Below are 207,352 nucleotides of genomic sequence, written 5' to 3'. Positions count from 1 at the left end.
CAAATTCGGGCATAAAGAACATAACATTAGGCTGCCCTCCTCTTTATCCTTTTTTATTAAATTTATTTTTTAATTGGTGAAAAAACACGTAACAAAATCTACCATCTTAACCATTTTTAGTTGTACGATTCAGTGGTGGCAGAACTCTGGGTCATTTTCATCATGCAAAACTGAAACTATACCCATTTACCCCTACTCCAGTCCCTTGGTAACCACCATTCTACTTTCTTTGTTTCTTTCTTTTTGAAACAGCCTTGCTCTGTCGCCCAGGCTGGTGCCTCAACCTCCCGAGTAGCTGAGGTTACAGGTGCACATTACCACGCCCGGCTTATTTTTGTATTTTTGTGTAGAGACGGGTTTTCACCATGTTGACTGGGCTGGTCTTGGTTTCCTGACCTCAGGAGATCCACCCACCTTGGCCTCCCAAAGTGCTGGGATTACAGGCGTGAGCCATCATGCCCGGCCACCGTTGTTCTACTTTCTGTTACTATGAGCTTGACTACTTCAGATACATTATGTAGGTGGAATCACACAGTACTTGTCTTTTTGTGACTAAATTTCACTTAAAATTATACCCTCAAGGTTTAGGCATGTTGTAGCACATAACAGGATTCTCTTCTTTTTTAAGCCTGAATAATATGCCATTGTATGTATATACCACATTTTCTCTTTCTTTCTCTTTCTTTCTTTCTTTCTTTCTCTTTCTATTATACTTTAAGTTCTAGGGTACATGTGCACAAGGTGCAGGTTTGTTACATATGTATACATGTGCCATGTTGGTGTGCTGCACCCATTAACTCATCATTTACATTAGGTATATCTCCTAATGCTATCCCTCCCCCTTCCTCCCCCCCGCCCCACAACAGGCCCCGGTGTGTGATTTTCCCCTTCCTGTGTCCAAGTGATCTCATTGTTCAATTCCCACCTATGAGTGAGAACATGCGGTGTTTGGTTTTCTGTTCTTGCGATAGTTTGCTGAGAATGATGGTTTCCAGCTGCATCCCTGTCCCTACAAGGGACATGAACTCATCCTTTTTTTATGGCTGCATAGTTTTCCATGGTGTATATGTGGCACATTTTCTTAATCCAGTCTGTCATTGGTGGACATTTGGGTTGGTTCCGAGTCTTTGCTATTGTGAACAGTGCCGCAATAAACACACGTAAGCATGTGTCTTTATAGCAGCATGATTTAGAATCCTTTGGGTATATACCCGGTAATGGGATGGCTGGGTCAAATGGTATTTCTAGTTCTAGAGCCTCACATTTTCTTACCATTGATCTCTCAGCAGGTGTGCAGGCTGCTTCCACCTCGTGGTCATTGTGAACGATGCTGCAATGGACATGGTTGTACAAATATCTCTTAGAGACCCTGCTTTTCACTGCTTTGGGATACATACCCAGACGTAAGATTACTGGATAATAGGGTAATTCTACCTTTTAGCTTGTTGAGAAGCCTCCATATAGTTTTTCATAGTGGCTGTACCATTTTACATTCCCACAGTGCACAAGAGTTCCGATTTCTCCACATCCTTGTCAATATTTCCTTTTTTCTGTGTGGTTGCTTCTTTCTTTTTGACAGTGGGCATCCCAGTAGGTGTGAAGTGATATCTTGAAGTTTTGATTTGCATTTCTCTAATGATTTAGTGATGCTGAACATCTTTTCATAGGCTTGTTGGCCATTTATGTATCTTCTTTGAAGAAATGACTATTCAACTCCTTTACCCATTTTTAAAATCTGGTTATTTGTGTTTTTGTTGTTGAGTTATAGGAGTTCTTTATATGTTCTGGATATTAACCCTGTATTGGATATATTATGATTTACAAATATTTTTCCCATTCTGTAGGTTGCCTTTTCACTCTATTGTGTCCTTTCCTCTTTGTTAAGTCTTTATTGACCACCTGCAGTATGTCCAGACCCCTCTTACACAGGATTCAAAGCAGAAGCAGCAGAAATCTTGGACCAATCTTTTCTGCTTATTTCTGACAGAGCAGAGGCTCCAGAGTCAGCCTGGAGTGGATTAAATCCAGTGTCATATTATTTATATAGTAGTTGTGACTTTGGGCAGATCACTCCCTGAGCTTCTGTCCTTCTCTGTAGAATCAGGAAAATAATACTTCCTGGGGATGTTATAAGGGATAAAAGAGAAAAGGAGTAAAATGTATGTAATGGCACTGGTGACACAGAATGATTGGGCTCCCGGCTAAACCCCACTCTAAAGCATGGAACTGTGGCCCTAAGTGACAATAACTGACCCCATTTTTCAGCTAAATGTTGCCTTTTTAGCCCGCCATGCCCCTATCCTGTGCCCATAAAAAGACTTCAGCTGGAAGAGCAATATAAATGGCTAAGTGTTGGGGATACAAGCAGAGACTACAGATAAATGCGGTCAACTTCAGATGGTGTGGCTTCAGGGAAAGATCACCTTCTTCCCCCACCATTCCCTTTCCAATTCCCCATTCCACTGACAGCCACATCCATTGCCCAAGAAAATCCTCCACATATACTACCCTTCGATCTGTTCATGTGACCTGATTCTTTCTGGATACCAGACAAGAGCCCATGAGGGCAGGGGCTGTGACATTGCTCCAGAGCCCACACACAGCCTGCTCTCACCAGAGAGGAGTGACTGGTCAGTTCCAGCATTCATATTTTCGCTCTGGTTCCTGACTCACTTGCACGCTCCCTCTCGTGAGGAGTGGCAAGCAGCAGGCTGAGTGAAATGAGCCATTCCAGTTCCTGCCCATGAAGGGGGTCAAGGTCAAGGGAATAATCCCATCTCACTGGTAGCAGCATTATGATGATGATCATCATAAAATAACACTATATTATACCAAGTTACAAAAGCTAGGCCTTAAGAATTATGAGAGAAATAACAGTAGGCACTGAGGAAGAAAACACTGATTAATGCATTTTAAAAGTTATTTCACTATCTTCCTACTTCCAGTTAAAACCTATTAAATCTCATACTTCCAGTTAAAACCTATTAAATCTAGAGATCCTTTGCATTCCCAGCACTGAGCTTGTAATAGGTACACAGTTAATGATTAATCTGTGTTTGATGAATGAAAGAACAAAAAGAAGATGAACAAACGAATAATTGTTAATTAACTGTTTTATTGATTGACCACCTCGACAAACCTGGATTCTAGCCACTGGAAATGTCCTCAATCACTTTTGTGAATTGTTGGTTGAGATCTGAAGTATCCCACAGGTACAGCGCCATGCAAAATGAATGGGGCTGTTCTTGCATTGCTATAAGGAAATAGCCAAGACTGGGAAATTTATAAATAAAAGAGGCTAATTGGCTCATCATCCTGTAGATTGTAGAGGAAACATGATGCTAGCATCTGCTAAGCTTCTTGGTGGGGGCTTCAGGAAACCAACAATTATGGTAGAAGGCAAAGGGGGAGCAGGCACATCACAAGGCCAAAGCAGTAGCAAGAAAGACTGAGCAAGGTGGCCAGACATGGTGCAGTGCAAGATTTGGGCAGGGACACACATCCAAACTATATCAACACTGCTAGTTTGTAAGAATAACTTAGAAATGAGAAATGAAGACATTCATATCTTGCCAAGATAGTGTAGAAAATGCACTGGCAGAATTTAGTCACCCTTCCAGAAAATTATGTTGTTAACTAAAAGAGCAGTTTTGTAAAATATGAAGGTGAATATAAAACATAGTTTTTCTACTTCTAATCTCTTTGAAAGATAATTGAGTGTTTAAAGCAAAAAAATATGTATCGTGGGGTTTATAACAAATATAGAAGCAAAATGTATGGCAAGAATAGCACAGAAAACGGAGGTGGTAAATGGAAATATATGTTGTAAGGATCTTATATTTTATGTGAAGTGTTTTTAGTAGGGTTTGAAAATAGATGGTGACAAGTTAAAATTTTACATTGTAAATACTAGAGCAACTACAAAAAAATTTAAAAAGATGGATATCTAATCAGCCAATACTAAAATGGAGCCATAGGCTGGGCGCAGTGGCTCACACCTGTAATACTAGCACTTTGGGAGGCCTAGGTGGGCGGATTGCCTGAGCTCAGGAATTCAAGACCAGCCTGGGCAACCTGGTGAAAACCTGTTTCTACTAAAATTACAAAAAATTAGCTGGGCATGGTGGCGTGCACCTGTAGTCCCAGCTACTTGGGAGGCTGAGGCAGAAGAATTGCTTGAACCTGGGAGGTGGAGGTTGGCAGTGAGCCAAGATCATGCCACTGTACTCCAGCCTGGGCAACAGAGTGAGACTCGGTTTCAAAAAAAAAAAATGAAGCCATAAAATATATTCAATTAATCCAAAAGAAAGCAACATAAAAAACAAAGAGGAACAAAGAACATTTGGGACAAATAGAAAACAAATAACATCATGGTACAGGTAAGCTATACCCATTTCAGTAATGACATTAGATGTAAATTGGTGTCTTCCTCCATTTGGGCTGCTATAACAAAATGCCATAAACTGGGAAGCTTATAAATAAAAGAAATTTATTTCTTACAGTTCTGGAGGCTGGAAGTGCAAGACCAAAGTACAAGGAGATTTGGTTTTTGGTGAGGACTCACACTCTGATTCATAGATGGCCCCTTCTTGCTGCATTCTCAGATGGCAGAAGGGACAAGGCAGCTTTATAAGGGCATCATCCCATTCAAAAGGGTTCTACCTTTATGACCTAATCACGTCCTTAAGTTCCCACCTCTTATATCATCATCTTGGCGGTTAGGATTGTAACATATGAACTTTGAGAGGACACAAATATTCAGACCATAGCAATTGTTCTAAGACGTAAAGCAAAAAAAATTGACAGACTAGATAAAACAAAGCCCAACTGTCGGCTCTCTGCAAGAAATTTGCTTTAACTGGAGAGATACGGTTAGGGTAAAAGTGAAGTGATTTAAAGAGATAAACTATGCAAATACTAAACAAAAATAAAGCTGAAGTAGCTATATTGCTTTCAGACAAAATAGATTTCAAAACAATATTACCAAGGGTAAAAAGGGACTTTTCATAATGATAAAGAGATACACTTGTCATGATGATATAACAATAATTGTGTTTGCACCTAATAACAGAGCTTTATAAAATAAGAAGCAAAAACTAATAGAACTAAAAAGAGAAATAGACAAATATTATATTACTTTCGGAGACTTCAACCCTCTTCTCTCAGAAATTGGTATAGAACAAGTAGACATAAAACCAATAAGTATAAAGAAGACTTACTATCAACCAACTTAACCTAATTGACATACGGACCCTGCAACAGCAGAATATACATTGTTTGAACTGTTTACAGCAATCAGTAACATAGATCATATGCAAGGCCATAAAACAAGTCAAAAAACATGAAAATAACTGAAATAATATAGAGTTATCTGATCTTAACTAAACTAAACTTAAATAATACAGAGTTATCTGATCTTAACTAAGCTAGAAATCAATAACAAAAAGATATTTTGACAACCTCCAAATATTTGGAAATTAAATAATTCAATTCTAAAAAACTCATGAGTCAAATAAAAAATACAAGGGAAGTTATAAAATATTTTGAGCAAAATTAAAATGAAAACACAAAATATCAAAGTTTGTGTGATAAAGCAAAAGCAGTGCAAAGAGGAAAATTTATAGCATTAAATGCTTATATTTAAAAAGAAAATCTCAAAAATTTATCTAAGCTTCAGCATTAACTAGAAAGAAAGGAGCAAATTAAATTCAAAGCAAGTAGAAGGAAGAGAATAATAAAGAGTAGACTAAAATAAGAAATAAACACAATAGAAAAATATTTTTAAAAACCCAAAACTGACTATTTGGAAAAAAAATCTGTAAATTGATAAACTGTATCCGGACTAATCAGGAAAAAAAAAGAGAGAGAGAGGACACAAATTATCAGTTAAAAAAAAAAATGAAAGAGGAATATTGTTACAAATTCAGCACACATCAAAAGGATAAGAGAATATTCTGAAAAATTTTAGCAAAAAATTTTTAATTTAGATGACACATATAAATTCTATGCAAGACACAAACTGCCACAATTCATTAAAGAAATATAGGTAATCTGAATAGCCCCATATCTTCTATTAAAAATTTCATATTTGGGGCCGGGCGCGGTGGCTCACGCCTGTAATCCCAGCACTTTGGGAGGCCGAGGCGGGCGGATCACAAGGTCAGGAGATCGAGACCACGGTGAAACCCCGTCTCTACTAAAAATACAAAAAAAAATTAGCCGGGCGCGGTTGTGGGCGCCTGTAGTCCCAGCTACTCGGGAGGCTGAGCCAGGAGAATGGCGTGAACCCGGGAGGCGGAGCTTGCAGTGAGCCGAGATCGCGCCACTGCACTCCAGCCTGGGCGACAGAGCGAGACTCCGTCTCAAAAAAAAAAAAAAAAAAAAAAAAAAATTTCATATTTGAAAATCTTCTCAGAAAGAAAACATCAGCCACACACTGATATGTTAAAGGAAACTTTTAGGAAAGAAATAATGGAGGTTCTACATAAACTCATCCAGAGAATAAAAGAAATGATTACACTTCCCAGCTCATTTTATGAGGTGAGCTTGATATTAAAATCAGACAAAGACATTACGGGAAAAGTATAGATCAATATTCCTTATAGATGCAAAAATTCTTAACAAAACTTTAGTAAATAAATTTCTTTATGTATAAAAAAGATAATATATTGTTACCAAGTATAATTATCCAAGAAATGGAAGATTGTTTTTTTTTTTGTTTTTTGTTTTTTGTTTTTTTGAGATGGAGTCTCGCTCTGTCGCCCAGGCTGGAGTGCAGTGGCCAGATCTCAGCTCACTGCAAGCTCCGCCTCCCGGGTTCCCGCCATTCTCCTGCCTCAGCCTCCCGAGTAGCTGGGACTACAGGCGCCCGCCACCTCGCCCGGCTAGTTTTTTGTATTTTTTAGTACAGACGGGGTTTCACCGTGTTCGCCAGTATGGTCTCGATCTCCTGACCTCGTGATCCGCCCGTCTCGGCCTCCCAAAGTGCTGGGATTACAGGCTTAAGCCACCGCGCCCGGCCGGAAGATTGTTTTAACTTTAGAAAATCTATCAATGTGATTTATCCTAATAGCAAACTGAGGCAAAAAAAAAACTATATCACCATCTCAGTAAACGCAAAAAAACTTTTGACAAAATTCAATACCTATTCATGATAAAAAGCTCTCTGCAAACTAGTAGTAGAGGAGAATTTCCATAACCCAATAAAGGACATCTATGAGAAATCAACAGCTAACATCATAAATATTTTTCCTCTAATTTTGAGAATAAGGCAAAGAAGTCCATTCTCGCCACCTCTACTTATCAATTAACTAGAGGTCTTTACTTCTGCAATAAGGCAAGAAAAAGAATAAAAGGCATAAAGATTGGAAAGAAGGGATTATAACTGTTTTTATTCACAAATGAGATAATCATCTATATAGAAAATCCTAAGGTTTATCAGTTTTATTGATTTTTTCCAAAGTTCCAGCTACAAAAAATATTAGAATTAATAAATAAATATGGGAAGGTAGCATGATATGAAGTCAATATACATAATCAACCATTTTTCTATATGCTAACAACAAGCAATGGGAAATTAAAATAATTTTATTCGGCCGGGCGCGGTGGCTCACGCCTGTAATCCCAGCACTTTGGGAGGCTGAGGCGGGCGGATCACAAGGTCAGGAGATCGAGACCATGGTGAAACCCCGTCTCTACTAAAAATAGAAAAAATTAGGCCGGGCACGGTGGCTCAAGCCTGTAATCCCAGCACTTTGGGAGGCCGAGACGGGCGGATCACGAGGTCAGGAGTTCGAGACCATCCTGGCTAACACAATGAAACCCCGTCTCCACTAAAAATACAAAAAAATTAGCCGGGCGTGGTGGCGGCACCTGTAGTCCCAGCTACTCGGGAGGCTGAGGCAGGAGAATGGCGGGAACCCGGGAGGCGGAGCTTGCAGTGAGCCGAGATCGCGCCACTGCACTCCAGCCTGGGCGACAGAGCAAGACTCCGCCTCAAAAAAAAAAAAAAAAAAAAGAAAAAATTAGCCGGGCGCAGTGGCGGGCGCCTGTAGTCCCAGCTACTCGGGAGGCTGAGGCAGGAGAATGGCGTGAACCTGGGAGGCGGAGCTTGCAGTGAGCCGAGATTGCGCCACTGCACTCCAGCCTGGGCGACAGAGCGAGACTCCGTCTCAAAAAAAAAAAAAAAAATAATAATAATTTTATTCATAATATAAACACAAAATACATAGGGATAGAATTGTCAAAATATATGAAAGATGATTACAGTGAAAACTATAAGAGCTTGGTTGAAGAAATTAAAGAACAGCTAAATAGAGATGTATACCATGTTAATGGGTCAGAAAACTCATTACTGTTAAGATGTCAATTCACCTCAAATTAATAGATAGGCCCAATGCAGTCTAGTCAAAATCTCAGCAAGCTATTTTGTAAAAATTGAGAAAATGGATTTAAAATTTGTATGAAAATGAAAAGAACTTTCATTTATATGAAAGTGAAAAGGCAAAACATTTCTGACAGAGAAGAATAAAGTTGTAGGACGTAACACTGTCTGGTTTGAGAACATATTATAAAGATAACAAGAGTCAAAACAGAGTGGTATTGGTGTAAAGACAGACTATTAGACTAGTGGAACAGCATAGAAATCCAAGAAATCGATCTACACATGTATAGTTAATTGATTTTCGACATAGGTATCAAGATAATATAATTGGGAAAAGGTACTCTTTTTAATAAATGGTCTGGAATAATTGGATCCATATGCAAAATAATGAACCTTGACTCTTACCTCACACCAGAAATGTAATTTAAATCTAAATGGATCAGAAAGGCAAACTTGAGCTAAAAGTATAAAACTTCTAGAAAAAAAGAGAAAATATTTGTAACCTTCATTCAGGCAGAACTTTCTTAGATAAAACATGCTACTATCCTTTCAAAATTCATAAGTTGAAATCCTGACTGCCAATGTGATGGTACTAAGAGACGGGGCCTTTAGAGGTGACTAGGTCATGAGGACAGAGCTCTCATGGATAGATTATTGTCCTTATAAAAGAAGCCCCAGAGAGCAATCTTGCCCCTTCCACCAAGTGAGGATGCAGCAAGAAGGAGCCATCTATGAACCTGAGAGCAAGCTCTTCCTCACCAGATACCAAATCTCCCAGTGTCTTGATCTTGGACTTCCCAGCTTCCAGAAACGTTAAGAAATAAATTTCTACTTTTTGGTCATCGGGAAAGTCTGAGTCCTGTCCTCTTACCCGCCTCCCCGGACACCATGAACCTCACCACTCGCTCCACCTTCAACAACTACCGGTCCCTGGGCTCTGTCCAGGCGCCCAGCTACGGTGCCTGGCCCGTCAGCAGCATGGTCAGCGTCTATGCAGGCACCAGGGGCTCTGGTTCCTGGATTTCCGTATCCTGCTTGACCAGCTTCTGGGCGGCATGGGGTCTGGGGGCCTGGCCGTGGGGATGGTTGGGGGTCTGGCAGGAATGGGAGGCATCCAGAACGAGAAGAAGACCATGCAAAGCCTGAACGACTGCCTGGCCTCCTACCTGTACAGAGCAAAGAGCCTGGAGACCAAGAACCAGAAGCTGGAGAGCAAAATCTGGGAGCACCTGGAGAAGAAGGGACCCCAGGTCAGAGACTGGAGCCATTACTTCAAGACCATTGAGGACCTGAGGGCTCAGATCTTTGCAATGCCTGCATCGTTCTGCAGATCGACAATGTCTGTCTTGCTGCTGATGACTTTAGGGTCAAGTATGAGACAGAGCTGGCCATGGCCCGTGACATCCATAGGCTCCGCAAGGTCATTGATGACACCAGTGTCACTCGGCCACAGCTGGAGACGGATCGAGGCACTCAAGGAGGAGATGCTATTCATGAAGAAGAACCACGCAGAGGAAGTAAAAGGCCTACAAGCCCAGATTGCCAGCTCTGGGTTGACCATGGAGGTAGATGACCCCAGATCTCAGGACCTCGCCAAGATCATGGCAGACATTTGGGACCAATATGATGAGCTGGCTTGGAAGAACCAAGAGGAGCTGGACAAATACTGGTCTCAGAAGAATGAGGAGAGCACCAAAGTGGTCACCACACAGTCTGCCAAGGTTGGAGCTGCTGAGATGACGCTCACAGAGCTGAGACATGCAGTCCAGTCCTTGGATATTGACCTGGACTCCATGAGAAATCTGAAAGTCAGCTTGGAGGGCAGCCTGAGGGAGGTGGAGGCCCGCCACACCCTGCAGATGGAGCAGCTCAACGGGGTCCTGCTGCATCTGGAATCAGAGCTGGCACAGACCCTGGCAGAGGGACAGCGCCGGGCCCAGGAGTACGAGGCCCTGCTGAACATCAAGGTCAAGATGGAGGCTGAGATTGTGACCTGCCACCGCCTGCTGGAAGATGGCGAGGAGTTCAATCTTGGTGATGCCCTGGACAGCAACAACTCCATGCAAACCATCCAGAAGACCACCACCCGCCAGATAGTGGATGGCAAAGTGTTGTCTGAGATGAAGGACACCAAAGTTCTGAGGCATTAATCCAGCAGAAGACAGGGTACCCTTTGGGGAGCAGGAGGAAAATAAAAAGTTCGGAGGTCAAAAAAAAAAAAGAAAGAAAGAAATTTCTATTTTTTGTAGTCCATCCAGTTTATAGTAATTTGTTACAGCAGCCGGAATGGAATAAGACAAGACATAAAAGTTATCAACATACATGAAAAATGGAGCCGGGCGCGGTGGCTCACGCCTGTAATCCCAGCACTTTGGGAGGCCGAGGAGGGCGGATCACGAGGTCAGGAGATCGAGACCATCCTGGCTAACACGGTGAAACCCCGTCTCTACTAAAAATGCAAAAAATTAGCCGGGCGAGGCGGCGGGCGCCTGTAGTCCCAGCTACTCGGGAGGCTGAGGCAGGAGAATGGCGTGAACCCGGGAGGCGGAGCTTGCAGTGAGCCGAGATCGTGCCATTGCACTCCAGCCTGGGCGACTAAGCGAGACTCTGTCTCAAAAAAAAAAAAAAGAAAAATGGATACATTTTCTCCAGCAAAATTAAAATCTTTTGCTTTTGAAACATGCTACTCTAAATGAAAAGATAAGCCAAGACTGGGAGAATATATTTTCAAAACCTACATCTAATGAAATACAGGCCTGCACCGCACAGTAACATTTCAGTCGACAGTGGACCATATATTCAAAGGTGTTTCCATATGATTTTAACACCATTTTTTACTGTACCTTCTGTATGTTTAGATACACAAATACCATTGTGTTACAATTGCCTGCAGTATTCAGTCCAGTAACATGCTGCACATGCTCCTAGGTTTGTAGCCTAGGAGTAATAGGCTACACAGTATAGCCTAGGTGTGCAGTAGGCTATAGGATCTAGGTTTATGCAAGTATGCTCTCCCGTGTTCACATGACAAAATCAACTAACAGCACATTTCTCAGAATATATCCAACATTGTTAAATGATGCATGACTGTACTTGTATCTGAAAAATATAAACACTATTACAATTCAGTATTAAGAAGACAAATGATCCAATAAAAATGGGCAGAAAAGCTCAATAGATATGTCATCAAGAAGGCATACAAATGTAAAATAAATAGAGGTGTAACGTCATTGGTCGTTATAAAAATGCAAATTAAAGCTACAATGAAAAAAACACTACATTTCTATTAGAATGGCTAAAACTAAAGATTACAAATACCTTGTTGGTTAGGATGTGGGGCAATTCAGTGTTTTTCAGCTGTGAGTCATTTTGCCCCAAAGGACATTTGACAATTCCTGGAGACATTGTAGGGCATCACAGTCAGCAGGGAGCTACTGGCATCTAATGCATAGAGGTCCGAGATGCAGCTATACATTCTACAAAGCAAAGCACAGCTTCCAGAACAAAGAATTATCTGGGCCAAAGTTTCAATAGTGCCAAGGTTAAGAAACCTTGAAACTGGGAACTCTTATACCTTGTGGGAGGGAAAATGAAATAGTATAACCACGTGGGAAAATAGGTTAGCAGTTTCTTATAAATGTACGTGTACCCTATGACACAGCAATTCCATTCCTAGGTATTTGTCATATGGCAGACAGTCTCCAGCATAGCCTCCAGTGATCCCATCTCCTGGTATTTATGTCCTTATGTAATCTCCTCCTCTTGAGTGTAGACTAAATATAGTGAATTGCTTCTAATGAATAGAATATAGTAAAAGTAATGGGGTGTTACATCTGAAATTAGACTACAAAGAGACTTTGACTTCTGTTTTTGCTGCTTTCTGTCACTCTGAGAGAAGCCAGCTGGCGTGTTGTGAGTTACCTTGTGTGAGTTCCACATGGCAAGGAACTGAGATTGGCCTCCAGCCAATACCCAAGGCAGAACTGAGACTTTCAGTTCAATGCCCACAAGGAACTGAATCCTGTCAGTTCCTTGTATGAGTTTATTGCGTAAGAGAGCTTGGAGGCAGGTCCTTACCTGGTGAAACCGTTTCTGTTTTTTTGTTTTGTTTTGTTTTTCTTGAGACAGAGTCTCACTCTGTTTTCCAGGCGGAGTACAGTGGCATGATTTCGGCTCACTGCAACCTCCCACCTCCCAGGCTCAAATGATCCTCCCACCTCAGCCTCCCCAGTAGTTGGGACTACAGGCACATGCCAACTATGCCTGGCTGATTTTTTAATTTTTTGTAGAAGTGGGGTCTCACATTGCTGCCCAGGCTGGTCTTAAACTCCTGGGCTCAAGCTATCCTCCTGCCTCTGCCTCCCAAAGTGCTGGGACTACAGGCGTGAGCCAAACCTGGTTGAGCCTTTTGATGAAACTACAGCTCTACCAACAGCTTAACTGCAACCTCTTGAGAGACCTTAAACTAGAGTCACCCAGTTATGGTGGTGAGCATTTTACACTAGAATTGATGCTAAACAATGGGAATAAGTTTGAAAGAATAGTGTTTAATGGGCCGGGCGCCATGGCTCATGCCTGTAATCCCAGCACTTTAGGAGGCCAAGGCGGGTAGATCACCTGAGGTCAGGAGTTCGAGACCAGCCTGGCCAACATGGTGAAACCCCATCTCTACTAAAAATATAAAAACTAGCTGGGTGTGGTCATGGGCGCCTGCAATCCCAGATACTTGGGAGGCTGAGGCAGGGGAACTGCTTGAACCCAGGAGACAGAAGTTGCAGTGAGCCAACACAGTGCCACTGCTCAGTGACAGAGTGAGAGTCCCTCTCAAAAAAAAAAAAAAAAAAAGTATTTAATTTTTATAGGTATTGATAATGTAGATGTAATACAAAAATAAAAAATGAGGAGAAGGCAGAAACTATCTGAGAAGAGAAAAATTGCTTTTAAAAAATGAAATAAAAAGTTAAATTAGGCATTTGGGGCAAGGGGAGACAGAAAAGAGGAGGTTACTAGCTAATTTTAATATTGTTGATAGTAGGAAGATAAAGGACAATATCAAAATAAGAGTAGTCTGAATAGTGTCATATAAAGTTATTAGAACAAAATACAAATCTTCCTAAATACTAAAATAAAATAAAAAAAAAACCAGAAAAAGGAGAGCAAATAAAACAGACTTCATAGGAAAGACTTCATATGATTTATAAAGACAAAACTGAGATGAAGCATATCAATTGTATTACTACATGCAAATAGACTTAACTCATTTATAAGAGAAAAAGAATTTTCAGATTGGAGAAGTAGTCAAAATTCAATTCTATGCTGGATAGAAATGACTCATCTAGGCTCACGCCTGTAATTCCAGAACTTTGGGAGGCCAAGGTGGGCAGATCACCTGAGGTCAGGAGTTCAAGACCAGCCTGGTCAACATGGTGAAACCCTGTCTCTACTAAAAATACACACACACGCACACAAAATTGCTGGGCATGGTGGTGCGCACCTATAATCCCCAACTACTTGGGAGGCTGAGGCAGTAGAATCATTTGAATCCAGGAGGCAGAAGTTGCAGTGAGCCCAGATAGCGCCATTATACTCCAGTCTGGGCGACAAGAGTGAAACTCTCATCTAAAATAAAAGATAAAATAGTACAAATGAGAGAGTGGTTATATATAAAGTAGGCGTATGCAAGTAAAAACAAAGTGGAGGCACAATTTTGTTATTAGACAAGCAAAAATTCAAAAAGAGACAGAAAGACACTTTATGATGCTAAATGACATGATCTAAACAAGACAACCATCATTCATATTTGTGTGCCTAATAACACAGCAATAACCATTAAAAAGCAGAAAGTAAAAGGAATAAAAAGAGAAATAAGCAAAAACGCTAATAATTGGAAGTTTAATACCCTTTCTCAGAAAAGAATAGACCTAGTTAGACAAAAAAAAAAAAAAAAAAGTATGGATTTAGAGCAGCTAAACAAAATCGACAAAGTAGATCTAGTAAATATATATTGAACACTGAACTCTGATAATAGAGATTAAACTTCCTTCTGAAGTCACATGGAGTATTCACAAAATTGAAATATCATAGGCCACAAAGAAAATCTCAATGAATTCCAAAAATACAAAGGATATGTTATATTCTGTGACCACAATTAAATACAATTTTAAAACAATGACATTTTTAATAAAAGTCTCTTCCGCCTAAAACTGTAAAAACATATTACTAAGCAATCCCTGCATCGAAAAGAAATAGTAAAATAAAACTGCAAAAAAAAGCTAATTTTACTATTATTATTTTTGAGACAGGGTCTCATTCTGTCTCCAGGGCTGGGGTGCAGTGGCATGATCTTGGCTCACTGCAACCTCCACCTCCTGGGCTCAAGCAATCCTCCCACCTCAGCTCCCCGAGTAGCTGGGACTGCAGGCCCATGTTACCTTGCCCGGCTAATTTTTACATATTTTTTTGGTAGAGACAGGGTTTTGCCATGTTGCCCATGCTGGTCTGGAACTCCTGGGCTCAAGCGATCTGCCCACCTTGGCCTCCCGAAGTACTAGGATTACAGGTGTGAACCACAGTGCCCAACCACAGCTAATTATGTTTAAAATCAACAAAATAGACAAGCCAGTAACTCACCTAAACCAAAAAAGGGAGGAAGGAAGGTTTGGGGGCATAAATACATTAAATAAATAATAATGGAACAATAACTATAAAATCAGAGAAAATTTGGAAAAAATTTTAAATGACTACTTTGTACAACTCTGTGCAAATAAATTTGAAAACCTATATGAAACTGTCAAAGTCAAAAAAAATGCAGAGACAATCTTTGAAATTAAAATGATATATTTGAGAAGAAAAAATTGCAATACAGGGATACGCGCAGACCGTGTTTCTTCGGTATCAAGTCGGAAGAACAGAGAGGAGGTTGGAGGTTTTATAAAAAGGAAAGATGTTGATCTTTGGGAAAGTTAGTTGGCACTAGTAAGGTACTGGGGAACTGGCAAGCTCTGACTGGTGAGTGACCGCAGTGGGCAAAATTAGTTCTAGAGTTGCAGCAAGTTATTTCCTCAGTTGTAGATAAAACCGAACTGGTCACAGGTTACAATTGACAGTTTCAGCAGCTGGAGTTGGAGAGAATTACACTTTGGGAGCAATGTTATGCATCCTGAATGCTTTCCATCCCTCCTCTTCCCCCCACTGTGGGGGGTAGGGACATTCACACCCCCAAGCCTCCCCCAACCTCCAGTCTATTTGAGTTGGGTATGACAAGAATGACTCACTTCATATAATCAGCTTTCACAAGAACATTTGAAATGGACAGTGTTCCAGAAATATATTTCCCCAGTATGAGTAGCAAGTCTAAACAGACCAATTTCTGTAGAAGACATGGAGAAGGTTGTAAAAACTCCCACATAAAAACACCATGTCCAGAGAGTTTCACAGGGGATTTCTACCAAACCTTCAAAGATCAGACAAATTCAGTGCTACTTTAATCATTTTAGAGTATAAAAAATAAAAGTAAAATTTCCAAAATTTAAAAAATGAATATGACATTGATACCCAAACCTCACAAATATTGTACAAAAAATAAACTTATAAACCTGGTTTATTTGGGTTTTCCTGGAAGCTAACTTAGAAACAAGAATTCAAGTGCAAGTAGTTTGGGAGCCCAGAATGACAAAGAGAACCCTGGAAAGGAAGGTGACCAATAAAGTGTTACTATCAAGCAAACTGCTGCTTCGGGCACTTGGAAGTTCCTCCTGATGGGGAACTCTGGCAAATAATAATGACTGGGTGCCTCAGAGTTATTTTGGGAGGGCCTAGGTATTTTATCCATTAGCTCATGTCAGTCATTGGTTGAGGGCTGCTCCTAAGGGGTGCAGATTTCCTAGCGTTTCTTGCTTGCTAATTAACTGGCCAAAGAAAGCAAAGAATTGCAAATGATGTTCATTGTAAGTTGGGAAGATGTGTGCCAGATAGTAAGTGCCACTGCAGTATGGGTGAGGCACTGACAGACTTAACTATTTTTTTTTTTTTTTTTAGAGACAGGTTCTTGCTCTGTTACTGGTGGAGGGTCTTGGCTACTAGTCATCCAGGTTCTTGGTGTTTTGAACAAAGAATTGGACAAAATGCACCAACAAAGCAAGGAAAGAATGAAGCAACAAAAGCACAGATTTAATGAAACAAAAGTACATTCCACAGAGCAGGGGCAGGCTCAAGCAAGCAGCTGAAGAACGATGGTTACAGAATTTTCTGGGGTTTAACTACTCTCTAGAGGTTTCCCATTGGTTACTTGGTTATACCCTAGGTAAATAAAGGAGAGGCCTGTGACCAGTCTGATTGGTTGCAGGAGGGGGCCAATCAGAGGTACTTTCCATTTTTCATCTATGATGCAGTGCAGAAGAAGTAGCCTCTGATCCTTTGTTACTTGGGTGTGGAGAGGTGAGGTTTTCTTTTTGACTCAGTTCTTAGAAATCAGCATTAATTGGCCTTAGGTTCCCTGCCTCCAGACCCTATTCTCCTGCCTCAGCTCTGTCACCCAGACTGGACTGCAATGGCAGTATCATAGCTCACTGCAGCCTCGAACTCAGCTCTAGTGAGCCCAGCCTCCCAAGTAGCTGAGACTACAGGCACATACCACCAAGCAGGGCTAACTTTAAAAAAGCATTTTTTTGGTAGAGACAGGGTCTTGCTATGTTGCCCAGACTGGCTTCAAGCTCCTGGGTCAAGTGATTCTTTTGCCTTCACCTCCCAAAATGTTAGGAGTACAGGCATGAGCCACCATGCCTGGCCCAAATCAATCTTAATTGTAAATATTGATGCAACAAACTAAATATTAACAAACAGAATCCAAAAGCACATTAAAAATAGTTGTAATATAAGTGATTGACAATGAGTGGTTCTTATTACAGGAGGGCAAGAGTGGATATTGATATAATTATTAACATAGTAGAATATTCATTAATACAATTCATGAATTTAAGAGTTAAGAAGAAAAATCATATTATCTCTATAGATACCCAAAAGATATTTCACATGATTCAACATTCCGTAAGATGAAAACTGATACTTACTATGCATCATAAAATGTATATACCAGCCGGACGAGGTGGCTCACACCTATGATCCCAGCACTTTGGGAGGCTGAGGTGGGTGGTTTATCTGAGGCCAGGAGTTCAAGACCAGTCTGGCCATCAGGGTGAAACCCCATCTCTACCAAAAATACAAAAATTAGCCGAGTGTGGTGGCATGTGCCTGTAATCCCAGCTACTCAGGAGGCTGAGGCACGAGCATCGCTTGAACTTGGAAGGGGAGGCAGAGGTTGCAGTGAGCCAAGATTGAGCCACTGCACCCCAGCCTGGGTGACAGAACAAGACTCTGCCTAAAAAATATATATATAAATATGAGTGTATGTATATATATATACACACACACAAAATATATATATTTAAATGACACTATATATATATTTTGTGTATATATACACACATATATATTTTGTGTATGTAAATATACATACACACATATTTATATATTTTTATATGAGTATGTATATCACTGCCCCCAAATCAGCATTTAACTCAATGGGGAAGCGCTAGAAGCTTTCCTGCTAACGTCTATAGAGGAAAGACAAGGATGTTCACAATCTTTGCCACTACTTAAATATTGAAGTGGCAGTGTTAGCCAAAACAATTAGATAAGGAGAAACAATTAAATACATAAGAATTGGAATAGAAGAAGTAACACTATTTGTATATACATATGTTACGATCCCATATCTAGGGGAAAAAAGCAACAGAAAAACTGCTACAAATAACTAGAAACTCTTGTAAAGTAGTAGGAAAGAAAATAAATGTACAGAAAGTAATAGTTTTCATACATACAAATTCTATGCAGTTTGAAAATACAGGAAAACTATGTAGAAGATAACACTCAGGTAGGAGGCAGGACTCAATTCCAGAGGTGGGGCTGGGGCACTGGACCAGATTGAAGACTGACTAAAACAGGGCCAGGGCAGAAGCAGCTTTCCAATCAGATGTGCCCACCAGTGTGCCATGTCAACTTATTGCCATGGCAACACCTGGGAGTTACTGCCCCTTTCCATGGCAATGACCCAAAAGTTACTACTCCTTCCCTAGAAATTTCTGCAAAAACCGCCCTTAATCTGCTTGTAATTAGAAGTGGAGATAAATATGACTGCAAAACTTCACTGAACTCCTGCTGTCTGCCTATGGGGTAGCCCTGCTCTGCAGGAGCAGTCATAGAGCTGTAACACTGCCTCTTCAGTAAAGCTGCTTTCTTCTACCTCTGGCTTGCCCTTGAATTCTTTTCTGGGCAAAATGAAGAACACTTGCAGGCTAAACTCCACTTTGGGGCTCCCCTGCTCTGCATCAAAACTAGACCCCTGTCTCTCACCAGATACAAAAATCAAAGTGGATTAAAGACTTAGACCTAACATCTCAAACTATGTAACTATTACAAGAAAACACTGTGGAAACTCTCAAGGACATCAGTCTTGGCAAAAATTTCTTGAGCAATAGCTCACAAGCACAGGCAGCCAAAGCAAAAATGGACAAACGGGATCTCATCAAGTTGGGATCTCATCAAGTTAAAACCTTCTGCACAGCAATGGAAACAGTCAATAAAGTGAAGAGAGAACTCACGGAATGAGAGAAAATATTTGCAAACTGCCCATCTAACAAGGGATTAACAACCAGAATACATAAGGAGCTCAAACAACTGTCAGAAAAAAAATCTAATAATCTGATTTTAAAATGGGCAAAATATCTGAATAGACATTTCTCAAAAAAAGACATACAAATGGCAGTCAGTCATATGAAAAGCTGCGTGCTCAACATCAGTGATCATCAGAGAAACGCAAATCAAGACTACAATGAGATATCATCTCGCCCCAGTTGAAATGGCTTTTATCCGAAGGACAGGCAATAACAAATGCTGGTGAGGATGCGGAGAAAAGGGAACCCCCCGTACACTGTTGGTGGGAATGTAAATAGCACAAGCACTATGGGGAATGGTTTGGAGGTTCCTCAAAAGACTAAAAATACAGCTACCATACGATCCAACAATCCTACTGCTGAGTATATAATCCCAAATAAAGAAAATCGATATGTCAAAGAGATATCTGCACTTTCATGTTTGTTGCAGCACTGTTCACAATGGCCAAGATTTGGAAGCAACGTAAGTGTCCACCAACAGATGAATGCATAAAGAAAACGTGGTATTTATACACAATGGAGCACTATTCAGCCATAAAAAGAATGACATCCTGTCATTTGCAACAACGTGAATGGAACTGGAGGTCATTATGCTAAGTGAAATAAACCAAGCAGAAAGACAAACATTGCATGTTCTCATTTATTTGTGGGATCTAAAAATCAAAACAATTGAACTCATGGAAATAGAGAATGGAAGGATGGTTGCCAGAGGCTGGGAAGGGTAGTAGGAGGGCGTGGGGGAGGTAGGCATGGTTAATAAGTACAAAAGAAATAGAATGAATAAGACCTAGTATTTGATAACACAACAGGGTGACTTTAGTCAATAATAATTCAACTGTATATTTAAAAATAACTAAAAGAGTATAATTGGATTGTTTGTAACAAAAAGGGTAAATGTTTGAGGGTATGGATACCCCATTTTCCATAATGTGATTATTATACACTGCATACCTGTATTGAAGTACATCACGTACCCCATAAATATACACACCTACTGTGTACCCACAAAAAATTAATTTTCTTTTAAAAAAAAGAAAACAGGTTGGAAGAGAAAATCTATAATAGGAATAAGATAAAGTGAAATACTTAGGTATGAGCTTAACAAGAAACATGCAAAACACACATCAAGAAAACCACAAAACATTCCTGAAAGATAAAAAGTAGATTTAAGGAAGTAGAAAGATATACCATGGTCTTAGATGGAAGACCAAACATAAAAAATATGTCAATATCCCAAAGTAGTCTGTGAACATTTCACAATGCTAATAAAAATCTCATCAGGTATTTTTTCCCTTTGAGTGAGAAAATGGATTACAAAGTTCGTATAAAAAGATAGACAATAGCCATAAGACAGGCTCTGAACAAGAAGAGCAATGCAGGGGGAAGGAAGCTGCTTCTGTTATAGGAAAATATGAAAAAAGATAAACTGTTATAAATTTTACGATATTTGGCCCGGCACGGTGGCTCACGCCTGTAATCCCAGCACTTTGGGAGGCCGAGGCGGGCGGATCACAAGGTCAGGAGATCGAGACCATGGTGAAACTCCGTCTCTACTAAAAATAGAAAAAATTAGCCAGGCGCAGTGGCGGGCGCCTGTAGTCCCAGCTACTCGGGAGGCTGAGGCAGGAGAATGGCGTGAACCCGGGAGGCGGAGCTTGCAGTGAGCCGAGATTGCGCCACTGCACTCCAGCCTGGGCGACAGAGCAAGACTCCGTCTCAAAAAAAAATAAAATAAAATAAAATAAAAAATAAAATAAAATAAAATAAATTTTACGATATTTGAAAGGAATATAAATATAAGAAATTTGTTGGTTGATTTGCATATATGTTATAGTCATTATTATGGGCAAGCTCTAATCATATGAAACTGAAGCTGGACCTTATTGTCGATTGGCTGTTACAATGAATTGAATCATCTTAATTTTTAGTAGTATTATTTGTATGGTTATTTAAAAACTGCTATATGGGTATTCTTGAATAACGCAAATAAGTAATTATATTAATATTTGGATCTCAGATTTTGTTTTGTTTTGTTTTATTTGAGACAGTCTCGTTCTGTCGCCCACGCTGGAGTGCAGTGGCACGATCTCGGCTCACTGCAAGCTCCGCCCCCCCAGGTTCACGCCATTCTCCTGCCTCAGCCTCCCGAGTAGCTGGGACTACAAGTGCCCACCACCACGCCCGGCTAATCTTTTCTATTTTTAGTAGAGACGGGGTTTCACCATGTTAGCCAGGATAGTCTCGATCTCCTGACCTCGTGATCCACTTGCCTCAGCCTCCCAAAGTTCTGGGATTACAGGCATGAGCCACTGCGCCCGGCTGTTTTGGGTTTTGTTTGCTTTTTGAGATGGGCCCAGGCTGAAGTGCAGCATCAGGATCTTGGCTCACTGCAACCTCCACCTCCCCAACTCAAGCAATCCTCCCACCTCAGCCTCCCAAGTAGCTGGGATTACAGGCATGTGCCACCACTCCTAATATTTTTTGTATTTTTGGTAAAGACAGGATTTCACCATATGGCCCAGGCTGGTCTCGAACTCCAGAGCTCAAGCAATCCATTCGTCTATGAAGGGGTGGCCTGCCCCTCCACACCTGTGGGCGTTTCTAAAAAGAAATGAGACACAGAGACAAAGTATAGAGAAAGAAAAAGTGGGCCCAGGGGACCGGCGCTCAGCATACAGAGGACCCACGCCAGCACCGGTCTCTAAGTTCCCTTAGCATTTATTGATAATTATTTTTACCATCTTAAAGATAAGGGAGTGGCAGGACAATAGGATCATTGTAGGGAGAAAATTAGCAGTAAGACATATGGATAAAGATCTCTGTGACATGAATAAGTTCAAAGGAAAATGCTGTGCCTTGATATGCATATGCAAACATCTCCATAAACCTTTTAGCAGCATTGTTTCAGCAAGTCCCACCTTTTGCCGTAAGGCAGTTTTCTCCTATTTTAGTAAACAGAGCATACAATCGGGTCTCACTCCGAGATGTTCCATTGCCCAGGGATGGGCAGGAGACAGATGCTTTTCTCTACCTTAACTGCCAACATCCGCCAAAAGGCCTTCTTTCCTCTTGTACTAGTCCTCCTCAGCACAGACCCTTCATGGGTGTCAGGCTGGGGGACGATCAGGTCTTTCCCTTCCCATGAGGCCATATTTCAGACTATCACATGGGGAGAAACCTTGGACAATACCTAGCTTTCCTAGGCAGAGGTCCCTGCGACCTTTGGCCCTGTACGTGTCTCTGGGTACTTGAGATTAAGAGAATGGTGATGACCTGTAACCAACAAGCTGCCTTCAGGCACTTGTTTAACAAAGCACATCCCGCACAGCCAAAAATCCATTAAGCCTTGAGTCACCACAGCACATGTCTCTTACAAGGACAAGGTTGGGGGTAGGGTCACAGATTAACAGCATCTCAAATACAGAACAAAATGGAGTCTCTTATGTCTACTTCTTTCTATATAGACACAATAACGGGCTGATCTCTCTTTCTTTTCCCCACAGTCTAGGCCTCCCAAAGTGCTGGGATTACAGACATGAGCCACTGCGCCCAGCCACATCTCAGATATTTTGTGCAAGAAAAAAAAAAATAAGTAACTGCCCTATTCCTGTAATCTTGAATTTGAATTGGCAATATGTGTATACATTCCTGAGTTTCTTTTTCCTTTTTGAAAAAAAATTGAAACTTTTTTCAGGAAATTGAGGGAAATGAGGTAAAATAAGACTGGTATTTAAAAGTTAAAATGTCAAAGTAACCAACTTGAGTCATAGGCCCACCCTTGAACTAGCTGAGACAAGGGAAGTGGAATTATCTGAATCAGGTCCCACCCCTGCAGCTGGCCAGGGAGGGAACTAATCCCACCCAGAAGGCGGAGCTGTAGCTTTAGGGGAGGATGCAAGGAAATCAGCCAATCGGCAATAAGGTCCAGCTTCAGTTTCATATGATTAGAGCTTGCCCATAAAAATGACTATAACATATATGCAAATCAGTCGACCCATAGGTCGACTATAGACAATAATATTTGCAATTTGTAATTCTGGGCTGATAATTTTGAGGTTTTTCTAAAAGGTCATTTTTCATCTTTCAGCTTCAGTTTTTATCTTCAGGAGACTAACCAAACTGAGTATTTAGGCCGGTAAGTTTTCAAAGGGCTATTACCTGGCCCTTAGGAACAATTATCTATTTAATTTAATTACCTAATCTTGCCAATTAAAACTGTTTTATCTCTAGAGACATGTATATTAATGCTGAAAATTATGGTGTAATTATAGTGCAAATCATTTATTTTGGTTAGCTCTTAACCTATTTTGATCGTATGGATAAAATAAAACATTTGTGTCAAAGAAATGCTTTGATTTCTAGCAACATAATATTTTCACTGGTGGAGAAGCAGGATTTTATTTCTAGTAGACTACTATTCTGAAGAGTAGCCATCTTAAACTGGACTTAGCTTGATTCTCTGCCTCATGTGCTGGAATTTTTAAATTAGTTTGCTCAGTGTTGAATTTTGAACATAGCATAGGGCATCATTTCTTCCTCAAAATTTCACCCATGGCATGGCATAAAAAAGACTGATGTTCAATTCTGCTAAATATCAGTGAATCAGAAATGACAACTTAGTAACAAAGGGTGAGAATGTGCACAGGGAAGTGGGTGGGCAGTGTTTTTTTGAGAGTCTTGCTCTGTTGCCCAGGCTGCTGGAGTGCAATGGTGTGATTATGGCTCACTGCAGCCTTGAACTCCTGGACTCAAGCAATCCTCCCGCCTCAGCCTGCTGGGTGGCTAGGACAACAGAGGCATGCCACCACGCCTGGCTAATTTTTTAAATTCTTTTTTTTTGTAGAGATGAGTCCTCACTATTTTGCCCAGACTGGTCGTGAACTCCTGGCCTCTACAGATCCTCCTGCCTCAGCTTCCCGAAGTGCTGGGATTATAGGCATGAGCAACGGTGCCTGGCCAGGGGGAATGTCTTACTCTGTTCAAGCTGCTGTAACAAAATATCTTGGACTGGGTAATTTATAAACAATAGAAATGTATTGCTCGCAATTTTGGAGGTCAGGAAGGCGTCAGCAGTTAATGTCTGGGGAGGGCTCACTCTGCTTCGAAGATGGTGCCTTCTTGCTGAGTCTTCACATGGCAGAAGGGGTGAACAAGCTCCCTTGGGCCTCTTATATAAGGACACTAATCCCATTCTTGAGGACAGAGCCCTCATGGCCTAATCACCTCCCAAAGGCCTCATCTCTTAATACTATCACCTTGGGGGTTAGGTCTCAATATATGAATTTGAGGTGGGGGGAAACAAAGATTCAGATTTATAGCAGGAGAGAACAATTTCCTATTATATAATTCATTGGTTTTTGATCAACAGTATTTGTTCCATTTTAATCAGTTTTAGTTATTTTTATTCCCTGTAGTTCTTCTCCAGGATCTTGTTCTAGCAAAACAAAGTATCTCGGGCTAGGTCACTAGCATTTCCTCAAAAGTATTTAGGAGACATAGGAATAATTAGGCCGATAACGATGCATTCTGATGATTTGTTTTATGAAAGGTGTACAATCTGATAGAAACTATCAGAAGAGAGACTACATAGAATAATTAAATAATGGGAGAGGACTACAAGGAAACTTTCTTTTTTACATCTGTAAATTGTGTACAGTTTGTACTGTTCCTTTTTCCTCATCCTACACTACCTTTTTTTTATCTATTTCATGTTAAGAACATTTTGCAAGTTTACATATTCTGATTACAAACCGTTACAGGGCCCCTAGTTGCTCTCTGGGACAGAGAGGTCTAGATTATTTCAAAATGAATACTTTCATATAGTCACAATAGCTGTCTTTCCCTTTGAAGTTGCCCAAACACACCACCTACACACTGCCTATCAGTTCCTGATTTATTTAGCCAAGAATACAGGGAATATGGGAAAAAGAGGTGACTCCAGAGAACAGGAACAGAAACGGCATATCTTTGTAGGGCTTTTACCTCTTCGCATTGGCTTTTACCTTTGTAGGGCTTTTACCTCTCTGCCCTGCCAAAGAAGCTTGCTATGTGCCTGTCACAATTTTTTTTTTTTTTAATTTATTTTTTTTTAGAGATGGGGTCTTCCTCTGTTGCCCAGGCTGGTGCAGTGGCATGATGATAGTACACAGTAACCTCAAACTCCTGGGCTCAAGCAATTTTCCCACCTCAACCTTCTCAGTAGCTGGCACTACAGGTACCCTATTTTGTTCCTTTTTATTTTGATATAATTTCAAATTTACAAACAAGTTGCTATAGTACTATAACTCCTGTATACCTTTTAAATAGATTAAAAATGGTACATTGTGCTCCGTTTGTTTTTTGTTGTATCACATCTCGTTCTTTCTATCTCTTTCTTCCTACTGCCAAACTTTAAAAAAAAAAAAAAAAATTCAAGGGCAAGTTGTAGACTTTATGCCTATTTATCCCTAAATACTTCAGTGTGTAAATTCTAAGTACAACAATATCCTCATATACCTAGAGTACAATGATCAAAAGCAGAACATTTAACATATAGTACTACCATGGAATCTAGTGTGTGTCTTCAAATTGCAATTGTCTCAATAACGTCATGTATAGCTTAATTTTTTCCAAGTACAGGATCCAACATAAGATCATGCATTGCACTCAGTCTTCTCTCATCAATCTGTGACAATACCTCATCCTTTTTGTCTTTTGTGACTTTGACATTTTTGAAGAGGATAGGCTAGAGAATTTTCAGAATGTCCCTCGGTTTAGGTCTGTCTGCTGTTTCCTCATGATTAGATTCAGATTATACATTTTTGCCAGGAATACCACAGAAGTGATACTGGGTCTTTCTCACTGCATCATATCGGGAGGCCCATGATGTAGATTTGTCTCATTACTGGTGATGTTAACTTTAATCACATGGGTAAGGGTGATTACTACAAATCCCCCTTGAAAATAGTAAGGCATGGTCGGGCGCAGTGGCTCATGCTTGTAATCCCAGCACTTTGGGAGGTGAGGCAGGTGGATCATGAGGTCAGGAGTTCGAGACCAGCCTGACCAATGTGGTGAAACCCCGTCTCTATTAAAAATAACAAAAAAAATTAGTCGGGTGTGGTGGCGTGCACCTGTAATCCCAGCTACTCAGGAGGGCTAAGGCAGGAGAATCACTTCAACTCGGGAGGCGGAGGTTGCAGTGAGCTGAGATTGCACCACTGCACTCCAGCCTGGGTGACAGAGCAAGACACCATCTCAAAAAAAAAAAAAAAAAAAAAAAAAGAAAGTAGTAAGGAATTACTACTTTCCTCTTTGTAATTAACAAGTATTTGTGGGGATATATGTCAACATCCTGTCCCTTATCAAACTTTCACTCCTGAATTTTTCCATCTACTAATGATTTTCTAATGCTTTTATTTGTTCTTTATGTGTTAGTTAATATTCCACTGTGAGGCAGAGCTTTCTGTTCTCCCATTTACTTATTTATTTATATCAGTTTTGACACATGTAACTTCATTTAATGAGCTTTAGTCCATTACTATTATATTTGATACAACAGTAATTTTATTACACTTGGTACTAAAATTGTCCAAGTAGAACTTGTTCAGTATGCAAATATCTCCTTTCTATATATGTCTATATTCTTTCTTTTTGTTTTTCTTTTTTGAGATGGAGTCTTGCTCTGTCACCCAGGCTGGAGTACAGTGGCACAATTTTGGCTCACTGCAACCTCTGCCTCCCGGGTTCAAGTGATTCTCCTGACTCAGCCTCCTGAGTAGCTGGGATTACAGGCACACCAGCACCTCGTCCAGCTAATTTTTGCATTTTTAGTAGAGCTGGGGTTTCTCCATGTTGGCCAGAAATTCCTGACCTCAAGTGATCCGCCCTCCTTGGCCTCCCAAAGTGCTGGGATTATAGGCGTGAGCCACCGCACCTGGCCAATGCCCATCATTCTTTAAGCACTTCCTTAATTTCTGGTGCAATCCATTATTCCAAGCTCCTTTTGTACTTTTGTTATACTCCAGCCCTGGAACTAGCCTTTTCGCCAAGGAACACTGGTTCCTTTTCAAGTGGAGAATGATGGTATTTAGAAAGAGATATCTGGAAGCAAAATGTGCACCTGCTACCAATATGTCCTAACTTTTAGGTCTTCTCATTGCAGAGGGCAAGGAGACAGATACACACATGCACACACACACACACACACACACACACACACACTCATCTCATATATCTATATTTCTATATCTATTAATGCATGTTTTAAAACTTAAACAAGGGGAAACCTGCAGTGGTATGCCAGTTTCTTTTTTTTTTTTTTTTTTTTGTTGAGACGGAGTCTCGCTCTGTCGCCCGGGCTGGAGTGCAGTGGCCAGATCTCAGCTCACTGCAAGCTCCGCCTCCCGGGTTTACACCATTCTCCTGCCTCAGCCTCCCGTGTAGCTGGGACTACAGGCGCCCGCCACCTCGCCCGGCTAATTTTTTGTATTTTTAGTAGAGACGGGGTTTCACCGTGTTAGCCAGGATGGTCTCGATCTCCTGACCTTGTGATCCGCCCGTCTCGGCCTCCCAAAGTGCTAGGATTACAGGCTTGAGCCACCGCGCCCGGCATGTATGCCAGTTTCAATCAGCTCATAGGACTGATTACTAAAGGTTTGTAATTTTGCGAGCTGGTTTTGAAATCAGCTATGGGACTATTCACAACATAGCAACTAGCCAATGCTACAAATCAAGGTGTGGGGGTGTGTGTGTGCTTTTTTTTTTCCCCAGAGAGCCAGTTTAGCAGCACACCACTGGAAACCTTACTGTCATTCAGCATACTCAGAAACTAGTTTCAGACCTGCTCATACATAGCACTATGAAAAGCAAATCTAGAGATCAATATTTGTTTACAGTTCTTTTTTTTTTTTTTACAGGTATAATTTACATACAGTGAATTGCACAAATCTTACATCTACAATTTGATGAGTTTTGATAAGTCCATGTGTATGTTTAACCCACATGCCTCTAATGATACAGAATATTTCCATAACCCAGAAAGTTCCCTCATGTGCTTTTCTAGTCAATTTCCTCCCACCTAAAGGCAATCACCTTTCTTTTTCTTCTCTTTCTCCTTCCCCTCACCCCTCCCCATTCCCTTCTCCTGGTCTTTTTTTCTCTTTTTCCCCTTTTCTTCTTTTTCTTCTTTTTTTTAAACCATAGCTGAGTTTTGCCTTCTCTAAAAACTTAATGAAATCACACAGTGTGGTTGGCATAATGATGCTCCCTACAATCCCCAAATAAGTACATGTCCTGATTCCGTAACCTGTTAGGTTACAGGGCAAGAAGGTATTAAGGTTACAGGTGAAACTAAGTTCGCTAATGGCTTTAAAATAAAGATTCCTGGATTATCTGGGTGGGTCCAATATAATCACAAGGGCCCTTAAAAGTGGAAGAGGGAGGCAGAAAAAGAGGCAGAGAAAGATGTGAGGATGGAAGCAGGCTCAAAAATGCTATTAGGCTGTTGCAAAAGTAATTGTGGCTTTTGCCTTTGAAAGTAATGGCATAAACCGCAATTACTTTTGCACCAACCTAACACATTGCTATCTTTTTTTTTTTTTTTTTTTTTTTTTTTTTTGAGACGGAGTCTCGCTCTGTCACCCGGGCTGGAGTGCAGTGGCCGGATCTCAGCTCACTGCAAGCTCCGCCTCCCGGGTTCACGCCATTCTCCTGCCTCAGCCTCCCGAGTAGCTGGGACTACAGGCGCCCGCCACCTCGCCCGGCTAGCTTTTTGTATTTTTTAGTAGAGACGGGGTTTCACCGTGTTAGCCAGGATGGTCTCGATCTCCTGACCTTGTGATCCGCCCGTCTCAGCCTCCCAAAGTGCTGGGATTACAGGCTTGAGCCACCGCGCCCGGCTGCTATCTTTGAAGAGGGAGAAAAGGGCCCACAAGCCAAGGAATGTGAGTGGCCTCTAGAAGCTGGAATAAAGTTCTCCCTTAGAACCTCCACAAGGAATGCAGCCCTGCTGACACTTTGATTCTAGTGCAATGAGACATGTATTAGAACTTCTACCCTACCAAGCTGTAAGATAAAAAATCTGTGTTACTTTAAGCTACTAAGTTTGTGGTAATTTGGTACAGAAGCCTAGTATGTTGTTGTTGTTGTTGTTTTTACTATCAGGGCCTTCTCTCTTTCAGAATAATGTTAGTGAGTTTCACAATTTTGTTAAGCATATCCATAATCTGTTTCATTTTATTACTGAGTAGTATTGCATTGGATGAATATACCCAAGTTAGTTTTTTCATTCTCCTGTTGATGAGCTTTTGAGTTCTTTCCAGTTATGTACTACTATGATAAAGCTGCTATCGGCAGTTTTATACAAGTCTTTTTGTGGATAGATGAGCCTCCATTTAAGGGAATGGTATCAGATACTGAGTTTCTATAGCCCTTAAACCAAACAGTATAGGGAAGCGCACATTCTCACCCCCCAGAAAAGCAGTCAATGCCTATATGTTCCTGAAAAATATCTTAGCCTTCAACATCCCAGTGTTGTGGAAATCATGTCTCCTGGCAAAAACCTAACAAAATCAGGTTAAGAAAGCCAAGATACTGTAATATATAGTTAAGATTTTAAAACAAATTAATAATTCTGCTAGAACCAGAATAGAAAATCAAAATGCCAGTAGCAGCACCACTAATGGTAAAGGGAGGTAAATGTATCCATTCATTGATTGCAGGGGGAAAGTTATTGAGTATTCACTTGGGGCTAACAACATCATGCTAGCCCGAGATATAAAGAACCTGTTGATAACCTAGTAGAGAAATGGACAGATAAGCAAACCTTTATGATTTGGTATTTTAAAGAGTTGATCATGTTATTCAATGGCTGTTATGGAAATAAAGAGGACTGATACCCTTAAGTCCACATGGTGGGTGTGGATCCTGGAAGATTTCTGGGAGAAGAGAATGTCCTAGTTAAAGAGAACAGTCTAAAGTCTGGAGGCAGGAACTCGTGGGCATGGTTAAGGAACAACAGGGACCCAGTGAGCATTCAAGGACGGTGGACTTCTGCCTCCTCAGAGATACATTGTAAGGACAGCAGAAACAGAAATCCTTTGAAGCACTGTTGACAGCTGTTTTGAAACCTCATTTCTTGGCTTCTTAATTTAAAATAATTTAAATAGGAGACACATGGCGTAGAGTAATTTATTGCAAAAGAAAAAGTATTTTGAAAGTTACATGCAGAAATAGACAGTACACCCTGAGAGAGAGAGAATTCAGGGTGGGCTGCTCGTAAGGGTGGTGCAGCGTTGATTATTGCTGGAGAAACTCCCTTTATGAGAGTCTTACATGGTTATTCATAAGGAGATGGGAAGAAGTGTTACTAGTAAGCAAGTTCTGGGTGGTCTTCTGGGTGCACACGCACAGTAGCTGGTCATACTTGTTCATATGTTGCATGTCTCATTAGCATCTGAAATCTCCACCCAGGAGTGTGTTTACTATTATACTGAGCAAAGCGTCAGTTTGAAGACAGGTAAAATTAAAATATGCATGCTTTTTACAAGGCAAAATCCCTACTGAAGATAGCTTTGCTTGAATGAACTCAATTCCAATGCGAATACTGACTGTGTTGGCCGTACAGTCACCATGGTTGCTGCGTTCCAAGAACATGGTCGTTTCCTTGACTACCTATCGTGCCTCAGCATTACCATGTACTTGTGGAGAAAAACTCGCAGCAGGGACCAATGAATAAGGTGCTCTGAGAGAGTACAAACATCACACTGAAATCCTTTCAATTACTAAAAGTCGCCCCTCTCTTTTTTCTGTACAAGCAGTTCCCTCTTCCTGGAATACTCTTTCCTTCCTTTCTTATCGCAAGTCCTAAAATTTCTCTTAGCATGTGTCTTAATTTGTTTTAAGTTGCTGTAACAGATTATCACCGACTGGGTAATTTATAACGAACAGAAATTTATTTGGCTCACAGTTCTGGAGGCTGGAAAGTCTGAGATTGAGAGGCTGTATCTGGCGATGGCCTTCTTGGTGCTTCATAAAATGGCAGAAGGCATCACAAAGCGGGGTGTGTGTGTGTGTGTGTGCACGCATATGTATGTGAAAGAGCAAAAATGCATGTGTGCAAGAGAAGGCGGAACTCAGTTTTATAACAAACCCACTCTCGTGATAATGAGCTCGCTCCCAAGATAACAATCTTTTCAGGAGGGCAGAACTCTCATGACCTAATCATCTCTTAATCACCCACTTCTCAACACTGTTGTATCAGGAATTAATCTGCCAACACATGAGCTTTGGGGGATACATTCAAAGCACAGCAGCATGACTATTGATTCTTTAGCTCTTAGTCTAATATTACATCCTCTTAGAAGTCTTCCCTGATGTTTTTCTGCCCCCACCCCCAAACTTGGAATGATGCTTCTGTTTTGTGTAACTATAGCCCCTCAGACTTTCCCGACCATCACTGTTGATATTATATTGTTTATCTAATTGTCTGGCTTCCCTGATAGGCAATGCAGCTGTAAACTCAGGAGTATTATTCTCATTTTACAGACATGGAATCTGAGGTACATTGTAGGGTAAAGCCTCTATTCCGCATCTATAAAACAGTAATGAAAATAGTACCTGTCTTAGAGAGTTGTCATGAGTACTGAAGGAGTTCATAGAGACAAGGCGGTTAGAACAGTAAGCCCTCAGTAGGTGATCTCATACTTGCCTCAAGACTTTATTCTCACCGTCATTTCCACTGCAGCAAATGCGAATTCCATTCTTCTAGCTGCCTGAGCCAAAAACCTTGGAGGCATCATTAACTCCTCTCTCCCTGTTGAACTCTACATTTAATCCATTAGGAAATCCTGTATTTCAGCTCTACTCTCAAACAAATGTATCAGAGTCCAGTGCTTTTCCTCAGTGCCCACCCTGGGCTGGGCTACCATCCCTCTCATTGGGATTATTACAAAAGCCTCCTCAGGGGTCTTCCTGCTTCTGCCCTGGCTTCCACACTTGGCTCTCCACAGTGATCCCACTGAAACCTAAGCCAGAGTGGGCCACTTCCACTGAGATCCTTTTAGTGGCCCTCACCTTGCTCAGAGTCAAAGCCAATGGCCTGCAAGCGCTGCCCCTAGCCACTTCTCTGACTGCATCTGCAAATCTAATTTTTTCTTTTTTTATTCCTGGAGTCTCGCTCTGTTGCCCAGGCTGGAGAGCAGTGGCACAATCTTGGCTCACTGCAACTTCCGCCTCCCGGGTTCAAGCGATTCTCATGCCTCCCAAGTAGTTGGGACTACAGGCACGCACCACCAGGCTCGGCTAATTTTTGTATTTTTGTTAGAGACGGGGTTTCACCATGTTGGCTGGGCTGGTCTCGAATTCCTGACCTCAAGTGATTCACCCACCTCGGCCTCCCAATGTGTTGGGATTACTGGCATGAGCCACAGCACCTGGCCTGCAAATTTAATTTTGCTTCATCTCAACCACTTGATTACTTCACTACAGTCACAGGAGACTCCTTGCTGTCTCTTAAACATAACATACACACTCCTGTCTTAGGACCTTTGTGCTTGCTGTACTTTCCCCAGATATCATTACTGCTCCCTCACTCCTTTTTGTTCAAGCCATCAAGGTCTCCCTGGATTACTTTATATAAAACAGTCCCCACTCCTCTCCACACCTTCCCCACCCCTGCCCCCAAACTCTCAGTAATAACTCTTTAACTCTATTTCTTTTCATAGTAGTTATCACCATATACCTAGATATATATTTGCTTATTTATTAGTTGTTTATTGTCTGTCCCCATTTGAACATGAACGCCGTAAGGCAGGCATTGCTTTATGTTGTTCAATACTGTATTCCCAGAGCATAGGACAGAGCACGGCATTTAGCTAAGTGCTCAAAAAATATTTATAAATGAATGAATGATGATTTATATTTGGCACAAAAGAGGCCCACAATAGCTACTTGTTGAATGAACGAACAAATGAATATTGTAGAGATTCCCAGGAAGGGCACTGATAATGGGGGTAGGGGCAGAAGCTAGCACATGTGTCTGGAACATTGGCTGCATGGGCTGCATGTCCCCTGAATGATGGTTTTTCTCTAGTTAATTTTCTTTATGGGCATTTTATATGGTTTGTGGGACCACTTTTAAGTAGGCCACATGGTGGTTCTTGAACCTCAGTAATCACCAGAAATACCCACAGAGATTCTTATTTAATGGGTCTGAGGTAGGACTTGGGAATTTGAGTAACTTTGAGCAAGGATTTAACCCTCGGTTTCCTCATATTTAAAATGAGATTATAATATCATTTTATAGAGTGTCAGGATTAAAGAAAATCATCTATGCGAAGTGTTTCATACATAGTAAATATTAGATTCCCTTTGCTTCTGCTCAGGTTTTTGTTTTTGCCCCTCCACACCTGTGGGTGTTTCTCGTTAGGTGGAACGAGAGACTTGAGAAAAGAAATAAGACACAGAGACAAAGTATAGAGAAAGACAAGCGGGGGCCCAGGGGACCGGCGCTCAGCTTACAGAGGACCCACGCCGGCACCCGGTCTCTGAGTTCCCTTAGTATTTATAGATAATTATCTTTACCATCTTAAAGATCAGGGAGTGGCAGGACAATAGGATCGTTTTTAGGGAGGAAATCAGCAGTAAGACATAAGAACAAGGATCTCTGTGACAGGAATAAGTTTAAAGGAAAATCCTGTGCCTTGAGATAAACCTTTTAGCAACATTGTTTCATCCTATCACATGGGGATAAACCTTGGACAATACCTAGCTTTTCTAGGAACAAAGACACACCCTGCACGCCCAAAATCCATTAAACCTTGAGTTACCACAGCACATGTCTCTTGCAAGGACAAGGTTGGGGGTAGGGTCACAGATTAACAGCATCTCAAATACAGAACAAAATGGAGTCTCTTATGTCTACTTCTTTCTATATAGACACAGTAACAGGCTGATCTCTTTCTTTTCCCCACAGTTTTTGAGATGGAGTCTCACTCTGTCACCCAGGCTGGAGTGCAGTGGCGTGATCTTGGCTCACTGCAACCTCCACCTCCCAGGTTCAAGCGATTCTCATACCTCAGCCTCCTGAGTAGCCGGGCTAAAGGCTCATGCCACCACACCTGGCTAATTTTTGTATTTTTAGTAGAAATAGGGTTTCACCATGTTGGCCAGGCTGGTCTCGAACTCCTGACCTCGAGTGATCCACCTGCCTCGGCTTCCCAGAAGTGCTGAATTACAGGCGTGAGCCACCACACCCGGTCTGCTCAGGTTTTCTCTGAAGTTTAGAGGTTAAATTCTTATGAACAGTTCATTATACATGCTCTCCTAAAATTTGGTTTTGATTCATCTCAATCCAGATCTCTACTTTGAGTTGCAGATTTATTTTTCAAACAGAGTCGGTATCTTCACTTGAATGTCTCATAGAGGTATCAAACTCAACATATCTAAAGCCATTCAAAATTGTCCCCTTCTGATCTCCTCCTCCACATTTCCCAAGTCAGAAATGGCATAAGCTCAAGTTAGAAACTTGGGAGTCATTTTTTGACACTTTTTTTGCCACTACCTTCCGTGCATTCGATCAAATCCTTACAGTTCTATACCTGACCTATATCTTCAATCCACCATTGTCTCCTAATCTCCATTGCCTGCAAACTGGTTGTCACACATCCTCTGTTGCACCTTTCTTATTCATTCTCCACTTTGCAGCTGGAATAATCTTTATTATTATTTTTTTAACAGACGAGGTCTCACACTCCGCTGCCCACGCTGGAATGCAGAGGCGTGATCATAGCTCACTGCAGCCTTGAACTCCTGGGCTCAGTCAGGTGCGTGCCACCAAGCCTGGCTAATTTTATTTTATTTTTGTAGAGATGGGGGTCTGGGGATCTGAGGGTCTTGCAATGTTGCCCAGGCTGGTCTCAAACTCCTGGCCTCAAGTGATCCTCCCACCTCAGCCTCCCAACGTGCTGGGATTACAGGCGTGAGCCACTGCGTCCGGGATCATCTTTTACAAATGCAATTTCTCATGTCCAGATGGACCTTTTCAACTCTTCATTGGCTTCTTTTGTCTTTAGGATTAAGCCCAAAGTCCTTAACCTGACCCTCAAGGGCCCACCCACCTCTCCTTCCCAGGTAGCTCTCTCAGTCTAAGCACAGTGGCCTTTTCCCAAAGCCTTCACAGAACCCCTTCCTACCAAAGGGCCTTCAAACCTGCAGTTTCCACAGCTAAATGCACTGCCCACCCCACCCCCTTCTCTCTGTTGCCTGCCCTAACTCCTTATTCTTCAAGGCTGAGATTTAATGTCACTTCCTCAAGGAGATCTTTCTTACCCCCTAGCACAGACAGGCTCCTTTGTTATACACTCTCATAACTCTCAGGCTTTTTTCCAGCAATCACAACAGCATTACTACACAGCCTCATTCCAAGCCACTTGCTTCACATTTGAAGTTGCCAGCTGTCAGACAGGAGATGAAGTAGCAATGGGATTGTTGTTGTCTGCACCCATTAGGACCCTGTTTTTCACAAGGGGGCATTTCCTCATCCGATTCCAATGTGAGTTATTTTCAGGGCTGAAATTTGATTTAAATTTGAATTCCAACTTGAAGCTTAACATAACTCCAAAGTACTACTTTGTGGTACTGAATGAAGAAGATAAGTAGAAGGTTGCCTGCCACATGCCATGTAATGCTCTGAAGGACAGTAGAAACCACCAGCTCGCTCAGAAAAAAATGGTGGAAGAATTTTCAAAACCAAGAGAGGCTGGCTTCTGTATATGCTTTGTGTAGAAATCTTGAAAGACTACACACTCAGGGGAGGAACACTTACCGGGTGGAACTTCTGCCAGACTTTCAAGAGCAGCTACTTTCTAATGATCTGTAATTCAAAAAACAACCAGAACAAAAACCAGTTGGAAATGCAGTCAAAACATTGCTTTTCCATATTCCTTGCAATTATACTTTCATTTTTAGGTAGTGAGGAACACCAGGATGAACCATTATAAAAAGCATGACTGCAGATGGCCAAGAGTGATACAGACGCACCCTTCACCCTGAAGGTGAAGGTTAAAGCTCAGAGTCTGATTGCAAAGGATAAGGGGGGAAAAAAAACAACAACAAAAAACAAAAAACAAAACCTGGATAAATGTATGCCGGTGTCCTTCAGCACCAGAAAAAGCTGCTACTAAATCACTGGTGTGGGTTGGAATTGGTAGAGGCTTTGATTTGAGGAAAAGAGTATCATTAGCTGTGTCATTTTGAGTTGTTTTAGAGACAAGGTCTCACTCTGTGTCCCAGACTGGAGTGCACTGATGCGATCACAGCCCCCTGCAGCCTTGAACTCCTGGGCTCAAGCGATCCTCCTACCTCAGTCTCCTAGCTACTTCGGGTCTCTCTGTGTTTACTCAGGCTGGTCTCAAAATTCCTGGCCTCAAGCGATCATCTCGCCTGGTCCTCCCAAAGTGTTGAAGTTACAGGCATGAGCCACCAATCAATCCTAGCAATAGCTGTGTAATTTGTAAAGTAACAGGCTTCGTACCAACACCTTGCTTTTGTTCACTGTAGTATCCCTGGGGTGTGTCTCATTCCCTGAATCATACACAGTAGATGCTCAATAAATAGTTTTGTAAATAAAATAAATGAGCTCTTGGATTTACCTGCAGACTTTGGATCAGTTTGATCTAGGTTTAAAAGCAAGTGTGGGGAAACTTGAAAAGCCTGGCACCCCAGCCAACTCCTCAGCGCCCCGTGTGCTTGGCGCCTACACCTGCCTGGCACGGGGAGGGTGCTACGGGGCTGCCCTAAACCTCACCCCTTCGGCGGTGGTCCCTGCCCTTCTCGGCTCCTGCACTGCCCACACTATGCGCTGCCGGGCCGAAAGACACGTGCTTCGGTTTTAACCCCTGTCTGCAAGAAATGTGACCTCAGCCAAAAACAGGCCGCTGGTCTGAGAAGAGAAATCATGAGTCATGGATTCGGGGGTTCGGACCTTGGAGCAGGCGGTGAAGTGGGCGTGCGTGGGCTGGTGGGGAAGAGGGCTGCGGAAGGACGCCACAGCCCTTCTCTCCTGGGCAGGATCCCCAGAAAACTGCCCCCTCGCCGTCGTCCAGCGCCCCCGTTCCCGACAGCTGTCTGCCAGGGCGCGGCCGGGGTCCGGGCGGGGCGGCGCTGTCGCTCCAGATCGCCGCCCCGCGGGCCACATCACCAAGGCCCGGGCTTCCCCGGCGGCGGCGCGGCTGCGCTTGCGCGGGACTGCCGCGCGGGGGCGGGGCGGCAGGGAGTCAGGGGGCCGCGGGCGCCGGCGGCCGGGCTGTCAGCTCTGAGACGCCGCGGAGCGAGGAGGCGCGGGAGCAGGAAGGAGCCGTGGGCTGGGAGCCGCTGTCCTCCCCGCCACCACCGGTGCTGGGGACTAGGTGAATGCCCCTTCCATCCCCCGCCCCGGGTGTCTCGGTCCGGTCTGAGGAGACGGGGACCCTTCTCCTCACACCGGCCGCTGCCGCCGCCGCGCTCCGGCACAGGTGACGGTGGAGGGGAAGTCTCGGCTTCAGCCGCTGCACCGCGTTCGGGCGCATCCCAGGTGCAGGAGGGAGGTGGGGCCGAGAGGCCTGGGCTCGGGACCCGGCGGCGGGGGCGCGGGGAGCGGTGGGAGCGGTCCCGCCCGAGTCGCCGTGCCCCCTGCGGACGCCTCCCGGGGCCGCCGGGTAGCGCCCGAGCCCAGGCCCCCGCGCCTGCCCCACATCGGGCGATGGGAAGCTGCTCCGCGGCCGCCGCGGATGAGCGGTCTCGGGCGCCCAAGGCAGGGGCAGGCGGCGGGTGGTTGACTGAGTGATGGCTGAAGGTGAGCTGGGATGGAGATGCTGCGAGGCTGGCTCGGGCACACCCCATATGCCTGTTCAGGGCTCCGCGAGGGCCCCGTCACCCTGTTCTTTCATTCTTCTCTTTATATATATGGAGGATATCTCAATTTTAAAAGCCCAAATGCTCATTTATAGAGAGAGATGACACGTATGTATGTGCTACCTATATACATTGATATGTATATTACGTATATATGTCATCTTTTTTTGTAGTGGACAATTTTTAAATTGAGATATACATCACATGCCATAAAACTCATTCTTCTAAAGTGTGGCTTTTAATATATTCACAAAGTTTTCCAAATATGACCACTATCCAGATCATCATCCCCAAAAGAAACCCTGTCTCTCTTAGTAGTCACTCCTCATTTCCCCTTGACCCCACCCCACTAGCCACCACTAATCTACTTGCTGTTTCTGTGGGTTTGCCTGTTGTGGAAATCTCATATAAATGGAAGCGTACAATATGTGGCTTTTTGGTCTGGCGTCTTTCACATACCGTAATGTGTTCAAGTTTCACTCATGTTGTAGTATGTATCAGTACTTTACTTTTTATAGCATATTAATATTGTTGTATCAGTGTACCACATTTGTTTATTCATCAGTTGATGAACATTTGGGTTGTTTCCAGTTTTTGGCCATTGTGTGTAATGCTGCTATGCACATTTGTGTACAGGTTTTTGTGGACATGTGTTTTCAGTGCTCTTGGGTATATATACCTAGGAGGGCAATTGCTCTGTGTTTAACTTTTTGAGGAACTGCCAAGCAAAGCAGCTGTACCATTTTACATTCCCACCAAGCAGTGTATGAGGGTTCCAATTTCTTCACATCTTCCCCAAGGCTTGTTACTTTTTACTGGTTATTTTTTATTATAGCCATCTTAGTGAGTGTGGAATGGTATCTCTTTGTGGTTTTGATTTGCATTTGTCTAATGAATGGAGATGCTGAGCATCTTTTCATGTGCTTATTGGCCATTCATATATTTTCTTTGGAGAAAATGTCTGTTCATATCTTTTACCCATATTTTAATTGGGTTGCTTGGCTTTTTCTTTTTCTTTACTTATTTACTTATTTATTTATTTATTTATTTTGGAGACTGACTCTCAGTCTGTCACCCAGGCTGGAGTGCAGTGGTGCAATCTTGGCTCACTGCAACCTCCACCTCCGGGGTTCAAGCGATTCTCCTACCTCAGCCTCCCGAGTAGCTGGGACTACAGGCATGCACCACTTTGCCTGGCTAATTTTTGTATTTTTAGTAGAGACATGGTTTCACCATGTTGGCCAGGTTGGTCTCCAACTCCTGAATTCAAGTGATCTGCCCACCTCGGCTTCCCAAAGTGCCGGGATTACAGGCATAAGCCACCGCGGTCAGTCTGGGTTGCTTGGCTTTGTATTGAGTTTTATTGTTCCTTTTTTTTTTTTTTTTTTTTTTTTTTTGAGACGGAGTCTTGCTCTGTCACCCAGGCTGGAGTGCAGTGGCCGGATCTCAGCTCACTGCAAGCTCCGCCTCCCGGGTTCACGCCATTCTCCAGCCTCAGCCTCCCGAGTAGCTGGGACTACAGGCGCCCGCCGCCTCGCCCGGCTAGTTTTTGTATTTCTTAATAGAGACGGGGTTTCACCGTGTTAGCCAGGATGGTCTCGATCTCCTGACCTCGTGATCCGCCCGTCTCGGCCTCCCAAAGTGCTGGGATTACAGGCTTGAGCCACCGCGCCCGGCCCTATTCTTCCTTTATGGAAAAAAATTCTATTAATAGGTTTGGATACTGGCACTGACTTGAAAAAACTCCAGCCAATCTGATACTGAAAAACTTAATGCTTACTATTGGGTAAAGGTTGAATAAGTGCCACTTCAGTCTGTAAGAATACCCTATGTGTTCATTCTTGGACATCTTACTGCCCCTTTACATTTACTGCCCTGGTGTTTTGAGCAAGGCTACAGAAGGCATATTCCTGACTGGAGTCAAGAGAGACCACCCTTAATTGGTACTTTCATATATTCTATGCTCAATTTGAAAATCCCTGTTATCACGTTAATTGCAAGTAATTTATATTGGTGGCCAGCTGAACAAACTAACAATAAATGGCAAGAACAAATTACTCAAATTTTTATATGTTTAACTTCTCAGTAAAGTGGAGAATCTTGTTTTCTTAAGTTTGTGCAGTGTAGTTTTTATTACAATTATGTTCACGTGTGGGTGGTAAATAACTATTTTTGATGGCACAAAGGTTAAGAGCCACTTACAGCTAAATGAATGCTGCTGTGCTTATTTCATGGTTAATTTCTGAGTGCACACAAATTCACCATCAGGTCTTTCATAGCAAAAAACACCTAAAAAGTCCTGATGTTACCTCCCAGGAATTCAAACTCAATTTTCCACTGATCTAATATGATTGTTGATAAAGAAAAAAGTTATCCAATGATACTTGTTAAAGCATGGTAAAGAAGTCTATTCAGGACGACTGTGATAGGTGAAGGGACCATGGAATGAGATTTTGCAGTGTGGGAGGAAGACTAGGCTCAATTCTGAATATGGCATGGGCAAATGGGAATTTATAGCCAAGGAGCAGTGTTATGGTCAGTGGACAGAAAAGTACTGAGAGGAAACATCGGGGGTAATGGATATTCAGACCAAACCAACCTAACAGGATTCTTGCTGAAGACAGGCCAGGTGATCAGACACCACCTGGGGGACAGTGGAAGATGAGGAACCTAATCAGATTGTGAGGTTAATCAGGCAGCAAGGGTAATCAGAAAGCCAGGGCCGGCTGGGTGCAGTGGTTCATGCTTTTAATCCCAGCACTTTGGGAGGCCGAGGCGGGCTGATCACCTGAGGTTGGGAGTGCTAGACCAGACTGGCCAACACGGTGAAACCCTGTCTCTACTAAAAATACAAAAATTAGCCTGGTGTGGTAGTGGGCGCCTGTAATCTCTGCTACTGGGAAGGCTGAGGCAGGAGAATTGCTTGAACCCAGGAGGCGGTGGAGGTTGTAGTGAGCTGAGATCACGTCACTGCACTCCAGCCTGGGTGATGGAGCAAAACTTTGTCTCAACTCGGAAAAAAAAAAAAAAAAAAAAAAGCGAGGGCCAAGAGTCAGGGGCTCTTGCTAAACTGACTTAGCAAGGTTCTTTGATAAAACCGCATTTTACAAGGAAGTGCGCAGATGGGCCTAGGAGAAGGTTCAGGAGCCTGAGTAAAATTTCGTCAAGAAAAGAATCTTTGTCATTGTTTAAAAGTATACTTCCCAATTTTCAAAACTTTATGGAAATACAAGTAAAGGTTTTCCAATGGAAATAATAGGTAAGCAACTGATAAAAAGCATGTGAAGCACAGCCTTACTCTGCTCATCAACCTACACATGACAAAATGATGGATATATGAATTAACCCTTTTATGCCCCTGCCTTTATTTAGAAGAATGAGGCTGGTCATTTCAGGTTTATAACCCAAAATGTGTTTTCACTTTGTTTTAACTAATGAAATTATTATCAAACATATTGAAAATATCAACTATCCAACCTAATATTGATTGTTACCAACTTACTCAATGATGTACAAATATCCTGCAGCTACAGATGTTTTCCCAAATTGTCCTTCTCTGCCTCCTGGAGTTTTTAGTGGCTCTTATTGGGAAGGACTGAAAGTAGAGGGCAGTGACAATTGGGAAACGATATGGAGGTATCCCTGAGAAGTGATGGTCACAGCTGACCTGTCTCCTTTATGGTAGATGAGGGTAGAGACCTCTTTTCTTCTCTCTGAACGTACTATAGTTAGATTTATTTAGCTTAAAAATAACAAATATAGAACTATTTAGATGGAAATGACTAGAACTGTCAGTTACTCTATTTTAATGTGAATGGATTTAATCAGATTGCTTTCTTCTTGGTTAGCTACACTAAGGAAGTGGGAGTTTTGATTTGAGGAGGGATAGGAGATGTAAGTATTATGGGATCATGGAACATTTTGGAATTTTGGGCAAAATTTGCCCTATTTCTGAAAGTGAGGATGTTAAAAATGGAAAGCTTCGGCCGGGCGCGGTGGCTCAAGCCTGTAATCCCAGCACTTTGGGAGGCCAAGACGGGTGGATCACGAGGTCAGGAGATCGAGACCATCCTGGCTAACACGGTGAAACCCCATCTCTACTAAAAAATACAAAAAACTAGCCGGGCGAGGTGGCGGGCGCCTGTAGTCCCAGCTACTCAGGAGGCTGAGGCAGGAGAATGGCGTAAACCCGGGAGGTGGAGCTTGCAGTGAGCTGAGATCCGGCCACTGCACCCCAGCCTGGGTGACAGAGCAAGACTCCGTCTCAAAAAAAAAAAAAAAAAAAAAAGGAAAGCTTCAGATAACGTGAGGGATCTGAAACATGAGAAAAGACTGAAACAATTTGGAAGGAAAGGTTGTAGGATATAAAGACAGATTCGATTTATTTAGACATTTTTGCCCAAGAAAAATGTCTGAATAGGAAAAGTGGGAACCTTTTCCTTCATTTGATCCCTCTTCCCTTTTGCCTGCCTGCTTCTCCATGCTAACTGTTCTAGGACCCGGAAATCAGACTGGGATTACTGTTGTTCGTGTTGAAGCTTTCAAGTGTGCTAGTTACACCCCTTTTCTCTCCAGATTCTAGTCAAATTGAGATCAGACTCAAGCCAGATGAGGATTTAAATACTATTAAAATAGTAGTGTAATTTTCATTTCTGATTAAAGCTAGATTGGGGAACTGAGCTTAGACCCATGCTTACTGTTCTTTCTTAATTTACCTACACAGATGAAACTGTTGCACCAGGAAATGGAAGGGAAAGTCCTGTCCTAAGGAGCTTATCTTGTAGGAGTTACAATGGAAAGGAAAACTTTCTGTCCTTGAGGGCACAGCAAGTCCAAGAGAGCCAATGAGAGCTCAGGGGTGGAGCCTGTCTGAAAAGTTGACCTTTATACCTATCCTAGCAATTAGATAAGTCACTTTCCTGCGGGAGGAACCAGTGATGGGGGTGGAGAGAAAGAAAAGTGTTCCTTTAATCTTGTTTTCTCCTACTTAGAGGAGTGCAAGTTCTGTTGTCATTGCAGAGAGAAGTAAACAGCCATCCTCTCATAGTTAAGTATGTTATGGGAAATAGTGTTTTGTAGGCTAGCCTAGGAACTAATTCACCATTTATAAAAATGAACTGACTATATATTTTCCTTAGAAATAGCTAAATCTCTTAGAAACTTTTGAGTGATTATTTTACTGTGTGGTTAAATATATAGATTATTCAAGTATATTTCCTTGTTTTACCAGTACTGGTTAAATATTTATGGAATGTCTAATACATAACAGGCACTGGGCTAGGCTTTGGGATTCTGTGATGAACAAGAATGGGTCCTTGCTCTAGTTTACTACCTAGAAAAACAATTAGTACAAGTTCCGTTACAATAAAGCATAATAAGCATTGGTTAAGTGTAGAGTGCTTTGGAACGACAGAAGTAGGGGAACTTATCTATGAGGGCCAGGGACATGATGTTTAAGAACTGAGATCTTAAGTTGAATAGGAAGTAGCTAGGTAAAAGGGAAGAGTGAGGTTGACCAAAAGTGTTTTGAGCAAAAAGAACATGTGGAAAGGCAAGAGGTGTGCGAATGTGGTACACTAAAGTGACATATTTTTTTCTTTAACTGCAGGCACCTACTAGTAGATTGTGAAAGCAAATTAGTGAGTTGTAATCCAGATGTGTTTTTTTTTTTTTAAAGAAATACAGTAGAAAATCAGGGTGTGTCACTCAGATACTTACTGGATTGTAGGAGTAAGTAGGGGTGTTTATGCAGGATTTAGTTAAGTTGTTAAAGAATTTGGATTTATCTTAGTGGAAATAACAAGCTATTGAAAAGTTCTAATTGGGGGCTGATTAGAGATCTTTAGAAAAAGATCTCTTTGAGTACCTGGTCTTTCTTAACTCGAATGTAAACTTCAAATTCATTGGCCCAGCATTACAGGTATTCCAAAACCTGGTTCCAATCTATTTCTTGTAAAAAATCTTCCCACTGTTTTTGTTATTGGAATCTCCCAGTTCATAAAGATTCGTTTGCCTAAGTACCTTTGCACCAAGACCAAAAGGTCTGTGAGAACAGATTTCTCTGCCAACTAGTATAGTGCCTGGCTCACCATAGAGACTAAGCAAATCTTCGTTGATAGAGTCTAACTACCTTTAATATGAGGAACGTTATGCAGTAGTAGACATGACGTTGCTGTTTCTAGTAATGTCTGCTTTGGGACAAAGAAAAAGTTTTCATTCAAATTTTTTTTTCTCAGTTGAAATCATCTTAGTGATAGAATTGCATACGTTTATTAAAAGATAATTTAACAAAGGTCATTCTTATATTGAAACAGTAGTAGAGATAATAAAAAGGACAATGAACATTGTGGTTTTGATGTTTCTTCTCCCAGGGAGTACAGGGCAGTGACACAGATTGCTCACAGGAGCAGCCAATCCAGAAATCATTTCTGTTTTGTTTGAATTTAGAGGCATTCTCTGAGCACTCACCCAAAGGCAGTTTTAGAAAAATGGCTAAGGACAAAAGGAATAAATTATTAGGTTGGTGCAAAAGTAATTGCAGTTTTTGCAATTAAAAGTAATGACAAAAACTGCAATTACTTATGCACCAACCTAAATAGATGAAAATATATCAATCATATGAGCTTAATGAAGAGTCAACAGTAAATAGATTTTGTTCTTACAAATGAAAATAGAACATCCATATAGCCTAAAGAATTTACAAATAAGAATTTAATGATGTCAGTTTGTTGCCAGAGAATGAATGATTCTACGGTCACAGTATTATGACTTCACAGAATTAAATTGTGAAACCCAACCATAGAGGAAGAATTCTTTCAGTGTTTGGTTCTGATCAGTGGTAAAATAAGTTATGATAAGTTCATGAAAGGTAAGGAAATTTCAGTTCTGATTCAAATTTATCTTACTAAATTTTTGATTTGTGAAAATTTTGCTCATTAATTTTTAAGTTAGGGTTTATGTATCTTAAACTGGAATGCCAAAATCAAATTTTGCTAATATGGGATGGCTTTTAAAAAGCACTCAGAGAATTTTATCTTTTTATATTCCCCAGAGTCTTATTTTAAGCAGTACATTGTAGAACTAAATGGAAACTGTGAACTTGTATAAATTTCTCCTAAGGAAATAACTCTAAATATGGGAAAGTATTAGGCACAGAGATATTCATTTTCATTGCAAGGTAATTTAGCCAAATAATGTCCTGCTATAGGGAAATTATTTACTAAAATATGGCAATCCATTTGAAAAAGTTTAACCGTTAAAAATTCTTTTATAGAGCAGTAGTTTCTTCCTGTTAATTACTTTTTAAATTAAAAAGTAAAAAGTACTCAATTTAAAGAGAAGTTCAAATAATATAAAAATATGCAGAATCAAAAAAAGTGAAAATGGTATTTCAATCTTGCTTATATTACTGCTTACCCCTCCCCCAGCCACTTCAATCTAGGCATACCCAGTTCCTTAGAGGTAAATGCTTTGAGCACTTTGGTATTTGCCTTGCAGATCTTTTTCTAATCCAGTGGTTTTTAAACTGTGAGGAGGAGTTTCAGGGTCTTCTCAAGTTGGATAACGTGGGGACCCAGTGGTTGGAAACCAGGGTGCTTCAATGGGTACTATTTTGCTTTTACAAAACTGTTTTATTTGTTAGGATTTCACATAGGGTTTAATTTAAATAAAGGGTTCCTCTGCATTGAAAATAAAGGTTTAGCCAACCACAGTTCCTGTAGTCCCAACTACCTCAGGAGACTGAGGTGGGAGGATGGCTTGAGTTCAGGAGTTCGTGACCCACCCTGGGAAAAGTAGTGAGACTGTGTTAGTCCATTCTCACAGTGCTATAAAGAAATACCCAAGACTGCCTAATTTATGAAGGAAAGAGGTTTAATTGACTCACAGTTCCGCATGCGGAGGCCTCAGGAAACTCATAGTCGTGGTGGAAGGCAAAGGGGAAGCAAGGGCCTTCTTTACATGGCAACAAGAGAGAGAAAAGTGTGAGGAGCGAAGGCAGAACAGTCTTTTATAAAACCATCAGATCTCATGAGAACTCACACACTTTCACGAGAACAGCGTGGGGGAATCCACCCCCATGATCCAACTACCTCCGTCCAGGTCTCTTTCTAGACACGTGGGGATTATGGGGATTACAATTCAAGATCAGATTTGGGTGGGGACACAACCAAAGCATATCAGAGCCCCTGTCTCAAAATTAAAATCAATGAATAAATGGAAGTTTAAAAACAACTGTCCTAATTTAGAAAACAAAGTCCTAAGCCCCCTAGTCAGGCATTCCATGTCTTCCCCAAGTTTCTCATTTTGCTGCTTGGTCATATTGAATCTTCTCTTCATATCTTCCCATTTTCCCATCATTTTCTGCCTGATTACCGTTCACCTCATTGAAAGGCACTTTTCCGTCTCTCCCCTCCCAGCCTCCCCTCAATTTCTCTAAATCTTACCTTTCCTTAAAGGTTCAGTGTACCAGCCAGGCACGGTGGCTCACGCCTGTAATCCCAGGACTTTGGGAGGCTGAGGTAGGCGGATCACCTGAGGTCGGGAGTTTGAGACCAGCCTGCCCAACATGGAGAAGCCTTGTCAGTACTAAAAATACAGTATTAGCCAGGCGTGGTGGCGCATGCCTGTAATCCCAGCTACTCAGGAGGCTGAGGCAGGAGAATTGCTTGAACCCAGGAGGCAGAGGTTGTGGTGAGCCGAGGTTGCGCCATTGCATTCCACCCCGGGCAACAAGAGCGAAACTCTGTCTTAAAAAAAAAAAAAGTTTAGCTCACCATCATTTTATTCATTCCTCCTTTCAGCTTGTAGTTGGTGAACACTTACATTTTGTCCAATACTGTGTAGGTAATATGCAGAATTTTGTAGCAAAAGCTCATAGACTAATAAAGGATGATCTTAATGTAAATAGGTAAAATAATGTGTTATAAAGCAAGAGCATTCTGGGAGCAGGTACTAAAGTTTTAAGTGGTCTCTTATTTCTTCCACACTGTTTTATATTGGTACTTATAAACAAGGCAATTTATGATATTACTTTTCTGGATCTTCAGAAAATATTTGTTCATTTTATTTATTTATTTATTTGTTTGAGATGAAATTTCTCTCTTGTTACCCAGGCTGGAGTGCAATGGTATGATCTCGGCTCACCGCAACCTCTGCCTCCTGGGTTCAAGCAGTTCTTCTGTCTCAGCCTCCCGAGTAGCTGGGACTACAGGTTTGCGCCACCATGCCCAGCTAATTTTGTATTTTTAGCAGAGACAGGGTTTCTCCATGTTGGTCAGGTTGGTCTTGAACTTCCAACCTCAGGTGATCCGCCTACCTCGGCCTCCCAAAGTCCTGGGATTACAGGCGTGAGCCACCATGCCCAGCCATATTTGTTCATTTATTGAGTAACAGAAGACAGTGCAGAGATAATTCACTTATGAATCAGAGGTGAAACCTGGGAAGGAGCTATTTCCATTCTTGAGCAATAAACTGTGTTCAAAAATAACTTGAATCCAGTTTACTGGGTTCCAGTGTTGAGCATGAAAGGAGCTGAGAGGGAACACTGATGATACACCTTGGTTCTATCATCCTCGTGCCCATGGCTGCGTACACTGTTGCTGGAGGATTAGAACACAGAGAAATATCTGCAGTGGCTTCCTTATCATTAACTGGTTAGTCAGAAAGTCATGAACTCAAGTCCTGTGTCTTTATCTTACTAACGTTGTAACTTTGGGCATATTATCTAACCTCTCTGAGATGCAGTTTTCTAAACTGTAAAGGATGAACATACCTATCTTCTAGGTTTTTCACAAAAGATAAAATGAGGTCAGTATATATAAGAGAAACCGATTCTTTTTGCTTTAAGTAGTGTTGATGTAGATAGAATGGGTGATCTCCTTTCCTTTAGGTTTAAGTTTTTACATATTTTGTAGAACTTATTGATTAGAGTTTAGTTCTTTGGAGCAGCGCTTTTTTAGTCTGAGCGTGGCATTTTGATAAGCTATTCATATTCCTGGTAAGTGTAAATGATATAGTAAGCAAATTAGGCCAAAGGACTACTTCCTGGAGAAATAAACATTTTTTTCATCATTATCCAATGTATTCTACTGGGACTTAACAAAGGGCTACTGTTATAAATATGACAAAGAAAGCAAAATTTTTAGGGATCCCTAGCTCCCAAAAGCTCAGCTGCTACATTTTATCTGCTACGTTCGCCTGTCTTTTAGATAAGAAACAATAAAGAATTTCCATAACAACAATTTTAATTATTTCAGAGAAAAGTCAGCAAACTGTGTTGTCACATTTCTAGATTAGTGGAGTTTCAAAATGACCCCAGGCAAACTCATGGTGGATTCTAATGCTTTCATGAGTTCTGGTTGAGTAGACTTAGTTCATTAGCCCAGGATAACCCTTATTGTGTGAGTTAAGATAATCTGGTTTATTTGTAAGTTATAAAAATGTTATTTAGATGTCTTTTGTGAATTAAAATATATGTGAGATATGATATTTAGATTAAAAAAAACAGTATTAGGGCTAGTTCCTAATCCAACTTTCATTGTCTTTTTTTCCTTTTAAAACATTGTGATTCCCTGAAGACTTGTACTTTTTGGTATACATATGTACTGTTTAGTATGTATTTATATTCATCAGTGCACGCACATATATATATGTAAAATATGTATGTAACTTAAAAATATACTGGCAGTTTAATGAAAAATAGAATGTTATATAAAATATAAATACTAAAATCCAGTTGATTTTTTTAATAGAAAATTAGAACAAAACAGTTTATCTTAAAATTAAAAGCCAGTGGCCAGGCATGGTGGCTCACACCTGGAATCCCAGCACTTTGGGAGGCTGAGGCGGGTGGACCTGAGGTCAGGAGTTCCAGACCAGCCTGGCCAACATGGTGAAACTTCGTCTCTACTAAAAATATAAAAATTAGCCAAGCATGGTGGTGTGCACCTGTGGCCCCAGCTACTCAGGAGGCTGAGGCAGAAGAATTTCTTGAACCCAGGAGGTGGAGGTTGCAGTGAGCCGAGATGGCACCGCTGCACTCCAGCCTCAGCAACAGAGTGAAACTCTGTCTCAAAAAAAAAAAAAAAAAAAAAAAAAAGATAAAAATAAATTAAAAGCCAGCAATTCAATACAGTAATGTACAACATTTTTGTGATGGTATGACATAGTATATTTCATTAGTAAGAAGAGAAAGAGGTGGGAAGTTAGATTTTGAGCCTTTTATGAAAATGTGTAATAATAGTGATGAATAGTAATAATATTAGCTAACATTTATTGAAGTCTGTTCTAAGCACTTTATATGTATTAAGTCATTTAATCCCCACAATAAACCAGTGAAGGAGATGTATTTACATGAGAAAGCTGAGGTATGGAGGCATAGGTCCCACCGTTTGTGAAAGTCAGTTTGACTCTGTAAGCCAGTTTGACTCTGAAGTCAGTTTGACTCTGAAAGTCAGTTTGACTCTGTGTAAACCAGTTTGACTCTGAAGCCCTAGCTCTTAACTGCTCTTATTATCATTATTGTGTTGACACTTCTTGACAGTTAATTTTTGGAAGCAGATTGTCTCTCTTAATTGAAGTGTAAAGATTTGACAAATAAGTCACTTGAAATTCCCCCATAAAAATCACTCAATACAAGTCATATTTCATCAAATGAAAGCATTGCAAACATCTCAGTAAACTTTGTACAATTTCAAACATAGCATAAAGTACTTGCCATAAAGATTCCACATGAATAATACAACTTTAAATAAGTAGTTAGTATTCTCTTTTTAAAAATATGCCTGGGCCAGGTGTGGTGGCCCATACCTGTAAACCCAACACTTTGGGAGCCCAGGGTGGGAAGACAGCTTGTGGCCAGGAGTTCAAGACCAGCCTGAGCAATGTAGTGAGACTGTCTCCACAAAAACTTTTTAAAAATTAGTTCCAGTTACTAGGGAGGCTGAGGTGGGAAGATTGCTTGAGCCCAGCAGTTCAAGGAAAAAGTGAGCCAGGAACACACCACTGCACTCCATCCTGTTCCTCCTGGGCAACAACGTGAGACTGTATCTCTACAAAAAAAAAAAAAGAAAGAAAGAAAAAGAAAGTGCCTGATTGAAATTTGTAAACTTAGTTATTGGATTTATTTTTTTATTTATTTATTTTTTTTGAGACGGAGTGTCGCTCTGTCACCCAGGCTGGAGTGCAGTGGCCGGATTTCAGCTCACTGCAAGCTCCGCCTCCCGGGTTCACGCCATTCTCCTGCCTCAGCCTCCGGAGTAGCTGGGACTGCAGGCGCCCGCCACCTCGCCCGGCTAGTTTTTTGTATTTTTTAGTAGAGATGGGGTTTCACCGTGTTAGCCAGGATGGTCTCGATCTCCTGACCTTGTGATCCGCCCGTCTCGGCCTCCCAAAGTGCTGGGATTACAGGCTTGAGCCACCGCGCCCGGCCAAGGGATTTTGATTGTTTAAGGATTTTATAACCTGAATTTAAAACTCCTATGCTACTTCTTAGAATAAAAAATCTATTCCTTTCTCAATCCCTGGGAACAATGCTTGATATGCAGTTGAAGCATGTTTGAGTGCTAGAAAGGGTTGCCAAAAAAGATTTTAAAAAATTTAATGTTTTATCATTTTTTAAAAACAATGAAGTAGAATTCATGGGGAAAAATCATACCTTTTTGTGACTTTTTTTTTTTTTTTGAGACAGAGTCTCACTCTGTGCCCAGGCTGGAGTGCAGTGGCGCCATCTCAGCTCACTACAAGCTCCACCTCCTGGGTTCACACCATTCTCCTGCCTCAGCCTCCCGAGTAGCTGGGACTAGCGCCTGCCACTACGCCCAGCTAATTTTTGTATTTTTAATAGACACGGGGTTTCACCGTGTTAGCCAGGATGGTCTCGATCTCCTGACCTCGTGATCCACCCACCTCAGCCTCCCAAAGTGCAGGGATTACAGCCATGAGCCACTGCGCCCTGCACCTTTTTGTGACTCTTATACTTGTTTTGTTTGGCGTTATTTTCTTTTTTTTTTTTTTTTTTGAGACGGAGTCTCGCTCTGTCACCCAGGCTGGAGTGCAGTGGCCGGATCTCAGCTCACTGCAAGCTCCGCCTCCCGGGTTCACGCCATTCTCCTGCCTCAGCCTCCCGAATAGCTGGGACTACAGGCGCCTGCCACCTCGCCCGGCTAAGTTTTTGTATTTTTTTAGTAGAGACGGGGTTTCACTGTGTTAGCCAGGATGGTCTCGATCTCCTGACCTCGTGATCCGCCCGTCTCGGCCTCCCAAAGTGCTGGGATTACAGGCTTGAGCCACCGCGCCCGGCCTGTTTGGCGTTATTTTCATTTTGAATTATATGTGATGGATTGAAGGGAAAATACACCATGGACTTGGTGTATCACCTTGCTTCACCTTGGAGGTTGATGGTTCATTTGTAGTTATTTATTCACAAGTATGTAACCGATATAAAATATAAGTGAATTATGGCTATGAAAAAATGGAGTACAGCAGAATTCTGAATTGTCTGAAAGTATTTAGGATATATTAATTGAATGAAGGCTGTCACCTTTGATTTAAAGATAACTGTAGAATATTGATTGAGAAAATTTTTTGGATATGTTATGAAATGGAAAAAGCAGGTTGGAAAGCAGTATGTCCAATTTGAGCCTATTTTTGTTTTAAACGTGTATTTGGAAAAAATATAATAAATTTATATATACCAATATGTCATCAATGACTATCTCTGGATGGTGGATTTTCAGGATAAACAGTTTTTATTTATCTTTTGTTGTTTCTTTTTCTTTTCTTTTCTTTTTTTTCTTTTTTTTTTTTTGAAATGGAGTCTTGCTCTGTTGCCCTTGCTGGAGTGCAGTGGTGCGATCTTGGCTCACTACAAGCTCCACCTCCCACGCTCACGCCATTCTCCTGCCTCAGTCTCCTGAGTAGCTGGGACTACAGACGCCCGCCACCACGCCCAGCTAATTTTTTGTATTTTTAGTAGAGACAGAGTTCCACCATGTTAGCCAAGATGGTCTCAATCTCCTGACCTTGTGATCCCCCTGCCTCGGCCTCCCAAAGTGCTGGGAATACAGGTGCTACTGTTCCCAGCCTTCTTTTCTTTTCATTGTTTATTATTTTTATTTATTATTGTTTTTGAGATGGAGTCTTGCTCTGTTGCCTGGGCTGGAGTGCAGTGGTGTGATCTCAGCTCACTGCAGCCTCGCCTCCTGGGTTCAAACGATTCTCCTGCCTCAGCCTCTGGAGTAGCTGGGATTACAGGTGTGCGACATCACGCCTGGCAAATTTTTGTATTTTTAGTAGAGACAGGGTTTCACCATGTTGGCCAGGCTGGTCTCGAACTCCTGACCTCAGGTGATCTGCCCACTTTGGCCTCCCAAAGTGCTAGGATTACAGACATGAGCCACCATGCCTGACCTCTTTTTTTCTTTTTATTTTTACATTGAATACATATTACTTTTATGAAAAAAATTAAAACAATGGGAGAGAACTCCATGCCAGTGGATATTAGAAACACACTTTTAAATAATCCGGGAAAGAAGGGTAGTTGGGAATTTTATTTTTTATTTTTATTTATTTTTTTTTGAGACGGAGTCTCACGCTGTTGCCCAGGCTGGAGTGCAGTGGCGAGATCTCGGCTCACTGCAAGCTCCGCCTCCCGGGTTCCCGCCATTCTCCTGCCTCAGCCTCCTGAGTAGCTGGGACTACAGGCGCCCGCCACCGCGCCCGGCTAATTTTTTGTATTTTTAGTAGAGACGGGGTTTCACTGTGGTCTCGATCTCCTGACCTCGTGATCCGCCCGCCTCGGCCTCCCAAAGTGCTGGGATTACAGGCTTGAGCCACCGCGCCCGGCCAGTTGGGAATTTTTATGAGCAAAGATCACTATATGACAGCTAAATTGGCCTTTGGGGTGGTTTTGAGAATAGTTTTAGCCTAAATTTCATTTTGGGCTTAGAACCCTCCAGAAAAGAGTTCTTTTGAAAACAAACCCACAAACTGCCATTTGAATGAAATAGTGCTCAGCCCTGACCAAAGGGTAGAAGAGAAACTTGATTGCAGGAGTAAAGAACTCAGAGTTAGGTCATTGTTTCAACTTGATGCCCAGATAATTGAGTAACATGATACTGTGTACCTGTGATTTACGTAATCTCAATTTAGTCTCTTGTGATGAGTTGGTGCACCTGAACTGATTTATGGAAAGTGCAGTTTGGGGAAGGTAGAAGATTGGCCTCATCCCCTGGGTGGTGCCATTACGAAGGTGTCCCAGAGAGGGAAGGTGATGTTAGGCCACCACCTGAGGAAGACCTTGGTGTGGAGGCTGCCCAGTTTATCATCTACTGGGAGGTAATGTGCTTCAGTGCCACCAGTTCATGGTAGAGTGCTACTTCTCTCTGGGGATAGGGGAAAGAGAAGGGCTTAGTGGATGAGTGCTCCAAGTAAGTATTTAAGATGTGATAGCCGTGAAAATTATGAGATATTCGTGGTCTAAGATTGTAGAATAAAAATGATAACCTTATAGGTGGCAAGTAATTGTTTTCTTTTACATTTTTTTTCCCGCAGTTACAAAATTTAATAGAGTGAAAACAGAGCTCCCATACAAAGGGAGGGGACCCAAAGAGGGTAGCCGTTGCTGGCTCGACTGCCTGGGTTTATATCCCGATCATTGTCCCTCCCACTGTGCTCTCAGGTGATAGATGATTGGCTATTTCTTTACCTCCTGTTTTTGCCTAATTAGCGTTTTAGTGAGCTCTCTTTACTACCTGATTGTTTGGGTGTGAGCTAAGTTGCAAGCCCCGTCTTTAAAGGTGGATGCAGTCACCTTCCCAGCTAGGCTTAGGGATTCCTAGTTGGCCTAGGAAATCCAGCTAGTCCTGTCTCTTAGTTCCCCCTCTCAACTTGGAAAACTCAAGTGCTGTTGAGGAGGTTGGCTGACGACTGCTCTAGCTGCTTCCTGCTGAATTGGGGTGTAATAGGGGTTGTGCTGTTGAGATTTCCTTGGGAAGGGTGCCTTCAATGTCATTAACATCGGAGCATGGGCTAGCAGGCTGGTCCAGGGGTCCTGGGTAGATCTTAGTCATGGACTGCATCTGGGGCTCCATTTGAAGAACAATTTGTAGCTTTACAGCTTAGATTCTGGAAGAGACAAACTTAACAAGGAGGTTAAAGATACAGGATCCAAAGAGGAATAACAATATTATAGCTGCTAGAGGTCCTAAGAAGGGGAGAATCCAGGGCATCCATTGGCTGAGGAGGCCCCAGGGTCCAGTGTTTTGAAGCTCCTCTGTTCTACATTGTATTCAATTTCGAATTTCTTTAACTTTCTCAGCGAGGATTCCAGATTGATTAACATAATTTACTTTTCTTAAAAAGATGATTTTGTTTTTCTTCTAAACATTGATACGTTGGCTCCCTTTCTGCCTTTCTCTCCTCTTAAAAAGAAGGTTTTTGCTTTTTTTTCCTTTTAAACTTTAACCCATTGGCATCTTTTCTGCACCTTAAAATTCTGGAAGCTTTTAACTTTCAGTTTAATTATACAGAGTCAAGTGTGTATTTTAATTTGGTCCCAGAGTGGGTTTTGCATTTTAAAAATTGAACTGTGAGAGTATAAAAATGTGTTAAGGATAAAGTATGAAAGTATACTTTTATATGAATCCTGAATAACAATTTCTACTCATTTGAAATGCTAATGAACTGCAGTTATTTAGTTTCTAAATTTAGCTATTTCAGATTTATAAGTGCCAGGGAACTCACTATTTCTTGTAGGTATTTTTTATAAGCTGACTCTGTGTAACAAGATAGAGTACATAAGAATAAAACATAAATAATACAACTTACAGAGTACCAGAGAAAATAAAACTAGGAGTATACCATTAGATGAGTAAGTCAGTTATGAAATTTGAGTCTCAGATGTAGCTGTAAGTTTCCTCACTGCTAAAGTAAAAAAAGCTGGCTCAATTTTTATTGAAGAAAAGCAAAAATACTATTTTTAAGTAGTAAGGCCTTCTGTAGCTGTAATTTCTAAATAAACGTTCCCGTGACTATATAGGAGAGGAGGTGCTGAGTGATGAGGAGGTAAAGTTCTCTGAAATCATTTGCAGGAAATTTATGAATTGTGTCTTTTTTTGTTTGTTTTGATACTCTGTAGCCCTTTTTTTTTTTTTTTTTTTTGAGACAAGATCTCACTCTGTAGCCCAGGCTGGAGTGCAGTGACACGATCATGGCTTACTACAGCTTTGACTTCTCAGGCTCAGGTGATCCTCCCACCTCAGTCTCCAGAGTAGCTGAGAATACAGGCATGCGCCACCATGCCTGGCTAATTTTTGTATTTATTTAGAGTTGGGTTTCTGCCATGTTGCTCAGGCTGGTCTCAAACTCCCTGGCTCAAGCGATCCACCTGCCTCGGCCTCCCAAAGTTCTAGGATTACAGGTGTGAGTCACTGTGCCCCGCCACATGTCAATTGTAAGAGAGAGTCATTAAGTGTTTGGTAGTTTTTAAAAAATAAGATACATGTAAGAAATGTTTAAGATAGAGTAGGGGAAATAAATATACCTCTCTTTTTTTGTTGTTTAAAAGCACTTTCTCAACTTCAAAATAGAGTTCTCTAATTCACCTTGTTTGCATCCATCTACTGGTTGACTTGTCTCAGACAGCAGTGCTAATACTTTTGTTAATTGTTTGTTCCTGTATTATAAAAACTGTTTATTCATCGCTCTCAGTGTAATCAGAATTCCAAGTTAAATGATTGAATTATTTTTCACTTTTTAAAATTTAATTTTACTTTAAGTTCTGGGAGACATGTGCAGAAGGTGCAGTTTTGTTACATAGGTTTACGTGTGCCATGGTGATTTGCTGTACCTATCAACCCATCATCTAGGTTTTAAGCCCCACATGCATTAACTATTTGATATTTTTCACTTTTCAGTCGCCTGGTTTGATAGGAGCTAGATATAATCTAACTGATAGAATGAACTGTACTCTGTTTATGCAATCTACTTAGGTCTTTGGACACGTAGCATATTTATTCTGTCAATATTTTCTCAGTTAAGAGTTGGTTTAACTGGATTGTGTTTGAGTTGATTGATTGGCTTGCTTCTGATGTATCCTTCTTCTAAATAAAAATTCCTTTAAAAATTTATATTAATTTTTTTTGGGAGGCTGGAGTTGAGGGTTGTGATTCTGAGAACAAAATCAGTGGCTCTGGGTCTGGTTTTATTTCAAAAATTATTTTAGATGTATTGAGGATTTATTATATAGAGGATTTATTCAATGTATCTGTTATTTCTTCTGTAGGCTTAAACAAATCCTTTACAAATGTTTAGGCATGTAGAAACTTTAGGATTGATAAATGTTATGACATTATTCTTTTCTATCAGTGGGCAACCCTAGAACTGAGCAATTGTTTTATGGAATCAGCTAGCTTTGGGGTATCAGTAGCTAAATTGTGTCTGTGATGTCTCAAGCACTCGTGTTTGTGCAGATAATTCAGGACCATCCAGTTTACAGCAATTCAGTGTTACTGACATGACAGTTAATTGTCCTTTCACCTCTCTTCCATGTTCCCCAACTTGTTAAGAAAGTTTGACATCACTGTCTGTTTCCTAAATTAAACCTATGTGAGTTCTTGAATTCAGTTTCAGTGGAAAGTTTCTAGGTTAAGCAAAAAAGTCAAGATTTTTCTTAGGAGCTAACTTTTCTTATTTTTAATTTTTTTTAATTTTTACTTTTTTTTAGATGGAGTCTTGCTTTGTTGTCCAGGCTGGAGTGCAGTGGTATGATCTCGGCTCACTGCAACCTCTGCTTCCCGGGTTCAAGCAATTCACCTGCCTCAGCCTCCCAAGTAGCTGGGACTACAGGTGTCTACCACCATGCCCAGCTAATTTTTTGTATTTTTAGTAGAGATGGGGTTTCACCCTATTGGCCAGGCTAGTCTCGAACTCCTGACCTCAGGTGATCCACCTGCCTTGGCCCTCCAAAGTGCTGGGATTACAGGCATGAACAAACTACCATGCCCGGCCAGGAGCTAACTATGTATTTTAGCAAAAAAAAAAAAAAAAAAGGGAGATACTTTCAGATACTTTCATTCCATTTTAGAGGTGAGCCTTTAAAAAAAAATAGCAAACAGAAACATAGAGAGGAGGTATAAAGAAAAAATGAAAAGAACACTTGCAGAGTGGCAAAAGTAAGAATATATAATGACCATAAAGAGTCAATTTCTGGGTGTGTCTGTATGTGTGTGTGAGTGTGTGTGTGTGTGTGATAGTACCATGGATTTTAGTATGTTTATATAAATATACATACCTGCTCAACAAGTTGGGATTTTCAACTAAATGAAATAATTACTGGTAATAGATTGCATTAGAACTTCTTCTTTTATTGTTGTGGGAAGAAAACAAAACGTTAAACTCCAATTTAATACCTTCCTTAGTAATTAAGAATGACCTGTGTCTCCTGACTCTCAGCTCTGCTAGATTTCCTAAGCATTGTTATTTAACTCTTGCAATGGAATAGAATGCCTCTTTCAGTGCAATAGGCAGAGTTTCTCCAAGATTCTGGTTTGGTAAATCCACACACATACAATATACTTCATTTTCTTTACTTTTTTAAAAAAGCAATTTTATGGCTGGGCACGGTGGCTCATGCCTGTAATATCAGCACTTTGGGAGGTATAGGCAGGAGGAAGTGATCACTTGAGGCCAGGAGTTTGAGACCAGCCTGGGCAACATAGCAAGACCCTGTCTCTACAAGATATTTAAAAATTAGCTGGGTGTGGTGTCTTGCACCTATAGTCCTAGCTACTTGGGAGGCCGAGGTGCAAGGATCACTTGAGCCCAGGAGTTTGAGGCTTCAGTGAGCTGTGATTGTACCACTGCACTGTAGCCTGAGTGACAGAGCAAGAACCTTTTTTATTTTTGTAAGTAAAGTTGAATTCATAAGGAGCGTCTGATCTTATTTTCTTTTAAGTCAATGATTCCCTGACATGACTCTATAAACCAGTGGTAAACTATGACAAAGCTCTCGCAGGGAACATGAAATGAACTTTTCCATAAATGTAAATGTGTTCGATGAAAAGGACTGCCCTTTAGTCTGAGATTTTGTCCTTTCTATATTTTGGCATTAAAATGTATACTCATTTTTTAGGAAAAGACTGTTCTATGACTTTGTAAAATTTCGGAGGAAATTTACGTTTTTGAGATTCAAATGTTTGGAAGCCAGTGTTTTAAAACTCCTTGACCATAGACTGGAACCTTTAAGTGCTCAGTATGTCAGAGAGACTCTTCTAAACTAAAATGGATAGGAATCTATGGGTCAGATTACTTTTTAAGACATACACTTTTTAGGTTAGCTTTTGTTAGATTATGCTGTGGTAACAAACAATTCCAAACTCTCAGTGGCTTTCCGGGACAAAGCTTTATTTCTTTCTCCTGTTATGTGTAGCCTGTGGATTGATGTGGGGTGGCTGTGGTCGCTGTATCTCTCCATGTGTCTTTGTCTTGGGACCCAGTCTGAAGAAGCAGCAACTGCCTAGGACATGCCATTCTCATGATAGAGACATAGCTGAATTGTTTCTGTTTGTAGGTGTTGCTGATGCTCTTATTCTGTTGGCTAAAGGGAGTCCCATGGCCAAACCTGATGCTATTGCAGATGAGGAAGTATAATTCTCCTATAGTCCCTGCAAATAACATGGCAACAGGTAGGGACAAGAATCCTCCTGCAGGAGGGGAGCAATAATGGGGAGTAATAATAACATCCATCACAGTATCAATCACATTGAAGCAGTCTTGTATATGCACAATTTGAAAAACAATAATAAGCACTAGGTACCTACCACCAAACTTAAAAAATATAACCAATACCTTTGGAACCTCCTGGGTGCTTTTGTATCACTTCACCAAATGTAAGCACTCTCTTGAAATGTGTGTTTATCATAACCTTATTTTTATATTACGTTGTATTGATATGCCACAATTTATCCTTTCTCATAGATTAATTCCTTTTTTTTTCTAGTATGAATAATGCTACCAAGAACATTCTTTCATGTGTCTTCCGGCGTAGTGTGTATTTCCTTAGGGCAGGGATTTAAGGATGAAAATGCTGGATTGTGGGGTACATGCCTCTCAGTTTCGGTAGATAATGCCAAATTGTTTTCCAAAGTGGTTTTGGCAGTTTATACTTGCACAAGTAGGGCTGTATGCATTACCACTGCTTACATCCTTGTTCACGCTTGAAAACCTGATAATATCAAATGTCTGGTATATTAGGTATAAATCAGATTCCTTTTTGAATGTATCAGGAGGTGCTTCTCAAAGTAACACAAATCCTTTGGGATACCATTTAAAGTGCAGATTTCTATTCAGGAGGTTGAGTTGGGATGAGAGCTGACTGAGGTCCTGCATTTCTTAGTCTCCCAGTTGATGCCATGCCATTGGACGCGAGACCACACTTTGATACCAAGAATCTAAGGCACTAAATACAGTCATGCATCACTTCATGAAGGGCTTAACGATGGGAATAAATTCTGAGAAACGTGTTGTTAGATGCATTTCATTGCTGCGTGATCATAGAGTATGCTAACACAAACCTAGATGGTAGAGCCTACCACACACCAAGGCTGTATGGTATGGCCTATTGCTCCTAGGCTACTGTACAGTAACATGCTGTACAAACCTGTTGTTACACAATGGTATTTGTGTATCTAAAAATAGAAAACGTATAGTAAAAACAGTAGAAAAAAATAAAAAATGATACACCTGTATAGGGCACTTACCATGAATGGAGTTTTCAGTACTGGAATTTGCGCTGGGTGAGTCAGTAAGTGAGGGGTGAGTGAATGTGAAGGGCCAGGACATTACTGTGCACTACTGTAGACTTTATAAACACACTTAGGCTACATAAAATGTACAAAAATATTTTTCTTTGTTAATATTAAACTAACTCTAGCTTACTGTAACTTTTAATTTTTCATTGTTTGAATTTTAATTTAAATAATTGTTTAGAGGCAGGGTCTTGCTCTGTCATCCACTGGGGTGCAGTGCACAATCGTAGCTCACTGTAATCTTGAACTCCTGGGCTCAAGGAAAACTCCCACCCTGGCCTCCCAAAGTGTTGGGATTACAGGCATGAGCCGCCGCACCCAGCCTGTAACATTTCTACTTTATAAACCTTAAATATTAAAAATATTGACTCTTTTGTAATAATATTTAGCTTAAAACACACACACATTGTACAGCTGCACAAAATATTTTCCTTCTTTGTTTCTTTATATACTTTTTTCAATTTTTGTTTTTTTTCTTTTACTTTTTAAAACTTTTTAATTAAAATCTAAGACACACACTGATACAGTTTGGCTCTGTGTCCCCAGCCAAATCTCATCTTGTTGCTCCCATAATTCCTACATGTTGTGGGAGGGACCCAGTGGGAGGTGACTGAATTATGGGGGCAGGTCTTTCCTGCGCCATTCTGATGAGAGTGAATGGGTCTCACGAAGTCTGATGGTTTTTCAAAAATGGGAATTGCCCTGTACAAGCTCTCTCTTTGCCTGCCACCATCCATGTAAGATGTGACTTCCTCCTCCTTGCCTTCTGCCATGATTGTGAGGCCTCCCCAGCCACGTGAGTCCAACTAAACCTCTTTCTTTTGTAGATTGCCCAGTCTTGGGTATGTCTTTGTCAGTAGCATGAAAATGGACTAATACACACACACCTTAGCATAGGCCTCCATAGGGTCAAGAACATCACTATCACTGTCTTCCACCTTCCATCTTGCCCCACTGCAAGGTTTTCTGGGCCAGTAGCACACAAAGGAGCAGGTATACATGCTAAAATAATATAAAAGGTATAGTATAGTAAATACATAAACCAGTAGCAGAACCATTATTTATTATCATTGGCAAATATTATGTACTATATATACGTAACTGTCTGCGTTATACTTTTATATGACTGGCAGCTCAGTAGGTTTATTTATACCAGTATCACCACAAACGTGTGGCTGATGCCTCATGCTATGACATACATTTTGACAACTTCGATGTCACTAGGCAACAGGAATTTTTTTTTTTTTTTTTTTGAGACAGAGTCTCGCTCTGTTGCCTAGGCTGGAGTGCAGTGGTACGATCTTGGCTCACTGCAACCTCTGCCTCCTAAGTTCAACCAATTCTCATGGTTCGACCTCCCGAGTAACTGGGATTACAGGCATGTGCCTTCATGCCCAGATAATTTTTGTATTTTTACTAGAGACAGGGTTTCGCCATGTTGGCCAGGCTGGTCTCAAACTCCTGGCCTCAAGGGCTCCGCCTAGCACAGCCTCCTAAAATGCTGGAATTACAGGCATGAGCTACTACGCCCAGGCTGGCAATAGGAATTTTTGAGTTCCATTATAATTTTATGGGACCGCCATCATATATGTGGTCCATACTTGACCAAAATGTTATGCAGTGTATAACCGTGGTCAGAGTGGCCTTTGTGTTGTCTGCCCGTAGCACCTAAAGAGTCTTTGGAACAAGACCAGTAAATAACAACATTTGTTACATCCAACTGAATCTAAGATTTTTGAATCATGCTTCATCTTTTTATTGACAGTACATGAGCAATTTAGATAATTCTTAAATTTTATTTATTTTTAATAAGTAATAACTATATGATATGTAATGTGATATTTTGATCTATGTATACATTATAGAAAATATTCAATCAAGATAACTAACATATACATCACCTCACTGACATCATTTTTGTGTGTGTGTGTGTGGTGAGAATATTGAAAATCTATATATATATATTTTTTGGCATTTTGAAACATAGAATATATTATTAACTGTGGTTAACATACAGTGCAATAGATCACCAAAACTTACTCTTCCAGGCCAGGCGCGGCGACTCATGCCTGTAATTCCAGCTCTTTGGGAGGCTGAGGAGGGCGGATCACCTGACGTCAGGGGTTTGAGACCATCCTGGCTAACATGGTGAAACCCCATTTCTACTAAAAATACAAAAAATTAGCCGGGCATGGTGGCGTGCCCCTGTAATCCCAGCTACTCAGGAAGCTGAGGCAGGAGAATTGCTTGAACCCGGGAGGTGGAGGTTGCAGTGGGCCAAGATTGCACCATTGCACTCCAGCTTGGGCAGCAAGAATGAAACTCCGTCTCAAAACAAACAATAAACCAAAAACTGTCTCTCCCAGGAACTAAAACTTTATACCCTTTGATCAACAACTTTCCTTTCCCCATTCCTCTTCCTCCCCACCACCCATTGTAACCACCTGTCTACTCTCTGTTTTTAAGATATCAACTTTTTCAGATTCCACATAAGTACAATATTTTTCTTTCTGTGCCTAGCTTATTTCAATTAGCATAATGTCCTCTGGTTTCACCCATGTTGTCAAGAATTACAGAATTTTCTTACTTTTTAAAGCTGAATAGTATTTCATTTTAGTTTATAAACCACATTGTATTTATCGATTCATCTGTTGATGAACACCTAGATTGCTTCCATATCTTGGATATTGTGAACAATACCGAAATGAACACGGGAGTGCAGATAGAATCCCAAGCCACGATTTTAACCACTCTACTTTCTGTACCGGTTGTAGATGCTCTTTTTTCTTTTTCTCTAAACATCTCTCTTGTACAAATATTGGCTGTTAAGGAATAAAGTAGTGGATCTTTTCTTCTAAGCATTTGTTGCTTTATAGTTTACAAAGAGAGTCCAGAATTTAAACCTAAGCCACGTAAGTTTCTGAATAGCTTATATTGAAGTAAGAATACTAGGAGTTCTAAAGACACTGGTTCTTCCCCACTATGCTACTATCAGATTAGTATAACTTATTAAAGTAGCTAGAGATAAATATCTCAATGGCACTCTTTAAGCACATTAAAGCCAGTGGAAACTGCCCAATTTTATTTCCTTTTTTTTTAAATTTACTTTTTTTCCCCATTCATTGATGGATTGATGGATAACAAATACAGAACAAATGATTTTAATTTTGTGGTATATATGCACAATGCCCATTTTAAATCGACCATAAAACTTAAACAATTTTTTTTTTTTTTTTTTTTTTTAGTAGCTTTACGAGTACAAGTAGTTTTGGGCTACATGGATGAATTGTATAGCGGTGAAGTCTGGGATTTTAGTGCACCCATCACTCAAGTAGTGTGCATTGTACCCAACAGGTAGTTTTTGTCCTTTACCCTCCTCCCACCCTCCCCCTTTTTGAGTCTCCAGTGTCCATTATACCCCTCTGTATGCGTTTGCATACCCATAGCTCAGCTCCTACTTAAAACTAAGAACATGCAGTAGTTGGTTTTCCATTCCTGAGTTATGTCACTTAGAATAATGGCCTCTAGCTCCATCCAAGTTGCTGCAAAAGACATTATTTTGTTCTTTTTTTATGACTGAGCAGTATTTCATGGTGTGTGTGTGTGTGTGTGTGTATATATATGTATATATTTATATTTATGTTTATTTTCTTTATCCACTAATTCATTGATGGGCACTTAGGTTGGTTCCGTATCTTTGCAGTTGTGAGTTGTGCTGTAGTAAACAGATAAACATATGTGTGCAGGTGTCTTTTTGATTTGATGACTTCTTTTCCTTTGGGTAGATACCCAGTAGTGGGATTGCTGAATCGAATGGTGGTAGATCCACCTTTAGTTCTTTAAGAACTCTCCATGCTGTTTTCCATAGAGGCTGTACAAATTTACATTCCCACCAGCAGTATGTAAACATTCTCTTTTCACCACATCCATGATAACATCTATTGTTTATTGACACTTTAATAATGGCAGTTTTGGCTGGGGTTAGGTGGCATTTCATTGTGGTTTTAATTTGCATTTCCCTGATGATTAGTGATTTTGAGCACTTTTTAAATATGTTTGTTGGCCATTTGTATGTTCTCTTCTGAGAAGTGTCTATTCATGTCATTTACCTACTTTCTGATGGGATCGTTTGTTTTTTTCTTGCTGATTTGACTTCCTTGTAGATCCTGGATATTAGTCCTTTGTGGGCTGCATAATTTGCAAATGTTTTCTCCCATTCTGTAGGTTATGTTTACTCTTGTGATTGTTTCTTTGGCTCTGCAAAAGCTTCTTCATTCAATTATGTCTCATTTACTTATTTATTTTTATTGCATTTGCTTTTAGGGGTCTTGGCCATAAGTTATTTGGCTACACGAATGCCCAGAAGAGTTTTTTCCTAGGTTTTCTTCTACAATTTTTATGGCTTTAGGTATTAGATTTAAGTCTTTAATCCATTTGGAGTTAATTTTTGTATATGGTGAGAGAGAGGGATCCAGTTTCATTCTTCTACATGTGGCTGTCTAATTTTCTCAGCACTGTTTATTGAACAGAATGTGCTTTTCCCAATTTATGTTTTTGTGTGCTTCTTGAATATCAGTTGGTTGTATTTGGCTTTATTTTTGGGTTCTTTATTCTCTTCCTTTGGTCTGTTTATCTACTTTTATACCAGTATCATGCTGTTTTGGTTACTATATATATTTTTTTCTTTTTTTTGAGACAAAAGTCTCACTGTGTCACCCAGGCTGGAGAGCAATGAGGCAATTACAGCTCACTGCAGCCTTGACCTCCAGGGCTCCAGTGCTTCTCCCACCTCAGCCTCCCATGTAGCTGGGACTACAGGTGCACACCATCACGCCCAGCTAATTTTTGTATTTTTTGTAGAGACAATGTTTTGCCTTGTTGCTCAAGCTGGTCTCCAACTTCTGGGCTCAAGTAGTTCTCCTGACTCGGCCTCCCAAAATGCTGGGATTGCAGGCATGAGCCACTGCACCCTGCCTACTATATCCTTATAGTGTAGTTTGAAGACAGGTAATGTGATGCCTCCAGATTTGTTCTTTTTGCTTAGGATTACTCGCAAAGCTATTTTGATTGTAATTCGTTATTCAGCAAGAAGAGTTTATAACAGGTGATTTATTTAGTTAAAGGAAGAAAGTTTAAGGAATCCTTAAGGAGATAATAGACCTTGTCAATAAACAAGCATTGAAATAACTGATAATTATTCATTAACCAGATAAAAAGAAGGATAAAATTTTTAAAAGCCCACATTTTCCTCAATGCACGATGGTGATATGTGGTCTGTGGCATATACTTGTATCAAGGTCATTCCTGGCACTTTCAAACTGCGTTATTTAAAAACAGAAAAAAAACCCAGCTGTTAGGACAGAAACATGACTCAGAGTAGCTTAAGCAATGAAAGAGATTTATTGGCCTATACTTGGGAAGAACAGGAGTGGAGTGGGTTTTAACTAAATGGTATAGAGATTCTAATTATGTTGTCAGGACTCTCTCATTACCTCAGCTCTGATTCCCTCTTTCTGTAGGTCCTCTTCTCATGTAGATGGCTTTCTTCCAAGTGGTGGTGATGGTGGTGGTGGTAGAGGGAGCTTTGTGAGGAGGAAGACATAGTGACAGAAAGTTTCAGAATTAAGTCATTCTAAAGGAAAATGAGAACTTTCTTCCCGCAAAGGCCTTCCCCTCTGAAATAGCCCTGTAAGTCATTTATTTTTTGTTTAATCAACTGTTTCCTCCGTAGCCTTTATCACAAATTATCTCCTTTATTTAATTGCTTACCTAATTATTGTTTTTCCTTCCAACTGCAAGGTAGAATCCATCAGAGCAGTAACTGTGCCTATTTGTTTCATTACTGTAGCCCCAGCATCTAGTGGGCACTCAGGAAATAGTAAGCAGCAAATATATAAAATTCCAGGAAGGGACTCAGATCCTCTTTGAGCCACTTGACATTATTGTGGTCTGCAGGGTAGGGTACTGTGATTGATATACCTACTAGAATCTCATGGAATAGGGAAATGGATTTACCATAGGTAATGGAGATAACATTAGCTAAAGGAATTGGGAAAAGATGCTGAGCAAACAACAAAAAATATCTGTCCACCATATGTGTTTTATGTCCTTTAAGCACAGTTTCATATTTTACCCAACTACCTAGTCTGATGTGTAATGTTATGCAGATTCTGCACTGCATGAAGGAGTTTGCTGAGGGGACAGAGCGTGGGCTAAAATCCAGACCAGAGCTCCACTTACAGGGCTTCCTTTTTCCAGGAGGCACTCTGTTTTTAATTTTGTACACATTTGGATGGTCTCTGTGTATGGTATCCTTGGTTGAGTATCCATCTCTCCATCTAAACTTCTGAATAGCTTATACTAAAGTAAGAATACTAGGAGCAAAAGTATGACCTGGATGTGTCTGTGCATCTGGATCCCACGGGCCCGCTCGGTGTTGACTACGTGCTTAGCCATGTTTGCACATATTCTGAGAGATGACTGATCTTGGGAAATTCTGAGATGACTGGTCTTGGGAAATTCCCCCTTGTTTTCTTTCTCTCCTCTCCATTTTTCTACCTAGTTTTGATAGTCGGTCAGGTTTTCAAAGCACAGATTTTGAGCTTTCTGGACTTTAGAATGGCTGAGTGGTGACACTGTCATCTTTCTTTCTTGCTTACCTACATTTCTCTGCATTTCCATTTTGATCATCCTGAAAATTCTGCATCAGGAGGAAGAAGTTTCCTATCACTGGTCCTCCTGTGGAATAGAACTGTCTTATAGCTCAATCCCTTTGGGGTTTGTTTTGCCTTTTATTTGATTAAAGATCTACTGGGGCAGTGAAATACTCACTACTTTTTAAAAAGGTAGATGAGTTCAAGGAACAGACACCCACTCCATCTAACTCATGTAAGGCTGCAGGGGATCTCCTAAGTTCCAGATGTATAGCTCAGCCTTTCATTACCTGGAAGGCTCTCTGCTCTTTTCTCTCTTTCTGGGACTACAGGGTTTCATCTCTGCTTCACTCTGGCCATTGGTTTCATTAATCTGATTTTCTTTTTTCTTTTTTTCGAGATGGAGTCTTGCTCTGTCTCCCAGACTGGAGTGTAGTGGCACCATCTTGGCTTACTGCAAGCTCCGCCTCCCCCGTTCACGCCATTCTTCTGCCTCAGCCTCCCTAGTAGCTGGGACTACAGGTGCCCGCCACCTCGCCCGGCTAATTTTTTTTTATTTTTAGTAGAGACAGGGTTTCACTGTGTTAACCAGGATGGTCTTGATCTCCTGACCTCGTGATCCGCCCGCCTCCGCCTCCCAAAGTGCCGGGATTACAGGCGTGAGCCACTGCGCCCGGCCAAATCTGATTTTCTTTAAACACCAACTTTCTCTGTATACTGGCCAGCCTATAAGTGGCAAAAATGGGAACTGGTGCTTAATCTACTCATCAGAGTCTCAGTTCAAGTCCACAGGAAGTCTGCACCATAATCATCACATGGAGAAGTTAAAAATAAAAAATTTATGGGCCTCAAACACAGACATTCTGAGTCAGTAGGTCTGGTGTCCTGGAATCTATATTTTAAGAATGTTCCCCAGAAGGAATTCCCAGATCCCAGACCTCTCCATAATCACAAGAGAGAGGAAAGGAAAGTGAGTGAGTGATAGAATTGATGAGCCAGGCCCTAGCACCCACTTATGTCCTACATAGCCGCTTCTCTTTCTCCCTTTGCCACTCCTTGCTATTGATCTTCCTATCCAGAGAGGAGCTGGATATTCTAAGACATTGGAAACAAATACTAAGGAATATAGTAGTTTTCATTAAAAGCAATAGTAGCAGCAACAATTCTCAGTCTAGCTTGGCAGAAATGCAGTCCAGTTAGGTGTTGGGGCCACCCATCCCTTATCAAATCAGTGCCATTTGTTTGGTCTTGGATGCTCTTAGAAGTATAAGACAGGTCTAGGTGTTTCTGAGACGCACCTGATAGCTTGGAAAGCCTTGCCAGCTATGGCAGCAATTGTCAGGCTGTCTCCCTGGTCAGGTGGTGGGTGACCTTGCAGCTTCAGTGCCCATCACTCTTTGATGTGCCACAGTTATGTGTTCGTGTCTCTTAGTTCAAAGTCTTCAAAGAGACTCTAGTCACTGAATGGCCAGCCAGTCAGGGACCTCCCCTGGGATTATGGGCCAGAGCAACTGAGAACCATTAATGGACAGAGCAGGGCATAAATAAGTGCATTACAAGCTTTCTTCTGGCTGGCTTGCAAATGGAGGTTTAAATGAATATTTGTAATTTCTTTTTAGTTTTCTTATTCCTAAATGAAAGAAGGATTATATTCCCAAATCAATTATAATGAGTTTTTATATCTCAGAGGTACAAATATGACTCCAGCCTCATTTTATATGTGAAATAAATGCCCTATATAGTATTCAGGATACCTACCAAGTGTTTTTATAGTAAACATCATCCTTGTCTCTTCATGTCTTAATAATAAAATGTATATTATATTGTAAATAAAGTAATATGGTTTATTATTTAATGTTTAAAGTATAATGCCATATATCTTACTTTTGTAGTGTACTAACATATGCAAAGGGTGTAGCAATTTGATTCTGAGTCCCTGCAATAGTAATAAAAGCCATTACTTTATTTAAAACATTTGTCCACTGTGGGATTTCAGAGGCAGTTGAAGACCTTATGTGGATATTGATCACAGAAAGTATGCAAAGATAAGAAATACTTTTAACCAAGACTGAGCACAAAAATAGCTCGTATTATATTTCTGTACACAAAGAAGTTGTATGGCACAAAGCAGTTATGTTTTAAGCCCACAAAGTATAGTATCAGTACCTTAGGGTTGGTTTAAGAATGTGTGTGTTTAATACCTTTGTAAGAATTTAAGTATCTATCTTGATGCTGAAACTATCTTGTTTATCTGATTTTTAAAAATTATTTGTTTTTCCAGATCCAGTCCTTCTGTGGAACTTCTGAACATCTTTTATTAGTGGAAATATTTTCTACACAATGAAGTCAACAACTTAATTTAAACCAGTGTTCGTGTGGTTCTGATTCATCTGCTGTGGTTCACGAAGCTTGAGATCTGAGGAGTACAGGGTCTTTTGCGATGACAATATGACTAATAGTAAAGGAAGGTCTATTACCGATAAAACAAGTGGTGGTCCAAATGGAGGAGGTTTTGTAGATTGGACTTTACGTTTAAACACAATTCAATCTGACAAGTTTTTAAATTTACTCTTGAGTATGGTTCCGGTAATTTACCAGAAAAACCAAGAAGACAGGCACAAAAAAGCAAACGGCATTTGGCAAGATGGATTATCAACTGCAGTACAGACTTTTAGTAATAGATCTGAGCAACACATGGAGTATCACAGTTTCTCAGAGCAGTCTTTTCATGCCAATAATGGGCACGCATCATCAAGCTGCAGCCAAAAGTATGATGACTATGCCAATTATAATTACTGTGATGGAAGGGAGACTTCAGAAACCACTGCCATGTTACAAGATGAAGATGTATCTAGTGATGGTGATGAAGATGCTATTGTAGAAGTGACCCCAAAATTACCAAAGGAATCCAGTGGCATCATGGCATTGCAAATACTTGTGCCCTTTTTGTTAGCGGGTTTTGGAACAGTTTCAGCTGGCATGGTACTGGATATAGTACAGGTGGGCTTTCATCTTCCTTTAACTTTCCTGTCTTTTTTTGTTATTCCATTTCTGTTTAAAATGCTTTTTGTAGGTTACTACTCTCAAACATTTACTTTAGATTTAATTTATCCCTGGTAAAATGAACAGATGCTGACTCTGGGAGAGAATCTATTTCTATGTGGGAGTTTTTCTTTTTCCCCTTTAGAAATTCTGAAAGAATAGTTTTTCTGACTATAAAGTAACTCTTCTCTACAGACCCCAAAATAGCTTGGTTAAAAGAAAAACTTCCCAAAATGTTATGTTTAAATACTTTCTTACTTTTAAAATAAAAGTTAATATATACTCATTAAATTGAATTCAAACATTAGAAGGTATTAAATAAAACATGAAGTTTCTCTTATTCCTTATCTCCAAATCAAAACTCTCCTCCTCTGCAGAGATTACCATTGTGAAGTGTTTGTTGTATACACTTGCAGGCTTTTTTCTGTGCTTACATATATACATAAGAGAGTTTTTTCAAAAATAAAAATAAAATGTTATATATATTTTTCTGCAACTTATTTTCATTGCTTAGTAATACATCTCTCCAAATTGGTACACAAACATTTTCTGCATTTTAAACTGAGTGCATGATATTCCACTGAATGTATATACCAAAATTTAGTTACTCCTTCTTCCCTGTTGGTGCTGTAATAACTATCCTTACAAATATAAGGATATATATTCATATAATAATATTTTCATAGGCTAGATTTAAAAACAGCATTATTGGATATTAGGGTATGTATTAATATCTATGTTTAAAATTTTGTAGATACTGTCAAGTTGCAGTCTAAAAAATTTGTACCAATTTATACTCCTACTGTCAAAATATAAGTACTTTTATTTTTTCATGTCCATATCAACATTGGATATTTATTTTATTTCTTTTTTTAATTGAGACAGGGTCTCGCTGTGTGGCCCAGCTCACTACACCCTCAACCTGCTGGGCTCAAGTGACCCTCCCACCTCAGCCTCTTGAGTAGCTGGGACTGCAGGCACACTACACCTCACTAATTAAAAAAAATTTTTTTGGGGGACAAGGTCTTGCTGTGTTGCCCAGGCAGGTCTCAAACTCCTGGACTCAAGCAATCCTCCCACCTTGGCCTTCCAAAGTGCTAGGGTTTACAGGTGTGCACCACTGTGCCCAGCCAACATTGAGTCTTCTTGATCTTTTTCATATTTGCCAAATGGCAGGAAAATGTTATCATGTTTTAATTAGCATTCTTTATTATTAATGTTTAGCATATTGTCATATGTTTATTGGCCATTCTTTTTCTGTGAATTGTTTTTGTATCTTTTATTTTTAAAATTTATGTGCTCCTTCTTGATTTGTAGATATTCTCGGTTTGTTTTGTTTTGTTTTGTTTTTTGTTTTAAGGCAGAGTCTAGCTTTGTCGCCCAAGCTGGAGTGCAGTGGCATGATCTTGGCTCACTGCAACCTCTGCCTCCCAGGTTCAAGTGATTCTCCTGCCTCAGCCTCCTGAGTAGCTGGGACCACAGGTTCACACCACCATGGCTCACTAATTTTTGTATTTTTAGTAGAGATGGGGTTTCACTATGTTGGTTAGGCTGGTCTCAAACTCCTGACCTCAAGTGATCCGCCTGCCTCCGCCTCCCAAAGTGCTGGGATTACAGGTGTGACCCACTATGTCTAGCAGATTTGTAGGTGTTCTTAATGCCTTGTGGTTACCAAATACCTATTATATAATTATCTTTCTAAAGTAATAAATTGCCAAAATTTGACAATTTATTCTGTCAGTTTTTGTTTATCAGTCATAGAAATGGAAAGTATTAGACATATTATCCTGTAATGTGCTCTTATCTTTCATTGTTTTTTTCCCTAAAGGAACCTCAGGTTATTTGTGACTCTAAGATGCTATTCAAGAGGTAATATTTTTATCTAAATGGAAAATGTACATAGAAACATTTTTCCACCATCAGTTGGAGAAAGGATATGAGAGGAACTGTATTGCAGTACATTAAAGTTTTAAAAAGATAATAATACCAAAGAGATATCAAACCTCCATTCACTTGAAATATAATTGTTGTAAGTTCTTATAGTAGTATCACAGCTGCGACAATAGATAGACTAGTTTTGGTTGGGATTTTTTATTGAGATACTAGTTATTCTGAAGAAACACTTAGTATTTAACTATAGAATGGTAACATCTATAGGACTAAGGTGTTAGAGTACAGCTTAGCAGAATATTTACATAGCTCATTGTGTATCTGGAGTAATGTTGACTTACTTCCTGATACTGAGAGAACAGCACACATGTAATTGGAAAAAGTTCCTTTTATGATTTTATGAACTTTTACAGTGCTAGCCCTAAGGATTTTATAATGTTAAACTTTAGTGTTAAACATTGTAGAAACATAATATAAATATTTTTTAATATTTTATTTGAATGTGCTCTTTTAAACGTTTTAATTGAAATGTAATACATCTAGAGTATACAAAATACAAAATAGATCTCAGTGAATTTTCTTAATATAAACAACTGTATAACGATCAACCAGCTCAAGAAATACAATTTTGCCAGTACTACTTCTTTAGTCCTCCTTGTGCCTTCTTCCAATTGCTGCACTTTGTGTCCCCATCACCAAAGGTAATCACTAATCTGATTTTCTGGTAAGCGCCTCCTTGCTTGTCTGTATAAGTGTGTATCCCTAAACACATAGTTTGGTTTTACTTGAGTCTTTATAAACTATATAATGGAAGTATAGAACATGTTTTTTTTTTTGTGTGTGGCTTTTTTCCCCTCCACATTATATAAATTTCATGAAACTGTAGTTTATTTCCATTGCTGGATAGTAATCCATTATATGGATATACTATACCACAATGTATCTATTCTGCTACAGATAGACATTGGGAGCAATGGTGCTTCCAGACTCTTTTTTTTTTTTTTTTTTGGAGACAGAATTTCACTCTTGTTGCCAGGCTGGAGTGCAATGGTGCAGTCTCGCCTCACCGCAACCTCCGCCTCCCAGGTTCAAGCGATTTTCCTGCCTCAGCCTCCTGAGTAGCTGGGATTACAGGCATGCACCACCAAGCCTGGCTAATTTTGTGTTTTTAGTAGAAACGGGGTTTCTCCATGTTGGTCAGGCTGGTCTTGAACTCCTGACCTCAGGTGATCCGCCTGTCTCAGCCTCCCGAAGTGCTGGGATTACAGGCATGAGCCACCACACCCGGCTGCTTCCAGACTCTTAATGCACATGTTCATGAAATTCTTTTGGGTGTGTATGTAGAGATGGAATTTCCAGGTCTTAGGATATGGAGATACTCAAATTTAGTAGATGTCATATGATTTTCCACATTGGTTGTACGAATTTACAGTCTAATTAGCAGAGTATGAGAGATCTCAATACTCTATATTCTTATTTCTACTTGGAATCAGTAGTGTTTTTATTTTTAGAAATTCTGGCACATGTGGAGTGGTATCTCATTGTGGTTTTAATGGAGATTTCTGTGATGACTAATGATGTATACTGACCATTTGGATATTACTGGTAAAGCTTTTTTTGTCCATTTTTCTATTTGTTTTTCTTATAGATTTATGAGAGCTGTTAGTGTTTTTCTTATAGATTTGTAGGAGTTATATTTTGGATATGAGGCTTTTAGTGCTATATATTAATACCTTTTCTCTCCTCTGGCAGAAATTCTTAATTTTGAAATAGTTCTTTTCCTTCTACTTTTTTATAGTTTGTATTTTATGTCTCTTGTCTAAGAAATCTTTCCATACCCTGTGGTAATTAAGATACTCTATTGCATTACTTTGTTGAAGCTTTGTTGTTTTGCTCTTACATTTAGATCATTCCCTCCCTGGAATGGATTTTTGTGTAGAGTATGAAATGAGGCTTATGTTTGGTTACTGGTTTCTTGAGTTTTTTGTATTTCTTCATGGTTCAGTAGTCGTATGTGTCCAGAATTTATCCTTGTTGCACGTTTTCCAATTTGTTGGCGTATAGGTGTTCATAATAATCTTTGATGATTCTTTGTATTTTTGTGGTCTCAGTTATGAATCTTTTTTCATTTCTGATTTTACTTATTTGGGACTTCTCTCTTTTTTTCATAGTCTAGCTGAAAGTTTGTTGATTTTGTTTATCTTTTCAAAAAATAACTTTTCGTTTAACCCATCTGTATTTTTTAGTCTGAATTTCATTATTTCTGCTCTGATCTTTATTATTTATTTTCTTCTACTAATTTGGGGTTTGGATTGTTCTTGCTTTTCTAGTCCTTGGGGTGCATTGTTAAGTTGTTTATTTGAAGTCTGTTTTTTTTTTTTGAGATGGAGTCTTGCTCTGTTGCCCAGGCTGGTGTGCAGGGGTGTGATCTCGGCTCGCTGCAAGCTCCGCCTCCCAGGTTCACGCCTTTCTCCTGCCTCGGCCTCCCGAGTAGCTGGGACTACAGGCGCTGGCTACCACACCCCGCTAATTTTTTGTATTTTTAGTAGATAGAGGATTTCACTGTGTTAGCCAGGATGGTCTCAATCTCCTGACACCGTGATCCACCTGCCTCGGCCTACCAAAGTGCTGGGATTACAGGTGTGAGCCACCACGCCTGGCCTCAATTTTTTCACATAGTATTTATTGTTATAAACTTTCCTCTTAATACTGCTATTGCTGTATTCCATAGATTTTGGCATGTTGTATTTTCATTTTCATTTGTTTCAAGAAAATTTTAAATCTTAAATTTCTTTCTTAATTTCTTAATTGACTCATTGGTCACTCAGAAGCATGTGGTTTAATTTCTATGTGTTTGTGTAGTTTCTGAGGTTCATCTTATTGATTCTAGTCTATTGAATTTGTGGAGAATATTTTGTGGCTTAAGATATAATCTATTCTGGTAGAATGCTCTGCGTGCTGATGAAAAGAATGTATCTTCTGTAGCTGTTGGGTGAAATGTTCTCTAAATGTCAGTTAGGCCTGTTTGGTCTAATGTGTGGTTTAACTCCAGTGTTTCTTTGTTGATTTTCTGTCTGACTGATCTGTTCATTATTGAGAGTTGAGTGTTGAAGTCCCCTACTATTATTGTATTGTAGTCTATCTCTCTCTCTTTAGATTTATAAATGTTTGCTTTATATACTTAGAAGCTCTGGTATTGGGTGGATATATATATAATATATGTATTATATATGTAATTGTTATGTCTTCTTGCTGAATTGACCCCTTTATCATTCATTATACAGTGGTCTCTCTTTCTCTTTTACTGTCTTTGATTTGTAGTCTATTCTATCTAGTATAAATATAGCTACTCCTTGCTCTTTTCTTGGTTTCTAGTTGCATGGAATATATTTTTCTACTGCTTCACCTCCAGTCTAGGTGTGTCTTTATAGATGAAGTGGGTTTCTTGTAGGCGGAAACCTGGATCTTATTTCTTTACCCATTTAGCCACTCTATGCCTTTTCATTGGAGAACCGAGTAATTTACATTCAGTATTATTATTGATAAGTAAGGACTTACAATTGACATTTTGTTGCTTATTTTCTACCTGTTTTGTAACTCTTTCTTTCTTACTGTCTTCCTCTGTGATTCCTTTGTGTTTTTTCTCTAGTTGCATATTTTAATTTGCTGCTTTTTATTTTTAGTGAATAAGTTATAGATTTTTACACTGTGTTTACCATAAGGCTTAACAAAAAATCTTATAATGTTATTTTAAGGAGATGACAACTTATCTTAGATCGCAAAGAAAATAGTAGAAACAAAGAAAAAAACTAAGAAACTACACTTTAACTCTGCTCCCTCCATTTTGACCTTTCGTTATTCCAATTTTCACATTTTTATATTGCCTATTTCTTAACAGGTTGCTGTAGCTATTATTGTCTTTGATAGATTTGTGATTTAGGCTTCATACTAGAGTTATGAGCAGATTGCACACCCTAATTACAGTATTAGAATATTCTTGGTTTTGCAGTGCACTTAATTTTACCAGTGGATTTTATATCTTCAAATGTTTTCTTTTTGCACATTGGTGTTTTTTTCTTTCAGGTCAAAGAACTTCCTTTAGTATTTCTTATAAGACAAATCTAGTGGTGCTGAATGCTCCCAGCTTTTGTTTGGGAAAAACTTTCTCTCCTTCATATTTGAAGGATAGCTTTGCTGGATATAGTATTCTTGGATGGTAGCTTTTTTTTTTTTCCTTTCAGCATTTTGAAAATGTTATTTCACCTCCTTCTGGCCTGTATGGTTTCTGCTGAAAAGTCTGTTGCCAGATGACCTGGAGCTCCTTTATATGTTATTTCTTCTTTTTCTCTTCCTGCTTTTAGAATTCTCTCTCTGACTTTTGAGATTTTATTATTATATGCCTTGGGGTTGTCTTATTTGGGTCAAATCTGGTGTTCTCTGACCTTACTGTATCTGGATATTTATAGCTTTCTCAAGTTTTGGAAAGTTTTCAGTTTTTATTTCCTTTAATAAGCTTTCTATCTCTTGCTCTTGCTCAACTCCCTCTTGAATACGAATAATTATTATATTTGGTCTCTCAAGGTAGTTTTTTATAGGTTGTAGACAATCTTTGTTTCTTTTCTTCCTTCTTATTTTTTTAAGAGACAGGGTTTCTTTCTCCCAGGCTGGAGCCCAGCTTCAAATTCCTGGGCTCAAGTGATCCTCCCACCTCAATTCCTGAGTAGTTGTGACCACAGACATGTGACACCATATCCAACTAATTTTTTTTTTTTTTTTGAGATGGAGTCTTGCTCTGTTGCCCAGGCTGGAGTGCAGTGGTACGATCTTGGCTCACTGCAAGCTCCGCCTCCCGGGTTCACTCCATTCTCCTGCCTCAGCCTCCCTAGTAGCTGGAACTACAGGCGCCCGCCACCATGCCCGGCTAATTTTTTTTTTTTTTTTTTTTTTAGTAGAGACGGGGTTTCACTGTGTTAGCCAGGATGGCCAATATCTTGGTTATGATATTGTACTGTAGTTTTGCAAGATACCATTGGGGAAAAACGGGGTAAGGGTTACATGGGATCTCTCTGTATTAGTTTTTTATAATTGCACGTGAATCTACAATTACTTCAAAATAAAAAGTTTAATTAGAAAAAAGTAATGTGTGTACCTGGTTAAGCATATTTAAGCAGTATGAAAGCATAAGTGATGGAGAAAAAAGTCTCTGCTCTGCGGGATGCACCCTTACCCTGGGCCCTTCCATAGAAATGACAGTTTTTATTTTATTTTTTTGTATCTCCTTCAGCAGATATGAAATGCATGCATTTGCATTAATATATGTATTTTCTAAAAAACAAAAACCAAATAATACTCTATAATGTAGCTCTTCACTTTGATCTTCTTAATTTGTCTTAGAGCTCTTTCAATGTAGGTACACACAGATTTACCAAATTCTTCTCAGACAGATAATGCACTTATATAAGGATGTATCATAATCAATCTGCCAAGTTACCTTATGAAGGGGATTTTAATTCCCTCAAATCTTTGACTGTTATGAACAGTGATGAAGAAGAGTTATTATATGGGTGTGTTTTTGAACTCATATGCAAGTTTGTTTTTAGGTCAAATTCCTAGAAGTAGAATTCTGAGTCAAAATTATGGTTATTTTACGTTTGATTGGTATTGTCAGATTCCACCAAAGAAGTTAAACCTTTACGTTTTCACAAGCAGTGCAAAAGAGTGCCTATTTCCTTATACTCTTAGCAAAAGTATGTTTTCCAACATTTTGATCTTTACCAACTCATCAATGAAAATTTTTCACCTTTTCATTTGTATTTCTATAATTATGATTGAAGGTAATTTTGTCGTATGTTTAAAAGTGAATAGGTTTATTTTCAAACTAAGTTTAAATGACAATAAAATTTTTCCCATATATAAGGATTTGGGGTATGTATTTTTTTTTTAACTGCATAACCTTCTTTTACCAATTAAAAAATGTTCTCTGTCATTTTAAAGTTAGGAGTCTATAGAAGTGTTCTTCAACTTATTATTTTTAATTTTCATTTTTGTTTATTCTTGTGGATTTAAACAGATTTTTAGGTGTTAAGTCTAGTATTTATGTAAGTAATCTGACATTATGTTTGACTTGTAGATGTATACCTCAGTTTCTGCATTGATGCACTTGCAAAGTTAGGTATGACAAGAAGTCATACTTTAGGGCAGGTTCATAGCCCCAGAGCACATGCTGGATCATGGTGAAATTTGTAAGTAAGTGAACATTATTTTTTAAACTAGCTGCCTCAGCATTCCCTCTCTGGACATTTTCTGCATTATGTCCTCTTGACAGGAAAATTAACTGACAATGCATCCTGGTCTTACAGCTAATAAACACTCAATTATTAATATGTGCAGGCACAGTCATGAGCAGAATCTTCTGAGGTGGTACAAGTATGTCCATATTTTAGATGCAGAAAGTAAAGCATAATTTTGCGCAAATCACACAGTACGTTGTACAGTCAGAATTTCAGTGAAGGTGATCTGACTCTAGAGCCCTTGCTGTTGACCCCTGTGCATACTACTTCTCGCCCTTCTCGTAGTTCCCAGTTGTGTGTCAAGACACCCCAGGGTTACTGTGGGGTATTTTAAGTTTTCGAGGGAAACGCAATGTCTCCTGGATGCACTACAGACTACTAGCTCAAAGTGGCTTAACATTTCAACATTAGATCACATGCCATTTCTTTGGATGATATGTCTTTGCAAAACTGTGTTTTCAGTAGCACTGTGATAAAAAGCAAGAGTCACACAAAAATCAATATAAAACAGGAAATGAGGGTGACAGTTTCCAATTCCAACATTTAGAAGTTGTGCAGTGCCCAACACGTATGTATATCCCATTAGTAAATAATTGTGGTTGTAAAAAATGACATAAAATACTATTTTTTTCTTTCAGTTTACCTGTATAAGTTCCTCAAATGGTTACTAAAATGTTAGGAAATAAATATTTATTAAGTTGTTTGGACCTAACTGCTTAATACATAGGATTGTTAGGTATTCTTTTTGTCCTAAGGATGCTATGAAAATATTTCTCAGATACTAAGCATGCCATGAACTGAGAAAGTTTGGGAACTTCTGCAAGCACATCAGGTGGTGGCAACTTTGTGTGTGTGTGTGTGTGTGTGTGTGTGTGTGTGTGTGTGTGTGTGACAGAGTCTCACCCTGTCACCCAGACTGGAGTGCAATGGCGCAATCTCAGCTCACTGCAACTTTTGCCTCCTGGGTTCAGGCGATCCTCCTGCCTCAGCCTCCCAAGGAGCTGGGATTACAGGCACATGCCACCATGCCAGCTGATTTTTGCAGAGATGAGGTTTCACCACATTGGCCAGGCTGGTCTTTGAGTTCCTGACCTCAAGTGATCCATCTGCCTCGGCCTTCCAGAGTGTCAGGATTACAGGCGTGAGCCACTGCCTGACCTGGTGTTAACTTCTGAATGATGAGGTACATAAATTTGGAAAGGAAAGCTTTATATCTCATACAGGGTTGCAGCCTGCAAGGTGGCCATTCTGACAGGCTGGGAAGCATAGCCTCTAGTCAGAAGCCAGAAACAGACACTTCAAAGGAGGAGAAAAAGGAAATAGGAATTTATGCTGAGTGGGGTGGCCAAATGTACATATTTAATATTCTGTAAGAGGAGTCATGAATATTTGTAAAAGGAGAAACGTGTGCACGTGCAGTGGAACTTCATACCTCTTCATGAGTTGCATGTAGACTGGCCAGAACCACTCTGTGATTGGTGGTCTCTTATCAGGAAGGAGTGCTGGTCAGTTGTTTTGTTGAAACTACAAAAGAGGGTGGAAGCAGTCAAGATCAGCAGTGGAGTCTTTTGAAAAGGTTGATTTTTATTTAGCCCTTAGGGAAGAAAGCGTTATGGCAGTTAACAAGGAAAGGGGTATAATGGGATGTGGTTGTTGATCTCCCATGCTGTCCTGGCCGATAACTCAGTTTTCAAGATTATTCTGGGGCCCCTCTTGGCTGTGAGGGGGTTCTTTCAGTTGCTTTGGGGGGATTTGGATTTTTATTTCTCACTAGTATGGAGAAAATAATGGAGAATTTTTTGGCACAATATGGGAAATCAATAATTCATAACTCTTACTGTTGTCACACCAATGCTAAGGTGTTAAGTATTTCGTAGTAATTCTCACATAAGTATTTCAGTTGAATTGAATGTGGAAAGAATAACCAAAGGGAGTAACCTATAGGCATGCATTCTAGCAGGTCTAAATCGTGATGGCATGTGATGCTTTCATGGTGCAACAACCAACACAGAAGACTTCTGTGACCAAATGTATGGGGGTTTTACCCCACACACTAGCAAGCAGTCAATTATGCAGCAGACACTGGCTGATGCAGAATTAGTGTTCTCCAATTCAATTCTGACATTATCTATCTAGAGGTAGCATCAGATCCCACAGGTTGAGGGCTCAGTCCAAAAGACTGTCCACCTCTTGAGATACCAGATGCAAGTCCTGGCCTCCAGAATTTCTGACCAACTGGCTTCAAGCTGGGGTTCCCATGATCTCCTCTTTGGGTTTGATTGGTCTGCTGAAGCAACTCACAGAACTCAGGCAAACACTTATGTTTACCTGTTTATCATTAAGGATATTACAAAGAATACAGATGAAGAAATATGTAGGGCAAGGTATGGGGGCAGAGGCACGGAGCTTTCATGCCTTCCCTGTGTGCTCCGTCATCTAGGAACTTCCAAATGTTCAGCTGTGTGGAAGCTCTCCAAACCAAGTCCTTTTGGACTTTTATGAAGCTTCATGATGTAGGCATGACTGATTAAACCACTGGTCATCAGTGGTCAACTTAACCTTCAGTCCCTCCATCCTCCCCAAAGGTGTTTGTGTGGGTGTGGTTAGTTTGAAAGTCCCAGTCCTCTAATCATGCCTTGGTCTTTCTGGTGACCAGTCCCCATCCTGAAGCTACCTGGGGCTGCCAGCTGTCGTCAATCAGCATACACAAAGACATCACTTTGGAGATTCTAACGATTTTAGATATATGCCAGGAAACAGGGTTGAAGACCAAATATATGCTTCACGGTATCATAGCAGGTGCCATAAAATGATGACCTAGGTAAAAGGTATTCCGAATTATATCTGGGATCTGATAAAAATCATACCTATCTCTCATGCTGTGAAGATTAAGTGAGTGAGTCTAAAGAAAAGTGCCTGGAACATAACAATCAGTGAATGTCAGATATTATTCATATTTATTATTATTATCTGTTAGTCATCATTATCATCATTGCTACCAATGTCTTTGAAAGATACATATTTCACTAGCACATCAGAATCATTAGCCCATTGTAAACATGGACAAAATTGTTTGATGATTAGTTTTTAAGACTAATAATCTGGGGTGCCATTGAACCCCCCCCAGTGCTTTTTTAGGCCCATCCTTAATTGGCTTGAACCCAATTAGAGGGATTTCTCTTGTGAACTCTTTGAACCAGGATTTTACAGAAGACTGATCTGATAAATATTTTCTGAGGTCTCTTTAGGCCCCCCAGTTCTACATCTATTTGGAACAGCCTAGGGAAAATTTGGAAACAAATTGAAATTTTCCTTCATTTATCTGATAGATAATAAGTTTTACTTTTCTCATCTGTCCTGGTGTTCATAACATGTGTATTTTTGATACTTTTTGACATAAAGTTAATATGCCTAGCTCATAAAATCTCTTACTGGGACAATCACCTTTTAATAGCACCTGTAAAATGTCACTTTGTGTTATTAAGATACTTGTATCTTTAATATCTTTATATGTCTCTTTAATATCTGTTTAATATCTGTTATTTTTATTATCATATGTAAACCAAAAAGCATCCAAGACAGGTCTCAATTTAGAAGTTTATTGTGCCAGGGTTACAGATCATGACCTGTGATATAGCCTCAGGAGATATGGAGAACATGTGCCCAATATGGTCGGGTTGTATCTTGATTTTATGCATTTTAAGGGGGACAGAAGTTACAGGCAGACATCAATCAATACATGTAAGTTATACATTGGTTTGGTTCAGGAATGTGGGACCTGCAATCAATATAAGGGAATACGAGGGTTGTATAACAAGTAGATGTAGAGTGGGTGGTAGCAACGTATCAGCTGACTCCCAACTCTAACTGCATCTTTTAAAGTGATTCAGAGTTTCAGAGCTCAGGAGAATGGGGTTAAGCTAGGTGCTCGCTGATTACGTGAACTGTGTAATTATTCAAAATGTAGTGGGGGCTTCCAGGTCATACGTGTATTCACAGATTTTCTGATTGGCAATTGGTTTAAAGAACTAAATTATTTGAAGACGTAGAATCAATAGAAAGGAATATGTGGGTTAAGATAAGGGGTCGTGAAGACCAAGGTTCTTACTATGCAGATGAAGCCTCCAGGTAGCAGGCTTCAGAGAGAATAGACGGTAAATGTTTCTTACCAGACTTAAAAAGTTGCCAGATTCTTAATCTCTCCTGGATTAGGAAAAGACCTGAAAAGGGAAAAGGTTTTGCTACAGAGTGTAGATTTTCCCCACAAGAGACAGCTTTGCAGGGCCATTAAAAAATATGTCAAAGAAATACATTTTGGGGTGAAATACTTTGGTTTCATTCAGGGTCTGCTGTCATGTATACTAGAGACAGTTTGGAATTTGGTATCTCATTGCTACAAAGAGTCTATTTTGTCAGTCTTAAGATCTCTGTTTTAATGTTAATGTTGGTCAGTTGTGCCTGAGTTTTAAAGGGAGGAGGGTATAATGAGGCATGTCTGACCCGCCCCCTTCCCATCATGGCTAAGCTAGTTTTTCAGGTTTGCTTTGGAATGCCCTTGGCTGAGAAGGGGGTCTATTCGTTTGGTTGGGGAGATTAGAAGTTTATTTTTCATTTATACGTGGTATTTCTCCAAAGGCTAGACAGGACGGATATTATTTTCATTTAATGGATGAAGAAATTGAGATCAGAAAGATACATGACTCATCCAGGATCATGAAGCCAAGTTATGACAGATCCATGGCTAGAAGCACAAACCTTATTTCCAGTTTAGAGCTGTTTTTATGAACCTCTCTGCCTCACACCTTAAAATGGGGATCAAAACATGGAATTACTTAGAACTCTTGGGGTCAACTCTAGGTCCCATCTTTTGATCTTGGGGAAATAATTTAATCTCTCTGAGTCTTTATTCCTTCATTTGTGAAATTAGATAGTAATAGCACTATAGTTTTCCAGTGGGTTTGTTCTAATTAGTATTGGAAGCAAGATTCAAATCAATTGTCTGGTTCCAGTCTAACGATTGTCATCATAAAGGGATAAAGTAAAACCTTTAGGAATATAAGGCTTATGTAACAAGTAGATGTAGAATGGGTTGTAGCAGCATGTCAGCTGACTCCCAGCTCTAACTGTATCTTCTAAAGGGACTTGGAGCTTCAGAGCTCAGGAGAATGGGGTTAAGCTAGGTGCTCGCTGATTACATGAACTGTGTAGTTATTCAAAATGTAGATGCCAAGTTGGGAAAAAGACTGAGATTTTGAGATTTTTAGAAATGTCTTTGTTCTAAAGTATTTTTTAAAGAGTGCCAGAAAATTTTATTTTATTTTTCTTACAGCACTGGGAGGTGTTCAGAAAAGTTACAGAAGTTTTCATTTTAGTCCCGGCACTTCTTGGTCTCAAAGGGAACTTGGAAATGACATTGGCATCCAGATTATCCACTGCAGTAAGTTTTTTCCTACCTCAAATTATGTGTGTTACCTATACTGTTTCTCTCTGTTAAGGGAAACTTGTATCAGGAAAATATTTCTTTCTCTGATATGCTTCTGCACTTCAGGGCTGTGCTAAGTAATTATGCCTGATGCCATATTCTGAAAGATTGTCTCATCTGATAATTATAGGCCCTCTTTTATCCCAGGAAGTAGTTACTTACCTCCTTTGATGCCAGGACATTCTGGTATTTATCATCAATGTTTAAGGCATGGGGTAAATCAGATATTGAGATTCTTCATGGTTCGATGGTTGATTGATTGGTATTTAAACTTTCTGTAATTGTAGAAGTAATACATGCTTATTATAAAAACTAAAGAAAAGTGAAAAATATAAAAAAGAAAATCTAATTATCCACTTAGATGTAACCTCTACTAATATTTTGATACAGATTCTTCTATACCTACATATCTATACTTATATATAGTTAGGTATATCATAATGCAAATACATACTGTGTATTCTAAAACAGAACTAGAATTCTATATATTCTCTTTTATAATGTGATCTCCATTCAAAAATACATCATGATCATCTTTCCATATCAGTAAATGTAGATCCGTGTCATTATTGACTATGTACTTTTCTGTTGTATATCTCTATTACAGTTTACTTCATCATCCGTTACTGGATGTTTAAGCTCCTTTCTAACAGTCTTCTGTTATAAACAAAGTTGTGATGAATATTCATTCTTGTACAGATATTTTTCCATTCTTATTTTTTTAGGGCCAATTCTAGGATTGTAATTACTATTCAGAAAAAAGAAATCTGTAATTTTAAGTCTTCAGCTACATATTGCAAAATTGTCATTCAAAAAGCATAAACAATTAAAAACTGCCAGTAGCAGAGTTCTGAGTTATTTTTAGAAGCTCAAAAGGACGTTATTATCTTATTATAACGTTATTTTGGGGTTTGCCGTCATGGAACCAAGTTATGGTTAAAACCACGTAGCCAGTAAGGTTCACTTCAAAGAGCTATCTGCCTATGAAATGCTAGCCAAAACTTAACTAAGTCACCAGCTAATATTACTAATTGAAATTCCTTTAGTATATAAAGTTTTTTTCCTTTAAGAGGATAGAGCAAGATAGAGTTGATCCATCTACCAATTAGGAAAAAATTTACGTATCTAAAGGCAAGAAGTGGGAGCTGAAAACCGTGCTGTTGATGGGAGGACTCTCCACCCTCTGTCCCACTTCCCCTCTCCCCCTTTTTCCACCCAGGCAACTGTCAGTTTCCTAAAGTTTCTTGAGTAAAGCAGATGCTTGGAAAGAAATGCATAAAATAATGTTTTATTAATGTTACTAGTTTGCTTCATTGTTTCTTTTTTTTGGAGACGGGTCTTGTTGTTGCCCAGGCTGGAGTACAGTGGCGTGATCTCAGTTCACTGCAGCTTCTGCCTCCTGGGTTCAAGCAGTTCTCCTGCCTCAGCCTTCCAAGTAGCTGGAATTATAGGCATGCACCACCATGCCCAGTTAATTTTTGTATTTTTAGTAGAGACGGGGTTTCACCATGTTGGCCGGGCTGGTCTCAAACTCCTGACCTCAGGTGATCCGCCTGCCTCGGCCTCTCAAAGTACTGGGATTACAGGCGTGAGCCACTGTGCCTGGCCTGGTTTGCTTAATTAAGGGAAAATGGCTCATGTACCCTATGGAACTTTGTAAGTTCCTTCCTTATATAGTATATAAAAGGTCATATAGCTATATCTGCAGAGGACAATAATGAAATATCTGGTATTAGTGAGCTCTTATTATACGCCAGGTCCTTTGCTAACTGCTTTTCAGGGATATCTTATACCAACCCTATGGAATAAGCACTATTATCCTGCTTTACAGAGGAGGAATTGAGGCTTAGAACAGTTGAGTAACTTTCCTGAGGACACAGCTCTACATATAGTGGAGTAAGTCACATTCCATTCCTTTTACCTGCACAGAGTAACTCTGTCAGAGTTTATAAAATCAATAAATAACAGCAGTAACAAAAACCTAATAACTTCCCCATGTGCCTTGTAAGAATGATCTGCTAAGGTCTTGGTCTTAGCACCAATGCATAATATTTTTGGTACTTAATATTTAAAATGTTTAAATGTTGTTCCAAACATTGTTATTTACAGATATAATACTTTTCTATGTAGTTAGTTGGTAAACTATAGATGATGTCTGGGAGTATCAGTCAGCCACTTAGGTAGAGCCAAACTCATAGAGTAGAATTACTTTGGTAAATTCACTTTAGTCTATATTATGTAGTCATTGTAATTATTGAATATTAAAAGGACTGAAAAATAATAGGAGCTCCTTGGGCTGGAGAAGAAAAGTATACAATGAACCTCGAATATCTTGTGGTGCTGGAAAGTAAAGAAGTGCTAAAAATGAAAAAAAAAAAAAAATGGGGACATGACAAAAGGATAACGAGTGACATACTGGCCAGGCCAAATCTTGGAAAATTGGAGCCATACAATAGATAATCACAGTTACAGATTATATATAACCCATGGAATAAAATAAGAATCCATTAGTCTATACATGAATAACAAGGCAGGCAAGGTCTCTGCTGTGATGGAATTTGCATAAATTTAGATATCAATAAGGGAAGTGAAGAAAATCAAACAGGATAATGTGATGACGGATGATTCCTGAAGGCTATTTTATACAATGTGGTCAGGAAAGACTTATCTGAGGAGGTATATGTAAGCTGGAACCTGAATAGTAAAAGTGAGTCAGCCATATCAGAATCTGATAAAAAATCAATCCAGGTTACTATTGTATTTAATAATTGTAACAATGTCAAATATTTATAAGCATTCTAGACCGTTGGGCTTTTAACATGCTTTTTAAGCATGTTAAATGCTTTGTTAAAAGCATTTTAAATGTTTTTTAAGCATTTAACAGATGGGCTTGGGGTAGCAATACAAATGGAGACCTATGTAACATATGTCTACATAGCTTAAAATTATACAACAAACTTACACACTTAAACATTTTCTCTTTCTGTCTACCTTGACAAATATATTCTTAGGAAGACCTGGAAGTCCAAGATCAGAGTTAGAATTTTTGGACTTGTTGGGTTCTGTTTTGGAACATCGTGTTGTAGAGAGAGCCACTGAGCCACCCCCTGGTCTGAGGCCTGCCCCAATTCCCTTCCCACCCTTGGCAATATGTGCTGCACTTTGAAAGACCTCACGCATACACCAGGCCCCATGTCTAAGCTCCATCTACACCTCCAACAAACACCCATCCCTTGGTGCTCCTGGGGTTGGTTGGCACCTAGTGGTGGCATGGTCTGCCTTCAGTAACACTAACTTGAGATACCTTGGTCTCAGGTATCTGGAGCATATGGTCTAAGATTTATATTTGTTCCTGGCCGGGCGCGGTGGCTCAAGCCTGTAATCCCAGCACTTTGGGAGGCCGAGACGGGCGGATCACGAGGTCAGGAGATCCAGACCATCCTGGCGAACACGGTGAAACCCCGTCTCTACTAAAAAATACAAAAAACTGGACGGGCGTGGTGGCGGGCGCCTGTTGTCCCAGCTACTCGGGAGGCTGAGGCAGGAGAATGGCATGAACCCGGGAGGCGGAGCTTGCAGTGAGCTGAGATCCGGCCACTGCACTCCAGCCTGGGCGACAGAGCGAGACTCCGTCTCAAAAAAAAAAAAAAAAAAAAAAAGATTTATATTTGTTCCTGTATCCCAGTATTTCCTTATATAATGGTGACATTTGGTGTCAGCTGAATGTTGATTTCAACACTTGACCATTTGGCATCCAGCTGCAATGTGTGTCAAGTATATCTCTAGCTTTTATCTTTAAGAAGAAAAAACAAAAAAACTTTTTTGTAGTCTTACTGAGATTTTGAGAATTAGTGAAATTATATGCATGTGTTTCATCTTTTCCTACTTGTGTTATAAGAACTGGTGGATTACCCTGCGTAGATAGAACTCAATCCAAGAGGCTTTTTGGCAGGAGATAGAGAATGAAGGGGCCTTGAGAAACAAAAGCGGGAAAATTTGAAGAAGAAAGTCATCTGAATGGGAGTTAAAAGGTGGCTTTAGTTTCATTTGTTGGAAAATGAACTTTGCTCTGATGAATACAGTTAAGCATACAAGAATTTAAGCAACTTGATAACTTTGGCAGGAAAAGTGAAGTTTTGGCTAGCTTACCTCAAAGAAAATATTTCGAAAGCATTGTTCTTGAGCATTATCCAGAATTTGTTTAAGTCCAAATAATACATTTAAAACACCAGTCTGTTTTGTAATAGGCCATGCTATAGGGAATCTGGTTAAAAAACAATATGCTGCAAATGATATTTGCTGTTTAATGTGATCACATACTACCATTAAACCTGAATGAAGGTGAATTTAATCTTTTTTTAACCTTAGTTAATTTGTTGTGGTGTCTATATTTTACACTAGGTATTGTTCTCAAATGTCTGCTTATATGTATCTGTCCATATTTAAGAGAAGGAGTCTCCAATAGAGCTGATTAGAAGCTCAGCACAGGGGAGAAGCTTGCCATCTGTGGTCTCTACTCTGCTGCAGGGTGATCTAACAGCCTTTCTTTGGAGAGGTAGGGGTAGAGCTGCCAGATTCCATAGATTGAGAGCTGTGCTACTGATTAGAAGATAGTTCAGTCAAGGAAATAAGAAAATGTTATAAGGAAGTAAGAAAATGTAAATAAGAAGCGTTGAGGCCATTTGGGATAGGAATGTCCCAGGCAATGCAAAGGGCCAGAGGCAGGACTGTTGTTGGTATGTTAGATCAGTAGTTCTCAAAGTGTGCTCTTCTGGTCAGCAGCATCCGCAACTTGTTAGAAAGACAAATTCTCAGCCCCACTCCAAAACTACTAAATCAGAAACTCCAGTGGTGTGGCTCAGAAATCTAAATTTTAACACACTCTCCAGATGATTCTGATACACATTGAGGTTTGAAAACCACTGTGTTAGATAAAGAGCATGGAGGCCAATAGGGCTGGGACCAAGTGAGCAAGGGGGCACAATTTTAGGGGATGAGCCAGAGGCCAGATTATATATGGATTTGCCTACTTTGTGAGATAAGAAACCAATGGAAGGTTTTAAACAGAGGAGTTAATGTGATCTGATAGATATTTTTTAACAGATTGACTACTGCGTTGAGATATGCATTTAGGGGGCCAAGGACTGAAGCGGGGAGACTGGTTGGGAGTCTGTTGCAATAATAGGTTAGAGATGATATTCAAGATGGTAACAGTGAATGTAGTGAGAGGTACCTGGAGTCCAGAATTAATTTTCAGAGAGAATCAACAGAATTGATAGATGGATTAACTGAAATTAAACACTAGGAGCCATCACTAAAAATTCTTTCTGGATCTGAGAGGGGTAAAAGCCAACAAATTAGTAGATGGGAAAGTAGCAACTTGTGGTGCCAAGTTATGATAACATGGTATATTCTTTTAGTTTATGGTGTTTTAATTGCTTAGAGAACTAGATCTCAAGTTTGCTGGGTAGAGAACTACAGTTCCGACAGAATGCTAGAGAAGTGTTGGGTGTATTTCAGTTCTGATACTCTATGGGCTGTTAAGAAACTCTAAGTTAATGACTTCTTGATGGCAAAATCCCCAAAGCCTCATCTTCTCTGAACTCTTCACCGATTATTCTCTAGTTGAAAACTTTATAGCCCTTGGCTTTGAGAGAGACCTCACTGTGTTCTCATTCTCCCAGCTCTTTCACCACTGCTTGTCAGTCTATGTCTTTTGTTTGTTTTTCTTTGCTCATCCTCTAAATTTGAGGTTTTCTTGAAATTTTAGTACCTTGTTCTACATGTTCTTCCTCAGTAATTTCGTGGAATCCAGCACTGCTTGCACATTGCTGTTCTCAGATCTATATCTCCAGACTCTTTCCTGACCTTGAGAGCTGAATTTTCAGTTGCCTGTTGGATACCACTCAATACATTCTAAACGAAACTCATTAGTTTCTCTTATTTCCAGTTATACTCATACTCTTTTTTCTGTATTTCTTGTCAGTTTATTAACATTATCAATCATCTTGTCCCTCTTCGCTCTCTATCCTGTTACTGTCCAGTCTGTGAATTCTGCCTATGAAATTCCTCTTTCTTTTTCCTTATGCCCCACCTGTCACCACCTTAATTTATTTGCCTGTTGTCTATAATTGGGACTACCGAAGCAGGTTTCTAACTGTACTCAGTGGTTCCAGGGAGAAGGGTGAATGAGTATAGTTTGTTTGTTTTTTTAACTTAAAGCAGTCACTATTTGAAAGCTGTTTTTTTCATTTATGTGCAAAAAAAATGCTTTTAAACATTTTACATTTTTTATGTAGTATTTGTTTTCACTTGTAAAATTAGGAGAAAAATAATTATAGCTATAGAAGGCCGATTGATGGTTACTTTAATCTTTTTGCTCCATTCAAGGGTCCTTTCTCATTTTTTTGATTATCTGAAGGAGAATCAGGATAAATGAGCTTACAAGATTATAAGGAAGGCCTTTGGCAAGTATAAAGATAAAGAACTTGAAACATAAGATATCATAAAATACAGTCTACTCATTCAATCTGTGGAAGGTCAGTTGTTTTTAAAGCTTGTTATTCTATAAATCTAAAGACTAAACAGTTACAGATAAAAAGATATTTCAATAAAATAGTTTTCCAGCCTGGGCAACATGGTGAAATCTCATCTCTACAAAAAATAAAAAAATTAGCTGGGCTTGGTGACACACACCTGCAGTCTTAGCAACTTAGGAGGCTGAGGCAGGAGGATTGCTTGAGCCCAGGAGGAGGAGGTTGCAGTGAACTGAGATGGGGCCACTGCACTCCAGCCTGGGCAACAGAGTGAGACCCTGGTCTTAAAATAAATAAATAAATAAATAAATAAATAAATAAATAAAATAGGTTTCTTATTTTTACAAGGGAATTAAAAAATGATGTATCCAAATCAACTTTATCTTGCCATCTTACTTGAGTCAAAACTTGTTTCTAAAGGTATGATGATTAACTTGAATAATTTTTTCCTGGATTTTAATCTTTTCAATAGTATATATGAAATTATAGTAGGCATTATAGATATATAATAGTAGTATATAATTAGAAAATGAACCAAGTACAGTGATTCTATAAATTGTTGAGTTTTTCTATTGTTTGAGGTCTAAAATTTTCAGCTTTTGAATGTTAGGTATAAAGAAGTCAAAAATGGTGTTCACTGCCCTAAAGACTGTTTTTTTTTTTTTTTTTTTGAGACGGAGTCTCCCTCTGTCACCCAGGCTGGAGTGCAGTGGCACGATCTCAGCTCACTGCAAGCTCTGCTTCCCAGGTTCATACCATTCTCCTGCCTCAGCCTCCCCAGTAGCTGGGACTGCAGGCGACCACCACCACGCCCGGCTAATTTTTTGTATTTTTAGTAGAGACGGGGTTTTACAATGTTTGCCAGGGTGGTCTTGAACTCCTGACCTCGTGATCCGCCCGCCTCGGCTTCCCAAAGTGCTGGAGTTACAGGCGTGAGCCACCACTCCTGGCCCCAGTATTTTTTTTAAAAAAAGTTTGTGAAACTATTTCCCAGGAGTAAATCACCTAGCATGATTTGATTAGTACTTTTCTACTCTAGGCAAAACTGATTTCTATTGCCTCAAACCTCTTCTCAGAGAACACTTGATTATCTAAATTATTTAGTAACACTCTACCTTTCTCATTCATTAATTGCAAAAACATTTTTTGAGCCCTTACTATGTGCCAAGCACTGCTGTGTATGCCAGGAGATCAGTAATAAACAAAACAGAAAATATTTCTGCCTTTGTTGAGCTTACATTCCAGTGGAGGGATATGAGGGATATGAATAAGTTGGCAAAATCTCTTCCCCTAATAATTTTAAGTTAGATTTGCAATTCAGATTCTAAAAGTTCTAAAATAAAGGCAAATTAAAACCCAGATAATGATATTAATAACTATGGCACAATTTAGTTATAGTTACAATCTCAGTATTATTTCCTAAATTTGGCATAATTCTGCATGTTCTTGTACAACCTGATTGCTAGATACAAATGGAATTGCATATTCCTGTTAGTTCCTCACTTTAAAGTATCTTTCTTAAGTTATAAATATCAATCCCTAGCCATAGCTTTGTGGAGTAGAACTACTTATGTATAATCGAAAACTGTTATAGTCCACTAGGTTTTTAATCAATTAGGGTTTCCTCCCCACCTTTTTTTTTTTCTTTTTGCAGCTTTATTGACATATAATAAACTGCAATTTTAAAGTCTACAGTTTGCTGAGTTTAGATATATAATATATACCTGTAAAAACTACCATCATAATCAAGAAAAGGAGCATATATATCATCTCTGTACGTTCGGACAGATATTTGTGTGTGTGTTTTTGTGTACAATGTTTTATTATAAAATATTTCAAGCATATGAAAATATATAACAGTGTTTCTAATTCTAGTTAATGGCAGAATGAAATAGTTGGGTGAAGCCTCCAGAGATTAACAATTATAAAATCTAGAAAACTATTTGAAGGCAATGGAAAGTGATCAGAAGCAGGTAGAAAGTGGCATTTACCTTTAAAAGACCATACTACAATGAGTAAGAATTGCAAAGTTATTGATGTTTTTGCCTGAGGGAAATCCCCTATCTTTGGATATCATATGGCAGAAAACTGATAGTCTTATTAGCTCAAAGCAGAGTTCAGAGCTGGCAGAGTGGCTGGGAATTAAGGGAGGAAATTCTAGAATTGCAGGAAAGGGGAGACTCAAAATCTGAGTATAAGATCTGATGAAATCTTTGGCCAAGTACTAAAGTGAGTATGCATAGGAATAACCTAAATGAGTCTGGTAACAACAACAACAACAACAACAACAACAACAACAACAATAAAGTAGGCAGAAATGTGAGACAAGCCTACACTTAAAAAACAAATGCACTGGTTAAGATTTCTGTGTTTGTTGATTGTCTTCTGTGATCTATGCATAGCTATAGTGGCAGAAAGTTGAAGTTTTAGTGGCTTGGATTATCAGACGACAGAGTTGGGAGCTGACAGAGCATATGGAAACTTATAAAGGAATCTCAGAAGCAAGAGGATTGCATGGAGAGGGAGCCCTGAAATCTGAGCATAATTTGTGCCCAAATCTTTGGTGGTGTAGTTTGCTTAAAGTGCACAGGTGCAGAAGAGACTTTCAAAGGGCTATACTAAAAGGCATTTGTTGGTAGCTGAAAGAACCAAGCAGAGAGATGAGCTGCTTCACTCTATGGGAGAGACAAAAGCCTATAGTGTGAGTCTGGGCAAGTTCACTGCCTATTAAAATGAAAGCTCAATTATCATCACAAGATCATAACAGTATCCAGAGTCACTACAACATATTATCTACACTGTCTGGTTAACCCAAAATCACTAGATGTGGAAAGAAACCGAAAAGTGTGATTGACATTCAAGAAAAGTATAATTAATATCCAGTTAATGAAAAATGATTCCAATTGGGCCCAGATATTAGATTTAATAGCCTTTAAAGCCACTAGTATGAATATGTTCAAACTAAAGGAAAATATGTTCAAATAATAGACAAATATGTTTCAATGAGTGATCAGATAGGGAGCCTTAAAAGAGAACTAGTAACTATAAAAAAAGAATTAAATGGAAGGTCTGGAGTGAAGAGTGCCATTTTGCATTCCCACCATCAGGTCAACTAATCTAATATCAGTAGACCTAGCAAAGGCCTTTACGCCAGCAATGAATGAGAGTTCCTGTTACTCTACATCATCACCAGCATTTTGTATTGTCAGTGTTCTGGCTTTTGGCTACTTTAATAGGTGTATAGTGCTATGTTGTCTTAATTTGCATTTCTCTGATGACATATGATATGGAGCATCTTTTCAAATGCTTATTTGCCATTTGTATATCTTCTTTGGTGAGGTGTCTGTTAACATCTTTGACCCATTTTTTAAACTGGATTGTTTATTATAGTTGAGTTTTGAGAGTTCTTTGTATCATTTGGATAGCAGCCCTTTATTAGATATTTCTTTTGCAAATATCTGTTGTTAAATAAAATGATTATACTGGTACTACATGTTCAGTGGTAAAAATTTGAAAAATTCACTGAAGGACAAAGTAAAAAATAGAAATTATCCATACACCGAACACTTGGAAGTAACAATGGTAACTTTCGGTTTTTTTAAAAAAAATCTATTTTTTTGCACATATAGTTAATACATGTTTTTTAAGATAATAACATCAATGGAGACTTTCAGTACCTTTGTTTCAAGTATTTATTCATTAAACATATTTTTTCTAGTATTAATTGTAGTGGCTATATTTATGAATCTATAATTTCAAGGTCATCCAAGACCCCTTTTGTATGTAGCTCCAATAAATCCTAAGTCTTGCTCATAACTAATATGTCTCAGTGTCAGATAAGTAACGTCTGTTTATGCAGAAGAAGGATTTGGGGGTTATAAAAACTAGAGATGACAGATTCTACCTAAAGGCATTCAGATTCAAAAATTTTGAAACCACTGTGCTGGCCACACATAACACATCTTCAGGCTCTGGCCACCTCAGCTCTACTCTTTCCTAAAAAATTAGTTGATGTCTCTGCAAAAATATTGGTCTATTTTTCTAATACTTTAAGATATACATAATTTAAATAAAACTGGGTTACACAGAAGTCTTCACTAGATCATGCCCTATTATATTTGATCACCATCTAAGCTCTTGGTTTGTCTAGCTGGGCACCATCAGGTCAGCTAATCTAAAAAAGTAGGTCTAGCAAAGGCCTTTACACAGAACACTCATACTTCTCCCTCTCCACTTTAGAAAAAACTTAGATGGCTTATACTAACACTAAACCACTGGACAGTAGGATGGGTCAGTACCTGTTGGTGTAGTTTTTACAAGATGGAGGCAACAAAATCAATTTTCTGTGTCCTGCCACACCTCTATCCGCATGCCAATGCAAGCCTATACTAGACATATTTTCCCTAACAAGGTAAATTTGGGGCAACATTTCTCTTTAGTTTACTTTTAAAAAAAAATCTTACTCTGGAAAATCTTTGCTTTATTAAAAAAAGTTATTATTTATAAATATATTCTACATTTTATTTTTTATTTTATGCCATACATTGTTTTAATTTGTTATTTATTGTTTTATCTTAGACTAAGAAGAGTAAACATTCAGAGACTTCTAGATTAGGAAGGGACTCAGAGAGTGTGATCTTCATTTATAAAACAAATTAATTGATTAATGCCACCCTAGAGATCATGAAAAAAAGCAAACTGATTAATTGAAAAAATGATGCTGGGTGTGGTGGCTCACTCCTGTAATCCCAGCACTTTGGGAGGCCAAGATAGGCAAATCACTTGAGGCCAGGATTTCAAGACCAGCCTGGCCAATGTGGTGAAACCCTGTCTCTACTAAAATACACAAATTAGCTGGGCATGGTGGTGGGCACCTGTAATCACAGCTACTTGGGAGTCTGAGGCAGGAGAATCGCTTGAACCTGGGAAATGGAGGTTGCAGTGAGCTGAGATCATGCCACTACATTCCAGCCTGGGTGACAGGGTAAGACTCTGTCTCAAAAAATAAAATAAAAAAAAAAAGAAAAGAAAAGTGTCACTTTGGGTTTGGTGAGGAAGACAGAGCCATGGTATGTATTGAATCAATAGGGAATTTAATAGAGAAATTTGGGGTTACATGATTGTAGAAGTTGGAGAAATGAAGATCTGTGGTAGGAAGCTCAGAGAAACTGCCTGAAGCCCTGGAGCAGGAAAGAAAGCCATACATACATTACAGCAAGGAAGTCTGGAGGCCTGCGTGTCTGATCACCTTCCAAAAATAATAGCCTCTGCTTCACTGGTGACTTCCAAATCGTAGGCAAGTTCTTCTCACTGGCAGACTGTTACCTGAAGCTATAGGGGAGGGGATTTTGGGGAATGTAGTTACAAGCCTTAGAAGGGGCTGGTGGTGATAGTGCCAAATTAATGTGGCACAGTTGCAAACCCAATTCATAGCACTCATTCATTCTGTAACTCCTATCTTTCTTGATCTTTTCCTAGACCTGAATATGTGTATGTCTCCATTGATTATTAAGCAACCCTGGAGTCTTGATGTCTTATACTTTTTCATGGAATCATTTTAGATTGCTTCCTATAGATAAGAGTTATTATATAGATAAGAGTTATTTAAAAATAAGACTAATTTCACTCATTCCTATTTCTTGAACTCTAAACCTGACGTAGGTTCACTCTGTAAACATTGCTTGTACCTTATTACTCACTTGAGCAAAGCCCCAGGTTGTTAGAACTACAAACATGAATTTCACCAATGATTTAGATTCCCAGTCTTAGTAAAGAAATATGTAAATAAAGGCTGCATTAATAATTATTCTGAAATACTGAGAAATCTCAATATTTGTATTTGCTGGATGCTTTGAGACTAAAGTCCACAGTGAGATTACAGAATAGAATCTGTTTTCCAGATTGATAGAGGAAATGTTTATATAACTCTTAACCTGCTTGTCTAAAGCCAGTGACCTAAACTGTAGTCTGTACCTGGTTAAAACTACCCATGAATACAACCCTTACTTACTTTCCTCTTTATCCATTTATCTGTAGATCATTTGAAAGTCTTTCATGACCAAGCACATCATGAGTAATTGAAATGCAACTCCGTGTAGTGTTTTTACTAAATGATTGTTCATTGCTTTCCAAACAACTGCCTTAGAAAAACTTGGCAGATTTGGAAATACACTTTTTGAATCCTAAGTGGTTGAGAAATATGAATTAGCTCACAGAGCAATTGAGTATGTAAGTGATAATATTATTTTGGAGAGTGTTCTTCCATTTAGCAGAAAGATGTGTAAAATTTAATAGTTGAAGTACATGATCAAAATTTATTTGTAAACTGAATGAATTTTATTGCTAACAGTTTTAGTCATGACTCAAATATAAATTGTATACATGTGAATGATTTGTTTATATCTTGTTTTTTGGGTCAATAATTCTTCAAGTTACATTAGTTTTATAATTTGGAATTAACTGCCAGTGGATCAAAATTATGTAATTATTTACAATGGACCTCAATACACAAAATTTGGCATACTAAGATGATACATGATGATGCTAGTTGTAAGTTAACATCAGTGAGTGGGTAATACTAACGGGTCCACTAGTTCTTGTAAGACAGGTAAGTAAAAAAAAATTTTTTTCTCTAAACATGTTAGGCAAACCTAGCGTTAGCTGAAAGGCTGGTAGTAAATTCGGAATTAATTTCAAAGTACACTGTGAGCTCATTGGATTTACTGAATAATTATTTGGGGCTTTAAGATTTCATGTGCTGTTTGAACACAGCAGAGAGCATTTGGATTTTCTTCAGTGATACATGAAAATATCCATTTTAACAGGTAAATATTGGGAAGATGGATTCGCCCATTGAAAAGTGGAACCTAATAATTGGCAACCTGGCTTTAAAGCAGGTAAGTGGCACACGTATTTGTTTACAGATCTTGGGTGTACAAATTTTGAGTGTTACCTATAAGATTGTTGTAAATTTTAGTACTGTGAGTCTACCCTTTGTTTTCAGAAAGACCAAAACAATAATTTAGTACCTTGAAAAAGTGATGGAGTAAATGGATACCCATGACCTCTGAAAGCTATTCTTTGTTTAGAGACTAGTTTTTACAAATATGAAAAATATATACAAAATATGGAAAAAATATACAAAATATTGTCTATCATAAGTGTGTGATAGAGCCAGAATTTGCATTAATATATCTGTTTAGTAAGTATTTAACACTTCATTAAATGCTATTTTTTTTTTTACTTTGCTATTTAAAGATAAACTGAGTTCTTTTCTATGTATTATGGTCAGATATTTGTTTGTTTTCCTTAATTTGTTAATGTTACTAGTATTAATATACACAATACAGTAGTTTACCAATTACATATACACTGAACTGTGAAGTGTAGATCATGTATAATCTACAGCTCTCTCTAATCTTAGGTGAATATCTCTTTTTCTTCTTCCTTCACCCTCTCCTACCCCTAAAACTGAAGACTGCGGCTACCCCTAGTAATTCTCTAGCTAGTGTGAGCTTAGGGAATGCACACTAATTTTGATACTAGCTCAGCTAGGACATAATGTTGAGAACGTGGTTGCATGAACAGAATTTCATGTAATTCAAGGACAAAGAAATAAAGCACACTTTTTGAATATGTGTATAAGTGCTTGTGAGATCACAGATGTGGAAATAGAAAAATTTGCAATCTGACCTCAGCTTTAACATTAAACAGTTTATAACCTTTGTTAATCTATTTGACTTTTCCGGACTTCACTTTTCTCTTTTATTTATTTTTTCTTTGAAATAAATTTTTCTTTTATTTATTTATTTATTTTAAGGCCGGGTCTTGCTCTGTTGCCCAGGCTGGAGTGCAGTAGCGCAATCATGGCTCACTGCAGCCTTGACCTCCTGGGCTCAAGTGATTCTCCCACCTTAGCCCCCTGAGTAGCTGGGACTACAGGTACATGCCACCATGCCTGGTTAATTTTTGTACTTTTTGTAGAGACAGGGTTTCGCCATGTTGTCCAGACTGGTCTTTTCCTTCCATTTTTAATTTTTGTGGATACATAGTAGGTGTATATATTCATGGGGTACATGAGATGTTTTGATACAGGCTGCAATGCATAACAATCACATCATCTAAAATGGTATATCCATCCCTCCAGCGTTTATCCTTTGTGTTACAACAATCCAATTATACTCTTGTAGTTATATTTTATTGTAAAATTCAATTATTATTGACTGAAGTCACCTTGTTGTGCTATCAAATACTAGGTCTTATTCAATTTTTTTCTACTTATTAACCATGCCTACCTCCCCCACACTCTCCTACTACCCTTCCCAGCCTCTAGCAACCATCCTTCTACTCTCTAGCTCCATGAGTTCAATTGTTTTGATTTTTAGATCCCGCAAATAAGTGAGAACATCCAATGTTTGTTTTTCTGCTCAGCTTATTTCACTTAGCATAATGACCTCCGGTTCCATCTATGTTGTTGCAAATGACAAGATGTCATTCTTTTTTATGGCTGAATAGTGCTCCATTGTGTATAAGTACACATTTTATTTATCCATTCATCTGTTGATGGACACTTAGGTTGCTTCCAAATCTTGGCCATTGTGAACAGTGCTGCAACAAACATGGAAGTGCAAGTATCTCTTCAACATACTGATTTCCTTTATTTGGGATTATATACTTAGCAGCAGGATTATTGGATCGTATGGTAGCTGCGTTTTTAGTTTTTTGAGGAACCTCCAAACTGTTCTCCATAGTGCTTGTGCTATTTACATTCCCACCAACAGTGTACGGGGGTTCCCTTTTCTCCGCATCCTCACCAGCATTTGTTATTGCCTGTCCTTCTGATAAAAGCCGTTTCAACTGGGGTGAGATGATATCTCTTTGTAGTTTTGATTTGCATTTCTCTGACCATCAGTGATGTTGAGCACCTTTTCATATACCTGTTTGCCATTTGTATGTCTTCTTTTGAGAAATATCTATTCAGATCTTTTGCCTGTTTTAAAATCAGATTATTAGATTTTTTTCCTATAGATTTGTTTAAGCTCCTTATATATTCTGGTTATGAATCGTTTGCCAGATGGGTAGTTTGCAAATATTTTCTTCCATTCTATGGGTTGTCTCTTCACTTTGTTGATTGTTTCCTTTGCTGTGCAGAAGGTTTTAAGCTTGGTGTGGTCCCATTTGTCCATTTTTGCTTTGGTTGCCTGTGCTGGTGGGATATTACTCAATGTATTTTGCCCAGACCAATGTCCTGGAAAGTGCCCCTGATGTTTTTGTGTAGTAGTTTTATAGTTTGAGGTCTTAGATACAAGTCTTTAATCCATTTTGATTTGATTTTTGTAGATGGTGAGAGATAGGGGTCTCATTTCTTCTGCATATGGGTATCCAATTTTCTTAGCACCACTTATTAAAAAGACTGCCTTTTCCTCAGTGTATGTTCTTGGCACTTTTGGCAAAATGAGTTCACTGTAGATATATGGATTTGTTTCTGGTTTCTCTATGCTCTTCCATTGGTTTGTGTCTGTTTTTATGCCAGTGCTGTCTTTTGGTTACTGTAGCTCTGTAGTATAATTTGAAGTCAGGTAATGTGATTCTTCCAGTTTTGTTCTTTTTACTTAGGATGGTTTTGACTATTTCGGTCTTTTGTGATCCCACATAAATGTTAGGATTTTTTTTTTTTTTTCTATATCTGTGAAGAATGTCTTTGGCATTTTGGTAGGGATTACATTGTAGATTGCTTTGGGTAGTATGGACATTTTAACAATATTGGTTCTTCTAATCCATGAACATAGAATATCTTTACACTTTTTGGTGTCCTCTTCAATTTCTTGCATCAATATTTTATAGTTTTTTTTTTTTTTTTTCCGAGACGAGGTCTTGTTCTGTTGCCCAGGCTGCCAGGCTGGAGTGCAATGGCACAATCTCAGCTCACTGCAGCCTCTGCCTCCTGGGTTCAAGCAATTCTCCCACCTCAGCTGGGATTACTGGGCACGCCACCATGCCCAGCTAATTTTTGCATTTTTAGTAGAGACGGGGTTTCACCATGTTAGCCAGGCTGGTCTTGAACTCCTGACTTCATGTAATCCACCCGCCTCAGCCTCTCAACGTGCTGGGATTACAGGTATGAGCCACAGTGCCCGGCCTGTTTTATAGTTTTTATTGTAGAGATCTTTTATGTCTTTGGTTATTTCTAGCTCTATCTTGTTTTACTTTTAGCTATTGTAAGTGGGATTACTTTCTTCATTTCTTTTTCAGATTATTCACTGTTGACATGTAGAAATGCTACTGATTCTTGTGTGTTGATTTTGTATCCTAAATTTTACTGAATTTATCAGTTCTGATAGTTTTTTGGTGGAGTCTTTAGGTTTTTCCAAATATAAGATTATATCATCTGTAAATAAGGATAATTTGACTTCTTTCTTTCCAATTTAGATGCCCTTTCTTTCTTTCTCTTGCTTTAGGTAGGACTCATAGTAGTATGTTAAATAACAGTCATGAAAGTCTCTTTCCTCTTCTAAATACCATCGTTGTATTAGAGATGTCTAAGATCTTTTTCAGCTTGAAATGGTAGGAATCTATGCTGGGGTAATAATCAAAATATTTAACAACCAGTAGAGTACTGTAAATAATATATAAAATTTGAAAATATATTCCATTTACTTTTAAATACCCTAAACTCTTACAAAGTAATATGAGTTATAGTATAAATTGTCGAATTATTCTAATAATTTTCATCTCAGCTTTTCATTTTTCCTCCCATTCTTAGTCTTCACTTTTTCTTTATCATCCTCTCTCCCTGCAACTGTCAGTCAAGATGGGAGTCAGACATGGCTAGGAATTCACTGATTCTAGTTGCCATAGCCCGAAGCCTGTGTCTTTATGTGCCTTACTCCGCCAAGGGTGTATGAAGAACAGGGAACCCCAACCAGGCCCCTCAGGACACACCTGGTGCCAGCCAGTGAGGCAGCAATTGGTTGAAGTCCAGTCACAAGCAGACAAAAGCGAGAAGAAAAGAAAATGGAGCGCTGGGGGTAGTGGTTGGGAGAGAGAGTTTTTTCTTCCTGAGGCTTCTTTTGCTAACGCTTGTGAAGGAGTAAATGATGAGTGTGGGGAGGGGAGTAGGATGGGCTTGCACAAGTCTCCTCTGCCTGGATACTGGCCGTGGAGGGTAGAAAGAGAGAAGGGTAGAAAGCACAGAGGAGGCCCACACTCCCACTTGCTCAGGGGTGTGCTCTTCTCACTATTAAATGGAGTCCCAGGCAGATCGCCTGTCACAGATTTCTTCACGATTGTACAGAATGGCCTCCTGGACCAAATACATATATAAGTAGCCAAATAAAGCAAAGTCTCCAGTCCCACATGAGGAACTGTTTCCTCACCAGGAGGGACATGTCCTGTACCAACATCTCTTCAGGCCCATGGCCCCTATTAACCTTCCCATCTACTACTTAAACCCAGACTTTGCTTTCTCTTGGGTACAATTAGTCATTTTTCAGTTAGTCATTGTTTTGCAGGTTTCCAGAATAGGACTTCCTCATCTCAGTTGTGTGCTTTTATTTTCTCAGAAATTGATAGATTTATATATATATACACACCATGATGTCTGCAGTAGGCTCTCTAGCTCTGTGTTCCAATGTCAAGCCAGACAGGACTTGGAATCATAGTGCTAGAATTTATATTATAAATTAATTTTACTGCTTTAAAGTGTAATTACATTATTTACTAACCAGAATGAAAATACTGAAATATTTTAACTGCTACACTCATCATGGTGCTTATTAGTTTGAATCTCAGCTCTGAATCTGTGGATGACATCCACAGGAGCTATAGTATTAATATAAGTTCATGGGACTGGAGTCCAGGATATCTGGTCTCTGTAGTCCTGGCTCTTCTGTTGATTTACTGTATTTTTTGCTTGGAGTCCTTAATTCCAGCACATGGATAGGCTTCAGAGAGTCCATGAAAACCAAGAATTCTACTCAAAATACTGAGTGCCTCTGTGTTTGCCTAGAGAAAGAGAACTCTATTCTATAGAGTTTTTACCAGATTGTCAAAAGAGTCCATGACACAAACTCATCAGTGCAATAGATGATTCCCTTAGGGTTTCTTTTAGTTCTAACATCTTATTAATCTGAAGCTGAGTTAGCGGTCAGTGTTATTTCTTAGTCACAGGTTTTTTTAGTGTTGCTTTATGTCAGTACTGTGGAAAGCATTTTATATATTTATATAATTAATTTAAATCACAAAGTTTGAGGTTATCATTGTTGTCTTACTGTTTAGGAACTGAAATTTTCATAGCACTAATCATAGTTGTGCTTATTTGTGAGGTTATTTTCAAATGTTTGTCTCTCCCACTGACCAAGAGCTCTGTGAGGGCAGGGAATAATCTACATTGACCACTGCTGTAGCCCAACACAAAACATAGCACATTATATGTATTAGAATCTAAATAAATACTCATTGAATTAATGAATTTAAATATTTGCTACAAGATTAAGTGCTAGAACCAGGAGTCAAACTTCTATATTTCTATTATAAAATCCAATCTCTTGCCAACACTACCTCTAGAGTCAGACTTCAGATGTGTGGATTGGGTACTTCTCAGTCTGAAGGTGGCATTTTCTTAGGTGATCTATTAATTATACCATCAGCATCACTTGGGGTGCTTGTTAAAAACAGATTCCTGGACTCCATTCCATACCTGTTGTCACCAGATCATCAGGGCAGTTTGAGAACCCACCATCTTAGGGAATATTAAAACTGAAATATAGTAACTACTCTAAAAGGTAATGTAGCTCAATTATTATATGCAATACTTTTTTTGACTTTTTGTAGTAATATTTACATAATCAAAAATTTTAAATGTGTTTTTAAAGTGAATAATTCAATTGGATTTATGAAAAAATTTTCAGGTTCAGGCAACAGTAGTTGGTTTTCTAGCAGCGGTGGCAGCAATTATATTGGGCTGGATTCCGGAAGGAAAATATTACCTTGATCATTCCATACTTTTGTGCTCCAGCAGTGTGGCAACTGCCTTCATTGCATCTCTTCTGCAGGGTAAGTGAATTTATAAATGTCTACTCTATAGCCTTTTACATTTAAACGGTTTATTTCTTAAGATGACTATTTTTATTTAAATGATACTTGTTATGACAGCAACAGAAAAAAATCTTATCTAGCCGGGCACGGTGGCTCAAGCCTGTAATCCCAGCACTTTGGGAGGCTGAGACGGGCGGATCACAAGGTCAGGAGATCGAGACCATCCTGGCTAACACGGTGAAACCCCGTCTCTACTAAAAAATACAAAAAACTAGCCGGGCGAGGTGGCGGGCGCCTGTGGTCCCAGCTACTCCGGAGGCTGAGGCAGGAGAATGGCGTAAACCCGGGAGGCGGAGCTTGCAGTGAGCTGAGATCCGGCCACTGCACTCCAGCCTGGGCGACAGAGCCAGACTCAGTCTCAAAAAAAAAAAAAAAAAAAAATCTTATCTACAAACTTAAAAAATGTCTCAATTATTCCAGATATATTTACATTTCATTATTTATAAACCTTAGTGTACAACAGGCTTTTCTGAGGTTGTCTCCTGGCCTTGGATACTCTGTTATAGTTCCCCAAAAACATCAGGAGAATTGTCTAAACATTGATTTGTTTCTGTAAGTTAAATGAATTGGGAAACTCTTTCTGGACATCATGCAGGGGATTTACTGGCTTGTCACTTGAGTAACAAGTGTTCCAGGAATTCTGGGTTTCAAAAGCCATCCTCTGTTGACATTTTTTTGTTTCAGATTTCAAGAAAAATTTCTTCCGTTTCTGTGGCAATACAAATATAACCTTATACTTAAGACAGTATATTGTTGGCTATAGAATTTCAAGAGCCAGAAGGTTTTAAAAATTAATTACTTTAGAACTTCTATTTTGGTTATTTTTCTTTATATTTATTAGTATGAACTTTACACTAGAGAATTAGCTTATTGTGGAACCAAAATCATAAAGAGTTTGTTCTTTTTATTTTATAATTGCCATTTTCTTGCCCTTGTATCACCAGCAAAGTTTAAAATGGATTATTGTCACGTGAGGTGATCATACAATGCAGCTAACTTTTTTGGCTAGGTTCTGGGAATTTAGGGAATCTTATTAAAATTATGACTTCCAAAATATTTTCAAGCATTTTGTTTTAGTACTTTAATTGTATCAGGGGTAGTTTCTTGTTTTTATAAAGAATTACTACAATTGAATGGAGTTAACATTGACCAAAGCAGAGTAAAGTCAAGCTGTCAGAATATTAAATTTTTGGTACCAAAAAAAAATTATACCATCAGCATGCTATTTTTTAAGGCTCATTTACTTCTTTTTTCTTTCTGATTTTATTTCATTTAGAAAGTGTCATTTAGAATTGTTCAGCCTAACAAGTATTTGAAAGCTTTTCAAAACTACCAAAAATTCAGAATTTTAAAATGTATTTGTTTAAAGCTTCTTACTTTGAATAATGTGTGTTCTAATTTTATGATAACTTGACCTTTATAAGCACTTTAGTATATGTAAAGTAGAAACTCTTAGCTATATTTGTAGGTGAGAAAACTTAGGTAAGGTGACTTGTCCAGTCTGATCAACTTGTTACCAGTCGAATCAGAACTAAAACACAAGTTTCCTGACTCTTAGCTCTTTCCACTGGACTATGATACACATAAAATGTTTGTTTTCAGCTGAAAAGATATAGATGATACTATATATAGGAGAACTTCCCATATACATCTTCAAATGTGCTTTTTGGAAAAAAATTCTAAGCAATTACATCTTGCTTGATTATTGCATAATGCATTTTTTAAAAAGTTTTCTGCTATAGCTTTTTTTTTTTTTTTTTTCCCAATGATATTATGGGAAAGGTAAGTCTCTAGTAATTTAAAAAGCCTCCAGAATACTGAAATGTAAGGCACTGTTTGATGCAAGACAAAAATTCTGCTTATTAAAATTTTGGCTTTATAATAGGTAGAGTAAAAAACACTGGGCTACAGTCATAAGCTATGTGACTTTAGGCAAGAATTTAAGCCCTACTCTATAGGACCTCAGTTTTGTTATCTATGAAGTGAGTATGCTGGAGCAAAAACATTTAGAGTCATTTTAACTCTAAAAGTGCAGTGAGATTCTGGTATTTTTTTTTCCATAGCCATACTTAGGCTTTCATATTGATTTGTGGTTAGCACATTTAAAGTTTTCTCTTTACTACATCCTCTTAATGAGTATCTTGGTGTGACAAAATCTACACAATTTAGTGTGAATAAAAATGTTAATAGTTTTATCCCATTTGTATGATTTAAGAAAATTAGGATGTAAAAGTACAAGTACACAGTTAAATTTTAATCTTTTATTCTCTCGTAGGTTTATAGACAGAAACTTCAGGTTTAAAGAGTATCTTTTACAAAGACTGTTTCTTGTGTTCTCGCCTTCAATGTTTTAAAATTTAATTATGTGCCGCTGCTTAACACTTCAACGTCTTTAAATAATAAAACGAAACAAGCATTTATTTCTAGCTGCCATATGTGAACAAATCTAGTTTTGTTGGTCTTCTTCCCAGTTGTTGTACATATACATATGACTCACCTTTTTTTAAATGTTTGCATACTTTATTTGAGGGTTAAAATTAAAACCTTTGGATTCATTACACACAAATACATTATATCTAAGATATACATGTCACTAAATTTGAAATTTTAGCTTTAACATAATTTTAGTAGCTTTCAGGCCTCTAAATGCAACACTGAACTTATTAAATTTTCAAAGATCCCCACTTGGAGTTTGTTGAAAGGCATTTTGCCAAAGCATTAGAGTAAATGTTTTGTTTGCTTTAGTCAGCTTATCTAAGCAGTCTAACTGGAACTGATAGGCTGTTTGTCTATCCTACACATATTGGTATTTGGGAGATTGATTTTCTTTAAATCATAGCCTAAAAACTAATGAACATTCTTTCTTCTAGGAATAATAATGGTTGGGGTTATCGTTGGTTCAAAGAAGACTGGTATAAATCCTGATAATGTTGCTACACCCATTGCTGCTAGTTTTGGCGACCTTATAACTCTTGCCATATTGGCTTGGATAAGTCAGGGCTTATACTCCTGTCTTGGTAAGTTGATTTAAAACTAAATATTGTGTGTTGTCTCAAGTCTCTTTAAATAAATATCGTTGCAGCAATGCCATGAATCCATGGTAGCCTTCATTTGCATTAGAACTGTTGTTGAGACTGATAAGGATAACTATCATTTGTTTTATACCTGCTATGTGTTATGGTTCCCACTTTTTTTTTTTTCTCATAGAGTTTAAAACTCTGTAAAATAAGGATTATCATCTCTAATTTTAGATGAGAAAACCAAGGATCACAGAAGTTATGTATATTACCCAAGTTTATATAACTGCTAGTTAAAAAGCTGAACGCAGGCTTATCATACTTTGTGATTTCTGTCCTTTCCTCTAAATGTACAGCAGCTAGGAGTCAACTTTCAGTGTTCTTTGCCTAGAATCATCTCAGAATATAAGCTTATAAGTGGTACTTAAAATTTACCAATGGAATGTTTTTTCCCCATTAGAAACCCACACCAATAAGTAGCTTCGTGGCTACTAAAAAAAGGAAAAAAAAATCACCACGAAAATTAGACTGAATGCTGTATAAAGTTGGAGCCATATATGTAATTCCTGATAAATAGTGATAGAGTATTTATGGAATCTAATGAGTTTTAATGCAAATTTGTGTTCTGGGTAAATGGTAAATGAATATGATCTGTGAGCGTTGATTAAATGCTAAAAGTTCGTTGTGGTTTTATTATTTTTAGATGCCAAATTAAAGAAAACAGAAACTTACAGTAATACAAGAAAAAAACATGAGTATATATGCCAAGCCAGAGGCTAACATTTATTCACATATCCTCACATATGTTCATGGGTTCTATACAGATTTATGGTATACCTTAAAATAAATCTAAAGCATATTTCATTTGAAGAAGTAAGAGTCTCAGATATATGTTCTTGAAATAAAGGGCTTTAACCAACCAAAGGCAATAGTTTTCTGTGACCTTTGGAGATACCAAGGAAGCTTCATTTAGTATATAAAATTGCCTTAAGTTATTTAGTGGGTGGCATAAAAACAATATTTAATAAGACTTGGTGTATATGTTCAAAGAATATTTCTCTCATTTAGAAGATAAAGTTGCATCTACTTTAAGTGAGGTGTAAGACAAGAAATGATCAATGGCCTAAATGTAAGCTCTTATTCCAAAGGTCTTGGCTTTTTTATGTTGTTGTGCAATTTGCAAAGAATGATATATGTTCAAGTATATTAAAGACAACACTTCATTCCCTTCCCTCACACTCAAAAAAAAAAAAGCACAGAAAGTAGGTTATGTTATTAAAGGGATAATCTTAAATCTGCTGTCATTTATATTGTTTGGATGATAAATTGATAATACTTTTTCCTTCTTTAGGAATAGATGCTGAAGTCAGGGATTGAAATATTAGCTATGGCTAGTAATAGAAACTATGGCCTAATGTTCTTCTTTTACTCTATTATAAACTCACCCACACACTCTCAGCCAGACAGCTGGACAACTTGTAGTCCTCAACCCATAGAGCAAGCTGTTAACTGTATTGGGGAAGAGAGACTGTCACTGATAGGCTGTATCTCAAAAGAGAAAGCCAGTAACAGCATGAGTTAGGCATGAGTTAGTGCCCCTTTCCCTAGTATTACTAATTAGATAAGTCTCTCCCAATTTGAGGAGGAGGAAAGAGAGAGGAAAAGAGGAGTAGAAGAGGATAAAGCATTCTGTCTCAATATCATTAAAAGGACAGAAATTCTATGGGTTTGCCCAGGAACATAGAGGGTGGGGGTAGGGATGGAGGGCTGGTACTGCTTCTGGGACAGGTTACCCTATATACATAAAAAATACAGGTATATTATTTGCAGATTTGGGTATTTAAATTACCATTAAGTCATTTATAACACATTTTTCAGCTGCTTGCAAATACCAGATATCTCCTCAGTTAAAGACAATGGTAAGAAAGTAAGAAAGAGAATGCCATTGAAGAATGTTATCATGATAAACATGACAATTGTTATAATGTTACAGACTTAAGTACTATGAGATTCCAGAAGATAAACAACTATTGAGGAAAATAATGCACCTGACCTTTACAATTTAATTTAATTAAGTAATTAATTTTTGAAACAGAGTCTCGCTCTGTCACCCAGGCTGGAGTGCAGTGGTGCGATGCGACCTCTGCCTCCAGGGTTCAAGTGACAGTTATGCCTCAGCCTCCCAAGTAACTGGGACTACAGGCACACGCCACCATGCCCGGCTGATTTTTTTCGTATTTTTAGTAGAAATGGGATTTCACCGCATTGCCCAAACTGGTCTCAAACTCCTGAGCTCAGGCAATCTGCCCACCTCAGCCTCCCAAAGTGCCAGGATTACAGGTGTGAACTACCCTGCCCCACCTAAAATTTTACTTTTTTAAATTATACAAGGGATAAACTCTCCTTTTAAAAGACTTAGTCATAATGTGTTGCCATCTAAAGCTTTCAATATTTTGAATGTCATATAGTGGTGCATTAATAATTTAACTGGATCAAGAAATAAAGTAAAATGGAATGTTACTATCACAGATCATGATTTTGAAAAATAATGTTATTAAATATTGCTTAGGATTTTCTAATCCTTGTCTTCTGAAAGTTGGCTCAAAGTAATTCAAGATAAATGAACTAAAATAGTCTTTTACATTTTTTCTGTATCATTGATTCCCCTAAAGAGATATTTTTTAATGTGTTACAGATCAATCCCATAGTTAATTTAAGAGTTAAAGATATTTCTAAAGTGTCTGTGTTCACATTGCTAAAGTGTCTGCTCTGTGAGCACTAGGGGGCCTCATAAGAACAGCAGTTGGATGCCTTATATTTGTATTCTGAATACCAAGATTGGAACAGACACATTTAAATTCCAAGACCCCATTCCTCCTGCTGAGAAGCTTCACTTTTGGAAACCAAGTTTATTTCCTGCACTATATTGAAAACACTTAGCAGTTTTTAGAGATAAAGAGAGGATTTTATGATAGCAGTAGGCTTTAGTTATAGAGGCCATATATTATATAGTGCTCAAAGAACTGGGCATTAAGAAAAGTCTTATGGGCTCAATTCATCAAGAAGATATAACAAATTGTTAATATATATGCACATAATATCAGAGCACCAAAATATATATATGATCAATTGTTAACAGATATGAAGGGGAAAATCGTAAGACAATAGTAGTAGGGGACTTGAGTACCCCACTTTCAACACTGGAGAGATCATCCAGACAGAAAATCAATTAGGAAACGTTGGACTTGAACTATGCTTTAGACCAAATGGACCTAGCAGATATATACAAAACATTCCATCCAACAGCAGCAGAATACACATTCTTTTCAAGTGCACGTGGAACATCCAGGAGAGATCATATGTTAGGCCACAAAACAAGTCTTAACAAAGAAGACTCTAAGAAGAGTGAAATTTAAGAAGACTGAAATTATATCAAGTATCTTTTGTGATCACAGTTGTATGAAACTAGGAATCAATAATAGGAAAAAAACTGGAAAATTCAAAAACATGTGGAAATTAAACATCATGCTCCTGAACAACCAAGAGGTCAAAGAAGAAATCCAAAGGGAAATTAAAAAAATATATCGAGACAAATGAAAATGGAAACACAACATACCAAAACCTAAGGGACACAGCAAAAGCAGTTCTAAGAGGGAAGTTTATAGCGATAAACACCTGCATTTAGAAAGAAGAAAGATCTCCAATAAACAACCTAATGTTACACCTCAAGGAACTAGAAAAAAAAAAAAGAATAAAGTGAACCCAAAGTTAGCAGAAGGAAGGAGATAATAAAGACCAGAGCAGAAATAAACCAAATAGAGAATAGAAAAACTAAAGAATGCATTAACAAAACTTAGTTGGCTCTTCTAACAAATAAGAGTGACAAAGCCTTAGCTAGACTAAGAAAAAAAAAGAGGAGACTGAAATTAAAAAATCAGAAATAAAAGTGGAGACCTCAGAAATAAAAATCACTAGAGACGATTATGAACAATTTTAAGCCAACAAATTAGATAACCTAGAGGAAATGGATAAATTCTTAGAAACATATACCTGCCAAAATTGAATGAGGAAGAAATAGAAAGTCTGAACAGACCAATAACAAATAGTTATTAAAGTAGTAACTAAAAGCCTCCCAACAAAGAAAAGCCCAGGACCAGATGGCTTCATGGCTGAATTCTACCAAGCATTCATATAATTAGTACCAATCCTTAACTTCCAAACACATAGAACTAGAGGAAATACTTCCAAACTCATTTATTTTTCTTTTCTTTTCTTTTTTTTTTTTTTTTTTTTGAGACGGAGTCTCACTCTGTCACCCAGGCTGGAGTGCAGTGGCCGGATCTCAGCTCACTGCAAGCTCTGCCTCCCGGGTTCACGCCATTCTCCTGCCTCAGCCTCCCGAGTAGCTGGGACTATAGGCGCCTGCCACCTCGCCCGGCTAGTTTTTTGTATTTTTTAGTAGAGACGGGGTTTCACTGTGTTAGCCAGGATGGTCTCGATCTCCTGACCTCGTGATCCGCCCGTCTCAGCCTCCCAAAGTGCTGGGATTACAGGCTTGAGCCACCGCGCCCGGCCCATTTATTTTTCTTTTTACTTTTATTTTCAGAGATGGGGGTCTTGTTCTGTTACCCAGGCTGGAGTACAGTGGCATTATAGCTCCCTGCAGCCTTGAACTCCTGGGCTCAAGTAGTCCTACCACCTCCGCCTCCCAAGTATCAGGAACTACAAGTGCATACTACCATGCCTAGCTAATTTTTAAATATTTTCTTGGAGACAGGGTCTCACTATGTTGTCTAGTTTGGTCTCCAACTCATGGCCTCAAACAGTCCTTCTGCCTCAGCCTCCTGAGTTACTGAGATTACAGGTGTGAGCCACTGTACCCAGCCCAGACCCATTTTATAAGGTCAGCATCACCTGTTCCAGACAAAAACACCACAAGAAAACAAAACTGGTGAGGTGTGGTGGCACATACCAGTAGTTCCAGCTACTCTGGAGGCTGAGATGGGAGGATCACTTGAGCCTGGGAGTTGGAGTCCTGCCTTGGCAACATAGTGAGACCCCCATCTCTAAAACAGAAAGACAAAAACAGCCTAAACAACAACAACAAAATAAATGAAAACTGTAGGCCAATATTTCTGATGAACACAGCTTCAAAAATCTTCAATAAAATATTAGCAAACTGAATTCAACAATACATAAAGAATATTATACATCATGACCAAGTGGGATTCATCCCTGGGATGCAAGTATGATTTCACATACAGCACACTGTGTAAAATAAAATATCTAGAAATAAATTTAGAAAAGGAGGTGAAATATCTCTATAATAAAAACTATTAAACATTAATGAAATAAATTGAAGAAGACACAAATAAATGGAAAGGTAGTCCATGTTTATGGATTGGAAGAATTAGTATCATCCATACTACCCAAAGCAATATACAGGTTCAGTGCAATTCCTATCAAAATTTCGATGGCATTCTTCATAGAAATAGAAAAAAGAATTCTAAAATTCATATGGAACCACAAAAGACCCTGAATAGCCAAAGCAATCTTAGGAAAAACAAAGCTGGATGCATCACACTTCCTGATTTCAAATTATGTCACAAAGTTATAGTAATCAAAGCAATTTAGTTTTGGCATGGGAACAGACAGTGGAACAGGATAGAGAGCCCAGAAGTAAACCCAAGTATATACAGTAAAATAAATTTTAACCAAAAAAAAAATAAATAAATAAAAAATAAATTTTAACAAGGGCACCAAGAAGACACAATTGGGAAAGAATAGTCTCTTCAATGAATGGTGTTGGGAAAAATGGATATCCACATGCAAACGAATGAAACTGGACCTTTATCTTATACATACACAGAAATAGTTATCTTACACAACTAAAATTAGATTAAAGACCTAAACATAAGATCTGAAGCCATGTAACTCCTGGTAGAAAACATAGGAGAAAAGCTCCTTAACATTGGCTTTGGCAATGATTTTTTGGATATCACATCAAAATCTCAGGCAACATTTGGCCGGGCGTGATCACTCACGCCTGTAATCCCAGCACTTTGGGAGGCTGAGGCGGGCAGATCACGAGGTCAGGAGATCAAGACCATCCTGGCTAACATGGTGAAACCCCATCTCTACTAAAAATACAAAAAAATTAGCCGGGCGGGGTGGTGGGCGCCTGTAGTCCCAGCTACTCGGGAGGCTGAGGCAGGAGAATGGTGTGAACCCAGGAGGCAGAGCTTGCAGTGAGCCAAGATTGCACCACTGCACTCCAACCAGAGCAAGGCTCTGTCTCAAAACAAAAAACAAAGAACACAAAAACAACAACAACAACAACAACAAAAAAAAAAAAAAAAAAAAAAACCTCAGGCAACAAAAGCAAAAATAAGTGAGACTACACCAAATTTAAAACTTACACAGCAAAAGAAACAATCCACAAAGTGAAAAGGAAAAGGCATCCTATGGATTGGGAGAAGATATTTGTGAACCATATATTTGATAAAGAGTTAATATCCAAACTATGTAAGGAGCTCACATAACTCAGTAACAAAAACACATAACCCAGTTAAAAACTAGGCAAAGGACCTGAGTAGACATTTCCCTCAAGAGCACATAAAAATGATGAACAAGTATATGAAAAGGTACTCAATGTCACTAATCATCAGAGAAAAGCAAACCAAGACTGAAATGAAATAATCATTTCACATCTGTTAGAATGGCTATTATCAATAAGACAAAAGATAACAAGTGTTGGCAAGGATGTGGAGAAAGGCAAGTCCTTGTACACTGTTGGTAGAAATGTAAATTGGTGCAGTTTTATGGAAAACAGTATGCAGGTTTCTCAAAAAATTAAAAATAGAACTGCTACATGACTCAGCAATCTCCCTTTTGGGTATATATCCAAAGGAAATGAAATCAGCCCTTCACAGGGATATTTGCACTCCCATGTTCATTGCAGCATTATTTACAGTTGCCCAGATATGGAAACAACCTAAATGTTCCTGATGGGTAAGTAAATAACAAAATTGTAGTATATATACAATGGAATATTGTTCAGTCTTAAAAAAGGAAAATCTGCCATTTGCAACAACATGAATGAACCTGGAAGACATTATGTCAAGTGAAATAAGCCAGACGCCAAAGTAAAAATACTGCATGATCTCACTTATATAGAGAATCTTTAAAAATGTGTCAGATACATAGGAACCAAGAGTAGAATGGTAGTTACAGGGAATGGGGGTTAGGGTGGAGGTGAGGCAGGAAATGGGGAGATGTAGATCAAAGAGTACAAAGTTGCAGTTATGTAGGATGAATAAATCTAGAGATCCAATGAATGTACCGAATGACGACTATAGTAATATTGTATTCTAACTAGAAGTTTGCCAATACAGTAGGCTTTAGATGTAATTACCACAAAAAGGTGGAAAGGGGTTAAATATCTGAGATGATGGATGTTAAATCTAGTTACTTGACTCTAGTAACCACTTAACTATATAATTAACCATATAATTATATATGTATGTCTATGAAAACATCAAGTTGTACACCTTAAGTATGTATAAAAAAAAGAAAAAAGTCTTATTCAACTACTTAGAATTCTGGGTATTCTGAAATGACTGAAAACCCCGTCATGTCCTGTTAGCTTTCGTACATATACTAAGGCTCTCTGCATCCATGCAATTCAATGTGTGCTACTTTTCTTTCTTTCTTTTTTTTTTTTTGGAGACAGAGTCTCAGCCTCCCAAGTATCTGGGATTACAGGCGCCCACCACCACTCCTGGCTAATTTTTGTATTTTAGTAGAGATGGGGTTTTGCCGTGTTGTCCAGGCTAGTCTTGAACTCCTGACCTCAAGTGGTCCACCTGTGGCGGCCTCCCAAAGTGCTGGGATTACAGGTGTGAGCCACCACACCCAGCTAATGTGTGCTACCTTTCTTTTGCTTCTGCTGAAATTTGCTGATTTTTGGTATCTGAAGTAAATACGCAATTTTCCTCCTTTTCCTCTCCACTCCTCCAAAAAAGAATAAAACAAGCCTAAAGCTTTGTTTACCCCAATTGACTTTATTTTTTGTAGTCATCCTTAGTAACTCTTTATTGCTTAATGGACAAAATTAAAGTTTTTAGCCTGGTATTTAGGCCTTGCAGAATCAGTTGGAAACACTTTCTCAAGCTTCTGCCTGCTTCTCCTGTTCTATACCGTTTACTCAAGCCAAACTCAGCTGTTACTGATCTCATATATCATCTGTTTTTTTTTATTTCCTTCTTATTCCCCTCCTCCAATTCATCCTCTTCTTCCCATCAAGGCCAATCTAAATCCTTCTCATTTTTAAAGTCTACATTTATAGATTTTCCTAGTCTTAAGTCATCTTTTTTCTCCTATGAATTCCTATAGCACTTAATTGACACTTCTCTTATGACATGTTTAATGTTTGGCTGGTCATAATAGCTTTTTCTATAAATGTTATACCTTCTCTTATGAGGATATAACCTTCTTAAGGACAAAACTGTGTTCTTATTTTATTTCTTTGTAGCACCCTATAGTGCCATGTACAAAATAGATGTTTAGTAAACAGTACTTCACCAAATGCCTTATTGCTTTTGAAAGCACTTCAGTTAACGTGATTAGAAGTTATTCAGAATGATTTGGCACAGTAACTGTCCTCTAACATAATAGATTGTAACAAAAAATCTTTTTGATGAGGATATAGTATTGGGGAAACATTGGAAGGATATCTTGCCTTAGCAGAAAGTATCTGGGAATTAGTACCACTATAGAAAAATAAAAATGGCAACACATGGCTAGAAAATATCTATTTCAAATGGAAATAGAAAGTTCAGAGAGTAATCTAAGCTCTGGATTCTGATATACTTTTGTGTGGCTTACAGGGACAATATAAAGGCATTTATACATTCATATAGTAATCTTTAAACATATAGTAATCTTTAAAAGTTATTAACAGGATTCAGCATTGGGCCAGTAACTGGAATATATGTATGTTCACATGATTGTTGCTCTTTCTTTCTGTTTGCATAAGTTCCAATAAGATTTTTAAAATTCCTTTTCACATATTATATAATGCTATATAATTCTTGTGTGTACATGATATTTATTGATTTGAAAAGTTATTAGATATTCTCTTTGTAGGCAAGATCTGAGAGGCAAAATGTTGATTGATTTTTCATTTTTCAAGATTAACTTTAAACAGATGACTTGGCTGAAGCTGTAAGAGCAGTAGCAATTAGCCTCAGGTTACTGCATTCCTGTGGAGACTAACAAGGATGCCACCTGGTTATTTACAGACCATTCTAGAATATCTCTGCCTTAATGTGGTGGTGTGAGTAGAATCTAAATTTATCTTGAATGTCTCTATGCTTGAGGGATTTTTAGCACTGTACCATCTTAGGTTAGAGTGATTTCTAGAGTTTCAGTTCCCTGAGAACATTTAGATTGATTATTAAGGGGCATTTAGAAAAAAAAATCACAACTTACAGTGCCCATTGCTTTGTTGTTTACACAGAAACAGCTGATACATAAAAATTGTCAATCATAACAGCTACATATTTCAGAAGAATTTGGGGTGAGAATGATGAAACTATTAATGAAATGAGATAATAGCAGTTGGGAAATGCCATCAACAATATAAAATGAAAACTGTGAGTCACAAAAGATGCTAGTTATGTTTGCCAGTTAGGTGGCATCAGAGCAATTTGAACCACTTTAGCTGTGTTAATCTGTACTTTTCTGTAGTTTGCCTATATCACAGAATCAGTATAAATGTATATGGACATTTATTAGGCTTAACATTCCAAAAAGTTTTAAATATGCATGTATTAGTTACCTATTGCTGTTGTAACAAATTACCACAAACCTTGTGGCTTAAAACAATATAAAAGGTTTTTGGGGTTTTTTTGTTTGTTTTGTTTTTACAGTTCTGGAAGCCAGAACAATTACAATTAAGTATAAATTCAAAATGAGTTATATAGGAATAAAATCCAGGTATCAACAGGGTTGGATCCTTCTGGAGGTTTCCGAGGAGAATCTGTTCCTTGCCCCTTCCATCTGCTGGTGGCTGCCTGCCGGTGTTCTTGGGTGGTAGCTGTATGACTCCAGTCTCTGTTTCTGTGGTCACATTGCCTTTTCCTCTTCTGCAGCCAAATCTGCTCCTGCCTCCCTCCTGTAAGGATACCTGCAATTATATTTAGGGGTCACACAAATAATCCAGGATAATCTTCCCATCCCAAAATTCTTGACTTAATCATTTCTACAAATCCCCTTTTGCCGTATAAGGTAGCATTTCACAGGTCCTGTGAATTATTACGTAGATTTTATTCAGCCTACCCTAATACCCATTATGATATACCCACATTTTAATACAAAATATTATTTTAACCAGGATCTTTTAAATGTGTTTCACTTAGAAGGAAGATGATTTCACATTTTAATATTAATGCGGAAGTTCATAGTTGGCTTTTAATTGACTCTTTCCTCTTGATTGTGTCATTGGTGGTTTTCTAAAAGTAATTCTTTAATTTTATGACGTCTATAAAACACCAGTATTTCCAAAAAAGAGAAATGTTTGTATCATCTCTTTTTATATATTTGTAATTTTCCCTACCTATCAAAATTGGATTAGAAGTTAGCCAGGAATAAGTTAGGAGTGTCCTATAGAATTATCCATATGATCTAATTTGGTGGGAATTGGCATGTTGGATTTGGCAGATAATTGAAGTAGAATACATTTACAGTAAATCATTTGGAAATTTGGATTTTATCATGGTTTTCTCACTTTTTTAACATTTAAAAACTTTTATTTAAAGATAATTATGTATTTATAGAATAGTTGCAAAAATCAAAACAGTACAAAAAAAAACAACACACACCTCCATACTCTACCTAGATTCACCTAAGGTTAACATTTTACCCCATTTGTTTTATCTTTTGTTCTCTCTCTTTGTCTATGTATGTATGTATATCCTTTGTCTTTAATGACATTGACATTTTTGAAGAATGCAGTCCTCCTTCCTGTTTTCCCCTCTGTGAGGATTTTTAAAAATTGGATGTAATTCACATGCCATGTAATTCACTTTTTAAAAGTGTACAAATCAGTGGTTTTTGGTATATTCATAAGGTTGTACAAGGATCACCGTGATCTAATTCCAGAACATTTTCATCACCTGAAACAGAAACGCTGGGCCTGGAGTGGTGGCTCATGCCTATAATCCTAGCACTTTGGGAGGCTGAGATGGGAGGATCACTTGAACCTAGGGATTTGAGGCTGCACTGAGGCAAGATTATGCCACTGCACACCATCCTTGGTGACAAAGTGAGACCCTGTCTGTAAACAAAACAGAATACTTTAGCAGTTATTCCTCATTCCACCCCTCCTCTGACAATCACCAATCTATTTTCTCTTTGGATTTGCCTATTCTGGGCATTGTATGTAAAAGTAATCATTTGATATGTGACCTTTTGTGTCTGGCATCTTTCACTTAGCATAATGTTTTCAAGGTTCATCATGTTGTCACATGCATCAGTTTTGAATCATATGAAGTGCCGAGTAACATTCAATTGTATGGATTAATGAAATGGCCAAGTAATATATTCCATTTATGGATATACCAAGTTTTTTTTATCTATTCACCATTTGATGAACGTTTAGGTTGCTTCTACTTTTTGGCCATTATGCGTAGTGCTGCTATGAACATTCAAATTTTTATGTAATGTACAACTTTTTATGTAAATATGTTTTCCATTCTGTTGGGTGTACATGAAGGAGTAGAATTGCTGGGTCAAGTTAAACTCTGTTTAACTTTTTAAGGAACTGCCTGCTCATTATTTTTAGTTTCTTTCCTAAGGCATTTTTTCTCCTCTTTGAAAATTCAGGGCAGCGATTCTGGGGTGGGGGTGGTAGGTGCTTTTTTCAACCTCAGATGTCCTTCCAGAGATTTAATGTTGAGGATAACTTCTTTAAAGTCTAGCAGGGTGCTCCTCCCTTGACCTGAGAATAAAATACTAAGATGATCTGACCTAGCAGAATAGTTCTTTTCATTTGTGTTTAGTGGTTTTCAATGCATTTTGTTTTCTATTTAGTTCTATTAAAGAGATTGTTGGCAACCTTAGTTGTTTTAGTAGATTAAAATGCTTCTTAACTGGAATGTTATTTATCCCTATCTATTGGCTTAGAAGGAGAACTGGGAATCCGTTCAACAAATAAAAGGTTTTTTTCGTCTTTTAAAAAATCACGGAGAAAAGGACACAATGTAGCATTAGTCATATTCCTTTAAATAGAAGAAAATATAAAAATTAATTTTGTTAGTATAATTATTTTAAAGATGTGATGGCAAATCCATACAAAAGCTTAGGAGTAAAATTTGTTTAGCTTTATTTTAATATCTATAATAATTGCTTATTCCTACATGATATGGAAAAAATAAAAATTTTGGGTTTGTATATAGTTCAAGCATCTTTAATCATAGGTGAGAAGATCTTTAAATATCTTAAGAAGCAAAAGAAATAGAAAATTCAGTCAAAGATAAGAGTTGGGGTAAGGGTTGCAGCATTCTGTAAGATCAAAATATTAAGTAACATTTGACTTAGATTAAGTAATCTAAGGCTGTAGGCTATAGGACTGCAAGATAAACTCTGCCGTTAAGTTAAAAAGTACTTACTTTGCATAATAAATTAATTAGAGTTATGGAGAAGAAACCAGGAATATCCTAGCTGAAATCCCTGATAGTAATGAAACTGATCAGCTAAAATGATATTATCAAAAAAATGCCTTGAGATGATAAGACTTTCAATAAGGGATATGCAACTTTTAACCCTAGGGAGATTGACAGTTAAATATGAATTGAGAATCAAACCTAGTTTTTCTATTTCATTTTGGAGCTTGGATATCTATTATCAGTAGACAGCCAATATTTTATGGAATGCCCGTACTATAAGTTCCCTATGGACAAAAACAATATCCTATTTACCTTTAAAGTTAAGAGCATTAACTTTGGTGTCAGATACATATTTTCTTCCAGCTCTCCCTATTTCCTCACTGAATTCTTATTTATTTATTTATTTTTTTTTTGAGACGGAGTCTCACTCTGCCGTTCAGGCTGGAGTGCAGTGGCCGGATCTCAGCTCACTGCAAGCTCCGCCTCCCGGGTTGACGCCATTCTCCTGCCTCAGCCTCCCGAGTGGCTGGGACTACAGGCGCCCGCCACCACGCCCGGCTAGTTTTTTGTATTTTTTTAGTAGAGATGGGGTTTCACCGTGTTAGTCAGGATGGTCTCGATCTCCTGACCTCGTGATCCACCTGTCTCGGCCTCCCAAAGTGCTGGGATTACAGGCTTGAGCCACCGTGCCCGGCCTTCCTCACTGAATTCTTAAGTTTCTAAGCCTCGGTTTCTTCATAAAATAGAAATGACAGTATCTATTTTATATGGATGGGGATGGTGAAATGAGATGATGAATGTAAAGCATTTAGCATAGTACTTGGTATATAGTAGGAGCCCAATAAATGTTAGCCCTTTTACTGTTATTGTTCTTCTTGTTCTTATTGTTTTTATGCTATTTCCATGTAGATCATGTAACTATTTTAATAAATGTTTGTTCAATCAATGTCTTACTTTTCAGTTACATTGTTTAATATTTTTGCCTTATCTACAGTTATAAATTTGTTTGAAGTTTATAGAAAATGTATAGCATGTTAATATGTTTGATAGTGTCATACCTTCTAGTAAACTTTGATAATTTAGATTTGCTATACAGAAGAGAGATTTAAATGTTGTCTCTCTCTCTTCTTTTTTTTAATTTTAGAGACCTATTACTACATTTCTCCATTAGTTGGTGTATTTTTCTTGGCTCTAACTCCTATTTGGATTATAATAGCTGCCAAACATCCAGCCACAAGAACAGTTCTCCACTCAGGCTGGGAGCCTGTCATAACAGCTATGGTTATAAGTAGGTTAGTATTAAAATGTGTGTGTGTGTGTGTATGTCTCTCTCTGTCTTTGTGTGTCTTCTGTAAGCATATATGTACATGCATATTAAAACAAGTGAATTGCCTGTTTTTATTTCTTAGGTTAATTATTTTATATAGCCAATTCATTATTCTCCCAGGTGTTATAACAAGGGATCTGAATGACAGGCATTATTAATGAAATCAGTAGACATAAAGAACCTCATTTGGCTACCAGTTTCAAACTTCTCTCCAACCAAAGCCTTACCAGACTGAGTAAAATTTAGTGGTGTTTGTCTTTGTGTGTGTATGTGTGTGTTAACCTGACAAGGACATTACTTACTCTGAGTATTAAGTTGCTCAGATGAATATCATAAAGCCTTAGAAATGTATATTCCGTTGGCTATTTCCATATCTAGGACTCTGATGACCTTAAAGATGTAATTAAGGATGTATGTAAAAGATTTAGCTGCAAGCATCCTCATCACCCCAGAGTGTTTAATAAAAAAAAAAATAGGACAACATAAAGGTCTTGCAATATGGTATTGATCAGATAAATTATTATATAGTCACAAAATGGAGTATCAGCCATTAAAGTAACGTTGTAGCATTTCTATTGCTACGGAAAGATGTTTATTATACATCTGATGAAAAGAACAACCTAGAAAAGAGTATGAGTTTCCTACTAAACATGGTAGGTTAAGAAACATTTCTTTTCCTTCCTGAAACTACTAAAAGGACAGTAAGAGAATAAAAATATTATAAAACCACCAAGATAGAAGGGGAGCAAAGGGGGCAGCAGGTGAGAGATCTGACAACGTTAGGAAGATAGGAATCAGATGAAGAGCTGTTAACTGAATGAGCAGAATGAAAAAAGCTGAAACCTAACTGACTATCAGAAGCAAGCCTCAGAAACCCAGAAAGAGGAATTGAAGGCATCAAGTACATCTGAAAGCTTCAATGAAGAAGATTGGTTGAAAGTTTAGGTAAGGAGCAACTAGATCCCCAAAATCTTTCTCCAGCTTTAGCACCCATGTGACTGTCCCCTCACACCCTAGCAGAAGACAAGAATAACCTCTCAAGAGGCTAAATTGGAGAGGTTCTGGATTCAAAAACACATGTACATGTGAGGATGTGGCTTAAGTACTGTATGAAAAATAGCAAGACTAAGCAAAAGTCTACACACTGAACAATGAGAACCCTATCCCACTTCCTTTTCTTTGTATAATGCTGGGAGACAGCCTTTTACCCCCAGGCAAAAAATTAGATAATTCCTGTCTGGGGAAACTTACCAGCACAAAAGATCAGACCTGCAGATACTAACCCTTGTGAGTCCTTTGATGAAAGAGCTGCAAGCCCACCTGATTGTCTTCTGTGAGTCCCACTTGCTGACAAACTCTGCCCATGTACACAGAGAACTCCAAGTATGCCTTGCAGTGCCCCTTAAACAGGGGCAGCCAGTAAAGGATTGCTCGACATTTCATAAAGGCCTCTAACATAAAAGACAGAAAAAAAAATGATAAGGAAAGTAGCATCAGTACTTTCAGAAAACTCTTATCAGTATCCTCAGATAAATAAGAGAAGTTATTGCATAATAGCTATTGCATAATATTCATAATATAGGAACATAATGCAAAAGAAGATCTGAAAAACATTAAGAGCTCTTGGGAATTAAAAAATACATAAATAGCAGAAACAAACAAATTCTGTAGAAAAGTTTGAAGTTACAATAGAGGAACCCTCCTGAAAAGCAACCCATGAAGCAAAGAGATGGACAATAGGAGGTGAATGATAAGGAGAGAAAATTATCAAATAAATAATACAAGAAAATTCCTAGAACAGAAAAACACGAGCTTCATAATGGAAAGGGCCCGCTAAGTACCCAGTGCAATAAATTAAAGTAGGAGGGACCCAAATCAAAGCATATCATCATGAATCTCAAATGTTTCCAGAGAAAAAATAAGTTACATATAAAGCACTGGGAACCAGAATTATGTCCCATAGCAACACTAAAATGATTTCTTTGAAATTCTGAGAGAAAATTATTTTGAACATAAAATATAGTCACAGTATCAATCACGTGTAAGAGAAGACTAAAGAAATTTTCAGACAGGCAGGATCTCATGGAATTTACTGCCCCTCTACCCTTTTGTATAAAGCTGAAAGGAGGTGTGGTCTATCAAAGTTAGGAAATAAATCAAGAAAGATGATACAGGAAAGAAGAAATCTATTCTGTGGCAGCATGTGGTTCATTTTTCTGTAATGTAGATTGATTTTTTCCTGGAGGATTCAGGCAACAGGATCCCACGAAATACTGGAATTTTGTTATAGTACATGACCAAGATCCAAGGGGGTATTGGAGGGAAGGTACAGGATGACAGCTGTGCATCAGGCCTAGACAGGCAACCATCCAGATTGGCAGGAGAACAGGGGCTTAAGGAGGGAGGTCTCTAAGACAAATAAAAGTAGAATTGATGAGTTTGACTGCATTGAAAGGTACTTCATAAACTTAGTTACACATGTGAGGTTGAATTAGTAATAGGTACCTAAAAAGTGAAGAAAAATAGGAGGCAAAACAAAAAGTGTAAGTGAAGATATCTAATAATACACTCTGTGGCTCAGCTATGAATAATGAAATTTCCGTGGTTATAATAAAGTCACCCCTAAGTATTTCACCAGAAATTATAACCAGATTAGCAGGATGGGAGGAGGAAGGGATTTGGGAAGGGATCAAAGTGGGGAGGGAAGTGTAAGAGAGGTCAAATACTCATCTGCCATAGTAGGAAGTCATTTGCTAAATGTCTAAAATTTAAAATGAATAAATAGCATTATAAGCATGTTATTTAGAAAAATTAAATGCCAGAAGAAACTACTAAAGAAGTTAAAAATAATTTCTAGTAGAGAGAAGGACCTGGAGGTGGGGCTAGGGACTATTGTTTTATTATAAACTTTATGGTACTTTTACATACCTCTTTTTTTTTTTTTTTTTTTTTTAAATAGAGATTGTGTCTAGCCGTGTTTCCCCAGCTGAAGCACAGTGGCTTGATTGTAGTTCACTGCAGCCTCAAACTCCTAGGCTCAAACAACCCTCCTGCCTCAGTTTCTTGAGCAGCTGGGACTACAGGCATGCACCCACCGAGCTAATATTTTTACTCTTTTGTAGAGACAGGGTCTCGCTGTGTTGACCTGGCTGGTCTTAAACTGCTGGTCTCAAGCAGTCCTCTCACTTCAGCCTCCCAGAGTGCTGGGATTACAGGCACGAGCCACCATGCCGGCTGTACTTTTACTTTTTTAATGACATACATCTACATGATAAAAATAAAATTTAATAAAAGCAAATAAAACTACTTTTATCATTTAATTTTTATTTTAAAAAATGTATATAGTAAAATCGCTGGGTTGTGGAGATGTCGGTCAATGGATTAAAAATTTTGGTTAGAGGAACATGTTCAAGAGATTTATTGTACAACATGGTGATGATAGTTTATAACAGTGTATTGTATTCATCAAAATTGCCAAGAGATTTTAGGTGTTCTCACCACAAAAAATAAGTATGTCAAGTAATGCATAAGTTAATTAGCTCAATTTAGTCATTCCACAATATATACATATTTCACAACATGTTGTATAGGATAAATATATGCAATTTTTATTGTCAATTTAAATAAGTAACAAAATATGTAAGTAAAACATGTCTAGAAGCCTATATAACAGCATACTAACAGTGTAACTCAATGATGTAACTAGGGTTGGTTTTTACTTTATTCATTTTGTCTTTTCTAATTTTTTTCTATAGTAACTTTTATCACCGGGCTTAACAGGAATCTTAAAAAAATGTATTTTTAGCAATTGTTGTTGTGTTATATCCACAACAGGATCTATATATTCTGTCAGAGAGGTTTATTTTTTGACTCATAACTAGTTTGTTCTTGAAATACGTACTTTGTTCTTTTAATTAGGGCTTAAAATGTTAAAATATTTCTAAAGAGGACTATTTTGGGGCTCTACAATGTACCTCTTTAGTGAGAACGCCTACAGTTTAGGCATATTAAGACATAATTCATTTATTTACTAAAGAATTAAAATAATAAAGATTTGATACTTTTTTAATGTTAACTATCAGGTAAGAACATTTGATCTGATATTTTGACAATCCCATTCTGTGACAGTATGTAGTTCATTTTGTTGTAATGCAGATGGCATTTTTCTGGAAGATTTGGGCACAGGATCCCATGGAATATTAGGACTGGCAATGTTTTATACTACATAGACTCAGAAACTGATGTTAACTATTTGATAATGGCCTTGGAAACTTAAAAAAGTCTCCAAGTTCCACTGACACATTGAAAGTGTACGGCTTGCTACCATATAACGATATGTTAGTTTTCCAGATTTCTGTTCTCAAGATCAGCTCTTTCTGTAGCAATAACTCATTATTTTAGTTAAGACACATCCTAACAATATCTAGTTTTAACACAATAAAAATAACCTATTTTATGCCTTATTTATTTCAAATATGAAAACATACTCTTTTTAAAATTATTTTTTAAATTATGAGAGTGATCAATGGCATGGTTTTAAAAAATTAATAAGCACAGAAGAATATAAAATGACCATCAGTCCCCTGTCACCCTCACCCCCAGAAATAGACATGGTTAATAATTTCTTGTATGCTGTTCACGACATTTTAATGCATTTAAAGCATATGCTTTTTCTTTTCACAAGTTGCATATCTTAGACATCAGAATTCTGAAATTTGGGGCTAGAGCTTATGCCATGTTTTATTTTCAACATTTTACTGTTGACATTGATTTTTACTTTGAATATTTTTCTTTTTGCTCTATTTTTAAAATGTGTGAGTATTTTATTTTAAAAAGGAGGGGTGTCTGTATGTACAGAATAACTTGAAGTATATTCTCTTTCCTCTTCTCTAAATTGTATAATTTTATCTCTTTCAGTATTGGGGGCCTTATTCTGGACACAACTGTATCTGACCCGAACTTGGTTGGGATTGTTGTTTACACGCCAGTTATTAATGGTAAGAATTAGATATACTGTTTCCTGATAATATCAAATCTTGTATACTCTTAGGTACTATTAGGAGTCTTAGGGCTCAGATTCAAGAGGTCTGTACTCCTATCCAGCCATTCTCCCTCCAACCCTAAGTTGTTGCTCACAGTGAAAATGACATTCGCAGATCTCAGTAGGTGGAATACATTTCTGAAAAGTCCTCTTTCTTAATCTTATCATGAACCACTAGTTTGAGAGTCAGGGATACCTGACTTAAGATTAATGTGGCAAAATACATTTCAGATTTAGTTTATTATTTACATTGGGATTATCTGCTATCGTATATTGTTCTGTTGTTCCTTTGGTCAATTTTTGTGGATAAATTAGAGACAGCTGGGTTTAAACATTGCTTGAGTCCATTCAGTTCATTAAAATCTAGGGTGGGCGCAGTGGCTCATGACTGCAATCCCAGTGCTTTGGGAGGCCTCAATAGGAGGGTCGCTTGAGGTTGGGAGTTTGAGGCCAGGGCAACATAGTGAGACCCCCATCTCTATAAAAAATTCAAAAATTAGCCAGGTGTGGTGGCACACACCTGTATTCCCAGGTGTGTCCTCAGGAGGCTGAGGCAGGAGAATTGCTTGAGCCCAGGAGTTAGAGGCTACAGTTAGCCACTGCATGCTAGCCTGGGAAACAGAGTGAGACCCTGTCTTAAAAAAAAAAAATTAAAGAGAAAAATCTGCTGGTCCTCAGCTGACCCCTTTGAAAATCTGTCATATATTTTTTTGTTATCTATGAAATGGGAATTGTAATATTTAAATTCACAGACATTTATGTATGAATCACATTTAATAAGATCATTTTAATCCAGTCTACCAGCTTCTGGGGTGGCTGTCATTAAAGTGGATTTTTTTTTTTTTTTTACTTTAAGTTTTGGGATACATGTGCAGAACGTGCAGGTTTGATACATAGGTACACATGTGCCATGGTGGTTTGCTGCACCCATCACCCCGTCCTCTAGTTTTTAAGCCCCGTGTGCATGAGTTATTTGTCCTAATGCTCTCCCTCCCTTTGCCCCCGACCTGACAGGCCCTGTTGTGTGATATTCTCCTCCCTGTGTCCATGTGTTCTCACTGTTGAACTCTAAAGTAGATTTTAAGTATAGCCTAGACCTTTGCAATTTAAACAGTAATTCTACTTGGGGAAAAACATGTCCCAGGATATACTACATATTTAGTGTAATTTACTTTGCGTATCTATGTAAAAAGAAAATGTGTCAGTCGGGCATGGTGGCTCATCCCTGTAATCCCAGCACTTTGCGAGGCCAAGGCAAGTGGATCACTTGAGCTCGTGAGTTTGAGACCAGCCTGGGCAACATGACCAAACCCTGTCTGCACAAAAAATATAAAAATAGCCAGGCATGGTGGTACATGCCTGTAGTCCCAGCTACGTGGGAGGCTGAAGCGAGAGGATCCCCTGAGCCTGGGAGGGAGGCAGAGGTTGCAGTGAGCCAAGATCATGCCACTGCACTCCAGCCCGGGCAACAGAGCAAGACCTTGTCTCAAAAAAAAATGTATATATGTATATATGTAAAATATATATATGACATATAAAGGCAAGTTCTTCAAAATCTAATTTCATATCTAAAATTTCTACTGAGTATTTTAATTTTTATATCCCTTTAGAATATCAATGAACACATTTTCCCTATAGGTCTCTCTCTTCGTGCCTCCATTCTCCCCATTGCCCACACATAAAATTGTGGGACCATCTATTTCAACCTGGTCCTTCATCCTTTTTGACTGAAAAGTGACCAAGCCATTGTCTACTTGCCCTTTAACACAGTTCACTTGCTCACTCGTTTATTTATATAACAAGCATGTCTTACCCTTGTAGCCTAATGTCTCAATATAGCCATCATTCAAGTAATAAAGTAGCCTTCCTGACTCACTCTCTATTTGATGCAAATTAAGTGTCACTAATAGCCTAGTCATTCTTAAACATTGTTTTTATTACATGGGTCCTAAGACCCATGTAATAAACAGTGGCTTTTTTATCCCTGCCTATCAAATCAAATTTGAATTTTTCTTCCTAGCTTTCAAGGCCCTCTGTACATGGTTGAACTCATTGTTTCGCAAAGACACGTACAAGTTTTTTCATTATTATTCTAGCTAGGTTTTTATATTGTCCCCACAAAGATTCATCTAATTTTCACTGCCTGGAATAACTACTGCTTTCCTCCCACCTCTTCAGATCCTCTTCTGTGAATATTAATGGATGAGTTCATTAGCATAAACATTACTCATAATGACTGTTAGAGCTATATTAAACAACATTTCAGTAAGAAATCTAACTTAAATTACAATAACCCTTTTATTATAAGACTTTAATGCATATTTCAGTTGTTTTACCTTACATAAGAAACAATTCTAGAGCTTCACTGAAATGCTCTCCTTGGACGTCTGTGCCGTGGCATTGCGTGATATTCATAGTAATGTATTTTTAGCCTCTCAGTAAGTAAACCTGTTAGTTGGCTATCAGCACTTTGGGAGGCCAAGGCAGGTGAATCGCTTGAGCTCATGAGTTTGAAACCAGCCTGGGCAACACGAACAAAGCCTGTCTGAACAAAAAATACAAAAATTAGCTGGGCATGGTGGTACACCATGAACTTATAAATTCCACTCTTTAAAAAACATTAATAGAAATGGTTTATTCTATGTTCCTGAAAGAAGATGGAACATTTGAGAATTGAATTTCATTTAAAATGTGTTGGGGAATGTACTATTTAGAGGACCCTTGTTTATCTTCATCACTATCCTCATCATTATCTGCTATTTAGTGAGTACCTACCACTAAGTACCAGGTAACTCACAGGTTTCTTTTATGCATGTTATGTCATCCTCACAATAAGATCAGTAAGTTGTCTAAGGTCTCTTACCTTGTGAGTGGTCAGTCACGATTGAAGCCCAGATTGGGTCTATTCTAAGCCTATGATTTTTTTCCTCAAAATATGCAGCTACTAATTTATGTTTTACTAGCTACAAGAATGTATACATTATTTAAAGTAAGGCCTATCTGTGTTCATATTGTGACTAGAATATCTTTTAATATGTATTAATGTCTTTCAGAACTAGTGGCATTTTCCAAAATGTATTTCTTGGTAACACCAGTTCTGTGAGATGTTAATAAGTATAACTTGAAAAGTGAGTTCTGTGGTCAATCAAATTTGGTAAACATTAAGTTAAACAAACTTGTTTACTACAGGATTTCTTAAAGCCTTTGTCATGCTAACATATACGTGAGTCTCTCTTTCTGGTACTTCTGTTAGCTAGGTGTTGGGATTTCTAGATCTAGCCTTCCTCAGACCCCCTAGACCACACTTTGAGAACCATTGATCTAGGGCTTATATCTTTTTTATCACAGTCTACTTTCAAACAATAATGAATCACTTTACATATAGGATAAGAAGCTTATGTCACTATAGTTGAATTACCACTCCTCTTTCTTATGTGCTCTTTTTTGAAATACATTTTACTTTGTAGTAAGTCCTGTAATATATTGTTATTATTTTTTGCTTCAGTTATTTTTAAAGAGACTAAAAATGAAAAAATATATCTTTTATATTTTCTCATATAAAGTTATATTTCCAACACTCTTTTCTTTGTGTAGATGCAGGTTTTTATCTGGTGTTATTTTCCTTCTGCCTGAAGAAATTCCTTTAATGTTTGTTGTAGGGCAGGCTTACAGAGGAAATAGAGGCTTTAGGCATGTCTCTCCCAGCATGCTTCTCTCTCCTTTCCCTTCACCACTATTCTTATCTCTAACAATGTCTATTTTTAAATTCTTTCACCCCTATCTCAGAAGAGCTGATTCTTTTGCCCAGGACCGACTAGTTCACCTGTGCCCTGGATACTATTCCATTACAACTCCAACAGGAGCCTTACTCCATCAATTATTTTAACTTTTCTGGTATCTCCCGTGTCTTCCTCTCTTACATCTTTTCCCTTTAGCTTATGAATGTGCACAAGTCTTTTATCCCAAGTCACCTTTCCCATAGTGCTCTGCCTTCTCAAGCTTCTGTTCTCTCTCCTACTCTCTACAGTCAAACTTTCCCAAGTGTAGTCTGTATTTTTTCAACTCATTATAGTATTTTTTCTTCCTTCTTACTCTACAAAACTGCTTTTACTAAGCTCTCCAGTGACCTCCTAATTACTTTATCCAATGACTTATTTTCAGTCTTCATTCTATTCAGTTGTTTAATACTATTTACTATACCCTTTTTGCAATTCTACCATTCTGATCCCTTCTCTGAAAATTCTTTTTCATTTTCCTTCACTGGTTCCTTCTTTCTGCCTGCCTCTGTATTCTTCAAGTCCCTGCCTTTGAGCTCCTATTCTTAGTTTTTAACCTTCTTTCTGGGCAATATTGTCTCATCCAGAGATTTTTGAAGTGTGGTCCCTAGACCAGCAATATCACCTGGGATCTCATTAGAAATGCAAATTCTTAAGCCTGAATCAGCAGCTCTGAGGTAGAACTCAGCAATTGATTTTGATACATGCAAAAGTTTGAGAACAACTTGTCCTTGTCATATGGCTTCATTTCATGGCTTTATCCCTAGTCTTGACATATCTGTTCCTTTCTAGATCCATACTTTAAATTGGATATTTCTACATGGAACATTTGAAACTTCTAACTGAAATTATCCTCTTCCCCTCAAACCTGCCCTTTGGTGTTTCCTGTGTCAGTTAGTGGTGTCAGCTACCCAGTGTCCCAAACAAGACATCCCCAATCGCATACTTCCTCTCCCTTATCCTATTTTTATCTGCTCTGGAAATAACTTCTGAATTAGAGATGCATTGGTTAGAAGGAGGATGAAAGCTATGTTATTGTAGCCAAGAAGGAATCAAGAGGGACTGTTTATTCAGTGATCAGGAAGTCATTTGAGAGTTCAGTTTTGTTGAGTAGCAGACTAGATAAATGAGAGTACAGTCTTACAATAGAATGTTATTAACAATAAAAATGGATAAATTACATGTCCCAGAAGAGCAAGGATGAATCTCAGAAACTTATATGATAAATTGTTCCATTTATATAAAGTTCAAGTGTATGTAAAACCAAATTATATAGTATTTAGGAATATACATGTGTGTGGTAATAACACAGAGAAAAGCAAGAGAATAAAAAACACAAATATAGTCACTCTGATAGGGAAGGAAGGATATGAGATTAGGGAAGAGTGCAGAGGGCACTTCAAATCTAAAGATAATGCATTCCTTTTCTTAAACTGGGTGGTGGGTACATGGGTGTTTTTTTGTAGTATAAATCTTTATAACTTACATATGTTTATAAATGTTATTTTTGTATTTATTAAATAGTATAAAACAATAAACATCTTAGAAGTAGCACTTTTAGACTTCATGTTAAATGATTGACAGTGAAAAGAAAAGAATTAGAATAACACTTGGAAGTCCAGATGAGGAACTTTTTCCAAGAGAAGAGACATGTGGGTACGTTTGTTGGCAAGGAGGCAAAGGAGTAATAGAGAAGGAAAGATCAAGGATGCATGAGAGATGGTGAATAATGAGGGAGCAAGGCCCATGAAGTGATGGACCACACAGTAGCCTTAGAAAGAAAGGATAACCCCTTATTTCAATGTGGTAAGAAAATAAAAGGAGTCCTGAAGAAAGAGGTGGAAATACACAGATATGGGCGAGGGGATAGAGACTAAGATGAACAAGGACCTTACAACTGACAGCCTCAGTTGTCCCAACAAAGTAGAGAGATTCATTTCTCTAGGACAGTGTTTTCTAATCTTTCTCATGTCATAGCACACATAAAAATTATATTCGGATGGCACCCTAGGGTGAAGAAGGCAGCCATTTGCAACCAGAGGTTCCTGATATGCCAAGAGCTTAGAGGATAGTATCTTGACACAGCTGTAACCCATCTGAGCCACACTGGTTGGGAATTGCTGATCTAAGGCAGTGTTTTTCCATCTTTTATTTTCATCATCACCTTCTGAAGGAGCCGTTTGAATCATTTTTTTTTTCTAAATGTACCTACCCATGAAATTTTCATATTACACATCTACTTTGTATCCATTTATGTGCTGTATGTGTAAATGGGCTTTATAAATAAAATGAGTGATTTTTTTTCTCCCCTCAAGAACCAGTTTTCACCTCTGTTAAGAATGTATAATCTAAACTGAGCATGTTGGCTCACTTCTATAAGCACTATGGGAGGCCAAGGAGGTGGGATTGTGTGAGCTCAGGAGTTTGAGACCAGCCAAGGCAATATAGTGAGACCTCATTTCTACAAAAAAAAAAAAAAAAAAAAAAATAGAAAAAGAAAAGAAAAATCAGCCAGGCATGGTGGCACACACCCATAGTCCCCGCTACTCGGGAGGCTGAGGTGGGAGGATCACTTGAATTCAGGAGATCAAGGCTGCAGTGAGTTGTGATTGCACCACTGCATTCCAGCCTAGGCAACAGAGCAGGACCCTGTCTCTAAATACATACATACATACGTAATTTATTTAAAAAAGAATGCATGATCTATGGTAAAGGAAGTAGAAAATTTAGAGAGTTCATCAGCCATTTACCACCTTGTCTACAAGTGTGTTGGGAGGGAAATGGTAAAGGTAATGCATTAGGGATTAGGGAGGTGAATACGCCTACCCTTGTTTAAATAAAAAGATCTTCACTAAAAGTGTGTTCCAATGTATTTCTTCTTAAAACTATGAAAAAAATGGAAGCTATTTCTCCTCCATCTTTTTGCATTTCTTGAAACTAAAAGAGTAATTTCTGCATGTGAGTTCTGGTAAGTCCTGAGAGGAGAACAGGTGAAAATGCAGAGGTACGTAGAGATGGCGAAAATAGTTAGGGATGTAGGAAGGGGCCAGACTTATTATACTGTTGATTATAAAGATTTATTTCTTAAGAAAATGAACTTTTGCTTTGGGTTCCCTTCGGAATGTACAAAGGAATTCTTGACAGAATTTGAAATACATTCCATGACGTTAGTGCTAAACATTTACTGGAAACATATATTTCTAAATTTAACAAAACATAAATTTGGATTTTAAAACAGTCCCTAGATGAACCTACTGATAATTTCTTCCTACTTTCAAACTTTATTTCATCAGCTGAGCTTATTCAAGCATCAGACACTTAAAATTCGGTCTTGTGGATACTGAGGAATCTTGCATATTAATTAGTGTATTGACAAGTTGTTTTTACTAATACTTTTAATTTATGTGAGACTATCTTTAGATGCTCTCCACTGGCTTTAATAACACAATTAGTCCCTAAAGACTTTAAATAATTTAAAAGAAATGTTGACAGACTAGCTTTTAGTAGAAACATAGTATATGTCATTATAGCAAGAAAGCATTTTTTGACATTAAAGAAAACTAGGCCGGGCGCGGTGGCTCAAGCCTGTAATCCCAGCACTTTGGGAGGCCGAGACGGGCGGATCACGAGGTCAGGAGATCGAGACCATCCTGGCTAATATGGTGAAACCCCGTCTCTACTAAAAATACAAAAAACTAGCCGGGCGAGGTGGTGGGCGCCTGTAGTCCCAGCTACTCGGGAGGCTGAGGCAGGAGAATGGCATAAACCCGGGAGGCGGAGCTTGCAGTGAGCTGAGATCCGGCCACTGCACTCCAGCCTGGGCGACAAAGCGAGACTCCGTCTCAAAAAAAATAAAATAAAAAATAAAGAAAACTATTCTAAGGTAATAATTTTGTTATAGTTTAAAAATATAACCAATGATCATGATGAAACCATGAGAGGCTAAAACTTTAATTAGCCCCTTCAATAATTATGTTGTTTACTTAAAAATTTTATTCACCTTATCTGGAAAAATGATATCAGTGTCTTTCTGAAGTCTCTCATTCATTTTCTTTTTAGTTTGGTACAATTATAACATCAGTTATGTCTGTGTTTCCTGGACTACAATTGTGATAAGGTGATAAGCTGTTTATTTATAAGACTTTATTTATATTTATTATCATTATCTTTGTCTGTTACGTGGCAACAAATAAATTATAAAAGTAGTTTTATAAAGTTTTACCAACAAATTTGTGGGTTTTAGAAGAGAGCTACAATTAATCATTAGTAGCTTTTTGTTTCAAACTCAATTTAAGGGAAGTTGCAGTTGTAGAACAGATATACTTTGGCTTAATAGCAGATGCTGTCTGTTTTTGCATTGAAGCATTCCATATCCAATAAAATACCACATAGAACATTACCCCCAAGAATATCCCCAGAGTAACTGAAGAGGAATGCAATTTATGCATTCCTATGGAAAATATCCATCATTGAAAAACGTATCTGAATGTAATCTTCTGCTTTGCATTAAGTATAGTTTTTTGATATTAGATTCTTTTCCTTTTGAGTGACTATAAAGAGAAAGATTACAAAGCTGTTTTTGCTAATTTACCCCTTATTGGTTTACCCAGTAACTTTTTGTGAAAATGCTTGCATTATATAGTTAAATATTCTTGCCGCTTTCAATTTCTGAGACTTTTTCATTTACCCTCACTTAGAGGTATAAACTATTGGCCTTGTTTATATATGCTATTATCAGATGAGTACCAATACATGCTAATTATTCAATGTTCTGTCTAGTTGTTTGTTTGTTTTTTAACGTCAGTGAGTTTAGCAGTTGATAGTTGTATACCAACTGTAGCAACACTATTGTGAATAAGTTCTGATAACCCACTACCATTGGACCAGCCTCTATTCTTTTCTTTAGAAAGTAAGTTCAGATTTAGAAAAATCCAGACTTTAAAAAGATAGTCACTTCTAACTTCTAGTGGAAAATTTATTGAGTAAACAGAAGGCTGTTTAATTGATTATTTAAAATATGGGTGCTAGCCAAGCTTGGTGGCTCATGCCTAAATCCCAGTGCTTTGGGAGGCCTAGGCAGGAGGATCTCTTGAGCCCAGGAGTTCAAGACTAGCCTGGGCAACATAGTGAGACCCCATCTCTAAAGAAAAAAATATTTTTTTTTAATTAGCTGGGCATGGTGATGCATACCTGTAGTCCTGGCTATGTAGGGGGCCAAGGCAGGAGGATTGCTTGAGCTCAGGAGTATGACGTTGCAGTGAGCCATAATGGCGCAACTGCACTCCAGCCTGTGAGACAGAACAAGACCCTGTCTCTAAAAATAAATAAATAAATAAATAGAATGGGCACTAAATGATTTATTCTCTTTCATATATATTTTTTAAAACAAAGTAGTCTGTGAATTGAAAAGCAATACAGTTTCTGGACATCCTCTGACCGATGAATTCTCCAGAAAATGTCAGGACCTACAGTTAAGAAAACGCCAAGTCAGAATCACATTATTTACATAAATTTATTATTATTGATAATAATATTTAACATTTTTAAGCCTTTGCCATGTCCAGAAACTGTGCTAAGCATCTTTCATGTATGCATTATTTTATTTAATTCTCTCAGCATCCTTATTAGATAGATATTAAATTATCCTTATTTTCAGATTAGAAAATGGAAGCTCCAAGAAGTTAAATATCAGTGATGTCATAGCAAGTGACTGAGGTGATTTTCAAACCCACATAGTTTGAGCCACAGTCAGAATGTTACAGAGAACACAGCTCTGCATTTATGTGCCTTATTATTCTGTCTGGTCCATGTGACTTTTAAACACATTTTTAAAGAAATTTATTTTCCTTTATAAATTTTTTCAGAACTCCCTGGGATACATATTTTAAAATTTTTATGATGAACTGCATTTTAAATTATCTTAAGCTTTGCTTTAATGAATTTTTTATTTACTAAATGAGATGTGATGAGGAAATCATGAAGCTACATTTAGTTTAAGATCAAGACATTATAATTTCAGCCTTAAAACTATAATGTTTAAATTGCTTCATTTTTGGTCATTGGCACAAAAAGCGATCAGCCTCTCAGCTTAGAAGGGGGGAAGCTCGTGCTTTTCCTGTTTCTGTACTTACATTTTTTCTGCAATTAAAAAATATTAAATTCTTATTCCACAATAACAAATTAACATTATTAGAATTCAGTGAATGCCAAAACTTCACTAGGTATCAGGCAATATATAGGTGATATATAGGTAATATTGACCTAAATATCTTTGAACAAAATTACTCAATCTTTGTTTCTGAGTATAATGCTTATGGATACCCAAGATTAAACTGCTTAGATTTGGAGGCTGCTAGAGCTGGGTTTTTTCTTAGTAAGAAACTGGATCCTAAATATTACATCCTAAATTATTAAGCAAAGAATTAATAATCTAGCACAAGTCAGATAATCCTATTATAAAAACAAAACAAAAACAAGGTAGTTTCATCACACTTTTTTTTTTTGGAGGGAAATCTGTTTTGCTTCCAGGTAACTTGGATCAACAGTGGGTAACAGACCTGGCCAGAGGATTGCTGCCTTCTGATTCTCTCTGATATCATCAAAGCTTTCGACCTTTAGCACCTGGTTCAGACATCCTGTTGCAATTGTTCTCTAATTCTTCTTGTTCAGAAATCTCCTTCGCCAGTGTTTTTGGTGTGATTTAAATGGAGTCCTTCATAAATTTAAGATGTCAAGTTCTCTTGATTTCATACTTTTTTCAGAGCTCATTCTTCCAACTGTTGTACCTATGTAGGCATTTCTTTGAGTATTTGTCTAAGAGTGGAATTGCTAGATTGTAAGATATGGCTATCAACAACTTTATTTATTTATTTATTTATTTATTTACTTACTTACTTATGTACTTACTTACTTACTTAAAACAGGGCCTTATTCTGTCACCCAGACTGGAGTGCAGTGGCATGACTATGGCTCACTGCAGCCTTAATCTCTTGGGCTCAAGCCATCCTCCTGCCTCAGCCTTCTAAGTAGCTGCAACTACAGGTGTGCACCACCACACCCAGCTAATTTTTTTTATTTTTAGTAGAGACAAAGTTTCACTATATTGCCCAGGCTGGTTTCAAACTCCAAGGCTCAAATGATCCTCCTGCCTCGGCTTCCCAAAGGGCTGAGATTACAAGTGTGAGCCACTACACTTGGCCTCAACAACTGTATTACACAATGCCAAAATGTTTTCAAAAGGGATTGTAACAGTTGACATTCTTGCTAGCTTTGTGTAAGAGTGCTCATTGCTCCACGTTATTATAAATAGTTGATGTTTTTACGCTAAAAGTTTTTACCAATCTGATGAGTATGAAATGATATTTATTATGCTTTTATTCGCATTTCTGCAATTACTGATTCTCTCTACATGTAGGAGTTCTTTATATATTCTGGATAGTAGTTCTTTGACAATTATATGTGTTGAAAAAAAATTCTTCCACTCTGTGGCTTGTCTTTCCACTTTCTCTGTGGTGTCTTTTGATGAACAGAAGGTTTTAATTACACTGTAGTCAGATTTGTCAACTTTTTCCTTTATGGTGTGTAATTTCTCTCTTTTGTTAAAAAATCCTTTTTGATCCATTCTGTATCATCTTGTAAAACTTAATATGTTTTTCTTTTGCATGATGTGTTTAATTAATGTGGAATTTATTTTTGTGCATGATATGAGAGTGGGGATCAAATTGCATAGGTTTTTGGCATATTCCATAATTATCTTAGCACTACTTATTACAAGTCTATAGCACTATTTATTGATTTGCAGTTCCTCCTTTGTCATATCTCAGATTTCGTGTGTGTGTGGGTGTGTGGTTATCAAGTTAAAGAAGTCCTACTTGATTCCTCGTTTGCTAAGAGTTGTTAATGATAAATATAAAATTGTATAAATTATTCTGCATTTATTCATACAATTATATTATTTTTTCCTGCATTCATTTGTTAATGTGCTGAGTTGCTTTAGTTTCTTTCCAGCTATTAAATCAGTCTTGCATTCCTAGGATAAATCAAATTTGGTTATGATATACATTTTATGTGTTGTTGGATTTGATTTGCTAATTGTTTAGTATTTTTAAAGTTTATGATGTTCCTATATTATCCTTTTAATGCACGCACTGTCTGTAGTGATGATGTCTCTTTCATTCTTGATATTGGAATTTGTGTCTTCTATCTCTTTTTTATCTATTCGAAGAACCAGCTTTTTGTTTCATTTATTTTTCTCTGCTGTTTTTATTTTCTATTTCATTGATTTCTGTTCTTATTTTATTCCTTCCTTATACTTTCTTGTGGTTTAATTTTTTTTTCTTGGTTCTTAAGATGTGAGCCTTAGATCATTGATATGAAAGCTTTCTTCTTTCCTAATATAAGTAATGCTATGGATTGCTAAGTACTGCTTTATGTGCCTCCCACATATCTCAATATTTTATGTTTTCATTTGTAGTAAATTCAAAATACTTTCCAAATTTCCTTGTGTTTTCTTCTTTGAACTATGGGTTTTTTAGAAATGTACTGTTTACTTTCCAGATATTTGGGGGAATCCTCAGATATCTTACTTTTCTGTTATGGAAAGAGAGCATACATTGCTTGTTCCAATCATTTCTAATTTATTGAGACTTGTCTTATTGCCTGTAATATGGTCTGTCTTCATTAATGTTCCATGAGTGCATGTGTAAAATGTATGCTGCTGTTTTGGGTAGTATGTTCTATAAATGTAATTTAGATTAAACTGGCTGATAGTATTATTAAATCAGTCTTGCATTCCTAGGATAAATCAAATTTGGTTATGATATACATTTTATGTGTTGCTGGATGTCTTCATTAATGTTCCATGAGTGCATGTGTGAAATGTATGCTGCTGTTTTGGGTAGTATGTTCTATAAATGTACTTTAGGTTAAACTGGCTGATAGTAGTATTAAAGTCTTCTATATCATTGTTGATTTTTAAAATATAGTAAGTCCTCACTTAACATCGTTAATAGGTTCTTAAAACTGTGACTTTAGGTGAAACAATACATAACAAAACCAACTTTTTTCTCATCAATGTTATAATATAATGACATTGAATGATGCTATTCTAGGAGTTGCTGTACATCATTTCGCTTATAGTCTGTTTCCAAGAATCTATCAATGACGTTAAGTGAGGACTTACTATATGTGTACTCAATGAATGAGATACAGTGGTAAAATCTGTGTGTAAAAACAGACCTGTCTGTTTTCCCTCTCAGATTTATCAGTTTTTGCTTCATGTATTTTGAAGACTTGACTTTTTTTTTTTTTTTTTTTTTTGAGACAGAGCCTTACTCTGTTGCCAGGCTGGAGTGCAGTGGTGCGATCTCAGCTCACTGCAACCTCCAACTCCGGGGTTCAAGCGATTCACCTGCCTCAGCCTCCAGGGTAGCTGGGATTACTGGCACACGCCACCACAACCAGCTAATTTTTCTATTTTTTTAGTAGGCATAGGGTTTCACCATGTTGGCCAGGATGGTCTTGATCTCCTGACCTCATGATCCGCCCACCTCGGCCCCCCAAAGTGCTGGGGTTACAGGCGGGAGCCACTACTACTGGCCATCTTGACCTTCTTAAACTTTATTCAATGTTCGTCTCCATCCTTGGTAATATTCCCTGTTAGAATGCCTTTTTTTTCCTGATATTGATACAGTCACTCTCACTTTCTTTTTCTTAGTGTTTGCATGATATATCTTTTTCCATATTTTTACTTTTAATTTATGTCTCTGTCTTTTAATATATTTGTATACCTTTTCCACTAGATCCTTTAACGTATTAATTATAATTATTTTAAATTCCTTGTTGGATGGTTTCAAAACCTGATTTATCTCTGGGTCTGGCTCTGATGATTTCTTAATTCCTCCAATGGTTTATATTCTTTATTGTTTTTCCCTGTCTTTTAATTTTTTAATTGAATGCTGGACATTATATATACAAGACCATTGGAGATTGAGATAAATATTATTTTTGCCTAGAAATAGGAGTTCTTTTCTTCTGCTACATCATTAGGATGGAGGATTGAGTCAATCTAGTCAGCACTTGAACTGGGTTTGTTTTTGTGGTTATTATCATTACCTTCAGCACACCACTAACCTCAACTTTCTTTATGGGCATGCTCTGGCTATCCTGTGCTTAGTGTGCAGCTTGGAGGGCTATATGCCTGCAGCCTAGAAGGTTTAACTATCTGTGCTCTTCCTCTTCTCCCAACAGTCAGTTGCTGATGTTTCTTAGTGAAAGGCATGGGATGGGGTTTGAGATTCTCTTGCTCTTTCCTCAATCTTAGGCAGTCCTACCCTTAGCAGTTAAGAATTTGAATTTTTCAGTTTTCTTCTTACTCACTTTTATGGCTTAACTTCTTTCTCCTATACTCTGCAAAAGGAGAAACCATTTGAGTATCCTGTCTTACCTTGGAGGGGCTTACCACTCTTTGGAATTCATTTCACATCCTGGCATCAACTCTTCTGCTTCGGATTATATTAGAGGGTAATGAGTATTTTTTCCAGTGGCTCTGTACCAATTTCTTTAGTAAACTGAGAAGAAAAGTTTCTAGCCTTATCTATTTGAGTAAGTCTAGCTTATCTTCCCTGTCATTAAGGTGATAAACGTGAAGGATCTTGGTACCTAATTTTATATCTTGGTTTTGATAATGATTTTTAAAAATTACCTGCTCTGGTCTGCTTTCATACCATACAGTCAAGTTTGAAAACACAATGAATTAATCTTATCTAACAATCACTTTATGCCTTTGGAATGTCTACTTAAACATTAAATAGATCAACATTTCAGAACTCTTTATTTTGTTTTATTGGCCCATAATGTTACATGAAGAGGGTTGCTTTTGGTTGAATTTATGCAAGTTGTTTAAAATATGAGGATTGCTACTTTGTTTTTCCTTGTGTTTCAGGTATTGGTGGTAATTTGGTGGCCATTCAGGCTAGCAGGATTTCTACCTACCTCCATTTACATAGCATTCCAGGAGAATTGCCTGATGAACCCAAAGGTTGTTACTACCCATTTAGAACTTTCTTTGGTCCAGGTATGTGCTCATGGATTTTTGCATATTTTAGATCAAGGCCTATTGCTCTCTAAGATTATAGGCAGGCAGCATTTATTGAATATGTGTTTTGTGAGAGTTGCTGAACTTTCCTATTTCTGAGAGCTAATCCCAGTGAATGAAAAGGCATGTGTATCAATTCTACAGTTGCCGAGGATCTTTGTATAATGTTTCTTTGATGCCTGTTTCTGAGGTATCTTGCTTATTAGTTGTGAAAGAGAAACCTTATTTTGTGAAAGACAAAAGAATCATTGCCAGGTGATTTTGGGAGGCAGATGTACTATCTTATCTATATTTTTATTTTGGCCTTTCTAAATGTAGGCAATTTGATCTCAAACAAACCAGATGAGAAGGGATAACCTCGGTTTCAAGGATGATGCATTATTTATGTGACTATGAAAAAACAAAGGCACACGATTACCAAAAAACTAAGACCATAATTTTAAACCTCACAATTCTTTTTTTTTTTTTTTTTTTGAGACAGAGTCTCGCTCTGTCGCCCAGGCTGGAGTCCAGTGGCCGGATCTCAGCTCACTGCAAGCTCCGCCTCCCGGGTTCAGGCCATTCTCCTGCCTCAGCCTCCTGAGTAGCTGGGACTATAGGCGCCCGCCGCCTCGCCCGGCTAGTTTTTTATATTTTTTAGTAGAGACGGGGTTTCACCGGGTTAGCCAGGATTGTCTCGATCTGCTGACCTTGTGATCCGCCCGTCTCGGCCTCCCAAAGTGCTGGGATTACAGGCTTGAGCCACCATGCCTGGCCTAAACCTCACAATTCTTATATATATTTTTTTCCCTGATGAAAATAAGTGTGATTATTGACTTTTGTTTTTTAAAAAAAATTTGTTGTTGTTAAGACAGGGCTTTGCTCTGTTGCCCAGGCTGGAGAGTAGCATACCATCACAGCTCACTGCACCTCAAACTCCTGGCTCAGGTGATCCTCCCACCTCAGCCTTTTGAGTAGCTGGGACTACAGGCACGAGCCACCTTGCTTGGCTAATTTTTTATTTTTTTATTTTTTGTAGAGATGAGGTCTCACTATGTTGCCCAGGCTGGTCTTGAACTCCTGGCCTCAAGCAATCCTCCCACCTTGGCCTCCTAAATCTCTGGGATTACAGGTGTGAGCCACAGTGCCTGGCAATTATTGACCTATGAATGAAGATCAGAAATGGCTACCCTTTTAATACCAGCGATAGAAGTCTAAAGAAATTAGTAAAACTAAAACATTCTTGTACTTTAAGAACTTTATATTTTCTCTTTTGTCTTCCCTCTGTTTTTATGATAGATATTAAAAGTGTGACCGATGTTCTTCATAGCAAGTTTTTATCAACCACCTTTCATTTAATTAACATATATGGTGGAAATTTCAGAGAATGAAATGAATTGTAACTACTTGAAATTTATTTTTGGCAATCAAATTTCATATGATAGTATGAAGTATAGTAACTAGAAAGTAATCCTCAAATTTTAATAACTATGACCTATTATTAACCAAAATATAATTTCGTTTTAATTACTTTTACATTTTATATTACAGGAGTAAATAATAAGTCTGCTCAAGTTCTGCTGCTTTTAGTGATTCCTGGACATTTAATTTTCCTCTACACTATTCATTTGATGAAAAGTGGTCATACTTCTTTAACTATAATCTTCATAGTAGTGTATTTATTTGCTGCTGTGCTACAGGTAAGAGTTAAAACTTCTTGAAACCTCTTTTATGCTGAGACTGCTGTAAAAGTACAACTATGGAAATCTAAAAACACATGACATATTTTACCATCTCAAAAATCAACTGAACATCTTCATATTGATTTGATCTTCTGAAAACCAATAAACAATTTTTTGTTAGTCATCAATATTTATATTGTTAGGCCCATGTAAACATTGTTTATTATAGAGTCAGTTAATTTCACTATGACTTATATTTACTTTTCTTGTATTTTCTTTCCCATGGGGCTAATAATCATATCTCTTTGCATTTGCATCATTTTCCATAAACCCATCTTTAATTTTTACCAATGGTTCTAGTTTTATTTTGGCTTCCTGGGCATGGCTCCTTGCTAAACTTTGTAGATTTGGTACCTTCTTCAGTGAGGTAAGTCCTAATCCCTTAAGAGATGGATTCAAATAGTTCTTTGAAGAGATAACATTTATCATTTGACTTTCAAGGAGTTTGGCATGTAGGAATGAGGCTAGAAGGTAGGTATGTAGACATTATTCCACTGAAAAGAAACTACATTGATGATAATGATGATAATGAAATTAGTTGGCATTTATAGTGTTTCCTATATGCTCAGAAGCATTATAAGTGCTTTATATGTATTGATTCATTTAATTCTCACAAAATGCTATGAGATTTGTTTTTGATATAAATCAGCGATTTTCAAAGTGGGATACACACAGAGCAATGCATCATGTGGAGGAAGAAAAGATTAAAACTTCATTTATTTAAAGTATCTTTTTTCTTCTATTTTTGTGTTTGCTTAGTAATAAATATATTTTAGCACAATGTTAAATAAGTATACCAAATATTTTATACTGAGAGAGCTGCATAATCTAAAACTTTTTGGAGATTACTGAGTTAAAACACAGAGGTGAGAAAGCACAGGGCTTGTGCAAGGTACAATAATTCATATCTAGGATCTAACAGACAAGATAAGGTTAAGAAGGTTGATTAAGGCTGGTGTAGAAAAGGCCTTAAATACAAGGGAAATTAGAATCTATTCTTAAAATAACAAAACCCTTACAACTTGACATTTTTAGCTTGTCTATTATATTTCATAGTGCCTTAGATTTTACTGACAGTCACCTATTGAATAATTAATTAATTTATTCATCCAGTAAACTTTCATGCTACTAGATAGAGGGATGGCTTTTAAATCCCGGGAGGAATAAGTTCAGACTCCGTACTCAGGTCTCATAGTCTAGTGGGAAGGCCACTACATGAACAAAGAATTATAATGTACTATAATGTAAGTACTGAGTTTAGCTCTATATGAAGTGCTTTCAGAGTTTGAAAGAAAAAGCAAGTACCTCTACCTGGGGAGTAATGCTTTTCTACTGTTCAGTAGGGACAAAACTTATAGCAAATGGCTACTTTTATTGCTGTATATTATATGGTCATTTATTGTCATATATGTTTGATGCTGTTCTCTGTGTAACGATTGTGAAAAAGATTAATTCTTCAATCCCAGGGGAAATATTCAGAAACTAGTGTTTGAATTGCTGATAAACAAGCCATTGCTGGAGCATATTCCTATTTGCAACTCTACCTCTTAGCCTAATGGATTATTTGACATTTATGTTTATGGTTCTGTGCCAACATACTCTCATGTAGCATTTCACTTAAGTCAATGAAGGATATAAGTAATTTTTCTAGTTTATTAAAAAGTTTCAACATATATCCACTGTGTACCTACATGCCTTTTAAACCTCTGATCTAAATTCTCACCAGTGAAAGTTGAATAACTAGAATTGAGAAAAGAGTGATTATTAGTCTCTCTGTGTCTCAGTTACCGCCTCTGTAAAATGGGTGAGGTTGTACTATCTACCAGACAGGCTGCTTTGAGGATTAAATGAGTTACTTATATAAAGCGTGTTTATAGTAGATGCCATGTAAGTGTTATCTGATGCTATTGTTGTTGTTATTAAAGATAGTATTATAGGCCAGGTGCGGTGGCTCACGCCTGTAATCCCAGCACTTTGGGAGGCCGAGGTGGGTGGATCACAAGGTCAGGAGTTCGAGACCACCCTGGCCAAGATGGTGAAACCCCATCTCTACTAAAAATAAAAAATTAGCCAGGCGTGGTGTCACACGCCTGTAGTCCCAGCTACTCGGGAGGCTGAGGCAGGAGAATCCCTTGAACCCAAGAGGTAGAGGTTGCAGTGAGCCGAGATCACGCCACTGCACTCTAGCCTGGGTGACAGAGCAAGACTCCATCTCAAAAAAAAAAAAAGAAAAAGATAGTATTATAAATGGTGTGTCACTGGTTCAGAATGACAACTGGAAACTATACTGTTGATTGAATTTTCTTATGTGTCTTTTATAACTTTAATTTTTATGGGCTTTGCTTTTCATTTTTCTCCCAAGAATCAGATATCCGCCAGAGTAGATCTTTGCATTTGCAGCCTGATATTGTGCATTTTCTAATGGAATAGCTTAGAATAGGTTGTAAATTCTTAGATCAAATCTACATGTTCTGACACTAGTATATACATAAGCACATGCACACACACCTCTTTAAGGTTTGGGTAAAAGATCTTGACCTTCCCCACCTGGCTGCAGTCAGTCCAAAGATGAACAGAAGGACGAAATAACTCCTTAAAGACAAAGAATCTTTGACCACTTAGAACTTCCTTTTTAATATTCTTTACTAGATTGTCTTCCTTTTTTGATCTAGGTTGAATTTATATTCACAACCTTGGTCCAAGCTCTTATTCAAATACTTCAGTTCATGCCACTCTTCTCATCCCTAAACTCTCTAATTTGATTGGATATTCTATAGTGCAGTTTTCCAATGCATGCTGAATTTCTCCCCATCTACATTCCTACCTTCTTGAGGGTTGAGACCATGCCTTTCCCTTTGGTATTCCCCACAGGACATGATATAGTGGCTGTTTTTATAAATTAATGTTGTTTTATACTCTTCAACAGACTAATACTCTTTGAGGAGCCTCCCTGCTAATTCCCCAACCCACTAAATGAAGGAAATCGATTTGAAGGAACCTTCATATTGCACTTATTATAATGACATAGTAACAATCATTTGCAGCACTTTTGCATTTACTCAGATATCATCTCTTCCTGGAAGCCTTTCTTGAATATCTGATTTTCTCTGAATTGCCTTATTCTCTATTTCCCAAAGTACCCTGTGAATACCATTATCCTAGCATTTTCCATATTATATTGATGTTATCTATAATATTTATTGTGTCTGTCTCACCCATTCTAGAGATAGGTTCTTTGTTTCACTCATTTTTGTATCTCCAGCACCCAGCCCTGTCCCTAGTGCTCAATTAATGCTTGTTAAAACTGAATGACTATATATTGCCAGCTTCATCTCCTTCAGTGGAAGGAGGAGAAAATTTTATAACTATTTAAGTATGGAAAATCACAGAAGAACTAAAAAAATCTAGATTTTTATTTTCCTTGTCTTCAATAAACACTAGTTTCCTCTCTCACTGACATAGATATCCGAAATAAAAGCAATAAAAAATGAAACACAATCCCACAACTTCTAATAGTGATCAGTTAAAACTGTAAGGTTTTCCTGAGATGTTTGGAGATGAAATAACTTGATTTCTTGGGAAGCAGAAGTGTCAGGGTAAAACTGATCATGAGTTGATAATAGATGAAGCTCAGTTCCTGACAGTGAAGTTCCTGACAGTGAGTGGGTTAATTTGTACGATTCTACTTTTGTATATGCTTGAAGTTTTCCTTAATAAGGACTTTTTAAAATAAAACTTTCAAATTTTAGATGTTAGTATAAGATTTTTTTTCAGAGTATATCATCTCTCAATTTTGGTCTTGTAGCTGAATGGGTATTTCTTACTTCAAATGAAAAGTAAAAAGTCAACTTAAATTTGAAATTCTCTGGCATTGGAATGGCTGAGTTAGTTTCTTATTTTGCCCTTGGCACACACTAGCTCTCATGTTTTGAAATTATTTTTTAAATTTAAGAAAAACTACTTGTAAGTCACAAATTACATTGTTTAGGGGTATTTATTATGTGTCTTGCAATTAGAAGGAAGCTATCAAATATGGTTTTGTTATGCGATGTTTAGGCCACTGGACCACAGTCAGAAGATGTGATGGGTTATACTCTATTCGTGTTCTTGCCTAGTCCCCGAGAGCAATCAGAGTAGCTAGACCGTGTGAAGACCACAGTAATGTGCTAAGAGACATTCCTATTTGACATACCTCCAATCACATGGCTTTTTGAGTTTATTTTTCTTCAACAGTAAGGATGGGTTGGTACCTAGCTAACCATCTTGATCCATTATACCTTTTATACCATCAGTCAGCTTTTATAAGACTACCAGCTATGCTTAAGGCACTATTGTTTGTTTTAGAATATAATTTTTAAATTTATGTCAAACTAGCACATTGAACCCACAGCTTTGATTTCACAGAAGCAGAGTATACTTTCCTCTACAAATTTTGACATGTTTATTGGGTTCTTTCTCTCTAAGCAGTGATTTTCCCAGCCTTCACATCTACTTATTTGGATGCTCCATTGACTGCTCAAAGCCTGTTAACTTACGAACTCAAAAGCATAATATAGGATTCCAAGTTAGGATGGGCATTGTTAGCCTTCCTTTTAAGATGTAACAAAGGGAATCTTACTGTCATTTTCAGGGTTTTCTGTTTGTTTGTCTTACGCCCTACAGTATTCTTCAAAGACTAGTCCCTTGACAGCATAATAAACCTGAGGAGGTACAAAGAAAACTCTCAATTAAATAAGCATACTGACAATCTCTTGAGCAAAGAAGGAACAGCAGTACATTTTGGTTTGTTTCACTGTTTAAGGCTTCTATTAGTTGTTCCCCTTTGTGTTAGAAATCCTAAATATATATCCTCTGTCTATGAAAAAACAAAAACATAAACATGTCATCTTGTCGGATGACATATCCTACAAGAGGCAAAAAGACTGCCCCTAGAAAAACTGAAAGAGGAGGCTAGGCGCCGTGGCTCACGCCTGTAGTCCCAGCACTTTGGGAGGCTGAGGCGGGTGGATCACGAGGTCAGGAGTTCAAGACCAGCCTGAACAACATGGTGAAACCCCATCTCTACTAAAAATACAAAAAATTAGCAGACATGGTGGTTCATGCCTATAATCCCAGCTACTCAGGAGGCTGAGGCAGGAGAATCTCTTGAACCCGGGAGGCGGAGGTTGCATTGAGCCGAGATCATGCCACTGCACTCCAGCCTGGGTGACAGCAAGACTCTGTCTCAAAAAAAAAAAAAAAAAGAAAAACTGAAAAAGGAGAAAAAAAGACTATAATTAGATAAGTGATCACAAATGTAAATAAGTCTATTGCTATTCAAATCTCATTATCCTTATAATCTACTATTTTACTCATTTGATTAAAAACAATAACCCCTTTTATTTTACTATTATAGTTTTCTGTTTTATTATGATTATGTAAATATGAAATATATAAATATGTTTTCTGTTGTAAAATATCACAGTGGGAAAAGAAAAATGAGACTTCTCTAGCCCTTAAATTCAATAGCCCTATTCTATTGAATTCCAACAAGGTATTTGTTAATATAATTAGTAAACAATGAATTAAAACTATTTCTAAATGAAATGTTGAATTCTCTATTTTAGGCAATTATAGTTTCTTACAGAAAATCAGATTATTAAGAACTCTACTAAAATTCTAACAGCACCAAATTCCATGGGAAATTTATTTTGAAAGTTTAGTTGTAGAAAAACTTTGGTTTTGGCTATATCCGTGTTTTCACATGGGAGAAACAAATGTTTCCTTTAAAGGGTAGAATGACAACAAATTCTCAATACATAAAGTTGAGAATTATAAATATCAGGATTGTATCAAGTATATAGTACATATAGTGTGCCAACTACTGTGCTAGTCACTGTACAAAAGAAATAAAAAAGATTGTCCCTGCCCTTAAGAATCTTCTCTTAGCTGTAGATTAGATTGAAATGCATGAAACAGCTAAAGAAGAGCCCAAGACTTACTTCCTTGTAACAATACAGTCTTTTTCTTCTGTAACTTCAGAATAAATTAAATTTTGTGCCCATGCATAACTTTCATTCTTTGAAGGTGCTTTAATATATTCTTTTTGGAGGGAGGAGATCAGACAATATAAGTTTTAACCACTGAGAAACTCAATATCAACAAATATAAAACTGGGCCTGGCAAAATACTAATGTTCATACTTCTTATTAATATAATTTTAAAAACAGAAGTCTCATTAGTTTTTGCTATTACTTTCAGTAGGCAATACTTGTTTTTGAATTTTATACATACATGCAAATTGCACCATCTCATATTTTCCAACAGATTCATATTCTCAAGAAAAAAATACTTGTTCTCAGCAAAGCCCAAGCACAGATAAATGCCCCTCATGACAAAACTTATAATCAGCATATTAACTAATAAACTTCCTAATAAGTATTTCTGTTTTATAAATAATCAAAGCTCCTGGTTGTTGAACATGTGTTTGTAATATGAATATACCTACAATACTAATAGTGCAGATTAAGAGCAAACATGTTCCATTGCTCATCCAGTAGAACATGCTTGGAGCAGAAATACAGCCAGTGACCTCTACATACTTACCAGACGGAGCATTGACAGTATCCTCATTCTGAAGTCATGTTCACATGATTCAATATTATCTTAACTACAGAGACATAAAAGTAAATTTTTCCACATAAGAAAAATATAAGCCAGACTGTCTGTCATCCATACATCACATACGAAGGGGAAAAGATAAGCTCCCAGTAAGCAGAGCATTGTAGAAAGATCAGAGTCTTCAGAGTCACCCTTGAGTCTGAATTTCTGCTTTGCTACTTATTTTGTATTCGTAGTCAGGTTTCTTAACCTCTTGTAACCTTATTTTTCCCCTACATCAGAGGCTAGAAATGAGGGCTAAGATAATATATATATTGGTAGAGTGCCTGGAACATAGTAAGTTTCCAATAATGGTAGTAGCTGCAGTTTATCATGTTTATTGTCATCGGCCTCATTTTTTTCTTTCCCTCAGTGTTACAGCTGGTTATTCAATTCCCTGAGCCCCTTCTCGCTTCTTTACCACTTACCTTCCTTTTGGCCCCTGTTCTTTACTGCAGAACTCTTCTTATTCTCTGATGACTGCCCTAAGCTTCACATACCACGCTTTCATTGCTTACTTTCAGACTGATATCTCCAGTCTGGACTCCTGTTCTACATCTCCAGTTAAACGTTGAAGAGACATCTCACACTCAACACATCCCAAACTAAATTCCTTATATCCCCCATAACTTTTCCCATTCCAGGGAGGTGTTGAGCAAGAAGCCACAAGTAGGGACAATAAAAAAGGAAATTGACCAGCCTTAGATACACAAGCAAGGATCCCCTAAATCCCTCAGCCCTTGACCCCAGAAAGTCCCTCTGGGATAAGGAGAGCTTTACTCCCACAGATTCTGTATCTCATGTGTACAGGTGCCCCGAATCCTGACCATCATAGCCTTCATCATCGTCTTCATACTGGTGAGTCCATGCAGTCTAATAGGAAGACTCCTGGACTAGGAATAAGTATTTCTGGGTTCTAATTCGAGTCTCTTCTTAACTCTATGACTTTTGCTAAGTCACAACACTGTCTGTGACTTAATTTCCTCTGTGATTTAATTAACGGGGAGCTGTTAATAATTAAGGTGGCAAGCATAAACCATTACTTAGCTGGGCAAACTATACTTCCTAGTTTGCCCAGCTAAGTAATGGTTTATGCTTGCCACCTTAATTATTTGAGTGACCCACCTTAATTATTTGAGTGACCCTAGCTGTCACTCAAATCCCTTCCTGCATTCATGATATATGATTTTATGAGTTGCCATTCCTACAGTACAGATGATGTGTTACAAAACCATTGTTGTACATGACTAGTAAAATATATGTTAATATTAAAACAGTCTGGTAATTAAAATAGTCTATTAATATTAAAATCATCTGTTGTTACTACTAGACTAATATTAAGTTAAATTGGCTTTTATGGATTAACCAGAAAACCCAGGCAATACTTAAAACATTGTTTTCCTGAAAACAATTGTATTCCAAGTCTAAATAGCTAATTTTAAATTCATCTGTTAAGTTAGAAGCTATCAAGTTTTAAATTTGTTTGACCTAAAACAATCTCCTTCAGGTTTCCAGATGGACTCCTTGGTTCTGTTGTCTCTGTACTTTACCTAGAAAGTGTATATTCTCCTATTTCTGCCATCATTTGATTTATTATTTTATAGTGTTCACTTATATCTTCTCTTGGTCTATAACTTTTTAGAGGAAAATGGTACTGCTTCAGTTATAGATAAGCCATTTTATATGCTTCATCTAAATTGTTTCTTCTGAAAGTTTTTGATCTCTAACAGTTCCCCTCTTGCAACTGGAGCCACTTTTCCAATCCACATATGAGTTTCAGAAATAATAATGGCAAATATTTGTATAGTATTTATCATGAGCCGTGCACCGTTCTAGGCACTTTATGTATATGAACTGATTGAGTCCTCACAACAGCCCAGTAAGGAAGGTTCTGTTTTCATTTCCTGTTCACAGATGAGGCAGTTGGCATAGAAGTTAAGTGATTTGTCCAAGTCCACACAGCAAGATGGAGACTGGCTCAAGTCTACATTCCTAACCACTGTGTTTTATAAGAATAGGTTTGGGGCTGGGCGCGAGGCTCACACCTGTAATCCCAGCATTTTGGGAGGCCAAGGCAGGTGGATCACCTAAGTTCAGGAGTTCGAGACCAGCCTGGTCAACATGGTGAAACCCCACCTCTACTAAAAATACAAAATTAGCTGGGCGTGGTGGTGCATGTCTGTAATCTCAGCTACTGTGGAGGCTGAGGCAGGAGAATCACTTAGAACTCAGGAGGCAGAGGTTGCAGTGAGCTGAGATCATGCCACTGTACTCTAGCCTATGCAACAGAGCAAGACTCTGTCTCAAAAAAAAAAAAAAAAAAAAAAAAAGATGCTTTGTTTTGCTCTTATTGAGGATCATAGTTTTCAGGACTTCTAAAGATTTACAGCTGCCTCTTCTCTCTGGTTTCATTAGATCTTAAACTTCTTCCAGCCAGGCATATTGCCCCAGAAGGATATTCATTCCACAGGATCCACACGGAATCAATGCCTACTGAAGTCAAGTAGGAATCCATTCCAAGCACATAAATAACTCCTGAATTTTCTGAGAGAAGGACAAAGTACTATGGAAGTTAAATAGTGGGAGAGTTTTTTCAATGTGAGGAGGGAAGTTTTATAGTGGATAACATTTTGCTTTGTTGGAATCCATAGAAAATGCCATTTCAGCTAAAAGGAGTAGCATTAGGCAAATGAGAAAAACTCAGGGTATTTATGGAAAACAGCAAGAAATTTCCGGGAGTTAAAAGGAGTGATGAAAAATAAGGTTAGAAATTACAGGTTGTAGCAAGATCATCAAGGAGCTTAAAGAACAGATGATAAAGAGTTTAGTTTATTCTATAGAATGGTGATTTTCAACTATTTTTCCACTCCCAACAAACTTGAGAGATCTGACACATTCATCTGATGCAGTGTGAGATAATTTATAGGGCTTGGGCTCTGGCTTCCACCATCAACTACCTGCATCAGCTTAGGCAGTCACTGCTCAGGCACTGTGTTTCCCACCTGTAGAAAGGGGCTAAGACTAGACCAACCTTGTGGGTTGTTATAAGGATGAAATAATGCATTTAAGGTGCTATTATTTTCATCATTATTGTCTTATTTTTTTATTATCAACATCATCATCATCAATAGCTGTGGATTACTGGGATGGTGACTCTCTGAGGGTGGCAGTGGAGCAATCAGAACCTATGAAACCAGCATTAAGAGTCTCTACCTTGATTCTGATACCTTGCTGCATTCCTTGGAGTCACTCTTCTAGATAAGGAAGAATGTAGCCATATGGTAACAACATGACTATAATTGGAATCCCAGGATAACCACCCAGTAGCTGAGCAAGTTAATTAGCTTAGCCTCAGGCAAGTTACTTTATTCCTTGGAGTCTTATTTTCTTTGCATATAAAATAATAAGGCTTCCTTTTTGCACAGCAGTTATAATATTTAAATACTTGACACACAGTAGGCCCTCATTACATGATGTGGCTATGTCTTTTTTTTTCTTTAAATCATGATGCTAACTCAAACCCTGTTCCCAGATGGCATCTCAAAGGATAAACCTAAGCAACCAGGATATTTAAACAGGTTACTTAATCTTCACATTTCTTCTCACTCCTCAGGACTTAATTCTACCAGATTCTAACTGAAAGTAGGATCTCTTTATTTTTTTCTGTGTGACTGTTCTGCCTCTGTCTCTTAATTGGTTTCTCTGTCTGTCAGCTTGGGTTGAAGGAGAAGTATAAAGAGAATGATAAAGGAGATGTGAAGGGAAGACCTATAGTTCCTAGAATTTTTTTTCTAGCTGTAAAAACAGCTACTTTAACTTTTGGAGCTGATCAATGTGGTTACCTTAAGATAAGACTTTGAAGCAGGTGAATTTTTGAGATGATTTTTTAACAGCCTCGTGATTGCATTTGTGTTATGTTGTAGTGTGATTATGCTATTACAGCTTAGGTTGTAAGGTCTCAAATTGAGACACCTTTCTAAATCCATATTTATGGTTAATTCTTTAGAGAGGTATGCTTGGGCTCCAGGCCAGTGATGCACAGAAGATGAAACGACTGTCTGCCTTATTGGAAGCACAGCATGCTTGATCCTGTGTAGCGAGGCATTGGGAAAGAGAGCTCTTTTCGGTCTTGTCAAGCCTGATAAGGGTGAAGGTGGAACCAGGGAAGCTGAGCCATCTTTTCTGAAGTATTCTGCTTAGGACATTGCTTCCTGTGCTCTGAATCCTGCTGACATTGCAGATATGATTTAGCGGAATTTTCACATCATCTACAAAAAAATCTTATAACATAACCGAGTGAAACCACTTAATTGAAAAGCATAAAAATAATTACTCAGGAAATTTGCCAGAATAAAATCTGGGTTGATTTGTGACCCTAGAGTATTCACCCCCCACACCCCCCCAAAAAAAACACTGACCTGAATGATTCTGTAATTGAAAATGTTTAGCTATTTTTAGGAATAGATATTAGCGTAATACTACTTTTTAATTTGAAAGCTAAACATCCGTATTAGTTCAGCATAACAAAGGTAATTAAATTATATTTTTGTACTATCTAGGAAAATGTATTAAAGCAAAAAGTTTCCAAAGATTTTTGCATTTATTAAAAGGGAAGCTTAAAGGGTATCAAAGGATGGTGAGACCGTCACTCAGTATCTGAAATAAAAAGACAAAGCTGAATTTTTACTTACTATTGTAACGGAGTTATACTGGGATCAGGCACAAGCAGAGCCAACTATTGATCTTCTGTAGGGTTTTAGAGAAGCATGGCTTCAGGAACTGGCAAATGTTCAAAAGCATGTTTGGTCTAATGTCATCTGTAGAAGTATGATTACTTGGGTATGACTGTTGGCCCTCAGGGGTACGTTTATTGGAATGGATTAGTTCCTAATTGGCTACTTCAGGAACAAGGACTATCATTGATTGGCTAACTTCTAAAGCATGTTCAATGAGGCACGTTTATTGATTGAATGAATTTAAAACCAGTTTTGGTGGCTACCTGTTACTGTGGCTAAAGAACAATCAGTCTTTTCCAAGGAGTGTAGAAACTTTTTTATTCTTAGTTCTCACTTTTGCTCTTCACTCAGGAGAAATAATTAAGAATTATCCAGACATTCAACTCTGCTGTTGATTCTCCTTAAAGATGAGATTTCAGTGTAAAGAACTCTTTTCAGTTTAAGTGTCAATCAGCATGATTTCATGTTCTTTTTATCTTTGAATCATTTGTTGAACCATCTGCTGGGACAATAGCTGTGCAAAAGCATTTGAGACTGGACACTAAGCATTAAGTGACTGTAAGACAAACAAAAATAATAAGAAATATTTTAAGAAGGGACAAGAAGGCACATCAGTACCAAGACATAAGAATTTTGAGGCCCGACCAAGAAAACAAGTCTGTATGTTTCTCCAGGTAGCTTGGCTGCCTTTTTTTTTTTCCTTTTTAGCTTAAATATAGATTGCTTCGTTTCATCTGTAATGTTAGTTCAGGTGTAGCGTGAAGTGTTAGCAATGTTTTAGGTTGCCCAAGAGAAAATACAACACCATTGTATTATCTATAGCTGTAACAATTAACTATAACTATTTGAGTTAAGGAAATTAAATTGTTCCCCTAGGGCTTGGACTGTGTTATTTACTGTATCAGCCAAAGTGAGAGGTAAATCTTCATGGACAATTTTGAATTGTCAATTCGAATTGTCCAGTTGACTGTCCTGTTGATGAGGTTGATATTTTTAGGCATTTGTTCCACTAATTACTGTTTTCCCAGAAAGGACTCTAATGAGACATAATCCATCCAAGGCTACTGGGGAGTCGTATCCTTGGATTGGCTTTAAAATAGTTCTGCAGAACAATTAATCTGTTCCTGGATTGGCATTAAAGAAACTAATTTCTACATAGGAAGAAAGAGCCAGGAATTGTACAAGAGAGATAATCTGTAAAGACAGGAATGCAAAGGAGTGTGACACAGAAAAATTTTGTTCTAATGGTCATGGGTGGAATCTGTCTACTTTGTGTAGTCATCTCTTTGTTCTGAGAATCTTAGGTTAATAGTCAATTCCCACAGATCATCTGCTTCTGAAGGTATGCTGAAGAACCTCAGTTTGTGTTCTCTGATGAATTGTTACTTTTTAGCTCTGTCAAAGTCTCTTTCATTTTCCAGAGGATAGCAGAGGATGTGGCCAGTTCAGGCTCATCCAGGGATTCTGTTTTATTCATCACTGAAGCTTCAGCACCCAACCCTCTGCTTGGCACATAAATATTTATAAAATGAATACTGTTTTGTATTATTTGTGAATTATTTAAGGCATTTCAGTTATGTTTCTTCATTTCGATTCTGATATCCCATTGAAAGCAATAACTATGTCTTATTCTTTGAATGCTCCAGGAATGTCATCACGCTGTTTTCTATGTTAGATATAAATAAGTATTCATTAAATTAGATATATTAAGTGTACTTTGTATGAGTAATAGGGAAGCACCTGACAAGGTTCTCTATCTGAAAGAGGTAACAGATCAGTTGGAGAGATTAAACTTACACCCATAAACAATTTGAAAGTATATTTTTAAAAAGTAAAATTACATTCTCAACAAGTGTAATAAAATATTCTATGAACGACTACAGTGATATGTTGCTTAACAATGGGGATACAATATCTAAACTTAGAAACAGTGCAGTAAAAGTATGGTATTGTAATCTTACAGAACCACCATCATCTATGTGGTCCATTGTTAACAGAAATGTAATTATTTGGAGCATAACTGTAGGTATTTTAACATCATAGCCAGTTTAGAATGCTAAACTTTACATTTGGCAGGTCATGGTGGTTCATGCCTAAAATCCCAGCATTTTGGGAGACTGAGGTGGGAGAATCGCTTGAGGCTGGGAGTTTAAGACATTTTATATTTTTTAAGACACGGGGAGACCCAGTCTCTACGGAGACAGAGAGAAAAAGAGATTTTAATTTTATGATTGAAAGTAAATAGGCTGAGCTTAGTGGCTGACGCCTGTAATCTCAGCATTTTAGGAGGCTGAGGCGGACAGATTGCTTGAGCTCAGGAGTTCAAGACCACCCTGGGCAACATAGTAATACCCCATCTCTTAAAAATGAAAATGAAAATTTAAGAAAAGAAAGTAAGTAAAGCTTCACAGTGAAGTACTATTATACCATATACATCAGGGATAATGAATGATCTACAACTCCATACAACAATGTAGTAAATCTCACAAACATAAGGTTAATCAAAAGAAGCCAGACACAAACTACATATTGTATGATTATAGCAAGTAGGAATATAGGCATAAAAGGTTTTTTAAAAGTAAATGAAGTTTGATAACTAACTTCTGCCAGCATAAGAACTAATATAATGTAGGAAATAATAGCTTGTGCCTTCTAATTTGAAAACTAACTGGTAGGTGATCAGGCTCATTCTTTTTTCCCCATTTGACAAGCCCTGTTTTTAAATACTTTATTTAGAAGGAGAATATGAAGAAATATTAAGTGTTTATTGACAACTAGACAATATGTATTTTATTTACATTATCTCATTAATCCTTCAGCAGTCCTCTGAGATGTGTATCATCTCCCCTACTTTCCAAGTGAAAAATCTGAGAAAACTGAAAACTTAAAAAATTTGCCCAAAGTAATACACAGTCAGCCCTCAACATCTGTGAGTTCCATATATATATATGTGTATTCAACTAAACTTGGATCAAAAATATTCAGGAAAAAAATTCCACAGAGTTCCAAAAACCAAAACTTGAATTTGTTTCACACTACATTGAATCCTCGTGAGTGAAGTGATGTGTTGGCATTATATTAGGTATTATATGAGTAATCTAAAGATGATTTAAAGTATACAGGAGGACATATGTAGGTTATATGCAAATACTGTGCCATTTTATATAAGGGACTTCAGTGTCTGCAGATTTTTATATCCATGGATTTTGCTATCTGCAGGAGGTCCTGAAACCAATCTCCATGGATATAGAGGGACAACTGTAGTAGTTAAGTGGTAAATAAGATTTGAGCTTAGACTTATATTACTCCAAAGCTTATGATCCACCTCCCCAATCACAGGAGATAAGTAAAAGGACTGAGAACAATCTGGTTAATTCCATTATTTGGTAATGGGAAGTGACAGGAAGAATTCCTGTACTCTAGGGTAGGGGTCACAAACTTTTTCTGTAAAGGGCCAGATAGTAAATATTTTAGGCCTTTAGGCCATATAGTCTTTGTCACAAGTACTCAACTCTGCCATAATAGTGCAAAAGTAGTCATATATGATATGTAACTACATAAGCATGGCTATGTCCCAATAAAACTTTGTTTATGGATACTGAAATTTGAAATTTATATAATGTTCATGTGTCACAAAGCAATATTCTTCCTTTGTTTTTTTAAATGTTAAAAACTAAAATTATTCCCATCTTGTGGGCCATATAGGGCTAGATTTGCCCTACAGGCTATCATTAGGTGACCCTGGCTACAGGCTGTTGGCTTGGAGGGCTGCACACTGCTACTCAATATACAAAGACGAAATCTGCAATCTACAAAAAGAATTTAAAAGATCGACATTAAGGCATACTTTATATAAAGTACACCCATGTTGACATATGCATACACCCATGTAATGACTGTTATAATCAACATATAGAATATTGCCTTCACCTCCAAAAGGTTTCCTCATGCTCCTTTGCAGTCAGTTCCCCTCCATGCCAGGCACTAGGCAACCACTAGTTTCTTTTCTGTCACTATAAATTATATTTCCCTCTTCTAGAATTTTATATAATGAATCTAAATATGTACTCTTTGTTTCCTCCTTTTATTCAATGTAATATTTTGAAACTTGTCCATATGGTTACATGTATTAGTAGTTTAATTATTTTTATTGCTGAGTAATAGTCCATTGTATGAATAAATCACAACTGGTTTATCCATTCACCCGTGAGTGAACATTTGGGTTTTTTCCAGTAGGAGCTGTTATGCATGAAGCTGCTATGAATATTCATGTACACATTTTTGTGCAGATATATTTTCATTTCTCTTGGGTAAACACCTATAGCAGAATTTCTGGGTCTTATGGAAGTAAATGTTTAACTTTACAAGAAACTGCTAAGATGTTTTCCAAAATGATTATACCATTCTGCATTCCCACTAGTATGAGAGTTCTAGTTGCTCCACATCCTTGCTATCACCTAGTATTGTCAGGCTTTCTATTAATACCTTTAGCCATTGTAGTGGCTGTAAAGGTAGTATCATGGTGATCATAATTTGCATTTACCTGATGACTGATGATATTGACTATATTTTTATGGATTTATTAACCATTCATGTTATGCCCCCCCTTTTTTTTTTTTAAAAAAGTGGGTTGACTTATGGAGTTTTAAGAGTTCTTTTTATATTATGGATACTACTTTTTTTGTTAGATAGATGTATTTGAAATATTTTCTCCCAGTCTATGAATTGTCTTTTTATTTTCATTTTTAAAAATGTTATTATGTATTTTTGAGGTTTACATTGATGTTGAAACAGGAAACGTTCCTTGTCCCCCTCACAGGGCATGCGATGGTGGCGTGGCTGGCTTCTTCCATACACTACTGCTCAGACCTCTAGGGGAGCACACAGACGGGCAGGCTGTGGGGCTCTGACCCCACGGCAGTGTCTAGGGGTGAATGTTTACCGCTGAAGCCCCAGTGGACGTGTGTTACAGGGTGCTCTTTTAGTTTAGCCATCCATAGATGGTTTATGTTAGCTCAATTAGACTCCTGCCTTATCGCAAGGATAGAGGGCTTTCTGTATACTGGGGTTCTTGCCTTAGTGTACCAGAAGAATCAGATTACATGTGGACTTAGAGAATGAGTGCAAGGTTTTATTGAGTGGAAGTAGTTCTCAGCGGATGGGGGAGCCAGAAGGGAGATGGTTTTCCCCTGGAGCTGGGCCGCTCAGCAGCCTGCGCTCTCCTCCAACTGCCCCAGCCAAACTTCACATCGTTCTGCCAGTCCATGGCCTGCCGGCATGCCGGTGCAGGTCGGTGTGTTCCTCCTGACGTTCAGCCGCCCATATGTTCCTCCGCTGATGGTGCTCCTCTTGACATCCAGCTGCTTGTGTATCTGCTTGCTAGGGTCTCAGGGTTTTTATAGGCACAGGATGGGGGCGTGGCAGGCCAGGGTGGTCTTGGGAAATGCAACATTTGGGCAGGAAAGCAAAAATGCCTGTCTTCACCTAGGTCCGTGGGCACAGGCCTGGGGGTGGAGCCCTAGCCAGGGACTACGCCCTCCTCTACACAGCGCTTCCCTTCCCCACTTCCCTCTCATTTAAAGGGACCCTGCGCTTCCCAGCACTTCCATATCATTTCCCCCCTCTGAAGAGGTACATGGTACTGCCGTTAGAATATGGACAATGACTGTTCTTAGCTGTTTCCTGCCAATGGGGGGCATTGTTTTGGGCAAAACAGCAGTCAGATTCCTCCCAGTCTATCTAAGGGTTCCTAGCAAAGGGGAGTCATCGTCTGAGGCTTTGGTTGCCAGTTTGGAGTTTGATGGCTTCTAGGCATGAGAGAAAAAAACAAGTTTTATAAGGTTAAGAATACATGGGTTATACGTGTATTATACAGGGAAAGAATTTAGTGCCAAAGATTACAGAGATAAGAAGTGAAATAAAAGAAAAACAATATTGTACCTTGAACTAACTGTATGACCCTGTATGACTATATGGGAGCGGATAAACTTTTAGAATGAGAAATGGCTGTTCTTGCCATATCTTTAGCAGTTGATAGGTGCACTCTGGGAATTCTGGGGTTGCTTGGGGGCCATTAAAGCTTCTTTCTATTTCCTGCATTTCTCTCCCTTTGCTGGGCCTCCCTGTCTATTATAAAAGATGGAGGTGGCTACTTTAAGGAGGTTCTCTAAAGTACTATCTGGTCCCAGGGCCTGTTTTTATAGCTTCCTCCTGATATCAGGGGCTGTCTCAGTAATAAATGTATCCTTTGGGATTGCTATTCCTCAACTGAATCAGGAGATAAGAGAGATGTGCTTTACCAAGGCCTCTCTTAGCTGCTCCAGGAAGGCAGCGGGATTCTCATCAAATCCCTGATGGATCATGGACAACAGTATAATTGAGAGGTTTGGTCTTAGTTTTACATAAGCCCTCTATTATGCACACCTAAGGTTGCCTCCTCTTCCAGTCCTCCACCTTGTCACTGGGATCCCATTTAGGGTCATACACTGGTACTGCTTCTCTTCCAATTGGATAATATTCGCCCCCTTCCCTGACACTATATGTGATACAAAACTCATCCCCAGATCTGTCTGCTACTTGCAGAGCAGCCTGCTTCTCAGCGTCCATCAGGTTCTGATTCAAAAGTAACATAATGTCTCTCCGGGAGAGTTCAAATATTTGGGTGAAATTCTAGAAAGCCTCTATATATCTATCAGGGTCATCTGAAAACTTGCCAAGATCCCCCATTTGCTTTAAGTTCTGTAGGGAGAACGGGACCTGGACCTTACCGGGCCCAAATTCACTGGGCATCTGTTGGAGGAGCAAGAGTGAGACTGGGGCTTGTTTAGAGTGAGGATTTCTAGGAGGGGGTAAGGGAGAGGCTGAAGCTGGATAGAAAGGTTGGGGTGGACCCAGAGGAGCAGGGCTTAAGGGTGCTGGCTCCTCTGCTGGGGATGCCTCTGGGACTCATATCTTTAATTTCCTGGCCTGGCCCCTTGCAGCCTTCCCTGAGATGGCAAACATGGAGGCTGGGTCAATCCTCCATTGTCAGCAAAGGTTGGAATTGCCTTGCAAGGTATAGAAAGCCTACACATATGAGACCTCAGACCATCTGTCCTCACGTCTACAGAAAAGTTCTGATTGCCAGATAGTAATGAAATGAATGGTCCCTTCCTGAGGCCAAGCCAGTCCTTCCTGTAAATCATAATTTGGCCAAACCATTGTGCAGGGAGCTATGAGGTGCTTTTCCTCCAGATTCTGAGGGTCAAAGCAGTCCCAATGATTGAGGATACACTCCAGAGGAGTATAAGCTGGGGGTGGTGAAGAGAACTAGTTGCCCATTCTGAAAGACAGGGAATAGAGGCTTCCCTCATTTCCCTTCCTTCTTTCAGTGAAAACTCAGAATGTAATGGAGAGAGAAAGTGAGCATCCTCCCTTCACTCTCCACCTCTTATCCCTGAGTCCTGGTGACCTTGGCAGGTGCTGGCCATAGGTACAATTGCAGTATGTACCCATGAAGCAGAGAAAACCTGGAGAATAGGAATTAACCGCTGTCACCTATGCCTCCCTTTCTCCCTGTTGCTGGCAATCTTTGAGTTCCCTGGGCCTGTTTATGCCATAAAGCATGGCCTCCTTCCGTGGAGTGGGGTTCAGTCGGCAGAAATTGGTCCTTCTCATTTACATTGTGCCTGTTGCCTGGCTTTGGATCCCTTGGACCTGTTTTTTCTTTCTAGGGCTTCAGCCTGAAGCTTGGAGTCGAGTTTGGAACTGAAAAGATATTTCAGAGGCTGTTTGTATCTGTTTGGAGTGTCTCAAATGAGCCCTGCTGAATTTGCAGTTCTCAGCCAGCAGGGGTCATTCCTCCCTTAACTTCCGTATCAGAAACAGAGTTGGGAGGGGGAGCCCTCTCACACAGAAAAGGAAAAAAACAGAAAAACAGTTTAAGGGGCAAAAAGGGGGAGATTCTGGGGGAAGAACCCCTTGCTTAGTGCAGCTGGGTTCCTCTAATTCTTATATCTTTCCCTTGGTTCAGACTGGGTCAAATTCCTTGGCCAAAGGAGAAATGTTCCATTGGCACAGCAGGCGAGAAGTGCCCTATCTGTTGACCCCATGGGATTATGGCTACCACTGGTTTTCTCCTGCCCTCCTTGTGACTGTTGAGTTTGGCTTTTGCCTGCTGCAGGCATGCTCAGGTGCCTGGGCTTGGAGGGGTAAGAATAAGGAGAGGTGCCCTGAGTCATGCATGCCTGTGGCTGTCGAGGTGGAAGCATACATGCACCTCTAGGAAAAAATTGGTCTGATTTGCACCTTTGGTGACTGAGCCAAATGCTCATTTTACTTAGTAACATTGCCACAGCCTGTAGCAAAACTGTTAACATTATAAAGAAAGAGATAAGAGCCATTTTAAACCATGTGAGAGAGAGAAAAAAAAGAGACAAAGTCTAGGGGTTTTACCTGGCCCAGTTAGGGCGGTTTAAAACTCCATGAAGGGAGACAGAGCCTCTTACCCACAGGAAAGAGAGAAAGGTGGTGGAGTTTCAGAAGAGAGGAAACCCGACAGTTTCACATTCACTCACACCTTCCACAATCCTGGATGAGCCCCCAGTTGAAAAGGGAAAAGTTCCCTTGTCCCCTTTGCAGGGCATGTGATGGGAGTGTGGTTCACTTCTTCAGTGCCCAGCTGCTCAAACCTCTAGGGGAGCATACAGACAGGCAGGCTGTGGGGCTCTGACCCCACAGCAGTGTCTGCGGGTGAATGTTTAAAACTGAAGCCCCAATGGGCATGTGTTACAGAGTGCTCTTTTAGTTTAGCCATCTGTAGGCAGCTTGTGTTAGCTCAGTTAAGACTCCTGCCTTATCGCAAGGACAGAGGGCTTTCTGTATCCTGAGTTCTTGTCTTGGTGTACTTGAAGAATCAGATTACACGTAGGCTTAGAAAATGAGTGCAAGGTTTTATTGAGTGGAAGTAGCTCTTGGCAGATGGGAGAGCCAGAAGGGAGATGGTTTTCCCCCAGAGCCAGGCCGCTCAGAGGCCTGGGCTCTCCTCCACCTGCCCCAGCCAGACTCCACGTTGTTCTGCTGGTGGATGGCCTGCTTGCATGCTGGTGCCTGTCAGTGTGTTCCTCCTGATGTTCAGCCACCCATATGTTCCTCCACTAATGTGCTCTTCTCGATGTCCAGTTGCCTGTGTGTCTGCCTGCTAGGGTCTCGGGGGGTTTTATAGGCACAGGATGGGGATGTGGCAGGCCAGGGTGTTCTTGGGAAATGCAACATTTGGGCAGAGAAACAAAAAAATGCCTGTCTTCACATAGGTCCATGGGCACAGGCCCGAGGGTGGAACCCTAGCCAGGGACCATGCCCTCCTCCACACAGCACTTCCCTTCCCCTCAGCACTTCCCTTCCCCTCTTCCATATCATTTAAAGGGACCACACCCCTCCTGGCACTTCCATATCAATGTTATGAAATACATATAGATAATAAAATGGTTACTATAGTGAAGTAGATTAAAATGTCTATCATCTCATGTAGTAACTTTTTTGTGTGTGACAAGAACAGCTAAAATCTACTTATTTAACAAAAATCCCTAGTACAATACAATTTTATTAACTAGTCTTTATGTTGTATATTAGATCTTTAAATTTTGCCTTTTTGTTTTCTTGACCATGTATTTTAAGAGCAGAAGTTCTAATTTTAATGAAGTTCAGTTTATCAGTTTTTGCAAATGATTAGTGCTTTTTATATCCTAAGAAATCTTTGCGTATCCCTCAGTTGTGAGGCTTTTCTGTTTTAGAGATTTTCTAGTTTTAGTTTTTATTTGAGTCTCTGACCATTTTGAATTAATTTTTGTGTATGGTATATGATAAGGCTTGAGGTTCGTATCTTTCAGTATGAATATCCGGTTGTTACAGCAGCATGTATTGGGAAGACTATCATTCTTCCTTGAATTATCTTAGCATCTTTGTCAAAAATCAGTTTACTATATATATATATATGCAGGTCTATTTCTAGACTTTCTTCTGTTCCACTGATTTATATGTCTATTCTTAAGCAACTGTTTTCTTTTAAGCCTTAACTTGTTCTTGATTTTAGTTTTAAAAAGAAATCATTTACCTTTTTATTTAAATTGCAAACTCTTCTGTAGGTAGCTCTCATACATATATGAGTATTTTTATGTTGATAGGTATAGATATACTGAATAACCAAATGTAATGTAGATGTTTTTGCCACTGTGATTTCTGCCAAAATCAACATCCTTTTATTCTCTACTCTCAACATAGAGTTTTGGCATTTCAACAGCAGTAGTAATTATATCTACAAATCCTTATGTGATGCTGTATCTCAGACCTTCTGGAAGTCCAAGTTGATTATGTCTGGGTTTTCACACTTGTCATTTCTCATAGCTGCTTTTTCCAAGATGTTAATTAATTAAGCATTTTTTCCTTTTGTACATCAAACTCTATGCTGTTCTCTATATTCTTTCTCCAAGCAATGACTTTAGACTCTCCCATGTCAAAACAAAATTTATTTTATAGTGTTCAAATTTCTCCGTTATTTCTTTGCCCCTTCCTTTAATCCCCTCTCAATATAATGAGTTTTCTTCTTATCACGGTTCTTGTTTTGTTTTTTACCCTTCTTATGTCAAAGAAGTTCAGAGCTATACTTCTGATTTTTTTTTTACTTGCAATTAAAATTTTTTCAGGTAGTTTCACTTTCTAGAGGTATCTATTACTCAATTCCTACAGATTTCAAAATCATCTTTCTAAATCTGTTTTCTGAGACCATATGTCCCCTACTTAAGAAATGGGTCTCTATACTGAGCTTAGTCAAGAGAGGGATGTTAGGTCATTGTTTCATGGGGCTATTTTTGTTTTTGTTTTTCAGTCTATTGAGTTTTCTTCTCATAAAACAGCATATATTCCTTATTGTCAAAATTGCTCACAATCCCCACACTCAAAGGCCATCATCACAAATATTTTGGTGTGTATGCTATTTTTTAAAACTTTTTAAAAAATAATTTTTCAAATTTGAGTAGTGCTTTGGAAAGACACTCAATAAACACTTTTCAATAAGCGAATATGCGTTTTTCCAGTGAAATGTTTTGCTGGGCAACCTGCAGAAGGCCTATTTGAAGCGGGCATGATAGTAGAATCAGGGCCATTTTGACTATGGACAAAGAGTAAAAAGGGAGCACATAAGTTGTACAGGGCCTAGCCTTTGTTGATTGCACCTTTCCTTAATATTCTATGGATATCAAGAGTATTACACTAATTATACTTAGCATATAGTAGAAAATCAATAAATGTTCATTTATTTTAGTTATTTATATATGCTTCATTCACACTTTTTTTCTTTTTCCTTCTTCTTGTTAGAAACCAAGAAATAACTTATTTAGTTTGAATATTTCCTTGATTTTTAGGCTATCATTTCTTAATATCAGGTGACATTAGCTGTCTCTAGTTCTTTGCATTATTCCATCAGAATGTCATGGTCAGATGAGGGAGTGTCCATGGCAGGTGTAACTAGGCAATAGTTAACACCCAGCCAAGAATGATGATATTTTTTAAAATTCTAAATTGTACATTAACTGTTGAATAAAGAACAATATGTATAAGGTATAAAGAATAATAACATAGTAAATACTAGTACACTTCCCTATCAGCTCAAAAATATAACACTACAATTGCCCTAGTACCTACAGGTTTAGAAGACACCTATGTGCCTCATTCTCCTCTCCAGAGGAAACTTTTCATCCTGATAGCTTTCATGGCTATGTTTTCCCTTGTTATTTTACTGTATGTATTTGGACACCTGAATGTTGTTTTATTTCAACATGTTTTTAAGTTTTAGAAAATGGAATCATACTGAATATATGCTTAAGTACTTTTTTTGCTCAGCCTTGTATTTGAGACTCATTCACATATGTAAGTGTTATTCATCTACTATATTTAGTTGGACTACCATTCAGCTATTTTACTGTTACACAGTATTCTATTGTGTGAATATTCCACAATTTATTCAACCATTTTTCTTTTAATGGACTTTTTAGATTGTTTTTAGCTTTTTACTATTAAAAATCAAGGCTATGAATATTATCGTGTAGGTCTCCTGGAAAGTATTACAAGAGTTTATTTTGTAAAGAAGATCTTAACCATTTTATGTCATGGATTCCTTCGGAATTTTTTTTTAATATTAGGGATTCTTCTCAAGTTAAGGTTTTTAAATGCATGCAATAAAATACATAGGATTATAAAGGAAACCAACTTTTGTATATATATGTAATGTAAAATACATATCTACATATTTTTAAAGCCCTGATTTTTTAATTATTAGATTCAATAGATACAAAATTACATTTCAAGAAATATAGTCAGAAGAAACATAACATAGAGGAAAAGAAAAGAATCATAGAAACTGTACACATTGTTCACTGAAAGTTCTTGTATAACAATATAGAAGATTGTTATTATACACATAACTTTTTGTCTTTTCACATTGGAACTAAATAAAAAGTCAAGAGTGATATAGAAATTCCCTACATTAGGCGGGGCGCAGTGGCTCATGCCTGTAATCCCAGCACTTTGGGAGGCTGAGGCGAGTGGATCACCTGAGGTCAGGAGTTCAAGACTAGCCTGGCCAACATGGTGAAACCCCGTCTCAACTAAAAATGCAAAAAAATTAGCTGGGTGTGGTGGCAGGCACCTGTAATCCCAGCCTACTTTGGAAGGCTGAGGCAGGAGAATCACTTGAACCCAGGAGGTGGAGGTTGCAGTGGGCTGAGATCGCACCGTTGCACTCCAGCCTGGGTGACAAGTGCAAAACTCTGAAAAAAACAAAAAAACCCTACATTAAATGACTGTGCATATTTTGATTAAATGTCAAGTATGTAAATATTTAAAATGTTAAATATGACAAATTACCTTGTTTCTTGTTAACTTATCTACTCTGCTGTAACGCTATTCACAAGGATAATGTATATGTAAATTGTTTCTAGGTTTTGTTTTGTTGTTAATAGAGATAGGTCTCACTGTGTTGCCCAGGCTGCAGTACAGTGGCATGATTATAGCTCACTATCACCTTGAACTCCTGGGCTTAAGTGATTCTCCTGCCTCAGCCTCCTGGGTAGCTAGAACTACAGGTGTACACCACCATGCCTGACTTTTTTTTTTTTTTTTTTTTTTTTTTGGTAGAGACAGGGTCTCATCATGTTGCTAAGGCTGTTCTCAAACTACTGGCTTCAAGCAGTTCTCTGGCCTTGGCCTCCCAAAGCACTAGGATTACAGGGACGACCCACCATGCCTGGCCTAGGTTTGGTTTACCGATGCTCATACCAGTCTCATAGAGGTGTGTTGATAGGAATGGAGGAAGGTATTTGAAAGCATTGTTAGACCTTGCCAGGGTGGGAGGACAGAAAGCCAGTGTGGAGGGAAGGGAGCTGCCACTGGCTTTAGGTTTGCTATAGCAGATTTGGTCCAGAGAGTCAGGATGCCTGGTATTACTGAGACGTTAGGAAACTTAACATAACTACTACAGCATCACAGCTATTCCCAGACCTTGAGGCTGTTAACTGCTGAATCTGGTCAACCCTTGTGAAAACTCATGCCTACTAAAGACTCCACAGCATTGTATTCTTACAGGAGGAAAAAAAGGGTTGGGAAGGGGGGGTTCTACTGAATTCATACCTCCAAAGTCTTACATGAGTGCAACATGGTGTAACCTAATCTCTAGCTGGAACCCTACTGGTAAGGAAGTCTGAGAATTATAGCTGTAGGCGTTTCTCTCCTCGTAAGATAAGAAAGACCACAAAAGGAGTGAGAATGGATGCTGAGTGCCAATAGTCAATATCTAGCACAGTACTCATTCTTCATAGTTTATTTGTATCTTCTGTTTTTATCTTAAGATTATCCAACATTTATTAGTCTTATTTGCCTTTTCAGAGGATCAACTTTGACTTTGTCTTCACTATCATGTTTGTTTTCTAAGTACAAACATTAGTTTGTACTTACCGTTAGTATTTTTTCATTCTACCTTAGGTTTATTTTTCTTTTTCTAACTTCTAGATATGCATACATAACTCATTTATTTTCAGTCTTTCTTTTCTAATATAACCATTTAGGTGCTGCATTTCCAGCATTCTACAATTTTTGATACATAAGATTTAATTATTGATTAGCTCTACATATTTAATAATTTGCATTATGATTTCCCTTTGACACATGATTTATTTTGAAGTATACTTTAAAGTGTCCAAAAATATGGGATTTTTTTGGTATCTGTTACTGATTTCTACCTGCACTGCAATTAGGGAGTGTGGCCTTTGTGACAGTAATCCTTTGGGATTTTATTGAAAATATTCTTATTGCCTAGTAGGTGGACAGTTTTTATAAATATTACCTATGTGTTTGAAAAAAAGTATATTTTCTAAATGTTGGCTACAGTATTCTATATACATCCATTAGATCAAATTTGTTAATTGTGTATTTGAAATGATCTGGTTTTCTCATCTCCCACTAAGATGGTGACTTTCTCTTTAAAATTTTTTTTTTTTTTTTGAGATAGAGTCTCACCCTGTCGCCCAGGCTGGAGTGCAATAGCGCGATCTTGGCTTACTGCAACCTCCACCCACTGGGTTCAAACAGTTCTCCTGCCTCAGCCCCCCGAGTAGCTGGGATTACAGGCGCTTGCCACCACGCCTAGCTAATTTTTGTATTTTCAGTAGAGATGGGGTTTCACCATGTTGGCCAGGCTGGTCTCAAACTCCCGACTTTGTGATCCACCCACCTCAGCCTCCCAAAGTGTTGGGATTACAGGCATGATCCCAATGGGATTACACCGCGTCCGGCTGTCCTGTTTTTTCTTTTCTTTGCTTCTGGATCTCCAAATAGATGTGCTTGAGAATTACTATCCTACATATTTATGCTACCCTCCATATTTATGACATCTATTTTTATATTTCCCCACTCTTTATATCTTTGTGCTACTTTCCATTCCTCTAGATTCATCTTTCATTACGTATATATTCAAGTGTGTCTAATGTGCTATTAATCTCACCTATTTATTGAGTTAAATTTCAGAGGATGAAACTTTTATTTCTAAAAGTTCTGGTTGGTTTTCTAACTAATTTGTTCATTTCTTCTTTTTCTTTGAAAATATGATACATACTTATATTCTGTGCCAGATTTTTCTAGTGTCTAAAATCTTTCAGGTTCTGATTCTGCTTTCTATTATTTTTCCTATTAGTATCTTGTTTCATTTCATGTCTATGTCATATGACTCTTTATACCAAGCTCTTGCTCTTTTAGAACACCGATGCTTTTTATTTTTTAATTGACAAATAAGGATTGTATATATTTATAATATACAACATGCTGTTTTGATATATGTATTCATTGTGGAATGGCTAAATCAAGCTAATTAACATATCCATTCCTCACAAAATTATTTTTTTGTGATGAGAACATTTAAAATCTACTCTTTTAACAATCTTCAGTGTAGTCATGTGCTCTGTGTCAAGGTTTTGGTCAACAACAGACCACATATATGATCGCATCCTATGATTATAATGGAGCTGAAAAATTCCTATCACCTAGTGATGTTGTGGCTCTACCGTCCTAGTGTGTTACTAGTTGTGCTGTACCTAGTGTGTACGCTAGTTATCTAGTGTGTCCTAGTTACACTGGCATAAACAAACCCGCTGCACTGCCAGTCATATAGAATTCTAGCACATTTCATTATGCATAATACTTGATAATGATAGTAAACAACTGTTACTGGTTTGGGTACTTACTACTATATTCAAAAAAAGTTTAAAAGTAAAAACTCAAAAATAGAAAAAAGGAGAGAGAGGCAAGGAAAAAATAAAAATAAATAGGAAAAAAACCTATAGAATAATGATATAAAGAAGGAAAATACTTTTGTACAGCTGTACAATGTTTCTGTGTTTTGTCATTACAAAAGTGTTTAAAAAGTAAACAAAAAGTTTATGAAGTAAAAAAGGTACTTTCAGCTAAGTTTAATGATTAGCAAAAAGATTTTTTATATATTTAGTGTAGCCTAAGTGTACTGTATTTATAAAGTCTACATAAGTGTACAGTAATGTCCCAGGCCTTCACATTCACTTACTACTCATTCACTGACTCACCCAGAGCAACTTCCAGTCCTGCAATCTTCATTCATGGTAAGTGCTCTACATGGTGTACCTTTTTTTTTTATCTTTTGTACTGTATTTTTACTGCAACTTTTCTGTTTAGGTATACAAATACTTCCGGTTCTGTTACAGTTGCCTACAGTATTCATTACAGTCACATACATGTTATACAGTTTGTAGCCTAGGAACGGTAGGCTGTACCACATAGCCTAGGTGTGTGGTAGGCCATACCATGTAGGTTTGTGTGCATATACTCTCTGATGTTTGCACGGTGATGAAATTGCCTAACGATGCATTTCTCAGAATGTATCCCCATTATTAAGCAAAGCATAATTGTATAGGGGAAGGTGTGCATAGGTTATATACAAATACTACACCATTTTATGTAAAGGACTTGAGCATCCTTGGATTTTGGTATCCTTGCGGGATAGGGGTCCTGCAACCAATCCTCCCACGTGGACACCGAGGGACAACTGTCCTCAATTTGGGATTGTTAGATCACATAGGTAGTTGGATCCTGGCCCAAATCCATGTAGTGGTCACCTGTGGTTATAAATTCTTAGGGGAGACTTTTTTCCCACCATGGTAGTACCACAGTCAGATAAGTTTCTTTCCTGCTCCTTCTGCAGGGGCTGGTGTATTTCTTATTCAGAGATGCAGCTTTTTATTTTACATGAAAATCTTCCATTAGACTCTCTACCTGAGACAGGCCTTGCTTTTGTCTCCTGTCTGCTGTGCCACCATCAAAACCAGCGGAGGATGCCTCCATGTCCCCTGGAGAGGCAGAGGGCACAAACGGCCCAGGGCACAAACGGCCCAGGGCAGCCGCCTGCTCAGAATCCTCATAGTCTTACCCTGGCGTGCTATTTCCCTTTGTTTTGGGCCTCCGAGGATTCCTTTCCTTCATGCCAGCTCAGTGATGCATTTTAAAAGATAGTTTTTATATTTTATTGAACGTTTTACGTTGTTTTCTGTTGGTAGGTCATTGGGGTATTTTGTTTATAATGCTGCTAAAAATGGAAGTTTCATCTGGGTCTTTTTTGTGTTCTTGTTTTTTGGGTTGTGTTTCTATTTTTGTTTTTTCATATCTACAAGTAGAAACACTTCCTTCTCCTTTTCGGCTGCCCCCCATCAGTGCGCAGCAGGGGTAATGTGGTATGGGGGAAGCAGTGCGGGCTTTGGAATCAAACAGACCTGGATTTGACTCTACCACTTGCTAGCTGTGTTACCGGGCAACCACTTCACCATTCTGCATCTAAATTTTCCCTTCTGAAAATACAGATATTAATACCCACTATAGTACCCAGGAGGAAAAAGGTAATCAAACATTAGTTTTCTTTTCAACAACACCATTTATTTCCCACCTTCCCCCACCTGCCACCCAACGAAATAGTTCAAGCCAAAGAAAAGATGCTTATATCTGAATATAAGAAGTAGACTGAATTCCTGTTCATTGATAATCCTAAATTATTCTTAGCAGACATTTAAATATTAGATTTTAATGAGTAGGGTTTCCAGCCTGGAAACCTGGATTAGGGAAGCATATTTTTGTAGGGGACCTGAATTCAACCTTTGTAAAGTTAGGGTTTAGGAAGAACTGTATTAATTTGCTACTTCTCGGGTTTATTTGTATCATATTTCTAAGCATTCCTCTCCCAAAGAAATCATCTTTCTTCACACTATACACAAGGTGGTTATTGGCAGTTGAGGCATTAAGGGGATGCTAACACAAGGGAATGTTGATTCTAGCTCAAAGAAGGAGCTGGCTGAAAGAATCAATATCGTCCAAAGCAAATATATATTTTTGTACTTTATATATTTATTTAAATTCCAAGAAATACATTTAGAACATGCATAATTAGCTGAGGTTACAAAGTTGCCTTTTCAAAAGGCATATTTACCTAGAGAGGTTATGCATATTTCATAAAGAACAGACGATATAAAAGCACAGTCTACCCTTGGTGTGTTCAATGTGCTTTCCCAAGGAAAAGCATGCATTCCTTAAATTATCATTTAGTTTTAAAACAAAAAATGTTGCATTTAAGAAGTGTCTGCCACTTATTGTCATTTTAATAATTTATTACACACAGAGTTCCAAGGAAACTGATGTCTTTTGTTAACTTGCAAAAAACGCATAAATTTAAACCTGTTTGAACTTTCTCATCACAATACCTTTAAAAATAAATTGCACGGGAAGAGAACTTTACTCATATTGTATAAGTAAATGTGCAAAAGCAGAGAGGGAATATCACAAAGGTGAGTAAAGCAATTTCTGCGTAGTTCACAATGAAATTTCTTACCTCTGTAATTTAGAGCTAGAACAGATTATGAAGACATAAATTTATTTGTTTTAAAGAATGAGGGATCAGAGAAGTGATAAATCATATGACTGATTAGTGTTAGAAACCAGACTTCTATTCCAACAATCTTTTAAATAAAGTCCATGAATTCTGAGACAGTGTAATAATTGATGTATCAGTGATGATGGCACCAATATTTACTGAGTACTTACTCTAAACCAAGCATTTGCTTAGCCCTTTACATATGTTGTTTAATTTTGGCAATCAGCCCATCCGGTAGGTAATGATAACCCCATTTTACAGATGAGGAAATTTTCACTTGTTGACAGTAACAGTTATTCAGTGATAGAGCTTCTTCAATAGCAAACATTTGTTTCATTTATCATGTATAAGTATTTTGCTGGAAACCAAGGGACCAAACAGAAAGAAGACATGGTTTTCTTCTTTCGGGGATTGATACATTAGATCCCTACAACCTAACATGTAAGATGAGTATGTTAAATGAGCAGTTTTTTTTGTTTGTTTGTTTTTGTTTTTGTTTTTTTTTTTTCTGAGACACAATCTTGCTCCGTCACCCGGGCTGGAGTGCAGTGGTGAGATCTCAGCTCACTGCAAGCTCTGCCTCCTGGACTCAAGGGATCCTTCCACCTCAACCTGAGTAGCTGGATCTACAGGGGGCTAATAGGGTATCACTTTGTTGCCCAAGCTAGTCTCAAACTCCTGGGCTCAAGTGATCCACCTGCCTTGGCCTCCCAATGTGCTGGGATTACAGACATGAGACACCATGCCTGACCGAGTAGCTTTCTTATGTTTTGACCACAGCACTTGTAAGAAATATGTTTATTCTGAAACATATACATACATAGATAAATATGTGCAAATTCATAGCTAAAACAAAAGTTTTATGAAATACCCTTACAGTGCTACTTTTTTACACATGCTACTTTCTATTCTAGTCCATTCTATTCTATTTCAATTTTTTAAAAAGCCAGTTGTGACTGGGTGCTGAGGCTCAAGCCTGTAATCCCAGCACTTTGGGAGGCCGAGGTGGGCAGATCACCTGAGGTCAGGAGTTCCAGACCAGCCTGGCCAACATGGTGAAACCCCATCTCTACGAAAAATACAAAAATTAGCCAGGCTTGGTGGTGCACGCCTGTAGTCCTAGCTACTCAGGAGGCTGAGGCAGGAGAATCACTTGAACCTGGGAAACAGAGGTTGCAGTGAATTGAGAGTATGCCACTGCACTCCAGCCTGGACAATAGAACGCGACTCTATCTCAAAAACAAAACAAAACAAAACAAAAAACCCGTTTGTATTTATATGGATATATACATATATATTTAAATTGTGTGTGTGTGTGTGTAAAACTCTAACTACTAATAGTCCTCCAAAGCTCCTTTAGCTATTTATTTTGTTATTTATCCCCATATTTTGTTTGGATTGCTAATTTTGCTTTATTAACTTGAGAAATTATCTATTGACTTCCAGTTGTGGTAGACGAGGATTTTGCTACCTTGCCCTATGCCTTATTTCCCCACCTTCCATCCTCCTAGTGTAGTAATGCTCAAACTTTTTTAAATAAATGGTTTTATTACTATGACTTATAAATGTCATTTCTCACGGAGCCATGTAGTGTATTCTATTTTCTTTCTCTTTATCTCTTTTTAATTTTCTTTTGGAGATAATTACCATATTTTTCCACTTGCATAGTTTTCTACATTTCTGAATTTTTTATTTTATTATTTTTTTTCTTTTTTGAGACAGAGGCTTGCTCTGTCGCCCAGGCTGGAGTGCAGTGGCATGATCTCGGCTCACTGCAACCTCCACCTCCTGGGTTCAAGTGATTCTCCTGCCTCAGCCTCCCAAGTAGCTGGGATTACAGGTCTGTGCCACCACACCTGGCTAATTTTTGTATTTTTAGTACAGATGGGATTTCACTGTGTTGGCCAGGCTGGTCTCAAACTCCTGACCTCAGGTGATCCACCTGCCTTGGCCTCCCAAAGTGCTGGGATTACAGGCATGAGCCACCATGCCTAGCCTGAATTTTTAAATTTCTTAATTTTTTTTTTTGCAGGTGCTCCATCAACAGCTATCACATGCCTAAATTAGTGTTTTGCCCCTCCAAAGTTTATTATATCAGATAATTTGCCCACTTGCCTTTATCATGGAGACCTCGTATCCAGAGCAGTCCACTCTCCTGCTCGGGCTTTGGTGCCCTGGGCCACTGCACAGCTGTCATCCTGGAACCTTCTCTCACTGCTCTCTTACGTTGCCTCTTCCATTTTCTGAATTCCATTTTTCTCTCGATTCAAGCCCTCATTTTCCTTCAACACATTTTCTAGAAAGTTCCAAAGAAAGAGAACATGGGAGAAATATTTTCTAAGTACATGCATGTCTTAAAAGGCCTTTCATTTACTCTCAACACTTGACTGATAAATTGGGCACAGATGTATAGATTGGAAATATTTCCCTCTCAGGATTTTGAAGATGTTACTCCTTGTCTCCCAGTGTTGCTGTTGAAAAAAATCAGATTCTTATTTCTTCATAACCTGTTTTTAAAAATCATAGCAAATCTTTTTTAAGTTCTTCCAATGTGCCAAACACTGTTCTAACCATTCTGCATTATTTAACATTCACATCACATCTCTGTCTTGAACAGGGAGGAGACTGAGACATGGAGAGGTTAAGTAACATGGAAGTAGGGGTGGGCTGTTGACTGGATGCTTTACATTAATGGACATGGGGACTGGCCATATAACTGGGGGCCTCCAAAGGTGAGCATCTACTCTCCTCTCTTCCTGACTGTTCTCAGAACAAAATATGAATCTGGAGGAATACTCTGGTTAGGTATGCAGACTCTCAGTTACCCCCGATTCTCAGCTAGTACCTCATAGTTTCTAGTGTCTTTGAGTCCTGAGTCTCTAACACTCAGTTTCTCCAGAAAACATCCTTCTATTTTCCTACATGGAGAGGACAGTTTGCAGAAATGGTGAATGTGGAGCTAGCTCTACACACAGACATTTAAGTAATCTTTTGGCCTTAGCCTTGCTTTCAGCCTCAGCACCATCTGGTACTTCCAAGTCCAAACCTTTCGTGGATTCTACAGGACACACTGACTTCTTTTCTCATGTGTCCCTCTCAGTAGATATTCTAAGTTGTAGCTCATGTGGCCCTGGCCAGTGAGTTACCATTAACCCAACTGTTTACATTTTTTTAAATTATGAAATATAAACATACAGGAAGTAATAGGAAATAAGATAACCATGTATTTACCACTCAGCTTTATCAATGATCTGAAGCAAATATTTCAAAATAAATAAAAATGCATCATATATATGGTTGATAACTCCTGTGTATCCCTTCTTGAGCTCATTTCATCCCTCCCTAACAGTTATCAGCCTTCTAAATGGGCATCTATTCTTGCCATTATATTATTTATTATACTGTTGCTACAAATGTATATATCTATAACATAGTTTTATACTTATAAACTTTATTGAAATGATATGCATAGTCTTCCACTTTTTTCATTCAACTTGTGCTTTTGAGATATATTCGTGTTGATTTATATAGTTCATTTTTCATTTATTTTAGCTTCTACATAGTGTTCAGTTGTGTGACTTAACAGTGAATTTAGCCAGTCTGTGTCAACAGATACAATTTTTTGCTCTTAAAACAGACATGTAGTGAATATTCTTGCACATCTCTCAGTATGCTTTTATAAGAATTTCTCTGTATGGTTTCCATAAGTACACCAAGATACTGGTCTTCTCAGTCCTTGGGGTAGCAACAGGGAGACCTAGAGTCAGCAGAGCCCCTGAGCTAGTATCCTTTGACCATGAACAATTTTATTTTTCCCCAGTGGCACAGGAAAAAAGAAAACCAAAACATTATTTCTATGTAGGAATGCTGAATTAAGGAGATGCACATCTTCAAATTTAATAGATATTACCAAATTGTTCTCCAAAGTAGTTGTACCAGTTTATGTTCTCATAATGTAAAGTTCTTTTTTACTAAAACAAGGTACTGTAGTGATGGTTAAGAACACTGGCTTTAGTGTTGGACTCAGTGAATTTGAACCAGACTCCACCTGTAAGCTGTGTGATCATGGGCAGGTTTCTTGGACTTTGCCTTAGTTAGTTTGTTTGTTTGTTTGTTTGTTTGAAGAAGGTTGGTTTTATTTTCTGGCAGAATCTTTTAAAATATAAAACAGATAAAACACATTTCAACCCTGCAATCTGCCAGCAAGTTTTTTATATGTCAGAGGATTAGTGGAACATATGCGCTCTGTGACAGCTACATAGCCACTTAACCTCTCCGACTCAATTTCTCCAAATGAACATTAGGAATAGTAAGCCTACCTACTTCCTGAGAATGTGGCAAGGAATAAAAAATCAACTAAATAGGCAATAAAATGGGTTGTGTTCCAATAAAACTTTATTTACAAAACAGGTGGCAGATTGAATTTGGCCCATGGGCTGTAGTTTGCCAACCTTAGTCTAGAAAAATCATTCAGGGCACATATTATATAAGAAATTACTAAATGATGTATGTATCATATATAAATTTGTGTATATAAGTATATATTTAACACATTGTTAATATGTAAACATGTAATATTATAATATAGAATATAAATTTATTCATTTATTTTTCTTGCTAATCCCAGGGAAATTAGCTACCCTCATTCTTTTAAAAACAATTGTTTCTTCCTGTATATATTACTTATTCGATCAGCAAATGTAGTTATTAAACCTCCATATACTTCAGTAATTTTGAGTTTACTATATAACTTGTTCTATTTATAGATAGCCAATTTTTTTTAAGTTCTGCTTTTGGTCTTTTTTTCTTTAACCTAACACTCTACTCTCTGAAGCAACATACTAGAAACCTAGTGTCTCCTGACATAACCTTTGTCTCAGGTTCACTTCTCCCACCCACCTTGCCCGGGACAAACAATTCTTATTCTCATAGGAATCTCCTATATGACACTGTCTCCAGCTGATTTGCATTCCATCAATCAGATGTTGTCTACTTTTTAGGTTAGTCACTTTGCTAGGTACTGAAGACGCAGATGTGAACCAGTTTCTCTGAAAATAGGGCATCCAAAACAGAGTCTAGATGTGGCCTGGCTCACTGGGGGTCTTATGGGATGACTCTCTGTCTTTCAGTCTGTGCATTTTGCTTTCAGTGATGGAACTTGACATCATGCTGCCTTTTTGCCTTTCCTTTCATCCCCCTAAACCAAAGTTTTTATTATTTCAAAGTAAGTTTGGCAAATATTAGGCCCCATATTTTCCTCAAATGAGAATAGCTAGGCTCAGAGTGGTAAGAAACCTACCCAAAGGCAGAACTGAGAATCAAATCCAGATTTTATAACTTCCAAGTCCAGGATTCTTTCTAATATTTCATGCTTCCTCCATACCCAAAACAGATTGTCCTGGTAAAACTTTATATGATTCCAAAACAGTCTCTACCGGTGAAACACTAATAAAGAACTGACCACATGCAAAAGACAATAGGGCTTAAAGTACAACCTCTGACAGATGTCCAAAGCATGTAAAGTTCATGCATTTGGAATAGGTACATGTCTTCCTACGTTTGGACAAGCCACTCTCCTTCCTGGTAAAGGTGTTAGAGCTAAAATGATAGCACGCAGCAGTTTAGGTCCCCAGGCAAATGCCTCACCCCCACGGCCTACTTGCCAGGTTAGTGAAAGGTCTGTTGGCCTAGACCCTAGACCTGGGGTTGGCTTCCTCCTGCACATACCAGGTGTTCCCAATACTTGAGGGGCCACAAATAGTAATAAGAATAAAACTGTTAAAATAGACTAATAACGGACATTTATTGAAAGTTTATTGTGTGCCAAGTACTGAATTATTTAGTATATTATTTAATCCTCACAACATTCTTACGAGGTAGGTACCATTTTAATGTTCATTTGGATAAACAGAGTCAGAAAGGTTGAGTAACTTGCCTACAGTCAGCTAGTAGACAATAGAGAAGGGCCGTAAAGAAGTGCTTTTAACCACTGTGCTATACTTGCCAACTTGTCCAAAACCAGTGAACATTATCCTTTCTAGTCCCAGATTTCTTTCACTGCTTCAGGGATTTGAAAATTAGAAAGTCTCCCTACTCTAGGTGGATCAAAGAAAAAAATCATTTATCTGGTCCCCAAATTCAAAGCATCACAAAAGTCTTTATATTCCTGATATTCTAGAAAATATTTATATATAACACCTTCATGTTTGAATAGTCTTTTAAACTATTTCCATTTTATGGATATATCTATGTATCTATAACTACATAGATGAGCCATTTCTAAATGCATTTACCTTCTAGTTATTGGTCTTACTACTGAACTGAAATTTTCCTTGGCAAGTCACAAATGGCCTTATAGTTAGTAAATGAATGGTCAGTTTTCCATCTTTATTTTATTTGATATACCTGCAGCAGGAGACTGTTAAATAATTCCTTATTTTAATTTTTATTTCCTTCTTCATAATATCGTCCTTTTTCACAGGTTTATCACATAGAAAAAGTCTTTTGGAAACAGTACAATGCTATTAAAATATCAAAATTATTATGGCTATTAGGCTAGAATGAGATCTATATGAAAAGTTCAAGAAAAATTTTAGTACCTGTAAACATACATGCTGTTTTTTTTCTTGTGAAATGGAGATATTCTTGTCAACTAAGTATTTCTTCTTTTCAAGCATGGTTCTTGACTTAGACATATGCGGTTCCTTCCAGAAGCCAGTGGTTTAGGCTTGTGGCCATGTTTCATGGGCTAGGAATGTCCAGGCAGCAGGAGTAATCTCTGGTGTTCTTTTCTAGGTATTTACCTTGCTGTGGATTGCTGACTGGATGGTCCATCACTTCTGGAGGAAAGGAAAGGACCCGGATAGTTTCTCTATCCCCTACCTAACAGCATTGGGTGATCTGCTCGGGACAGCTCTGTTAGCCTTAAGTTTTCATTTTCTTTGGCTTATTGGAGATCGAGATGGAGATGTTGGAGACTAATAAATTCTACAAACTGCTCTCAAGTTACCAATGAAGAAAATACACGACAACCACTTATGGCTCTTTTTCAAAACTCTTAAATCAGTGGTTTGACTTTTGCCAGGGTAATCTTCAGTTGGCCCTGATTCAATTAAATGGCCTTAATTTTTTTTTAAGGAATTTGTGTCAAAACCAGAATGAAGAGTATTTGTGCTGCTTTTCATAGAATAAATAATTTGACATAGACATAGATATAAGCTCCAGCTCTGAAATTAATTAGGGAAGAATATAGGATGTTTATAGTGAATAATTTTAAAACCACAAACATAGCAGAAATGTACTGTATTATTTAATTTGTAATGCAGGATTAGAAGAAGCAGAGCTCTAGTTTAGCCTTTCTTGTCTCACAGATGTGCTGTATCCCAGGCATACTATAAAGCGAAGGGTGCCCAACCAAGCTTTGAATCGTATTAACAATGCCCACCACTATGCTAACTGAGGATAAATTTACCAATTGCTCATATTTAAACTGACCTAAATATGTTTTGCTGAGCATAAGATAAACTCACTTTTACCTCCATCTAAAATTACCCTGTGCTGATGCCAATTCAATTTCATTTCTGCAAGTTCTTGTCAGGCTAACCTTTAAACATCGAGTGATCTTGAGAGATTGTTAATGAGAGCAGTGGGTTATTTTTTGATCGTTGATTTGTTGGAAAAATGTTGAAGTGTTTTAAAAAATGTAATCTTCAAAAACAGAAGATAACCTGAGATGCATTTGTAGAGACAAGACGGTATGAGAAATTGTGTGTGTGTGTGTGTGTGTGTGTGTGAGAGAGAGAGAGAGACTTTTGATGAAGAACTAAATCTTGGATTGTTGATAGCAAAGGTCATAGTGCTGTTGGAATATCAGCAATATAGTTATTCTTAAACACATTTTATTGACATGGTTTTGTCATTTGGTCCAAAAATTTTGCTACTGACCAGAATTTACTATTTGTTACCTATATTCTTTTCTTTTCTTTTCTTTTTTTGAGACAGAGTCTTGCTCTGTCACCCAGGCTGGAATGCAGTGGTGTGATCTTGGCTCACTGCAACCTCCACCTCCTGGGTTCAAGTGATTCTCCTGCCTCAGCCTCCTGAGTAGCTGGGATTACAGGAATGTGCCATCACGCCCAGCTAATTTGTTACCTACACTGTAATTAATAATTTCTTATTTTAAAAAGTGGTACTATTTAATATAATCAAGATAGGAGATTTAAAATGAGCAAGTGATTCATTTGCTCTTTTAAAGAAGCCCATGACTTACCCTTTTAAAAAAGAAGTTGGTGGGTTACCTCAATTATTGTTCATGCTTAAACATCCATTTGTACAGGCTTATTTCTACATGGGACCCTATCATATATACTATATTTCTCAAATATTTTTTCTAAAACTCTGGCCTATATTCTAAACACTTGACCAACACCTTAGTTATTGAATAGGTAACCGTTTTTAAAGCAGGTGTAGTTCATTTTTTAAAATTCAATCTCAAGACCGTTAGATATTTAATAATTTAAGCTGATAAGGGCATCAAAATGCACATTAACTTTGATCATCATGATTTAAGTTGTAACTTTGTGTTATACAAATATTAGGTTGTTTATAAATATATTGGGAAAAGTATTCTTGTTAAGCTCTTTTAAATGAAGGTACTGTAGTTTAGAGTTATATATTTTTGCTTATTTTTAAACTTTATTCCATTCTGCCTTATAATGAAACTTTTAAGGCAGAGAACTGAACTAATTATAGAATTTCTCCTTTGGAGAGTTGTAATGTCACATAGTGAACATTCTTATAAAAGAAAGAATAAGTTTAAGTTGATGAATATTTAGCTGCAAAGATTTTTTACCTAAAAAAAATCCATGAATAATATCTTTGATTTTATTGTAAAGCATTTGTAAATTATTTACATTTTGACTGTATGATTCATAAACATTTACGTTTCCCAATGATTTCTATTTTGATTTTTAAAAAATATACAGGGCAAGCTACATTTGAAAAGCATTAATCAACAACTTTATTGTATTACACATTCCAGTACACATTCCAGCACACAATATCATTTAATACTCACAGTAGTACCTGTGAAATATGTCAGATGGATGTTCCTATGTCTATTTTACAGCAGAGGAAACCGACATTCAGAGAACTTGCATTTCTAAGATTGTACCACTGCAAAATGACCAAATTGTGAAGTCCCTAACATCCAGGTTTTCATAATGCCAGTACTCTTTCTATGACATGTTTATGACCCTCCATATATACCAGGACTACCTAACTACTTCACCGAGAGGAAGCCAACTGGAAAAACAGAATTTTTACAAGTACAATAGAGTATTACTACATCTTTTCAATTTCAGACAAAGAAATCTCCATTTATTATATCCTGATGGTGAGTATTGCCAGCTCGAAATTATTCATAGTCCTAAGACAAGGAAAATATAGGTAAATGAAAATATTGAAATAAAGAACAATGCTTTAATTTGTAAAATCTATCATTGCTACCACCCTGCCCAGGTCTGGCCATTTGCCATAAATGCTGTTAAATAAATATAATGACTGACAGAGTTCTGTCTCCTTTCTCTTTTGCTACCCAACCTTGGTGAGAGCAACCAAATGCCTAAAAGGCATGTAATAGAAGAAAAAAAATTAGTTACCAATTCACTGATTATAAAAGGGATGTAGATTCCTTTAAATTATGACTGACCTTTTGAAAGCCTTCACACAAGTAAGCAACAGATAAAATGACTCATTTACCCACAACAGTCATCTAGTATTAGTCTTAAGTAGTGTTAATTCACTGTCTTTTTATACAACATAAAAACTTCTGCTTTCCAAACTTCTTCCTTTTCACTAATTTATCAGCCACTTTATTTATACACAGATAACACTTTTAAAAACATTTTTCTTTCTTCCCCATTTTTTTTCTTTCAAAAATAAAGTTTCTTAGAACCTGATAAAATGGAAACTTATGGTAATATATCTTCTGGGAGATGTCCAAAAATTCCACACCATAAACTATCAATGATGTGGCCAAATAAAGGCCATTCAAAAAAATCTTTCAGTAACTGGGCTTCCTTGCCTTATATCTATGGTATAGTGTACCCATTTATAATGGGGTTCTGCCATCTTTGAATTGTTTTAAACTCAAATAAGAATAAAATTTAAGAAATAATTACCCAGTCTTGTTATGCTTACTTCTTGATGAACTAGAGAACATCAAGCCAGTGTGGAAATCTCCCAGAGGAGACTGGGGTAATTTATGTATACATATGATACCTCCAATGCATTGCTTTACTACTTTTTGACGGTCAAATACTCTCCTCATTTCCTCACTCCTCTCATTATCCAACTTACATTGCTTGGTTCATCAATCCATACATCTGCAACTGCCTCTCTCATGCTGGCAGGACAGAACACAAACTCTGGATAAAGACAGCTCTCTATGTTTTGCCTGTACCTGAGTGCTCAATATGGCTCATGAAAAACACACAACTCCTCTGACAGATGTTTAAATTTATCACCTCAGATATCAAGTTAACCCTCAACTACCCAGCAACCTACTCTATTTCTCTAATGACTTTACTTTCTGAGACAGGTCTTTGTCCCCAGCACTTTACTGAACCAAACTTGTTGTCAACCTAGATAGTAAACAGAGATAAGGTTTCTAAAAGGAAATGATATTCAGGAATAGGCATTGCAATGTGAATACACGTGCCACAGTGTTCTCATTGCATATGAACTACCTGCATATTCAGGGAGGTAAAGGAAGGAGGATGTTTTTAAAGAAGGATTATGAGTTATTTTGAGATAATTATCCTTGGCTACAAGGATCGATAGCAAGCATGATGCCAGTCTGAGGTTGAACAGGCATTTGCTGGGCAGATACTCTCACAGAAGTATTTTTTGTGTGTAAGGTTGCAATGGCCTTTGTACAACGTTGTGGTTTTTGCAGTCTTTTGTGATGGTTTTTGTTATTGGGCATTTATGCATGAGAAACCTTTCTTCACAGCCTTCTCTGGCTCTATTTGTCAGAGTTTTATTAACACAAGTGACTCCATTATGTTTCTGACAAGTTTCACATTTCCCCCTTTTGATCAAGATATTTCTCCAAAAGCATCACTGACCAACCATCCTGTATTCAGGTGTTGATATCCCCTGGTGCCAGGATGGGCCTGTCCTGGGTTGCTGATCTGGTCCTATGTTAGAGGAAGTGAATGGTGGCTAGGAGTCAGTGTCAAAACCCTATTATCCACATTTGAGCAACAAGGGAGGTTTGCAGGGAGTGGATCTCAGGCTAAGTCTATCTGGAGTCCATTATTAAGTTCAGTTTTTTCTGTTCCATAGTCGTTTGCTGTTGTCTCAAAGTGCTTTCTGTTAGGAGTTCTACTTCTGCAAAAATTTAACAAGTAATAGTGCAAACTTTAAAAAGGAAATAATAGTAATATGAAAATCCCAGTTTGCATATTGGTTTTGAGCTGTGAATCTAGGCTTAAAGGCAACCAATTGAATGAAGGAAATGACCATAGGGAATTAGGTAAGACCTGTTGTAACCATGTGGCTACGTTTTTATTTTGCTTATATGGGTTTCAACTTTCCCAGAGGGATTTATCCGGGTACAGCATGTAATATTTGCAATAGCACAGACATTTTCTTATTTAGCCAATAAATAATATAAAGCTATTCATCATCTAGTATCCCATGACTGGGTTGAATTAAAGCAAAAGGTGAGCACTAACTGTATTAAGGATGTTGCCAAAGTCACCCAATAAGTGGGCTAAGGAATCTTTTAGATTAGTTTCTGTCTAGTTACTGGCAGAAGCTACTGATTAAGAAATTTAAATTACACCATTATCCTGCCAAGTGAAAAAGGTAGCAGTAAGGGAGGTCAGGGTCTTGTTATGATATAGAGTCTTGTGCCAATATCTTGGGAAAAGCTGTCTACAGCATGAAAATGTCAATTTCTTATCCTGTTTGCAGTCTGAACATCTTTGGTTATGGCATTAGGCAGTTTGGTGAACTTTTTGTGTGGCCCATACATCAGACACAAGACTTGTTCCTTAAAATGTATCATTTCAGCTTATAGAGATTTAGGAACAGAGCAGTTCCTGTTCTTAGTAATTCCATGGAAGAAAGTTGGATTAGAGGAATATCAAAGAATTCAGGATCTAGTCTACTCTATAGGTAAATAAGAACCTGAAAACAGTGCACAGAGCTACAATCTAATAGCAGATATATTATAGCTTTTTCTTTATAAACATAACTTTTTCTGCCTATGTTGATCACACAGGAACCTCAAATATAAAAACCTCTTGAGGAAGCCAAACTAAGGAAGACTTTAGATGTTACCTATAGTCCTAAGGCTCCTGAGCCTGCCAGGAAGTGAGTTTTTATTCACCGTAAGGCTGAGAACCCTTGAAGTCAGGCATTCTGTGCACATTCTCCAATCTATATCAGTCAAAGCCTTGGTAATATAACCAGTGTTTTCATTGTATACAGTTATAGAAAGCAGATTTTTACTGAATTTATGCAAATAACCATGAATTGTTCCCACATGTTGGAGGCATCAAGTAGGTAGAAAAGCAAATGCTTCCATCTTTGTTCACACAAGTATACTTTACCAAATTTCTGTAAAATATGGATAACTTAAGAAAAAAAAGTTCCTCAAATCCGGAAAATAAAACATTGAAGAACCAATAATGTTTCAAATAAACATGAAAACATCTTCATCAGTTACTTAATCTTATGTAATTAATTTTTGTCTTGCTTGATTATCGGTTTTATGAACCCATCAGTTTCTTCATTAGTGTTTTGAAAATTTTTTATGTGGTCCATTGATCTTACAGTTATTAGAAATCTGTATTTAAGAGTACTTGTTAGAGTATTTTTCATGAAACTAATTGCAAATGCTTTTGGAGAAAAATCAAAACAATAATTGTGAATGACAGAGACTTACAATAGTCATGATTAAAAATCTGACTTTGGTTCATTATAATCAGCAATTGACAAGGAAATTTGGTTGTTTTGTGGCATATAATATAATAACCAGAATTATGGCCAAGAAGATATTAGATTTCTAAGAGTTTTATACATTTTGGGGCCATTCATATCAATAACATGCCCATTAATGTAACTGAAAGAAAACCTAGCATCACTTATCATTTGACAATACTTCCCATACAATTTACTAAGCAAGCCTAGTCACTTAATGTCTCTACAAGATGAAAGGTACATCCTTTGAGGCTCTCCAGCGGCCCACATGGAAAATCCTGAAGTTAATTCTAGGTCAAAAAGATTTAATTTAGAATGTTGATCCTGGAGAAGCCTGCCAAAGATGTCAAAAAGTTCAAAATACTTGATCAAAACAGGTCACTGGGAAATAATAGCCAGTCATTTAACCAGACTGATAATCCAAAGACTTCAAATGCAACACAGGAAGTTTCATAAATTAAAAAAAAAAAAAAAAAAAAAAAAGCAACTTTTTCAAAGCTCAGTTTTTCTACATAATAATAAAAATGAAGACAAGAGGAAATTATCTTGATAAAATATAAAATATTTGCTTTTTAGGCCAATTACCAAAAAGATAAAGAAAAACCTCCTCCAGTGTAACTGCTTCTCCTTATGGGAAGCCTATTTAGATAATCTGGAAGTCAAACCTCATGAAAGGGTACTTGAACTTAATCAGACACAGGAAGAGTGTGCCCAAGGTTATGAATGTATACCATATTATAGAGAAATGTAAACAAGAAAACCAGTACCTTGAGCAGGGGAATATATGTGTCTTAGTAACATCATCAGAAGTTTCCTGGTTACATGGAACAATTCAGACACATTAAGAAAAGCCAACAGAATTAAGTTATACTAGAAGAAAACACTAATTTTCCAGGCCTTCAATAAGCATCTTACTGTCAGGTTATAATAACAGAGTTAGAGCTGGAGAAAAAAGTTAAGGAATGAGAAAAAAGTTGAAGGAGAGAGAGATCATCTCAGTCCTTCTCAAGTAGAGAAAGAACAGGAGGCAATGATGGTATGACCTGCAAATCACATGTACCTAGATACAGCCAAAGTCGAACTTCTGAGAAATAGATCTGAGAAGCTTCAATAGGAAAACTCTACCTTGATAAGTGAAATTACCAATCCGAATAAAGAGAGCATTTTCAGCCTGAAACTAGGGACATTAAATGAATGTCAGGAAGAAATGTGGCAGAAATAGAAATTGTCTACAGTTTAGAAAATGGCTGCTAAGAAACAGATTTTAGAATTAAAAATAAAAATCTCTTGTAATTTTTGCTAAGAGCAGATCAATAATTTGAGAAAACCTTGCTATTCTAGCATAGACGACCAAAAATTTAATTTTGTGTTAGTGTATTTTTAATATCAAAGCTCAATCCTTAGAAAAACTTACAAATAATTCCCTTCTAATTGTAACCAACATGATTACACAAAAATTCCTTTTATAAATTCATTCTTCACAAACCTTATCATGATTTACTCAGACACTCGATACGCTTAGCTTTTTTGCTTTGTCCTCTACTTCCTCTTTCTTAAATAACCAGTCATTTGATGTTAGGACAAAAATATGCCACTCAGGATTCTTTCTCATACAAAATTACTCTTTTCCTCTTAAAATTCCTTACCAAAAACATGTCTTCACTGTCAAAGTCACCAATAGCCTCCACATTGCCAAATCCAATGATCAATTTCTAATAAGAATTCTTACCTTATTTAATCTGTAAAGTCATTTAACAGGAATCTCCTTCCTTCTTGAAATATTTTCTTTACTTTGCTTCCAAAAGTCTGCCCTTCGCTTTCTTTCCTTACCTTACTAAAAGCCCCATCTCAGTTTGTTTTGCTGTTTGCTTCTCTTGTTCTCAGTCTCTAAATGTTGGAATGCTCTAGGACTCAGTTTTATCATCTCTTCTCTATCTACTTTCTTTTCCTATGTGATCTTACCCATCTTATTGTTATAAATATCATCTGTACTGATTATTCCAAAATTATCTAGTCCCAGCCTCTCAATTGAGTTTTAAATCTGTATTTCCAAATACCTGCCAGACAACTCTACTTGAATGACTACTAGGTATCTCAAGCATTTGAACACTGTCATCCACCTTGATCTAATTGACATCTATAGAACACTTTATCCAACAAATGCAAAATACAGGTTGAAGGTTAATCTCCTTAGCAAACAAAGAACTTTTATAAATCAAGGGAAAAAATACCAACAACCCAATAGTAAAATAACCAGAGGAGAGATGGTTCACAGAAAAAAAAAAATCTTTAATACCACTCAAAAAAATGCTAATTAAAATCACACTGAAATACTACTTACCTATCAGATTGGCAAAATTCAAAACTGGATAAAACATTCCCTTGGCAAGGCTGTAGGGAGACAAAATTGCTGGTGGTAGAACAGAATAAAAGCTCTGTAGTGGGGAATCTAGCCATATATAACAAAATTACAAATGCACTTGTCATCCTATCCTGTAATTCCACCATTACTAGGCAAGGAAAGGCTGGACCCTTTGCTGCATGATTTATAGCAAAGTTTGGCAAATTTCAGCCAGTGGCCCAAATCCAGTTTGCTGCCTGGATAAATAAAGCTTATTAGAATTCAGCCATGTCCATTCATTTCCATAAGGTCTGTGGCTGCTCTCTCTGTACACAGTAGAATTGAGTAGCTTCAAAAAAAAGACCATAGAGCCTGAAAGCCTAAAATCTTTACTATCTGTCCCTATACACACACACACACACACACACACACACACACCCCTACCTCTTCTTTAGAGTGAATTCCTAATTTCTAAATCTAGTTTCTAAGTCTCCCCCCGATACTAAGACCAGCTGGGGTCAGCAGTGCCATCTGGGCAGGGTGCCCCAACTTGGAACTGATCCTGTATGGTATCCAGTTGGCAGAAGCTCCTACCTTACAGTTTTGTAATTTGCCATCCAAAGCCTGAGACTGGCCAGTGGGCTGGCAGTGGGCCTAGTTTCTGTTTTTCCCCTTGCTTGAGGTCCACCAGAGACCAGAGACTCATGCCTATGGGGTAGTTCCAGGATTCTATGGCCAGCCCTTGTTCCAGGAAGGCAATTTGATGAGTTGATTACTCTTACTGACCAAAATGACATGTTGATTTTTTTTTTTTTTTTTTTTTTTTTTTGAGACGGAGTCTCGCTCTGTCGCCGGGGCTGGAGCGCAGTGGCCGGATCTCAGCTCACTGCAAGCTCCGCCTCCCGGGTGACATGTTGATTTTGTGTGACTCTCATGTCAGACACAAGGCAAGTTGAGAGCTCTGGGTCACTAACTGTCCATAGTTAACCCTTGGACTCAAGCCGTAGCTGTCTCATGTCAGCATTCTGGCTGCCGCGTTGCCTCCCATCTAGAGCATTCAAGTCTGACACGGTGGTAGCAGTCACCCTTTACCCTGTGCACACTTCATCACTTGCACTCAGGGAGGTTTCCCCACCCCCTCTGCTGGCTCTAGAGCACATGTCAGGCAGGTCTCTAGGGATGGCTGTCCCTTTCTCTTCCAAAGGTATTCAAGACCACTGCTCCACAGCTGGCCCTTTCAATTGGTGTCCTTCTTGCCTGCCGTCGATGTGGTGATGTCAATGTGGTACCATTTCAATACAAATAGGTTCTGAAGAGCCCTGGCATAGAAACTAGTAACAATATTGGTAACTTTTCCTTGCAGTGGGAGACAGGAAATTAGCCAGGAATAACATTTGACAATAAAGAAAAAACACAAAAAGATAGTATCTGGACACTATGAAGAATCTTCATTTGCACTTACTGGACAATAGCCAAATGTGTAAGTACCTCTTTTCTATCCATTACACTAAATCTTCATCGATAAATCACTAAGCTTCAAATGGGTTCAAGAATTTTGCAAAACAGTTTAAAGCCAAATGGCCTATGAGGGCAGTGGCCCTGCAAAGAATATTTGTGTGGAGCTCCACACATCCTAGTTGCTGCCCTGCATCCAACTTTTTGAAATCTATTCTACAGATATTTCCAGACATATATGTAATGACATACTTCAAGATTATTTATTATAGCTTTGTTTGTAATAGCAAAAGATAAGACAACAACTCAGGGCTCCTAGTGGAATAAATTATGGTATATCCATACAGTGGAACATTATGCAACTGAGAGACAAAAGGAACAGGAAATATCTTTACAAATGTATATGGTAAGATCTCCAGGATACATAGTAAGGTGAAAAAAGCAAGGCATGGAACGGTGTATAAAATATCTTCCCTTTTTGTAAGGTTGTAAGAAACAGGGTATTTCTCTCACTGGGAAATAAACATTTGAGCAAGAAACAATGGAAGAAAAATCAGGAAACTGAGAAAAATGATTACCTATAGGGGACAAGGCATAATAAACTGAATGGGAACAGGGATGAGGACAAGACTAGTCAGTGTATATTTTATAGATCACTTTCATTTTTGAATGATGTATCTCAAAAAATCATTTAGAACTTTTATTTTTAAAGAAAATTTATTTTTAAAGAAAAATATATTCTTTGCTCTATTGATATGCCATTGTAGAAATCGGTCCTAAGGTAATAATCAGAATATACATTGCAGCAATTTTCAGCTTTAAATTTTTCATTTGAAAACAGACAAGCTGGGACTGGTGGCTCATACCTGTAATCCCAACACTTTGGGAGGCCAAGTGAGAGGATCTCTTTTTTTTTTCTTTCTTTTTTTTTTTTTTTTTTGAGACAGAGTCTTGCTCTATCGCCCAGGCTGGAGTGCAGTGGCCGGATCTCAGCTCACTGCAAGCTCCGCCTCCCGGGTTTACGCCATTCTCCTGCCTCAGCCTCCCAAGTAGCTGGGACTACAGGCGCCTGCCACCTCGCCTGGCTAGTTTTTTGTATTTTTTAGTAGAGACCGGGTTTCACCGTGTTAGCCAGGATGGTCTCGATCTCCTGACCTCGTGATCCGCCCATCTCAGCCTCCCAAAGAAGTGAGAGGATCTCTTGAGGCCAGGCATTCAAGACCAGCCTGGGCAACACAGTGAGACCCCATCTCAAAAAAAAAAATTTAGCCAGGCATGGTGGCATGCACCTGTAGTTCCAGCTACTTGGGAGGCTGAGACAGGAAGATCACTTGAGCCTAGGAATTTGATGTTATAATGGGCTATGATTGCACCACTGCACTCCATCCAGCCTGGGTGACAGAGCAAGATCCTGTCTCAAAAAACAAACAAAACAGACTTAAAGTTCAAAAAAAATGGGTACTATATATTATAGTCAGTAAATTTATATTTTAAAGTTCATTTGATGAGTTTGGAAAATATTAAATAATGTGTAAAAAACACTGAGTACAAAACTTTATCTGGAATGACACTAATTTTTTAAGACACCAAAATATTTTAAATGTTTTGCTCTGGATGATGTGATTATGGATTTTTTTTCTTTTTAAAACTCTTCTGTGCTGAACAAATTTTCAGAAATGAACCTGTTACTTTTATATTTATTTTTTTAATTACTTAATAATTATTACTTTTCTAGACAATAGATCCCCAGCTCAAATAGTAGTTAACTATTGTTTTGGGTCTTAAAAAATAAAAAAAGATTGATTTTGTCCTGTTTAGTAATGAGTACCTGATGTTTAAAAAAATGAACATCCTTTTTATTCGTACAGATGAGAGAAAATATTCCATAGAAATGGAACATTTTAGTACTTAAAGACACTGGGGTATTATTAGTAAGAAGAAATAGTGAATAAATATGGGCCTAGAAGAATAACATTTTTCTCCGTATCATCTGTTCTTTAGGCAAGTGATAATGTTATACTAACATAGGCTTCTGACTTCTGATAATTCCCACAGTCAGCCTTCTCTGGTCCTTCTCCCGGATCACACCAAACTCCATGGATTTGGCACAAAACCAATCATGTCTGGCTTACTACAAATCCATGCTGTCCAGCTCCACGAACTTGGCCAGAGGGCAGTTTCAGAGTTTCTCTTTTCCCACCCTTTCTCCTCCACTGCCCTTAGCAGGTGGTTCTGACTCCAGGGAGAAGGCTGAGGCCTCTGGATAAGCTTCCTCAGTAACTCCTTGTCCCTGCCTTGACATGCCCATATTGTTTCAAGCTCACCCTTCAACCCATCCATTTCTACCACATTTCCTCTCTTTAGCACCAGTGGCCCACTTCTCTGCTCTATCATACACACAAATCTTCCTTGGAAAGAAAAGCCTCCATCTGAGCTTACCAACACCATTCTACTCTTCTCCTCTTTAATTGTCAACTCTTGTACAAGAAGAGACTCCTGCCTCCTCTTCCTGGCCATTGCCTCTCTGCTTAGCACCTGACAGCCATGGCACAACTTAACTGCAAGGGAAGCTCGGGAATGTGGTCTTCCTGTGTGCCCAGGAAGAGGAAGAAGAAATGAAATTGAGTTTAACACATAGCATTTGTCTCCACCGCAGGACTTAAGACATTTTATTTGGATATTCAAGGAAGACATCGCCCAGGAGGCTGAAGGGCTTGAGGCTATTTGAGAAACAGAAGAAAGAGAAACCCGTGCAGCTAACAGACCCAGTCACTAAGTCACAATTCCAACTCCTCAGGGCAGAAAATCTAATGACTCATCTGGGCTCTGGCTTCGATCTGCTGTGGCCAGGTTAAGGAGCAGAGATCACATGGTGATTGGACCACTTCTTCCAGTGCTGTGAGTCCTCTCACAGAGAGGAGTAAGCAGAAAAAGAATGATTGGCACCTCTGCAGTGCACGCCAAGCCAATCTGCAGATCATAGGGAAGGTGCCCTGAAGGTTATTTTATGAACTGCTCAAGATAGAACAGAAACAACTTTGCCTTACACTTTACACATTACTTATCCAGGCACTTTCAGGAAAGTAAAAGTTGCAAAGTAAAGTTATATAACAGAGTAAAATTCTAAAAGGTAGTGTCTACACACACACATACACACGCACACACAGAGAGAGAGAGAGAGAGAGAGAGAATGCATGGAAAATATGTGGAAAGTGTTTCCTCAAACAATGAATGACTTTTAAACTAATACCTCTCTTCTAGATTGTTTAAGAAATGAGATACTCTTAGGTTGAATCCCTTTTCACCCTCAGATCAAAATGACAATGTCAATAGGCCAAAACCAGAGACTAAACTCAGCTCCAGACGTTTTGTGGGAATGAGAAGTAATGGATTCACTTGAATCTTGGTGAAGTCAACCTGTATTCCATGGGCAACTCTGGGCCCAGGGTTGGGCAGATAGTAACATTTTAGGTTCAGCTTGCTTCAGGGCAATGGTAAAACTAAAGTCTTTAAAAGCTGATTTCCAAAACATCTTTTGCCTAAAGGCAGTAGTCAGGTAGTTTTGGGACATAGTCTCTTTTGCCTTGACTTTCTATCTCTCTTAGCGAATTAACAGTTGATGTTTATATCATTCATTGGAATATTACTGTCATCCATAAAATTGTGTGTGTCTGTGTCATGAAATTTGGACTTTATGCACACAATGACGTGCATCATATAAATCACCAGGAAGGTACATTAAGCTAAATACTGCTAGGGATTTGTTACACATTTCCTTTTGAAAGGACACCATCTGAATATGAGATTCTGTTGCTGCAGCTTTAAATTAATATGTATGATGCAGGCATTGCAAAGTGTTTTTTAAAGAAATTATTACTTGTGTTTTCGTTGTTTGCTTTAATGGTTTCTGCTAATGGCATTTCAGAAGTTGAATGTAACAGAAACATGAAATGCCTGTTTATACGGTGGATAGTCGTGATAGATGCTGACTAGATTTGGCATACTCTTGTGATTTCATATGGCTTAATTATTAAAGAGACAGGTTTTATAGGGCCCCAGTGCAAGCTGATCTAGGCCATGAGTGAAGTTAACAAGCTTTAATTAAACATCACATGTGAAACTACTTCTGTTCTTAACACCGAGAGGACTCCAAAAGGATAAAATATGGCATTCTCAATATTCATGGTAAATGATGTGAGAGGACCAAAGATTTATATGTGAGAAAATTTAAAGCAGTTGTTGATAAGAGTAAAAATCGTGAACAAACTAAATGTCCAGCAATAGAGAAATGGTTAAAAAACTATGGTACATAAAATTTGCAAAATATGTATCCTCATGGACAATCATCTTTTCCAAAAACATTTAATGACATAGGGGAAAATTTCCCAATATAATGGAAGTGAAAAAGGCATGGCATATATAGAGAGAGAATGCATAGAATATATGTGGAAAGTGTTTCCTCAAACAGTGAATGATTTTTAAACGAATACATCTCTTCCAGATTGTTTAGGAAATGAAATACTCTTAGATTGAATCCCCTTTTCACCCTCAGATCAAAAGGGCAGTGTCTATAGGCCAAAACCAGAGACTAGATTCAGCTCCAGACCTTTGGTGGGAAAGAGAAGTAACGGATTCACTCGAGTTTGCTGTGGACTCCTCCACCATCTCCCACCCAGAGATTAGAGAGAAGCAAAGAAAGTCACATAGGTTTATCAATTTTCCTAAGTCAAAGCAAAGAAACTGTAATACAACTCAGGGAGAAGTAAATGAATCCTCACAAAGCTCAGGTATGTACTTTCAGACCTTATTTTGAAGAAAACAGCATCAGAACTCACCCTTATCCAGACCCTTTCCAGCTCAACTCCCAGCCGCAAGCTAGAGGCCTTCTTCACTGAGTCCGCGCTCGCAGCTGCCCCTGATAGTGTCAACAGAAACTGCAAGGAGGCCAGTGGCCACGGAGAATCCACAGGTCGTGGAATTGAGCACGTCGTCGTGAGCTATTTCTGCAGGAGTGGTGGTGTGCCCAAGGGAAAGGAAGAGGTTGGGGACGCCACGGGGAGAAGGCAGAAGTGGGAATAAGTAGGGTATAAGCGAGGGCCGCCTAGCACAGCGCTGAGGGCTTAGCCAGTGTTTCACACTCGCACATTAGAGTCACCTGAATCCCTAAAAGAAACACAGATGGCTCCACCCCACTTCAGATTAATTGAGTCAGCTGTGGGGCCTGCGCACCTCAGAGCCCTAGTACAGGAGAGAGCAGTGCGGTACAAGTTCAGTGAGTCAGGGACGCCGCTGATCCGCTCCTGCCGCCTCCCAGATTCAGCTTCCTGACAGCCGTGGGGGATTGATTCAAGGGCTTTCCATCCTCTTTCGGGGCGCCGTGTATGTCTGCTTCAGCAAAGGGGCCGGTGGGGAGGCTGGCCTCCCGTCCTACATTCAGTGAACGACGGCAGCCCCTCACCTGTAGGCCACTGAACACAGAGGGACATCGAGGACCAGTGGAAGTCCCAGCTTTCCTCTTCCCCTAAGATGGCTTGAGACATGCTCTGGGGACAGAAATAAGAAGGGACTCCCACAGGGCCCCCACACTGACTTTGAAGTGGAAGAGTTGGGATGGGGCTCAGAAGAAAGAAATATGCATTGTTGTTATTTTTAATATATTGTAATAGATACAATAAAATATAACTTGTATACATTTTATTGTCTGTATATCATGATGTTTTGACTTCTTTTTTTTTTTTTTTTTTTTTTTTTTTTGAGACGGAGTCTTGCTCTGTCGCCCAGGCTGGAGTGCAGTGGCCGGATCTCAGCTCACTGCAAGCTCCACCTCCCGGGTTTACGCCATTCTCCTGCCTCAGCCTCCCGAGTAGCTGGGACTACAGGCGCCCGCCACCTCGCCTGGCTAGTTTTTTGTATTTTTTAGTAGAGATGGGGTTTCACCGTGTTAGCCAGGATGGTCTCGATCTCCTGACCTCGTGATCCGCCCGTCTCGGCCTCCCAAAGTGCTGGGATTACAGGCTTGAGCCACCGCGCCCGGCCGATGTTTTGACTTCTTAAAAACCCGTAAGAATGATACAATGGACTGTGGGGACTCCGGGGGGGAAAGGGTAGGAAAGGGGTGAGGGATACAAGGCTACAAATTGGGTATAATGGATACTGGTCGAGTAATGAGTGCACCAAAATCTCACAAATCATCACTTGAGAATTTACTCAGCTGGGCGCGGTGGCTCACTCCTGTAATCCCAGCACTTTGGGGGGCCGAGGAGGCTGGATCACCTGAGGTCAGGAGTTTGAGACCAGCCTGGCCAACATGGGGAAACCCCCTCTCTACTAAAAATACAAAAATAAACCGGGCGTAGTGACGGGTGCCTGTAATGCCAGCTGCTTGGGAGGCTGAGGCAGGAGAATCGCTCAAACCCAGGAGGCGGAGGTTGCAGTGAGCCGAGATCTCACCACTGCACTCCAGCCTGGGCGACAGAGCCAGACTCTTGTCTCAAAAAAAAAAAAAAGAAAAAAGTAACCAAATACCTCCTGTTCCCCAAAAACCTATGGATTTTTTTTTTTAAAAGAAAAGAAGGAACGCTGTCCAATTGCTTTACTTGGAGGAAAAAAAAAAAGATTAAAAAGTTTTTGTCCTATTGAAAAAACAACAACACGGGATTCAAACAAAAAAAATCCTTCTGAGCTGGAGACAGACTACTCTCTACCGTTAGCCCATTATTCCGGAAAGCAAAGGACTCAGCTGGGAGCATGCCTTTGATATGCAAACTAGCCACTCCAGAGCCACACCTGTTTCATCTGGCCCATACATCCCAGGAGACAGTATTCCTCGGCTTTAGTCACCCCAGGGCCAGGTACTGGGCAACCAGGGACCACTCCTATAGTTTAGAGCCCACCAAAATTATTCAAATTAGCCAATTCTAAACAGTTTAGCCTGCCCTACCCTGCCTTTCCCAGGAAGCCCCTGTAAAGGCCCTGGCCGAGACTTTCCCCTTGCCCCCCGCTTTCTGCCCCTTAATCATCCCATGTGGCTTCCCCATGTGACCCTGCAGGAGTGCCATGCTTCCTCTTTCTAGAATCTGTGAATACAATAAACTGTTGTTTTCCTGAGCCTCTCCTGTGTCCTCTTGTAGCCACATCTGACTGACCATCACATAAAAGAACACAGAACAAAATATACATGTAATATGTAACCAGGCATTTTTAAGAGATTGGAAGGAAATGTTCATTATCTTGCAGTGAGATTTTAGATTATTTTATTTTCTCTTTATGCTTCTCTTTCTCAAATTGTCTGCAATGAACATGTATTATTTTTGTATTATTATTGAGACGGATTCTTGCTCTGTCCCCCAGGCTGGAGTGCAGTGGCGCTATCTCGGCTTGCTGTAACCTCTGTCTCCTGGGTTCAAGTGATTCTCCAGCCTCAGCCTCCTGAGTAGCTGGAATTACAGGAGTGAACCACCACACCCAGGTAATTTTTGTATTTTTTTTTAGTGGCGACCTGGTTTTGCCTTGTTGGCCAGGCTGGTCTTAAATTCCTGACCTCAGGTGATCCGCCTGCCTTGGTCTCCCAAAGTGTTGGGATTACAGGCGTGAGCCACTGTGCTTGGCCTATTTTTGTATTTTTTAAAAAGCTATGTGTCCTAGAAGAGAAAGAAACCTGCCAAGAGTGTGTGTTCTAAATGAGATTTTCAAATGAAGTTGGCTGTAGTGTTTACGATAGGGGATATTAGGTTTACTTGTGGCATACTCATTGCCCGGGCTACTGTCTGTCACTCTCATTAGTGATAAAACCATGTTGATTGATATCATCACAGGATAGTGATTTAAGGATTTCTTGCATCTTTTTAAGGTGATTTTGGTGAGCAAGTAATCCTCTATATGACACGGCCAGGAGCACACAGAACGAGAGTTCTTCATTGCATTTCCCAGGCTTCCAAAACGTCTGCAGACATTTTGGGCAAATTATATTCTAACTTGTTCTATCAACTGTTATCCAGCTTGGTATCTCCCTAAGACCTAGTGTGCAACAAAATATAGTAAATACAATTTCAATTGTGATGTTATGTCTTGCTACTGATCAGATTATCGGACTGTACTATTTTTGGACCCAAACGAATCAACCACATCCTTTGAAATGCACCATAAAAGGTAAGATAGTGCCCTTAAGAATATTAACAGTAGGTGCCCCTAAAAGTAAAGGGTGAAATACAGGGATGTTTCAAGCTCAGTTAACCAGGTAGATGGGGTGACTTGTTCAGCCGAGGAAGACCTCAGCTCCTGGAACTACTAACTTCCAATAATAAATATCTTTCTTTAAGAGGATCTGAAGGATACAAACCTCTGTACTTTTATTTAGTATATCTTTCCGCCAACTTTTTAAAAAAAGTATTATTTTAGAGGCAGGATCTCTGTTGCCCAGGCTAGAGTGCAGTGGCATGATCATAGCTCACTGGAACCTTGAACTCCTAGGTTCAGGTGATCCTCCTGCCATCACGCCCAGCCAAAAGATGGGGGGCTCACTATGTTGCCAAGGCTGGTCTCCAACTCCTGGCCTCATGTGAGCCTCCTGCCTCAGCCTCCCAAAGCCCTGGGTTTACAGGTCTGAGCCACTGTGTCTGGCCCCCTCTTTCAGTCAACTTTTTGTTGGGTAAACTGAATGCTTAATTCACTATACCCCACAAAATTTATGTTTATGTTTATACAGTTTACGTATTTTGTGTTGCCTTGGCATCCATTTTAAATACATTAGACTTTCTCATACCAGAAGCAGGGCTCAGTCATTCTTGACACTATTTCCAGTCCAACTCCCTACCAAGTTCCTCAATGTGCCCCATCCAGATACCTGCCTTATACAACTGCTCCCTAGTGACCACTTCCCCATGGGACAGCTAGATGCAGCCTGCTTGACTGGTCCCACTCTCTCTTACACCCCACAGGGACTGTGCAGATCTGTCATAGTGATCACCTCTCAGTTACTGCATGACCTTCTGAACTTGTGCCTGCTTGGTTTAAACCCACCAATTAAAACTCCACACAGGAAACTTGTTTGGATAATGCCCAGTACCCAATAAAGGCATTGGCCCATGGTTCCCTTTTTTTTCTCCCTGCCTGTGCTCTCTGACCTCCGTGTGTGTGGCCTCTAGGCATGCCATGTCCCGCCCAAGGACCTGTAAGTAATACAGTCTTTATTTCCATCTTGTATTTCTCCTAATCATTGAAGGGTGCTCTCCATCTTAAAGATTCTAAATTAAAGAAATGGGAAAACGCCAATAGGGTTAATTTCGAGTTTGAATTCAAGCATATTGTGAAGTATTCCACGAGGAAGAATTTTAGACTTCTTGGTCGTTTATCCTGAGGCTAAATTCAGATTAAGAAGCTTTATTAAGCCCCAATTATGAATGTGGCCAAAGGAAAAATGTGGTTAGTGGCCTCAGAGGAATCAGCACATTAACCATCTTGCAGAAATTTAAAACAATTCTGTCTGGGTTAATGGATATAATTAACACCAAAATTAGACACCGTATGTAAGTAACTGAGGCTCTTTAACGCAGTTATTGACTATACAAATCTCTGCACTGTGGATTAAGCAGTCTCACAATTGGTTAGAGAACAAAATGAACAAGACTTTATTAAATGTCATTACTGGCTTCAGAGCAGATTTGTATGAGAAACACCTAGGTAGGTCGTTTTCTGAGAAGAATGCCTAAATGACCATCATTTCAATGCTTGGTTTTAAGTGGGTAAATACGTTATCTTCAAATACAAATTGTTTACTAAATTCAACTTAACTTTCAGCATATCCTTTCTCCCTTCTCTCCAATCTTCACTGGCATTCATTTCTCCCACCACATCAAATGAACTCTTCTACCCAGCCAACAAGGTCCTTCATAATCTCCCTACTACTCTCATTTCTCTTTGACGTGTGTTTTTGCCAGTGTTAGGGCTGGCCTCCTCATTATCCATTGTATCCAGTAAGCTCAATTCCTCCTTATCTCCCAACTCCTCAATGGCTGACTCCTGTCAACCATGGCCAAAGAATCATTTGTTGAGAAAAAGGGAGTCAGAAGTGAGCAAGCCTATAGTAGAAAGAAGAAAGGATGCATATTTGAATCTGTAATGAGGCTGCCATGGCATGAATGTGTCCCCCAAAGTCCATGTGCTGGAAACTTAATCCCCAATGCAACCATGTTGGGAGGTGGGACCTAATGAGAGGTAATGAGGTCATGAGGGTTCTGTTCTCATAAATAGATTAATATTGTCATTGGGAATGCCCTAGTTCTTGAGTGGGTTGTCACAAAAGCAAGTTTGGCTCCCACTCGTTCTCATCTCTTTCCTCTTTTGCCCCTCCACCTTCCACCATGGGATGACACAGCATGAAGGCCCTTGCCAGATGCCAGTGCCATGCTCCCAGACTCCAGCACTGTAAACCCAGGTCTCCAGGTGATTCTGAGAGTTCCAGGAGCCAGACATTTATCACTGGAGTTTAGTAGTTCCAGGAATTTAGCAGTTCCAGGCCAGGTCAATAACCACTCCTTAAGAGTGGTTATTAACTTCTCAAACTTTGATGTGTATATAAGTCACTGGGGGATTTTGTTACAGATTCTGGTTCAGTGGGCCTAGGGTGAGGCTTGATGTTCTCAAACTTTTTCATTTCGAAAAAGTTCTCAGGTGATGCTGATGTTGCTGGTCTGTGGACCACAGAATGAATAGCAAGGCTGGAATGGGAAAGGTAAAAAAGGACACATAGACTGAAATCATTTTGCATCCAAAAAGAAGTTGAGATAAAGCACAATTGCTATTATACTGAGTGTGTGCAGAATAGGATGTTAATGATGATGATAATGACAATGCTAAGCTGGATAAATATAATTCAGGTGTCCCCAGACCTCAACAACCTCTGAGTACAAATAAGATCTTATGTTTACAATATGTTTACAGTAAGTACTCAAATTTCTCCTGCTCATTAGTCTATTTGCATATCACCGAAACACTAGCTCCCTCTCTTTAAGCCTCACCCAATTATTTCTAGGAGTCCCTGGGGTCTCTCACTTCACTTTGGCAAGAGTCATCCTCTCAGGGTCTTCAGCTCAGGATTCCCTTTGTTCATGCTCAAAGCTCAAGACACTGTTTGGGTAGGGGTGTTACTCCTGTTGGTGCCATTCCTGCCCTGAGAGTCCTGGTGTCTACTCCTAAGGCACTGTCTCCCAGGATCCCAAAGCTGCAGAAACTTGAGAGGTCAGAACAGGGCTTTATCCTTGAACTGAAGCCATGGAATGTTGCACATAGCAGTGGGCAATAGCTTTTCAGCAGCTTTTTATGCTGAAGCAGCCCCACTTGCTCCCTGCTGTGTCTGCCTGAGTTCCCTGGGAAACGACATCAGATCCTACCTGCAGCCCATCTCCAGGCCATAACTATAGTATCATATCTGTCTCAGTACAAAAGGAAGCATACAGATAGACTCCAAACTGAAAAATCTGTCTCCTGGAATTGAGTTTCTTACCAAAGAAGTGTAAAAATAGGGGCAAGATGGCCAGTGCTTATGCCCATTTGCATAGAAGTTATCTGGGATTACTTTTTGTTGCACTCTTTAATTGGTTCACTGATCTTGGAGGTCATGCCATTGTTTGTCTTCAAGTTATTTTTCCTTTTGTTTTTTTTTTTTTTTTTGAGACGGAGTCTTGCTGTGTCGCCCAGGCTGGAGTGCAGTGGCGCAATCTCAGCTCACTGCAAGCTCCGCCTCCCGGGTTCACGCCATTCTCCTGCCTCAGCCTCCCGAGTAGCTGGGACTACAGGCGCCTGCCACTGCGCCCGGCTAATTTTTTCTATTTTTAGTAGAGACGGGGTTTCACCATGGTCTCGATCTCCTGACCTTGTGATCCGCCCGCCTCGGCCTCCCAAAGTGCTGGGATTACAGGCGTGAGCCACCGCGCCTGGCTTATTTTTCCTTTTGTTGCACTAAATCCTTAAGTTACTTTTTCGGAAAGTATATATACTTACCTATATATATGTATGTATGTATATATAACCTATATGCAAACATGCACATATAACCTACATATGCATGTTATATATAACATTTATATAACATACGCATGTTATATATAACCTATAAACATGCATATATAACTTATATAACAAACATGCACGCTCACACATGCATGTTTGAAAATGGGTTTTTGTATATTTGAGTTTTTGCATGTGTGAAAATGTATTATATTCCTCTAATACTTGATTGATATTTTAGGTAATTTTCCATTTAAAATTATGTTTCTTCAGAACTTTGAAGGCATTTCTTTACTGCTTTCTAGAATTCACTGTCACTAATGAAAGAAAATAGTGGTTAAGAGTACTAAGCCAGACTGCTGGTTTGATTCTCAGTTCTGCCACTCACAAGGTATGTATCCATGGGTAAGTTCCTTGATACTTTCATCTGAAAAATGATAATAATAATAATAAGAGTAGCTAACTTGTAGGACTATAGTGAGGTTGACATTAACCAATATAGGTCAAGTGCTGAAAACAGCTGATCACACATAGTAAGCCTATTAAAATGTTAGCTTATTTTTATTGGTTTAACCAGCATCTTTATATTTGTCCTCCATGTTCCAAAATATCATGGTACTATAGCTATGTGGGTCATTTTTCACTCATTGAACTTGGAACTCAGGAAACTTTTTTGAATATCTTCCTTTAGTTCTGGGATTTAAAAAAAACCATTTCATGCTTTTTTTCTCTCTTTTCTCTTTCTAGGATGTCTTAAATTTGGACCATCTTGGACTGATCTTACATATTTCTTATTTTTTCCCCTCAGATTTTCCATTTCTTTGGGGTGTTTGTTGTTGTTGTTCTGTATTCTGGGAGATTTTTTCATCTATTTATTTCACCCAATGTATTACATTCTTCATTTATGCATTTATATCTTTAATTTTCACAACCTACTTCTTGTTTTTTGCTTCTTTTTGTTAGTACTTTGAATGGATGGATATGATATCTATCCATATCTTTGTGGCTCTTAATTAGATTTGTTTTATGGCCTTCATTTTCTCCTAAATTATCTCAGTTCCTCCCAGAATGTGATGAAGAAAAGTCACTTATAGATGCCTGAAATCTTTGAGCACTCTCTCCATATTTTGATACCTTTTCATAATATTAATTTCATCTTCTCATCATAGACATGACAAATATTACATTTTCCATCTCCTTGTAACTAGAATATAGACTTTGGTTCAGCCAACCAGCATATGCTCTTTTGAGAGCTTTGATTCTAAAGTTAGTTGCAAGAAGAACCTGCTAGGACACCTGGCGCCTATTTTGCTGGCACTGGGGGAAGGCAGAGGTACAACATTTTTGGAGTCCATAGCAGCAGGGGCCACAGCAGATCTCTTCTCAGACCAGTTCTGGAGTATGGTTCAGGGAGATGTTCCTGGAGACTCAGCCTGAGATGACTACTCCAGTCCTTCCTTTTTTTTTTTTTTTTTTTTTTTTGAGACAGAGTCTCGCTCTGTCGCCCAGGCTGGAGTGCAGTGGCTGGATCTCAGCTCACTGCAAGCTCTGCCTCCCGAGTTTACGCCATTCTCCTGCCTCAGCCTCCCGAGTAGCTGGGACTACAGGCGCCCACCACCTTGCCCGGCTAGTTTTTGTATTTTTTAGTAGAGACGGGGTTTCACCGGGTTAGCCAGGATGGTCTCGATCTGCTGACCTTGTGATCCGCCCATCTCGGCCTCCCAAAGTGCTGGGATTACAGCCACCACGCCCGGCTCCTCCAGTCCTTTCAAAGATTATCCAATAATAAATACATTCCCCATGATGGCTTTCCAGCCTGGACTTATCCCTCAGATTCCAGATATTTTCCAACTGCCTATATGACCTTGCCACATGGATATGCAGTGAACCCCACCACCTGGCATTTGTGCCCATGTGTAATCCTCTTTCCTTGACTGTGGGCTGACTGGGCATGTTAACTCACTCCTAATTAATAGAATATGGTAGATGTGATGAATGTCACTCCAAGATTATGTTATAAAAAGACTGTGCCTTTCATCTTGGGCACTCACTCTCTCTAGCCCTTTCTTGGATGACTCAACCTGAGAAAAGCCAACTCTCATATCATAAGGTAGCCCTGCAGAGAGGCCTCTGTGGCGAGGGACCAATGTCTGCCAAAAACCATGTGAGTTAGATGGGAAGCAGATCCCTCACTCTCAGTCAAACCTTCCCATGAGACCACAGCCCAAGCCCCAGTGACTCCAAGAGAGACTTTGGGCCACAGGTACTCAACTAAACTGCACTCAAGATCTAACTCACAGAAGCAGTGAGATAATAAATGTTTGGGGTTTTTCAGCCACTGAGTTTTATTTTGTAGCAATAGATAATGAATACAGGTGTCATAAATTTAACTTGTCTAGAACCGAACTCCTGATCTTCAAGTCCACCCTCAACATGCTCCTCTCATAGTCTTTCCTAAAAAAAAGAAAATAGTGGTTAAGAGTACTAAGCCAGGCTGCTGGGTTTGAGTCTCAGTTCTGCCACTCACTGGGTATATATCCACAGGTAAGTTCCTTGATATTTTCATCTGAAAAATGCTAATAATAAGACTAGCTAACTTATAGGACTATTGTCAGGTTGAAATTAATGAATATATGTTGAGTGCTTAAAACAGTCGATCATGCATAGTAAGTCCTATAAAAGTGTTAGCTATTTTGCTTAGTTTCATCATTATCTTTATATTTATCTTACTCTATCCTTCTAGTTGTTGAGGCCAAAAACTTGGAAGCCATCCTTTACTTTTCTTCCTGTCTCATAACTGATGCCAGACCACCAGCAAATCCAATTGTATCTTTAAAATGTCTCTAAAATTTGACCATTTTTCATCATCTCTACTACTACCACCCTGTACCAAATCACTGTCATCTCTGGTATGGATTATTGCAATAGCCACCTCACTGGTCTCCTGTCTTCCATTTTGACCCTCTAGCGTCTTTTCCACACACAGCCAAAGTGATCTGTGTAAAATCAGATCATTCTACTCCTTTGCTCAAAGCTCTCCAGTGGCTCCCCTCTCTTTCATAGTAAAGACAGTCTCTTGAAGGGCTTTATGTGGCCTCACCTTACCTCCTACTATGCTTCCCTGTGCTATCTTCCCAAGTAACACTGTCACCCTGCTGCTCCTCAAACACACAAAGCCTGCTGTCATCTCAGGGCCTCTGCACTGGCTGTTTTTCATCCAGAAGGCCTGATTGCACTTGACTGAAAGGAAGGTGTCATGTCCAATCTATTCGTTGCTGTACCACCAACACCTCAAAAAGTACCTGGTTCATTGTAGGCCTTTAAGTATTTGTTGAATAAATGTATAAACCCAGGTAGATACTCCACTCTGCAGCTAAAAACCCAGATTAATATGTAGCATTCATTGTTTTCTTTGTTCCCCTAAATTTTTCTCCTTTGTGAAGTAGCTTTTCCTTGAATGTCTTATGGTATTAGTGATAGCGAAAGGAGGCAGACAGATTCCTCAGCAGACAGGGATGGGTCCCTGGTGAAACCCGACGTTCAAGCCAAAAACAGCTTAAAGCCTGAAAACTGAGCTACCAGCTCCTGGTAGGGTCCACAACTGGAGTAAGAACTTCCTCAATGCCTTTTAGCCAATCAAATGGTGCTTTTACCAGGACTGCCCATGGACTATCAGCACACACTCTCCCATTCTGAGCCCATAAAAACCCCAGACTCAGTCACACATTGGGCTACCTGCTTTTGGGCTCCCTCTTGTTGTCAAGAGCTTTTCTGTCACTCAGTAAAATTCTTCCCTGCCTTGCTCACTCTCTGGTGTCCACATAACTTCATTCTTCTTGGTCACAGGACAAGAACCAGGAACCTGCTGAATGTTGGAGCAAAAATAGCTGTAACACTGCAACCCTCCCTCCCATTCACCAAGCAACTGGGGAGTAAAAGCCACTAGGTACCACACACGCCCATTCACAGCACTGCAGGCAGCAGGAGCGAATGAGATGAAACACAAATAAGCTGTAACACATCCCCCATTTGCCACACTGCAGGAGGTGGGGATGAGAGAGAGCTGTAACATTTCTTGGGGGCTCAAACCTTGAGACGCCCCAGGTGAGAGCCGTAATGCCCTTTAGGGCTCAGTGGTTACTGGCATCTCTGAGTTTTTGGGTGCCACCTCATTCCCCTCATCCAGACGCTGGCAGCCAAGGCAGAAGCAGGTCACGGCACACCCAACCCAGCTGCAGGCTGAGCACAGATCCTGAGGTGGGTGTAGGATCCAGGACAGGGCATGAGCCAAGCATAGCCTGTCAGGCCGAGTGGGCAGAGTGAGCCCAGTGTCAAACCCAAGGCCAAGCAAAGCCTGGGCAGAGGCACCGTTGCCCATGGAGATTTCTGGCTGGCAAAGCAGCACCAAAAGGATCCTGTGTCACTAGATTCATTCACTTAGGTCATTGGCATGATTTTCTCTGTCTTTACTGGCCTATTTTTTTGCATGATATGGTCAAAGGACTATATAATGTGTGTGTATTTCTGTGTGTGGTGTATGTGTATATTTGTGTTTAGGGGTGTAGGGCATATCCAGTGGTGGGCATCACTAAAAGCTTTCATGAAAACATGTCCAGGTTAGGAACAAGCAGATATACTTTCTCTTCCAAATGTCCAATGGGGATGACTTTCTCTACTTTGAGAACTCAACCACCACTAGAGGAACCCTAAATCCTAGTTCAACTTTTTAGAGGATGTTTATCTGGTTTAAGCCTGGTGGAAAATACCACCATCACTCATAGGGGTGAGGAAAGCAGGTACTTGATGTTTTTCTACAATTTCTATCAGCGTCTGCTCTTTGTCTGAAATTCGTCCATTGTACTTGCTGACTCTGAGGGCACCTGGAGGAAAGAGCTCTCGACAGTATGTCTGGGGATGGGGCTCGTTCCCTGCATTTTTGTGATACCCCATCCACTTTCTATCCATTGGTAGCTACAATTTAAGAACGCAGATGTCCACTCTCTTTTCTATTCTCAGCAATTTTACGGCTTGATTTTCTTTCAATCCTGATGCATTGCTAGGACTAAGAGGTGGTAAACTTAATTGCTCAGTATATCATCTTCAACCTAAAGACACCTCATTATATTGTAATTTTTATGACTTGCCTTTCCCATTATATGGTAGTTTTACTTATCTATTTGTCTTTATTTTCTTTTACCAGAAGCATTTGTTCTTGGTGTTATGAAATTTTATGATAAGCTTCTTGGTGTGGGCATTTGTTTTTTCACTGTGCTGAGCACACAGAGTGTCTCCTTTACTTCTGGGAAAAGTTCCACTACTTTTTGATAATTTCCTACTCACTGTTTTATCTTCCTGGAATTCTTATTAGATGGAAATTGTACCTCCTGGGTAGATAAACTACCTCTTCCATCTCTCTTGTTTTCTATCTGTGTATTTTTAAAATTTTTTCTATGAGCTTTCTTCAACTTTATCTCCCTATCCTTCAGTTAAATTTATTTTGGGTGTGCTATATTTAATTTCCAAGAGCCTTTTTTTCCCCCTCTCTATTCTCTATTGCTTATTCTTCTTGCTCCTGGCATTTCTTGTTTTATGTATATAATATCCTCTCTTACCTCTACTTGGTTTTGTTTGTCTGTTTTAATCTTCTGTATTTCCTCCATATCTATTTTTTGCCTTCGCTTTGTGCTCTTCCTTTTGCGTTGGTTGGCTTTCCCAAATATTTGGAGATTCCTGGCTGTGTGTTTATATGTTGTAAGAGAAAGACCATGCATGGGCTTCATTTGTTGACAGATGGGTTTCACTGTAGAATAATTAGGACAATTGAGCATTTCTATGGTGGTCACTTCTCTGGGAGCCTGACTGAAATGTATATTGCAAGAGGCTTATTTCCACATTAGGAAGCAAGGAATCATAGTCAATCACAGAGCAGCAAATGTCAGTGATAAAGTAACATTGTCTAAGCAGAATTGTCCCCCAAGATGGTGAGCTATGCCCTTACCATATTTGGCTTTATTATCATCTATTTTGTGACCAAATTGAGGACAAGTACTTTGATTCATTTTGATATTCCTTAATGTCTGAATAAATGCATGTGAAATGAATGAATTGATAAGCCAAGCCTGGTGGGAATTTACTCTCTCCCCTCCATATTGTGGGTTTGGCATTGGCTGATTCAACTAAGCACAAATAAAAAATATTTGGGAGAGAAACCCAATATAACAATAAAAAAATTTTTTAAATACAGTATAACAACTATTTGTATAACATGTACATCAATTAAACCAGAGATAATTTAAAGTATACAGGAGGATGGGTATAGGTTATATGCAAGTACTATACCATTTTATATAATGTACTTGAGCGTCTCTGGATTTTGGCATCTGTAGGGGTCCTGGAATCAATCTCCCATGAATACCAAGCAACAACTATACTTAGACCCTTGCCCAGCACCTCAAATTACATCGACCAAATAATGTTGGCCAGCCAACTACTGACTGTGGCAGAGGCCCCGGCCTAGGCCCTGAGTGATCAGCTCCAGGTGAGGCAGCTCAGACCTCATGTAACCAAGAGAAGGTTCACATGTGCCCAGCCCCAGTAGGAAAAGAGTCCTGCCTGCCGTGTTGGGTTGCTGCTCATTCTCACCAGTGGGACTGAGCTCACTGTTGGGTACCTGTTGCCAAAACAAACCATGGAAATAATGGCTCCCAACTACATGGTGATCCCAAACCACTCTTGTGTCTATGTAGTTTAGATGTGTTCCCCTTTTACATTTTCCATATTAAAGCACTACTGGTCCTATGTCAACCCAGTCATTTTGCCATTTCACTATCCTGAAGAGCCACTTGTCATCTGAAAATGTGCCCTTTTGAGATCAATAGTGAACATTAAATCCTTTTCCATCTGGGGGAGAAACATTATCCACACTCTGTTTCCCTCTCTAAGTCAGTTTGTGTCAGATTTTTTCCAATGCCAAGATAGTTAAACTTTTTAATTGGCTTTCTTAAGACTTTCTGGAAGTAAAAGTAGATGATGCCCTTCCCATTTTAGTATGTATGATTCACCTGCATCATACTAAGTACAATAATGGATAAAGAGAAAAATGCTCCCTTCAGAGCTTTACAATTTAATGGAGGAAAAACACACAAACCTAACTATTATAAGTCTGGTAAGTGCTATATTAGTATTTGCACCTCAAAAACAGTATTTAGGGATAGAGTAAATGGCAGTGGCTTCTTTGTGACCCTAGCTGGGTATGCACAGAGCTTCTAAATGACCCTTAGATGTATAAGTAAAATTT

The 207,352-nt window shown here is 38.5% G+C and overlaps 1 protein-coding gene, 1 long non-coding RNA gene and 1 pseudogene across 10 annotated transcripts; all 3 read left to right on the top strand.

Moving 5' to 3' along the window:
* Nucleotides 1-8,847: 8,847 nt before the first annotated feature.
* Nucleotides 8,848-11,017, top strand: LOC102147281 (keratin, type I cytoskeletal 18 pseudogene; annotated as a pseudogene).
* A 26,381-nt stretch (nt 11,018-37,398) lies between these two features.
* SLC41A2 (solute carrier family 41 member 2) lies at nt 37,399-180,830 on the top strand. 9 transcript variants are annotated; one of them, XM_015430638.4, is made up of 12 exons: nt 37,399-37,499; nt 58,553-58,667; nt 68,724-69,442; nt 82,994-83,101; nt 96,507-96,578; nt 102,591-102,735; nt 105,648-105,794; nt 119,607-119,754; nt 124,707-124,786; nt 139,549-139,680; nt 141,232-141,380; nt 178,059-180,830. In XM_015430638.4, exons 3-12 carry the CDS (start codon nt 68,891-68,893, stop codon nt 178,242-178,244), a joined length of 1,719 nt encoding a protein of 572 aa, XP_015286124.3. In that variant the 5' UTR covers nt 37,399-37,499; nt 58,553-58,667; nt 68,724-68,890; the 3' UTR covers nt 178,245-180,830. The 9 variants fall into 9 exon arrangements, 7 of the variants coding, with proteins under 7 accessions (XP_015286124.3, XP_045221763.2, XP_015286122.3 ...); XM_045365828.3 differs by lacking the exon at nt 58,553-58,667 and having other exon boundaries at nt 68,724-69,424; XM_015430636.4 differs by lacking the exon at nt 58,553-58,667.
* Nucleotides 180,831-187,959: 7,129 nt separating this feature from the next.
* LOC141408091 (uncharacterized) lies at nt 187,960-193,744 on the top strand. Its single transcript, XR_012420558.1, has 2 exons — nt 187,960-188,077; nt 190,709-193,744. It is a non-coding gene; the product is annotated as an uncharacterized lncRNA (long non-coding RNA).
* Nucleotides 193,745-207,352: the final 13,608 nt, after the last annotated feature.

The sequence above is a fragment of the Macaca fascicularis genome, chromosome 11 (genome assembly GCF_037993035.2).
Source record: "Macaca fascicularis isolate 582-1 chromosome 11, T2T-MFA8v1.1".
Lineage (NCBI taxonomy): Eukaryota > Metazoa > Chordata > Mammalia > Primates > Cercopithecidae > Macaca > Macaca fascicularis.
The sequence above is the reverse complement of the archived record's forward strand: the minus strand, read 5'-3'. Positions and strand labels throughout refer to the sequence as shown.

What these genes read in the sequence shown, in the direction of transcription:
- SLC41A2 (XM_015430636.4), top strand. Translation starts at nt 68,891, where the DNA reads ATGACTAATAGTAAAGGAAGGTCTATTACCGATAAAACAAGTGGTGGT. An exon ending in TGGTACTGGATATAGTACAG is followed by an intron (nt 69,443 to 82,993) that starts GTGGGCTTTCAT and finishes TTTTTCTTACAG; the next exon opens with CACTGGGAGGTGTTCAGAAA. An exon ending in GGGCTTATACTCCTGTCTTG is followed by an intron (nt 105,795 to 119,606) that starts GTAAGTTGATTT and finishes TTTTAATTTTAG; the next exon opens with AGACCTATTACTACATTTCT.